This window comes from Antennarius striatus, chromosome 2 (assembly GCF_040054535.1).
Source record: "Antennarius striatus isolate MH-2024 chromosome 2, ASM4005453v1, whole genome shotgun sequence".
Lineage (NCBI taxonomy): Eukaryota > Metazoa > Chordata > Actinopteri > Lophiiformes > Antennariidae > Antennarius > Antennarius striatus.
In genome coordinates, this window is record NC_090777.1 from 23,867,259 (window position 1) to 24,136,677 (window position 269,419).

Below are 269,419 nucleotides of genomic sequence, written 5' to 3' on the forward strand. Positions count from 1 at the left end.
CTCTTTGGACGTTATGTAGGTGACCTTGCTAATAACTCTCCCATGTTACTTCCTCCGTCCCCATCAGACCAACAACCATTAAAATGACAGGATTGTGGGAAAGGAGCCAATAGGTGTGTGAAACATTTTAACCTGAGACATGTGGTGAATAATAAATAGAAATGTCAAAGAGGGCAGAGAGAAAAGACAGACACGACATTTATGTTGGAAGAAACAAGTAATGGGGTGATTTTAAGACAGAATATAAAAAAACAGATAATGAGGGAGGGTTGTGCATGTTCCAAAAGTGATCTCCGGAAGAATCCCTTCACACACAACCCCTCTAACTACCACTAACAGAAAACAGTAATGGACCAGGAACAGCGGAAAAACAGAATGAAAATAGATTATTACGTCTGTTTCCTTCCTATTGTGAGATATCCTTTCCTTTTTTTCTTTATTGTTCACTCCTCACACAAAACCTGAAACAGAACACATTAATCTTGTTTGTTTACAAGTCAGCACTAGGACAGTTCAGGAGCTGCGGTTAATTCATCTCATGGATCCAGACCTAGGTTTCAGAATCGAAGGCGTGCACCTTCATCACTAAAGACATGTCTGACATAACAACAGAGGACAAAGGATATTTAATAAGCAGAGTACAACCCCCAAAAATGCGAATCATCCCGTTTCTGTTTTCTGTGGAAGCTAAAGTTAAAGGTCTTCATCCTCTTTATAGCGCCGGTCAGAGAACGGATAGTGTTTACAGTCAGCTCACATATGAAGGAGACCAAGGAGAACTCTGTTTTAAATTAAAATATAAAAGTGCCAGAATTTGACATTTTTCATTAAAGTGTAAATCTGTGCTGGAGTGTTTCTCCTTCTGTAGCTGAAATTGTTCTTCAGTTTTCTATAAGATAAAAAACAACAACACATGATTAAATAGACCTTTGAAGGGGACACAAGTCTGACAAGGCTAGACTGTCCCTTTTCATCAAATTAAAAGGAGGACGTCCCTCTCCTTCGTCTTTCTAACATGAGCTTCATGGATCTTTGTTTTCAATTTGGCAACCTTGAAAGAAATCTTCTCATTTCAGAGTACAGCAGAATATACTTCTGACAGCACTTGAACTAAGAAGTAAAAGCAAAATATTTGAACAGCAGTGTCATAAGTGTGATCTAGGATCGATGTTTTCCATTTTAAAGTGAAACTAAAAAAACAGCATAAAATTTCAGCCATCTGATGACAGTCTGTCTTGTTTTATACCAATGTAACGCACTAAGAGCACTTCTGGAAACATTTGAAGAAAAAATGGACCATGCAGAAACAAAATCTTGATGCAAATCTTTTATTACATGCTTTGACATACGATTATTTCTAATTGGTCAATTATCAGCTGTAAATGGAATGCATCTCACTCTTGATATTACATTTTAAGTTGTAATTGTTAAAAGTGCCGGTGGGGACACGGGTCCCTGCGAAGTTGTGATGCTAAGCTAACAACCCCCTGAATTACTACTATAGCATGGATGAATGATTCTGAAGATAGACAGATGATTGCTGAATCTCATTTCCAGGTTATAAAACATAGAATGCCCCAGAAAGCTAGACGGAAAAGTATTTTCACAGCTGGAGGAGAAATTGTGCCGCTGGTTCAATGAGACAACTAACTGGGCTTAATGACGCACCATCGGAGAGACAATGAGAAGAGCGATGTGATAATTTGTGCTGTTATTTCATCGTCTCCCTATAATGTTCATCTCATTTGGCATTTATGTGCTTCATGTCGTGTCAGAGAGAAACTTTCAGAACTTCAAGTCGCTTCTACATTTTAAGAAGTAGTAACAACAAAACCGTTTATAAGTCGACAAGATCAGTTGTCACAGAAAAACAAACCAGAATATATTCATGCTATTCTGCTAATGTTACATAAAATTTCAGGAAATTTACGTCAATGTGTAATATGTGTTGTGGTCTCAGCTACTGACCATTTACTAATTTGCTTTCACAAAACAAACAGATCGAAGGCCAATCACCTTAGCCACTTAAGCAAATGACTGCTAACTTGAGAGCTCTTATGCCACCAATGGTCAGAATGAGGAAAAAATTCCAGGCCATGTTTGAATAAAACCATGTGACAATTTCAAAACCACAATGGCATTGCTTTACTTATGCTAATTGTGCTAATTCATTATGTGGACTGAAGCTTGTTAAGCTGACAGAAAAAGAAAATGTGTTCTCTTTAAATATATCTTCATTATTCTACATTTATATCGAAATTATTCTATGAGAAGAAGCATTATCTCTGCAGTGATAATTAGTCACGTTGCAGCAGGCATTTAATTCTGTTGCCAGAAACTTTGTTATTCAGCTTCTGAAAAGGTGGAGATGGCCTCTGCTCTCAATTCACTGCTGCTGCGAACCTCTATAAACTCTCCATATGGCTCACAGAATAGCTAACTGTCTTTAGAAAGCAGAGAAAATATATACCAGGTATCTACAGCACAAAACTGGCTTCAGGACTATACCTTAACTACGAGGTGGCTCAAAAACAACAGCATAACAATGCATTTATTTCAAGGCAATATGTTCAATAATTTGTTTAACGCCTCCAATCCTGAAGGCGTCCCCTCAGAGGTTATATCTGCCAGAGAAGATTTATCGATGCCATTTGTTATTATAGTGTAAATTTCCAGATGTGGTGTTTTTATTTAACCACAGGAGAGGTACGTTTTTGAATTGCTGCTTTACATTTAGTTTAATCCCTCTGGAGTCACTTCTATGAATTATAATAAACCAAGAGAGCTTCATAATAAAGAGACGCGTCCTCTTAACAAGTTATATTCTTATTTTTAGGATGGCTGCAAGCAGTGCAGTGAGCTGTCAATACAAAATGGATCTGTTAATCTTATTTTAAATTTAAATTGGTCTGCCACTTTTTTGTAAATTTGTTCATTTATTCGAAGCCTTGTTTTTTTGCCACCTGCTGAATTTCAATGAAGTTTTCAGGTCTACTTTTTCAGTCCAAGGCGCTCCTTAGGGAACTTTTTTAGAGATTAGGAGGTTCTTTACAATAAATGTTTGGAACTCCTGCTGAAAATGTTGCTACAAGAGCAATGAGAGCGAGGCAGCCAAACAATTAAAACTCACACTGTTACTCAGTGAAGAGGATATCTGCAGATTAACAAGAAAATTATGATATTTTTATTTGGCCATGATATTGATTGTTGTTACCTAGAAAACGTGACTTCCATTGACATATAATTGAGTATAATATGTCTGTCTGGTTCTGTGTTTATTTTTAAAAAAAGCAGAATATCTTCAAAAGTTCAAACAGACTTCAGGAACAAAGAGCCGACCTTTGGAGTAAGAAAGACGTGTCAAAATTTTGAGGAGGATCCAGAATTTTCCCTTTTTTTTCGCCAGATTTTTCTGTTCAGTGTCAAAAATGTATTGCATAACCAGTGCAGAAATAACTGGAAGAGGATTAAAGGTGACTATAAGTTTCGGAACAACCTGATTTAACCCCGCCCAAAGTCTGATCAGAGACACGTTGAACGGTGACAAGGTTGTTGGAGGCGAGAGCTCAGCGTCTGGTCTGTGAGCACAGACTGAATAGATGTCTCCAAACACATTTTTGGTTCATGGATGAGCAGGAACTCAGAAAGTGTGAGGGCTGCGTGAAGGTGACTCTTGACTGGAGAGTGATTTATAACTCTGAAGCAGCTGAGCCAATCAGAAGAATCTGCCTTCAGGAAATTGTACCGTTGTCTGCATCTGTTGCCATGTGTCCACAAATCAGCAGCTGGAGCAGATTAAATTAAACTGTACAGTGACAGAAGTAATGATTTAAATAGCAGTTGGTGAAACAGTGTACAGTACATGACACGACATGAGTCGTTCCATCAAACTGAATGCTCTCTGTAATCAGAATTTCCTTCATCGTGTATTTAAACAGGCTGTTCAGAGGCTGCACTCTCAGATGAACCTCTAGTGATGCCTTCAGGTGGCTGCAGGGGTTTAATAAACTAAAGATGTGCTTCATCCACTGTAAGACAGCTGTGAACTTAATGAATCGGCTGTGATTAAAACAGACTTCTTAACCAATGCTTTAGCTACAGTAAAGCCATTGATTTCTATAATGTGTTCTCTGCTGTTGCTGTGCATTCATTTTGACTGACAGAATCATCAGCAGGCACAAACAGGACTATTCCCACTAGAACACCAACAGATCATTCTTTACTGCTTCATTGGAATGAAGCTCATGCCTACTTGTACCTCAGCTCCCACCTTAACGCAACAGACACAAGCAAAGCAAAGCAAAACACAAGTGGAAGCCGTGAGGCTGGAGTCCTATCGACACCGAAGCAGCATTTTGACGCTGAGCAGATATATTCTTGACCATGTTAAGCTAAACTCAACACAACATGCAGCTAATGGGAATGTAATTATTTTTTGCAGGCATTTATTGTCTTAAAAATGACTGAATCTTTTAAAATAAATTCAAACTGATGGCAGGTTTATAAAATTATGCAGCAGTCAGTCTAATATAAACGTTCACTCATGAGCACAGCCAGACCGTTTGTACTGTAAACTTTGAGGGATCACTAGAAGTGATCAGGGATTCCCTCTCATTGAACCATATGTCAATCTGTTATGTAAATACTGAGATCCAAAGTTCTGACCTGAAGGTGGCGTTAGAGGCAAATTCAGCACTATGCACAAAATCTTTGGGATACATCCTCTGGGGACCATGAAAAGAGAAAAGTGTCATGGAGATGTTTCAGTCTGGACTGACCTGATGGACCATCAGCGCCCTATGAAATGAAAGGAAATGAACTACAGTAGATTCATTGACATGGCTTCTGTCTTTGTGATCCGGTGGGAACTGATTGGCCTCATGTCCGACACGCTCTCTCAATATTTTCTCTCATTCTGTTCATTTTCTGCCAACTGCCATGTCCAATAAGCCATGCATACTAGAGTGGACCGCCGGGCTTGAGCCCGAGTTCATTTAAACGTGTCAGAGCGAGGCGCCTAAGAAGGGCCCCGCCCCGGGGTATTAACATGACAGCGCTGCTCTTTACAGCTTTCTGACAGGCCTGCAGCCACAAAACTGCAAGCGAACTCCGGCTCCCTTATAAGCAGCTTTCCATGCCTGTCAGTCCGGGAGCAGCGCCGGCATGAGTCGAATGTATGGGCCAGTGTGATAAAGTAGGGTGACGCGGCACTTGAGGTGCAGCTCAGATGCTTCCTAACAGGACTGGATGTCCAAAAAGAGACACTTCAATATTCAAGGGAATCACTGGATCCTCAAATTAAGAATAATCACATCCGGAAAGTGAAAGAAAAATAAGGATTAGCAATTTTAAGTTTTGTAATTTCATTGACAAAATTGATATTTATTATTTGTTTATCTAGTTCATGCATAGAAAATCGAAATATTGACAAAATTCCTATTAGCAAATTCCACAGAAAGTGGGGAAAGAGCTTAAAATTTTGGAATTTACCCCATGCCACATGTCTATAAGGCACAGCTAATGTAAACTGAAAAAACATAATGACAATTGCACCTTTTCTCTCCCATTATCTTAAAATTACCGACTCACAGACTCACCGACTCACCGACTCACATTTTAATTTCAAAGACAAACTCATCAAAATGTTAAATAGACTCAAAAGCAATCACAACATTGTTGAATGTCACTTTAAAATCAATTTTCTATCCCTGAGGTTCTAATTTCCACCTTAGGGTCAACAGTGAAGCCATTTCTACGCAGAGGGCATCATTCCTGCACACAAGCAGACACGCACTTTTGCTCACAGGTGCACAAAACAGCAACTATGGACAGCGATTCTGGGAAAACCCACCTGACATGCATTATTCATATAGATGATTCATGTATCTAAAGAATGGAGTGGATAAAGGGGAGTGGTAGTTTGAGTCATCAGTGACAGAGCTTGTCTATGTTATGCTGCTCTCTCTCTCTCTCTCTCCCTTTCCCTCTCTCCTTCTCCTCTATCTGCCCGTCCCTCCTCTTCATCTCCCCTCTGGTGTCTGGCCAAGCTCCTCTCCTCCTCGTCCTCCTCTCCACCTGGCCTCAATGAGTTTAACTGAGAGCCAGCCATTCGTCCCTGGAAGGTAAGCAGCAGGGCTCTGAATGTCACATCCTTAATGAAGATGTATTTGTCTGATCTTGCAGATTTTGCTGATGTTCTATCTGCTAACGACAGTTGATGAGCCACAGAAACTGACATGGCTTCATTTCTCTTCTCTACTTTAATGTTCTGTTTTATGGGTCTGGGGTTTTATTGTGACTCTCTGTGATTATTTGTTGTTTTCTCTCAAGTCTCCCTTTAAAGTGTTTGTGTTAATGACATAAAGTTTTGAATGCTATGTCCTGGAGGTCTAAAGGGGATCGTGCTGATTGGTGAATTCAAGGCACGGACATCTCAGCCAGTATAAAGCCTCTCAAACAGAGTTGCCGATGAGATCACTGATCATCATCGGCAACTCGATGATGACTTATCTCCATCTTCTAATTGAACCGTTTTGAAGAGAACCACTCCTGCTCGGACTTACTTTCCTGTTCTTCCCAGCTCAGATATGTGAGTGAGCTCTCGCCTCCAGACGAGAGGTAGAACCAAAATGTGTTTGACAATGACATATGGAGACACCACCATATCATGTCTTTATATTGAACATGACGTTATATAACAGAAAGAGTGACCTTCAACTGAGAATCCGAGTCAAAGGCAAAAAAACCCCATCTGTCTGAGGCAGGGCTTTTACCCATCACTGACTGAAATGTTTGCGCTCCCATACTGTGGTTATGTAATGTGTTGTGGTGGAGTTATGATAACTTACTAAGGTGGCAAAACTGGAATTATTTACTTGCTATCTTGCATTCTTTGCAGTGGATGACCTGCAAAGCCGATCTAAAAGCCAGCTAACATTAGAGAACCGACATTATTTGCATTGTTTTCATGACACCTTCCCTTATAAATTGTCTCTCCGTTAGCTAATGGGTTCTGTGCCATCCCTGACCTCAGATCACTCCCTCCTTTAACTTCTTGGCTTTATTTTCCTTGCATTTATCCCACTGGTTAAAAAAACTGAGGGTGAAAGTAGAAAGGACAAGACGATCTCCATGTGCAGGAATAAAAAAAAGTTTCAGCAGAACGTAATAATCCAGTATTCTAATGCTAATCAAAGTGTGAAGGATTTTCTGTCCAGGCACCATCTGTGCTAATCTATAAGGCGGATATAGAGAGATTATATGATAAGAGAAAACTCCCACTCCATGTTGATGTCAAGAATCCTCAAAGTCATTGTGATTTATCATCTGGGGACCAGGAATACACATTTTAAGTTTTAAGGCGATCCTTTAAATGTGTGTCGAGATATTTTATTTCAGACCACAAGAGCCCAAACCTGAAAACACGCACAGTCATCAAGTGACGTATGATTCATGGTGGGATTACAGCACCGCACTGCTGGACACATCGTATCATGTGATCCGTTCCACGGTTGTTACATAAGATATGTCACAGGATGCCCCCCCAGGGATGCCTAAAGTCGTTCTTTGTCGTGCTGCTAAATCCCGTTGTAAACATTGAACTGTGATGGCATTCACTTGTCACTGTCTCTCACCATCAGCTGAGGAGGGAGAGGGAATACGGTTCGCTTCAATCTCACGGGTGCCTCGCAATGTCCCCAGAGGGATTCCACAGGACGCGTTGTGTCATAGAGGCTGAAGGGCGGGGGTTGGGTCCATTAAACAATGCTGTAAAGGATAATCTTCATAAAAATAATGCCAGTGGTTGTACGTAAATGTGAACCCGGCTGCAACTAATTGTTTAATAATTTAGTAATTTTTCAAGCATCAATATCACATTTGCTTTTATTGCTTTGCTAGTTATTATAATGGAAAATTATGCTATCAAATGAAATGCTTAAACCACTGGTTGAACCAAACAAGTTATCTGAAGTCAAAAATCTTTATGAGAATTTATTTGATTTTTGACGTTTTAGTGAAAACATCTAATTGATTGTTATGGGATACAAAGCTGCATTGATATCAAAAATTAAATTCAATCCTAACATGGATTTTTGTGAATATCCAAAATGTTAAGCTAAGCAAAATATCCAAACAATAAAAATGATTCCAAAATCGTAAAAATTCAAATTACAAGCCAAGCAATTTTTAATGAGGTAATAATAATAATAATAATAATAATAATAATAATAATAATAATAATAATAATAATAATAATAATAATAATAATAAACAACTCAGCAGGTCAATCAACCAAAGTGTTGAATGTGAATTTACAGTCAGAAGGACATGACTCAACTCGTGACTCATAATGTCAAAGTCACAAATGTTGAGGGCTTATTGTAAATAATAACGTTGTAATGGTGATGCAATTAGTGAGAAAAAGGTGGCAAATAAAACTAAATATTCTGAATGGTCAGATAATATGTGGGTCAAAGCCTGAGTCATGCTGCAGGCTGCTAATCAAACAATAGTGACACACTGACATTGTCAATGCTCATGATGTGATTAGTGTTCCGCTCTGACATGCCTTTCAGCCTCTAAATGACTTTTTTCCTCGGACCACAGTCATCAGAAGCGGCAGGCCGGATTTCCTTCACATCACATGGAATCTTAGAATTTTCTTGCATGCGGCTGCAAAACATGTCTGAAACGGAGACAGAAAACATTGTCCAGTGTGTCACGGCCAGATGAGGCGCAGGAAGGAAACCAAAATCTCACCAAAAAAATGTCATCTGTTGATTTTTTTTTTTTGGTAATCCTGCTAACAGAGAGACACGTTTGACCAGGTCAGCTGGTGATCTCTGGTTTATCGACTGCACCGTAATCTGAGTCAAAGGCCTCCAGTTAATCACAGCTGAACAGGAGGGTTAGTCCAGCCAAGCTCAGAGACACAACAGTGTCAGACTCTCTCAGAATAATCTGCAGACCAAAGCCACAGCTGGATAAGCTCCATCGACCTCCTCCCTGTCACTTTCACATTCACACACACCCCAAAGTCATCTCGGTTTTTGTTCTAGCGGTTACATAAATGAGAAACCGATTAACCTCCAATAAGCAACGCTGGTTTTTAGTAACACCGTGTGGAACTTGATTAGACAGAATTCTCTGTAGGGCGCCAGAGCTTGGACTTCAACACACTTAGAAGAAGCATCCACCCACTCTGTCCTGTGAAAAGGTGGCTCTGATTAATGGAAGCTTGAAGTCCTCCAGACGTGACACTTTCTAAGCTGAGATGAAACGACTCCGACTGTGGAGATTTGTCTTTCTTACTTGTACAGGATGGCTATCATCATGGATATGTGCAGCCATAAATTGTCTAATAGAACTGTATTGTCTTCTGGCATGCTTTAATTAAAAACGATATCAGGGCTGATCATTTATGATTAGATAAAATGAGAGAGGACATGTTCGCTACGATCAATCAAATCAAACACGATTATTAGATACTCCTCCATGGCTACTTAAGTGAATTATAGGCTGAGATACAGTTGATTCATTTTTTTCGAGCAGAACACAGGCACCCACTCTGGATTATTTTGTCGTTTTCTACATTTGAGGTATTTTTTTAAAAAACATTTTGCCTATATCTTGAAAATGTTTGATCCAGCCATCAAAATGAAAAAACCCTGGCATAAGGAATTAATAATGTTCCACCATCAGATGCAGTTCGATAAGGATTGGAGTTATAAAACTGATCGGGGAGATTAAAATAAACATTTAGAGTGGGGCAATATGTGTTGGATAACAATATGGTAATGAGGAGGTTAAGGAGTTATCAGCTGATGAATGTCTGTGTAAGATAAGAAATACATGCAGATCCACCAGAAATCACAAGTGATGGAACACGCATGATTCCAGCTATGGTTATTTTATTTGTTGTGAGCAAAATCTGAGTAAAGAAATGTCTCCATGACGACCTGGCTGAGTTTATGCAGTGCCCTTCGTTTCCTCACTGTGATGCATTTTATTATTTTTTTATACAATCAGCAGCATTCACACTGGCAAGAGTTGAAAAATGATAAATAGACAACAAATACAGCAATGATGCCGCAGGATTTAAAAAAAAAAAAAAATGATATTACCATAAAAATAACAAAAAAAGTTGAATATTTGTGTGGATTTGTCCTGCAAAATGGGAAACTGAGAAGTGACTGGTATGAAATGAAAAAAGAAAAAGCAGGAGCAAACTAATTCAAACAGAAATAAAACATTTCTTCAAAGTGAGAACTACACACACACACACACACACACACACACACACACACACACACACACACACACACACACACACACACACACATCAATCTCATTAATCTTTCAGTGTTTTGTTTTCACACATCCTCAGAACTATTTTTCAAGCGTGTTTGTTGTCGTGGCAATGGCGTTGGCGAACGATTGCGCTCTTTTTCTGGCTGTGTTATGGTTTTTACTGAAGCTGTTTCAGAGATGAAGTACAAACCTTTGTGGCGCTGTTGACCCCCATGACATCACTTATTATTATGTAGTCTATTTTGAGTGGCACTAAAAGCGATTCTAACCGCTCCATTCAGACTGGACATTTTGTCATTGATGGTGTTCTGACTTGCATAGCGATGAAGACTCATTCTTCATCCTGCGTGATTATCTGAAAGTCCTTGAAAGGCAACGTTGCCTCCATGTCATCTCTCATAGAAGCATTGCTCCAGAATCATCTTTCATTTTTTCATTCTTGTTCCAGAAGAAGTGATGCATTGAACCACAAACATCATCTGGTTTGTGGACGAGAACAAACTGATCATCTGGATTCAGGATCTGTCACAGTTGATGCTGAATTGAGGCCATTAAGATTCTCTTGACAACCTATAGGGCTCATTTATTCGCCCTGCGTGTCTGCATCGCATTCACATGACTGCATCATGAATGAAAATACATCAGCTAAAGACAGCGTTGTAGTTATTTCCATCCTTTCCACTATCTTAATGAAAATAGTTTTGTTCTCTGGCTTTAAAACTCTCATGTAATTATTCTGATGTAAATCCTGAAGCACAAATCTTTCTAACTCTTCCCATCTGTCAATCCTGATTTGTGTATTTTTATTTAATATGAACTGTTCTTATCTTTCGGAGAGGATTATTTTTTATTTGGAAAAAGCTTTTTTATCTGTTCCCGCATCTTCTCCTGCAGGCCGGGAATATTGAGCATCAAAGACACAGAGAAAGCACAAAGAAATTTAACTGGTCTCGTGTTTATTTGATTTGAATTTTGCAAATTTGAGTGTGTTCAGCAAAAACATCACTGTGAATCAAGTGTGAATAAACTTTCTTCACTCTAAAATTGTCTTTGTGCTAATGCTAACATCATTTTAGATGGGAAATGCTTCAGACACATCTGATGTGTTTGCCTCCAACATCTCCAAGGAATATGACATCCTCATCGGTTCACTCTACAGCGTGTTCTGTAAGTTCATACAATGAGCAAACCTCCATTGATCCGTTGGTGACTTCATGCAGGCATCATAAATCCAAATAGTTGAACATTTTCCCCGACTCGTCTCAAATCGCTCTCATTTCCCTCACAGGTACGCTGTCCCTCACAGGCAACTGCCTCCTGCTACTTGTTGCATATCACAAGCGATCGACCTTGAAGCCTGCAGAGTTCTTCATCATTAATCTCTCCATCAGTGACCTTGGGATGACGCTGTTTTTATTCCCACTGGCGATTCCATCGTCGTTTTCACACAGGTTCGGTATCTGATGTCTTCCTTTTGAGTTAAATTATTTCAGTCTTTTTTTTTTTCTATCAAAAAAGTCCAACATTCCTCGGCATCAGTTTGTTTTTTCTAAGAATTATGCTTTCTAGTTTCAAATCATTTTTGGTTAGTATTGGATGAAGCAGGGAATGTTTTTTTTTTCAGTATTTCCTGATTTTATATAGAATATGTCACGTGAGGCAGAATATGGACCCAAGTGCAGGACACCAAAAGCAAATCTTCCCTCCATGATTTATTAACAAAACATAAAAATTCTCCAGACAGACAAGAAACTAATAATCAGGACAGACTACCAGGAACCAAACATGAGCAATGAACCAGCCCTGAGCCCTCATTGAGCCAGGCTTAAAAAGCCTTAGAGTCATTAGCTCAAAACAAGTTCAGGTGAGATGATCACCATGGTGTGTGGATGAGTCTCAGGTGTGGAGCCGTGGCTCCACCCACCAGCTTGGCCTCTCCCTGCCACACAGCAGCACTGCCACGCTGAACCGTGACAGTACCCCCCCCTCAAGGGACGGCCCCTGACGTCCCATAAACTGTCACAGGGAGGGTCAGGAACAGGATCAGACTCGAGGCGGGGAGCAGGAACAGGATCAGACTCGAGGCGGGGAGCAGGAACAGGATCAGACTCGAGGCGGGGAGCAGGAACAGGATCAGACTCGAGGCGGGGAGCAGGAACAGGATCAGACTCGAGGCGGGGAGCAGGAACAGGATCAGACTCGAGGCGGGGAGCAGGAACAGGATCAGACTCGAGGCGGGGAGCAGGAACAGGATCAGACTCGAGGCGGGGAGCAGGAACAGGATCAGACTCGAGGCGGGGAGCAGGAACAGGATCAGACTCGAGGCGGGGAGCAGGAACAGGATCAGACTCGAGGCGGGGAGCAGGAACAGGATCAGACTCGAGGCGGGGAGCAGGAACAGGATCAGACTCGAGGCGGGGAGCAGGAACAGGATCAAACTCGAGGCGGGGAGCAGGAACAGGATCAGACTCGAGGCGGGGAGCAGGAACAGGATCAGACTCGAGGCGGGGAGCAGGAACAGGATCAGACTCGAGGCGGGGAGCAGGAACAGGATCAGACTCGAGGCGGGGAGCAGGAACAGGATCAGACTCGAGGCGGGGAGCAGGAACAGGATCAGACTCGAGGCGGGGAGCAGGAACAGGATCAGACTCGAGGCGGGGAGCAGGAACAGGATCAAACTCGAGGCGGGGAGCAGGAACAGGATCAGACTCGAGGCGGGGAGCAGGAACTGGATCAGACTCGAGGCGGGGAGCAGGAACTGGATCAGACTCGAGGCGGGGAGCAGGAACTGGATCAGACTCGAGGCGGGGAGCAGGAACTGGATCAGACTCGAGGCGGGGAGCAGGAACTGGATCAGACTCGAGGCGGGGAGCAGGAACTGGATCAGACTCGAGGCGGGGAGCAGGAACTGGATCAGACTCGAGGCGGGGAGCAGGAACTGGATCAGACTCGAGGCGGGGTTCAGGAACAGGAGCAGACTCGAGGCGGTGTTCAGGAACAAGAGCAGACTGGCGTCCGTGCGGGGGTACTGGAACCGGCACTGGAACAGGCTCGAGGTCTGACAAAAAAGGCAGAGCTGGAATTCCAGCATAAGCTGCCAGCCATGCCCAGGTGTCTCTCCCCCGCCGTCTCCACTCAGCCTGTTCTGGGTTCCAGGAATTGCTGCTGGTCAGGGCAGCAAGGAGGTTGGTGTCCACTGGGTCCAGAGTTGGCTGGTTCATTCTGTCACGTGAGGCAGAATATGGACCCAAGTGCAGGACACCAAAAGCAAATCTTCCCTCCATGATTTATTAACAAAACATAAAAATTCTCCAGACAGACAAGAAACTAATAATCAGGACAGACTACCAGGAACCAAACATGAGCAATGAACCAGCCCTGAGCCCTCATTGAGCCAGGCTTAAAAAGCCTTAGAGTCATTAGCTCAAAACAAGTTCAGGTGAGATGATCACCATGGTGTGTGGATGAGTCTCAGGTGTGGAGCCGTGGCTCCACCCACCAGCTTGGCCTCTCCCTGCCACACAGCAGCACTGCCACGCTGAACCGTGACAGAATAACTGAAAATGATCAGAATAACTGATAATGATCTGATTATCCATTACATTTTCACTTTCTCTTTCTGTGCATACAGGTGGCTGTTTGGGGAGGTCATCTGTCAGTTCTACGCAATGTGTGGAGTGTTATTTGGTCTGTGCAGTCTGACCAACCTCACGGCTCTCTCTTTAGTGTGCTGCCTTAAAGTCTGCTTACCCAACCACGGTGAGGGGATTATAAAATGAGATTTTATAACAGATATTTGATGGAAGAAAAAAATGACCACGATATCCTTTCTCTCAGGTAACAAGTTCTCCTCGTCTCATGCTCGCCTCCTGGTGGTTGGAGTGTGGTGTTATGCGTCCCTGTTTGCTCTGGGGCCCCTGGCACACTGGGGACGCTACAGCCCCGAACCCTATGGCACAGCCTGCTGCATCGATTGGCACGCATCCAACCATGAGCTTTCAGCGTTGTCTTACATCATCTGCCTCTTCCTCTTCTGCTACGCGCTACCCTGCACCATCATCTTCCTCTCCTACACCTCCATTCTGTTGACAGTGCGGGGGTCACGCCAGGCCGTCCAACAGCACGTCTCACCACAGACCAAGACAGCTAATGCGCACAATCTCATCGTCAAGGTCAGAAGCTTTAATCGTGTTTGTACTGATTCAAAGATGATGTTTTCTTTAGCTATGTTGGAATCCTATGCACATTAATTATGTGGATGTCCATCTAAACAGTTTCCATATATGTCATCATGACACATATGTGTGTTTGAATGTGTTCCTATAGCTGTCAGTAGCCGTATGCATTGGTTTCCTGGGTGCCTGGAGCCCATATGCTGCTGTGGCCATGTGGGCTGCTTTCGGAGACGCCACAAGGGTCCCTCCAGAAGTATTTGCCCTTGCCGCCCTGTTTGCCAAATCTTCCACAGTCTACAACCCAATGGTCTACCTACTGTGTAAGCCCAACTTTCGGGAGTGCCTGTACAGAGACACGTCGACCTTACGACAGAGGATATGCAGGGGGAGTCCGCAATCAGATCCGAAGGAACGCTTCGGGTCCTCCTCACATCGCAACAAGGACGTGAGCGTCTCTACGCCGTTCTCCAATGGGCAGCAGGAGAACTACAGGGCGTGCACTGATGATACACATTCGCTTCATGTGACCTCTCCCCAAAGTACAGCCTGTATCCTGACTGGATCCAGCTACAGGGAGGTGACCATCAGTCAGCTCCCAGCCAAACCACAGGCAGATTTTCTCTAGTGGTAAAAACCTTTAGAGGATCACATAAGACAGATGGAGGCGCGAGGAGACAGAGATTTCATGGCAGGGGTCATCAAGCATATTTGTCCAATTGTGATGGCTGAGTTTTCAAATAGAAATGCAGTATTAAAGATTAGTCATTGTATTTTAAGCAATTTCCTGCCATTTTCTCAACCTTATTTTCATTAACCTCTATCAGTACAAATGATCTCCTCAACCCATAATGACGTAGCCCCTCCTCGCAAACAGAAGCATACAGCTCTAACCGGTTTACCCCCTGGATATCAGGGAGGAGGCAAAGAAAAGTAGGAGTTTGAGACTCAGTAAAACATTCTGTCAACAAAAATAAGCCCAAGTGACTCCTCTTGCATCGAATAGATGAGCTCTGTGATTCTCTGGAGTTTCCTTTCACAGTCTGGGCAGGCTGGGATGGATCGGAGAATAGATGGAATGTGAATTAGAGACTCTTTGGCCTGTTTCCAGGGGTAGCAGGAAAACTTATGATACCTCTAAGGATGAACTGGTGTCTGCAGATAGAATGCGTTGGCGAGTTGGATGTGGTTTGCGAGCCACAAGTTGGCAAGTACTACTTTATGGCATGACAACACCACAGTCTGAGAGTCTGAAAGTCTCTCACGATGACCCACAAGACATCTCTGCATCTTAGATTAATTCATCTATCCTAACTTTATAAAAAGATTTTCCACAGAAATGTTTGCTTGTAATGACTTGATGTCTTCATCTCTATCAGCTTGACTCCTGTTTCATATTAATATGCAGCAGCATAACCAAATTCTGACCATGCAGAAAATGAATCGGGAAAATCCCTGCTGGCTTCAAGGTTAATTAGATAAATGTGTGACACTTTAAAGCCGCTCACCTTCTTCTGCTCACAAGAGGAACATGCTAATGTGAGGATTAGCTGTGTTTAATATGCGGCGTCTGCAGAGATGTTGACTGGAACTGTGAGAAATGGCCAGAGTTTAAATTTATTGAGGTCTCCAGGAGGAAACATTCAAAAAGAAAAGATTCAAGAAAAATTATTGTGAAGGATTTTAAAGGAGAGGAAGAAATTACATGACAGTCAGGGATTAATGTGATGTTACTTGGTCCAAAATGAAGTATTCACCCTATGGGTGGCCAATGTTGCTGAAATAATAATATTTATTGGATAGTGATGTTACTGATGATATATGCATGCTAAACATATTCTTGCTTCCATGCCCGGAGCTGTGGAGTTTCCTTATCTCCCGTTGCAGTGACGGAACAAGTTTTTTGTACTGCTTTTGTTGTTGCTTGGAGCCATATTCTAGCAGCTATTTTCATTTCACCTTTAGCCATAACTGTTGTTGCCTCATATTATCATCATTAGGGTTTCATTTGCTGCACAATAAAAAGATGCAGGTATTATCATAAAAATTTGCTTCATGCCTGCAAGCTGGTATGTGGACTTTTTGTCTTTTTTTGTCTGAAACCAACTTTAACAGAGACATGAACTCAAGCTGCCAGTTGGTGTTTTCTTTAAGGAAATATACAAGTGAGTTCAAGTCTCTTAAAGCAGATTATGGGATTATAAAAATACAGATGGAGAAATGTTTCTGAGGCGAGGCCATGACCTGATGGCCGTGCTTAGCTGTGCCGTGTAACCTGTGGTTTTAAAACCAGCTAAAATTTGAACTTATTATTATTTATGGGATCTAAAAAACATTTTTTGGAGGACTACTCATACGTAATCTCAAATAAATATTAGATTATGATTATGACTTTCTGTGCATACACTGCCAAAACAAAGTGATGAGAACAAAGACACTATTTTCACATTTATTTCTGCGGTCCTTATTTAATGTGACGCTGTGATGTGTGGCTTTATATATGCGTATAAAAATAAGCATACTGTATGTGTCATTATCATGAAAGCTAATTACTGTTCAGCTTTATTTACAACAGAAATAAAGACATTGAATAAACACTTTCATCTGATTTTTCTATGGAAACAGGAACTTTTGTGCTTGTCTTAATTTTTCTTTGCATTGTGTTGATCAATTAAAATCACCCCAAACAAAGAAAACAGTGGTTCATACTACTTAAGCAGAGTAATCATCACACATAACATCTACATATTACCATAAATCTGATTATTTGCATGTTTAGTTGGATACGCAATGTTTCTAGACTCTAAAAGAAAAATAATAATCAAAAATAGACGGATAGTGATTTCAGTACTTTCCGTTCGGTGCACATTTATTGTATCTATAGTTGCCTTTTACAGATGTGTATTAATGTTAAAACGTTGACCAATATCATGATGCCAGCAGTTACAGCTCTTTGAAGATAATACACAAGAGAATCCGACTCAGGATCTAACCTTACTATTTGTATATACAGTATAATATACGCATGTGATTAACCACCAGTGTGTGCTAGAGTGGACTAACAATTTCCTGCGGAATTAATAAAGTAGATTACATTTACATTACACTTATATTTACAACGCAACATTAATTGCCATAATTTTCCATATTTCATCTCAAACATCATGATCGGTGAAACTTTCATACTGCAGCTATGGCAACAACGTACTGTACATGGCATTGATGTTGCTGGGTCTGTGTTTCTTAGGTAGCTTTACAAAAACCAGTGACTTCATTTCAGTGGCTCCTGACATCCTTCAGGGCACACTAACAGGAACTATGCTATACAGTGGTAAAGATTTCTCACTTGTGGTACTTGTGCGTAAACTGTTACAAGCGCTCCCCCTGCTGGTCAGGTGGTGCACATGCTGGAGACTCATTCTGCTTCTTATCCTCTTCATTTGCTCCTCTGGTGGGAAAAGCAGTAAGTGGTAGCACAAATCACGTTTCTCTCAGAAACACTCTGTCACTTCCCAGCCTTAACTGCAGCAGGTCTGAGAATTTAACCGGAAGTATTCCATCTTTAGTTTTTTTCTATTTTCTGATGGGTTCAGCAATCCTACTTTTGATGTTTTATTTAGGATTAATGGTTGTGTTTTTGCCAGCATTGGTTCGACTGTCCTCAGGGTTACTCAGAAGATTCAGAATGAATATTGATTAAATTTTTAATGGATGTACGTCTTAGTTAGAGAAGAGATGACTGAATTTGGAGGTGGATCTGAGTGGGGATATAGATTTTCTGTCAGTTTTAATCATTGCAGAAGGGTAGGCTGTTCTAGTACGACATCTAGTGGCAGTAAATGAAGGTCACCACATTGTTCACACAGGTCAGACTTCTGCATCATCTCATTAGGGATCCTCCTCATCCTCATTATGTTTGATATTGTGCAGTAAATGTAGTGGGCATTTTACTGTTCAATTGTTTTATGGCCAACATATGCCCTTTACACACATATAAATGTGCTCTCATCTATATCAACATCTGTTAAATAAGGAAACCTATTTAAACTGTTTTATCTTGTGTAAATAAAACAGTAAATTGGCATAGGTAAGTTACAAAAACAGTTGACAAGAAGAATATTCATTCCCATGCATATGCCTATTTATACAAGAACTGAAATCAAGAGCTGATGTCCAGCCAGTTTACATAGTTCCCTGGATAATAACCAAAACTGCTTTAGTTCTTACATTAATAGTTCTGGCACTGTGCAGCTTTTTCGCATTCCATGTTTTATTTTCTGTTTGTTTTAGTCACATGATACACACAAGAATTACTAATTGATTTTTTTTTAAAAAGAAATTAACAGGAAAATGAAGAAATCAAAGGTATTCTAATATTTTCAATTGCTGATAGTTCTCTTTTCATTGCTTAACATTTTGGTGTTAAACAGACTGACATTTAGCCTCCACTGAAGTATTAACACTTTCTTATCCTTTTTTAACAGATTGCACAGATTATCACAGTGAAATGGTTGGTCAGTAAACATCAGCGTTTCATTTTGTGGAATTCATATGCAACTGTATGTTTTAATGTCTTACTGTTCCCAGTTGTATCTGTTAAAGAGATTTATAGAATTCACTTTTGAAAAATTATACATAAAACAGATAAACGATACAAAAATTAAATTTGTATTTATAAGAAATAAAGATGACCAAATGAAATGTGTATTGTATGTTTTTATTGCCCGCTGTGGTGGTGATGATGTGACTCAGACTGTAAAATAATTCTGGTAGATGGTGTCTCTCACTGCTCTGCCATCCTGGATACCTGGCAGGTGGACGGGTCATCATCAGGGTCTTCAGTTTGGAGGTTCGGGTGTTGTTCTCCTCTAATAGTGGCAATAGTATGAAGAACAACACAATTAAATGACCGACTCTCCCAGGAATCATCCTGAGGTGACGTAGGCACTGGAAACGGGCTTTCAGCAAGCCAATGGTCATCTCCACCCAGCTTCTGGTCCTGCAGTGAACCCAGTTGAAGTTCCTTTGGGGGCCTGGTTCAGCATAAGGGTTCAGCAGCTTCGGTTGCCAAGGGTAACCCCTGTCCTCCAGCAAAAAGCCATTAAGGTCTCCTGTGATGTATAGTAAATATATTAAAGTGGATTATGTGGTACGCAGCATCACATATGATCTGAACAGATGTTAGTTTATCTATGATGCAGTCTCTGACATGTTGAAACAATAGTCATTATACACATAACTGCAACTTTTTTTTTCCATTTACATGCACTTTTCTTAAGAATTTTTTAGAGTTCATTGTGAGAAATCAAAATTTCTTCCCTTTATATTTGGTAAAATGTGAGACAAAAGTTGGGGCTCTAAAATACGATACAATAATAGTCAAACTGGAGTGCTTTAGTGACAGCATCTACTGCTCTCCATGAGGCTTAAGAGTTTTGATCAGACCTAGAGAAAAAAAAATTCTGAATCTGCAAATTTGAGATGAAATTGTTGATAATTAAGAGCTGAAGAGAGCCTTGGTGGTAAGCAAATTAATTCATGATGCTTCTCATAAACACTTCCCTAATGAAACAATTTTACGGTTGATAAAGAAAGCCCACACCGTATAATTAAGAAGTGCGCACAGCCAGTGCGGGTTAATGACCGCTTCCCGAAATAAATCATAGCTCACATAGCAGTCAACAGGAAATAAAGCTGTCTTGGACAAAAGCTTGACCATATTTATTTAAATATGTTCCATATATTTATTTCTTATTTATCCCAAACTATTTTAAAATACACCCATCCCCCGTGACTACTACTCTTATAGTCTATAGAGTCCAGATACCCAGTTTTATGTCACGTGATTGGAAAATATTTGACCCACTTAAATAATGATGAGTCTTTTAAAGCTCCACGTCTTCTACGTCACAGTTTCAGCACAAGCAATGATGCGTTTATCAATATTTACGTTATTTCACCATCTAAAGCCCGGGCCTGATGGGTATGTTTCACACAGTACGTAAAACTTGTTGATGAATCGCTGTTTGGTTTGTTTGTCTTTTCTTGCGTAAGTCGCTTCTGGTTGTCGCGTGAGGGGAGACACACGCGCCGAATATCAAAACCCGGCACTTTCAAATTAAAGGTTGGTTTTCCTGCTGATGCCTTGTTCGCTTAAGTGTTACCTTCAAATTTAATTAACAACTTCCAGTGAGTTTACGTTGTGTTTTACTTTAGAAAAGATAACGTCAAGTTATTTAGTAAGCTATTTTTTTTAACCGTTGTATTCATATTTTAGTCAATTAACCCAAAACAGCAGACAGCTAGCTAGCTGTCAAAATTGGTTGAACTCTTATAGCATTGGTTAAAAACGACTCATTCTGTCATTCCGATGTCTTATAGTTCAAATTAATTGTCTAGCAGCGATGTATGAGAGTTTGAAAACACAATTTGTGTTTTTCACAGGCTTTCACCAGCATTTCCAGAATGACATTTTATACTCAACTCTTCACGTCCAAGCGGGGACCTCTGGCCAAAGTTTGGTTAGCAGCGCATTGGGAAAGGAAACTCACAAAAGCTCACGTATTGGAATGTAATTTGGTGACATCCATCAGTGACATCATTTCTCCAAAGGTAAAAATATACATTGCCAAAGCCTCATAATATGCTTTTATAAAGTTATGAAAGCTGAATGCTACATATCTGGTCTTTACAGGTGAAAATTGGTTTGCGGACAACTGGTCATCTGCTTATTGGTGTGGTCAGAATCTACTCCAAAAAAGCAAATTATCTCCTTACAGACTGCAGTGATGCTCTGGTTAAAATTAAAACTGCATTCAGGCCAGGTAATGCTTTCTGTTTGTTTCATCGGTCATGTCAGTAATTTAATCACTAGTGGTATCAGCAATCTTGACATGGCTCTGTTGATACATTGGACTGGTTGAAAAGTTAATTATTTATGGAAAGAAATATTAAATAAATTAAATATTACATATGACTTGTTTTTTGACCAAGCTATATTTGGTCAAAAACAAAGAGGCTCTTTTAAGTTCATGCATTTAGATTTTTTTAAAATTAAACCTCTTGGGATATCTCTTCCTGAATAAATTAGGCCAACACTTGGTCTATAAAAACAGTGTTTGCAGTTTAACATTGCAGTATCTATGTTCCCTCTACAGGCTCATTGGAGGTGGAAGTACATTTCAGAGGATTGAATGAAATTGGAATGCAGGACACAGTGTACTTAACAAATTATATACCACTTAAAAGTACCCCATTTAAAACTAAGGCAGTGACAGCAGTTTAAAAATAAGTTCTATTTCCATAACAGTTTTAGTTGCTCTGAATGTTTTACAGAGGTGTTGATTTAGCATGATCAACATTTGGAGGCTATGGTTTAATGGTGACATCATCAGGAGACATCATCAAATTAAACCTGAGTTATAGTAGATCAAACGTATGGAACACAGTGCACACTAATAGAATTCAGTTTTGAATCATAAACGTAAGCTGTTGTTTGTTGTGTGTGCTTTTTCAACCAGCATTTGCTCAGTCAATTCTCTGTGGAGACGAACCACCAGAGGGTGGCACAGGTTTAGTTACATAACAACATATTTGGGAAGAACGTTTGTAGTGCAAAATTATGAGATATATATATTACATCATACATATCACATATTACATTATGTGACATATTAGATTTGTCATAAGTATAACATGACAAGAAAAAAATGTTGGAGAACAGAAACAGATTGTAGATACAAATCTCTGCAGCTAAAAAACATTAATGCACTATCATCTGATTTAACATTCTGGCATCTCAGTGCTAATTTGTGTACTTTTGTAGAGTTTGTAAAATCACATACACACTGTACACTGTACATATACATACACTGTAATTCATATCTATTTTTTTCAGTTCCAGAGAGATGCTGTTTAATATAAATCATTTTGTGTGTTTTTTTCTAAATATTTTAAATATTGCTGTTGTTTCTTTCTCAGGTCAGACAGATATGCCCATGGAGAGGCTGGAGGCCACACATAAATCAATTACCCTGATGGAAGACTTCAATGTCTTTGATGCTCAGCTGCCAGACCCGAGGTACTGGCAACAATTACAAACATTTAGCCTTTGATTTAGGCCACTTTTTATATGTGGTCCTAAATAAGTTTTAATGCTTGAAATACAATTACCTGTATTCCTTTTTGAATTCTGACAGCAGGGTGACCCTTTGTTTTCTGTTTTGGCCAAAATCATTCCATTTATTCTCCCCAATGAGATTTCTGTTTGTATCTTTACTATGTTTTCTTCACACTGGGACACAAGTACCATTGATGTGGTTGACCATTTTTCACTGAACCAGAGTCGAGCAGAGGAAATTACTCTAAAAGAAGATTTTGGAAATGAACTCTTGAAGTTGATGGATTTCGGTAAGGAGCTAATTTGTTGTAGTTGTACTCTTTGAACTTCATATTAATTTTTTTTGTTGTTGTTCACATGGAAACCTGCTATAACATGTCATAAAAAGTCTGGTTGGGTGTAAACTAGCTACTGGATGCATGTTTTACTCTATCTAATTGTAGGAAATGAGTCCCAGATCTACCACACTGGACTGATGGATATGAGCTTCCAGAGCCTGACTCACCATGGAGACAATTTTGGGGATGAAAACAAAGGATTTGATCTGCTTGGTAGTTATTTTGTATTGACCTTGTTTTGGCATATTTAATCCAATGACCATCACAAACTGAAAAAAGCAATCCTGGTGTGTTAAGTACTATTCTGTTGTTAATAATGGGCTTTAACTTCAATCTTACCTAATTTTTCATCCTAAAACAACAGTTTAATCAACAGAGTAATCAATTCTTCAAATCTCTAACAACCCTGCAGATTTTCTAACAAGCTCCAGTGATCATGTTGACGTCCCAAAAGCACCACAGAATGAGAAGCCAGAAATGTCTGCCTTCAATCAGGAACAAGGTGATCATTCATCATGATGAGTACATCACTGTTGATGCACCAAAATGTTCTGTTGTTACCTGAGGCTGTTTGTTCAGATGAAAACCGTTTGATGGTCCAGCAGCCCCAGTGGAGAGCTTTGTTATGTGTTCATCAAACGAACAGATTTACATGTTTTCCAGATACTGACACCGTAGAGGTCGAGACCCCATCCCTGAATGAGACCACGCTGCTTGATGATGAGAGGAAGGCGTTTGCTCTAGCACCTGTAGCCTTCACATGTAAGCCCAGCAGAACTAAACTTTTGTACCAATTTTATCCAAATACTTATCCAGATACTTTTTTTCCCCTAGCAAACTCAGAGCGGAAGAAGGGGAAGAGGAAACGTAAACTGCTTGTGGATCAGAACAAAGAGCTGAGCGATGAATCCATCAGAGAGCAGTTCAGTGCCTGGTCAGATCTGGTTGCCCCCATGGACATGGCCCCTCCGACGCTGCAGCTAATGCAGTGGAAAGAGAGCGGAAGTGCAGACAAACTCATGATGCAGCCGTGCTCCTCCATCGCAGCTCCACAGATAAAAGAGGTGAAAAGATGAATGCATGTTGGTCATTTTCATAAAGATGATGAATTTATTGACATTGCACTAGAATGTAAAATTCATGCTGCGACTGTTAAATCCCATTTTGCCTTAAAAGCTCTTTGCCAAGAATATTTTCCATGGGAAAAATTATGGTGTGTGTGACGAGGTAGAAGTGAACCGCCAGGATGAGGAAGGTAGGAAAAAGCAGTTACAGAATTCTAGCTTAACATATGTAATCGTTCATCAGAGGTTTATGGGTGCAACCCAACATTGAGTTACCATCATTTGTCCAAGTTGGAGCTTGTGTTTTCCCATTTTCCTACATGTCTTGAATGCAGCATTACCTGGAAGCACTGTTTGTGAACAAACTTGACTTATTGCTAACTCCTTGTGATGTGCTGCCTTTCCAAAAGATCATTAACTCAAATCTGTAATGGCTTTAGAAAACAGTTTCCACTTAAAATTTCATATTTGAAGGGCATTTGTGGAGCCGAGGGCAGAGAAATGGAAAAATAACGCTCTGAGAGCCATGAAGGAGACTGAATAATTAAAGCATCCCAAATATCAATTAGTCTAACAGAATGCACTATACCAGATGAGTCAAGGAAAAACGAGAGACATCCAGTGAAACAAAGGGATGAAAGAAAAGGGAGGGATCTCAGATGATTAGAATAATTAGAATTACTGCCAAAAATGGTTCTCTTCCACATCAAACATCCCAGAGTGGAACGATTTGTTCTGGCAGCTCCATTTAAAATCTTTTTTTTTTTTTTTAATGTGACCTGCTATGCCTGTGCACTGAATATCTATGATTTCACATTATGACATATTTACAGATATTTCCCCATTGATCCCCCTAAACTACACACTATCGATCTGATCTGTGTGTCTGCTCTTGTGTTGTTTATTATGCTGTTAATGTGGATATAATGCACATGCACTCTGCGCTGTTCCCTCCCCCACAGGCCAGAGGGACCTGAGTGTCCCCGCCACAGCCAACGACAGCATTACTGACTTACCGATTGATCCCGACCGAACTCAGAACACCTCTGAGCCGATGGGCCTTGATCACACAAACTACTATCAAAATTCCTTGGAGCTCTCAGGAGTAAGCATTGTCGTGTAAGGAGAGCCGTGATTCTCCGGTTGCTGCTGCTTCTTATCTTTCTGGTTTATGATCTGACCTCTATGTCAGGGTGAAAACACATGGGAGATCACTCATCCAGAACTTCCCTCAGAGGACTCCATGTTCGTTCATCCATCTTTCAAAGAGACTCAGTCAACTTCCCTTCAGTCTCAAGAGCTGGTAAATGTACTTACAGTGCAAATAAAAAAGGAATAATACTCCACTGGTTTTTCAAATTTCTTTTGCCTGTTGTTGGAATGAATGTGAACGAATCAATTGTGTTTATCTGTAAAAACAGTACAATAGACAAACTACAATCGATCAGCGTTTAGCAGATGGTTGGTGTTCTGTTCTCATTCTGTTCTGGAGATGTGCCCGGCATCCTCAACTGAAATCCTTTCTTCCTCTACTTGCAGTCTGTGCAGGATGGCCAGGACTTTGAGGAGAGGAACCTGACCAGGCAGGCTCAGAAGCTCTTGGTTTATCTGAAAGTAAGGACCTAAAAATAAATCCTCAGATGACACAACATTGTTTGAGATGCAAATTGATCCTGTAAATTTATCTGCACATCAGGGTTAGGTTCAGACCAAACTAGGATTAAGCATGATGCTGGGAAATCACATTTCCTCTTTTGTGTGTTTGTTCAGAGCACCAGAGGCACCGTCTTCAGCCTGGAGGCGCTTTGTGAAGGTGCCTCTCGCTCTCGGGCTGCAACCACTTTCTTCCGTCTCCTGATCCTGAAGAAACAGGAAGTCCTTCACCTGCAGCAGAGCACTCCCTACGGGGACATCATCGCCACGCCTGGACCCAAGTTCTATGATTAGTGGGACAGAAAAGTGTTGTAAATAATGTCCCAGGTCCATGTTTGCTACTGTCAGTTTCCAGGCAATTTATATCAATAACAATGTGTTTCAGGGCTAAGCAGTGAAACTTTTCTGTTTTTGTGTGCATATCAGACATCTGATCTGTTTCTGGTTTTTCTTGTTCAAATGCATGTTTTAAAAATATTTAAATTCCTGTGGTGTTTTATCTTAAAGAAAAGTAAAACATGTCTATTTTACAACATACTGTTAATATTCAAAATATTTATTTTATATATACGAAGCACAGAAAAACTATAGAAAGATAAGATTTTATGTAAGTTATGTTTGGTATTTCATACTATATTAAAATGTTAGTTTATCATTGTGATATTGGACGTCCTTGTTTTCTAATTAAAATGTAGCCAGGTCAAGGGAGAAAACTGAAGCGGTTACAGAATACAGATATAATATGAGAAGAATCTGTAATCGCTTCATTCTATAACGAAACACACCGCTAAACCTGCGGCCTGTATCAGTGACCGGTGTTCTTTCTGCACATCACCCGCTGAATGAACACAGCATCATCCAAAGATCTCGTCCTCCGTCACACATCATTCCCCTTACAGTGCTGTAGCCGCTGATGTGCGGTGAAGTCCTGCTGATCGAGGCTACCTCCATCCCTTCCTGTCGCTTTAAGAAGCACCGACGCAGCAGACGCAGTCGCCTCATTTCATCTCCGGGCTCCATGGCTGCAGGATGGACTCTCATCAGCATCCTCCTCCTTCTGCCGTCCCCAGCGCAGCGACCGTCCAGCAACCCGGATCACGACCCCCGCCCGCCCCCACGGTAGTGTTGCGTTTATCACTGTTGATGGAGGCTTTTGTTAGAAGACGTGTTAAGATAGTAAGATGTCCTGTTAAGTAACAGAATGTAGGACAGAGATGGGACTCAATGATGCTTCCTCCATGAAGGACCGGCTTGTGCGTAAAGTCCCTGCTGGGATGTTAGACGTCCCGTTTAGGATCTTCCTGTAAGTCGGGTCGCTAAACAAACCAGTAATGGGACTCTTTGGGTTTTTTTTTTTTGTGTGGTGGGAGGATGGAATCAGAGCGGCAAACCGGATCTGATGCTTTAATTCGGGGTACAGATGTGGAAATGATCGGTCGGGAACAGCGCGCAGCGTCCGGTCTGTTTCCTAAACCATCCAGCTGTCATTGTCGAGTCTAAAGCTGGCTGGAGATCAGTTTCATCCACCCTGCTGTTTGATGCTCCACAGATACTCACACTTACGTAAGATGATTGCGTATTTCTCAGCAGTAACGCACTTACCACTTGTTGCGCAGACAGAAGAGGAGAGGAAGGTGAGATGTCCAGGCTCACCGACCTAGAATTTAAATATGGGATGAAATTGATCCACGAGTCTGTTCCTTTCCGGTTGTTTTTGTTTGTCAGTAGATGTCTGATGTGTCTGCAGCCATCACACGGATGGATGCAGCAACAGCAGCACATTTTGGGTCTGCACCGTCAGGTTTCCTAGAGCAACAGGAAGTGAGGCAGTTTTGGAGGTAGATAGGAACATTTTGTCCTCGTATTTAATCTTTGCTGTCAGGTAGAAGTTATTTTACTGGGGTGTGTCGATATAATCACCTGACTCTAAGGGAAAAGTCACTTATAATTCCATCAGAGGGATTAAAAATGCAACACCCTGTTTATTTGAATGTAATCCCCCTCCTCATGGATTGGTGCAGTCTCTGGATGACCGAGTCATACATGTCCAAGTCGTAACGTGACCGTCCACACATGTCAGGTCCGTCTCTTCCTTGTCAGTCATTGAAAAGGTTAATTGTGTGTGTGTGTGTGTGTGTGCGTGCGTGCGTGCGTGCGTGCGTGCGTGTGTGTGTGTGTGTGTGCGTGTGTGTGTGTGTGTCTCCAGACAGCCACAGCTCAGAGAGAAGCAGCTGCACCGACTATGAACTCCATGTCCTTCCTATTTATTAAGATTAGGTTTAGGGTTAGACTGAACCTGATAACCTGAATGCCACACAATGGATGATGTTTTAAACCTTTGGATATTTGTTTCCTTGTGATTTGTGTGTTTATGTGACGTTACAGTCCAGCTGTGATTCTTCCTAACGTTCCTCAGTAAAGACTGCAGCCGAGATTCCGGACGTCCCGCACATCTAATGTCTCTCACTCCGAGTCGAAAACCCTCCTCAGGTCAGCGCAGGTACTGTTTGTGTCCTTGGCACGCCTTTGTTTCCCCAGTTTTCTACATGCATTTGTGACTTTGGCATCAGTGAAATGTCATTGCACCATTCAAGGTGCTCGGTGGGCACCGGCGGGGGCAGCAGCGGCAGATATCCCCACAGTGATACCTCCAGCCTCCACACCTACCCGGGCCGGGTCAGGGCGGTGGAGGTCAGCCTGGCAGCCCGGACTCACCCGAGTACCCCCAGGTATTTAAACGTGAACAGTCATGAATTCTCTCTATAACAGGTGTATCTGTAATAAACTTGTAATTACCACCATGGTGGCCGCCGGCATTTTCATACCTGTGTTGATTCAGGCGTCAGACGAAGCCCACAGCCTGCAGCGACAATCATGGCATCCGGCCTCCCACCCCGGACCAGTACCTCACGCCTCTGCAGCAGAAGGAGGTGTGTATACGACATCTACGAGCCAGACTGAGGGACAACGTGGAGCGACTTCACCACAGGCGAGTCTCTGTCAGCTTCACATTATGTATTGTCCTCGTTCTGTCTATCTATTACCCTCCATTTCTGTAAAAGAGGAAGTAACTGTTGATCTATTATCATTTAAATCAATCAGAGACTTTGAGATCGATGAGTTGAGGGCCCAACTGTACAGGATGCAGGAAGACTGGATAGAGGAGGAGTGTCACCGCGTGGAGGCCCAGTTAGCCCTGAAAGAGGCCCGAAAAGAAATCCAGCACCTGCAGGAGGTGGTTGAGTCGGTCAGGTCCAACCTGAGCGTACGCGAACAAGACCCCCACGAACAAGCCAGCAAGCCATACTCAGGGTTGCGTGGATCTCACCCGGTGGGGAGGTCTCGGTCCTGCGGCTGCTCCCCAGCCAGCACCTTGAGCCGCAGCAGCGCTTACACCCGCCTGAGCAGCGACGCCCTGCATCTGGAGCGCGGATCCAACGCCCCCGAGTCCAGCAGAGCGTCGCGACCGGCGGGACAAACCCACCTGCTCCTGGAGGCGGCGCTCCTGTCGGAGCAGCTCCCGCAGCAGGGCCTCATGCAAGGCGCCCCACATGTGCCGCGTTCCTCCACCTACGAAAGGCTGTGCAGCGGGGGGGCGGTGTTGCCCATGTCACACTCCTGCCAGACACTCAGTAGCACCTGTAAGTGCAGCGGCCCCCCCGCCTGTCTCCCTCATCATCACCTGTTCCTCCACTTACCTCAGGAGGAGGCCCCTGTCACGCTAGCCATGGCGGCCGTCCCTATGTCTGACCCTATCAACACCCCCACCCCTACTGCGGAGAAGAAGCCGGAGGTCCGTTCCCAGGCCTGCAGCCCCACCATGACCTGGCTGAGCGAGGAGGCCGAGGAGCTGAATGTCATTTCCGTACCCACCGCAGAAATCTCGTCAAACTCCAAACTCCACCCGTTTCCAGCGTCCTTACCTCTTCTGTCCACGCCGGAGCATTCATACAGTTTAGCACCCCCACCGTATGAACCAGAGGAGACAACCAGAACGCCAGAGGAGCCCCACACCTGCCAGCCCCACCCCACATCTCCACCCTCCATGAGGCAGGAAGCCCCCGGCCCGGTGACGGAGGAGGAGGTGGCGGATGAAACCGAGGACACACACGGCCCTCAGGTCTGCCACTGGAGCCGCTACTTCCTCATAGACTTGCTGGCCTTGGCGATGCCGGTGGTCCCCACCATGGCATGGTTGTGTCGGGGGGCGCCGCGGGAAGTCATGCCGGTGTACCACATCGGGTCTCTGCTGAGAGGCTGCTGCGCCGTGGCCCTCCATTCGCTCCGACGCCGCGGGGCAGACAGGGCCCCCCAATCGGCTAGCGTTAACGGAACTACAAACTGAGACTTATGAGGATTGTAAAACCCCCTCCAATGCGCATCTCCTTGATCAGAAATAGGATCATTAATCATTAGAAAATAAATGATTAGTTGCACATTATCAAGTATGTTGATTACTCAAATGTATTTCCTGTTTCTGCCTTCAGGTTAATTTGGTTTGTTTCATTGGAATTAGCATGTGGCTCACAATTAATGGGGTGTTTGAATTAAATCTGATTGGATGAGCCCCTAAGTTCATTAAAAGATGCTTAAGATGAAATAAATAAGCTGGATGCTGCTTGATGGTATTTAGAATAACCATGATTAAAGAATGTTTTTATATTTGCGTTTCTCAGATTCACTGAAAATGCATTACATGATAGCTCAGTAGCTTTACAGAGCCTAGTGAGTGGAAGGCATTCATGTTTTCATTTTACTTTACTGAAAATTAAAAATACTGAATGCGATTTTAAAGCATGTGCATTAAAACCAGCGCAACATTAATCTTCTGACAATAAACGAAACCTGGGATTTTATAAGTTTACAGTCTATTTATTTGATCCTGTTACAACGTTCTGTATTTATTAAATCTGCTTTAATACCAGCAGTGGAGATGTTGCCAAAGTCTAAATCAGAAAAACGAGGGTTTGTGCTGACAGCTTTCTTTTTTTTTCAGGATGGTCTGGAGAACTGCTTGCCTCTAAAAATAAAGCCTCGCAGTGGGCGTGTGAAGGAGGCATTAATATGCATGTGACTCCCACCTCTACTGAAATCTGTAGGTCGTGCACCTACAATAAAACCACTAGGAGAACATTATGTAGGTTGTGATCCACACATCGGAGAGAGTGAATCAACTGGAGAATGTATCTTATAAACCCACATTAAAAAAAATATTTATACTAGTAGTAGAATAGGTAGTGATTTCACAGAACCACTTGAATGAGATAATAATAGCAAAGGAACATCATTGTGAATACTCACCTTACAAGTTGTGCTTATGTGCGTCAGCTGAGTCGAAACTAAACATTCAGCTTTCATTTCCAGCCAGAATTTGTTGATTTGAGCAGTTTTGTAGCTTTCAGGGAGGTTTGTGAGTGACTCTCTCTGTATGAGGTGGAAAAACTGCTGTTGGCTCAAATCAAAGCATCAGTGGAAAACGAATGTTCATTTTTTCTGTTGCAGCAGCAGTGTTTGGACTTGTTTTTATTTCTAGAAAGTTCAAAAATATTAAAGTTAATATTCTCCAACATGACTTTTTTTTTTCATATAGCCAGGACTGGGAGGCAGGAAACTATTTCATCATTTCATCATCTGTCCATGCAGAAGCAATGAAATAATGATTATTCTGTTACTATTGCAAATGAAATAACAATACAGTAATAATAATTAAAAAATAATAAGCTTCATCCCCTTTTCTTGGACAAAAAATGACGCTCATAATAGGCTTCTCTCATTATAATAGGTAGTAATATCATTATGAAATCATAAATAATTGATATTTGTAGGTAATGAAACTATCAAACATTCACCCTGAGGGAAGAAAAGTTACAACTTGTGTTAAAATTACTCTTTAATGTGTTTAGAGTAAGGAACAGACCTTTTACAACATCCACAGCTTGTTACACACAGCTCCTTCAAATTAAGATAATCACAAACCCCAAGATGTGTCGTCAACTGTGGGGGACTTACCATGCATGTTTAGAAACCTTTTTTTTTTTTTGGCAAAAAAAAAAAGAAGTGCTTTACAAGCAAACAACAACATAAACGATGCCCAGTTGTGAATGTTCCGGTAATTGTCGTTATATTCTTATAAATTAAGAATTAATGCTGCAGTATAGATGAAAAAAAAAAATCACTGAAATCTGCACAGACCTGTGGGCTATTCATGACAACAATGTGCTTGATTTGTGAATCCCTGGTTACAATATATTCCATACATTTTTTTTCTAATTTAACCCAATAACAAATATCACAAAAGTCATTCATAGAAATATCATTGTGTCAAACAACAATTTATTCAAGACAGTTCATTACCTGCAATCAATGCAATTTTAGTGTAAAGGCCACAGAGCCACAGGAATGAGATTGATTAAATATTCAAGACACTTATCTAAAACCTGGTCCTGATGGCAGACACTTTTTGTAAATTTGAAGAAAAATTAGAAGAAAAAAAAAGAAAAAAAAAGGAAGAAAGAAAATCACCACGAAAATATTTGACAAAAATATGAAAAAATAAAAGGGATGGCCTCTAACTCATTACTGTATGGAATCTAAAGTATAAGATGAGGGATAAAGTTTAAAGCAAGTGTCATAACATAACTGTATATAAACGGAGAGGAGAGTGAACTAGTGAAGCTATAGACATAGGTCCTATGCAGGAATCAAGAGCAGGAATCATCTGTTATCGTTTTTTCCTCCATGTTCCCGAGATAGGAGTCAACCTGCAGTGGATAAAAAAAAAAGTTAAAAAAAAGAGTCTTAGCGATAAGGCAGGAGAGGAAAGAGGGGATTATGGGATATGGAAGCGAAAGCTTGTTATGCACGTACCGTTTAATCTGTAAACACCAGTGTTTAAAGGAAAGGTTAAATGTATAGCTTGGAGCAGGAATGAAACCCGAGAGCCGGGCTCGAAAACGTCTTTATGCTCCAGTCAACAAACAACAATCCACTTATTCACCACATGCAATTTGAGCTGTTTCAAAGCTACATAACCAATCTAAATATTTCACTGTGGAAAAACCATTCAGGAGGTGCTCACCCTGAAATTTTGAGTGGAATTAAACAAAGCTGAGTGCAGGAGATTCAGGCTTCCAGGCCGATCAGCTCCACGTCGAAGATGAGGGTGGCGTTTGGTGGGATGATTCCTGGGTGCCCTTTGCTGCCGTAGGCAAAGTCTGGTGAGCACGTCAGCTTAGCACGCTGACCCACGCTCATCTGTGGGGATGGGAAAAGCAGTGACATTGTGGTGGCTATTAATTAAAGTAGCAAACACAGAATTTCATATATTTAAATGGATAATAGCGCAAGAAAGCTACAAAAGTTATGTTAAACAGTGACATGTTTCCTTGAGGGCAAAATGTAAAAGAACTTTAAAAGATGCTCGGAGGAGGAAAATGCTTCTAAGAAGATTCTGCAGCTCATTTTAAACCCAGGAAGCAGGAAGAGAAAAAGCTCTGTGTGTCCTCTGGGGAAATGTAAAAGAACCTGATTAGTGGATCTGCTGCTCGAGCTGCAGGAATACAGAACAGAATGCTGGAGATATGAGTACGCAGTTCTTCTAATAACGCCTTGGTAATAAAATGAAACATGAATTTTCCTTCTGACCAGCCAGCCCACAGATCCATACAAGATTCAGTGGTGAGAGCATGAGCCTGCACCTGTTCCAAAGAGTCGTGCAGCATGATATGCAGAAGCCGCTTTCTTTAGTGTGGATAAATTTACATGAATGTTAATCACATCAGCATAAACGAATGGCTTCAAATAGGGCGCAACTCTCGTGTCACCTCTCTACAAATATACATACACATTTATTTCCTGACCTACCTAAAAGGGACAGTAAACTCATTTTAACCTAATATATATTTTGTTAATCATTCTGAAAAAAAAGAAGTCAGGGCAGCCATTACAACACAATACCATCAATGAAGCAATACATCTTCATTTGAGATGATTTCTTGATAAATAAGTGTGATAGTTTTGGCTTTTTATGTTGTCTCTTGCCGTATATTTATATAATGGCGCTGATTAAGATTCACCCAGATGTCTACAATTGCGTCACTTCCGCTGTGAGGAAGCACATCCTATTTTATGATATTTTGTTTGTACAAGTTGCCCATTGATCATAAAAAATATTAATGCCACCAAAATGCTTGTTTTATTATGTACTTCAAATAATAACCCGGATTCATTTTGTCTTTACTCTCCCTTTAATAGGAACACACAACAGCAGAGAGACTAAAATAGATCCCTGAGGGCTGCCTCTGCTCACTTTTGGAGATCAGTGCCAGTTCAATAAGACCTGCAATAATAGCTCATGATCTAAGGGGTTAAACATTTGAGACAGAACGTGTTAAACACACAAACACACACACACACACACACACACACACACACACACACACACACACACACACACACACAACATCACCGTTTAGTTTGGATGCTGAGGGGAACATGTCATCTCCAGACGGATCAACTCTAGCCTCATTTATCTGTCTCCCAGCTGTCCTTGCTGGGATATTCCATATTTAACTTTATCCACAATTGCAACACATGGACATAAGCTACTGGATGGGAGAACCCCCCACGTGACATGGGACTGACGTCACCCACTAAAATACACATTTAAAGTGTTAAAACAAGCTACTCACTTGGGCTACTCCTTCCTCCCAACCACGGATAACCTCCTGGTACCCAATCTTGAATTTGAACGGCCTTCCCCGGGATCTCGAAGAGTCGAACACTTTTCCGTCCGGCAGTGTGCCTGAAATCAGAGGGGTTGACGCTGGTTAGTGATCCGCTTGGTTGACGACGGTAACCGGGCGCTAAGAACTAGCTTAGCATCGGTATCATGGGGCCGGTGGCTAAATTTGAAACTCTACTACTGTGAAGGTAGAGTTGGCCCTCCTCCGTTTGTGATTGGCTAATGCTTGTTGCCTCGGTCGTAGATTGAGGTATCACGAGAGTTGATTGGTTACATTAGGATAAAAATTGCCAATAGTGACGTCACCATAGTAGGATCGGTACATTTATGGCCCAGTGAGCTTAAGTTGAATGCGGGGGGGAGTTCTAATCGGTGCACCATTACCGTTAGTTCGACAATTGCGCCATACTTTTGAAACGTCCTTAATATAAATAGTACACACTATTTCAACTCAGCGATTAAGTACGCAGCTTTGACACCGCCTTAGTTAATGTGACCCGGGCGGATAAAGCAAGTGAATCATTTCTTACGGCAACCGAGAGCTAGCTGCGGTGCTAACCCGCAAAACCAGCGAAACCAGCCGCTGTGGCCCAAACAGATTGTTTCCACTTCCAACTTGCAGTTCAAGCCCCGTGATTTTGCACCTTTTAACAGCGAACATCATCAGTTAACCGCAGCGTAATGTGAAACATTTCGCAACCTGCTCCATTCATTAGCCTCCACGCTAGTCCGGGCTCTCTACTCACCGACATAGTGCACCACGACGCGCTGCCCCTTCTTCGGAAATGTCTGTCCTGAAAACGGGAGAAAATAGACAGAGCGACAAAATGAACCAACCATATAAACACAGACGCGCACGTAAAGCCCTGCGATGTTTGACAAAGGTGGATAAAATCACCCACCATCGCCTGGAATTATGGTTTCAATTTCTACTCCCATTTTCTCTCGAGTAACGGTAACCGTCCTCTCGACCACCCTACAATGCAGCGGAAGCAGGAGGCAGGGGCGGCCCGCAGCCGGGCGGGTGGGCATGGGCACGGAGAGGGGGGAGGCACCCGCTGACCACCAGGATGTTCATTTTACAGTCAACAGATTTTTATTTTTTTTATATTTAAATAAATTTGACTTTTTCTTTTTTAGAAAAATGTATTTTAAAATTGTTTTTATTTCTATATGTAGGGCGGATTTTGTGATTATACAAATAATAATAATACAAATAGTCACTAGAGTCACTCAGTCATGTGACTGACAACACAGTGACTGCGTTCTGATCTAGAATCTATTAAAACCCACTGACTTAATATTTGGATTGTCGTTTAGGTTTCAAGGATTTTATTGAAACCCTGTGGTGCCACTGCAACCCCATGTATAATTTGAAATGACTTAACTGTATTTAATTTCATTATGTGTTGTTTCTATGTTATACTTCTGTTTTTCGTAAGACTTAGGGAATAGTGCTTTGGGATTTAGAGTAGTAATGGCATTTAAATGACCTCAAATGGCGATTATAGATTGAAATTTAATATATAATGACTTACAAACAATTCATCTTGTGTTTGTAGGTTGAGGACTACCAGTATATATATATATATATATATATATATATATATATATATATATATATATATATATATATATATATATATATATATACATACATACACACACACATACACACACACACTGTAAAGTATTGAGCATACTTACTGAGCTGTGTTGCTATGTGTGACAACAGACAAAAGTGCTTTATTTTCACAAGGACAGGTGCAGGAATTTGTGAAGTGAGCACATAAAAATTACAACCACAAAATAGAGATACAATTTAATGTCAGGTCAACACTGACAACAAAAGTAGGCTGAAAAAAGACATTCTTTGTCAATTAGTGCAAATAAACAACAACATAATCTACCATTCTGGATAAACTTGATAACACAGCTGTTCATTCTCAGATTCAGCTGAAAGATGACAGGAAACAGGACCTTTTTTTGAAAACAAATATTTAATCACACATGGAGTGGGATAAAAAATTAAGATGTAAAACAATGATCCGCAGATATCAAGATGAAATGAGAGCATAAAGGAGTGGGTTATTTTACAATGTGACAAATTAAGGGAAGGGTTGAATATTCCTGTTCGACTCAACTTTCATGCTGGGATGAAGAGAGGAGGGTTATCTCTGTCCTGTTTGAGCTTTTTTGGAAAGAAAACAGGAAATGGGGATAGAGGGCGGGGGGTGGGGGTGACCTCTTTCTTCTGTTAACCTTCCTTTTGTTATTTGGACATGCTGGATAGTGAGTTTTATGCAGGTAGGAGGAATTTGTTTTTCTCTCTCCACTCTTCATGCGATGCCAGAATGAACAACTGCTGGATGAAGATTTATTTTTTACAAGAAGGCATGAAAGCTCTGCAAATAAGCAAAAAGGCATCTCCCTCAGGATGTCAATCTCTACCTGACTATACCCACGACACCTTGGATTTCATGTATGACCTCTGAGAGAACGGCTCGGGTTTGTTCTTAGCAAACACATCATTGCGGGATTTATCTTCTGAGTGCCGCTTTTGGACAATTTTCCTCTCAGGTTGTTTAAGATTTGTGTTTGGCTGAACTGACATCAGTGTGCTGTTTTCTGTCTTTGATTCATCTGACAGGACAAACGATGACACGGAGTGTTTTTTATCATGAGCGCCAAAACCTGCCAAGGAAGTCGACCTGTTCAGTGGACGGGGCCTTGTGTTAGGACATTTAAGACGTGAACTGGCGTGACGCGCCTGGAGGACGGTCGACCGCTCAGAGTTCTCTCCTTGGTTGGATGAGGATGATGGAGCTGCTGGGCTAGAGGAAGAATAAAAATATGCATGACATAAACTCTTTTAAGCTGTCATGCACAGTGATCCGGTACATTTAGTTCTGATTGCAAAACCTGTTGAAGTTGGGACCTTTATAGACTAGCAGTTACGGAAGATTAGAAGCAATTAGCATCTAATTCAAAAGCTAAGGTTTGGGAGATTCTTGCTCCCAAAGGTTGGGGCTGCTGTGGTGTGTGTGTCAGATGTTCTTTTGCTTGCATAATGCCATTGTTTGTTCACATTAATAACAAGAACTCAGAGTAGGGTATTTGTTTAGCCATAGTGTAAAAAGGCAGAACAGAACAGGATGAATCCAGAAATCCTGCCGCTCTCATCCTGAAAGGACGGAAGGAAAACAAAACCCACGTGACTCAGACACAGGAAGTGACTCTTCAGTGAGACATCGTGTCTCTGATTCAAATCTTAAAGAACAGTAAAGCTGTGTGGGTGATGGTAATTGTTCTATCCATCCATCTTCTTGAAGAGAGAGGCAGGGTACACACCGGGCACGTTGCCAGCGCACCGCAGTCCCACAGGAAAGATGAACAAACACACACTCTCACACTCACACCTACGGTCAATTTGGAATGATTAATTCAAATAAACTGCATGCTTTTGGAGGTGGGAGGAAGCTGGAGAACCTGGAGAGAACCCATGACATCTAGATCTTAACATGCTCTTCTGCTGTATGATTGTAAAAATATAATTCACAGCTGCTTTAGAGAAGAAGTCAGGAACATTTGGTGACTTCTTCTCCAGAGAGAATATAACGCCTCTTACTGAACCGTGGGCTGATGTTCCTGGAGTTGCAAAGAACGCCTCTCATCGATTGGGTAGGAGCGAAAAAACACCATCGCTATGAGCAGAAGCGCGATGGGCACTGGTGAGAAGAGCACAGTCAGCGCCGTCACCACTCCCACACCATGGTTACATGCACTCGCTCTGTAGCCCACAAACCTGCAGACGGGGAGGAAACAAAATGTGACGGCCCGACAGGACAGATATAACACGTACGGCGAAGCGAGCGGATGGCGCGTTGACTCACTGCAGAGTCATAGTTGAAATCCCAACAGACAGGCCTCCTGACAGCTTACTGCAGAAGGCATAGCAAGAGAAAAACAGAGGCTCCAGATCTTTGCAGGAGGGATGTCTCACTGCAAAATCATCCACCACATCTGGGAGCATAGACCTGCAGCAGGTGCACAACAAGCCGACGTCTCACGTGTTAAAACCCCATGTCTGTTACCGTGAAAAGAACTGAGCCGTCAACTAAACAGCTGCCTAACCGTCAGGGTCAGGTAAAGGCAGTGTGAATTATTAATACGTGTTGCTCATGATGCTGATTAGATCTGATGTGTGAGGGGGTGGGGGTGAGGGGGCACGAGAAAGGACCCAGGACTTTATGTACTCGCTGGGAGCTGACTCACCAGGGTAGCAAGAATACTGTCGCGACGCTGAATCCCATCAGAACGCACATAATCATGAAGAGATGCAGGTTAGTGGGAACACAGGCGACTAGAATCACTGCCGGCATGAAGAGCTGAGCCAAGCAAAAAAATTAAAAAAACACAGGAAAGAAGGAGGCTGAACGTGTGCAGGATGGCTGATTGTTCACACGATGTGGACGATCACGTGTGTGAGGGATTCTCACCGACAGTCCGATGAAAACCGTGACTTTTTTTCCCACTTTCAGAAGAACTGTCTGCCACAGAGGAACTGCTAATGAGGCAGATGCCTGTGGATACATGGAAATAGATTCATTTGAAATTCAAAATGTCTTGGGTTTTAATCATGCACTTTGGGAAATTCCTTGCAGGCTGCAGAATAGGCCTTATTTATAATAGGGCCACACAATACTGCATTTTATTTCAGTATCTACATTGAATTGAGCGCTTATGTGCGATGCTCACATTGCAGGACATCATTTATTTTAGAGATTAGTGTGTCTCTTCCCAGCTGATAAAGGCAGACGTCCGCCCACTTACACCCGGGGCTCTGCTCCAAGGTTTCTGCATGTTAAAAGGCAATTTTTCCTCAACTGGGTGATTATTGAGACTGTAAATTAGTAAATGTTTGCTAACCACGGATATGTCTTACCAGTAGAACCAGTAGGAGGTGCTGGAACTGGGCTCCCAGCCCAGCTGCGTGGCTACAGAAGAGTGCAAAATTACCCAAAGACATCTACGATATAACAGATATAAAAAGTAAATAGACATGAAATACATGCATTAAGGAATCACAGTAAAAGTAGAACGTGGGAAACCAGGGTGGATATCCAAAAGAATTCATGTTAGCTCACGTTCTACAGCAGCGACTGAACCCAAACTGTACCTGAAACGCAAGCAGACTGAACACGAAACCGAGCACCAGACGCTGGTAAGGAATGTGGCGCGCCATCAACTTCAGAGATGTCAGATAGGAAAGTCGGACCTTGTCGTCAGAGCACAGAGGTCCTGGAAATAAATGATACCAAAGATGTGATGAAATAAAACACACGTGTGTAGTATTCCTAGGATCTGAGCAGGAAACATTTCACTGATGGAATCTGAACTTATGAACACGGGTGAGGGACTAACCTCGCTGCTCCGTCACCCCCAAGAAGAGAACCAAGCTGCAGAGGAAAAATAAGGCCCCCAAGACCAGAGCTGAGGTCAGGAAAGCCTTTTGCTTGGAGCAAAAAAAAGAAAAATACAAACACATAAGCATGAAATACAAATAGCAGCACATAACATGAAAATATACCAGCAAATACATACCCCAACTCTGACAAAGACAAACAAACAACAGGTTTTTCTGTTTCTCTTATGTCATCTCCAAACATTTGGGGTTAAGTTACTTCTACTACTTAAAGTTATTTTATTTATTTTGATATTACTGGGTGAAATATCCCTTTATCCTGGCTTAATCTCCACATACACCCAAGGGAAAATAAATTTCATGCAAATGTGATTTGGTAAACGGAGTCAGATGAAAATAATGACTGGTATTTTGTTCCATAATAACTTTTATAATGATTGACAGTGACAAAACCAACGAGGTAAACCAAGAAGCACAAGAGCCAATCAATAATTAGTAATTCATGACATCAGCAGTAATCCTCCTCTTCATGAACCGACACGACCTCCGGATGATGTCAACCTGCGTGGCGGCGGCGGTCGATTCTTCTGTCAGAGCTTCAGGGGTCGATGCTGAGGAGGAAGTTCATGCTGTCACAATCACTTGTTCAACACCCTCCACCCCCGGTCTTCAATTAGATTTAGGTCAAATCTCATCGCCAGCAGGCCCTCAACTACAACATTAAAAAACAGCACTGGTGGAACGTCCATCGTGCCTCTGGTCGTTTTTTGGGGTGCACAGACCACGTATGAACGCCGGCGGTCTCTTCGACGGGCTGGAAACAGTTTGAGTTGTGAGTACGTTGAGAATTATTACAAATGTGCCAAACAAGTTGGCACAGAAAAAAAAAAGAAAATGGAATAAAAGAAGTTTGGAAATTGGCTCAAACAAAAGACAATTCCCTTGAGTATATTTTCAGTGAACTGCAGGCTAATGCTTTTTCCAAATAGATATTATCTAATGTGTTTCTCTTCAGCTCTGTGGTTGTGTAATCTCACAACCACAAAATCCTCTGAAAACACACACACACACACACACACACACGCGCGCACACACACACACACACACACAATGCCCATGTACAGTGAACAGCAGTCATTTGCAGGGTAACAGGATATCCCTGAGACTCCGTGTGTGTGATACCGGAGCGGTTTGTTGCTTGTCCACTTTCTTTTTTAAATGCCGCCTCTACCGTTTCCTGAAGCGATGCGTTTGGCGGTGAAGACGTGCTTGGGGGCGTTTGGTGGTCGGCGTGGTGCTGACAGGCCTCTTCCTTCTCTGCGTTGTACGCAGCTACAACTTGACCTTGAATCACCGATGCCAGGAGCATCGCCACCATCTCAACGCTCATTCCTGCCAAACAGGAATGGAGGAAGCGTGACCATCCGGATCTACGTTTTGTCTGGCCTGAGAAAAAAGTGGAGTCTGATAGTCTTTCCTCTTACTGTAGGCTGTGGCGGAGTCTCGATCTCTGTGGTCTCCCCCCAGGAACATGTTGAGAGAGAGGTAAGGAACGTGGTAGCACTGTTAATGGATGACAAGGGAAATCATCACGCCAGCTGACAGCGTGAGTGGTGTGAAACACAGTAGCCATGGAGACACAGCTTGAAGCAAAATGGCAGCAGTAATGGTGACATGAAAATAACGAGCTTTGAAAGATGGAGAGAACGGTGGAGCGATGAAGGAAGAGGAGCTGTGGATGGAAGATGAAAAATTATTTCAAAACAACCAAAAAAAGAAAAAAACCTGTTCATGCCGGCGCACAACTGTGTAAATAAATAATATTTAAATATTGTTCAGTTCAGGATGGAACAATTTACCTCCAGCGTGAATACCTAGCTACTCTAGTGGCTCCAACATAAGGGCCGGGCCCTTCCTGAGGGACGCGACACAAATCTGAGGGTCGTGAAATAATTGGCAGGAGAAGAAACACAAGAAATGAGTCGAGATTCAGTTTCATCTCTGGTTGAAAATTTGATCTATTTGAAATTTTCAGTTATTTAAGTTAAACTAGAGGGTGAATCAATTTTTGATGGAGATGCTTTCGCAAAATCCAGAAGGTGGTTGGTTGGTTCAGTTCTTTGCAGGATTATACAACATCTTCCTGTTGGATTTCACACACAGAAATTAGAGGTCACCGGTTGGAACTCCTTAAATACTCGAGGTACACAACTAAAGTTTAAAAAAACAATTAGTAAAATGTCAGATGTCTCACACTGACTTACACTCATGAGGGTCTCGAACATGCAGACCACAGCGAGGAACCAGAGCACATTGACGGCCTGAGACGTGGAACCCTGTGGAACAAACCACAGCAGCAGGTAGGAAAAAACACCCAACGGAGTGGAAAGAACCATCCTGTGAGAGAAACATCATCAGCTGTTATAAACTACAAGAAGAATCACAGATTAACCAGAGATGAAGTCGGTACCAACCGACCATGGGGTGAGTTTGCCGATGGGCGTCCAGTTGCTGCGGCCCACCAGGTATCCCACCAGGGGGTCCGTCACAGCGTCCCAGGCCCGACTCACAAATAAAATCATGGAAACGTAGGAGGCCTCCATCTGTGAAATGATGATATCTAACTCAGATGTGATGTCATCGCAAGAAGAAATATATTTATTTATTTTTGTACCTGCACGACATCCAGAAGAAAAATCTGCAGGGAAATGTTCATAGCTATAGAGGTCATCTGATACGGGACCCCACCCACAGCATAACACACATTTCTAGACAGAGGAATCGCTGCAGACTCCTGTGAAGCCCACACATGAATATATCACATCTTTGTTCACATTAGATTGCACTTAGCTTTGGATTATTTCTGGTTTTGGTCAGTTTTTTTGTTTTTAAAAAAAAAAATCTTTTCCAGTTTCTAATTTAATCTCCCACATTGAAAGTACCAGACTCACCAGATTTGACTTCTACAGGGATTTCCTGTCCCGTTTCTGTGACAGAAGAAGCAGAATGAAAACCCTTCGGGGGGACACTCACCGCCTCCTGACTTCGGTTGCTTGAGTTGCGTTCCTCCGTCCGTTTCAATAACCGTGTTTTTACTGCCTGCACTTGATCTGTAAATCTCTGAAGACACGTCATTCTGTGAAGTTGGGAAGAAAAATCTCACATGTGGCCCATTGGTTACGATCCGCACGCATCAGACGCTGGGAGTCCTCTCCGGAACACTCCCACCTTTATTAACGCTGGAATCTGGTTTAACAACTCTTCATCTTCAGAATTGAGGAGTGTTCTTCTTCCAGCCCACCTCCTCACATTAAGTAGAAGAATGAATGAATCAAAACTAAATTTTTTTTTAATCTTTACGCAAAAGTGTGATTGGCTTTGGTTTCAGGTGAAATTAAACGCCATAAATACCATAAATGAAATAACACGCATAAAAAGGAATTTAAACATTTTTGTTTTCCCTCATACATTTTTTTTTAAATTTTCTAAACTTTTTTACTTTTAAACAATCATGTCTTTAAGCTTTACAAAGTTACTTTTTTTTCATCCCTCATGTAAAACCTAAATGCACCTGATTTTAGTTTGGAACACACTTTCTTTATTCTTAGAGATGTTCCTTCCTGCAAGCGGCAGCGAGCGATTAGCCTGGGCTCCTCTGACCTCTTGTGGAGCGGAAGGGAAACTTCCCTCCTCCAAGAAGCCCGTCCATCAAGTTCTTCCTCTTCCTGATCTTTACATTATCATTCATTTCACGGCTGGCAGAATGATGAATGATTGATTTGCTTCTGTATATAAATTACTGAGTAAAAGTAAAAACAAGGTATTTTTTCTTCATTCCATCTTTAATCAGTTCCCAGTCAGCTCTGACACATTAAAACACTTTCCAAGGTAACATAACAAAAAAAAAAATCCTCACAGTAAAATTAAGAATAAAGCAACCATTTGGAAGTGATTGATTCGGCAGATATTATCTTTGATGAATCACATCGATCAGGTTTATTATGAGAACCCATCTCTTGTGTTTTGCCATACTGGCATCATGAAACTGTTGCTTTTGAGCTAAAGTTTTTTCAGACTATTAAACACCATCCTATAAATTGGTACTCTTACTTGTATTGTCCTTTTCATGACGCAGTCCGTACAGCCATTTGATCACACGTGCATTTCTCTCAATAACAGAAACACCATAGGGGGCACGCTCCTTCGCGTTGCCTGCGTCCTCCTCGGTGTCGTCGTCCTCGGCGACCGAGGCTACGCACTCGGAGCCTGGAGCACTCACGCTGCGAAAACGGGCCATGGAAACGATGTCGGAGCTGGATCCTGTCAACTCGTGCAGGTCTGCGGGGTCCAGACCGCAAAGGTTAAAGAAGCGCTCCAGCTCCGTCCCGGCTCTGGAGCACCGGTCGCTCATGTCCGATTTCGACCGGGTCAGCGAGGGGCGTTTCCGGGAGCTCGAGGAGGATAGGCGGGTAACGGCTGGGGAAGCCGGGGGTAAGGCGAGGATGTCGGGGGAAGGTGAAGCAGAGATGGGGCTTCCAGCTGGAGAGGACGGAGGGTGGTCGGGTTTCAGCGGGCCAGCAGCAGGTTTCAGAGGTGATGGACTTGAGGTGGTTCTGGGGTGGAAGAGGTGCAGGTGTGAAGAAGCCATGCGGAGTGGAAACTGGAAATGTAAAGGAATGGGCTGAAGCGGCTGCCGGATGTACTGATGGGGTCTGCAGGACATCCTGACGGGGCCGGCCTGAGGCATCACGTCCACTCGACGCACCGTCCCTGCAGTCGGAGGACAGGAAGCGCTGGAACTCTGTACCTTGGTGGCTTCAGAGGCTTTTAATCTCACCTTGGCTGGAGTGGACCAGCTCGGACGGGGGGGTGGACTGGGTCTCTCTTTTTTCTGCGTTCCTTCGGGTGTGACGCAAGGAGAGCTGTGAGAAGAGGCGGTAGAGTCGGGCGCCTTCCCGTCCACAGAGTCTGTGGTGGAACTGGACTGGGGCCCGTCATTCACCTCGCTTATCAGATTAGTCAAATGCTCCAAGTTGAGCTGAACGTCGTCTTTTTTTGTTTTGGTGGGGGTGGACGTCTTCCTGGTGGGGCGCAGAGCGGCGTCAGGCTTTAGCAGCGGCTTCCCCACGTCAGGAGGTCTGAGCGGCTGCTGTTTGGAAAGAGCAACCTGACTCTTGACGTATTTAGCCTTGTCTGCTTCCAGTCTCTCCACCGCGCTTTGCTTCGGTCTACCCACCACCGGGGGGACCTGACGGTAGTATTCCGGCCCCACTGGCCCCTTGGGTCTCAGGCGTAATGGTTTAGCAGCCAGAACCGTTCTCTCTGGTTGTCTCACTGCATGCTGGAGAGTCCCCAAAGGCATTTTGTAGAACTAGTAGTACCTGTCCTTGTGTGCTTTCAGTTTATAGCGTCCTCCTCTTCTTCTTCGGTGGAGTAAATATCACCGGTTTTGGGAAGTTATCCCGTCTTGGAGCCTCTGTGCAGCTCGCTCCCGATCAGCTCCGTTCCATTTTTGGGGAGACGTAACCTCCGCATCTCAACCAGATCTTGACATTTTAAACTTCCTGTGCACAAGAGACACACGAGTTAGGAGCGTGGAAGAAACACTTACTCTAACACAACACCACCAACTCTATCAAGTACCCATAAAAAGAACCGCAGCCAATCAGCCTCTCGTAGCCTTCTCCATTTTAAAAAGCTCATTGGCTGGCGGCGCAGAAGGATTCAAACAATTACCACCCAAACGCACATTAAAGCTCACTTATTTCTCAGTGAGTAGTTAGTGTGTGTGTGTGTGTGTGTGTGTGTGTGTGGAGGGTGATGGGGAGGCGCATCAGGACAGCTGTCAACAAGCTATTGTCTGGAGGCAAAACTGAGCAGATCCACACAGCAACAGCTGCGACAGGAACAATGGCTCCTTGACTTTAAATAAAGCAGCCTGTTGCCAGCGTAGGAGGTGGGATCCGTCCTCCGCCGTTAACTAAACACACTCAAACCTTAAAGGCTGATCTGTTCACTCGTCTTCCTCTTTGTTTTGCTTAAGAGATTCTATTTATAATGAACTTTATAACTGCACAAGTGTCTGTGCACATCCATTAGCTACTATATGTATTTGAAATACTTAAGCGGTCTGCATCCCCCCCCCCCCCCAGAGTCACATTCTCTACATATTTGCCATTCCAGTCTGAGCCAGTCTGAACTCCTTCTCATGGAGCTGACACACATGTTGTTGTACCTCCATTCTTACCTGTCGGGAAGTCTCCCCCAAGGTTGAAAAAAACCAAACAAAAAAACCAAGTGCTCTTCATCCACCAGCAGAGACAAGCCAGTGCCGTGATGTGTATTATTAAGGTGGCAGACTAGTGTCATTACAAACCAATGAGGAATGTCAAGAGGTGGGTCAGACAAACAGAAATAGAGCCTCTAATTTGGTGTTTCTCAAGTCAAGAGCTAGCATGTTCGGCCATTGTGAGTAAATGACACACATGAAGTGATTCAGGAAGTAAAAAAGATGAGCAGGAACACAAAAAGACAATTAGACAACAAAAACAAGTGTCCCACATGGATGCCAGGCCTACATGCTAATCTTGCCCTGACAAGTTCAGGCCTGTATAGAGGTGTATGGTGGCTCTCAATTCTTTTATTTTTGTTTTGTTTTTTTGGCCATTTCTACAGGAAACTCACCTCGACAGTCTCAGCCGGATCTTCTGAGTCTCTACCGGGTTTCTGGTTCCGACACAACGAAAACAAGGAGTTTCCTCGCTGAGGTGAACGCGCTGACGGCTCGAAATGGCTCAAGACGAACCTGTTTGACAACTCATGTGTGCCGCTCCTGGCCCCGCCCCCCTCGTCGATGATTGGTCCAGACGCGCTCCAGCAAGGGTAAAGGACCTGACTTCTGCAGTCACGTGACGTTGCCTTTGTTTGACGTTGCTGGCGAGACGATAAGCCGCCCGTGTTTGCAGTTCGATTCAATTCAAAAAACTTTATTTGTCCCCAAGGGGCTATTGAAAACAGGATTGGCATAAAGGTGCAAACTTACAGTGTAAACATAAGTAATAATTAAATAATAACATATATACACTGTTTGTTAAATAATAATTAAAAACCAAGTTAGTTCAAAACGTAGTTAGTTTGGAACCTAATTTGTTCAAAACCAAGTGGGTTAGTTATTAGTTATGCAGGTATTATAATTAATAGTTATAATTAATCTGCACTCCACTGCAGATAGTTTCTGCCGTTTGAAACGTAGCGCGAAGGTAACATGTGACAGAAATAACTCAATGACATAAACAATTAAGACACATTTAATGCCATTAAAATAGTCAGAGACTGAAGTTTTATTCTCTTCCTTCCCAAACTGCCCAGAATGAGACAAGAACCAACTGTGACCTACACCGAGGATACAAAAATAAATGACTTTCAAGTGTTGATTTTAAGTAAAGATAGGCATGTACGCATTATTTTGTTTACGTTTTGTTTCAAAATGTATTAAAAGTTAACCTTCAAAAAAAATAATCACTGACGTCACCACATTCTGTCCCACAACATTTGGCCATTTATATTCATAACAGTAATATATTGCATCAATATAAAAAAAATGACATGTAAGTGCAGAGAACGGTTGGAGTTTAAAATGAACTCGACATAATCCTTTTGCAAATAAACAACTGAGGTGTGTGTGTGTGTGTGTGTGATCAGTTCTTGGTCATATACATGAAATAATAATGTTAAAAATAAAAGTTGGAACATTTCCCTTAAGGGTCACGGCGGGCTGCATTCAGACAGACTAATGAGTTTTCTCTGTGAATGTCAAAATACAACTCAAACACAATCACTCCAGGTTCATAGCTGCTGACATGACTCAACATTTTACTGCAAGGTTTCAAAAGTCTGAAGGACGATGGGCCAGTTCGTGAGAGTAGTGATTATTCTGGGGTTTCCTTTGTTAAGTAGTGAGCAGGGAATGTGCTGGATTTAATATGTTATTAATCAACACAGACACCAGAGGGAGTTCTACTTGTGCAACATTATTTAAGCAATATTTAATAGTTATTTATCAGGGGTTAGGAGATAGCACAGGCTTTATCTTTGTCTTTAGCACCAAGACTGTTAGCTCGGCTCCTCCTTAGACTGCCTCTCAACCCCTTGTGCCTCTGCATCTCCTTCTCCTGTTCCCCCTTTCTTTCTTTTGCCACTTCTGGTTGCTGCTTTCGTAGCTGTGGTGGCAGAGGTATGGGCTGGCCCAGGAAGAAGCCCTCTTCTTCTGAATCTGAGGAGGAAGAGCACGTGGAGCAGGAGTCTTCATGTCTGTACCGGCCAGACTTGAGGGTCAGTGACGCTGTGTTGGCTGATCCTCGTCTTTCTCTGTCTTTCTCGGCCCTCCAGTCCAGCGCGTCCAGCCTGGGCCGGTCGGACCTGGAGCGCCTGGAGCCCCTCTCAGCCTCTGGGTGGAGAGCAGGGTCGGACGGGACGCGACAACGACTCCACCCTCTACGTAGATTCCGCTGGTGGTAAGATCCATCTGATTGGAAGAAGAAATTTACTTTATTTACATTTCCATAACAAAACCTGTCAAATTAGGTACCAGACTTTGCAGCATTAGATTCCCCCTCTAAAATTTGACTCCCAAAGCTGAGTCTCACCCAGCAGATCCATCTGTGGTGGGATGCCTTTCTGTAGATTCAACCTGCTTCCAAAACCTCCCTCCACCTCCTCCTCCTGCTGATTTTCCTCGCTCCCTTGTGGCTCCTCTACGTTCTCCTCTTCGTACTCGTCCTCGTCAACAGAGTAGCTGCTGCTTATCGGCTCTCTGAAGCTGACCCTCGCCGTGCTGCTACGGGTCAGCGGCGGTGGCAAATCAGAGGGTGTGTCCTCCATTTGTGGGACGTTCGGAGGTGGAGGTGACTCCCAGGGAGATGCATCACGTGATTTTATGGGCAGAGGGGGCGGGAGGGCGGATGGGTTGTCGGGCGGGAGGGGAGGGGAGTCAGGTGAGGTGATGTGGTTTATATGAGAGTTTTTGTGGGAGGAAAAGACTGGAGATGAAATCAGAGAGAAACAATGGAATTCAGAAAAAGAGGACAGAATGCATCATTTTATAGAAACACATGTTTTTGATACCTTGCATAGCATTATTTGTCCTTTCCACCCAGTTCATGCAGTCTTTAGCAGTAGAAGTCCCTCTTGAGTTGAGTCCGGTTAGCCCAGCATCCCTATTTAGCTCTTCTTGGAACTGAATAGCACAGACAGGAGGTTTGACACTGCAGTCACCTGGCAGTAAACCGTAATGTGGCAGATCGCTGGGCCAAGATGGACCAAAGCCATTTCCTAGGTGGATGTGGGGTAGGGGTGAGTAGGAACCTCTGGCATGGGGATGACCCCCTGGTGAAGGAGTTCCGTTCTGAACCGGAGCGGTGCAGTGAATACCTGAGAGAAGGGAAGCGTGAGGACAGCCTCTATGTTTGAACTCAAAGCGTAACTCAAGAGTACCAGCATTACCTATGTTCTCCACCGCAGCTTGAATGCAGTCTTTTCCAGGCGTTATAGGAGGTTTGATGCCCTCTAGTGGCTTCAGCGGAGAACCGCACTTTGGCTTCTGGGGTTTATCTGGACAGTGTTTCTGCTGAGGCGGTTTGCTCTGCAGCGCCGAGTCACAGGAGTCAGAGTTGTCGGGGTCTTCGCCCAGCGAGCAGGCCCTGGAGCAGAAGATGAGCCCTCCTCTGGGGAGGAAAGGCCGCCCCAGCAGGGGTAGTCGACAACGAGCGCAGCAGAAGCATGACTCCACGGCGTGCCAGTGCTGACCCTCGTAGGTCATCTGGCCCTGGTCGATACCTGGAAGTGATTTTGTGATCACAGAAGAGATATAGATCAGCTGTAGAACATGAAAATGAAACTCAGTGTGTGAGAACACTCGTTATAAATACTCCAGCTGACTAGAATTGAGTGTTTTTGGACCGCATTCAGTACCTATATGTTCTCCACACGTATCGCAGTATTCTGCATACATGGACTCGTAGCAGGAGCAGCAGTATGGCCGACTCTCTCTCATGATGTAACGCTTGCCGCCCAGCGAAGCCTCGCACTCGAAACAACAGAAGTGCTTCATGTGCCAGTATCTTCCTTCTGCCTCCGTACATTCGTCCGCAAGAATAATCTGAGTTGGAGAGACAGCAGGAACAACAGTGGTTATTTCATGGATCTAGAAGTAAATGAATCACAGTCGTAAACATGAGAACTGAGAATTTGGGTGAATGAGATAGCAGTAAAAAAAAAAAAGATTCTGTTGGCTCCATCCTCTGGGTCTAAAGAGCTCTAATGGGTCAGTCGTGCCAGTTCCATGAGTCAAATACGTCTACTAATCTTTTAAGACACACTGAGACGCCATTTAAAAAAAAAAACAGGAGACAGATTTATCTGCAAATACCCCAGGATGAACCCAAGCCTGATTAGGGAAATGATAAAATACAGCAGTAGTAAAGCACCTGACAGGATCTGGATGATTCATTAAAGGATACGTCTACACAGGTCAGCCTTGAACAAAGAGCTTCATGTCTTCCACAGCTCACTCAAAATGATCTTTGCTTTAATTTTAAAAGCCTTTTTCAAAAAACGTTGCCTTTGGGTTCAAAGGGTTGAAACTCAGTGTGTCTCATCAGACCGTCACCTCGTCGCAGGCCTGGCAGCGGGGCTTGAGCCTCTCGGCGTGATGCCGGCCGCAGTAGATCTGCCCGTCCTGGTAGAAGTAGATCAGATCGACCAGCAGCTCGCTGCAGGAGACGCACTGGAAACACTGGGGGTGCCAACAGCTGCTGTTCCCGGCCCGACTGGCAAACACGGCTATGTCGCCGCCGCAGATCTGTCTGCCACACTGGAAAAAACACATTTGGATGGGGTGGTGCAGGGGGAAGGAAGTCAGGTGGTGATGAATGGTGAAGGTTGCACTTTAGTTTCCTCATACGGCCTTGTAATCATTAAACCCCAGAGCATTGTGGCCTCTGAGCGATACCTGCACCTACATGCTCTTGAATAAGCTCCAGTGTAATAAAATAAATGCTACATCTGCTGCCTCTGATGTGTTTGATGAGGCTTCTGTGGTTGTTTTTTAGCTTCACGCTGGCCTGTCTCATGAGGGAATCTGCTGTGTTCACTGACCGTATCATAAAAAAGCCGTCATACCTGCTTGCAGATCGCTCCTGTCATAGTTACTGGAAAGAGTCTGACAACACCTCTTCCCAGGTTTTCTCTTTTTCTCTGCTGACTGAAGAGACGCAGCTCCTTCTTCTCCTCGTCATCCAGAGAGTTACAGTACTGCGGCTGCAGGAAAGCACAACAGAACTGAGTCAAAGCTCGACTTCTATGATCCGTGTAGATGAGATCAAGCTAAACAGGATTTACCCTAAATTCTCCCTCAATGTGACAATAAGTCTGAGGATGGGTCATGCCCAAATCAAAGAAGTTCTGCAAAGAAGTATTTTGTTTGTATGGTTTAAAAGTAACTTTGTAATCTTATACTGGGCTGCTTTGTATGCTGCTGAATCCATTGGATCTTGTATTTGTCATAGTGGAAAGGAAATCTCCTTCTTGCTCTGGAAAAATGTTGGAATGAAGAAATACGGAGTTCTATGTCCAACTGAACCATTTATGCATCGAAGTGGTCGTCGGTGCATTTATAAAGTGCATCTATTCATTTCTGTCTCCAGAAACATTAATTATCTCTTCCGTCTGGTTCTATAGGAATGAAGTCATTTATGTGTAATTAACAAAAACAATCAAATGTTAGATTGAACATCAAATGTTGTCAGAAGATACTGAGATGAAGCAAATTCACGAGACTTAAAGTTGTGAGTATTTGCCCTCACACTGACATGACATCAGCAGTGAAGACAAAGATACGAACACACAAAATGGAGCTGAAGCTGCAGGTGAAGCTACCTCGCTGTCGTGGGCCGGAAGCTGGTGCAGCAGCTGTTTGATTCGGTATCTCTCCCCCAGGCTGTTCACATAAGGCACCCTGTCCTCCGGCAAGCAGCTGAAATACTGGTATACCTGTAAGAGGAGATGAGTGTGGTACCATAAAGTCCTATGTGATGGCAGACAAAGAGGAATTCATCTTGCTGGAGTCATAAATCCAAAATGCTGAACTCCTTTTTTTTTAACTGTTCCTCATAAACTGCTTTGAGTAAGTATGAACATGTCTGATTTAAAGCGTGCTGCGCATTTGGGTGGCGTAAATCTTTTTTTGTTACCTGTTCAGGCTTGAGACCGGGTGGGACCCAGGCATACTCCTCGGAGGCGCAGCCCGAGTCGTCGTCTGAGATGGAGTGTCTCTGGAAGTCTGACACCAGCTTGGTCATCATCTTTTCCAGCTGGCCCGGCACCGAGCGCACGGCATGCTCCTCTCGCACACACTTGCAGTGCACACAGATCTTCCTACAGAGACAAGAGCAGATCAGAGCGGAGTCATCCCTGGGGGGCTTCTCACTGATGCACAACACAGGAGGAAGTAGATCAGGTGTCGGATACTTGGAGATATTGTTCAAGTGGGTTCTCCATGTGCTTCAGGTAATATGGTGCAAACCCATAAACGTCATGCTCTCCACACATCAAGCACTCCGCCAGTTTACAACCATGTGGATTGTGAGACAAGTTTACATTGGGGACATTTTGTCACAGAGAATTCAGAGCTGAAAAAAAATTAACAAATTAATTCATTTCAATAATAGGAGTAACGTCAGTCTCACGACAGATTCTACTGAGGATTGGATCATCTAGTTAACGTGGCACTAGATCTGCATCAGGACCAGAACGTCACAAACAAACTATAACCAGAGATGCACAAAACCAAGAGTGGAAGGATCTCATCTCCCCGCATCTCATGTTACACCTCATCTGGTACCGAGGACACCTCGCCACTTTCAGTCTGGAGGTGGGTGTGCTTCTTTGTGATGGGAATCAGACTAAAGAGCCCCGGGGTGAAAGCGAGGTGCGAGCGCCACTTACGTGAGTGGATGTGGACAATGCGTGTGTGCATCTCTGTTACGATTGCATAACAGAGCGCCAGCTGGCACTTGTGGCTCAAGTTTGCAACCACAAAGCTGCTTTATTCCAGAACCCAACACCCCCCCTCCCTCCACACACACCAAAACGATAACACCAAGCACTCCCAAGTGTGTGAGAGCTCCTTCTCTCCTCAGTCGTCTTGTAAAAAGTTCATTTCTCTTTGAAACGTTCCCATCAAGCGATAATTGTTACATGTCAGCGTGAATGTGCAGCTGGCACCACGTAGAAATAAAATGAATGATAGTAAACACAAGGGGGGGGGGTCAGCTCAGGCAAAGCCGTGTTGGCACAGATCTGACTCCAGCTGTATTTATGTGTGTAAAGTGGGAGGGGGGGTTGCTGTGATGTAGGTGGTCACAGCCAGAGGCCCAGGGCATCGTGGGATGACTGCACCAGATCTCACCCCATCAGCACCCTCCCCGCCCCCCGCAACATCCAATCAAACCAGCGGGTGCCAACAACAGCCAAACTACAGTAGGAGGTAGTTTTGAATTAATTACATCATCCCTCTTTAGGCAGGACGCTCTCCAGATATCCTGCAGTTAGAAGAGTGTGTCCACACCTACAATTAATCCTCTCATAGATGATAAAGTTCACAATACATTATTATAAATAAAAATACAAAATGTCTGTCTTATTCATTTCAAAACACGACAGCTGTGTCAGGCTGACGGAGGTTTAGATGGCAACTAATTATTAAAACTGTGAGGAGGTGAAATGCATTATTTATCATAAAGAATTCAGTCGCATGTCAACAATCCCACACACCCCTCTTGTCAGGAAACAGTTTTACGGCGCACAGCATGAATTACACTTCAAGATCCCACAGATTTGTGAAAAAAGAACCAAAGGTCGGGAAAACAAAAATAAAAATCTGCCACACTGAAAAACAGAAGACTCAATCCATCCTCATCTCCCAACTCAATAACTGTTTTGAGTTTTTGTACCTCTAATCCTGTTAATACATTAAAACACGGCTTCACCAGTACCTGCTGTAATCATGACAAATTATCCCGCGCTGGCTTGTTGACGGCTTCCCATCCAGACTCGTGTTCCGTCCCGTAAGGCGTTGACTTCTGCCTTCTAGTGATAACAGGATATTCCACCGGAGCTCCTTCCCATGTGATCATTTATCCGCCTGCTCGACCCTTTTCAATATCCCTGCCACCCCCGACTCCCATCCTCCTCCCCCTCCCCGCGGTGCTGGTGGGATCGGACAAGAAGCTGTGAAACAACCATGCGCTGAATAAAACACAAGCTCAGTTCTCAACGTACACACAATCTCGTGGGATTTTCAAGTTGACTCAAAAAGATAAGCTAAAGTACACATGCAGCAGGCGTTTAGATTAAAGACCAGCTATTTACTCACGTTGCCTATGAAGCTACAAAAGTCAAGTGACAATCAGGAGGAGTAAACACGTCTCTCTTCCTCCCACGAGCCTGCTGTAACTGATTCGTAACAGATGGATGACTTTTGCGTCGGTGCTTTTATTAATCAGAGCAGAGAGGAGCAGATTTTGGGTCTGGTGGCGACGCTGTGCTGCGGAGCATTCGTCATGTGGTGCGAAATAAATGAGCATGCATGATGACAAAGTGTCTCTGGTGAAATATAAAACAGGCAGCACGACTGTCATAGTGGTGTTGTCAACACAACTCACTGGTGAGTAGTTCATCCCTGTTTATCTGACTTTAGTCAGTCCCTAAGGATGAATCTGACAGAGGAGGAAGTGCAACTCATGTCTCTGTCTTGACAGCAACACAAAAATATCTTTTTGTGTTGCTTTGTTCCCAAAACATTTTTGAGGCAACTCCAGGATCAGATTTATCGAAGTAGCAACAGACTTTTAGTCGCGACATTGTCTAGAAGCAGCTTCTGAAATGATGTTCTCATTTCCTTCTTCTTGGAAGAATTATTTTATTATGGACTGCAGGCTGGATAAAACAAACCATCTGAATGTTGTCTCTCTTTTTTTTTTTTTTTACTACACCAACCGCTGTGTTTAGATGTATAGCGTGAAGCAAAAGTACTGTTATCCAGGGGTTGAGAGGAATAAAAAAAAAAATTTGAGAATAAGGAAGTGGTTGTGAATTTTATTAAATGAATATTTCTCCACAAAGATCAGATGTTCCATGGTTTATAATAGATTACAGATCAGCTATTCTGGAGCTCAGTGTACGGGGGAGAACACAGTGATAATGTTAAAGTTTCATGATAAAAAATATTCAGCTGTAAAAGTCTGTCTGATTTACTGAAGGATGATGATTAGTAAAACAGTTCAGAAAATAAAGCGCTGAAACAAATACCTAAAGAGGTGTGTGTGCTATAAACTGTTAAATCATACAGCTAGTCATAAAAGCTGGTGTGGAATTCATGGTAGCAGCTATAAAATAATCCTCTGTGCTGAGAATAATAATCTATAGACATAATGCAGCGGGGTATGGTGAGGCCCAACAGATGGGATCTGGTTCTACAATCTTCTGCCTCTAATTAGTGTCTGAGCAAATGCAGCACGGCCACCCAGACTGATAGCAATGGAGGCTTTGAACACTCTTGAAGCGTGCCGGGGACCTGCAGGTCACAACTAACTCAATTGTGCATTCTGCCCAGCAGCGGAACCACCATCTGCCCCCCCCCCCCCTCATCCCCACCTCTGTCTGAGGAAGTTCAGGATGAAGATGGATCACTTCGCTCTCAGAAAGCATCAGCAGCTACACCCATGGCTGCGAGGATGATCCTCTAACCAGGAGAAGGTGTGGGTCTAAACTGGTTATTAAAGAAGATGTAATTAGCAACAGACTCCGAGGTCTTAAAAAAGTGACCCCCATAAATCTTAATCATTGAATCACTTTCATGTTTGTCATTCTGGATCAGCTAAGAGGCTTGGAATATCTAAATAAGACATCTGCCTTTGTGACCTCACCCTAGAAGTAATTTTAGATCTGGCCCAACCATATAAAACTTTACATCTTCTGTGAACCACAGCATCATGCTAATGCTACGCAGATTAAATAAACCGTGAAGAGAATGATGCGTATGGAGGCTAGGCGTACACCGGAACATGAGGCCAGGGGTAGACAGCAGCACACATGTTTTAGATTACATCTTGACTTCCAAGCTTTTGTCTCGGCCTGAATAGAAGGAGCAGACCCGAAAAGGCCAAAAGATAAAATTACAGTCTTTTGGTTACACGCGGTCCGAATTCCTGCGTCTTTTGTTTTATTCTCTCCACTGCTGAGCCACAGCCATGCAGGGCCCATTCAGTACAGAGAATGCAGTCTTAACAATGCAGTCAGAGACTGCAACGTCCCGCGACACCCTTGAATTCAAAATTTTACCCTGACCTACTTGCATAGGTCGAAGATCACAGCTAGTGCTCTGACCTACTGTCATTGATCAAAGCACTAGCTTTGATCTATGGTCTTATACTGGCTTTCCCCTCGTCTTTCTATCTTATCTGGTTCCTGAGTTTACAAAAGTTGAAATTTGACCTTGACCTAGTTTTCTCAAGGTCAAGGTCATCATCTCCTTTTTATCCCCTTTGCCGACCGAGTAATGTGCTTGTTGCTTCACCTTTCTTTCTGCAACGAAGAAATTTGGTAGAAGATATTTGGTAGACTAACGGACGGATTAACGGAAGAACGAACACACGAACGCTGACAAAATGCATCACTGCTTTGAAGCAGGATATAATGAACAGAATAAAACCTTGATTTATTTATTTTATAGACTTGGTGACTGTTATCCATAGCCTTTATGTCTGGAACCAAAAAACCAACACAATCTACTCAGAAAATTTAAACACAGCCCAGGTCACGGAAGACTTTTCTTTTTCTAAAATAGAGGACCAGGCTAACTGTCTACTTAGCTGTTAATATTTACATAAACAGATGCCGAAGACAAGTTAAGGAATGAAAAAAACCTAAAAAAAACCCAAAACTCTAATAATTTATTTCTGTGTTATTTAGGCAAGTGACTTTTCTTTATTTTACTCAGCTGCACAAAATTCTACACGGGGAGACTTTTTTTTTGTTGCTACAAACATATTTCATTAAAGGTATAAAGAACTATGATCTTAATTGTATTACTGTTAATTTATACCTGAAACACTTCAAGCTAAAAACTTCTGATGGTTACATAAGAGCAGCTTCATGTTGATGCTATAAGGTGGATGTGTTACATTCAATGTGACTAATCGAAAAGATAATCGGTGATTAGACTTTTACCAAATATATACATGGTAGCCCTAACACACACACGCACACACACACACACACACACACACACATACACACACACACACACACACACACACACACACACACACACACACACACACACACACACACACACGTATTTATTTAATTAACACTTAATGAAAATACATCATCTGCCTTTGAGGGAAAGCAGCAGTGACACGGAGGCAGAGGGAAACATGAAATTGTTGAGATGGAAACAATCACGGTGGTAAGGCTTAATCTGATTAGTGATTGACAGGATTAGAGTAACCAAGAGACCCATACAGATGGATATTCACTAAAAGGTCAGAAGGAGAGAGTGAAAAGAAAAAAGGGAGATAAAATGAACGAAAGAACAAACAAACATTGTTATCTGGAGAGGTTTCACACGGATTTATACATAGAGGCGACAAATGATGTACTACAAACTGGCAGTTCTTTCGGAGTTCCTTTTGCTGCAGACTGATGGACTTGAAACACGTAGTAATAAACACGTAATATAAAACAAGGAAATTCCACAGAAACTCATTCAGCAGGAAGACTCGCTGATCTCTGTAGCTGCAGAAGATATAAAGCAAAGCAACGGGCTGCTTTTCATCTCAAAAGGCTCCCGGTGAGCAAATCCCCCATATGGCCATATTTCCAGCACAATAAATGACAAACAGTGCGATGACATGGGAGCAGGTCTTAGGTTTAAATGGGGCTCAGACGCGCAGCACATGCTGCAAGCTGACTATCAGTAATCCTGCCGGTCTGTAGTGCATCTGGAGTGTACACAAACTAAATGCAGCTGCTTGTGGTGGAGATGTCAGGGCTTAATGGCACCGAGGCTAAGGTCCTGATTCTTCGTGGGTAAAAGGTCGGTCAGGCTGATCGGCCACATGATTATCCAGTGGCGTCATTTGTTTGTTGTCTTTTAATGTATATCTGCTCTTACTGTGTACACACATCACAGCTAAGCTGATTTTCATTTGTCGTGATGTTGCTGAGCTGACCTCCCTAAGATGTGTGTGGCTATTAAAATGCACACACAGGCTGAGTTGGAGAACGGAAATATCGATAGGTTTAGAAAAAAGAAAGGGGATCTTTATGTCACATGAATTTATCTAGAAGGGTGAAGTTTTGTACTCTTAGCAGTTAACATTTAGAATAAAGCATTTTTGCAGACTTTTTTAATCATTGCTTTTTTTCAAAGAATATTTAGTGCAACATTTTTAAATTATGGCATCAAAACGCTGAAAATAAACCTCGTTTTTGAAAAGTTGCACTCAATCCAAGTAATAACAGGATAAAGTGCAACTCTGCCAAAAGGTAAACACAGAGTGTGAGAAACAAACATTTCCTGCTTAGGTAACAGGCAGCGCCGGTCATGTTTGAGAAGTCTGCGGTTCCTACCTCCAGCCGTGGACACGGAAACCGGGGCACTGGTCTCCACAGCGGGTACAGGGCTGCCCCCTGTCTGGGTCCTCTTCCTCCTGCTGAAAACAAAACACAAACTCCCTTCAGTCCCCGTGAAGCACCATTCATACCTTATGACACAAGATAGTGAGGTTAAAAAAACATTGTTAGCACTCACGCTGCTCGCTAGGCATGGCAGCAGAAACATCTGCCTCACACTGGGAGAGCAGCGCCTCCAGTTAAGCCATGAGCCGAATGCACTTAGAGTCGATCACTTCAGCCCATAAATCAGCACCGTTTTGAGGTGGGGTATGGGCGGTCTATAGATTTTCAATGCATTTTTAAATGCCATCAATTTCTGAAAATCCTGGTGGTTGCACAGTGCATGTAACATCTGTATGGATAAGCTGTATCTTTGGATTTACACCCTATAGCTAAAGCGTTTTCATACTGATGCGGCCAGAGAGCAATAGAATAGTAAATAGTATCATAAAGTCCTTTTTAAAGCACCTGAGTGTCAATTAATTAAGATTCAACTGATCTGTACACCTATGTTTGACTAAATGTGCTCGTTTTCTCTTTTATTTACTGAGAAATTCAAACAAAAGTGAAAATTCCTGAGCTGCATCCACTTCCAGGTTTGCTTCAAAAATCCAATTAAAAAATCCTCGGTCTTTGGCTCATTAATCAATGAACTCTTTGAGATATTTCAACACAAGCAAACAAACATACAAACAAACATAGTACTCTGATTACCTGCATTGACAAAGGGTAACCACACCACCGATGGTCAGAATGAACACACCCCTCCTGTGAAAATCTGGATTTTCTTACAGCTGAAAATACTACAGTATTTTTACTAGCATTGGTAGCAGTACTAGCTCTAAACCCACTTGTGAGTCCATTCCTGCAGACTGGCACACGTATGCATGTATGTGAGCACAGACTACAGCCCTCTTTTTAGAGATGAGAGGAAGGAAGCAGACACAGGATGAGAGCTGCACCCTTTCCCTCTCCATGCAGACACTTTGTCGCTACTTTCTTTTTCCAGGACGCCTTAACTCCAGGGCAGTCCTGCTGTCGTTGCCGATAACTCACCACTCACAAACATTTTCCGTATAATGTTATTTACTAGTACCGGTAATTATTTTTTCTGAGACATTTTATAAGTCAATTGCCTCTTATACTCTTTCACATGTAAAAAAAAAAAAAAAAAAGCAACAACATGAGGAAACGATGTCAACACAACTTTTTCTAAAACCTGAACAACAATAACAAAGGTGTATCAGCAAAATACAATATCAGAATAGTATAAAAAAACGAATATTAGAAAATTTTTGATATGAAAACCTGGAAGAAAATGCTGCCTTAAGATTCCAAAGAGATATATTTTGACTTTGATAACATTAATTCAGTCCAATTTTCCTCGTTCCAAGAAACACCATCTAATTCCTGAATCATAGAAACGTATTGAATCTATTTTTATTTAATCATTATTTTTCATAATTTGAGCAACATGACCTATTTCACAAAGTGAAAAAGTGACTCAGATTTAGCACGTCTTTCTTGAAATTTAATCAACTCCACCTCAGGCCGAGATTCCCTGGCCTACGAGAACTTTCATCAAAAACATTAACAACTTTTCCAGATATCTTGATTACAAACACACAAAGGAACAAAGAAATGTGGGCGATCATGTAACCCATTTGCTTTTCTCAAAACAAAACTTGCACATAAAGACCTATAATCTCCGTACGTGCAAAACAAATCAATGCAGATATGTGATACAGCTAAGTACCTGTGCTTACCTGCTCAGGTGTGTTTTTATCTCTTTTTTTTTCTAACCACACACACTCAGCACACCTCATGAGGTTGAACAGAAGCTCTAACAACACCGCCGTTCACAGCCAGCCTGTTTTCTTCTGCGGAGTTCTTCATGAGAAAAATCAAGAATCACAACGCATTACTTTGATTAGCATAGCATTTGCTTAGCTTATCTTACTGATATGAGGGTCATTGTAAGGGTTTCATTCACGCGTTGAGAAATCAGATACATTAACTGGAAAATCACTTTCTGTAGCATTTTGTGTTGTTGTTTGTTTTTGAGGTTCGAAGATGTAGATGTGTTTCTGTCAGTATTACGCATGGATGACTGTATCCAGTTCTGTAGGAACATGAACTTGTTAGTCCAGTACAGTCCTACCTGACTGTAAACTATAATTTACACGCTGTTTTTAAATGCCACACCGTCAGTTGAGTGCAATGGGATCTGTTTTGTTCTGTGCTGCCTTGTTTATCCCAGCGTTGATATTTCTTAACTGGAGTCTGCACACTGACAAGATGGAATGCATTAAACAGGGAAGTTTTTGGAGATAACTCGAGTCGGGACACTACAGAGTGTCTTCATTCACAGGTTGAACAAATGAAAAAAACATTTTAAATTTTTTTCTTCTCAAACTCATATTTTGCAACTGTTCTGGTCTGCAGTGAAGGCTAACTTTATTATCACAGTCAACTTCTCATTACGACACTTTGTTGGAGTGTGATCAGCTGACTTCAGCAGGATTTATAAGAACATAAATCATGATTTCCTTCTCCTCATGAAAACACATTTGGAAAGAGACACCAGCCCAGATGACATTCATTACTCTGGAAGAAGACATACCAAAACAGAGTCTTGAGTCTGTCTGCAGACAAAGGCAAAATGCTGCAAAATGGTTTGTCACATATGGGATTAGAAAAGCAGCATATGAAGTCATTGATCACATTTATTAAGGTGCATCAATTATGGTTTCTAATGAGTATGGGTAATGATGTTGTGATCTCAACAGCTTCACAGAGAGCTGAAGAGATGCTAAAAACAGTAATAGTAATAGCCAAGTTTCAGTTCAAGTCAACTCAATTAGTTTTACTTTGAATTACAGCACTAATAGAATTCATTGATTGGGGCGGCAGACAAGACCTAGGTGGGCCAAAAATATGTGGATTGTGAACTGGCAGTGGGAGGTGCCAGTTCACTTCCCGCGCACTGCCAAGGTACCCCTGAGCAAGGCATCATCTCCTTACAAGCTGCTCATGGTGTGCCCCACACAAGAGCTACCCACCACAAATATTCCCATTTTCAACATGTGTGTGTGTGTGTGTGTGTGTGTGTGTGTGTGTGTGTGTGTGTGTGTGTGTGTGTGTGTGTGTGTATGGGCTTGTACAAATATATATACATGCACATGTGTTTGGAGTAGCAAAAAATTAATTCCTCAAAAAGAATTACTAAAGAATGTATTTAATAAATTGACAAAATGTATTTTTTCAATTTAATAAAACCAGAATAACTCAAAAAAATGTGACTGACATATGGACACAGGTCCATACATATTGAAGAAAGGCCATCTGTGCTGATGTGGATGCATTTAATCAGATTGGGCTTGAAGTAAATCTTTTGATTTGTTAAAAAAAACATTCTGACAGTAAAACTCTTGGACTGATGTTGCACGATGTTTATTGAAGACAAATATTTATTAGAATAGCCAAATACCTCTAATTTACTCTTTAATCACTGATGCCTGTTTGCTTGTGAGCTTTACATTTCCTGCAGTTTTTCCTTATCATGATGACATCCTGGAAGTCAAGGCTACACACACTTGAAGGTTTTATGTTTCCTTTCAGTTTACTCCAAAAGATAAACTTTGTGTCTCAACAATGAGGCTTTACATGTTGTGCTGTGAGTTAAAGGATGTGATGGGAGTGGTGAGGGGGAAGTTGCTTCTAAACTATGTGTTGGCAGAGTCAATAATACATTCACAAGTTCACATCAGCTCCTATGCTTACACTTCGGCTGGCGTCAGACGTTTCATATCAGCTCCTTTGTTTCCACTAAGTGGGTATAGGGTTTAGTCACATGCCGCTGCCTCAGTTTGCTTGAGTGCCAGCTTGCTACCAAATGACTGTGTAACCAGGTAACACGCAACCTGAAAGCCGGTCAGGTGTGTTGCATCAGAGGGAAAGTGCACTGATTTACCCTGAAGTAATTTAAATAACATTAGATTTTGCTTCTCTTCTGTGACAGCTCAAACATTAACAGAAGTGGTCAGAGGTTGAGGGTAGACGCACCTCTCCTGGTGGGACAGGATCAAATAGATAGCCTCCAGCAGCCCCCCCCCCTCCATGTTGTGGTCCAGCCCTTGTTGTTAACTCTTGTCGTAGATGCATTGCCTCTTCCTGCTCCAAGGTCGATTCGAACAAACTTTTACAACTGGACGGGTTCACCAGATGTAAGCTTCAGCAAATGAAATGCAGATTTATTTCTGATGGAAATGAGAAGCTCTAGATACTTGGAAGTTATTAAAAAAATATTTTTCACAAAACATCTTGAGCTATTATAGAGTTACTACTTACTACTACTGATTTTATTTTAATAATACAAGGGATATGTCAGTTCTTTGTAAAGAAACCCATATGCAAAATGAAAAAAATTCAAAGAAAGCATAAAATTGATGACAAAAATCAAATGTAATATCTATGATTTTTTTCTTACTCACGATGTCTCTGATGGAATGCTTCAATTATAAATCATTAAGTCTCTATCTGAAGCCATTACGTGTTACAAAACATTGCCATGAAGCTGGATGTTGCTCTGGGTTTGAGAACCAGATGCACCTTCTTCTATCATCATATCTGTGTAGTAACATGATTCAGAGCTGACTTTTCTCATGCTGATACAGGAATGTTGGGAGTGGTGAGAATATGATTTCATAATGACAGCCCCAGATCTATTAAGATATATCATCCACAGCTAACTTACCTATTATTCACAACTTTAATTTCTTTTCTGCGACTGTCTTCTATTATTGCAAGCCAACAAATAGTGACCCCCTCAAAATATATATTAATCTCCAAGAATCAAGTGCACTATCATGAGTTGTCCCTGCCTGGGTATTTTTATTTGGGATGGAATCATGGTTTTTTTTATGATATTACAAAATGATATGCTTCTCTTGAGCCTTCAGATTTCTTGTAGAAACAATTTGATGAGGTTCAGGGATCTACCACAAAATCTGATAAATTCTTCCTTGGACAAAGATGAACAAACAAAAAAATTGCAATCTATTGTTCAAACATTAGTGATCTCTTAGCCTAAAGATGGGAATTATGGTCTGGTCTTTTCTATATAAAATCAACACGAATTTATCAAAGACTGCAGCAGTCGTCTGGAAATATCCTGTGTACTGCAGAGCCAGATGTTCCAAATCCAGACAGCTGTTCTTCCGCCTCAAAAACAAGCTTATCATGACCAAAAGGGTAAGACAACGTTTTGGGCAAAAGTCCAACATGGGTATCATTTAACTAAGCATCAACTGGTGTTGTGATGAAAACAAGACAATACACACGTTAAGAGTTTAAATTACTACATCCCAACCTGCTCAGGTTTTAAAAAAAACAAAAGAAAAAACCCTGAATGACGTAGCCTGACCCCTCCTGGTATACCTGGGGCGCCTGAAATGACTCAAGAAACAAAGAATGTAACAGCTAGCAGGGGCTTTCTCGTTCAGAATATTACAAATTGAACACGAAATACGTTATTTTAAGTGTAGGAAATAAGTGAAATTTTTATTTTTTTTTTACAACGAACACCATGAGTTTCCACCGACACAAAAACCAGGTGAAGGTGGGACGAAGTTTCTCTCGGATAGTCCTGTGCGTTCAAGAGCCTAAACGTTCATTTTGAGTCTACTTTAAAAGTGACTCAGACGATACGTATCGAGAGTTAGAACAAGCTAGCGAAACCGGTTCTCAAATTACTTTACAGAGTTATAGAAATTCATTCAGAAATAAAAGTAAAACATAATTTACTTACCGAGCGGTTCGACCGTCGCTTTTTGGAGCCGCGCAAGAACATGACGTCAGTTGGAATGTTAAAAAACAAAAGAGTTCCCAGGTGAACAAACGGAGGGGAGACGCACAGAAGTGTGAATATTTTAAGTCACACAGTTTGTGTTGAAGTCAATGATACCCCCCCCCCCAGCGCCAGACTCCTCCTTCCGCCTGAGCTTCACTGCTCCGACAACTAGCAAGCTACCGGAAATGAAAAAGTACAACTTCCGGTCGACTTTTTTTTTTTAAAATAAAGTGCACAAAAAACGTGTTGGACAAAAGCTTCTCTAGTTCTCACGTAGTTGTGCACTAACGTGTAGAATTTTTTTTAATAACTCTTAACGTCGTTTACAAAAAAGTATGAACAACCCCCTCCCTCTCCTCCCCCCCCCCTTTATTAGCTGAACATTTAAAATGAACTATGAACCCCCCCCCCTTTATCAACTGAACATTGTATTTACAATACATTGTGAGCTTCCCCCTCCCTCCGCCCCTTTTTTATCAGATGAACATATTTACAATAAAACTATGAACACCCCCTCCGCCCCTCCAGAGGTGGGCTGGTTTTGGGAGTTTAAGCGCTGTCATCTGTGAAGAGGAATAAAAAAAATCTAACTGGTAACACAAAACAAGGCAGACTGTTCTTGAATTTGGAGTCTGATAGAAAGCATCTTCTGTCCTCACCGGTAGAGTCTGGGGTGTTCTGCCTGGTGCTCCTTCGTGAGAGAAGATACGATGATAAAGGCGTTGAAGGCCAACAGGACAGTGATGATCATTCCAACATTTTATTCTTGCAGATAAATACAAGCAACAAAACGTTAAGAAAACACCTTGATTATTAAGTCCATGGAAGTGAACTGTCTCCGCCTGTGATACGAGCACCCTTCCCGCCTGAGCAGATGAGGCACTCCAGACCAACGCCGAGGAACACAGCAGCAAAAATTCCAACAGGTCCCAGATCCTGCAGGAAAAAAGGGAAGCAGAAGGTGAAGCGCTGAGCGACCATGGAAGTGTGACGGCGTGGTAAGACGTTGAAGGACTCACGATCACAGTCAAGCCGACCCGCTGCAATCACTGGTCCAGCTGGTTGATGCAGATGCCTAAAATTATTGCAGTCAAGGCCAGTTCAGTGACTGGTACTATGCAGTACAGCTTATTGTTAAATATGGCGAAGCAAGCCAGGATGATCAAGGTGATGATCTAGTGGTGAAGAAGGATAGAAGAAAGATTGAACACTCCAGGGTCTTTTCAGAATTTATTCTCGCAAGCGTATGAAGCGGACAGAAAATGACTGAAGGAATGAATGAAGCGCAGTACAGAAGCCATACAGATTACCCCCGTGTCAGTGAACTTACTATTTCTGCAGCTTGGATCATCACTGCTGGCCTTTTTAACAGAAGCCGTGTCCAGAGTGTACAAGCAACGTCTGGCCCGTTCCATGCTGCTAGCAATTGAACCGTCACCTGTAGAATCAGAAGGGTCAACTCCCGAAGCAGAACTCGTAGATGGAGTATGGTTAAGGCGGTAAGACAAAAATTTTTGTGCTCACAATCCTCCAGTTTGCCTGAACTACAGTAAAACGAGCTGGCGGTGGGCATTGCATACAATAAGGGAGACTACAGTTTAGCATTCTACAGCTTCAACTCTTCCAGCTCCTTGTACAGGCTGTGTTTTCCCACACCTTGGGTCTCCATTCCACATCTTTGGCAATGCTTCTGCTCAGGGGACCACTGATCTCTTGCTGTCCACCATGAGGAGGGAAAATCCTCTTGACTAATGGGTGAGGCTGAAGACTCACTGCTGATTGCTCCTTCTTCGCCTTCCCTCTCCTTCTGCTGCACAGGGCTGGAAGGGTTTGGCGAAAGGTCGCTTACCCTATGGATGCCTGAGAGGTCGTAGTCTTTCAGGTGTGCAGGGGGGGGTGTCTTCCTCCTGACACTCCTGCGGTGAACTGGGGATCCGGCTCCAAGGACCATATAAGAGAGAGTAGCTTCTCTCATAAACTTTGGTTCCAGAAATCACAACCCACCACTGAGGTGACTGATCAAATCACTGCTAATCCACAAGTCTGGTTGAACACTTAATGGCGTCAAAGTGGCTTGACAGGGTGTACAGAAACGTATAACTGGCTAGATCTGTCTGAGTTTGTGTGTGTGGTTTCTAAAAAGGGAGGAAGAAAGAGGAAAACAATTATGAGAAATACATGTACAGTATATAACTACTAACTCTAAACATAATAGGCGGCTGAATGGCAGAGTTGTCTGGCGTATGCCACCGCTACCTAACTCTGCCACAAGATGGCGCCATGAGACCAAACTGCACGCACCGCGGCCCCTTAATTAGTGTCAAACTAGGTGGATCACGCATAGCAAACATGGGAAGTAGCAAATGCTCTCTATAGATAAAGAACATTAATTAATTAATTGACAATGTGCTGTAATGAGAGAGATGTTGTTGATTTAGGGGACGGGAACTTCACAAGCCAATGGCTTCTACCCGTCAACCCTTTTTTTTCTTTTCGGGTGATGTTGCCGATGTTTCAACAATGATGAATGTAAAATCTGTTGTAATAACATGCCTGGAAAGAAGAAAATAAACTGAATAAATAAATAAAACATGTCTAAAACATATCAATAACGGATGCACACTACTTACATTTCTGTGGACGCACACAACAGTCGAAAACACTGGCTGTAACACCCGTTTAGAACTTAATTGGACAAATTGCTGAACTCCGCAAACTCACGTCGTAAAACAAAAGATAAATACAACTAACGTGAGCTTCCCCCAATATTATACTATAAACTAGAGGGAACCCGTGGAAATTCCACGATAAAACAATAATATCAGACTTCATACCAAACATATGAAAACAAATGTATTGGTATTATAAACCAAGCGCACCCATCAGAGTTCTCCCACCAGCAGGCAGCGCATCCCGGTGTGACCCAGAACTGGAGTCAGCGTCTTTGGCGAGGAACGTGAATGAATGAATGAATGAATGAATGAATGAATGAATGAATGGATGAATGAATGAATGAATGAATGAATGAATGAATAAACAAATTTATAAATATTATGACTCATAAAGAAACAGACAAACAAATATCCAACTGTCAAGCATGATTATCTTCGACGTGGAGCTGTCATACGTCAGAAAATAGCCGTCCATTCTGTGTGTACATGTAGACACTGGTCACACACACTAACGTCACAGCGGTTTTCGTTGCAGGGAGACACCCCCCCCCCACCTCCGGTTATTTATTCATTCATTCACTGAAGATACCGTTGTGTATTATTTTTCAGATAGCTGGGAGGTGCGATGTCTCCTCCTTCCCTAAAGATGGCGCTGTAACCAAATACAGTACAGTACTTCATTTTTTGGTGCTTCGGGGTTTTATTCTGTTCCGTATAGACGCGAACCAGCAGACGTTAGCTGTTCTGTTTTTTCCCCCAATAAATGGAAAGGCAACCAAGTGTGCCCAGGATATTACTCAACAATTCAAACAATTCCACTTTTCTTTGTTTTATTTTTCATAGCAGTTGAAATAGTGGGATAGCAGCAGCATTAGTAAATAGCAGTAGTAATAGTAGTACTACTAGTGTGGTCGCTGTATGACGGAAAGGACAGCCTTATTTTGAAGTTTACTGTGGCGGAAGGTCGTGCTTTTATCTTGTAAAGCGGAAAAGAGCACTTCCGTTGAGATCCAGAGAGGCGCAGGTGCGCTGCGTGGTTGAGCGGCGCATTAATTGGACTTGGGATACACAAAAAGTGGATGTTCTTCGCGGGTACCTGGAGGTACAGACCCCCGGGCTCATCATATTGACGGTGTATGGACTCAAACCGACTCCTGGGCGGATGATTAATTTATTAAGTCAGTGAACATTATTAACTTGATCAGGTCACGCTAGCTTAATTGCTATTAATGAGATGCGAGAGAAACCTGGAGTTCTGCTTGACATTAATGAACGTCTAAGCCGAAAGTAGAAGGTGTCCTGATTTCCAAACCAACAAAATATACGACGCAGAATTAGAACCGCTTCAAAAATTGGTGCTGTGACCGTTCGGGCTAGTCGGCTGGAGCTGACCATCTTCGTTGCTGCAGTGCGAGCCAAACGCGGGAAGCGGCCATTTTTCGGCGGGAACCAGTGACCGCGGCGCTCTTTGATGGGAGGTTACGACCCTGTGTGCTGGCATCGTCGTTCCTGCTTAGGCTTCGTGAGTATACTCTTATCCTTTGCGAACTGATTAAAAAGACTGAGCATCTGTTCAAGTCATATTATGGACGTTTTCATTGGATATTATCCTCTCTCTTTTGGCTTCTGGGTATTGTTTATTGCTACTGTTTTCACTGTGATATTTGGTTGTTACAGTAATATGGAGTCATTTAATGCCCAGAGTGGGGGGTGTTAGTCCGTTTATGACTTGGGGGTGTGGTAGAAGTGTTATGCATGTAGGCATACCCCCTGTGTCAAAGTTTACTCCAGGGTTGTCACCTGTAGACCACTTCAGATTCAGAATGTGCCCGAGCCCGGTTTCGGATCATCTCGTGGCCAGCTCGCTGAGGTTGAGAGGTCGATTGGAGCTGAGAATGGTGAATCCATTAAAACTAGCTTATTAATGTCAGCAACATATTGCAAAAAAAGTTGGCATAGGAGCATGAAGGTGTTCCATCACCTTTCCTTTTAACAACACTCAGTAAATCCTCCATCTAGCCCTGTCCTTTGAATCCTCTTGTCTCACACCAACTACATTCATGTCTTCCCAACTTTTATTTATATAGCACTTAATCATATCTGAAGACATTTCAAAGCACAGATAGAAAGCCAACAATGCCCTCCAGAGCAAGCATAAGCGACGGTGGCGGGGAAAAACTCCCTCATTGAGGAAGGAACTCCCGGCAGGACCCAGGCTCTGTAGGGCGGTCATCCGCCTTGACGGATGCTAGCGGACGGACAGACAGAGAGAGAGAGAGAGTGGCAGATAGGCCAGTTTCAGTTTCATGTCCATAGTGCGCTGTCGCTGAATTGGGGGTGGTATTTCCAGGCCTTTGGGTATCCTGTCTTCCATCCGCTTTCTCCACCTGTGGAACAGAGGCACAAAGACAGCGGCAGTAACGTGCAGACAGAGTGTGATTTGACAGTAGTAGTAATAAATTCTAGGAGTAGTAATAAATTCTAAGAGCATAGAACGATAAAGAAAGCGAAGGAGAAGTGACAGAAGCTTCAGGGTATCTCCCTTTAATGGGAGAGACGGAGAAAAAATACCCCCAGCAGCCTAAGCCTATAGCAGCAGCAGCATATCTAGTGGGGTGAGTGTTATTGCTAATTGTAGGCTCTATCAAAAAGGAGGGTTTTTAGTCGACTCTTAAGAGACCTTTATACAACTATATATTTTATTATACATATAAACATTTCAACATTCATTAAATTGCAAACATAAAAGAACATAAAAGAACAATATTTGTATAGTGTATGCCGTGGTATGGTATGTTTTGTTCTGTGTGTGTGTGTGTGTGTGAGTGTGAGAGAGAGTAAATGTTCACTGGCACTTGAAACAAGACTCACAGACAATCCTGTAGTGCCTCTTGCATGCATGTGCGTGACACTGCGCACTGGCTCCAAACTCTCCTCTGATCAGCGCACAGCATGCAAGCCTTACGTGATTTGGCCACGACCGTCTGTGGCTCCTCCCCTGCCCCATCTTCCTCATGATTGGCCCGGCCCTGGACTTCACGGACCAGGCTCGCCGAAAATTGTGCCCTAGGCATTTGCGTTCGGCTCTCAATGGCCGGTGTGACAAGCGCTGTGCCGAGCTGCTCCAAAAAAAGTTGGCGTTTCGTGGACCAAGAGCTGTTCCAGCCGGGGTACACAGACATCAAAAGACGGAAGGCATTGTAGCAGGAGACATCGACCATGTGATAAAAAACGCACATGGGCCAGCGGCGCGTTTGCCGGCGACAGGAGCAGGTGCCACAAGCCTGCGGAAGAAAAAAAAAGACATGAATACAATTTCACACGTCCCTCTTGATAAATAGAAAAATATTCAACGAACTAAAGTGCATAGGCTATTGCTATATCACACCATCAAACGTAGTGAGTAACAGTAAATAAATACCAGTAAGTGAAATAAATAAGTCATGCGTAATTACCTGGTCCAGGTGGTCGACGGCTCCTTTGCAGCGATTATAGTCCATTATTATTTGTGGGGGTTTTTACCCCTGATTCCTGGACCTCTGGCTCCCGATGTTTTGTGCTCAGGAGAAGCACATTTTTGTTTTTTTTGGGGACATATGACACGATCGCCGTCTTCTGTGTGAATCCAAACAACGTTGACAGCACTTGCCGCTGTTTAGTGTCTAAGAGCTGCGGGGGGAGCTCAGGTTTGTTGGATCTCGGTGTGCCGACCAGGGCAATCCTCTTCCTCCTCAGCCCCTCAGCCCGTGGAAAAGATGTAAAAAAAATTGTCCGTGGTCAGCGTGTGGCCCTGGAGCAATTCAGTGAGCTCAAGTGCCACACGCATTCCTTGGTTGCGCTCCACCGGAGCTGACGCAGACCTCCCCGCATAAACCTGGAGCTTCCACGCGTAAGAGGTCTGAACATCACACAAAGCCCAGATTTTGAGTCCGTACTTGGTTGGTTTGGAAGGCATGTATTGTTTGAATGAACAATGGCCCCTAAAAGCGACCATCTGTTCATCGATGCATATGTCCCTTCCCGGCTTATACATCTTTGGAAGGCGACTGCTCCATAGGCTCCACAGGTGTCGAATCAAAGCCATCTTATCCCTCCTGTGGCGTTCTGGTCGGGACAGTCTGTCATCAAAACGGAGGGCCAGGTTGATTTCCATGAATCTATAAAGAGGCATTGTTGCTGCAAAAATGGGTCGGCCCCTCAGTTTGTCCCACAAGCTCATCACAGATTCATGGCTTGCTTTGTATAACCCTGCTAAAATTAATAACCCCAGGCATGGATGCAGCTCCTGCAGATTCAGCTCCTTCCAGTTGGTCACCGTCCTCCTCCCCTGCAGGTTGGTAAAATTTAAGATAAGCTGGAGGATTTCTTCAGAAAAAAAAAAGACCAAAAGCACTTTCAGGGCTTGTGATTCTGGCCACAGCATAGTCAGTTGGCCCTGGGGGCAAAATGAAGGGAGGCAAAAAAGGCAAGGTCTCTGCATGGGAGGGAGACCACAGTATTTCTCCATTTTTAGATGCCCACTGAGAGTTTGATCCAACATCCTCTTCCTCCTCCTCTTCCTCTTCACCTCCACTTCCTCCTCCAGCACATATGCCTCGCTGGAATCCTCCTGGCTTCATGAGGACTTTTCTTTGCTGAAAGAGTCCTCAGAGGCACTGCTAGCATCGGACTGCAAACATGCAGAAACTGCCTGGTCTAAACTTAGGTGTCGCTTCATTGCTCGTCTCTGGAGAAATGATGAGTGAGACAGACAACTTTTCTGGATCATTTATCTACTGTGGCTTATTTTGATCCAGCAAATTTTGCTGGATCAAAAGAAGCCTCCGCTCACCTATTGGATGAATGGAAAAACATATTTTTGCAGGTGTGTAAACAGACCTGCAAAACAAATCATATCCTTTTTCATGTCCTTCTGTCACACCGACTACCTTTCATGAAGGTAGTTGCTGTGACGGAAGTAGTGGTGATCGGCTAGCGCAAGCCCAGATTAGGCACGCGGGCACCATTGTGGTGCCTTCAGGTGCTCCTTGGGAGACCTGTTGCATTACTTTTTTTCCATCAGTTGACAACGTAGAACAACTTCAGCACTGTTTCTCTGACATCATCTCCCTTCTCTGGTGGGCTCGATGACATGTTTCTGAAGAGCGAATGTGGCACAGCAGGGGGAGCTTGTGGTGCCGAATGGAAGCACTCGCCATTCATATATGGTGGGAGGCTCATCTCATTTCACATCCCTCCACAAGAATCTCAGAAGGGGCTGGTCATGGGGAATCAGCCAGATGACCATTTGGAATTGCTGGTCCAGCTCCCTGACAAATATGCTATGATGGTCATGGTCCAGACCATCTTAGCGATGGTACTCTAAATTTAGAGTTGGATAGGGTGTAGCAGATTAACATGATTGGGCTGATGAGCTAGGGGTGAAGAAGATCTTCCACAGGAAACGTCTGGTCCGTTCCAGGCTGCTAGCAGTTGAATTGCTGCCAGAGTTTGTAAAGTTAGTGCCCGAAGCAGAAGGGTTAACTTCCAAAGCAGAAGGTTTAGTAGCAGAAGGAGAATGCTTTGTGCCAGAAGCACAACGCTTGGCACCAGAAGACTCGAGCTAGCGGTGGGCGTTACCTACAGTTGGCACACTTTCACATTGGTGATTAAAGAGTTGAGGAGACAGTAAAGGCGAGCTGAAGAGTTGAGCTGTTTAAAAAGGGAGTGTTGGGCACTAAAATACATTAATCAGATGCCAGATTGTGCTGTGTCTCAACGGGAGGGCCAAGAGAGGGTCCTAGTCGGTGACTCGGCCTTTCCTAAGGTGATTAAGAGGAAGCTGTGGTCCAGCCCTAAGTGGGAGGGTACGTTCCAGGTCCTGTTGACACCTCTGACAGCTGTGAATGTCCAGGAGCATCTTCCTGGATCCACCTGTCACACTGCAAGAGGAGGGACTCCTACCAGACTCAACCAGTGGTGTTGAGGGGAAGTCTGACTAACAAAGGGGGGTGTGGTGTATAGATCCCACTCGTCTCAAGGTCAGTGAAGCAGGGAGATCCTCACACCTTTAGGGATAGAGATCTGGGGGGAGGTCCTCATTGCCGCACACAGCCAAGTACAGGACAAGAACACTGTTAGTGACCTAAGAGGTGAAGTGCTGGCAACCTCTCCCTCTGAGAAGATAGAAAGATGAAGACACCGAAGGACGAGACTCCAGAAGATATTTGGCATCTTATTGGTTTCTTTCCAAGAAGTTATTTGCATATTGTTTTTTGATTTCTTTGGTAATCATTTTTCCATTGTTTTGGTGGGAATCGCAGATTCATAGGTCTGCTGACATGACCAGAGAAAAAAGGTTTGTGCCAGATAACCAACGTAATGCATTCTTCACCAACATGTGGTAGAGGTACTACTCAATGATTACTAAAGCTAATAACCTTTTGAAATGTTATGTGTGTACAAAAATGCCTGCCTCTTCCACACACCCAAGATTGGAAGTGATGTCACTGAATTATTCTATATCTTCATGTTTTACTGTATTTTCCATTAATGGCCGATCCAAGAATATAGGTGCGTTTACAGGAGACAGTAATAGCACCAGTAAGCTGAGGTCAGGATATCTGACGTTACATGACTTCAAGAAAATAAATTGCAAAGCTGCTATTACAGCATATGCACATGTGCCAAAGAATGTTTTTTGTGGAATACTATACTAACAATGGTATAACACACATGGGGGGATTTCTTCCACATCAATGCAATACTACATACATACCTATGTCTTGTGATATGGAAACAAAAATGAAAGTGATTAAAGGGAAGAATGTCACTGTGAGGGATTGCGGATTTCTTCATAGCGTACCGTCATGTCCCTCGAAAACAAAACAATGTCCACTTCTTAATTACACAGTCCATCCCCATCTACGCAACACCTTTGCCTTGCACAAGTATTATTGGCTTTGTGGGTATCAGCTGTATTTACAACTTCCACCAAATCGGGGAGGTGTGTGCGCACCAGTAAAAGCACATGATCACACTTAAGTTGCTTCTGCTTCTTCTTGTAATGATTAAAAAAAAGCATTGTCTATCCAAACTGTAAAAATACATGACGCAATTGAAGGCTCAAACATCCCTGATGAGTTTAAACTTTGGTCAACAAGTAAAGTACTATTAAGAATTTGTTCACAATTGGAAAGTGTTGGGAAGTTTATGTTAAGGTTTGAAATAATGGATGGGATTTTTTGTAAATGCAAGCATTAAAGCCTGGGAAGCAAATAATGAGTTAAACAGCATGCGCCTCATGATCCTCCAAAATAGATTAGCTCTTGATCTGACAACAGCTACACAGGGTAGTGTTTGTGTTTAGCTCAACAACACTTGTGGTACTTACATTCCTGACAAAGCAGGTGATGAACATGTTATTGCTGAAGCCATTCAAACCATGAAGAACATAACAAATGCACAGGTGCAGGATTTTGTGAAGAAAAGTTTTAACCCCTTTCAATGGTTAACATCTGGATCACGGGGAGGTGTCTTGTTTAAGATTCTCATGCCATCTCTCTCCATATTGCTATTATTCTTTTCTATTTGTGTTCTTTTTTTATTAATCAATGATGATGATAATGTCTTCCACTACAACTGCTTTGTTTGATGAGAAATATGCCTGTCTGAATGATGCTGTGAGAGGAATTTGCTGTGCTTTTGGTCAAAGACACAAGCTGAGGATGATGTCTAAGTGTTTGTGATGTCACAAGTAGTTTCCCTTTGAGTGTAAATTGATGAAAATGTTTTAAATATTAAGGCATTGCAGAAATCTTGGTCAGGTAGTGTAATGCTGGATGTGGGGATTAGACATTCAGCAATGATTAACGGAAATGATGGAATCAAGTCTTTATTATCATTGCTTTATTATTGTTTATTTCTTAATCACATATATTATAGTTAACCAATAACACATAACTTGAGGTTCCTATTACACCTGTGACGATTTTCTTGTTTGATGATATATATGGAAATATGTAACTGTACTTAAACTGATCAATAAAACTGAACTCCACTGGACTTGCTGGTGTCTCCCGTGCAGTATGAAAATTTACCTTGAGTCTGCCTGTGTCTCTGTGCATATTTGATTATTTCTCACAGGGTGTTTGGAGAATAACTTAACATCCTGTTGCTGTTACCATGAACTCAGATCTCTTCTGCAAAGCAATAGATTGTGTCTCTGAAGTGTTTTTAAGTTTGAAAACGGCAAATTAAGGTAAATATCTCGGGTTCTTGGTGCAACGAAACACCAGGAGGGAAGTACAAAGCATGAATACAGATAATAATACGCTTCCTGAGCATTAGTCCTCTTTGGGGTCTTTAGATCCATTCCAACATTTTATCCTTGCAGATAAAGACAAACAAAATGTTAAGTAAACACTTTTATTATGAAGTAGCTTTAGCTTCTGCTGCAGAACAGAGGAGGTGCCCCAGGGATTCTTTACGCGATTGCGGTGACTTCCAGTGCTGGAGTCCTGGTTCCATGACCACGCAGGTTTCCAACTCTGTTGCCTGCTGCATCACCAACCACCAACCAACCCGGAGCCACAGAATAACACGTAGGATGGAGTGATAAAAGATCAACAGGTAATGGACACAAAGCATGTATAAAGTTAATAAATCACAGGGTGATTTGGGGGAGTTTGAGGGGGTCAGAGAGTTTGGAGGAGGAGGAAGACGATAAGTTAATGAGGTATTATTGAAGCGGGTCTAAAAAAAATCACTGAACCAAGAAATAATAAAATGACAAATATTGGATACACCGGAGCTTAGAAGCTGCAGAACAGAGTAGGAAAAGATTTTCATAAACTGAATATACCCTAAAAATATGGGGATAAAACACTAGCTGCAATAGAGCCAGATGCCTTGTCTGTTAAAATCCACGTACAATGTAGAAACCTGCTGGTTCTTGGTGTCTATCGCCACCTAGTGGATTCCTTAGAGAAGACAAGCTGGAGCTCAAATAGCACAGTTCTCAGCTTCAGGACAAATTCTACTTGTAGTGACAAGGATTTTTATTTCCCAAAGAAAGGCTGCTTTAAATTTCGAAACCAATGTGCAATCTCTCGTACATTGTGTTGTGAAAATTAGTGAGTCAATGTTTTACATAGAAAACCACCAAAGCATAGAGGAAACCTTTAAAGAGCATTTTCAAACTGGGAGCTGAACGTCACAAAATATGAACTGATTTTTCTCAAGAAAATTACTTTTCTTGATGTGTTTCACCAAAGGAAAATCTTTAGTCAACAAAAACAAGACATAGAAACACAGGGTAGTACTACTGGTTGGTATAAAACACACTTAAAGTGTTACAATGGCAAAAAAACCCAACAGCCTGAGCAAGAATCAGAAGTACAGGCGAAATATGAGCGTGACACTAAGACAAATGATGAACATGAGGTTGCTGGTTAATGAGTACAACTTCAATTAATATAGAATTAACAATGACTAGTTCAAAAACAGCCCGAATATTGCTAGTCAGTAACAGGAGGCCACTTAAAACATTCATAATTCAGAAACAAAACAAAATGATTCAATTGAATGAGACTTTAAAGCAACTTCAAGGAATTTTTCATTTTTTTTGTGCGAGTGAACGATGACTGCATGTCCCATGAGCCTTGCCAACTCTTGTCGAATACGTCTCAGCCCGGTTATCACCTTCAATTGTTTCTAAAGCAAGTGAAAGAAAGACACAGGAAGTATAGCCATGACTTCATGCCTCTAACAGTGGCTACAGAGGAGTAAGTACTGCAGTATGAGGCTTGTTTTAGTCCAGTTTGTTCAACTCGGTTTAATATAAGCCTTCAACTAACAAATGGCTGCAGTTCTCATCATTTCCTTCTATTACAATAAGCTGACAGGAACATTGAGATAAGTAGTGAGGCCAACATAAAACCTGGTATTAGCTCTGGTTTAGTTATTTCTGGGATTATATTTATACCCCCAAGTCATATCCTGATGCAAGTCAGTGTATTGATGAAATAAATGGGTGGAAGGAGAAAGATGAGCTACTGAAGGACTGGTTTTGAATCATTTCAGAAGGTGTAATTCCCTCCACGATCAATCAAAGTTGTGTTTTGTTTTTTGTTGTTGCTGAACTTTTTTTTTCTTTGCCAATACCTACAAAATAAAACATCACATTGAAAGCTCTGCTAACAGGCTAACTCGCTACGCATTAAAGAACTTTTCCTGGGAATATGTGAACAGGCGGTCCGGGTCTATTAATGAGTCGCTCTCCTCCGTTTGAAAATCCTTGTAGCTGCTTTAAGGCGCTTGAACACAAGTGGGCCACATTTGAGGAACCTCACTGAGAATACAGAAGAAACGACCGAGTGAGCACATTTACCATCAACGATATCTAAAGCACCAGTTTACATGAGCTCCTCAAGCTTGAATGACTCACTACAGCAGTCCATTACCAGTAGACATGCATCAGACAGGCTGCTTGATGACATCAGCCATTATCTATTATTTACAGTTTTCCCTTTGTAAGCAGTGATACACTGAGGTTGGAGTAAATGTTTTGGAGGGGGCGTCCTCGTGTGCGAGATGTTATTCTGTCTGACAAGCAGACGACTATGACACCACCACCCCACTCAAGCACGACCCTAAAGTAAATCTCTCATCTGCTTCCCACTATGCAGTGGCATTTATTCGATTGTGACCTGTTCATTATAACGTCCACCATCCTCTGATCCACTCCCACATTGACTTCTGCGCAAACTCCCCTTTGCTCTCCTGCTGCGATCTCAAAAGAGGTGCATGTGTTTTGGAGGGTTTAAACTCTGTCATCTGTGAAGAAGAACAAAAAAAAATATCACTAGTAACACAAAACAAGGCAGATTGTTCTCGAATTTGGAGTCTGAAAGAAAGTATCTTCTGTCCTCACCAGTGGAGGCTGGGGTGTGCTGCCTGGTACTCTTGATTTGCAGGAAGATGGTATAGGTGTCGTAAGCAAACAGGACGCCGGCGATCAAACCGAACACCTGGGAAAAGATAAATCCATATGAAATTTACAACAGAAATCATGATCATGGGGTTACATTAAGCACCTAAAAGTTGATTAATGGAAAAATGCCATAAAATCTTTTTCATATACAGACACAGCCAAACAGAGGCTTTTAAAATCAGCATTCTGACTTGGGACTTATCTCCAAGCAGTGCTGACTACACATCCTGTTGCTGTTACCATGAATTCAGATCTGTTTTACAAGGCGATAGCTTGTGTCTCTTAAGTGTTTGGAGTTTGAAAACAGTAAATTATGGTAAATATCTTGGGTTCTTAGTGTGACCAAACACCAGGAAGGAAGTACGAGGTCTGAGTACAGATAAAAATGTTACGCTTCCTTAGTCCCCTTTAGGTTCAGCGTCCATTCCAACATCCTTGGAGATAAAGACAAGCAACAAAACATTAAGTAAACAATTTTATTATTTAGTCCATGGAAGTGAACTGACCCCGCCTGCAATACGAGCGCCGTCCCCGCCTGAGCTGATAACGCAAATCAGAGAAGTGATGAGGTAAAGGAGAGCACCAATACCAGCACGGAACAGATCCTGCAGGGAGAAAAAAAGCAGAAGGTGAAGCGCCGAACGACCATGGAAGTGTGACAGCATCTCTGCAATAAGACGGTGCAGGACTCACGCTCCAGACCCAGTTCATCACTTGGAACTGCTTGTCCAGCTCCATCATGAAGATGCCAAAGAAGATCATGGCGAAGACCATCTCACAGATGGCCACGGCAGAGTATCCTCCAGAGTTGGACGCGGCGTAGCAGATGATTACAATTAAACTGATGAGCTAGGGGTGACGAAGAAGAGAAGAAAGAAAGATTGAAAACTTCAGCGTTATTCCAGAATTTATCTACAGATTTGATAATTTAATAAACAGATTCTGTTCAGGTAGAAGAAATGAAATCCAAAAGCCTAGAACATAAATCCCTTTATTTCATGCAAAGAAATAGAGGCAAGACAACTGGACGGTCAGAAAGGCAACGCCATCAATCACCCGCTGCTCTGTTCTCAGATTTACTACACATTTGTCTGAAAACATGTTTTTCTACAAAAGGAGGAGAAAGACACGGAATTCTTCTCAGTCCATTCCACTGAGATTTAGAGAAATCATAAACTTGTGCAGCCTACGGCCATGAACCGCTGTCGGCCCTTTTTTCAATGCTGCCTTTGTTGCGGCCGTCGAGCTGTGTGGGCGGATACATTTACACAATATAAGACAGCTGTGAAGGCTTCGATTCACACAGAGACGCCATGGGCATTCAGTTCGCTGCCTCTTCCTACGGTATACATTGCACCCTGCATGTTTACATACTTGCATAATTCAATTAATGTGATTTTTTTTTTAAATTGTGCAGAAATTTCACATCATCAAATATTTCCAAAAACACCCCCAAAAATGTAATTTATTCCAAGTTGTAAACTTTAAATGTTCTCTTTTAAGTGACATCAGTTCAAACGAGTCACTTCTTTTATTCTTGGAACACTTCCTGAATAAACTGAATGCTACTCCCTGATGTGTGTTTTAAAAAAAGCACGTCTGACATTCGGGATGTTTTATTCTCAGACACAGCGTCGGATGTGGAATCGCCCGCAGTTCATACGATACGTAAGTGATGTGAGAAGCTCCACGGCGGCACTGCATCTGTCACGGCTGCCTCCCCTCCCCGTTACGCAAACGTCCACCCGACCCGCCAGATGCATCAGAGGCTTGTGTGTTCTCGGGACTGGCACAGGCCAGCTCGGCGGGGCGGCCAAGGCCAAGCCCCCACACAAAAGAGGCTCTATTCGGGTGAGGGCCGGCTGCTCCGAGGGGCAGAGGCTACAGGGGAGGCCATCGCGCAGAAACACCCACCACATGAGAGCGTCCCAGAACAAGAAAGTCTGTGAGATGTTGACACCTTTATGTGCTCCACACAGCGGCAGGACTGTTTTCAGGGATGGTTTACGATCCCAGCTATAGCATCTATTCACGTCGGTGTAATGAGCTGCCCTTGTAGCCTGGCTGGAGGGAAATTGGCTAATTATAGTCGGCAGGAACATGAGAGCCAGGAGCGAATCCACGGTGCAGAAACACACCAAACAGCAACGGTTGCTGGGGAAGTGGGCTGAAAATTTTTTTTTTTTGGGGGTTGGGGTGGTTCTAAGCAGTTGTTGTGGTGCAGTAAAAGCTTCTAACATGTGTGTGGAAAGTACAGCTGTATTTCACCCTCCTCTCGGATCATCCAGTCATTTTCACTACGCTTCCTTTCCCCTCCTTTTCCTTCTATCACAAAAAAATATTTTCCAGTCACAGGAGGCTGGAAACGCCCACCCAGTGGGTGCGTGACTCATCGCGACTTTTCACTGCTGGGTTAACAAACACAAATGAGAGTGACATGGGTGTGTTGTACTCTTCAGGTGTAATAAGAAAAAGGAAGACTTGAAAAAAAAAGAGCGGGTAGAGCATGAGAATCCTGCTGGTAAAGACACGTTTAACATTATCAGGTGGGCAATTTGAGCCTCTCTTATCTAGGCTGTTGGATTTCCTCATTTAAATAAACACAATTAGTAGTAATGGCATTTATTTCCTGCTTCTCCTGCATTGTCAAATATTTGCGACATTCATTGCCAGAGTAAGGCTGTGCGAGAGGGACGGGGGGGAGGGCAACAAGCTACAAAGTGCATCCAGTGAAGCTTGAAGCTGTCCTTGAATGGCACAGTAGAGATGTGTTGTGAGCGATTCAAGCATTCATTGTTCCCAAACTTCACACATGGGCTGGAATTTCCATTACCTCTGAAAAAAAGGGGGGGGAAACACTGAACAGTGGGTGGACCAGTGACCACCGGGACCTGAGGTTCTGCTCTGTAATGAGCACACAGAGTTACGGGGGTGGAGCGTTTTTTTTATCCTGCCAGTGATTAAAAGCAATTTTCACTAAATAACGCCTACAGTAGGAGCCTTTACAGGGATTCATGGGCCCCGAGAGATACAGAGAAATGTCCACTGGTGAGACGGAAACAATCGGGAAATAGTTCTTGGGGTACGTCAAAACAAAATCCTGGAAAAACGGTTTATTGGAGGGGCTTTACCATCGTGAGGAAGTTGATTTACTCGTACAGAATTCATTAGTAAAACCTACAGGCCTCCTACAGGCATCTGGAAGTGTGTTTTTATCCTTTATGGACGCAACAGGATCCATTTTTGTATGCTTTTGTCTTAATTTTCACAAATATAAATGCATTATCTCGGCTATTATTGGTGGCAGCGCCGTGTCTCAATCCCTCTCCTCTCCATTACCATGCAAGTAAGCCAACACATAATAAAACACACACACACACATCCAAATATATATTTTAACCTCTCGGATCTGGATTACAACTGTGCCTTGCAGTGGAGCATCACGATTTGACCAAATGAAGACTTTCAAGTCAAACGGCGTTAAGATATCACTCCGGTGTGAAACGTAAACAAAAGGCAAATAGTGTGAAAGCAGTTGGTTGAAGGCAGGAGAAGCAATAAAAGTGCATCTCTAGACAGGAAGTGGTTGCAGGAGTCAGGAAGGACAGCGCTTCAAACCACAGATCTAATCCACTCATCATTCTCCATCAGAGATGCTGTGGTGTTTCTGTAACGTGGATATTCCTCTTACCTAAAGCCAGATATTTGCACCACTAAGAATGTGGCATGGATTGCATTTTCTCTTCTCCATATTTGGACTACTCCTCTCCCTACAAACAGTACGCAGCCGGAGGTGATAAGGAGAAAAGGAGGTGCCTAGCAACAGTAGCTGGGTCGAGTTAACCCGTGTGACCTGCTCAGCATTTGGCTCTTTGGTGGCAAATGAGTAAACGAGTGGGGGCAAAAGTGACAGGTGGAAAACCTTAACCTCTATTCACGATCCTTTCACCCTCACACATGCTTAACATTCCGGGTCAGACTGCTTTTAAAATAGTAAGACCAGCTGAGAATAATCTAAATAAGACATTCATGTAAGATATATCCATCCATGTCACTGTCTATAGTTACAGGCTACTTAAACGTGTTATAACCACCATTGTACCCTGTTACAACCTCTCCAAACCGTGTCAGTGAACTTACTATCTCTGCAGCGAGGATCGTCCCCTTCATGGTCCTCACGTAACTTTTCAGCTTGTCCACGCAGCTAGCGTCGGAGTTGGACGTGCCAGTGTCAGCCATTCTGTAATAACGGACTTATTTCGACTCTTACGGGAGAGAAGTGTCGTTGCCAGCAGCCGACGATCAACGTAACCGCACCAAGAAATTAAAACAACGATCCGACGGATAACTCCTGTTGTTTTTAGCTAGCTCCGTTTGTTTTGTTTTGTTTGTTCCCCCCCGTCTTTTGTCTTTGTTTCCCTGTTTTGGAATGCGATGAATGAACGAGGGAAAAGTCTTGGGGAAATAAAAGCCAGTAGAAGAAATAGAAGTCAGCAGAGCTACGTCTCCTCGGCCACAGCAGCTGCACAGAAGTTACTTTGACGAGGAAGGAGGGACGGGTCGAGCTGCTGGCGGTGGGGCGTTGGCTCTCACTTTCCTCAAGAGAGGCTGCAGTTGGCACGCGGGCACCACCGTGCTGCCTTCAGGTGCTCCTGGGGAAACCTGTTGCAGAAGTGATTTTTTTTTTTTTGTTATTGTTGTTGCTCGTGATTTATCTGATAATAGTGGTGAAAAGTAAACACTGCAACTCACGTACTGTGCAGAGTTACAAGTTACGTGTTTTAAGTGACAGGTTTTTGTTTTTTTTTCATAGTAGACTTATGAAATAAAATTGTAGTTCTTCTTCTGCTCCTTTTTCCTCTTCGTCGATTTACTCCTTTTTGTTTATGTTCTATATCCAGATTCAGATAAATGATAGGAAATACAATCACTTCATCATACAAAGATATATTTGATAATTGACTTTACCGTTAATCTTTAACAGTGGTGTTAAAATACAATTTATAATAATTTAATATACATAGTATTCTGAGTTCTGACATTACAGTTGAAGCAATGTTTTTATTTTGGCACTTTTAGGTATTCTTAATATATTGTCATATTTTACTTAATTTTGATCATTTCTTACGTTGCTGTGCATTTCCTTTAAGCGTCAACATATACTTTAAGTTAAAGTAAAACCATGCATCGTATAACACTGACCCTTTCAGAGGAGAGGTATTACTTACTGCTTTATATACTGACATATCTTAATCTTGACTTAACCTTAGTTTTTTTTACATAAAATATATCACTTGATAAAATCTTGTACTATACATAAACAATGCAAATAAAAAGTGTTACTGCAAGAATATAAAAAATTAATGTCGCAGGATAGGAGCTGTTCCACATCCTGTACGTTTTCCGAATACTTAAATGCACATTTTCATGAATGCTTTTGTTTGTTTATTAATTTATTTTTAATCATATTTAATCATATTTCAATCACATTCGTTTGACAGTAAATTTCGGATTTTCCAAAAGTTTCTGAAGGCATCATATTTTAATTTCGCGGATGGTCTTCTCTCAATTATGAGGAATTACTGATTAAATTACGTCATCATACTTATTCTGATGTCCATGTAGAAGCATTATGATTATTATCTACAGTAGTCATTAGATAATTTAGTTATTGTTTAATTAACTGCTTATATATGTATTTATTGTTCAATTAATTGCTAATAGATGTGTGTGTGTGTATATATATATGTATATATATATATACACACACACACACACACACACACACAGTATATACACACATACATACATACAGTATATATATGTGTGTGTGTGTGTGTGTGTGTGTGTGTGTGTGTGTGTGTGTGTGTGTGTGTGTGTGTGTATATATATATATTCTAGTATATACTAGTTACCAAGTTGTTTTCAGGGATTATAGTTTATGTTCCTTTGTTACTTTTAAAAAAATAACTATTGAAGTATAGTGGTCTTTTTTTTTTATTCATAAGAATAAAATAAAAGTAATTATTGTGAGCATTAATATGTTCATTAATATATAAATCAAGAAGACAAAAAGGCAATCAACTCCTTTGAACAGAGGTACATATTTTAACCTTCAACAGAATAATTTCAAGTTTATTTCATTTTGTTTCACATGAATTCCATATAAGAAGAATACAGCAGAATTCTGGAGTGTCTTGGATATTTTTTCTCTGACTTGTCATTATCATAAATACTAATAGATTACATCATACACAATAAACACATCACTATCCAAAGGCGTAGAGAGTACCACAAGACACCATTCACCACAAACAACAGAGTATATTTCATTTCAGCGTATTTATAAGAGCTACCATGAAAGAGAGAAAGAAATAGAAGTGGGGAGGATTCGAGGAAGAGAAAGAGCCAGGTGCATCTCTACTGCTGGAATCAAGGTACCCTGGTTTTATAGAAAATTTGTAAATCCATAGCTGAGTGATGGATCGATATATTGAAAAGGTAGAGGAAGCCATCTTGATGAAGACTGTGGAAGTAAAACCGCCAATCAAGACACATCTCTAACCATTTGGCAATTGATCTTGCATGTCCAAACAGAGGATTGGCAATAGAACAGGTTTATTTGTATCGGATAAAAAAAGCAATTATTGCAGCACTTTGTGCTTTTAGTAGAAACCAGCAGAGGTGCTGTATGTGCTGTGCAGTAACCACTATGATGGGTCAGACATTCTAGAGTATAACTGTGTTGTCCAACTTTTCTGCAGACTTGAGCCTCAAACCCTCAAATATGTTCAGGGATGCTTTAGAATATAAGGATGCATGCAGTACCTTTACTTGCCTTAAGAAAGACAAGACATAAAGAAGGATTGAGGTTGCAGAGAAATATATATGGAGACGTATTGTTCATACAGCTTCGTAATATGTTTACTATGGCATAACCAAGGTCTTAAAAGTGTTATATAATTTATTCTCATTTACCTACAGTTGTAACTCCGAGTATGTACGTCACTGATTACAGTGTGATAGAAACAGCGGTTAAAAAACTATATGACTCTGTCTTACAACTTTCTGGACCACATAAAGGCGATCAAAACAGGACAAGGTTCATTGACAACATTTGTTCAATGGTATTACATGAAATCCAAACAAACAAACAAACAAACAAATTCACGTTGCTAAAACTGTTATTCACTGCCCTGAATCACATATTTCATACTGACAGCACACTATAGCATTTTCCAGCACAGCACAGCAAATAAGAGATGCTACCATGCTCACTAATATTTGTTAACCTTATGCAATTTTTGAGTTTACATGTCAGGATTTGGAATGAATGTTATACAAGAGTTTACAGCAATATTAGATGGAAAAACCTGTTTTAAAAAAAAGTAACATACCTTTCCATTCACTTAACTGAATAAACATTTATGATAAGTTTAGTTCATATTCAGCTAAAATTCTCTTCTTTTTGTGTTTGCCATAACATTTTCACTGGCCTTCACCAAATTTCTCAAATCCTGTCAGCAATACAAGAAAAAAAAAGAAAACCTGTAGAGAAGTCCTTATAAAGATGTTCTTAGACTCTTAGATGAATACAGGTACATAAAAACAATAATTATGGTTGTAATAATTTAAGGGAATTGGAGGGGAAAAGCTAAATTATATGAGCTCCTAAACAGAACCAAAGTAAATGCAATTGAATAAGTCTGTGCTCAACATTTGTTGTATAACAACTTATATGGAGTGCACAATTATTCAACTGTGTACATATAATTTTATATATCAGCATGTTGATATTTACACAGCACAGACAAATACATTCTCCCAAGTTAAATATTACTACTTTTTTTTAAATTTTCCATTACAAGATTTCTCTGAAATGTTCGTCAACGAATGTTTTGGTATTTGTATTCAAGTTTTTCTCGTATAACCAAACAGACAATCCTCTGTTGTCTTCTACAGTTAAATACATCACGAGAATAAACATCATGTTACAGCAAAGATCCATTTCCCCATGATTTCCCTGAATCCTGGTCCCAGGTTGTTCTCCCCATCCCAAGCCCCACCAGTCTCTGCCCTTCATGTCTCCCTCCCTCAGCCTGTTGACTCACAGATACACAAACAGACAAACAGAGGAGTGTGGAAATGCAGGTGGTGGTCAAGAACCACCCTCCAAAATCACAAGGTCACCCTGCGTAAAAAGGTAGAGTTGAGACATAGAGGGAAGGAAAATGTTAAGGAGCAAACATTTGACTGCATGGCTCAACAAGTGTAGGATAATTAAAGCAGATAATAACCCCTGGGTGGTACACACAATATCTAATGATATACAGTCATGTGTTACACCAATATATATTTGTATTTTCCTATTACATACCACTCTACATTTAAAGATTACAATGAATACACAGCAACATGAAATTGTGTATTTCTCTAAAACACCAATAAATAAATAAAATAATCAACATAATAAATCCTTAGCGCAAATCTCTACAGGTGTGGCCCAATCATTTGAGTTCATACGACTGAACCACGCTTAGAACAATAACGATACATCCAAATGTCATTCAAAATGACTGAAAGACAGCAATCACAGTTTTTTTTTTTGGAAAGCATACAATTGCATGTCATCTGCATAGAGGTAGAGCTCTGCCCCTGCTTTCTGACTGTGTGTCACAGCAGTAGAAATCAAAATGCACATGTGCTTACAACGGAAGACAGGCTTAAATGATTCTCAACGACATCTTGTCATCTTTGTTTGCACTTACCATCCTTTAGCTGTGGTTTGGCTGGACAGGCTCACATTTGATTGGAGTAGGAGGTGGGCTGCTGCTGCTCGTAGCCCTGGCTGTAGCCTCCGTCCTCACTATAGCCACCCTGCTGGCCGTACTCGGGCTGATACCCTCCCTGGGAGCCGGCATAGGGGTCTTGCTGACCATAGCCTGCCTGGCCAAAGGAGTCGGGGGCAGGCTGCTTTTCCTGTGATGGGACATATGTTCCAGCAAAGGCTCCCATCCAGCCTGTCTCCTTGAACACAAACCACAGGTTTCCTATCCACAGGATCACGTTGATGAAGCCAAAAGCCTGTGGAACACAGAGGCGGTTAGAGATGATGGTGTGCTGTTCTGAAAATTAACTCATCCTATTATTTTTCAGAGTAAGGAATTAGTGACCCACCACAGAGGTGTTGAGGCCGGACACCTTGGGCTCGTAAATCTCGCGGCAGCGGTTCTCTTGTTCATTACATGCTGAGATGTAGGTGACGACCCTATCTGGATCAGTGGCTGTTTTCACATCTGACAGGCCTTTAGCCCAAGCACAGGAGGACACCAGCCACATGAAGGCAAATACTGCTGTAACACCAAAGTCCTGGTGATCAACAACACAACATTATCAATTGAACTGCAAACAAAAACAGCTGGATTTTTGTCTGCAACATCGGCTGCAGGACTTGTATGCCACAAAGCTGTAAGGCATGACTGGGCTTACAATCTGGGGCCCCTTGTTGTTTTCACGGTACTTCTCCAGGATGAAACAGTATACAGAGAGAGCTGCCATAGAGTAGAGGAAGGAGAAGACGCCAATGGTGACAAAGAACTCAGCTGAAGAGGAGTAATTCCCAGTCAGGAACATGCGCTCTGGATTCCCTCCCTTACAAGTGGGGGCATCAAAGTAAACCTGATGGAGCCTGAGAACAGAAACACAGAAATGAGAAAAACCAAAGTGCAACATCACATTGTGGTTTTGCACATATTTATGTAATAGGCTGGTAATTAAGTAAATAACTTTAAAAAAGAGTCTGCATCCTGATGTTTTTGCAACTTTCTGCTAAGTTTGCTTCCCAAAACTATTCTTTTAATAGTAGTACTTTAATATTGCGTGATCCATGTCTCATAAAGCTAAATTTAAAAGTTGAGCATTATTGCATGATATTATACTAAATAAGAATACTATTAAAACAATTAACTCACGCCAGAGTGATTTATTTTGATTCACGTGGTTTTGATTTGTGCATTTTTAAGGGCATACCTAGTTCTTCTACAGCGGTGACAGCCAACTGTGAACAGCAGAATACATACCTGAACGGATATTCAAATTCTACTTCTATGCTTAGGTCACTCTCTGACCGGTTTTTACACTCCACGCTCATCTTGAACATGCCAGAGTAACTGCCGCATGTTGAGAAGGCGAAGATTGCAAAGATCTGAGGGGAAAGAACAGGAAGGAAAAGACATGGTGAAATTTGACCGCTCATGCCGTGACTTTTCACATAGAGTACGCAAAGTGATTTCTGCTCCTTAATGAATCAGCAACAGGTCAACAGTTTCACTCAGATTATGTAACTGTGTAAACATGGTGTGAAACAAGTGAAGCAGACTGTGCTTGTACAGGGCAAGGTTTTCCAACATGAGCAGACTGCTGCTCTGCCAGTCACGACAGGCTGCTGGGAAAAGATCACACGTTGCTGATCAGTGCAGCCTTAGAGCCAAGAGACACACCTCTTACCAATATAATTGTTCAATGTGACTATTTTGTCTTTTGGTGTGGACACACGCCATGTGTACATGGACCTCGCTCACCTCCACGCTAGCTTGGAGTTTGACGTCCCTGGTCTTTCTCCCTATTTCCTGTCTCTCAGCCGTCCAATCAAATGCTGTTGATCAGGATCGAGCAGTTCAAGTGTAAACAACTAAAGATTCATTTCCGGTCCGACTATGTTTCATTTTATATGTTTGTGATTACTTTGCAGCGAGTAGTGTTCTTCAGCTCCCACACATAGCCATGCAAAACAGACTCACACAGATAATCTCACATTCTCTCTCTCTCTCTCTCTCTCTCTCTCTCACACACACACACACACACACACACACACACACACACACACACACACACACACACACACACACACACACAAGATTACACAAATGAGACTATTTTTAACACACACTCCCCACACTGAAGGCCCGATCCGATTGGATGGAAAATCCCACTATTAATCTGACTGAGGTGCTCTACCATCTGTCAGCACATACTCAGTCACAATAGACACACCCGCGAGCTTGCACACACTCACACTGACACACTCACACAACAGCGCATCACTTCCTTCTTAAGTCTTGTCTTACATTACCGTCTCATGGCTGTGGGCATCATCAACACACTAGACTATTTACAGTAATCCTTTAGCAAATGTTGGAAAAACCAAGATCCCCGTCTTTTTTAATGTGTGAAGTCATTTTGCAACATCTTACACACATGTAGTGTTAATGGGGAAGGGGTGATGCTACTGAATGATACATATCATTATACATTTTTAGTGAAGAAAAATATTTTGTACAGCTGTGAGAGATCAGATAATTTCTGATTGAATTAAAGGCCATTATGTGTTGAAGGTGCACGGATGTCATTTTATTTTATACAAAATACGTGCAAATACATGGCCTGATGTATTTGTAAAATATTTTCACAAATGATCACGTGTGCAATTCCAAGTTATTACATTAAAAGTACTTTTCTTTTGGCTATACTATAACTATGTAACTATATTAAGCACAGAGGTGCATTCCGTTAGATGCCAGAAAGTTAACATGCTCACGATTACTATAATGACCTTCTGATGTTAAGCAGGTCAAAGGTTTATGTAATATTATTTAATTGATTTAATGTCAACCACTAAGGTATTGGGAATAGATAGAAAATATGTGATCTGAGGGTGATGTGGGGGTTTAACTTAAAAAAATCCCAAAACTATTGCATTTCATCCTGAAAGGGACAAAACTCATGACAGTCCATCCAACTGTTGTTGCTATATTTCACTGAAAACTATAAACGATTCCAATGATTCTTGAGATATTTGAGCCTGGACGAAAGCAACAGACCAAGTAGATCAGGAATGAGAATGTAAACAGGAGGCACCATCCCAAAATTTATGGTGATGGATGAGTAGGAGGAGGAGGACAGGAGGGACAGCCTGACTGGGAAAAGAAATGGTGGCACACTGAGTGTTGGGTACCATGGCAACACTACTGGCAGCATCACACAGTGTGGAGGCAGAGGCTGGTTTCCACCCCTCCTGGTATGCCGGTTTGTTGTCAGCTCTTCTGTGCTGAGAAGATACACAATCTTACACCCTCAGACGCAAACGATTTGTCCATTGCTTTTCTCACACTGCCTCTTTCTATCCGTAAAAGAAATGGATCCATGTGTCCAGTAAACTAAAAAATGTAGAGCCAGAAGATTTCAGGACTTTTGAAGCAGGTACTGACATTAATGTCTAAAAGATAGAAAAGTGTCTTAGTTATACTTTGGAAGACGAACTTACTTTCTCATCTCTGCAAGTATACTATGCAACAGAGTTACTATATTTAAATAAGCTTTAACATTTATATTAGTATTGAACATTTACACAAATACCACATGCTTGAAATGAGCTAGCAGTGGCTAAAACTTAGGCCTAGATTATTTATGTGGCTCAGGAGAATGCTGATATTCATAACTGTCAGATTTGACTAATAAACAGGAAGTAATTTTGTATATTTGAAATTACTTCCTGTTTATTTCGTTTTTTAAGTCTATGGCTGACATGTCGCCAAGAGCACAGAAGGGTAAGAAGTCACCTGAGGTTCTGGTGGAATAACCACAGAGTAGAACCACTAGTGTCCAAACAGCAGAAGTTCCTGATCTCAACAACTTTAGCTGCTTTCATTATATATCAGGGACCAAATCGAAGCAAGTGAGGCTCTTACTTTGTGTTTTCACCGACCGTTTTTTGTTTGTTCACTAGGAACGAATCTGGAAGTGATATTTTAATGGAACTAAAATTTTAAATGGCAGCCACATTCTGTCACTGTGGAGCTAGCAGGCCGTTTGCGTTCTCTCTGACCAACACATCAGATTTATTTGGGAAGTAAATGTCTTACAACATCCATCACATCTCAGCTTTGTCAGCAGTATTCCCTTGAAACAGAAACAGGGGGGAGGGAGGGAGGCTGGCTATAGCTACATGAGTCACACATACAGAATGCTGTTTAAGTCTCACATGTAGCACGGAGCTCAGACCCATTTTGCAAGTTATTCTTTCCATCAGCCAACTCCGATTCGATCTTTTTGAATTTACTCTCACTACCCCTGATTCAGCAATATAAATTTCGTTGTTTTCTTTTTAATTCAAACGTGTTTCTTTCTCAGCAAAAAAGGTGCAACAATTTTATTTTATCCTCCTGAACACAAGCATATTTTTTATTTCTGCTTGTTCCCACTGGGAGGAGGGTTTGGCTCCTCTCTATCTTCCCAAGAACGCCGTGCTGCTGGTTATGCATGCCCATATTAATCCACAAAAAAGCAGCAGCTCCAGCAGCTCCTCCTCTCATCTGACGCTAAGGCACGCAAGCCCTCAGATGGATGATTCATGGACCCTGGCCTCCTGAACGGGGCTCCTGATTGGTGGTTATGCTTGCTGTGACCCAGGGAGGCAGTGATGAGGTGCTGGCACACTCACTCAGCTCCAGGGAAGGACTACAAAGTCATGGGTACATTCATTCCTCTGGCCGTTCTCATGCATATCTGCAGAACCTATTACTGTGTTGGACTCAGAGATGCTTTGGCATCTGGGTTCTCATCTGGGTTGTGTTAACTGTTCCCATACTGAGAATCAGGTGTGTAGCTAAGAATTATGGGATGCACGTGCAGGAGGGGCACCCTTCTGTCTCATCTTTCATCCTTTCCATCTATTTTCTTCAACTGCGTATCCTTTGCAGAGTCATGTGTGTGTGTGTGTGTGGGGGGGCTGTTCCAGCTGACATTGGGCGGGTGGTAGGGTACACTATATTTTATCATGGGGCTGACCCATAGAGAGAGACACCCATTAATCACGTCAACTCACACCAATTCAGAGTCGCCAGTTTATCTATAGCTCTTGTTTTTGGGCTACTGGAGGAGGCTGGAGTGTCTGGAGGGAACCAACCAACCTTGACCCTGAAATATTTTGCTGTGTGTATATAAGGTAGATAGATAGATAGATAGATAGATAGATAGATAGATAGATAGATAGATAGATAGATAGATAGATAGATAGATAGATAGATAGATAGATAGATAGATAGATAGATAGATAGATAGATAGATAGATAGATAGATAGATAGATAGATAGATAGATCCATCTCTCTCTCTTAATATATATATATATTTACAATATATATACATATATATATGCACACACACATACACAAATACAGTATATACATATATACATACATATACTGTATATACGTGTGTGTTTGTGTGTGTGTGTGTGTGTGTGTGTACACACACACATATATATGTACACACACATACACGCGAGACACATGTAAATGCAAGAGTCTCACTTGCTGCAGGGCCTCGTGGGTAATTAGCACCACTATTCCCACCACTGTGGTTTTCCAGCTGTGGAAAGGAACCACTGTTTACCCTGTAGCCTCTTGAACATTAGCATCCTATGTGAATGATGAAACTTTTGATGCATACATCTTTTAATATAGACAGTCTAAAGCCAGGAGCGAAATTAAAGAACAGAACAATTCCATCGATTCTGCCCTCTTCATCATAACAAGACTGCATGGGTAGTTTTCTAGCTCCATCATCTGGTGGAAGGTTAGAACATGTCAACATGAAGACATAATGAAGCGCAGACGCAGAGACCGTGTCCTCTGAGGGGGATCTGACAAACCGTGTTCCTCAGTGAATGGACACACTGTTGCTATAGAAACACACGGGTCTCCCGCTCAGGTCCACTGGGTCAGCATCACCGCCATCAGAACACAGGAGACTCCTCAATATTAACCTCTGGTGTTATTTGAATATACTGAAGAGGGGAATTATCAAGCCTTCACTGACATTACTGTAATGTTTCTGGAGATTAAATAATCTTAAAAGCGAGAATTCATTCCAATAATGCAGTCACATTCATTATTAATCTTCATCCAGCTTTGTGACCTTTGTGTGACAGAAGGTCACCAATCTGTCAGGAACGGACATGGCAACGTACAGCAGATGATGCAGTTTCCAAGTGTTTTTTCCTCACCAGCTTTTTTATCTCTAAGCAAATTTGAAAATATTAAAACATCATTCCCATTGGCTGCAGTCAACAATAAATTCAAAACTGAAGACTTACCCACTGCAGAAGTTTTATAAATCCCAGAGGTTGTTTGACTATAGTGAACTGCCCTTGGGCCACCAACTGCCAGAGAAGGAAGACATCAGATATTAGTAACACTTTATTTTCCTTCTTTTTATACAGTGTAAAATCGGTTCCTTTTAAAGGATAAAACAAGCTACTCCCACAGGTATGATAATGATGATGACGCTGTTTAAAGACACAAACTCAGTGGAGCACAATCCTCCACCAAGGCCCAACAGCCCCCTTTCAGTTAATCAAGCCTTAGTCATGGTCGTGCTGACAGACATCCCATTCCGCAATGTTCAAAAACAGTGTTTCAAAACCTCCAAATGTATTGTTGTCTATTGTGGCCTGTGATCTATTCTCCCACAAAGTTCCACTGAAATCCACTCAGTAGTTTTTGCGTAATCCCGTTGACAGTCTGAACACCTACCAAGTATTCACCTTTAATCCAGGTCAACCATTAAACAGCAGATATCCTTCAAGCTTCTTTCCCCTGCAGGGGTATCAGGGCAAATATCTGCCACTGAATAAAGGGACTCAAATAGAGACATTCTGATATTGAATATATATATATATATATATATATATATATATATATATATATATATATAGAGAGAGAGAGAGAGAGAGAGAGAGAGAGAGAGAGAGAGAGAGAGAGAGAGACAGAGAGTGTGTCTAGAGAGAGAGAGCGAGAGAGAAAGAGAGAGAGAGAGAGACCTCCTGTCAGCATTACGATTAGACAAAGCTGATTAACTGTCTGTTTTCCCTGCTGCACACTTCTCAGCGGTCTTTTTTATTCCTTGGAGAGAAAATCTCGCGCTATTTATCTGATTAAGACGCGCAAGGTGGAAGCGCTTGAGCGCAGGTGAATGCGACACACGGCAAAAAAGGCGGTGTGTCCCTGTGTGCATCAATAAATGGCCGCACTGGAATAAAGCAGCAGCAGTGATGGTTTTTCTCTCAGATTATGGGGCTCATTGTTTCTCCAGATTGCACATTATCCATATTAAACAGATGACGCATGAACTGACAGAAAATTCATGCTTCGGAGGAGTCTGACCGCCTGGTGTCGGTTTATTTGTCAGGTTTGGCTTTGTCACACTGCAAACGGATATTTAGGATGAGATGTTTGCGTGCATAGAGATGCAGGGGACCGTCCTCTATCTATATCGGGCCTACTGCGGCTGTCGGAAAACATTTCCCAGGGCCTGGGAAATTAATCCTGTTTGTTATTTTATTAACAGCAGGTTAATTGAGACCAAGTCGTCCACATCAATTAGTAGAATACCCTGTGATGAAAGGTAACACCCTCTCCTTCCTTTTAAAATAACCCTGCTGCAGCATTCTCTGGACATCCTACACATATTTGGAGTGCCAGCGGGCCGCTCCATCACATCGCACCGACTGCAGCATCAGTCGTGCAAAAATGGTTCAGGTGCATCATTCTCTGTCGTGCTTTTACACCGCAGCATTTTTTTTTCTTCAAGTAAATGCATTATTTATAATCTCGACTCCAATGTATCGTGCAATCGCGTTAAAAATGGTACCGTCAGCACATGTAGGAGAAAAGAAATACAGATTTGACCGCACGATGAATGAAAATGTAGAAAACCGCATCTGATCAGACAAAATATTTTTTAAAAATATAAGATTTCCTCCCCCCCATAACCTTACCTGGTTTACCACATCCATCTTGGCCGCTCACTCGCTGATAAGAGGATCAGAGGGGCGGAGGGAGGGAGGCGTCTCATCCGGAACAGTCCAGGGGAGGAAGACGCCCAGCAGGAAGAGCTGACTGCGTCACGGGCAAAGGGAGGACGTGTTAAGCGTCGTGACGTCAGACATGGACGTGGAGTAAAAAGAAGCTGAGCCTCCTGACCAATCGCAGCGCTGCTTTATTCTAAGGAGGCTGAGAGCCGCTCGGGGGTTAGAACGCACAGAGGAGCGCATGGAGACTGTTCACGCTTTAGTAGGCAGAAGGAGTGATGGAGAGGAGGGACAAAAGGTCGATGAAGATTTGTGAGCTAAACTGCTGGTATTTAATGGTATTCTTAGATGAGCTTGTTTTACCTTTATGCATCATATCGGAAAATCTAATGCATACAAACACTCTGAGGGAAGTTCAGGGTGAGTTCAGGTTTTCTCCTGCAACCAAATAATGATGGAGTAACTTAGTGTGCTTAATTTAACCCAGGTTAGCATGATTCTGAATGTCTAAGGGGGGAAATAAAACCCAGATGCTGTCCATCTGCCAGTCCTATAATGGCTGATTATATAATTCACCCTTTATATTATCCTGCATTTTTCAAAATCAAGTAAAGCCTGGCGTTATATAAAAAAGCAGCAATGGGTCCTTCAAGCTTAAGTGCTCTTAAATATAAAACAGTGGGGGAAAAGTGTGTTCATCTTCAGATTTGCATGAGTATGTAATTTTGTATGAAAAAACTTGTTCTGTTTGCAACTTTTGACTGTATGAATTTAATCAGAAAATAAGAACACACATTTGTAAGGTGTCTTAACTGGAGTATATCAGTAATTCCTGTGCAGCTCATCACTAATCCACCTCCTTGTGGACTGGCCCAACGGGTGATGTCATCTGGTGGCCTGGCTGCCACATAGCAGCAAAATATATAATAAAAAGTCAGAAACACATTTGAGAAAAAATGTTTTATTTATAATCACAAAATATCCCCCCCAAAAAACTTTCTATTAGTTTATATTTAAAATTTTATCTAAAATCACGATCACAAATCAGTGATTTTAATTGAATTTCTTTTGTGTAGCAAAGTATAAATAATCTATTAATTTAGTAGAATAATCCATTCAGTACAAATATTTACAGATATATTTATACATATGTATTTATTTGCCATGACTGCAGCTGAACATACAGGTATGTAAAAAGACAAAATAGTATAAAATGAGAACACAATGGAAAAAATGGTCCCTTGTCATAAAAATGTTAGGAGTCAGTTTTCTATCACTTGCAGCAGGTTCTTGTTTAGTTCTGTCATGTAATCGGAGTATGTGTGTGTGTTTGTCTTTTGGCATTCATAAATGTAAGCATTCCCAAAACAACATTTTACCCAGCGACAAACAAACAAACAGACACACATTCTGGACCAGTTTGCCTTCCCTTTGCCACCCAGTCATCTCTGTTTCACTGGTCTCAGTAGGAAATCACGCAGTTCATTTCGTCGGCGAGGTCGTCCTCAAAGCGAGACAGCGAGCGACTGGCTCCGCGAGCGATGAGGTCAGCGGCGGCGCTCTCTATCTCATCCAGGCTCATGTGGCAGGCTTCAGCGATCTCCCGCTTGGCAAAGCTTACAAACTTAGGATCCCTGGCGTAAACACCAAGACCCTCCGAGATCAAGATCTGAGGGCAGCAAGAAGAGAGATGGAGTTACCAGACACTTATTTATTGTTCAACATTTATCTGAACATTTCATGGCTGTAGGTTAACAAGCATGGACTGGTCTGAGGTAAAGATGAGGTACATGAAGTATTACTACCTGGGCTCAGAAGCGCTATTTATGCAAAGATTGTTTACCTGATAACCCTGCAGGTGTAATATTTTCCAGGGGACATGAAACATGTGTTTACTGTTGCTTGCTCTAGCGCCCCCTAGAGTCACTTTCTACTGTTGTCTGGTTTTAGTTGTGTTTTCTCCATTTTCAGCCTGTTTCTATACATTTTAATGCTATATATAGTACATTATAGGTGCTGGGACTTGAATGCATTATTACTCACAGACTCCACCAGACTCTCTGCGCTGCCTTTGTTTATGAAGCCCTGGTTGACCGGTGGAACCCTCATTCCGGTGAAGGTTCTAGTCTGGCCTGCATACCAGCCGGGTCGGCTTCCAGCGGGGAGGCTGGCGGAGCCGTCGCTCCAGAGCGGCTGGCTGCTGCCGGTGGCCTCATCCACCAGGATCATAGGAGTGTAGATGAGCTTGCCCCTTCGTCCCGAGGGGTTTATTATCCCCGGAACAGGAGTGGTGCCAGCTGCTGCCGTGTTCGCCCAGGAGGAGGATGACATGGAGGACACGCTGCTGGGTCGAGAGTCCAGGCTGTGCTGCATCTGACAGGAGGAGAGCAGTCAAACAGAGTGAGATACAATCTGCATCAGAGCGTTGACATTCAATTCAAATTCAAATTCAAATTCAAATTCAAATTCAAATTCAAATTCAAATTCAAATTCAAATTCAAATTCAAATTCAAATTCAAATTCAAATTCAAATTCAAATTCAAATTCAAAAAACTTTATTTGTTGCCAAGAGGCAATTGAAAGTACATTAAGTAGGATTGGTCTAAAAGTGCAAACAAACAGTGTACACATAAACAGTGTAAACATAAACAAACATAAATAATAATGAAATAATAACATAAATACAGTTTATGTTAAATAATAACTCAAAATTTAGTGAGTTTAAAATCTAGTTAGTTTAGAACCTAATTTGTTCAAAACCTAGTGGGTTAGTTAGTTAGTACAAAAACTAGTTAGATGAAAACCGAGTTACTTAGTTCAAAAACTAGCTAGTTTAAAACCTAGTTAGTTCAAAAGCTAGTGAGTTAGTTCAAAGCTGAGTTAGTTATAAACCTAGTGAGTTTAGTGTCTTCTTCTTTTACTTTCAACTTTTCCCTTCAGGGGTCGCCACAACAAATCAGTTGCCTCCATCTAACCTTGTCTTCTGCATCCTCTTCTCTCACACCAACTACCTTCATGTCCTCTTTCTCTACACCCATAAACCTCCTCTTTGGTCTTCCTCTAGGCCTCCTGCCTGGCAGTTCAAAACTCAGCATCCTTCTACCAATATATTCACTACCTCTCCTCTGGACATGTCCAAACCATCTCAGTCTGGCCTCTCTGACTTTATCTCCAAAACCTCTAACATGTGCTGTCCCTCTGATGTACTCATTCCTGGTCCTATCCTTCCTGGTCACTCCCATCCTGCCTGTACACACTTCTTCACCTCTTTTCCACACTCTCCATTTCTCTGGACTGTTGACCCTAAGTACTTAAAATCCTCCACCTTCTTGATGTCTTCTCCCTGTAACCTCACTCTTCCACTTGGGTCCCTCTCAAGTGGAGTTAGTTTAGTGTCTAGTTTGTTTAAAACGTAGTGGGTTAGTTAGTTGAAAAACTAGTTAGTTTAAAACCTAGTTAGTTAGTTTAAAAACCCAGTTAGTTCAAAAACTAGTTAGTTTGAGACCTAGTTAGGTAAAACCTAGTTAATGGAAGCATGCATTTGCATTTGCTTCACCTGTAGACGGGACCTGGATGGGGATGCGCTCCCACGGTAGTTCCCTGGAATGGGGAGATGGTCATCCACACTCCTCTGTGGCCTCAGACACTGGAAGTTAAAGGCAGGTCTATGACCTGAGACAGAAGCACAGAAGTGTTAGGAAACCCTGTGAGATTCATGACTATGACCTTGTATGGAAACATTTACCATTAACTTCACTGAATAATTTAACTTGATCAAGTTTATTCTAATTTATCTGCATTGTTGCCAATCACAGCAGCACCTTTTGGTATGGCAGGAAGTAGCCGTCTCCTGACAAACTGCGTGGCGCCGTTCTCATTTCCGCTGTAGCCGTTCTCATTGTAGCCGCTAACAGCGTTCCCGTTTTCGTTGCAGGTGCTTCCATTACCATTGATGACGCTGCCATTTTCATTGTAACTCTCATATCCGTTCCCGTCATATCCGTTGGTGGCATAGGGTGCGGGGCTAGCAGCAACACTTTCTCCATTCATGGTGATGTCATTATAATTGTTGCTGACAAAGCCATTAGCATCATGGTTATCATAGGGGATCTCCCCAATACTATTAGCTCTTTCCAGACTCTGTCCGTTGTAGCCCGTCTCAGTTGGGACAGGAGAGACAGCGTCTGGATACACGTACCTGTAAGAGTTTTAGAATGATTTAAAAGAAACGATTGGCGTACACCTCGACTCTGTTAAAGACACTGATCTAAACTATTTAGTCATCAGTCAATCATTGCATTCATGCTAACTCTCTTTCCTTACCCGTCTATTGATACTACACTTGCAGCATCCCCCTCACAGCTATAAACTTGTTCGACCACCTCAGTTGTGGCCACCACAACTGGCTCATCGGCAACAAACTCTCCTCCAACGACTATCTCTGGGGGAGGCGCCGTTTCTGATGGAGGAGGAGGAGGAGGAGGAGGTGGTGGCGGCTCCTCATTGACGGAGTCCGTCCTGAACAGGAAAGAACAGGAAAAACTTGAGTAGACTTTGTGAAAAACGTGGAGCTAATGAGTGACGTTATTTATAATGCTCAACAGAAACACACCTGATGATGGGCAGAGGCTCGGACCTCAGGGGTTGTTCACACACAACAGTGGTGCCTGCATGCTCCGATCCCGGTCTCTGGTGCTCCGGCAGGCCCGTCACCTGCTCCATGATCACGTCCCAATCGGTGGTCCTGGGTTCAGGCTCCATAATCACGGTTGTCTGCTCCACCAGCGTGTCTATGTGAGGCAGCGGGGTGCTGGCGGGCGTGGTGTTCAACGAGGTCCCCGCCTCACTGTCGAAGACCTCATCACCTTCCTCTTCCTCTAGGTCGCACGCCATCGCCAGACGCATCTCCGGAGCCAGGTCCTGCAGCGTCCGCAGCCCTTGCTGAAACAGAAACATACATATAATCATCAAAATACAACGTTAATAAAGACTATGAAGCTTATCAATTGCATGATGATGATTATGATGACGGATTCATCAGGGAAACATTAAAAGGAAAAGCACATCACCTGCAAAGCAGCCGCCCTGTCCTTCTTTTTGGATTTCCTCTCCCTCTCCTTTCTCTTACGGAACTTTTTGAAATAGTCCTGAATCAGGAAACTGGCATAAAACTTCCCACAAGTCACCTCATCTCCTATGGTGAAACAAAATGTGCAGAAGTAGAGAATTACATGACTTAAATTTATTGCATTTGCTGGTGGAGCTTTCACATGTCTGACTAAAAAAACAGAACATTTGTTATAATTTCTGGGTGAAGTCCTTTTTAAAAAGCTGGTATTTAAGAAGATATTTTCTTTACCTCTAGGGGGAGGAATGACTTCGTCAATGAGTTTGGGTTTGGTGCGCTTCCATAGCTTCTTGATGATCACCTTCAACTCCTCATTCTGCTGGTCGATGGGGCCTGAGAAGGACAAAAACAACAAACCCCTCTAGAGTAACAGCATCAAAGTTGCCGACAGACCTTCTGCCACATCGTGCATGAGTGGGAGGTCTAACCTTCGGTCTTGATCTTGAGTGACGTCCGCACAAGGGCGAACAGAGTGGCGTTGAAGGTGACCGTCCCGTCTGCGTGTAGCGGGACGTTCATAGCAACCAATCTCTGTGAGGACAAGAGGATGAAGCAGACGGATTGAAAGCTGCTGACTGGTACTTAGCATCACCCGTGCAGCAACAAACATGACTTACCTTACAAGCCACACGATGAGGGCACAGCTTTCCAAAACCGAGAGGCGGCTGAATCCGACGCAGCAAGGTGACGACGTCGATGTGTTTTATCCGACCGCTACGAGAGACAGGAGGACACAGATGAATGTTTTGGAGACATGTATAAGAAGAAGCGTAGAGAAATTAGTCTTACGTGGCCTCTGGATCGTAGTCCGACCAGACTCTCTTGAACTCGTCCAGGTGGTGAGTCCCAAGCACGGTCCAGTCTCGAGTCAGGTACTCAAAGTTGTCCATGATGACAGCGATGAACAAGTTGATGATCTTGATGGAGAAAAGGATGGAAGGTCTGATTTTTAATTACATTTAGAATAAAAACACCTTAAATACTGTCTCAGTTTAAATCAATGTGCTCATTCCGACATATTTCCATATTTCATATGGTTTGTGAATTTTGTAAAAAAAACCAGTAACATACAGGGGGGGTCTGAGTCAATTTTAGCAGACAGAGGTCCTGGTGGGTCTCTGCTAAAAGACCACACACAGTCTGATGGATGTCAGCTGTCCACAAGAGGTGAAACCATAGACGCTGGTAAAGCAGACACACCAAACTCAAACCTTGTAAATTTGTGTTGGAGGTTAGAGAATCAGAGGAAAAAACGGCTTGATGGTGCAGATTGAGGAAATTAGGGCCTGATGTTAACGTAGAATTGATAAAGATTGAAGAGGGCAGTATGGAGGGGCCTGCACTGCATTTGAGTCAACATTTCTACCTCCAAGTTGAACATTATCTTCATCTAACCTGTTGTCTTAAAATAGCACCAAAGTGGCTGGGCGCCATAAAAGTATGTGTGGCCTTTGAAAGCAGGATTTGCTGTTTGGATTAACAAAATCCACGAATAGCGGAGTTGTCTGAAGAGCTGGGAATCGGAGAAGATGGGATTAGCTTTAAAAAATCGGTGTTACTCATCTGTTCTAATACCTTCCTCCCTACTTTCAAACCACTTTGATCCCATTTGACCTGAAAGCCTGCAAAACACAAGACTGAAATAATCACGTCTAAATTTAACTTGGCGTCGGGAGGCTGTGCTAAATTCGACTGAAAGAGGGAAATTATTTTACTACAAATGCTGTGAGGACATATAAATAAGAGAAATATTCTTCATCCACCTCCTCCTCCTCATCAGCTGCACTCACCAGGTAAGCACAGAGCATGAAGAAGCTGATGAAGTAGATGTAGGACAGGTTGCTCCCGCAGGTGAACTCCTCGCCGGGTTCAGTATCGGACTCGGGGTCGCAGCGTCTTCCTGGAAGAGCAGCCAGCATAATCTCCTGCCACTGCTCCCCGGTGGCACATCTGAGTGAACGCATTGTGTTATTCAACCTTCATTAAACACTTAGACCCTTAAAACTGTGTCTAAACCATAGACTTATTAGTTTTTTTTAACCAGTTATTGGTTTAGTCTTCTGGCTCACCTAAAGAGCACCAGGACTGCCATGAAGAAAGTCTGGAAGTTGCAGTTTCTGTTGATTTCAGTGCTGTCATCAATGGCTATTTTTCCAAATGTCTGAAAAGGAGAATAAAACTTGCTAATTACTTTTACATACAGCAAATTAATGTTTTTTAAAAAAGGATGAAATGCATCAAAGCTGGACTAAAGAATGTGTGTTTGCAGCATACAGAAGAAAACTGTGCACTAACATTAAATAGCGTTGGACGGACAGAAGGAGAGGAGTCAACAAGGTAGGGGGTAAGTTGTCTATATATAAATATATATAAATATATGTATATATATATTATAATATTTATATAAATATTGCTTATAAAACTTTATAAAACTATAAAAAATACGTAACTAATTAATTTCCCTTGATGAAAAAGAAACCTTTTAAATGTCCTGCCTGATAAGTGACTCACTTGCATTCCAATCACAGCGTAGATGAAAAAGATCATTGCGATCAGCAGACCAACGTAAGGCAGAGCCTAAACAAAATGAAGAAACCAGTTTACAAGTGAGGACGCTGTTGTAAAACATCTGCTTTATGTGAACTAAACAAAGCCGCACTTACCTGGAGCGACTTGACGAACGTCCAGAGAAGAGTTCGGATGCCTTCTCCTTTGCTGAGCAGCTTCACCAACCTCAAGACTCGGAATAAACGGAAGAAGGTGATGGACACTTTCCCGCTTTCACCTTTCCCACCGCCCTAGAGCACACACAAGCGTTTTTTTTTTTTGTACGTTTTTTACAGTGTTACCTGTAAGCATCCTGCATCTTGGATGTATTCAGAGCTCTCACCTCCCCATGACCGCCTCCTCCCTGGATCGATGTTGAGATGTTCATCAACAAGAAGAGATGGGAGAGCAAAGAGATCAAAAAGCTATTAGGATAAAAAAACAACCTCTTCAATTTAGATTCTTTGGATTTTTTTTTTTTTTTTGTTTCTTACAGGTACAGTGTGACCAAACTTACACTGAACTCAGAGACGGCGATATCCAACACGCTCCCCACAACAATCAGAGCGTCAAAAGAATTCCACGGGTCAATGAAATAATGCTGTGAGGACAGAATAAACAGTGAGATGACAGCATGACGCCTTCTGACAGCCATCTTTTCCTCGTCAAAACTCACGTGGGCCCGTAGAGCCAGGAGCTTGATGATCATCTCTATGGTGAAAACCACAGTGAAGATCATGTTGAGGATGTCCATGATGGAGGTGAATAGCTTCGACTGCTCGTAATGCTGGGAGGGAAGCCGGAACGGCGTGAAACTTTATACTAGTAGATAAAAGCAGGCTAACAATTCTGTATTTCAGGTGTGTGACCTACCTGAATAGCCAGAGTGAGGGTGTTTCCCAGGATCAGCACAAACATGATATATTCAAACTGACTGGAGTTGATAATTTTCCAGAACTTGAGCTGCGATGGGTTTTTGGGAATGTAAATCTTTATAGGTTGAGCTTTCAGTGCATAATACACACACTGGCGCTGGGGAGGGATAAAGGAAGCAAACATGTGTCACACACCTATAATCAAATAACAGAAATTATACATCAAAGCATGTTTTATAACCCACTTGATTTTTGTTGAGTTCACAGTTTTTGAATTCCACTTCTCCTTGCTCTCGGAATGTGATGATGACGAAACCCACAAATATGTTCATCATGAAGAAGGCAATGATGATGATGTAGATGATGAAGAAGATGGAGATTTCCACGCGGTAGTTGTAAATGGGCCCCCGGTTGATCGCGTTGGCGTCCACCGCTTTGTAGAGGAGCCTTTATTAAAAAACACACAAAAGCAAGAGCATGAAATATGGATTTAAAGGACATACAGTACTTCTTAATAGATGAGGCATAAATCATAATGGTTTTTTTTATTATTACAATATTGAAATATAAACTAATATATAATATAATAATAATATAATATATATAATATATAATATTTACATAAAAAACAAAAATATACACAGACTACAAGATATAGTGCATATTCAAAGGAATTACTTTTTTTTTTTAAATTTGAATTTCGAATATTCTTAAAATTTTAAATTTCTCTTTTCTTTTCACAGGAGTTGTCAATAACAACACTTCCCAGTAAACTCCCAGACTCACTGTGGCCAGCCTTCAAACGTCGACACGGTGAATAGCGCCAGCATTCCCATCAGCACATTGTCAAAGTTGAAATCACTGTTTTGCCAGATCCTCTCTTTCACCATGGGATGGTTCATATCCCCGTCCTTATAGACCACAAACGTCCCCCTGAAATGAAACACATGCACATGCTGTATGACATGTGTGTAAGTCTGTAAGGCGTCGTGTGTCATGAGGAGAAAAGACGGCAACTGACTTGCACTCTACGGGGGTGTGTTTGGCTTCGTCCGTGCAGCTGTAGAATCGGCCCTGTGCCATTAAACACATGAAGATTGTGTTTTGGATCTCATCAGACTGTAAACCCAATAAAAAGGCAGAGTAGAAACCACACGCACCTTGAAGAGCTGCACACCGATGCAGGCGAACATGAACTGAAGGAGTGTGGTGACAATCAAGATGTTACCGATGGTGCGGATGGCCACAAACACGCACTGCACCACATTCTGTGAACGCACAGCTAACGCAGGTTAGCTTCACATTTACATACAAACAACCGATGAAAACTACAAACAAGATGTTCATAAATCAGAAAGTCTAATCCAGGGGGTGTCAAACTCATTTTCTCCGAGGGCCACATCAGCATAATGGTTGTCCTCAAAGGGCCTAATGTCACTTATGAATGTAACTAAACATAACTCCTTGTAATGTAAAATAAATGTAACTACTCCTTACTGTTAAATAATTCTGAATTTATTACTTATTCAAGTTATTAACATTATAGTTGCAGAGAAAAAAAATATGTTTTTTTGCTGCTTGTTATAAATACTTTTAATTTGTCCGGTTATGAAACCCACCGAACTCCATCAATCAAGAATCAAACTATCCAAGACAATAAAGAAAAATAACATCAAACTCAAGTTAGGACATTAAATTTGCTCAAAAAGTTTTTGTCAGAGTTTAAATGAGCTTAATTACTGCATTGTGGGAAATGTAGTATCTGGTCAAAGCATGCTTTTGACCTATTTATTTTTAGACAGTCTGACCATTTATGCTCTTGCGGGCCACATAAAATGATGTGGCGGGCCACATTTGGCCCTCGGGCCTTGAGTTTGACACATGTGGTTTAATCTATGGTAGCAGTTTGAGGTTGGAATGCTTGAATGTGACTTTGCTGCAACAATTGATGCTAATGTTAAACGACTCGTTTCCAGTGCATGAATCAGGGAGTTTCTGACTATCATCCATTTGTATTTGTGAGTCATATTTCCCAACAGGGCGGCAGCGTTCACCTTCAGCCCCTTGGCTCTGTTGATGGCTCTCAGGGGCCTCAGCACTCGCAGCACTCGCAGAATCTTGACCACAGAGATGGCGCTAGAGCTGAGAGCAACGACAGGAACGGTTTAGTAAAAACGACAAATGATTAAAAACATGGCAGGTTGACTTTCCTGTCAAAGGAGGCGTGTGTGCAGCTGGTGTCAGACGGGTATCCACTCACTGCAAGAAGAAGGACGTGAGCGACACGCTGACCACCAGCAGGTCCAGCAGGTTGAAAGCATTTCTGCAGAAAGAGCCGGTGTGGAGGAACGCTCCGTAGACCGTCATCTGCGGGTGAAGGAGACACGTTAACATTATGGATCGCTTTTTTTTTTTTTTTGATGCATAGTGACGTTGTTGTCGTTAGCAACCACAGCCGTTACCTTCAGCACGATCTCCACAGTAAAAACCGAGGTGAAAACATAATCTGCGTAACCGAGCACCTGAGGGAGAGAGGGATAAGTATCAGTGTTGGCTTTGGTTCGTTGTGTAGGATACGATGATGGATTTGGTCTTACTATGTTTCGGAATGAGTGGGATTTGATTGGATCCTCAGCAGCCAGGGAAATGCTGCTGAGGATGATGAAGATGAGGATGAAGTTGGTGAAGTAGGGGTGATGGATGAGGTTGTGGCAAGCGACGCGCAAACTGAAAACGGGAAGAAAAAGTGAGTTTGGCGTGATATTGTAACATAAATTAGCAGAGAGGCTGAGCTCGCGTGTTTCAAATTTTTAAAATACCAGTTTTTCTTTCCGAGAATGAAAAAGGAGCTTCCGTCAGGGATCGGGACGATCTTCTCTTTAGGCCCTGAGAACTCAGGCTTCAATGGAGCAACTCCTACAGTAAAATAAAGGCCGCAGGGAAAGAAGTGAGAGACAGTACATCTCTGACTCACGGTTCTTGCTCTTCATCGGACTCACCCTCCAGACCCTCGATGGCCCTCAGCTCCTCGTTCTCCTGCCAGTCATCGTCATCGTTCTGAGACAAAAGATCGACAGTTTGGAATTTTATTATTTCAATAATGTGAAGCAGGTAAAAAGATCAAGTTAAAAAAAAAGTCTCCTTACCCCTGCATCTTCATCTTCTTTCTCTTCATCATCATCCCACTCTTCTTCTTCCTCCTTTTTCTCTCTGAACAATCAAACAGTAAGAACTAAGAAGGCAGTCCTCTTCATAACCGCCAGTGAAATTGTTTTTCTTGTGTTCAACTTACTCGACTTTTTTCTTTCCACCGCCTCCCGCCAAGTTGTCCACGGCGATAGCCAAGAATACATTCAGCAGAATGTCTGATCGCAGAATTCAGGAGGGAAATTTTTTTTCCATTTGGAATTAAATTCAAAAAATCTTTTGACTGAACAAGAACACGGACTCTTGGAAAAGGATACAGTTACCGCAGACAAAGAGGATGACAAAGTAAATGCAAACCACCATGTTGGGGAAGATCGGCCCTCCGTACGCCATGATGCCATCGTACATCACGGCGTTCCAGTCCTCTCCGGTGAGGATCTGCGCGAGAGAGACCAAAAGAGTAATAAGAGCGACGCCTGTAGCAAACAGCTGAGCAGGGGAACGTAGAAACGTCGTGAGACGTTGAGATCACCTGAAAGCAAGTGAGCAGAGCCTGAGGGAACGAGTCGAAAGTACTTCTCTTCATCTGAGTGTCGTCAAAGTTGAATTTGCCTCCAAATAACTGCATCCCTAGCAAGGCGAAGATGATGAGGAAGAGGAAGAGCAGCAGCAGAAGGGAGCAGATGGCTTTCATGGAGTTGAGGAGGGAGTTGACCAGGTCAGACAAAGCAGCCCAGTGCCTGGAGACAATCAGAGCTAAGCTTACCGACCAGGATGTGAATGCAGGATACAGACGACTGAACGGAACTCCTGGGACTGTTACCGAGTCATTTTGAATATCCTGAGCAGTCGGATGCAGCGCAGCACGGAGATGCCGATGGGCGGGATGAGGTCGAACTCTACTAGCAGAGTCTCAAGGATGCCGCCGCACACTACGAAGCAGTCGAAGCGGTTGAAAAGCGCCATGAAGTAGATCTGCAGGCCAAAAGCGTACATCTTCATCAACATCTCCAGAGTGAAGAGCAGCAGCAGGATCTTATTGGCTCGCTCTGGCAAACAAAGAATAATCATTGGTTTTACAATCGGTCGGGTTTGGGAACCGATGAGAACTCAGTGAGGCGAGGAGGGAAGGATGGATCCTCACCCTGCATCTCCGTGAGCCACTTGGGCTGACCGTAGTGCTCGGAGGCGCTGGCCACCGTGTTGAGAAACACCAACAGAAGCACCAACCAGTAGAAGTTGGTGGTTTTAACAGCGACCCGGCAGTTCTTCCTCATCGTATGGTTCAACTGGCACAGCTGGTCACTACAGAAGAAAACGTGCTCATTTTATCTGAGAAAGAGGCCTTTCAATTGCAACTTCAAAACTATACAACGTGATTTTGAGTAATCTTACCAGAAGCTATTGGCCATCATCTTCGCCCTGAGGAAAACAACACAATGTGAATGCAGAAGATGCCTGCATGATGGTGATGAATTCAAACCATGCTGTTATTTCTGTATCTTACATGAGAGAAGCACAGAAGCCGCTGTCGTCGTCCAGGTAGGCTATGTCATCGTCCGAGTCCGACTCTGTGAACAAAGATTAAGGATCAGCCGTTAGAGAGCTATCTTCACCATTTCCTTACTATCCCATGATGATTTGACCGTCATTACATAACACTTTAATAAGTGAAAAGATTAGTCATGTTTACAGCTTTTGTCTCAAAAGTTGCACATTTTCCACAAACCCTAGAAAATGAAACGTTCTTGATCATCAGACCAGGATTCAAATCAGGTTTCTGATATAAAAGCTTTAAGACAGTACAGTATTTTACACATGTAATGAACATGCATCCAAGTGTAGCAGACACATATCTATGAAGTTAGAAACAAAAATCTTTATTTAGATTATTATCCAGATTATTTCCACAACCTGATGGAACGGTCTTTCGGCCAAAAAAAAATGCCTTCAAAATCTGTTCACCTTTTGAGAAATCCTGCTGACAAAAAAAACTAAACCAAACAAAAACAAGAACTTCTCCTCCTCAGTGGCGGGTAATAGACGGGGGCGTCTGACTTACCTCCACCATCCTCGCTGTGTTTGTACCAGCCAAACTTCTTCATCATCTTTTTCTTTGCGATTGCAGCTCCTGTGAAGTCAACCAGACCCAAATAACTTAGACAGATAGAGCTAGGTGAGGTTTTGGCCTGAATGCTGATTAAACGTGTTGAACTGACGCTTGTTTCCTTCTTCATCCACATCCTCGGCCTCTATGAGCCAGTCCATGTATCCCACCATGTCCTCCTCCATCTGCTTGCTCTCCTGAGCTTTCTGCAGCTCGCCTCGGGCCACCGCCTTTTCTCTTTCCTTGGAGAACTCTCTGCACAAAAGACATAATTCCATAAAATCATTGCTGATATTTGCAAAGGATTGATTTGTATTTCATTGAATGACGCATGCATGAAAAGCTGTGAAAAGTGCTGCACCCACTCACCCGCTCAACACACCCAAAACAAGATTGATAATGAAGAAAGATCCAAAGATGACGAGAGAAACGAAGTAAATCCACGGAATCTCATATCCGATGGCATCATTCATCTAGATAACATGTAGATTAAGACTTTATTAATCATCACAAACTAAACTTAAACTGTGGAGGATTGTGTAACACATCCGTACCCAGTAGAGAACATCTGTCCAACCCTCCATAGTGATGCACTGGAAAACTGTCAGCATGGCGAAGAACACGTTGTCGAAGTTTGTGATGCCACCATTGGGGCCTTCCCACTTTCCCCTACACTCGGTCCCGTTCCCGACACAGAAGCGGCCGGTACCGGCAAACGCACAAGGTGACGGGTCATCTTCAAATATGAGACCTAGAGCAGAGGAAGCTAAAGTGGTGGGAAAGCACAAAATAAAGAACACTGTGGGAAATCTGTTTCAGTTCCAATAGCTGACCTGTCTGGGAGTAACACGTCTTGTGCATCCTGCCGATAAAAAGCTCCAGGCCGATGATGGCGTAGATGATGATGACAAACATCACCAACATACCGATGTGCAGGAGGGGAACCATGGCTTTCATGATGGAGTTCAACACAATTTGTAAACCTGACAAACACACAAAAACAGAACGGTGCATCAGAGGTGACGCTGAAGAGCACGCATGAGACAAACGCTGTGATGAACGCACTCGGCACTCCAGACACCAGCCGAAGTGGTCGCAGCACTCGGAACGCCCTGAGAGCTTTGACGTCCAGGCCTCCGGGTTTTCCCGCAGCGTGATGGGCCTCTCCCGGCTTGTGATCAGTCATACCTTCAGCTATCACACTGAACAACCTGCGCGAACACACAACACAGCTGTAGAACTCCAGATAGTGATGCAACTTTTTTGCAGAATGGTGACAGGAAGTACCCGACAATGACGATGATAAAATCAAGCAAGTTCCATCCGCTGCGGATGTAAGCGCTGGGGTGCATCACCAAGCCGTAGGCCAGGATTTTGGTGAAGGTCTCGATGGTGAAGATGACGAGGAAGACGTATTCCACTTGTTCCTAAAAGCAAAAAAAAAAAAAGCCTACATGGATACGCCTGAACATTTTTAAACATCAAGTGTATCCCAAATGAATAAAGGTACGTGTGTCCAGTTAAATAAAGTTATTATTTATTTGTTTTTATTTAAACTTGTGTTTCTTTAATGTTCTCATTATTTATTACTAACTTTTAATCTGCATCTCGCTCTATATGAAAAGTGATCATGCAAACAACTGACATAATAAATAAACCTTTTTCTTTCTTCATTGTGTGAAAGATTCATTCGCCCATTAAAATAAACCAAATTTTAAAAAATGCTGCATTTACACCAGAATTAGAATAATCAGCATATTTAGCTAATTTCTCAGTGTCTCTTCACCACGTACAGCAATGAGTAGTTTGGACTTTTCCAGGCTTCTTCCTTGGAATCAAGCGCTTCATCTTTAAAGACTGACTGCTGCAGCTTTTTAACCTCTTGACCCACTGCCTAACACACACTTAAGCCTGTCACCGAATCCCTTCCCCGTTCCCGTGACTTTAATGCTTCTTATCATGGCTACCGCTATCACCGAGGCGTTTACCTCTGATTAATCACGTATAATGACTCACCAAAAAACAGTCACACTCAGCAAAATATGATCTAAAAGTTGAAGATATGAAATGATTATACATCAAGTTCCTGTCAGGAAGTATATGTTACCTCGTCAGCTTACCTCATTTGTGCAATCCAATAAAGAGATCTAACATCTATCCATCTGTAAGTGTATGTGTGTGCCCCTGTTTTGTTAACTAAAAATGAGCCAGAATATGATTCAGATATTTGGTTTTCCTCCGGAGAACAGTTTCCAACATTGCAGTAACATTAACAACTATGTGACTTTTTAAATAAAGCTCCTCTTCCATCCCATCGGCTCATATTTCCAGCATGATGAGGAAAAGCAGGCTTTCTTTCAAATGTGACCGAAGACACATTTTTAAATTTGATTGAAAAATGATCAGATAAATTGAGGGGAGAGAGAGAGAGACAGACAGAGAGAGAGAGAGAGAGATGGAGCAGATGGTTGGTGTTTAAGTAAGTCATGATCCTTGACAAGGTCACCTGAATGAGGTCACGCCTCAACTCCCCCCCCCCTCAATACCATTACCATCCAGAAGAACATTAACTTCTCACTAATGCAGCTGCCCTCAGCAGAAGGCCTCCACGCTGCTGTCCTTTGGTTTTTGGTTGAAGTCAGTAATTTAGGCAGGATATTATTTCTGAGAGTCCTTTAAGATAAACCTAAGAATGCATCTTTGAATTCAAACACAAATCCTTAAGGAATTCATTCATTCCCCTTTGAGGGGGATTGTGATGGCATCCAGCAGGTTCGATGAAGAATCATGAGTTTGACTGGAGCTTCAGGATCCGTTTGGACATCATCGCCACACCAAGCATCAGCAGCAAAGCAGGAAGACATGGCTAACATCACCTAAACTTATGTTTGAGCTTGACTTACTGTATTCTCCACACATGGTCAGAGTCATGTGTTTCTGTAAATATTATTATCACCTCCTCTGACCGTCTTTCTACTGGAAACTCACCAGTTGGTGATTGGTGGCGTTGGAATCATCGTCAGGGTACGGCTTGGTAACACCCATGGCCACGCAGTTGGCAAAGATGGCGAGCAGAATGAAAATATCAAAGGGCTTGAGGATTGCAGTTAAGGGAACAATCAGTCTCATTCACATGAACACAGAATGCATTTTGGGGTCACGTTGGATGGTTTGATAACCGACCCAGAGGAGGATATTTCCACTCCACGAGGGCCAGCGCTGCCATACGGATGGGGTTGCTGAGGGTGAGGCAGCAAAGGGCTCGAGGGGCTCTGAGGGCAGACTTGTTCGCCTGCATCGCCTTCTTCGCCCCCCCTCCTCTTTTTCGGGACGAGCCGGTCGACCCCAGGGTGTCTGATTTTCCTGCCTCGCCCACAGGCGGGGCATCTGTCCAAAAGAAAAACAACAGCCATAGAGGAAATAGGTTTTTCTATGTTTCAACATCCTGAATGTGGGCAGAAAAATATGAAACATTCTTGTTTTATTTATGCAGCTGAGGATTCATATAAGGCCTGAGAGGTCTGGATCTGCTTGGTGTTCAACTGTCAGTCCTCTCTCACGTGATGTCATCATTTCATTGCTAATATGAGCCTAAATCTTATTATCAACCCAGTCAGGGGAGGATTTGAAACCTGGCTTTGGCAACATGCAGGTATTCTGTCCTGGAGGCCTCATACAATAAGACCAGATGTGACCTACTTCTTTATTAGGAGCATTGTGGCACCTTACCCCAAGTAGGCCTGTGAACACCTGTTGAAAGCACTGCATGCTGAACAAGCCTATGAGTGCATTTATTTTCTAGAACACATTTTAACTGCAAAAACTAAAAGTACAACATGGAACAAACTGTCTTGGTCCCACTTGTGCACCCCCTGCATAAAAAACATACTCAGAATTGAATGTCTGACCCAATCTGGACACCATTACTCAATATTTGGAGGCACAGCAGATAACTTTTCCACCTGTAGCGCACCATTTGTATTTTGCATTCAGCTTTACATTTGTGCAGGGCTGTATATGTATTTTCACTAGTCTCTATATTATATGGCATAACAAAGGAGAGCTCTTACCTTTCTTTGCCACATCCATGTCCGCAGTTTCTCACCACGAAACTACTTGAGAAAACCCACCATTAATTCTTCTGGAGATCCGCGATACGTAACGGATCACAGATCTGGAGCGGCGGACAGCGGACCGTCTGAAGCGGGTCGCCTCACACCGACGCGCCGCTCGCCGGTGAGGCGCAGCGGCTGCGCGCCATCCTGCTCACCGGCCGCCGGGGACGCGGAAAACGCGATCAATGCCGATGTTTAAATGCCAAAATTGAGGGGAAATTCCGCACTTTTTAAAAATGAATGCTTCGGCTGCTTTTAACTGTGGAGGCACATTACGGTGACGGATATTAAAGCAAACGCGTCTACCGGCGGTGGTCAGTCGTCGGGATTAAACCAGCTGAGCCGTTTAAAAGGATGACAGTGGAAATCTGTCAGGGGGAATGTGAGGCAGACTCAGCAGGAACCCCGGGCTCTGTGGGCTTTACTGCAAAGTGATGTCCACACAGGATGGAGGGATATTAAAACTGCACAGGGGGCAGGAAGGACTCATCCATCTTTATTTAGTATATTTATTTATCTCAAAAAGTGTTCAGAATGTTCTGAGGAATGAGTTAGTAATTGGTTATTGAAGTTGACCCTGTTCCTTGCAGTTCTTATTGAATGTATAATTGGGGGGGGGAATAAATGCATAAAATTCTATCAAAATGCAGATGAATGAATTGACATGAATGGACACAAGGTGGAAAATTTTTAAACCATGTGCAAAAGGTGATTAAACGCTGGCAAGATCTCTACAGAATTTTTTTCCCCTCAAATTGATTTCGTTTTCACGCACATATCTCAGGAATTTACAAAACTAAATATTGTTAAAATTCATATTACCGAGTTCAAATGATGTTTCGGAGGTGAACAGGCAACTGCTACTGTATCTTAAATGGCTGAATAAATTCAGCATTTATGATGTTGGAGCACTGTGGAAAAAGAAAATCCCCCCAATCTCCAGTCTTAAAGAATATTTGATGCTTTTATTGTTTCATTTAACTTTTGCAAGATAAATATATTACAACAATACATAAAATAAACATTTTTATACATTGTCTGACAGCAAAACAGATAATAAAACTACATGGTCTCCCTGCTGTGTGCAGATACCATCATTTTAAGGTTGACTGATGGATAATGCAGCGATCACAGCCACAAGGGCTGCATGAAAACCGACTCACTGAAGTTAAGCAGTAAAAGTGATCAAAGTCATCATTTCTCTGCTCATCCTTTTTTTCAATTGTGCATAAAAGACAAGATTACTGCCCAAAGTTCAAATAGGTAAGAAAATAAATACTATCAGATTTACACTGACTCAAGCTACCGAATGAGAGACAAATTTATTGCAATTAAAATATGGAATGAGGCTTTGGTGAGCCATCTGTTGTACATGTATCATATGAAAACACACTCAGTTCTTCACATTGATTGTCACATATTGATTAGACAAATATTTTATTAGACAGCAACTCTGCAGGTAATACCTCCTAAAGCCAACACAAACATGTTTTACAAGACGTGTATTTTTTTCTGCTTTGTACAAATTTCTGCTTTTGGCTTCACTTCAATCTAAATTTGTGCAAAAGTGCCTTGAAAAGATGTAGTCTAAAGATGTACATGTAGTCTGTAAGACAATATTCTCATCTTAAACTTTAGCTATAAAATTTAAAAAAGTACTTCAGGCAATATCAAACCATTTATTTCCAGATGTTGAAAAATCATAGTGCCTATTCTGAAGCCAGAATGATGGTTTACTGAAAATGTTCCATGAGATTCAGAAAGTGCTAACATAATGTTTGACTGTCACAACCAAACATTCACACGTAACTAAAAATTAAAGTAGCTTACCCCTGAGGTATAAGCACATAGTGCAACTACTTGAACCCACAATGGAGAACGGTACATTCACATCCTGGTCATTGTGATTCCTCCAGCAATCCTTGGTGTCTCCCCTATGGTCTAAGTCACCACAGCTGGCCTCAGTCCTCATCTATTGAATCTGCCCCTATGCCCCACCCCCCCCAGCTATGGATGATGATGACCCCCATCCTTTGGAGATAACTGACTTGGATCCTCTGCGAAGGGAACAGCTGAAGACAAGTTGGGAGATGAAAAACATTAAATTTATGATGTGGTAGTTGATCTCAGAATTTAATCCTTTTGTTCATTTAAATCTGAAAAATGTTTTTCCAGATACTAGTGGAACCAAACAATGATGAATTATCACTTTTAAGCTCTGATGGTGAACTTGTGGAGGGCACATTTTCCTATTTGCACATCCAGCAGAAGGAGAGCAACATTAGCATTAATTATCATTCATCTGGAATCGCATTATAGTCCAGGTGATGAACTTTTAAACATTCATGCTCTTTTTTGCAGAATATTGTTTTACTTTCTCCACAAGAAAGATGAAAAAATCCTGTCTATGACGCACAAAGTGTAGAATTGCTTTCTTAGCCTTTTATACTCAATAGGCCAGAAAACAAAAGACTGCAATATGATCGATGCTGAAATCCAAAGGCGACATGAAAAAGAGATTACTTTCTGTGGGTTCACCAGTTCAAAAGAAACGGTTCACGTACAAGTAATCAATTTTTAACATAGGAATATTGATTACAGCCACTCACAATATTATAGCAAGGGGTGATATGGTCCAAAAATAACATCTCATCCATTTAATTCCACTACCTTTTTCCATTTTGAAATGTTTTCAGAAAACAACCAGACTTAAAGCATCCCATGAAATTCTCCAGCTGCTACAATATCATTTGCAGAATGTACTCGGCTTGACTTACAGTTCTGAAACTGCTGTGCTGTATATCTGGTTAGGAGGATTCCAACGCCCTCAATGAGAGCGAGCAAAATTCCCCCCATCATGGCAGAACCCATCATAGTTAACGGCCCACCTGCGGAAAAACACAAAAATGTATCATTGATTCTATGCGGTCATCGACACAGGAAGTCAGAGCCAAGTGAGTTGTGTCCTAGAGACTTCGTCTTACTGCGTGCTGCTAGGACGGCTCCGGTCAAGGCGCCACTTGTTATGGAGTTCCAGGGATCCTCTTTTCCTCTCAGGCGAACTAAGCCACAGTCGATGGTGGAGAACAACCCACCCCACACAGCAAAGCTACCTGCAAATCCACCAAACATCTGCTTTAATGTATGATTTCAGTGAATAATCATCCAAGATTTGGTGAAAGAACCGAACTCAGGTGACCCCAACAGACCCAGGTGCAAGTACAGTGGAAGAAATAAGTATTTAACCCCCCACTGATTTCAAAAGTTTGCACACTGACAAACAATGAAACAGTATAGGATTATTATGGTAGCTTAATTTTAATTGTGAGAGGTAGAATATCAAAAAGAAAATCTAGAAAATTACACAATATTTTAAAAACATTGCATTTTCTTGAGGTAAATAAGTATTTGATCCCCTACCAACCATGAGCAATGTTGCCTTTGACCTACTCCTGATCTCAGTGAGGTTGTTACCTGCATGAAAGACACTGGTCCCAAATTGTTAACTGTATAAAATGCCATCTACTCACAAACTCACTAACACTCCATCATTTCCACCACGAGCATGACCAAAGAGCTCTCTAAAAATGTCAAGGACAAAATTGTTGACCTACACATGGGCTACAAAACCATAAGTAAGAAGCTGAATGAGTGACAAGGTGACAAGTGTCAGTGCCATTATTCAGAAGAAGTCCAACATGACTGTCAATCGACTTAGGCTGCGGGCTCCATGCAAGATATAACCTTGTGGGGTCTTGATGATCATGAGTAAGGTTAGAGATCAACCTAGAATTACACAGAAGGAGCTGGTTAATGATCTTGAGGCAGCTAGAACCACAGTCACAGGTGCTGTGGTCAAATGATACCAATATCGAGCTTTTTGTCCTCAACTAAACTGGACGTGTTTGAAGGAAGAGAAATACTGAATATGACCAACCCCACCATCAAACGCATGGCGGTGGAGGTATTATGCTTCGGGGGGTTTTCTCTTCTAAGGGGACAAGTCAAATTCACCGCATCGCCACAAAGATGAATGGGGTCATGTATCGCAAAATCTTGGATGACAATCATAGAATGGTCATCCAGTCTCCTGACCTTAATCCAAAAGAAAATCTATGGAGAGAGCTAAAGCTTTGAGTTTCCAAACAACAAAACCTATTTGGAGATGATCTTTAGAAAGGAGTGGACTAAAAATACTCCTGATGTGTGTGTCAACCTAATAAGCAACTACAAGAAACCTCTAACTGCTTGATTGCCAACAAGGGTTTTGACGCCAAGTATTGACTCATGTTTTGCTCAGGATTGAAATACTTATTTCCCTCAAAAAAAAGCAAATTGATATTTATTTTTCGTTTCATGTAATTTTCTGATTCTTTTCTATTGTTTTTATTGCTGTTACAATAAAGTTAGCATAAAAATCAGAGATTGTTCACTTATTTTTTAGCATGAAAACTTTCAAAATCAGTGGAGAATCAAATATTCACTTCTTCCGCTGTAATAAAGAAAATAATTGCACTTTGACTCTGATTTGAACTGTGTTCCTATTCCTAAACCTACAATAAAATAAGCAATTAATTTGATTAAAAAATAAACACTGCCTCACCTCCAATCTGTGGCGCTCTTATTCTCACAGCATTTGCACTTCCTCTCAGTCTGTGTCCGACACCCTGAAACATTACCGCACTGTTGATTGCTGTCTTTAAATCTCTAACTGATTATTACAGCTATTAATAGGACGCGGTGAACTCACTGCAGGGGCATTTCGAAAACCCTTGACCGCCTGGAACACCCCTCCTCCAATGACGCCCATGGAGAAAGCACCACCACAGTCATCCACTATCCTCCAGGGACTGTAGGAAAGCATAAAGTAGAGATGACAGTCTGCAGGAGAGCTGCTCAATATATCCTTCTGACTTTAATGTTGCAACATCCAGTGAAATAAGACAATACATCATGTCGTGCTACAACTTTGTTTTCTAATTGATTCAAATTTTAATTCTATTTTGTTAGACATGATTTTGACTGGCAGTTCTCTCAATTTAAATGTTCAGTTTAACTATTCTCCAATAACTCTATAAATTCTCAATTTTGTTTGAGTGTATTTTTTATGTGTGTGTGTGTGTTTGTATGTGTACGTGTGCGTGTGTGTGTAAAAACATTTTTAAAAACCCTGAAATTGTCTTTTTCTGATTCCAGAAAAAACAATGTCTGCTTTTTTTTCAATGTCATGTCTCGAGTTATTAGAATTGTAAAAAAAAATAATTAAAAAAAAAAATTAATTATTGATTAATTACGCAACAAAACTGGCCATATTACATTTTTAACAATGAATTTTGACATTTTAGGCTATAGTTCACAAGAGGAGTTTTCATAGTTATTTATTATTCCAAGGAATGCTGGAAGTAACATTACAATCCTTGTCTTGGCAGCTGATCCAGGATCAATCTTTGGTAATCTGTCAGTGATTCACGGAATGTCATACATTAACATGTGTGAATGTTATACATTAACGTGTGTTTAGCATGTGTTAAGTGTATTTAGGCTATACTTTCACTCGGTTACGGACTAACACCACTGCTATTCAACAGGAAGCTAAAGCTTAGCTCGAACGTTAGCTTGTAGTTCATCCTGAACCTGGCGTCACCGCTGGCCTCTCGCTAAGCTAACATGCTAACCCACACAGCCTCTGTTCACTCTCGCTACAGCCTGAATGTGACATTGAGGAGAGGAAAATGTCAAACGATTAATCTCACCAAGGTTCACGAACATATTCCTCCATGTTTGTTGTCGTTACGATGAGACGTCATCATCGTGCGCGGCGTCGTTGGTGTCACGATGAAACGTCATCATCCTGCGCGGCGTTCTGTTGTGGGGAGTCGTAGCGTTCAGGCGTGTTAAAAATCGAAGAACCGAGTTTCTTTAAAGCAGGTAATGTCGGATATTTTATGTCATGTTTCCATATTGAAAGTAAAATAAGCGTTTTAATAAAAATATTAGTTAAGTGGTAATTACCGATTGTACTGGTCTATTGTTTGCTTTAGCTCAGTTACTGTTACCACAAAGCTAACGCTACCTACATTGCAGGGCAATAATTATGTGTTGGAATTATTTCAAAATGCAGTATTTCTAATTTCTAACTTTATGAACTACAATTCCTCTCTTGTAGGATGCCTCTACCTCCAGCATTGCTAGCCCGCTTGGCAAAGAGAGGGATTGTAAAGCCGTCAGACCAAGGTGGTACAAAACCATGTGAAAATCCAGTCATTTCTATTCATTTGCTTCATTTGATGACTTGTCCCTCTGAATTTTTCCAGAAGTAGATGAGGAGATTATCGCTGAAGATTATGACGACAACAATGTAGACTATGAATCCACCAGGCACGAGAACCTACCACCGAACTGGTACAAAGTGTTCGACCCTGCTTGGTTTGTATTCTTGATTTCTATTCCCTATTTCTTCTCCAGTTGACATGTTTTAGTCACTTAACCCTTCTGACCTGGTATTTGCATTGCAGATTATTGAAGTCCAAGAAAATGTGGTTTGTTTTTGATCAGTATGAAGTCAAACTGAGCAGAATTACACTAACATTACCCTTACAAGTCAACTTCCAAAGGTTAGACATACCATAATGAAAAGTGGTATAATATTAAAAACTGTAATCTGGATAATCATTGTTATAAAAACAGAAAATTATGTTATCTGTTATCTTACCAATGGCAGAACAAAGACCTCCCAAAAATTTACATGAAACAACCCATTGATTTAAAAAAAATATATTTTATGACCAGCCGTGATTATTTTTGTCATGTTATTGAACACTTTCTTCACTCAAAATGTTTAGCCACACCAGTGTATTGACAGATTTTATATAATGTTTAAATGAAAATAGTAAATATAAAATAACCAGATTAATTGACATTATTAATCATCAATTCTGTTATATTTGGACATTAATTTTTTTTTTAACCATACACAGTGGTCTTCCTTACTACTGGAATGTAGAGAGCGATTTAGTGACCTGGCTGTCCCCAAATGATCCGGGTGCAGTGATTACAAAACCAGCCAAGAAAATAAGAGGTAAGACATTTTAAGAAGCCTCAATCACCCAACATTTAGCTGTAATCCCATCACTTTGCTAATCTGTCATTAAACACTATGATCACTTGGATAATATTCTCTGATAGCAGTATTTGTTTTCCAACCTCTGGCACGGATTTATTTTGAGACTGTTGCCTTTTTACTCTCTTTCCAGTGGAGGCAGGAGATGAAAGGCCTGAGAGGCATTTTGAAAAACCGGACAGAGAGAGGGAGCGTGAAAGAGAGAGAGATCGAGAAAGGGACCGGAAAAGGGAGAGAGAGAGGGATGAAGACCGGGACAGGGACAGAAGAAAGCACAGGAGAGAAGACGTAGTACCATATGGCAAGAACAAAAGAGGTAATGTTTGCAGATGTGTTATACAACACGTGTATTTTCAAACTGATACCTGCTAAGTACATGGATGTTGCGTTATTTTCCTTTCAGGGAGAAAAGATGATGAGATGGACCCCATGGATCCGAGTGCTTATTCTGATGCCCCAAGGTACAGTCTTTAGCGCTGTGATGATTAAACAAGGGTTTCTTGACAGAACACTTCAGAGGTTTGGTGTTGTGCTTCCATAAATTTGGAAAACGTGTGACTAGAAGTGTCTGTAATATTACACATTAAGCTCGAAGCTGTATTAGTCCTACAAGTACATGACATTGCTGGGTCGTTCATTTTAGTACAAGCCAAATCTGTCAAATCAAACCTTTCATTAAAGCAAACTTTTTTCTTTATAGGGGCTCGTGGTCAAGCGGTCTGCCGAAGCGTAATGAAGCGAAAACGGGCGCAGACACCACAGCAGCTGGACCTCTGTTCCAGCAGCGGCCCTACCCCAGTCCAGGAGCTGTTCTTCGAGCTAACGCAGCAAACCAGATACCTAAAGAATAATTCAGGCTTCTGGGGGCTGCAAAAAAGTCATGGTTGTACAGTTTGTCGTTCTCTCACGTTTAACGTCGCTGAAGGTGTGTTTTCATTCTGGAATCTGTATCCATCATGAAATCTAAGCGCTGACTTTCAAACATGTGGAACAGTTGTAAATATATTTTATATGACCTAAACAATGACCTTTTATTAGGGTCATTAGTGAACATCACTTACTAATAAATGTAAAGACGGAAAAATCTTTTCAGATTTTCTTTGTTATGGTGGTATAAAAATTTGTTATAGAATTAAAATCTTAAAATGTTTAAGAAATTTATTCTTTAATATGACAAAAAAGCACATTAGATGTGGAGATACACTGAACAGGGAATATAAGATTATCATTGATATGTGGATCAGTGGTCTGCTGCTCCAACATATTGACAAATGCAGTCATAATCCAACGTGAACACTTTCTCCTCGAATTGATCAAGCTGCACCATTGCTCTGCACTTGTTCTTGTCTCGTTGGAGGATCCGGCCGACCTGAACAAATGATTCAAACGCCGGGATTAGTGAGAGTTCACATCCATATTAGATTAGGTATACTTTAATTATCCCAAACTTGGAAATTCACAATGACATCACATATAAACGCCATTTAAGAAAGGTGACCCTTTGCTCACCTGTCCTCTGTGTTCACCCAGCACAACCTTTATAGTGTCATATTCACTTTTTGGGACAATGGTTTCCAACATGTCCTGCTTTACATCTGCCACGCATAGAAAGAGGAAAAAGAATGGTTGTCATACAGATAAGTTGTTTCTACATTAATGATTAAGCTGCCATGCCACTAACGTGCATGTTGGAGCAATCTCCAGAGCAAAAAACACAAATACAATAAGTTTGTGCGTAGGAGTGAACAAGTGGTCCATGGTTTCTACGTCAACACCTAATCTACCTGATGCATCATGAGAATTAACAGCCACAGTTAACAGATTTTTTTTCTCCATTTGTTATACAAAACTAATTAGGAAGTGAAAGCATAAATGAGAGAAAACTAACACCAACAGAATCTGAGATGGTGTGAAGAACTCACTGTCTAACAGTCTTCCCTCCTCAGTTCGACACACACAGGTAGCTGGGGTGAGCACATCCTCCACACGCATCTACACAAACACAAAACAGATTTATTTGAAAAAACACTGCAACTCAATATGTTTAAGATTTCACATTTTCTTCTCTTGGTTGTGAGAATGACATAACTGAAGACAAACATTCACTTCATAATGAGATACAAGTGAAATAACAATTGAATAAATCGTTTGAAGACATAATTCAGAGCAGTAATGATCTAAAGGAAGATTGAGTAAGCAAAGGTTTCTTTTTTTGGCAGTCAGGCTTTATCTAGGTGGTGCATGCGTACCTTTGAGTTGTAGTACCTCCCCCCTTTGAAAGCTTTGTCTATGAAGCGGACTTTTAGATCCCTCTGGAGCCAGGAGATAGGTGCTGGTGCTCGCTTTGCTTCCCTTATCAAAGGCTTGTCTCTGGAGAGGAAACAGAAGAGACGCAGGTGTGTGTTCACCACAATAAAACACCGACATATTAAGACCCAATGAATGGAATGGAAAGCACATTTTAAATACCCGAAAAATGGATGATTTCATCTTTATCTTTTGAAAGAAACGTACCTGTCTCGACTCGAGTCTCTGTGCTTCCTCTTCCTCTCATCTGTTTCTGCAGAATCCCGTTTTGCCTCTTCACCATTACTTCTCTCTCTGTCCTTCTGCCTCTGTCGCTCCTCTTTCTCCTTTTCCTTGTCTTTGTGGGCTTTACTGAGGCGACCTCGTTGGTGGAGAAAGATAAAAGATCAGTGAGGATGGTATGAAGATACATTGTGGCCAACGCTCCAAACAGACAGGGTAGTGGTGTGAGTGAGAGATTCTGTGTGGTTGTGTTTATTCAGAGAAGGAAGCATCGGATCTAACTGACAATAAAGTGTTATCCTGGGTGTTTGTTTTTGTTTTCCTCTGTACATGGAGGCAAAAAGACTAAACCAGATCGTAAACATCTGCATTAATTTTTAACTAATCCTGCAACAAGAACCAGTTAGGAAATAGTTCAAATGGCCCTTTCCAAAACAATATAAGAAAATCTCATAGCAATTAACATATTGAGTGGTGGGTTGGAAAACACATTTAACTTAAAGGGGTCCTCTTAGAGGAGCACCTTCAGCGGCAGACTGCTGTCACACAGCGCCTCCACAGAGAGGCTGAGGTCCTCCTTCGTCCCTCGTGCCATCAGGGGGTACAATGACTCTCTCAGTAGGAGTGGAGGGGAGGTGGCGAGGTCAGCACGTGGTTAAATGGATTTAATTTAATTTTATACTGTTTATATTTTAATTTTATACTGTTTATATTTTAGTTATAGTTTAGTATATGTCCTGTTAATGCTACATGTGTCTGTTAGTGTAGTGTATGTCTTGTGGTATGTCCTGTTTTGTTTTTTCCTGGTGTTTGGCTGAGCAGTGGATATGTGGAATTTCCTCCGGGATTATTAAAGTATCTATCTATCTATCTATCTATCTATCTATCTATCTATCTATCTAGGAGAAACACACGTTTTCAGGTCTCTACATATACATAGTGGTCCCCCCTAACCCTACCAACTCCTGGAATCATGAAATCAAACAGGTCCTGTACCGACTTTAATGTCTAGAGAAACATTCAGGAGTCTAAAAATGTCCCAATAGATTTCTCAATCTTTGTGATGTAACAACTGGAGTGATTGACATATCCCAACCCTATCTGTGCAAAAAATCACGGAGCTGGCGTGTGCATGTGGCGCATGCCTACCAAATCAATGGGGACGTGTATCAGGCGTTGACAGAGTAAATTAATTAACATTAATGGCCAGACCAGACAAACAGAGTGTCTGCCAGGGATTCCATTTGAGCATTTTTTTAATAGACGACATCAAGGACCACAGATCACTTTGGGGCAATAAATTTCGAATACAGTGTAGTTATCTGGCAGCTTTGTGAAATTAATTAAAAAGAGTATGATATGGGACTTGGAATTTTCCTCACTGTGGGACGGATAAAGGTTTATCTTATCTTTGAAGAATAACATTGTAATAGGTTCATATTCTGTCAATCGACAAATTTACGTATCCATACAAGCAGCAGCCAACTGCTTCATATGTGTGCCATCATCTTCATTTAAAAACAAAATTATGGTGAAGTGAAATGTGTTTTGTTACCAGCAATAACAAAATAACATTTTATAAGAGGTTAAAAGGAAAATAAATGTTTAATGGAGAAAAATACAATCTACTTTAAAAGGTCAATTAGCAACCCAGATGACTTTCCCGTTAACTTACTGAGGTCTTTGCTGTTTTTGTCGTATTCTTTGTTTCCAACCAGTTTCACTGCGTACTGACTGACCGTCACAGTCTTGCCTCCAATAGCCAGTTTCACCATAATTCTAGCGTTGTCCGGATCAACACCCTCGATCTGCAGCAAGTTGATGAAAGTTAGGAGAAGTTAGTCAAAGAAAATAACATACAAACAAAACAGGTATTCAAGTCAACAAGGGAGAACATGGAAATGCTTCATATCAACCCCACCTTGCCATATAAGTCTTTATGAGCCCCCGACACCACTAGCGCGCAGCCTCCTGGCCCCATCACAAGTTCCTCCTCCTTTGGTCGCTCCTCACCTTGCTTGAGGGGCCTCTGAGGTTTACTAGGCTCCAGATCCTTGATCGCTGAACGATCAGCTCCAAGACCCAAACCTTTCGGACGGAGCTGGTGCTCGATTGGCTTCACGTCTCTGTAGCAAACAAGGAACAGCAGCAATGGGTCAATGAAGAAAGATACGGATGAGGAAGACAAAGGAGGCGAGGCCGAAGGTGTACAAAGAACAAGTCAAACATTTAAAATTAAGAAAATGCATTTTGTCCCTACAAGTTCATCTATGGTAGACATCCAACACTAACAAAAATAAAAATGAACGTAGACTAATGAGAACTGAAATACAGTCCAACCACTTTGCCTGCTTGCAAATTAAGGTTAACATTTGGATGCAAAAATATTAGACTTAAAAAGTTTTGCCTCCTTTTCACACTCTTAACGCCTTGGGTCACATGACTGCCTTCATTATATTAATTTACTCCTACCTTTTCCTCCCCTCTCTCTGCGATCTGATTATCTTTTGATACTACAGGTCTAATCCCATCGCTGTTACATGATAAAACTTTAAATGACTTCAACTGAAGAATTTCTAAGCCTGATTTTACTGCTACTAAAGCTACAGAAAAAACTAATTATCATCTTTATTGAATCTTTATGTGAAGATTGCATCAATATTAGTTCATCTAAAATTTTGTCACCATCTTTTTATCAATAATCTACTTTTTTTTAGCTCAGATTTGTATATCACAGTAACGCAAGTCAAACAAAACAGTAAATAAGAAGAGAAAACAGTAAGGTAAGTGAACAGTGTATAACTTACTGTTTATATGTGCGCCCAATACCTCCTTCTTTCGTCCAGCCCATCCCTTTCAGCATAGCCAGTCCATAAGCCTCAACAGAAACCTGCTCATAATCTGCCTCTGTGGACTGACAAATGCATACAGTGGTGTCATACATGCACACATACAATGTAATTGTCATGAAAAAAAATCAAAGATAAATTAAAAATAAAAAGAACCAGAGATACAGACACACTATGTAATAAAAATAGGAATCACGTCTACATGCGGTTTTCTTGTATTATTCGAGAAAACACAATAAGTGCCAACCGAAGAAGCATTTCTGTGATGTCAGTCTTAGTCAGCTTTTTGGCTCCAAGCTGCCAAGCTGTCAAGCTGTTGTGCGGTCATCAGACTGCAGCCGCAACAACCCTCATCAGGGCAATGGCCTGCTTCTCTGTGTGACTGAAGGCTTTCCTCTCAAGGCAGATGGGAGGCAGTTCTCTCAGAGGACACTGCATTAAAATGAGCTCTGGGTCACAGTGAGCAAGTTTACCCTCACTGTAATGCTCTGACAGACACGAGTACAGTGACTGAAACCAGATACTGGATGACGGTGACATGACCAAATGAAAAGAAACAGAAAGAGGTCTGACCGGCTAATCATGCATCTCTGCTGATTTCTGTCTGCCAACCAAGAGTTACTGCACTGAGAAAGTCATCTGCATCTTCATGTTTGGAGAAATTAGAACTGACAGAGTCTGAGATACATAAATTCATCGAACAACTATTATGTACTTGAATAAGGCAGCAAACCAAACAGTAAAAACAATAAATAATCAAGCCAATTGCCAAGGTTAAATATGTGTGTTTACATATCCAAAGCTGTTTAAGTCAATCCACTGGATGTTAAGAAAGTTCTTGAAGACATTTTGTCCCTCATCCAAGAGACTTCTTCAGTTCTGAGTTCGGAACTGAAGAAGTCTCTTGGATGAGATATGAAACGTCTTCAAGAACTGTCTTAACGTCCAGTGGATTGACTTAAACAGCTTTGGATAACCATGACCTGGATAACTGAGAACCAACAAAGACATTGTGTGTTTACATAAAATTCATGTTATCACGGTTGAAAAATACCAAAATAACAGCTAGCTTGTAGAGCATCCTGAAATACAATGAAATAATTTATGACTTTAAATCTAAAAAACACATTTTTATGTTACACCATTCAGGCTTATTCACTTCTTCAAAATTCTATATTAGTCGGGTGAACTTTCAAAAATGTGAATGTGATCTCCTCTCTTAACCCTGTATCTTTTTCTGCTGTCATCTGTTCTGATCACATGTGCTATAAGTCCTTATTCTCACCAACGATGATCTGCATGTTTTATCTAGACTAGAAATACTCTTGGATTGCACAGGACACGCTGGAAACGGTTGCTCAGGTGAAAGACATTTAGAGCACACTATTTAGTCTACTGCCACTATAATGGACAGAAAGATTGTCATCCTTACCAGAACATCATTTAAAAAATCTAACTGACCAACCAATTATAGCAACAGGCTCACAATCTTTTTTTTTTAAATTTGAATATGTCTGTCAAACAATTGGTATCCATACTCACAGATTCAGGCCTCAGATCCACCTTTATATGGTCTCCATCCTCAAAACCATCTGGCACTCTGTTTTGCATCAACAGGGGGATGCTGAGGTTCGGGTTTAATTCGGACTGAGTACCATTCTGCCACTCCTCAAGCTGCCTCCGAGAGTCTACAAGCATGAATTTGGAATATAATATTGAAATATTGAAGCCAATGATACTCTGAGATATCTAAATAGAGATACTCTACCTAAATATAGATATTCTCTCACCTTCAATTAGTTCTTTGACAGCCTGACAATCAACAGAGTTGCTGTCTTGGATTTTGTCTGGCGCTTTGTCCCCATTCCCCTCGATGTGACCCGCTGGGTTCGGTTTGTGCCAGCGGTTCTTCTGGATCAGAGGGATGATGAGTTCTTTGGGTTTCTCGACCGGTTTAGAACTGCAGTACAGAAAGAAGTTGGGGAGCTAGCAGGCAGGGACGCTTCAAAATAACATTTCATTCAATTTACTTTCCTAAATTATATATTTACCCATTTGTCACATACACAAAATTATTTACTTCGAGAGTTGGCAGCGACGAAATATCATCTAAATAGGTTAATTAGCTCTAACAGATATGACATTTTAGCGTTATGCTAATACAAAGATTTTTTTTAAAAATTAGCATTAGCACAAGAAGCCTACCTTTGTAACTCCTTTCTGTCAATTCCAGTGAGATAATCTCTGTCATCATTCTTGATCAAGGCGTCCCCAGTCGAAGACTTAAATTTACTAACTTTTTTAGTGAAACCAAACGACACTGTCGGGTTTTTTCTCTCTCCTTGATCCTCAGAAACAACGGAATTCAATACGCCGATGTTTTCTCCGAGCGACGCCATTATTATTTGTAATCGGAAGAAGTAGGCGAAACGAATTCTGGTTGTTGTAGTTTAACTTCGCTTAGCGTCCCCTTTAAAACTGTTGGAGTAACCACAATTCCCATCATGCATCTAATTTAAAGGGATAGCTACCCCGTGGATTGCACAATGTAGGCAAAGGGAGATTTTGTAGCCGCTCAACTAAATTTGATTGTAACCCACAGCAGAGCGACGACAAGACGGTTTCATATATTTGCAAACAAATAAGATCAGTGTGTCCTATAGAAGAAAATAAAAATAAAATATTCGTGGATGAAATCAAATCAGTGAACGCCGCGCTGTGGTTTTATTATATCAAATAGGCTATTTCTGTCTTTTAGAGAACCAATTTTAACGCTCGTTCATTTATCTATTTTTTTTTTCAACTCTATATCCTGTGCTAATACTGGTTTTATCCATACTGCTTGCTTTTCCCCCTGATGTGGCCGTGTGTTCTCGATGATAGTCCAATCTATAGAACATTTTGATATGTTACCGTAACTACTCACAAATATCGAGAACTATTCTTAAAAAGATGCTTCCGTCTGGTTCTCACGCCTTCAAACCCTGGTTAGAACTCGTAAGCGAAAAGTGACGCTGCTGATGCAGGTGCAGACACGCCAAGAATAATAATGGGCGGTACTTTTAACTCTTTTATTCCCTCCCCACCATCCTCATTAACTTCCCAATAAAACCCTTTCATTTTCTTTTCAGTCATTTGTTCTTCCATCGAAAAATTCCTTTTGGGAAACGGGAATATCCACTTGAACACACTTTCTGAAGCTCAAACATTATCTGACCTCATCTAATCTAATTTAATCTCGGGCGATCGGCGCTCCGCACCCTGATTGTACCGCGCCTAGTTAAATGGCACCTTTACCACGTCGAAATAAACAAAAAAAATAAAAATCGACGTTTACTTTTTTAATTGTCGTTATAAAATCGATCACATTTATCGATAAGTGTTAATCCATACCATCTGTGAGAAGGAAAGAGGAGCCAAACGAAGGATTTGGAGAAAAGCGAACATGAAGGTAAGAAAATAATAATAAAGTAATCATAAGTTAAACACATTTTACAAATCAATATCCAACGTCCAGGTTGTTGTTTTTTTGCCAATATCTGCGGTGCATCTTTTAAATTTCTAAGCGGCCGCTGTCAGCTTTGCGAGATATTGCGTGTGTGTATTTGTGTGTGCGTATTTTCCCTTTCTCTCCTCCGTCTCTCGCTCTCTCTACAAGATCACTACAGCTATCAGAGCATCACTGTCCAAATATCCCGTCAGCCGTGCGCATCGCTTCTGACTTTGTCTGGTGGAGTCCTATACTCATCGCTGCATCACTGCTCTTCATCTTTCACTCACACACACACCAGCCTGCTGGCTTTTAACCAAGAAATCCGTATTTATTTAAAGTAGAGGTTTGTTATTGAACCACAGGCGGGTCAATGTATATAGACGCGTTCAAACGGATCCTCTATGAAAGACTGAACTGCTTGAAAAGAATGTGTGTGTGCCAGCGCCAAGGCAGGTTAGTATTTTCCCTAAATACGAGAGATGTGAGAATCTGTTGTCTGTAACCCAAGTGTGTGCGTGTCAGTGTGTGTGTGTGTGTGTGTGTGTGTGCATGCGCGCGCACGCGTGTGTGAAGAGAGGAGGTGAGTAAAAAAAGTGTGTGTACATGTAAACCAGTCAGACTGCACAAAGTGGAGAATGTGGGTTTGTGATGATGGCAGATCTCAGTGATAAGAGCGACATTTAGGCAGATGTGTGCGTGTGCGCGCACGTGTGTTTGTGTGTGTGTGTGTGTGTGTGTGTGTGTGTGTGTGTGTGTGCATGAAAGTTTGTTGTCACTTTTCACTGTGTTTATCACACCTGTGCCCACTGAACCAAAAAAAAATTATCACTTTTTGTTTATTATTGATTCATCATATGGCTGTTTTTCTCCCACACTGCGAAGCTGAGGGGGATGTATATAGATTCTGTCTGTCAGTGTGTGTGTGTGTGTGTGTGTGTGTGTGTGTGTGTGTGTGTGTGTGTGTGTGTGTGTGTGTGTGTGTTTGTGGTTGAAGACTCATTTGCATTACATGTATGTTTAAAAATAAATAAAGCTGTTTCAAACTATGTAATCCCTGGACGCCCACGTTCTTCCATCATTTACGTGGGCTTTGATGCTTCCACAAGAGGGCGTTAAAGAGTCAAACGTTTTGACAGCAAGGATGACAGATGAAGAATAAAAGAGGGAATAGCAGAAGCAGGATGTCACATCTGTAAGGATGGGGGGTTGTTCTGAGGAATTTTTTAAAATCTTGACTAGATATTTGTCCTGTGTTGAATTATGACCACACAGCCATGAAAGACTTCCGAGGATACCACTTGGTTTCGTCTGTTTCTGAAATCTGTTGTTTCACGCTCAGTGTTGTGATGTTTTTTAATGGTCCCACAGATTACTGCCATGACAACCTCCTCTACTGTCGAAAACCTTTGAGTCTTCACCGTCCTATTGTGGATGTAACATCACCAACGCAACGGGGTGCGAGAAGTATGTGAGGATTGACGGATAGAAACATTTAGTTTCCTACATAGAGGAAGCATAAATGAACCAAAAGCGCTCAGGAAATGCACAAATATGGGAGAAATGAAAGTAAGGAAGAAACACCCCACCTGTAAATGTTCATACTTTTAACATAGCGTAGATGAACATTAAATTCACTTTTCAAAGAAGACAACAGTTGTGACCCGCCTAGTTACTGAAGGACATCATGTAGTACCAAATCAGAACCTGGTGCGTTCCCTTTTGGACCATTTTCTGTTACCTTGGAAGGAAAAAACCACATTATTGTGCAAATGTATGCATCTTGAAAGAAAATGTTGGAGTGTAATTGTACAACCTTGACAGACATTTTAGTCAAACTTTGTGGACAGCTTTAATATGTGCTATTTGAGATTAAGTTGAAATACAAGAGCAGAATAGTTATTTTTAAAGGAGTCATGGGCCTTGATTCAAATTTTGCTATTGGTGCAGGATGTTTTTTGCATATGACCAAGTTTTCTCACTAGAAACGAATGTCATGTGTCTTTGACGGTCTCAACAAACACTCAGTTTGGACGTGTGCTTAGACTCATATTTATACCTGTGCCTGTTTCCTGTAAGATAGAGCTTGACTTCCAATATATGGGCATACGGCATGGCGTGTCCACACGTGTGTGTAGGAGTGCCTGGAGGGTTCCAGGTGTGTTAGTGCAGGGTGTGACGCTGCACAGCGATAGACATGTGACCCTGAGATATTAGTGTGCTTTGTTCTCATGCTCCTCAGCTTCTGCTTTTTGTCAGTCCACTAATTTTTGTGCTACATCCAGGGAAAGCCTCACGTTTTTATCCTGCATTCCACCCCCATTGGCTTCCAGTTCCAAGGCTGAGTTTGAACATTAAGTGGAAATTCATGTCGGCGCACAGTGCGGACATGACTCGGCTGTCACTCCTAACAAGAGGGGAGGATGGAATGGGTTGCATTCCTCCTCTGTCATAGTAATGCACGTCATCTGGGAATTGTTGATTGTCTAATTATATACCTCCTGTGTCCTTCGGCATCATACATATTCATGTTGCTGTTTTAAGGTGCAGTGAAAACAAAGCATGGATGTGTGTGTGTGTGTGTGTGTGTGTGTGTGTGCGTGTGCGTGCGTACGTGTGCATGTGCGTGTGTGTGTGTGTCTGCATTTGTGTGTGTGAGGCAGTTTACCCTTGACAGGGCAGGGCTACGCAGGCACATTCGCCCATCTGTGGTTCAAACCTTTGCTCCCAGCGACTGCATTTGGATTCTGCAGTTGTAGCCTGCTCTATTCTTAGTCCTCAACAGTTCATGTGGAATGTGATATGAAATTTCAACAACAACAAAATTCTCATGCTGGAGAAATAAGCCCCTTCCCCATACCCGGGCCGGGATTCAATTAAGATTGGATAAGCTGCCGTTAAGTGGTTAGACTCTGACTGAGGTGGCGAATCAATAACGAATCAATGATGGTGCGTGGAGTTACAATTTACACTGTGCCATATTTGAAATGTCAAGAAGGCAATGAATCCATGTATCCTTGAGTCAGATCTGAGTTGGACAACTGGGATCAATATCAGGTGGTGAGACAGGCTGCATGAGCGGGTGAGGGTCACCTTCATCCGTCCCTACTGAATCAGCAGTATCTCTCTCTCTCTCTCTCTCTCTCACACACACACACACACACACACACACACACACACACACACACACACACACACACACACACACACACACACACACACACACACACACACACACACACACACACACACACACACACACACACACACACACACACTCAAAGTCTTGCTTAGGTTACCAAAGTGCACCCCCACAAAAATACTCATTATGGTGGGCTGAACCTCCTCTTCTCCTCCTAATGAATAATTCATTTTGCTATTATGATTTTGGCCATTCTCTCATAAGGTTTCGGCACCTTTCTCTCTGTTGATTCCACCATTTTTTTCTTGTTTTCCTTCTGGGCTGGAACCGGCTCTATTTTCTGATTCACGCTCGTCTCACAATTCCCTAATTTCTCCCCCTCTTTCCATTTTGTGTCTCCCTTATCCGCCATCTTTGTGGAGGAGCTGATCTCCTCTGTTTAATTAAACTGCTCTCAGTTCCTGATGAGAGCTCATCTCTGATCACGGGGAGAGCTGTAATGCATCCTGGCAGATTGAGTAAGAGGACCTGTTGTTACAGGGATGGGCAGATTGTACCCAGCATGCACCTCAGATGCACCCCTACCTTGACCTTGATTCTGTAATGTTTTCCCCCCAAAAGAAATGTCACCGATCCTCACAGTAACGTGAGAGTACGTTTGTGGCTGTCTCTCCTGTGCTCCACGATGTTTTAATCTTACACTAATTCTTTTGTGATGCAGTCGACTCGAGAGCAGATTTAATAAAATCACACACTGGAGTAGACGGTGGATTTATCAATAGCGTGCAGAGAAAAGCAAATGTCCTTTTCATTTCATGCATTGTTATCAGCTCTTTTCATCTGTCAAGTTTATATTTAGTGTGTAGGACAGAAAAATGTTTCCACATGTGTGTGTTCACGTGTGTGTACAACACAGAGTACGACAGAGGGAGATATTTGTGTTTTGCGACCCATAAGCATTTAATCTTTTATTTTTAAATCTGCCACCGCTGTCTGTTTTGTGTTCAGCAACACCGTGCCCTAGATTTGAAAGTGAGTGAGCATCAGGGAGGTTTAGCGTACCCCACGTCGCTGGCCCGGTTCGGTGTGAATGTTCAGCAGGAAAGGTCAGATAAGACGGAGAAGTCGGAAGGATGCCTTCCTGCGTTTTCCCGTCCGTCTGACAGATGACTTTTCTGGTTTATATGAGTTTCAGGTCATCGGTTATTTAAGATGCAGTACTTGTCTGACCTCCAGCACCACCCATGGGAGAATGCTGTATGATTAGGAGCAGCGTGCTCCACCAGAGGTTAGAGTAAAGAGATGAGCTCAGTGTTCAATGTGTGGTAGGGCTTCACTCAACAGGCATCCTGCATGAGTCATTATGAATGTTTGTTCTATAATACAGGTCGTCCTCAATCTACGAACACAATTGGTACTGAGAGGCTGTTGATAAGTTGAATTGTTTGTAAGTTGTTTTTTATTAAACTTCAATCAAGTCATTACTACTCTCAGTATGAAAATACTATTCCCTAAAACTGACCAGAAACAATTACAGGACATAAAAACAACACATAATGAAATGAAATATTGTAGTCTGTCATGCCATTTTATGTTTGATTCCTCTGCTTTATTTCCATTAAGTTTCTCCGTTTTCTCCACCTATAGTTAAATTCAACTAGCAAAACATTCAGAGGTCAGCAGTCAAAAAGCTGTTAAGGATTCTGGGTGGATATCTATCCTGCCAATAGTGGTTCCTACCCAATACATCATTTGTCTCCTGCAGGGGGACAACCCCTTCAATAATAATAAAAAAACAAATGAAATAACAGGCAGGTTGTGACAGTTTTCTTACAGGTAGCCTATAGTCTACATTGCTGGCTCTAATTTACAACCTGATCTGACTTGTCAGCAGTCTCCATGTTGGTGAACGTCCCCATGCACATAAATACATTGTGTGTTCGTTCTCTGATCAGAAGTTCATAGAGATGTGGATAAATGAAGGATAAAATGCTGGAAATGCCAACAGGACAACCGAAAAGGCCACAAAGTCCAACATCGGAGCAAGGTGTTCACTTAGTCTGATATTTGCTGAGTTATTTTGACAAGACGTGGAATCTTAAACATGGGAGTGTTAATGTTACGCTGCTTGGTGGGGGTTACGGCAGAAAGGGCAGTAGTCAGATATGGTGACGTGCGGTTGTTCGTATCTACAGATGTTTGTAAGTTGGATGTTCATATCTTGAGGACTACCTGTGTCATTGAAAAGCTGAAAATATGATGATATTAAGATTCAATTGAAATTCTAATCTGTAATCTACACTATATTCAAAATGATTGCTGTGCAGAGCTGAGCTGATCAGTTCATTAACAGATTCATTCATTGTGTAAAAAAAATGAAGGAAAGTATTCAGCCTGAAAAATATCTTTGAAAAATAGAAAGTTGGAATTTCCTTGACAATTAATGAGCAATTTAAATATTAATTTGTCATTTATCACATTATATATCTGTTCATAAATTTTTTACCAATGATGATTAAATGAAAACATAAATGAAAATTTATTTTAATTATTTAGAGCTTCACGCATTGGTTGTTCTTCCAATTGTCTTATTAGATACGAGTAAAATAATACCTAGATTCATTACAAGGTCTAATAGCTGAATGTAAAAGGATCAGTTTGCTCATTTTAATCTGGACTGTAGGACAAAACCTCCAAGCACAACCCAAAAATTATCACTTCAGAACCACAAGTAATCAATTAACAAAGATGTCAACAATTTTAAAAGGGATAATCAATTATTGTCTCAATTTGTCAAATGTGAAAATTTATCTCAAATGAATGAATCTCAAACTAATCTTTAACTGTGATGGTTTAACATTAACTATTACATTGATTAAGTGAAAATAGAAACAGTGGATTTACTGATAATAAAGTCATAAATATTGCAGCCAGATTTTGTTTTGTAGTGATTTCAGGAAGGGAAGTGGCAAATCTTCATGTTTGATAAGCTTGAAACAGAAAATATTTCACTATAACCAAAATGATCGATCATAGAAACAAACCAATCAATTTCCTGTGGCTCAAACAATGAGCTATTAACAAACTCTCATTGCATGCTGATGATTAGTCTGTTAAAGTTTAACGCTGGGTGTGCATTAACTGCTCATTAATAACTTCATTATGTAACCATCGCTCATGCTGACTTTAGTCTGGCTTCTGCAGACGTATAAAGAACCCCTGAGTCTCTCAGATTGTTTATTCTCTTGTAGAGAGACCGACAAATGGAGCCGCTAAGCATTCTGGTCACATTCTAGCTGGCAAAACACACGGTCGACCCATCAATACCTCAGAAATTAATATTTAGGAAGGGCAGCCATTCTCTGTCTTGAACCTTCAGTGAAGATTCATTAAATTCTAAATGAGCTCACATAAATTCCCAGCGCATTCTAACGGAGCTAATTGAACAGGCTAATTTCATTATTGCAGACCTCATTTAGAGCGGAAAGACGACAGAGTGAGCAAAAACTCAAACCAACGAAAGCTTCTCTGAGCCTCGGCTAACGCTAAAGCTGCTCAGTGACACAAACAATGTAGAATTAGACAGACTGAGAGCAGCTGCGTTAATTTAGAGTGACCAAAAGTTTCTCATCTTTTGCAGAAGTTTAGTGAACTCAAAGCCGATTATGTCAGGGAGGGATCTACCGGCTTTGACTGATTTGATGGGGATGAGGGCCGGCGTGGAGATAGACATCAGGAACACTGGGAGGATCATGAGAGCTGACAGACGCTGACTTTAACACAAAGCCTCGATGTTGTTATCGATACAAGAGAAACAGGATGAAAAATACTGTAGGTGGTGAGCCGCCAAATGAGTGCGAACGCCATTCAAGGTTATGTGGTTGAATCATCGCCTTTCTTTAAGTCCTGTCACAAAATGGAACCATTTTCACCCTGGACATCCTGCTGGATAAATCTAGTTGTCATATCTTAAGCTTCACCACTTCTACTATACCCTCATCTTAATTGATGTGTTTTTATTCTTCCTGAAGGTCTTTCAAGACGCTCTCCACCCCAATGTCAGAGCTATTCCCTCACGCGCTCCATTCGTTGACTTTGAATTATTGAGCTCTGTGGCTCATCTGAGCTCATCTCTGTAACTTAAATAAATTAACACCCTGGAGATTCGACCTGGAATAATTGTTAAGGTAATTTGTCCGGTAATGAAGGTAGTGCTGTCTTGACACTAGCTGCTAACCACAGGAAGTACATGAGTGTCCCAGCGATGCACTGCTTCACTATAAGGTATTATTATAAGAAATTAACTGCGATACTCTTAAGATAAAGCCTAAATTATTTTATATAGATAGTTATTGCCCTCAACATAAGAATAAAAAAAGAGTATACAGAAATAAAAGATATTGCAACCAAAAGGAAGGCTGCTACCAGTTGACACATAATTGGCTCTTCAACTGAGCATCGATTGGTTTCACAATTTTCTCTTTGATTGTAACGAAAGTTAATGTTCCTCTGGTTTATAACTTGTAATAACATCTTAGAGAGGAAGAGATGATTCCAGTGAGAAATCCGTGATTTAAGGGAAACACAGACAGTCATTTCCTTCTCCTTCCTTCTCCCTGGTGATCTTGTTCCAACCACTGTTTCAACTATAATCCATGACGTAGTGATAGCCTGGAGTTTTTTTCATTGTGACATGATTAAAACAAATATGGTGGGAACAAAAACCTCTATAGTATCCTCGGAGTCTCGAGGATGTTTTGTTTTGCCATCGACAGGCTGCTGTGGGATGAAATTACACTGGGAGGCCAGAATTGCAAGCTGTAGAGATTCTGAGCAGGTCTCCGCTGGAGAGGAAGTCAGTGAAACGGGATATGCATTGGTCAGCTCTTCCCTTCCCTGACCTAAAGGGCAAGAATTTCAATTGAGCTTTCTTTTTATAGAGTTATATATCCTTGAATCTGTTTGGTTTGCCCTCTAATATTTTATATATATATATATATATATATATATATATATATATATATATATATATATATATATATATATATATATATATATATATATATATATATATACACACACACATATACACACATATACTGTTTTAGATAACCACATGAAAGTGTTGGTTGGTTGTCCATTTTGGCCCAGGATGAAATACGTCAGGGAATATTGGCTACGTTCCTGATGAATTATGTAAAGACTTTCATGCTTACCCAACATTTCCTCATTCACTAACATGAGATTGACATTTCAGTAAATTAACTCAACAGCTACAGGACATGTTACCATGAAAACCGGTGCAGAAATTCTGATGTCTCACTTCCTTTCATCAGGTTAAAAAAATGTCATCCGTTCATGACAAAACATCTGCAGAATTAATTAAACCCCGTTTTCATTTAGCACAGATTTTAATTGATAATCACCACCCCGAGGAGGTGATTACAACTGCCTTGACTGATTGTCCTGAAACTTGATGGGAAGGTGTGGCGTCTGATTTCAGATCTGATGACATTGCTTTGTCGTAAACACTTCCTCCTTGCACTGATGGAAACGTCGGCTTGTGTTCACTGAAAACACAGCAGGAAGAGCATGCAGACCCAGTTTGTAGCGTCAACACCCAACGCAGCGCGATGGGGGAGGCGATGTCTGGGTGGGTGCGTGGGTTGGGGAGGTGTCTGCGGCGGGACGTGTCCAGGCCTCAGCTGACCTGTCAAGCTGCAGCTCATTAAACCCCCGTCAGATGCAGGAGGTCAAGACAACAGGCGGCACACACTCTGCCACCATGTGTACACGCGGTGATTGTGCAGGTCCAAACGGATATGATAAAAACCACACACCAATCAGATGGTTTATTTTTAGCCTTTTAATCATTACTGCCAACTGTGGGGAAATTCTGAGGGATGTTTAGATGAAGCATAAAGAGACGAACTGCTCGTGGAGTCATTACTCAGGATACCGTGGTGATGGTTGGATGGTTTATTCTCTCCATAGACCATGTTGTGGTTCTTTGCCATCCATGTGGGTGGATCGCTGGCTGACTTTGGGGAAACAGGTCGAGAATGTTGTTGCAGACGGTGTCACTGTAGGGGTAGAAAGAGAACAACCGGGGCCCGCTATTTTGGCCAGAATGAAGTAATAAGCATAATTGTGGATGGGAACACGCAGATGCAAACAGCCTTTCTCATTCGATCATGTTTTGTTCGAATGCGTTGGAGCGACAGCGGCGGCTGTTTGCTTTGAACAGAGATTAGAATGCAAGTTGTGCTTTTTCACCTTTCCAATGTTATGGCAACCAGCTCAGCCGTTTCACAGATTCTGACTCACGATGCCTGACCTGAAGATCAGGAAGGTCAAACAAGCGAGACCTGAGGCTGCCTGTCCTCTTTCCCCTCTCCTCTCCTACAATCCACCATCATTATTACTATTATTATTATAACACATTTCAGTCTCAGACACCCTGTCCATATTCTACACTCACCCTATTTTATCTTTTTGATTTTTTATCCCATCAGCATCCCTCCCTGCCTGTCTCCTTTTTGTTTGTCCATATCTGTATATGCAAACTCCAGGGACCTCCTCTTTTGGGTGAGTCATTAGGAGAGAGGATAGAAGTAGAGGATCTGCCTGTCCAACCATCAGTCAAGTGGAAAGCATCGGTTTTATCTTGTCATCCACTCTTTTAAAGCCTCGCTCATTAAGCCTGCTTGACCACAGGACCCAGTGTGCCTCTGCTGGGGCTGGGCTTAGCGCTGCACCGAGACAAGTTATGCTCCCCAACCCCAGCCGACGGTCATCACAGCCACACAGTCCCTTAAGAGGATTGGATCTTGGTGGAGTGAAGTGTAATTGCTAATCTCCTGCACACAGTGTAAGAAGAGATCGGTGTTTTCCATTAGCGATATTGTATCTATCTATCTATCTATCTGTCTGTCTGTCTGTCTGTCTGTCTGTCTGTCTGTCTGTCTGTCTGTCTGTCTGTCTGTCTGTCTGTCTGTCTGTCTGTCTGTCTGTCTGTCTGTCTGTCTGTCTGTCTGTCTGTCTGTCTGTCTGTCTGTCTGTCTGTCTGTCTGTCTGTATATCTATCTAGATAAGTCTCTAAATGAACTTAAACCTGGTACTATCATTACATCATCCCTCGCTGAGGTAATATCAGTCGCCTGAACATTTTATTGGTGTAGACTCAGACACAATCCCCATAACTGTTAGACTTTGGGGGACACTGGTAGACAGACGGCGCCACGCAGACTGAATCGACTGGTTTCCATCCTTGATGCTAAGTCGAACCCTTTAAGGAACAGACATCTAGAGTCGTCACACAGCTCTCCGATCTCCATTGCCCATTTGTCTTTTTGGTGTTGGCCCCACCTCGTGCGCCTGTGTCGTCCTGTTTGTCAAGGTGAAGCTGTCAGAGTCGCATTGTCCTCTCTCTCCAGACCTCACAGCTGTCAACACGCTGTCAACTTGAACAAATCTTCACCGTCAGCTGTATCTTTAGTTTGCACGCCTGCACGCACGCACACGCACGCATTATATTTGCTATAGGAAGTAGAATCAGCTGTGACATTAGCTGCTCTTAAGCATAAAAAAATTCATTCATGTAGTGACGCTGGGGTTTGTCATGGAGAATTCAGTATTCAAACAAAACGGGTGATTATTCATTGTCCTGGAAAACATATAAAATCCATTTTTGTTTGAAAGCATCATGCATCAAAGTGGATACAGAGACGATGGTGAGCGCGCCGGCGTTCGACCACTCTTAGTTTTCCTGTCAGAACCTGTGTGCGCTCATCGACTCGTAGCTTCATTTGAAAGCAAACTGGATTTTCCCATGTGACCCAAGATGTGCTGGAATGTGCACTAACTCCTATCTTGTGTGTTTACATGAAAACATGACATCAGCCCGCAGCAAAGGAAACATCTCTGCGTCTTGTGGTTGGATGCCGAACGAGGCCGTAGTCGTAGTATGTTTGTATTAAACAAGGAGACAGTTCCTGTTTTTCCTGACTACCCCGACCTATGTGGCTGGAATTATTCATGACTTTTATGCATTTTGATGTAAAAAACCGCAACTTCCCCAGACTCCAGACACTGACAACTGACAAAGGTTAAATATCAAAACAACCCTCCGCCTGGAGACGCCGGATCTTTCTCTAGCTTCTCATGTAATTGACATTCCTGCTTCCTTTCCCCCTGCAGCTCCTTTGCCATGTCTAAGACGGCGGCGAAGAAGCTGCACTGGCGCTCCAACGCACAGGACTGCTTCATCCCCTTGTTAGGCTCATTGGGGGAAGTGGGGATCGCCATCGGCGGAGGAGCAGATTATGGAGAGTTTCCGTTCGTCACGTCGGCCCCAGGGGGCGGACTCACAGTGGGCGATGTCATCTTGGAGATCGGGGGAACGCCCGTGTTAGGGATGACACTAGGAGACGTCCGTGGCGTCCTCAACTCCTGCCCCCATCCCATCCGCATCAAAACTGTGACACCAGGTACGGCTGTGAATTAGTCTAATTGTTGTGATGGATGTACAAATAATCTCTTCCCTCCTTTTAATGACATTTATATATTCCACATTGCTCCTGATAATCCATTCAATCTTTATTTCCCCCCCAGTGAAATATGCAAAGAATTGATTTGCCGCTGCCTAAATTGCTCTTACATCTTCAGACTCCATCGTTAGACTGCACCCAAACGATCCGTCATTCATCATCCATAAGAATCGTGCCTCTCAAGCCAAATCCGCATCTGGCAGAATTTTGATGCTGATTTTACGCTCGTCAATTAGTCTGGATGTGTCAAGGCGTTCGGTCGATATGTGGGCAGAAGGTCAGAATTGCTGATGACACATGACAAGAACACGGCAGTATAGCTGTCTGTCAACAAGCGAGGGGCCTTGATGTTTAGCACAGTGGAGGGGGCCTTGATGTTTAGGACGGGTGGGGGGCTGCGGTAAGAGATGTCTTTGTTGGATCTGAAGGCAGCGGTTGCCTGTGTAACCCAAGTGTCACCTGACTCCAGCTCCTGATGGCCTTGCTTGCTAGATTGATAGCTGATCGGCCTCGGGGGTGTAAAAGTGGGACCTTTGCTCCCGGTCTCTCGCCAGCGGGTGGATCCATTATCCTTTCTGAAGTCTGTCTGTCTCTCCCCGGGCAGCTTGACTGTGCAGCGTGGACAGTGATGGATGAGCTGATGCAACGGATTGCCGTACCACACCTCCTCCTACTCCTACTACAACTTCCTCTGCTCCAGCCATCACATGTGGGGGGGGGGGGTGTATATTCCTCTCTGGTGGTAGTTTAAGGGCTTTAAGGCTATTACTCTTGCTCTATGGGCTAAAACAAAGAGTCCAGCAGTGGAGTATCCAGTTTAGCCCTAATCCAGTAGCTGTAATTTGTGTTGTTATTACCCTTGACATCTAACTGCCCTAATGGTGGCCTCTGTGTGACATAATCATCACAACAGCTGTGGAGGCCTGATATTTTAGATTTTAACAGCTGTTTCATAACCCGATGTGCAAAAGCTTCTCATTTTCTCCCAAAAGGCAGCTGGGTAAAATCGTGTCCCCTTTACGAGAGCCGTCATATGTCATCAGTCACATGTTAGCGCGGCCGCGTGCCTCCGCTGATAAAGTTATACCACTGTGAGGCTTTTTCTTAATAGCGCACATCAAAGTCAGGCCTCTGCCGGGCGGGGCCACTTCATCAGACTTTGGGGAGGGGAGGGGGTAACCGTCGGACGGCAGCCTGCAGAGACTCTCAGCCAATCCATAATGGCGAGCGACCTGTCATCCGACACACTCTATTACATTGAGAGATCAGAAAGGGGAAACCGAGCCCCGACGATCAGCTCTGCCCCCCCCCCCAGTGACAAACTCCACCAATGTGTCTGGAACAATTAACCTCAGGCAGTTGTTTGTGCATGAATGGAAGCACATTGTTGGCTTGAGAGCCACAGAGACAGATCAGCAGGTGAAAATGTGTTCAACGACACCCAACAGCTGACCTCACTCAAAATGTATTCTGATTTTGTTATCGACATGTTAAGAACACGTCTGGCTGAGCTGACTTCTTCTCGTCTCTCTCTCTCTTTTCTTTTTCCTGCAACATGTGCATGTTTGCCCTTCCCACACAGGCTCTTCATTGTGCAAGGATCTCAGGTTGTATCTGAGTAAATGCTTCACTCCTGGCTCGGTGGACAGCCAACTTCAGCAAGTCATCCGTGAGAACCTCTACCTCCGTGCCGTACCTTGTAAGTCCCGTATTGTTCGTCAATATATAGCAGCTGTACGAATCTTTGACCTTTCGCTCTTCTCGCATATACTGTATGTTTCAAGTTTCTTTTATCCACACATTAAAAATTCTGAGCTCATTAGTTCCTTGATAACACATCTCGTGGTTCCCACCATGTGAATATCTTGGTGTTAATTAGTATTTAACAGCTCTTTGCTTGCAACATAGGCTCGCACAACAAAGATGTTTTGATCTAGCGATGAAAATCTGACATGTTATAATGGCTAAAACTGAAATATAAGTCCTTTTGGACTGAGACAGACCATGACATCACCATAGCAACGGTCTGTATTGTCACAACACTGGATGGATTTGCCCTCAGTATCTACCCCTCCTTCCATTCCTCCAGGGTATTACTGTGTTTGGATGGTAGTAAAATGGGGCTGAATCTGACAGCAGCGAAACTGCAGTTTTGTATAATTTTAAAAGAGGCCCGCATTCTGTTGAAGCAGTTTCTTTTTTTTATTTTTTTTATTCCAATGATATAATCAAGCGGACCGGCAGCTAAAGGCAGCCAGTTGTAGTACATCTGTTGCCATCTTAATCCTCTTCAATGTGACGTCAGTGGAAAAGCAAGAGGACACGGCGGCTGTGCAGGGTTCACCGAGGAGGATCTGTTTTTTGACTTCATTTTCAGACTGATGCATTTGATCTGATTTGCCGTGGCCTGATCCAGGCAGTAGAGAGTAGGACGCCGTTCCTCTATAGAGCCCCCGTTGTCTTAACCTTGTCGAGGCGGTGTGGGGTTTGCTGCTAATCTCTCCTTTAGTCCAAGAAGTAGGTCATGCGGGACAGTCTGCCACCGTGCCACACGACCCACTCACTGACCGTTCAAAAGTCCCAGGACGGTGCAAGATAAACCTCTCTTTGGAAATATTGTGCATATTTGTATCATCATATATGTGCAGTTTTATTTATATCAGGGCCTCATTATTTAGGCCTGCATACATGCATCCTGTAACATCTACAAACAGCCGCTGAGTGAGCAACTCGCTGAAATAAAGACCATTTTATACTTTTTGCAGTTTAGACATACCAGTATTTATTCAATAAAGAATATGTAGATCATTTTGAAGCCAGAATTTATACCCTCACAGGCAAAAAAAAAAGGCAATTTATTACATGAAACACTCTTGCCTCCTCCTGCCTACTCTCCGAGTACTTTTATTTCTAAGAGTGACAGCGGGACGGGCTCGGCCCTCTCGCTTGTAATCCTCTGATCTGCAGGAGATGACTGGAAGATGCTGATAGCAGCATACACAAACACGCCATCCTGTTCCCGGGACGACTTGGAAAACCATCCCGTCTTGATTCAGACCACAATTTTTCAATCAAGGATAGCGCCCTGGCTTCATATGGAGGAATTTAAAAGCTGAGCAGTTTTCACCAGTGGCTCATTGTGGCCCCCTTCAGGACCAATGCGTTGCTCCTTCTGTTTCAGGAGACAGTGATGCTATTTTGTTGAAAATTATATTTTGAACTCAGCTAAGATGAAGCTAAAGTAGCCCATGAGGTACAATTATTTTTTTAAGAAAGCTAACTCTTTTTTTCTTTTGTTTTGATGCTGTTTCTTCTCCTGAAATTGCGCCTCAGCTCTGCTGTGTGCTATTTAGAGACGATCTCAACCCCTGTTGTTTTTTGATGAGACATTATTCTGATGTTTTAGCTGGCACTGATGCAAGAAATATCATCACAAAGGCTCGGGTGGGAGGGCAGTGCATAAAAATGGAAATGAATAGCAGACTTAACTAAACGCAGGCTCGTGTATCAATAATCTAGAGAGGTGAATTAGATTAAAAGCAAATGCCTATCAGTGCCAAGGATGGAGGAGGGGCTGACTGCAGTCTAATGGTCCTGGTGGCTTGCTGTGCTGATTGTGGAGTGGTTAACTGTGCAGACAAACCGCAGTGTATTGTGTGTTTCATAAAAGCTGCATTTAAACTACTAGTAAATGTCACATTGCCTTCTTAAACTTTCCCACTCGTGTTTGTAGAATCGCTCTTTCTCTTTGCACAGACACACACACACAGACATACACACACACACACACGTCCTTGGATGATTCACAACCAAAGTCATGGTTTCAAGGCTGGCTGTGTCACTCTCTCCTCCGTAAAAGACTTTTCTAATTGTCTTTAGAGTGAGTCAGAGATAAGAAACATCATCATTTAGTTATTCCAATATGCTCGCTGCAGCGCTATCAAGCAGAGCATTTATGGCCTTTTCAGCCATCAGATTCATTGTTAGCTATATGCGTGGAACGATCTTGACAGGCAGCTCTGGTTGGGTGTGGGTATAGAGTTCTGTATAATTACCTCTTCAATCCCTATCTCACCCCCTCACCCAGGGGATCGTTGTGCAGTGCCTACAGGGACAGAAGGAAAGAAAGAAAATGCCAATAATCCATCCAGTTTCCCCCACTGACATGACATATATTTCCTAGGAGGGTGCATAGATAATGAATCCTTGCGTCTCCCCGTATCAGCTGGAGAGATGCTGCATGTCCTGAGGGGAGAAGAAGAATTACACACAAGTTAGATATCATCGGGAGACGCCTCTAATTCCTCCTGATTTGGTCAAGTCGTGTCAAGTCAGTTTTATTTGTGTGGCGCCAAGACGACAAAAGTTATCTCAAGGCACTTTCCAAAAAAAAGAAGGTCTGGACTGGATCTTTATTTCACTTTGAGCAAAGCTTGGTGAGACTGAAACCGACGTTACACAAGCAGAAACAGAAGTCCAGTTGATTCGGATTCGACTTTCAAGGATCATCATACAGCACCAGTAGAGTTGGCGTGAACGATTATGGCCAATGAAGTTAGACTATTCTCATCCCCTTCAAAAGCACCAGGAAGCTGAATGAACCAGAAAATAAGTCACAATTTGACAAAACTGTATTTTATTTGGATATTTATACACCCATGCTTCTTACAAGGATGCTATATGACCAGATTTTTTTGCATTTGTTGTTTAACTTTTCCATCTAAATGTGTTTCTGTGTTGAGTTTTGTGAAGCACAGAGTAGTTAGGTGGAGTAGGTGTAAATATAAATGCTAGAACGGTGCCTCATCCTTTACAGACGACCAGGACACATATAGTAAGAACACTTTGTGCTGCAGAGGGAAAAGGTTAAAGCGATGGAGATGGTGTGTCCTCTCCAGTGTTTGTATGTCCGGGTCTACATGTCTATGAATGTGCATTGTGTTTGGTTTTTCTTTTGGAAGGGGGGGGATTTATGTGTTTGTGCGCTCTTGCATGTGTCAGTGTGGCGGGGTGCATTAATCATGAGTTTTATAGGGTAGCTGGGTGTGACTCCCTCCTGCTGAGCCCACACCGACATCACATCCTTAGTCTGGTCATGGAAAGGAATTACCCGCTTCAAGGTCAAAACGAATACCTTTTTAGCTTATTTTATAAATTCAAATGACTACACCTGATCTGATTTCATGGAGAATACAGTATAAAGTGGATATATTTCCCTGCATGCCCGCACATGTATTCAGCATCAGATGGAAATGATGAGGCTTCTCTCCCTGAGCCTGTAGCGATTGGAATATATGTCCTTCTGTGGTTTGGACGCCGTCTTCCAGACCAAGGTCAATGCAAATCAATTATGATGAAAGATCATTGATCACCAGAGAGCTTCATCGTGGCTATGGAGATAGATGGACTGTAAGACTTTCACGGTGCCTCATTAATGTTTAATTCTGTTCTTATTGATCTGTTCGTAACAAAGACACCCTGGTAAATGCCTACTGTCATTATAACACCCTTCATACCAAAGGGCGAACTTTGGTTTGTGGGAGAAACCTGACTTCACATCAACGGTGAATTGTTGGAAATGAAGAGGTCACTTGTTTATTAATGTCGTAACAAAATTTGTGTCCTCTCTCGCTGATTTGTCAAACTAATGCTCAGACTGTTTGCTGAATTGTTGTTTTGTTTAAACTCTGGATTGATGAACCCCTGAGGAGAGGAAAAGGTCTTGATTAATCGACTTATCATTCCCAGTCGAGCAGACCTTTTTTTTTTTTTTTTGAATCACGCCTCTGATGCATGACTATATATTTCCTCTTGTCTCCCTCTCCCAGGTACGACCAGACAGCCCAGAGACGGTGAAATATCAGGGGTAGACTACAACTTTGTCTCCATTGAGGAGTTCTTCTCCTTGGAGGAGTCCGGAGCGTTGCTCGAGAGCGGAAAGTTCAAAGGTGTTGAACATTTTAACCCTCTCATTCCAGATTCTTGTCAAATATGAGTCTCATCATAAGTAGATTGTAGGGTTAAATCCACTTTTAGGTATTAATGCATAACATTCTGTGTATCTTTGTTTAAATATTGTCTCAATGCATACATTCAGCAGTTCTGGCGATTCGTGTCTGTATGGTTATCCTAACTTAGCTTAGCACTGGGAATGCTAAGCCTTCAAGTAAGAAAATTTGCACTAACAATTAACACTTTATGTCTTGTTTTTATTTGAGAAGCAAAAGGTGAAGAGAAGTGTAAAGAAAGGGAGAAACTATAATGTGTTAATTGGTAAACCTAAGAGGTGATGGCGTGTAGTTGTTTTTACCTCCAGAAAAAGCCAGACTAGCTGTCTCAGCTTTTTTTGTTGTGCCAAGTGAAGTTAATGGAATGCTGACTTTAGCTTAATTTTTACTGTATAACATCAGAATGTGATTTTTTTTTTTACATAAAGCTGGCCAGAAAACTATTTTTCTCAAAGTGTCCAAACTATTCCTTGGAACTGATTTTTTTAAAGTCTCCTGCGTACAATTGCTGCATTTCTTACATACAGAGAACTTTTATTGACAGGTTTTTTTTAATGATAAATGACATACACATAGTTCATAATAGGACAGTCTGTTGGGAAACAAGTGCTTTATGCATATTAATGTCACCAGGTGTTGCTCATCTTGTCGCTCCCCTGCAGACTTCTCCTCCAGCGAGGGTCAGAACGCTGCCTCTGATTAAAGACGCCTCCATACATTAGCATCCATAATTTATAAGAGTTTAATGGGAGCGATAAATGTCATCCTGGCGCGCCTTACATGTGACATTGACAGACACAATGCTGGGACAAAGCAATCAGGGGTTCCGGCAGCAATGTGCCCGAGGCGACCGGCAGAAATTCCAGTAAATTGTGACGGCTGGTGACCTCCGTGCCGAGTTCGGTAATCTAATGTTTCCTCTCATCCCATTCGGATCTCCATGAGCAAACTGGAGAGATGGAGGTAATTAAATTTCTGCTTTAGCAGCTTGAGCAGATGGATGCACCTGAGAATGTAGAGCAGACCTGTGTACGGTGGATGATCTCCGGGGGGTACATAATGCAAATACATGCAGGCGTATGTGACATAAAGCCATTGTGCAACTGAATATATTTACACGATGAATTAACGTCCGACCTCAGGAGACAGAATTATGGGTTGGCGACCACCTTAAGGTTTGTTCCTGTAGATTTTCCACCTGTTCCCACGTCCGTCAAGGCGACCATTGTGAGAGCATTTGATCTGCCGATCGCCTTTTTTGATTTTTTATTACAAATTCCTCCCATTTGTCGTCTTCTTCAGGAAATTACTATGGCACACCTCGACCCGTCCACATAAGCTCGGAGAGCCCCCCCATCACCTACCAGGAACATCGCAACCTGCTGAGAAACTTCCGCACACGCAGCAAATCGCTCAGCAACCTGGAGAAAGCCGTGGAGGACGACGAGAACAGCGAGGATGACTCCGGCCTGTCAGGTGAGCATCGCTGAAGGGAAAAGCAGGACGTAATTAGCTGTTTACAGAATTAGGGTCATATGTGCCCCCTCTTTTTAGTTTTTCAAATAAATTGATTGAGTAAAATGTATCTGCCAACCCATGCAATAACCATGATCCGTCCATTTGTAGCTCCAGCCCCTGATACCCAAATGAATCAATCATTAGCATGATGAGTAAACTCTCTGTGGGCCTGTGGCCTCATTGATTGTTGGATCGCATCCAAAGGTCAAGCTCCCTTAGGTCGAGAAAGGAGGGAGGTAAGCAGATATAGAAGCATGCAAAGAGGGAGAGAATGCAGGATCTGTACCGTAGATTCAAGTTTATGGTGTCTTTAAAGACGATATTTAATCTATGGAAAGTGTAGTGTTGCATAAACTGCTACCGAGATGTCCATAGAGATGAAGTCATGCAGACAGTGTTGGAAGGTTGTAGCAACAAGAAATTAGAACGCCGGACCTGAACAGAAGGGGACTGTGAGCTTAACTGGTTTGGGTAATGGAGCGAGGCAGCGACATGGGGTAGTGGAGGAGGAAGTCGTGGAGGCTGTGTGTGTGTGTGTGTGTCGGTGTGTGTGTGGAGACGGTTGGAGGCAGGGAGCCAGAATGGTGCAGAAGATAAGGGAGAGACGGGGCGTCACAGGAGGTGAGAAATCCAGGCAGGCAGGAGTTCCAGATAGTCAGAGATGTGCTCCAAACAGGCAGGTGAGGCAGCAGGTGACCTGGACCGCTGACGCAGGGGAGGGTGGAGTTTTAGAGAACCATCCAACTCCCTGACCGATGCTGAATCATCCTCTAAAGTGATGCTGTGTTGGCGGATGGTTGCATCCAACGTCTCTCAGATCTAAGCTGAAGGACAATTTAACAAAATAAAAAGTGCTTACGATTCATTTGGTGGTGGCGTGGGAATGCATGGTCACACTCTGCCTCCTCAGAGGGAGAACAAAGTCAGCCAAGATGCTGACCTCAGGTGTTTTTGCCCCCGATAGCCACAGCGGACTTGTCGGTATCGGCTTGTTTACAGGATGCAGGAGAAACTTTTTCTGCAATCCGTTAAATGTTAACAAAATTGTTCAGGTGTGTTTTTTAGCACTCGTTCTTTTGGCTGTAATTATAGGAGGCTCTGCGGGGGTAAGCAGGGGCGTCCCTCCTCTTCATCAGTCCCCAGGTCGACCCCGGGCATCCAGTAGTGGGGACGGTCATGGCATGGAGGACAGAATCATCTCTGGCAGAAATGGTTCCAGGATGAGAGGCATGATGCCCAAACACTGGGAGTTGGCCTTCAGCGACCCGTTGGAATCTGATTACATTGAGTGAGTATCTGTTTGTTTATTGTAGTTTCACAAATCTGAAAAATTAACAGTTCAACGTTTTGTGAACTCATCACGTGCCTCTGAAACCCAATAATTATGTGCAGTATTTTCTGCACTATAAGGCGCACTGGACTATAAGGCTCACCTTCAATGAATGACCTATTCTGAAACATTTTCATATATAAGGCATATTGGATTATAAGGTGCACTGTTGGTTTTTGAGAAAATTAAAGGCTTTTAGGTGCGCCTTATAGTGCGGAAAGTACTGCACTTATTATTATTTAACCCCAGTGTAAAAATGGTCACTTGTCATTTCTGCGCTGACAAAATAAGATAGAAGTTGCTAAATTAGTAACTTAAATTTCTTTAGAAGTACAGGTAACAAGATCTGACCGCTGTTTCTCCTTTTCGAAATATAAATACAAAATTGAAGCAAACTGTCACCTAGTTAGGTCACAGGGATGATGAGAAGTGAAATATAACAATTTTCACATCTGTCTCTGCCCAAGACAGTGACTTCTTCACCAAATGGTGAACCAGACTTTAAATAGAGCTCTGAACACAGCTTGAGTTATCATGTCTTAAATGGTAGGCTTCTCTGTTCTGAATATTTGAATTAAAATTCTGTCATATTATATCCAATGTTATTATGTTCCTTCTTTGTATCCTGAAGTCACAACCCGAAGAGGACCAGCTGGCAGAGTCCTCGAGCCTCAAGCAGGGAAGCCGTCTACAAAAATGAATGTGAGACCCTTTGTTTCCATCCCTCTCTTCCGTCTCTCTCTCTCTTTGGATGTAATTCTTGAAGGACTTTGGGCTCATTTAACAGAAACAGCCTAAATGAAGCTACATATTTGTAAAGAATGGAAGGAACAGACACACGCAGCTTGTTAGAGTCAAATGAGATGGAACAGCCTTTCAGCTGAAGTGATTAAGGCCTAAAGTGAGGAGCTGCTGGCAAGGAGCCAGACTTTCTGATGAGGCTGGCGGGTCGACACAAGGGTGGCATGTGATTCACGATCTGGGCACTTGATTGGCTGTTAAATGAACACGGATGTTATGAAGTGATGTTGGTCTGTCATGGCTGACTGCAAGCTGTAAGAAACCTGTGAAAAACCTTTGACTCCAGCTTGTCCAAGTGAACAGCAATACGCTTATCTCACCAGCAGGGGGCGACACTATCTCCATTACGTCCAGAACTACATGTAGGCGCTGTGATAATGTTGTTTTGGTTGGATATTAAATTACAAAACTTTAGATGATTGTTGCTCACTTAAAAAAAAAAAAAAAACAGAGCACAGATAAAAATGTAAAGGAAATATAAATGTGATAGTGAAAAATAAGAATAACTGCAAATGCCTTTCAATCCATTTGTACTGAAGTTGTTTGTTTTTTATTTCTTGTCATCCTCTCACTTCTTATTTCTTTGACTACCAGGGTTCACAGACCAGCCTGAGGAACTCAGGGGTTTCCCTGTTCATGCACTTTTAACCAAGAGCTCCAGAGGGTTTGGTTTCAATATTGTGGGGGGCAGCAGGCCAAGAGAGTTCCTCCAGGTCTACAGCGTGACCGCCAGTGGACCCTCAGCACTGAAGACAGGTGAAGATACAATTATTAAATCAAAAGTTAGCAACACAGAGAAAGTGTACATTTATCTCCCTTATTCTCCTAAGGATTATACCTCTGGAATTCTGATCTCCCACAGCAAGCGTATATCACAATCACTACCTAATCCTCAGGGCTGGCAAACCATAATCAAGCTGTTATATCACATGCATATGCAGCAGTATGCATCCACTCTCTCTCTCTCTCTCTCTCACACACACACACACGGGGGTAAACATTACCACTTAGAAAGCCGTAGCACAGGCTGTCTCTGCAGGGACTGATCTAGTTCATATCTGTTAATTGCCTGGTTTTAGAGGGATTAGTCAACACCCACACACAACACACAGACAACGTTTCATTTGCAAAGTACACTCATCCATGAAGAAAAAAAAAGGAAATGGAATGATGAAGAAAAACAAATGTAAAATGAACACTGAGGTGGAAAGGCGTAGCATTTTTCTGCAGAAGATTAAAAATGCTAAGTCTCATGTTCAGAAATGGAATATTGGTGTGTTTTGTTTGTCGTCTATCAGCGGACATCCTGGTGTTCATCAACGATGTGTGTGTGCTGGGCGTGTCCCACAAAGAGGTGGTGGAGGTGCTGAAGTCGGTGCCTGTGGGCCACAGTGTGGATGTGGAGGTAAGGAGGGGGTACCCTATGCTCTACAACCACGACGGTTGCCCCAAGCGGCCCCCTCCCATACTGGCGGACGGCGACGACCCCGTCCGACTCCCCACCACCACCCAGCCTCAGCCTCGCCTCTCGACGCCCACCCCTCAGACGCAGCACTTTAACGGGGTCCACAGCGATGGGAGCTACATGGAGCCAGGGGTGACTCTGGACTCCAACGGGAACGCCGTATCTTTCGCCAGCAGACATTCGTTCAGGCGCTCCAGCCTGAGCAACGCCGCCGCCTCCTCCCCCCCGATGCGTCCTCCTCGCTCCCTCAGGAGTTTAGCCAGGCTGCAGTCGTTCGATCCGACACTCGCCAGCCAGAGTGACAGTGAGGTGGTGTCTGCTATTGGCTCACACAGGTAACACACACACACAATACAGAGATTTTCTTCAATTCAATTCAATTCAATTCAATTCAAAAAACTTTATTTGTCCTAAGGGGCATAAAACATCAAAATTCTATAAAATTGTATAAATTTTTTTTTAAAATGTCTGTATTTTTTTTCTAAATGCCAAATGTTTAATTAATACTGTCAGCGATCAGTTGGAGTTATTTTACCCTGAATAAAGTTTTGAGAATGAATTTGAATTCCCCCTGTTCTTTTTCATTAGGGCATCAATGATCCGTAACCACAACAATAACTCCCTCTCAACACCACCTCACCCGTTTCGTTACGGCGCTTCCAAGTCATCTGAGAGCGATCTGTCCACCTGCACCCTATCGGGGTCCCGCCTTCCCCTCCCTCACTCCCCAAGGAGGCCCGAGTCATCCCCCGGGGGCCCCCATAGCGCTCATTCCCACCTCTTCAGACCACAGACCTCGCACCTTAGACCTCCTTCTGCCCCCGAAAGCCCACATCACCGTAGCTACAATGGTTTCCATGGCAACACCAGCCCCACCGCAAGTCCCAGCAACGTGTCCTCCCCCGGGACGATGAGCGTGGGCAGTTTGAGCGGTGGGGAGCTGGTGCCGGTGGCCTTGGCCCAGAGTGAAGGAGATCGAGGACTCGGCTTCAGCGTAACGGCGGGCGGTCCGGGAGGAAGGATGACTGTGGTGAAGAGGGTGTGGGACAGACGGCAGTGCAGGTCCCTGCAGCCAGGGGATGCTATTGTCAAAATCAACGGAGCAGACGTCCAGAGTCTTAGCTTTGCACAGGTAAGAAAAAGTTATCCTCAAAGGGCCAGATGTAACTCATAAATCTAACTAAATGTAACTCATTGTACTGTAAAATAAATGTAACTAATCCTCGATGTTGCATAACTCTGAATTTATTACCTATTCAAGTTACGAACATTACCGTTACGCAGAAAAAATATGTTTGATTGTTTGTCCAATTTCCAGGTTATGAAACCCACAGAACTCAATGAAGAACTGAACTATCCAATGAATAAAGAAAAAATAACATCAATCTCAAGTTAGGACATCAACTTTATTCAAGCGTTTTTTTAAAATGGTTAAAATGGGCTTAGCTACTGCATTGTGGGAAATGTAGTTTCTGGTCAAAGCACACTTTTGACCTATTTATTTTTAGACACTGTCGCGGGCCACATAAAATGATATGGCGGGCCACATTTGGCCCCCGGGCCTTGAGTTTGACAATGTGAGCCAGACAGAATTCCTATTCCATGACTGGAATCAGGTTAAATCACCAGCGTGAGGGATAAGTACTGCTTTGAAACATTCTTAAAAATGAGTGACGATATGATTTAACGTTTGCTGACAGGTGCAAACGGTTCTCCAGGAACACACCAAGCAGGGAGAAGTCATCTTGTTGGTTTACAGAGGAGGTGAATAACCCTTGTTTCTTCTGGAGTCTGTTATTTGTCGTATTAAAGAATCCATAGCAACTGAATTTATCTTTTATTTTCCTTCTGGTTATCAGGCATCTATCGCTCCCCCGGCTCTAATCGGAGACTCCCCCCACCCCTGCTCCACCCGCCTCCTCCACCTGTTGGTTCTGAAACCTCCTCAGTGCTCCCGGAAGCGCTGCCCGTGCCCCGGTTATCCATGAGCTCTCCCCCCTCTCCGGCCCTGACGCGCTCCTCTCTGATCCAGAGCACCAGTTTCTTGGAGTCCATCCCCGTGACCCTGACCATGGAACCCAAAGACTGGATCAACACGGGCCTGGAGGACGACATGGACGGCGTCACGCTGCCGAATTCAGGTCTGGAGAGGCGAGGCGGCAAACGACCTCGGCCGCTGCGAGGGTTCGACGTGGAGCTGAGGAGGAAGCCAGGAGAGGGCTTCGGGTTCGTCATCGCCTCTCAGGATGTAGACAAGAGCAAAGGTGAGCGCTGATGGTGACGATACGTGTGAAACGCCTTCAATGTGACAACCGTTACGGCTCAGACTACTTTATAAAAGATTCCTGGCCTTGCATAATGATTTGTTATTTTCCCAAGAAAAAACAGACTTTAATTGGATGTCCTTTTGAACAGAAACACCATTAGATAAATTAAAAAATGGTCACCATGGCGACTTGCCACAAGAAGAATCATAATGCGTCGTCAACCCTTTTACCGTGAGTCATTTTTCCCAGAGATGGTTTTATTTGAGCTGTTGAAAGAAATCCATCTTGACTTTTGAAGAAGTTCTGTATTGCCATAGTTCTGGTGGAGAGATGTCATTTGTGACGTGTGGTTGGAGGATCTTGCAAAGTGGCTTTGTCATTTGCTCTTTTGTGTGCGATTTACCCCCCCATCCTTCTCCCCCCATCCCCCCTAGGGATCAGCTGATGCTGTTAATATCAGCATCAATTCTGGTAATCTCCTGTGTGACGTGTTTGGACCGGTTCATTACAGGAAGATTTTATCGTTTAAATACTCTTTAATCTCTTCTGCTGAAAATCGAAAGAGGAAATCGATTCAGGTCTGGATTGAAACTGTTTATTTTTATTAACATGTTATTAATTGTTCATTTGATTTGTGCAAAATCTGAAGAATTCGTTACCCCCAGGTATTAAATGTTGCTCTTCCACTGCGCCGGTCTGACCTAACAGGACAAACACATCCCACCTTTATTAGCTCTTAGTGTTCGCTTCAGCCGCAGCATCGCCCTGACGTATCAGCCGCCCTCCATTCCACTTCGATGGAGTTCAATTTGCTTTATTGTTCCGAGCGAACACACGTTTTATGTTTTCACGGTGAGATTAAGGTTGTACCTCTATCCGTCTGTCCTGAAACCTCCGTCCGCCGCGTCCTCATCCTCCCCTCCTGTCCTGTCACACAAGAGAAAAATATCTCTCTCATCATCATCATCACATCACTCTTTTTCTCTTCCTCATCCGTCCTTCTCTCCACCTCTTTCTCCTCCACAAGCTCCCGCCCACTCCCTCCCTCTCTCTCTCTCTCTCTCACCCCTTTACTCTGCAGTAAAAGCATCCAGTCCGGTTTTTCAAAAGATTAAAACTCTCTCTCTCTGTCTCCCTCCATCTCCATCGTTATGTCCCCCTCCCACCTATCTCCTGCTCTCTCCTCCGCTCTCTGAACGCTTGAGAAAAATGCAACACTCTGAACACTATCCTTGCAGAAGAACGACAGAAGAGACGACAAACCTGTTTTTGTAGCTCCAACTTGACACCTCCAGGCTGCCTGACACGGATTTTAAGCCATGCTGGAGAGACTACAATCAGCTTTGAAAACTGTGAAGGAATCCAAACGTAATTATTCGCTCCACTTCTCGCTTCATTCGGTTTTCTCGAGCGCCGGCTTTCGCGTTGTGCATCAGCTGTGTGTGTGTGTGTGTGTTGATTTTGCGCTGCTGCCTGAAGTTTGCTGCTAGTGTGAAAGTTAGATCCACGGTCTTACATGTTGAGGATGTGATATCCAACCTCTGCTGCATGTAACAGACATGAAGGTTCTTTTTTTTTTTTTTGCAGGTATACTTGATGATGGGTGCAGCAGAGACAAACAGATGAAAGGGAATGTGATATATTTTTAATCCAGCTGGGCGTAAGAAGCACACGACCATAATGTTTTAATGGTGGTGATGTTTTAATGGGCTCCTTATTCATGAGTCACATGTTCATGTGACACAGAGTTCATGATGAACCGACCGGCACACATGCATGATGGATTCTGTTGATGGTCCTGTTAAAAGATCTCACATCCTGTCAGGGGTGATTTTTTACCATAGTGGGGTGGGGGTGGGGGTGCAGATACCTTTCCTGAGCTGTGATCAGTGCAGTGTGTCAGAGGGAGGCTGGCTGGCTGGCTGGCTGGCTGGCTGGCTGGCTGGCTGGCTGCTGGGCATACCGCAGTGGGATTACTCTGGACAGGAGAACATGCAGAGCCAGAGGAAAAGACTCTCATACAAAGCAGTTCGTTTGGATACATCTGTGTGTGTTTCAGATGTGTGTGTGTGTGTGTGTGTGTGTGTGTGTGTGTGTGTGTGTGTGTGTGTGTGTGTGTGTGTGTGTGTGTGTGTGTGTGTGTGTGTGTGTGTGTGTGTGTGCATTGGTCCCAATCCCCCCCCCCCCCTCCATGTGAGTCATTTTGAACGTGTGTGTGTGTGTTGCCATACACGTGCATGCATGCATAATGGTGCCGCATGCGTGTGAGCATCCGCGTGTTTGGCAACTATTAAAGTCGGAGCGATGTATTATGCGTGATAAGAAGACTATTCGTAAAGCTGCCTTGGCTTTGATTTGACCCGATTTGCCGTTTCCGCCTGGGTCACCCAGATTAGGCCCAGATTGGAGACGCGTCTCTGCACTGTGGATTTTTGGCCGTACCTTTAAAAAAAAAAACGCGACACACTCTTCATCTCTTATCGCCCGGGCCCAGAGGTTGCAAATTTAAGCAACAACACGTCAATCACGTCATGGAGCTTCATGAGACAATCGATGCATTTTTATCCTGAAGGGATGAAGACTCCGAAACCTCAACTGAATGTGAATGAGAGTCTCAAAATGTTGGTGCTGTCTGATGGGTTACATAAGGCCATCGGCAAGACTCTACATGGGCCAGCTGTCACCGAAGCACAGCACAACCTCGAGGGGGAGGGGGGTCACAGGGTGTCAGAGGGAGTTTAACGGGATGCAGGAAGATGACTTGAAGATAGAATTAGAAATCCAAGCAGACTGAGACAGACTGTCCCGCCAAAAACTGTAAGAAGCTTTTTTTTTTTTTTTTTAGCTGCTGGACAAGATTAATGGAAGCAAATGTATTTTCAGGCCTACTCAATACTTTTCTAGTCAACATCACTTTTATTTTGAGGCATCTCTTCATGCAGAAGTTAAGGTTCTTAATGCATAAAGTCACTTTGCATCCTCAGATCAGCTTTCCGAGGAATGGTGATGTGTGTTTTGTCAGAAGCAGAGGGATCTAAATACCTGAATTTGGATTGTGAGCTGTTTTGTATGCTGGGGGCATACTAGTGCAGACAAACTGCAAGTTTGTGGGTCTTAAAATAGCTGAGCATGAGAATCAGTGACAAACCTGAGAGCAAATATCCAAACCCTGCTGCCAGCCACAGGACGTGTGACAGATTCAGGACAGGAAAGTATTAGCGGAAAGTTTGTTTCCATCACAATTTGTGCTTACACGTCATTTCAAAAAATAATAGTACCTGGATGTCAAGCGAGGATGGAGAGTCGGGTTGACAAATGGAATTTTGAAGAAGGGAGGTGTAAAATGAAGCTCAGGCAGGGAGTAATTTATAAACCTGAACCCTGCCAAAAAATGAGCTAAAGCTAAATCTCTGCTTGTTTTTAAAAATCTGGCAAAAGTACTGGTGAAATAAATCTTCCACCTTTTAAATCGCTCTATATATTTGGCCGCATTTGTCGCTCTCCACCTTGTGCTAAAAGGAAAGTTTCGCCTTCCAACTGTAACTCGCTACCAGGAGTTTCATCTACTTCTAATGGCGTCATGTTTTCTCTTCTCTCCTCAGCGGCTTCGCTTCTCCCTCACCGGTTTGTGACGGTCCGTCGAGGCAGCCCGGCCGCCAAGAGCGGTCAAATCCGCCCCGGAGATCGACTGGAGGCGGTGGAGGGACGCCCCGTGGTGACCCTGCCTCACCGGGAACTCGCTCAGATCCTTCGCCGAGCAGGAAACACGCTACGCCTCACCATCATCCCCCGTCCCAGCACCTGTAAGCGTCGACACGAGTTTCCTGCTCACAATCAGGCTGTTTGTTTTTATTCACTACCTCACTTCAACGGTTTGTTTCAGATTCTTCAAGCGTTCCAGAAACCAATGATTTTGACACCGGACACAGAAGCCGAAAGGGTCAAAGGTCGCGTCCGAAGGTGATTTGTGGGACACACGATCTGTGCAGTTGATTGGACCAGTTGTCCCTGCCTGGTGATGATGTCATCCATCTGAGCCGTTCTGTACTTGTCTCCTAGCGTGACTCCAGGTACTACAGTGTTGACCTGGATCGTGGCCCATCGGGTTTTGGCTTCAGTCTCCGAGGGGGTAGCGAGTACAACATGGGCCTCTACGTCCTGGGACTGATGGAGGGGGGGCCGGCCTCACGGAGCCAAAAAATACAGGTTTAGAGTATTCTCTGTTTTCCTGTTGGATGTTAGCAGTTAGCTTAGCTTTGCATTTATAAATCTTTTATTATAATGATAATGTGGCAAAAAAAATGATGAAGTTGGGGTTAGTTAATAACAGGACCTTTATGACACTGTAACACACTATGTACTTCTAAATACGTATATCATTAACCTGAAACATAAACAATTGCTTTTAAATATGTTCTGCTGTGATGTCATCATATATTATTTAATTTACAGATATTTCCAGTACGAGGAAAAAACTAAAAGTCTCAATATTCTTGGTTTGATTCATGTGTTTCCATATTTTGATTGGTCCACCACAGTTGCCACAGCATTTTTTTGCATAAATCCATGACAGCCAGAGGATGAGCCCTTCCGAATGTTTATGATACCCTGAATTTAGCTCTTATAGCTGCTTTCATGAAGTTTGAATGTTAATTATATGACTTGATTGCCCTGTAAAAGGCAAAAGACCTGAATTGTAAGATGTTCTGATTGTGTGATAAATTGTCTTAGCAGCCTTAGCAATTAGCAGCATCATGAGTTTAAATCCCGCTGAGCTAAATCCATTCGGATCATCTTCAACTCAACTTTGTCTTTTGTGGTAACAAATAATCGTTGGCATTCTAAAACTTAGTACTAATTTCTAACCCTCATTACAATTGTGATGCTTAATGCTAAACACTTAGCCTCAGTTTTTAAACCAGTTTTCTTTTTTTCCATTTCAAGTGATGAAAGTCAGTAAAGATGATTACAAGCGTAGTACAATCCTTCCAGATGCTTCAGTCTGGTGGGGTCTGGTGTTGTGATGTCATGACGTTTATTTAGCAGCTTTAACAAGTTCACGCCACAATAAGTGACACACTCTAATGAAAAGGTTACGATAGCATGTTAACGTGTCAGAACGTCCTGTTATGTTCATGAGATGATAGACAGAATGTGGCGTGGCGGCTGCAGGTCAGCGATCAGCTGGTGGAGATCAACGGGGACAGCACAGCGGGGATGACCCACAGCCAGGCGGTGGAGCAGATCCGCAGAGGAGGCCACTGCATCCACCTGGTGCTCAAGAGAGGAAACGGCTACGTGCCCGACTACGGTGAGACACGGCCGGAGGGTTCGGAGAAGATTTCAGGATCTTCCCGCCGAGCGTTTCCAGGATGTCTTTTCTTCTTAGCTTCTTTTTCTGTGGGGTTGTTTCTAACCGGGTTTGTTTCCCACCTTTTAAGATTCCCAAATTACATTTTCCTCTCTTTTCTGCTGCGCTCCTCTCTTTCTTCTCTGTTTTTCCTCTTTCTCTCAATCAGTGGAGCTCTCCAGCTTATCTCTATGTATGACCAACTCCAAGCTGGGCGAGCCTTGCTTCTATGTCATTGGACGGACAGAGAATACGCGGTTGGTAATGGTTCCTGTTAGTTCTCCCATTTTCTCTCTATCTACATTTCTCTGTCGCATCTCACTGTTAGACAAACAGCATCACAGCCTGTGTGTAGAACCTCCTCATCGTATGCTAATCCTTATTATAAACCATAACAGCGTAAAAATGAATCGTGCACTGACTTCCGTTCCAATCAAAGTGGATACAAAAAAAAAGAAAAGAAAAAGATTTCTGCTATTTTCGAGCGCACTGAATGATTTCATGAAAGGAATGGTTTAATTACAGTGTTAGCTCACTGCTAATCAGATGTGTATCATATTTCTTACTGAGGTTAATGTGAAGGTTGAACTAAAATAGAAAAGCAGCTGTTGTTATACAAGATGACCTCATGAACCTCTGCAGAAAAATCAACAAACACCCTCGCAGCGCTTTAGTAACGCATTACATAAAACTCTCTAAATGTTCTCCTCGAACACTACCTGTCTAATCACTCTGTTTTCTCCTCCTCTACCAACCGCCACGCCAGGCCGTGAGCACCGAATCGCCTCCCCCTCCCTCCTGCATCACCCCGAGGAGCAGGGTTTGGCTGCACTAGACTCCGCCGGGCAAAAGGGGCACAGCTCCAAGAAGAAGAAGAAGAAGAGGAGCGGGTCGTTGGATGGACGCAAGTCGGAGAAAGGGACGGGAAGGAGAATCAGGAGCTCGGAGGAAGAATTGCAGTCGGGTATACGAAGCCCCATCTCTGAAAGGAGAGAGGGTTCACGGGAAGCCAGGGAGAGGAGGAGGAGGAGGAGGAGGAGAAAAGGGGGGACTCGGAGTTTGCCCAGAGATGCTCTCAGGAGTTATGATAGCGATACAGACAGAGGGACAGCGAGGGGGAGGAAGAGGGAGAAGGACCGAGGGAGGAGTAAAAGCAGAGAGAAGAAAAGCAGGAGCGAGGAAAGGGTGAGGAAGGCAGAGGGTGAGGAGAATGAGGGAGAGGAAGAGCGGGAGGAGCCTGCTGTTGAAGAAAGAGTTGAAGAAAAGATGGAGGAGGAGCCAGAGGTGGTCAATTTGGAGAGAGGAGGAGGAGAAGAAGAAGAAGAGAGCGAGGAGGATGTTTTCCTACCTGTTCCAAGTCCTGACCAGAAGCTTCCCAGACCCAAACAGCTGTGGGGGGTGGAGGATGATGAAGGCTGGGGCGTGACAGCAGAATACAGGGAGCTGAGGAGGGAGGAGGAGCAGGAGTGGTCCGGGGATGATGGAAGCGAGACGGAGCTCCGCGGTGATCGGACAGACGACGATGCACGCATCAAGAGGCCTTTACCCAGCGCCGCCGCGACAGATGCTGCGTCACAGAGCGAGCTCTTCACCTTCCTCGCCTCCTCGCCGTCCGTAGGGAGGCCGGAGGAAGACGAGTCCGACTCCGGGGGCAGCCAATCTGACACCACGTCTGCCGCCAGCATCTCAGGCCTTTCTATGGTCGCCACAGAGGCGGGCGGGCGCGGGGCCGAGCTGCTGCCGGGGCCCTGGCTCAGGCCCAGCCGGCAGAGGGTGGCTCAGGTCATGAAGGGGAGGAAGCGGACGGAGAAGAGAGGAGGAAGAAGCGCCGTCTCTTGACTTACAGCGGGGAACTAGAGCACGCAGCAGCTGAACGGTTCCTGTAGTTTCCTGCATGTCCAAACGACCCGACACGACCGACATCGTCTCTGTCGCTTCGGTATCCGTAATAGTTTGAAGTCATCTTCTTTGTGCCTTTTTACAGCTGACCTCATGGCTGGAGTTAAATGTCGATACCACATCTGAACTTTACGTTCCAAACATCTGTTTTTACACTGAAACAAACAACGGTCTTGTTTTTTTTTTTGTTTTTTTTTAATCTAAAACACCCTCATTCCTGTTTTTACTGTCAAAGCATTTGTGAATTTATAATCCACGTTTCCAGGGCAACAAGGTATTTCATGCACCTTGTTGTCCTGCAATTCTATCTCACTTGCTGCTCTGTATCTCTGTCTTGGAGCTATTTTTCATGCCCTCGCTGTACAAAACAAACAACATAGACATTCACTTATACCTCATGGAGACACTGAGCAATAATAATGCAACTGTACAAGACGATCACCCGTCCACTGCACCTCTCCATCCCGGTCTGAGAGGAAACACGGTTGTACCATATCCTCTTTGTCTTGTGTGGACACTTGCCTAGACTCGTAATGTTGTTCCATGTTACTGAATATTTTATTGTGGTGATGCAAAATCCCCTTTGAGGACAGGTGTGAAATCTATATTCTGTAAATATCTTTAGGGAAAATAAATGAGAAAACCTGCAAATGTTCGACTAACTGGAGACAAGCCCTGATTTCTATTCCTGTACTGCGATACATGATAAGCCTATACATGTACACCAGTATGTAAACGTATGCAGTATATCTATATATTACTTACCACAGTTAGCCATTGGTATTATTTATTATGGTGTGATGAGAAATTAGATGAAATCGGTGTCTATATTGAGCTCTATTGTACGCGTCCTATTCATAATGGAATGTTTTATAATATGCTGCTCAAGCCTGGATGAGGATTCTCTACCATGACGATTCTCTACACTTCACAAATTAGCAAAAGATGCCAAAAATATGCATCTAGTATGCATATTTCTCACTGAGTATGTTTCGTCAGAACATACCCACTATCCAGATTTGTGTAAGTGCTGTGTCCGTCGTGATGCGTACAGTTGCCTTGGTAACATAAACCACTTTGCCCTAGATACTGATTTTTATTACTGTGAAAAAACATTTTCTTTAAGGCTTCTACTCCTTGAGAGGTGGGCCAGCCATTAATTTCATTTCACACAAGCCAAATAAGGCCCTCACTTGAAATCCAAGTATAAGTAAGTAATAATAAAATTAATAATAAAAATAATAAGGATGTTAAGCTCAGTGTTCTGTTCAATCTAAGGCAGGAAAATAGCACATCCTTTTTTTTTTTGCTCTCTTTTTTAAAATATTCTGTTATATCTATAAATATATATCTATATTTAACAAAAACCCAAGCTGAATGGAAACTGTGAGACATTATTTTTCTATGAAATTATCCTTTTTGAAATACTCAGGTGTTCGGATACTTTGCTCTAGATAAGCCATTAAAGAGGAAATGGTATGAAGCAACTTCACACCATTTTCACAGCAGAAAGTGGGTATTTAAATGTTAATGCACTGTTACTTTGATTCTCAAAGACAAGCATTACGAGATGCAGACTGTTATAACCCATCATTATAAAATGAAATGAATTGCTTTGTTTGCCCTGCCCGTTTGTTTGCCCGGAAGGAAAGCTGCAACGACCAAACCTGTATACTGTATCCCCCAAGCAGTGACAGAGAAGCCTATATATAAGACTTATTTTATAACGTTTGCTAATGCTCTTTTTTTTTTTCTTTTTTTTTGTCTTTCATTTCCTAAGGAGGATTATATGGCTGGACTGTGATATCATTCTAATAAAACTCCAAATAAACGGCTGAACCAATTTCTTCAGTGGTCATGCATGTCTTTCTTTTTCTTCTTTTTTTTAAAATTGCTTTTCCGATCACTAGAATGGGAGCTGGAACGGACAGCAGATGGCAGCAAAATCATTGGCAGTATATTTAGGTGCTGGGATTTGAATTGGAAGGTGTGTGAGACTGTGTGAATGTGAGAACCCACAGAGAACCAGAGATTTGAGATCATTTTAAGGCTCTCGAAAACTAAGAAATACGGATTTAATGTGAGATTCACGTCTGTGGAAAAAAAGAATAGAATAATGGGTGTAACACTCTTCCAATTCCAATCGGATGATTCCCCACAGATCAATTATTAAACCTGCTTTTTGCAATAACAATTCCCCATCTTCTATGCAGACACACCTCTCAGTTTGATATTAGTGTCACAGCAGGGTAGCGTCACCTGTGTACCATTACACACAGAGAGGGAGAATCTATAGCCGGCCTCTGCTCGGTTATGAGCACTCAAGTGCCGCCACTATAAATAACATGGCTCTGAGGTCTGGCTATCTCAGGCACTAAGATGCAGCCTTCTGTTAAAGCCGGTTTGGACTCAAGGAACGCGGCATCGCGCTCAGATGGACCTAAATAAATAATTAAAAGGGACTCAAATAAAGCCTTATAGTTTCAAGAAATGTTGTTGATGGCAGATGGAAATGCTGGCAGCATCACTCTCTTACGTTGCAGCTGTTCCCTGCATGCTCCGTCCAGAATCACAGGCCCTCAACAGGGTTTCTGACTCTCATGAAGTTACCCGGTTTCAAAACGAGGCTTAGGTTCCCGTCGGACCTTCACAATAAAATTACCGTAAAGCAGTTTTTTTTCTCGTTGATGGAAGAAAGTGTCTGAGAGAATTAGATTTTATTTCAAATGAAAATAAAGGTTAAATAAAAGAAAATTAAAAACAATTTGTTGTACGTGTAAATTAGTCCAGATAATTACATAAGAGCATTAGAATCCCATCATAAATGGTAAACACATTACGTTTTATTCTGAAACCAATGAAATTACATGAAATGAAATGAATTTTAATGGTCCAAGTAGGGAAATTATTTGTCCATTCTAGTATTAGTCAATCTGTTAGTACTGTATATCAAACATTTTAATGCAATGGATAAGTATCAACAGCAACAACTAACAAAATACTTTTTAGATAGATAGATATATACTTTAATGATCCCAAGGGAAATTCAGGAAACGTTTAGTAAAACGTTTAGTAACAATAGTAATAATAATAATAATAATAATAATAATAATAATAATAATAATAATAATAATACATAGTTACTGGTTTGTTTAATCGGCCTTGTTTAGCTTTTTATGGAGATAAATATTTTTTTTATTGTTTGTTTTAACTTTTTTAAATAACTTTAAAATCTGAGCTAGAGTACTCAATCCTGATTAGAAGTATTTCCTATGTCATTTTAGACAAGATAGAGGTATGATGGAACAATGCAAAGTTTTACTCTCCCTAAATTTCAAGATTCTAAATGCTTGCTATCCAGTGTTTATTTTTAGCCGCAGTCAGTCTCATCTTTTATTTTGAAAAGGCGCTACAGGAAGTCCCCTAATCGCTGCGTTCAACTTGACGCGCTCGGTGGAAAAGCCGCACGCCTCGCTGCAGCTGAAACGCTCAAGGAGCAAAAACCTCTCTGTGGTTCTGCGCCACCGCAAAAGAAGCGTCTGCGGTCACGCTCCAGCTTGGATTACCGACAGGATGCGGCAGAAACTCAGATAAGTGGGAAATAACTCATCCTGTTCATTTAAACGATGTCAGATCAGTGCTGAAAGCGGCGCAGACCAAAGTTAGACACTTTAAAAGACCTGCAACAACCTGTATTGACTCTTTCTGGCTGTCAAAAAAAAAACAAAAAAAAATCTGGATTATTGTTGTTCCTTGTTTCATTCCCATTAATCGGGCGTGACGTGGAGGTGTTTTATTCTCGAATGACAAAAACCCACGCAGTTTGGGAACTGATGAGAATTGGGAGTTGTAGGATGTAGTTTTGTCGGACCCGGGGGGGAGGGTTGGGACCTTTTGAGGAGCCTCTGCTCACTTTCTGTGCCTTGAAGACACATGAAGCCATGGGTTGAAAGCGACAATGATAGACTGCGGGGATATTCAGCGTGGGAGGGAGCAGAATTTTCTGTGTTATGTAATGATTGACAGCGCCTGATAATTAGTGGTAGGTCGTACATAGCATCACCCCCCATTACCCCCTACCCCCCCCTTCCCCTGTATGTCGAGGAGCTTAAAGTGTTAATATATTTGAAGCGGTTTTTGAAAAGAACTAATATCAGGGTTCTAAAGTTAATGAGGATGCCACGGGTCGGTGGAGGCGTTGATATTCTCTATATTCTCGTCCCTGGGGGGCCATTAAAGCGAGATTAAGTTCATTATACATGTGTAATCAGCCTCCATAAGACTTTATCCCTGCCACCCCTTCCCCTTTTAAATCGATCTATTATTGTTCATCATGAAGCCCCAAAATCTTGACCTGCTCCCTTCTGATTTCAAAGTGACGGTGATTTCAGGAGCTTCTCTTCGACCTTTGAACTCTTTTCTTAGCTTTGCCACATTTTTAAAGGCTTCTAAGATGCTATAATGCTCGTTTTTGCCCTCAGATTTGGGGATATGTAGTCATTCTGAACTTTCCGACCTTTTTCCCTCTGTGACTTCCTGTTTCTGAAGATTCGAAGACATTCATTAATCTTCACTAGAGTCTTAGTTGATCCCTCCCTCCCCCCAACTCATTAGGGCTGGTGGGGAGGGTGGATCTCGGCCCCAACGGGGTCAAAACTGTGGTGGTGGTGGTGGTGGCAGGTGGTGGTCACACCCCTAGAGGCCCACCACCATGGAGACCAGCCCAGAAAGCCCCAACCGGGCGGTGGAGTACCTCCTGGAGCTCAACAACATCATCGAGAGCCAGGCCAAGCTCCTGGAGACCCAGCGCCGGCGCATCGAGGAGCTGGAGGGCCAGCTGGACCGGGTCAGCCAAGAGAACCAGGACTTGAGGCAAGAACGAAGCCCACGGACCGGCGGCTCGGACAGCACTGAGCAGAACCACAACCACAGCCAGCCTTTGTCCCTCCCTCTCCATCATGGCGGCGGCGGTGGCGGCGGAGGTAGCAGCGGGAACGGTTGCACGGCTCAGGCACCAACTGGATCAACCACCACCCCGGGGCCCAGCAGGGAGAGGAGGACCCACAGCAGGCTGACACGAGGCCTCTCCTGCGGATCCTCCACCACCGAGCGAGAGCGGCTGGAACGCACCGACAGCACGGACACTAACACCAGTTCCACCATCCGTAGAAAGTAAGTTCTCACTCACGCCTCCTTCGCAGAACGCTAAACGTTAGAGACGACCACGATCTGCGTGACACCCGTCGCGTCAGAACATTTAGGCTAATGCCACGTAATGACCGGCTGGATGGAGCTTATAATCCTCACGCCAATGCTTCACTTAAGAAGGGGTGTTTTTATTTTTTTAAATGCACCACCAGGAGGAGATATATAGTGAGCTGAAGGATTATGGGTAAAGTGCAGTGTGTGATTTATGTCTGCAGAGTTTGATATGTTGACTGATGAGAACTCACATCCAGGCAAGAGGATTATGGGTAATCTGAACTTCCTGTACTCAGAATAAGAAAATCCAGTCACTGTTGGTTGAGAATGTTTTTCTTTTCTTTTTCTCTCTGAAATGCAGGCAGGTGTTTTTGGTTTTGGTTTTTTCAAACTCAAGGCTGACCTTAAACTGAGAGTGCTGCAAACACACACAGCCTCGGCAAACAGCAAGTGCATCTGTCCTTACTTTTTACTTATCACACACACACACACAGACACACACACACACACACACACACACACACACACACACACACACACACACACACACACACACACACACACACAGAGATAGAGATGGCTTTTGTTCCGGAAGCATTAGGCTTCGTGAGTAGGCAGCAATGCATATTAGGGGAAAAAGTACACAGCGAAATTTATTGATGGAATCTTATTGATGGAAGGCTTTGGCGTTTGTGCTTCGTGATCGCGTTTGTCTGCACACAACCAAGCAGTTATTAGTGAATCTTGTGTTTTTTTACGATCCTAATCCTCTCATCAATGACCGATTCACACTTCTTAAAAATCCCATAATCCAGGGGTGTCAAACTCATTTTCACTGAGGGCCACATCAGCATAACGGCCGTCCGCAAAGGGCCAGATATAACTTATAAATGTAACTAAATGTAACTCAGTGTAATGTGAAATAAATGTAATTATTCCTTAATGTTGAATAACTCTGAATTTATTACTATCAATTTATTACTGTTAGTTTATTACAAACATTACAGTTACACAAAAAAAAAAGTTTCTCTGCTATAAAATAAATCCTTTTAATTTGTCAGGTTATGAAACCCACAGAACTCCATCAATCAAGGATCAAACTATCCAAGAGAATAAAGACAAATAGCATCAAACACAAATTAGAACATTAACTTTGTTCAAAATGGTTTTGTCAAAGTTAACTGGGCTTAATGATTGCATTGTGGGAAATGTAGTTTTCGGTCAAAGCACTCTTTTGACCTATTTATTGAGTTTGACATATGTGCCTTAATCGATCAGCGTCATCTTTTCCTCTACTCGTCCACACCTCCGGCTCCCACCCATCAACCCCGGGGGCCGCCACAGTAATCGGAGCAGTATTTTATTATTTATGTAGGTGTTAAATGCGGTGATGAATTGCAGCTGTAGATCTGGATGATCCCCCCCCTCCCCCTCCCTTGCTAATTGCCTGTAGCAGTACAAGCAGATTTTGGATTCTAGCTCAGACAGGCGTATCATATGAAGTGTCACATTTAATAAAAGAGTCACCCGCCCCGGTCGGGACGTGTCGTCCCCGTCTGGCTGTGACTCAGGTTAACTCAGAACCGGCCTGTTAGCTCAGGTCATGGACGAAACCCTCGTCTCTGATGTTGGATCCCATGCAAATGTGAATTTATTCATCGTCGGTGCCAGTGATGCTCTAGATGTGACTCAGACCAGAGGAGGAGACAGAAGGATGATGTGGGAGAGGGACGGGGATAGAAAAAGACAACAAGGGAGGGGGGGAGGAAAGTGAGTGCGCGACCTTACTTGGCATGCCTCAGTCGAGGGAAGGGGAAAATAGAGAGGAAGGTGGAACACACACACACACACACTGTTTTGCCATCTGTTAGGAGTGTGTGATGAGTATGAGAGGGATGGAGGAGAGGAGAGGGGAGTCAAGGCCGGAGCAGAAAAAACTCAGAGAGCTGCCTTTTGTTTTTGTCCAATTAATTTCTGCTTCTCCAACAGGAGTCCTCATCTCTGCCTCGCAGCCACTTTTAATCTGGAACAAGGAAGCTGAACAAACTCGTCCCCGTTCTTTTAGTAGCCACGCGTGCAGCAATTGCGTCAAAACAAAGTCGCTCCTCCACTTTTCAGTCTCGCGGCAGTGTTCTGTAAACAACCGTCCACAATGATGTCCAAAAAAACACACAAAAAAAAAACAACCCCTTACTAAGGTCTGCCTCGCCTCCCGTTAATGGCAGCGTGAACAATGTCTGCAGCCGCCGGGTGGAAAGTGGAAAGACTTTTTCGACGACCCTTCTCTAGGAAGCTGCAGGGTCCGAGGCGAGCAGATGTTTAATTTTGTTGTTGTTATTTTTGGAAGATGTCATTTGCAAGCGGATTTCGTACGAAGCTACGCATGTGTGCGTAAGCCCGTGCAATGCGCGTGTGTCGTAGGACGCACGGTCCAGTGTGTGTGCAATTAAAAAAAGTGTAAACCAGAAAAGTTGGTCCACACAGAGTGCACGAAAGATTAATTAGTGTGACCGCAGTATAATTACCACGAACCCCAAGGGTGCTAATTACCGCTGTGGATATATATGCGTGTGTTTGGCATGTGGTTCTTTGTGCGTGCATGTGTGCGCCGCAGGACGTAAGCTAGCATATTCATTATCAGACGGATAATGTGACCCTGCCGTCTGCCCACGAGCCTGTCACGTTAGGATGACAGGAAGTTCTTGCAGCACGAGTGAGAAGTTGCATCCTTCTTCATGTGCGACATGTTTGCAGCTGTCCCGCGGCGGGGCCCGGCGACACGGATGAGAGGAGGGGACGGCCCTCGGTGGTGCTGATGCTGTGGTGCTATATTAGGAAAAAGGAGAGAAAACAGGGGAATCTCTCTCTTTCTCTCGCTCTCTTTGCGTGTCTTCACATCACCGGCGTGTTGGAAGCGTTCAAAAGCGCCAAAGATCCCTTTCCATCCCGTCAATCCCTCCATCCATCGTCCCTCTTCACGTGGGACGTCGAGGGGCCAGCGTTTCGCCTCGCCGTCTCTCCGGCGGGCGACATTAAATCCGTTTTTGGAGCACGGAAGACGTCACTGGACTTTTGTTTCAGGAGGAGCATCATTCGCTAATTTTGTGTGACTCTACTACACATAACCCCATCCCCCTTGACAACCCCCACTCCACTCCTTCCATCACTCTCTCTCTCTCTTTCTTTATAGCTTTCTCTCACATACCCACGTACACACACTCACTCTCTCCCCCTCACTGTTTCTGTTTTCCACTGCTGCAGATATGACTCAGAGAAGCTGCAGAAATTACTTTTGTGTTATTCTCTTTCTCTTCCCCTCTTTGCTCGCTGGCCTTTTTTATTCTCTCCCTGCTCTCCATTGAAGTGTGACGTTTGTTCCCGCCCCCCCCCTTAAAAAGGTCATCGGAATATTCTCTCTTAAAGTGTTCTTGATGTGAGTTAACCAGAGTCTTTTTAGCATAATTTTACAACTCGTAGAAGCAAAGAAAGTACAGAAATAAACAGGCCCCGGGTGAATGTGTGGGTAAGTTCAGCAGTGCCTCGGTGACCTCCTCCAAACGGTCGTGAGACTAATCTGTTCTCCTGCAGCTCAGGCATCTCGCTGCTCTTTGTATTTACAATCTCAGAACACATAGTGGATTAAACAATGATTAAATTTGGATGGAATCAAAATATCACAGCCGTGCTCATGATCACCGTGATGCGGTTTAGCTTGACGTAAATTCAAATGATGGATGTGTGTGTGTGTGTGTGTGTGTGGGAGGCGAGTGTATGTGGGTGGTGTTTTTTTGCTTTCTCCTCACCATTGCTGAGTGTTCACAGTGTTCACGGCTGCATATAGTGTGCACAAGTGGGAAAAAAAATAATAAAATCATGCAATTTTTTTTTTCCCACACACATTTGCATTTGATCACGTGTTGCTCGACTATTCAGCGAGGAGGCTTTTACTCACATGTGAGTGACCCAGTAATAAAGTCCCTGCGTTTTGTCCCCCAGAATGAACCGATCGGCCACCTGAGTGGTCGTCTTGGTGGATGATCATATTCAGCAAAATTATTTTACACTAAATGCACAAATTTTTGATGTCACATCTCACCCATTTCTGAACAGTTTATCTCATACAGAAACAACCAGATGTGATCAAACAAATAAGATACGACTCCACTGACATAATAGAGGATGTTTGTTCAGTCTGCCATCTATAATAGGCTGCACTTAAGACTCGGACATCGGTAGACACACGGCCTCCGCTGTGTCTGTCTGTCGTAGTGTTGACCTACTCTACTTCCATTATGGTTTTTGCCTCCTCCATCTGCGTCTGAAACACTTCTGACTTTTGCTGTGAAGGTAAGAGAGAGACACTTGAAAAGCTCAGATGAATAATTTTGACATATCCTCAGACCAGGAATGCAGCGAGAGATGTAGTTGCTGTGGAAACTGTGAAACTCTTCTCAAGGCATTTTCAATATTGTATTTTTCTGTTGTAGTCTAAGGGCGGGTGAGGACGAGAAGGCGGCACCAGAGAAATATCCTTATCCTGACACGGCCTTCTTCCCTCTCCCTCCTTGCTTTCACCCGTCTATCAGTTTGGACCTGCAGGTTTTTCTTTGTTGAACTGTCAGCTGTTCAGATAACAGCCATGTTTGAACAAAAGCTGCGTTAAATTACAGGTTACTGATGTTATTAGCGATAAGGGCAGAGCGCTAAGCGTTCTGTCCATTCATGAGTGCGTTAAATACCATTGTGTACCCAATGATGACTCCCTGCTTGTGTGTGCACACTGGACTGCACAGTTAACATGTGAATAACACACAGCCATCCTTTAATCCGCAAAGTGTTTCTGGTCCTAGAAGTTATATGTTACATCAAATGGAGTGAAACGGACAACTCCAGTTCATTGCTGCAGCAAACATAATACCCGTACGCACAGGACTCATTTGCATGTAATGTCATCAACACACACACTCCCAATTGTCTACTTAATGTGTAACAATTTCCCATCTCTCCCTCTGTTTGTCAACGCTGATCCATGTGCGCCTGTAGTTACACCTTCAGTCCCAGCGTCGCCCAGAGGTCCCGAGCCTAGACAGCAATTTCAAATACATCCTGCTGCGCTTGCAACAATAAATGATCATGTTTAAATGTGTTTTAGTGTGAGAGTTGTAATAAAACCCCATGGGATCAATGACCTAATGCAGACTGTCCTGTCCAATCAGAATTTAATGTAGCACACCCAACCAGCATGTTATAAATAAACCTGTTAAATCTCCTATATAAAAAAAAAAAAATCTGATGCTTGCTGAAAAGAAAACACTCTAATTAATTTTTTCAAATGCTTCAAGAAGGCTTGAAAAGTCACACATTTTTGTCCGTGTGCATGTGAAATAGCACTTGAATTGCATTTTTAAAGTTTTAATAAGTTGAGAGTTGAACTTGTTGAAACCGGCGGTAACCTCTCAACTTCATTCATTGACTTTTCCCGTTCAAACGCAGGTAAGTGGCACTTTTTTTAGGCGGGATGTTTGTCAAACACGCTCTGTGGAGCAAAATAGCGAGACTAGTTACCGTGGGAACAGTGTGTGCTCTTCTGTGAAGAACTCTGTGGGCGAGAGACGCAGAACAGAGAGATGGAGAGAAGCGGTAAAGAGGAGAGGGTAGGAGCTGGAGCGGGAAACGGGTGAAGGACAGAAGCAGGGGTTTGAAGGATGACCTGATGGGGCTGTAGGAGACCAATCAAAGATTTATCTCTAGTTACAGGTAGTTTCTCATTGAAAAGAACAAACAGATGAATCATACTTTACAACTAAAATCGGTTTTAAACTTGGCAGAATATCCCCCTCGGTGTTCCACAGGGGCCTCGTAATCTGGAGCTACTCCTCCTCTGTCGCCCGTATCACATTTAAATGAAGTCTAATTGTTCTTCATTGGGGTGTCCAGTCCAAACACACACACACTCTTACACACACACAAGCGCTTGTGTACGCAAACTCACAAGATGCAGCAGATACCTGGGGTACGTAGTTGAGTCATAACTGTAATTGTGCCCCTCCTTTGTCAGTGCTTTCGCCTGGCACTCAACGCCAAAACGCCCACACAGGCAGTCCGCACTGTTGCCAAGCAGCAGGAGACTCAAGCTCACAGTGGAAAGTGATGTGAGGGGGGGTTGGGGAAGAGCTAGTGGAAAGGGAAGCGAGGTGGGGGGGGGTGGGGTTGCTGTGCATATAAACACACTTAACTTTAGGATGCAGCGCAGTGCGTGTGGTTATCAAAATGTCTCTCTCAGCAGGAGTCAGGCGGGTCACGCGCTGGAGGTGGGATGACGCAGTGTGCTCCCACACTCTTTCTTTCATAGACAATGGCAGGAGAAAAAGTAAAAAAGCACAATCTGAAGTGGGTCGCGCCGCGGCCGAATGGGATGGAGAGAGATTTCACCACGGGAAAAAAAAAAAAAAAAAAAAAGCCGCGTGGATGGAAAATGGAAACGCTCTCTCCGACCGTGGGATGCTGTAACAAAAAGTAGTTGTGGTTTGGAAGCGCTTTAAAAAAACAACAACAAAAAAAACCTGTCACAGTGTCGCCGGCGAGGTTTCGCCGCACTCATCTGTACATCAGCGCGCCGACACCCCCTGCACAGGTTAGAGGAAACACCGATTTCAGCGATGCCCCTGTTTCCATTTCGGTTTCCTCCTCCACTCCCGGCTCTTCTTCCTTCCATTCCTCCTCTCTTGATTATTTTCACCCTTGGCCTCCTCCGTATTCAACCTCTCCAACTCTCATGCAGCTCGCTCTCCTCCCACTCTTCTTTCTGCCTCCAGCCTCTGTCAACTCATTGCTTTAAATACACACCACATCACACATCCTCCCAATGTACCACCGTTTCTTCAACCTTGGACTTCCCCTCTCCTCTTATTAATACTCTAGAACTGCCGTTCCTGTCTTGGTCTCATATTATTATACCGTTGGGCCTGCTGATGACACAAAAGGAGATCTGTGCCCGCTAAGGGAGCGAGGAGGCAGCATGTGTGTTTTGTTTTTCTCTGGAGGAGTGGAAGGTGGAGGAAGATGGTTGGGACATTGTGTGTTTATGGCACTCAGGGATTCAGGCATTACTGCTCATGAAGAAGAAAAAAAAAAATCAGATTCTAGATGAGCCTGTCAACACTGTCCCACACGAGGGATGCTCTCTCTGGAGGCTTTAGTTACCGTTGGTAAAATACAAATATTGGCATTACGAGTGTGCGAACATGGCTCAGGCTTACATAACAGAACCTCCGCCTCTCTTCTTCATCCAGAGCTGAACAGGTCACCAGGTTCATTTGTTTGAAATATTTTATTTCTCTCTAATAAAAACAGAATTAGCGATGCACCACTCACATCAGAGTATTCATCCATATTGGATTTCTGTTTGGAATCTGTTACCAAGGTGATTTCTTGTAACCTCACTGTAATCTTTGTAAACGGGAAGGAAGGAAAAAGATGCTGCTTTTTTTTTTTTTTTTCCCACTGATGGCTGATTCTCATTGAGCTGGATCTTTTTACCACGAGCTCCTAACAAACGAGCGCTCCGCCTACATGATTATACTCTGAAACACTCTCATTTTTACCACTCCGGTTCCTGTTTGATTAGAAACCCTTACATTCCTGCTAACAGCTCAGTTCTAGACTTGCTTATTTGTTGCCATCGTTTACAGGCAGAGTCGATTTGAAACTCAGTCAAACATATTTTCTATTTCGGGTTGCCGTGATCACGAGGATTAAAGGATATTTTTGGAAATATTCTGTGTTATCGCTATTGTTAACCAAAAAAAAACAGTGCATGAGCAATTTTTTTTTTGTTTGTATATCAGCCCTGATTACATTTGTTCCTATAGAAGATTAATCTGTAGAGCTGTAATAACTGATTATTTTTGCCTCTTGGGGCCAACATAATTTTGTTCAGTTAAGGCCTACTAATGTTTTTATTCACCTGTTGAGTGTAAGTTACACAATAATAGGATTTTTAGTGCTATTTTATCTCCACTAACTCCTGAGGGAAATATAAATTAAGTTATGCTACCTGATTTTGTTTATTTACTTATTTTGAGAGGTAATATTATGCAGAAGATAGGCTGACATGGAAAAGGATGACACCCTGTGGCGACCCCTTTCGGGACAAGCCAAAAGGTAAAGAAGAAGAAGAATTTTAGATGATTTGGAGCAGAACGCTCCAACGGACATAAAATGGTTTGTGTGAAGAGAAAGAATAAAGGTGGAGGAGGAGTGGCCCTGTTTATTGAAAAAAGGAAGTTTGAGACTTTAAAGAGCACGTCAAAATCTTTTGACAAAATAATGGTATGTGTAACTGTTGAACTGTCTGCGACAAAAGGCAAGAATATCGTTGTCAGCTGTGTTTACGGGACACCAGGCTCAGATAGATCGGATGAAAACGCTGGTTAATTCTTGGATAAACACTGTCTGTCTGCTGAGGGAGGTTAATATGATCGTTATATTCTTGTGGAGACGCCTTCAGAACACTGGCAAGGTCTTCATCTTGTTTTGACCATTCATAATGTTAACAGACCATGCTGTTCCTAGGAAGAATGTAGACATGGCTATGCTCTAGGTTATATCTGGGATAAAGTTTAATATCTGGAGTTGCAGAAAATTGGATGTTTTTGGTAAGGGAAGTGAAGGAATGAGTAAATCCAACCGCTAAACAATGAGCTACAACTAAAATTCTAAATCTGAGGGGAGCTGCAGATTTGTTAAACGTCTTCAAGTCATCATGAAACAAAAGAATACAAAATTTAAATTCATAAATTAGGTGTGTCTATTGTTTTTATCTGTCGAACTATTTGCCGGAATGAATAAAGCATTCAGGAGGATTAGTTCCATCTCTTTGCTGACCGTAGAGCAATCTACTAAACTTCAGTGACCTCTTCAGTCCTGCAGCGTCCCACTTCTCTTCTCGCTCACTTTTCTGCATCCTTTCCCCACATCCACGCCTCTCTGCCAGCCTTTTACGGGCTAAAATGACGGAACGCCTGTCCTTGTCAGCAGCTGGCTGCTCTGAGAAACCAGCCATTTACATGCTAATCTCAACCACTGCTCTCTCACATCGTGCAGATGGAACATCTCTAATTCCAGCTAGAGTGGAGGGGCTTTTGTGTGATATGTGCACTTCTGCTGGCATTAGTGAAAGTAGTTTCTAATTTTCATTCTGGATGCAGGATGATGGATTCAGAGACGAGGTTGACATGGAGCTTTATATAATCTGTCAGAGTGGTTGGAGTTTCCGGGACAGAGATTGCCATTTAAACTCTGAATGTAAGAATTTCTGCGTTTCTTTTATAAAACCATGACCTTAAAGATTAGCTCACCTGCAGCCCTCATTTCAAGCAGTTGATTTCAGGGAAAGCTTCTGCAGTGAGGTAATCTCTCTTATTGCCCATCTATTTATCTTGCCCCTCCCCCCCCTTTTTTTTTACATGTGTCATTCCTTGTGCCGCCGTCGTCACTCTGACCTGACACTATCAGCCTGCAGCATCCAATCAATGCGCTCTGCATCTCTGTCGTTGTCTCTGTGTGTGCTTAGGCGCTGACTGTTTGTGTGTCTGTCTCTCTGCTTTTTCCATGCCTCTCTGTGTGTGTGTGTGTGTGTGTGTGTGCGTGTGTGTATGTGTGTGCGTTGTCCATCTCTGACCCTCTCTGTCAGCGTGTCGGGGCAGCCCACCTCGGCTCCCGCCACTCCCACAGCTGCCTATGCCGCTCTGTTCCCAACCAGTCTGACTGTTCACAGCTTCATCAGTCTCCATCAGTACTGCTGCCCATCCACAGACCACAGCTCGCATCAGGAGGACAGGTAAGGGCCACTGCAGGGCCTTGAGTACAGTGAGTAAAACACAGTGACGATAAAAGCCCCCCATCACCTCAGTAAGAATCCTTGAACCACTCCCAAAGTTTTCATCCTTGTTTCCTGCTTCACCTTTGTGCACCCCCCACCCCACTAATTCTAAGTAAGCGTCGGTCTCCTCTCCCAAGTGTGACTAATGCTTACACTCAGCTCTTTCAACCAGCTTGAAAAACCCACAGCTCTTAACCCTGTTCTCTCTCCGTCCCTCATCTGTCCTCCACCTGATTGCGCATGATGCTCCCACACTGCCACCTAATGGTGTCAGACAGCTGTGACGTGCATGCGATCAATGCGTGGTACACACATGTCACTAAGATTGCCTGTTATGTCCAAGCTTCTCTAGTTTCCACCTGTTTGCATTTTTTGCATTCTCTGCATTTTTCTATGTGTCTCATTCTGTTTTTCACTCTGTCCTCCTTTTGTTTTTTCTCCTTTCTGTCTTATCTTTCTGCCTTTCTGGGATTCTTTCTGTTTCTCACGCATCATCGTATCGCTTTCCAAGAAAGGTGAGTGAGGATGAAGGCGCCCATCAGTTCTGTTGCTCTGCCTCAGGCTCCAGTAGCCCTTCCTCTCGCTGAACTGAGGCGTGACCGTTTGGCCATTTACCTGTGAAAAAACTTTTGCTGGGGGAAAAAAATCAAGATGTATGGAACATAAAGGCTGAGTTATCCTTCATTTGTTCATGCAGGCCTCAGATATAGTCTAAATTTAAATTCTGAGGAGTGTTGATGTTCTCTTCTCTCTTTACTCTTTAACGCTTGTTTCTTTTCTTGTAGCTATGTCATGCTGTCAGATCGTATCATCATCGTCTGCCCCTAGCTGTCGCATTCGTGCTCGTCTTCCGTCCACTAGTTGAGTCATGTCAGCTCAGATGTGCTCAGTAGTAGCCATTTGTCTTTTTGTACAGATCACTAAACAGTCCTGTTACCGCTATGCCACGTTGAATGAGTTTTAGACCTTAAAAGTTTGTTTAATATATTAATTTGATCATTAATCCGATCGATGTGTCACCCTGTAGTCAGTTTAATTCACAACTAAAAGAAAAATACCTCACTGGAAATGTCTGGAGATGAAATATGTGGCAGTGTACAGTAATTGTTTTTTCAGTCGGGTTACTTGTACACACCCACCTCATTCATCTCCACCCCAACCACAAAGTATTCTTCGGCACATAAAATGTAATTATAGAACGTCTATTTTGAGTCGTGTAATAATTGCGTGGCGTACATAATCCTTCAGTGTTAATGCCTTCCCCTGCAGAACGCACAGCATGTACCCTGTCATTATTGGTAAAATGATTAGCGCCTAGCTGTAGCTGGAGAAGACCTGATGTCTCCACCGGTGTCAGATTTGGAAAGTTGTGTGCAATATTTATATTTGACTCTAAATCTTAAAAAACTTTTGCAGACTCTAGTTCTCAGGATCTTTGTTTTCTGAGTGAACTGCAATGTTATGAACTTCTGAACCTCACAATGTGAGAGCACAATGTGCAATACAGTAATTCCAAAGGAGGAAGAACATTGCGTGAAAGTTAAAAGAAAAAAAAAGAAAAGAAAAGGCAATAATTTCAATAGAAGTTTTAACCAATTGCAGGTTGAATACTGTACAAAACAAGCCGTTGAAGTTTCACACTGACAAACAGTCATTCAGGATCTGATGCCTGTATCAACTCAGAAAACATTCAGTCAGCTTTAGGGAAGAGAAGTTTTGAAAATGTTGTTCTGTTGATGTGAAGCCTCATTATGCATCACATATTTTCAATAAGGGGCAGACACTGGCTTTGGAACATGATATTAGTGATAATCTGACCGTTTCCCTCTTTGGTCCTATTTTAAATGTGGACTCATCCAACCAAAGACTTCCTCATTGCACATGTCTCAGATGATCTTGGGGCTATAGATTAATCATGTCGCTGCGTCTTATGTCTGTAGACGCAGCGACAAAGTGTTCCTGAGTTATAACACACTTCATAGAATCATGTAGATGCTGCCTGATGGATGGAAGGTCTTTCATCAATGGCTTCCAATCTTTCTCCGAACCACAGATACTTCTCTTTTCATGTAAACTCATCCAGTTTTGCACATTCTGCAACTTTAAATTTTTAGTTGTTATGGTTTCATTGTTTTTTTGTTTAAGTGTTGTTAAATAGCATAAAATTCAGAATACTTTACAAAAAGAAAATCAGTCAAATTGATTTCAATTCTTATCAATTGAACCGAATTTAAAAAAGGACTTGGAAATCATCACTTTATGTCTTTTTAATTATTTACAAAGCATCCCGACTTTTTTTGAATTGTTGGTTGTACTTCATCTAATTACACAATACTTGCATATTAAAAATATATATTTCACAATATCTCTATGCAATTTATATATGTATTGGGTTTTTTTTTCAATAAATTCTTAAGTCTTCTTACTGTTTATGTCTCTGTGTTCACCCATGGGTCATTACTTTCACCTGCATTCACATACAAACTCCCACATGAACCACTGACTCGTCCATTGACATATTTTGCCTCAAAAGTTAAATGACGAATTGGGGGAAAAAATCATACATTCTTTTTTTTTTTTAAATAAAGGAACTCCTTCATGGGTGTCTTTGTGTGTTTATATTACTCATGGTGTTGTGACGTGTTCAGGTTGCATAATGAATGTGTGTGTGTGTCAGCTGGGAGAAGTGCATGGCTGTCAAAAGACTGTCAAGAATGTAGCCTGTACAGCTCATCAGGGCGAGCAAGAGTCAAAGTGGAATTTTGTGAGTGTGTATGTGTGTGTGTGTGAGAGAGAGAGAGAAAAAGAGGGTGTGTGTTGTGTTATGTTGCGCTGCTCCAGCAGTCGGTGTGGGACTTCTCTCTGACAGTAGCAGCTTGGTAAGAACACACAGATTTTCACTTTTCTTTTACTCCACAAAACGGCATTGAATTCAGCAGCACTGAAAGATTATGTCAGGCTGTCACACCGCTGTTTGTACGACTGTCTGCCACTGCAGTGATGTAGTGATAATGATGTGGTTTGTACTGTAGCTCAATGGGCTGTGTGCTATGTGTAGGTAAAATGAATCAGCACAGACCAGACAGGCCAGAGACACTTGAACACAAGGAATAAGATCTGATGCTCTAAAAACAGCTAAAAAGAAAAAAAACACTCATAACTTCATTCTTAAGAGGAATTTATTCGCTTACATCAAATAAGTTTATTCAACAATAATCTGGAAATTATAGTTCAGCTGTTTTCAGTGCAGTTCTATTTCTGTATCAGGTGTGTTTAACTTAAGTTAACTTTATATAATCTTGCCAAGTGCTGCGCGTGGGGATTTTATTTGTGGATTCAGAGGTTTGAATCCACGTCTGCGTGGGGTTTGCATGTTCTCTCTGCAGGAGTTCTCCATGAGTGATTCGTCTTCCTCCCTAAAAACATATATTAACAGGTGTGTCCCTGCAGGTGTGAATGGTGATCATTATTGTTTTCTTTTGATAGTTTACATAGTTTCTTTGCTTTGTTACTTCGGGGCCAGAGGATTATCTGATTTGCCGCTACAGTACACTTCCCGTGATCATCATTCTGTCATCCTGCGGTGAATGCATTTGCTTTTCTGTTTCACTGCCTGAATTCAACTTAGAAGTGGGTTTTTCTCTGCTGATATAAACACAAAAGCCTGTCTGAACTTTGAACTGGAGAGCCCGAGTCACAGACAGAAGTGAACAGTCTGTGCGTTTGTGTGCGTCTTGTGAAGCACACAGAGATACTGAAGTGGCAAAAGAGTTAGTGGGTGAAGAATGCTTCAATCTGAAGCATGAATGATCTCATTGTTTCCTTCCAGTTTTGACTGTTTGGAAGAATGGGATCATGTGTCACAGAGAAAAGATAGATTGTTGATTCAATTTCATATTCATGCTCAATATGATCACATTTACAAAAATCACAAAAAAGTCACATTTTGGAAACTTTTTGTGCTCTATCCCACATTAATAAAATAGAAAGTTGAGTCAATTGAACTGAAATCAATACTTATCAACATGTGTAAATTGTGAATTTCCCAGTGTGGGATCAATAAAGTATATCTATTTAAGCTGTAAAAAGACTTTTGTAAATATAGGCACACTGTGGATTTTGTTTCACCAACACATGTCAAAAAATTGGAACATGGCAACAACAGATAACACTCTTGTTTGGACCAGGATTGAGCATATACAGTTGTTATATTTAGAATTTTTTAAAATATCTGACATTTGTACTGAATTTACCTACAGATATATGTTTAAAATTCTGTTTTTATTCACATTTATAAAGTTTTCCAGCTTGTTTACATTGGAGTTGACCCAGAAGTTGAACATTATGAGATCTCATAGTCTGAGAACGCTCCACTGAGTTTGTGATCAGGCTGTGATGAGTCATCTGACAGATGCAGCAGAGAGGTTAATCCCCCATCCTTGGTGTCCTGCTGAGGGTTCGGTGATACAGTCAGACCCACTGCTGCTATCCCACAATACACACACTCACACACACACACACACACACCATCAAGCCTATCAATAGTTTATGAGCAAGGCACAAGAGGCAGGGGGGCTGGATGGAGTCGAAGTTGGTCTCTGTTGCTCACTTTCACTTTCCAATGTCTGTTATTGGACCTCTCATCAATTCCTGCCCACATCTTTAACTCCTAACACCATCAGCGATCTCTCTCCTGTTTATTAGATTCCAGCCATCTGTTTCAGCTCCAATTAAATGGTTCCAGGGAGTGAGACTCTGGTCAGGTCTTTATGAGACAACCTCCAGGGAGAACCTCTCTCTAGCACTGTAACGGGAATACAGGGTATCTTACATAAGTAATGAGGTGCAGATGCCAGCTGTGATATGAACACTCCTATGTTTTATACAGCCAACTTTTTTTTTGTTTGTTTTTTGCTCATATATCATCCTCTTCTTGTCTCTCAGAGCTTATAAGTGACGGCTTGTTGCTGCGAGTGAAACCAAGTGAAAGATCATTTAATGAAAGCATGCGGACATCGAGGTGGAAGCGCAAGGCAAATTTCATTCATCTTTAATGAGAGTTTCCATATGCATCGTCCTCCCCATGCTCACTGCATAAAGACTGTAGAGATTACTATCTTTTAACACACCACTACGTTAAATCAATCATCCTGCTTAATTAGATGTGAGCAGGTGTCATCTGAAGCATGTAAGGAGGTCAGATCAATCCAAGTGACAGCCGTGATGTAAAGACAACAGTGTGAAAAGACCTGAGCTCCTCCTCGTGTCCTTCCACCTGTTGGCACCAGGGAGGCACTCGTGCGACTGATTTCCATTCCTTAAAAGGAGTCATTGAAGTAGCCTGAAGATAGAATTTTGTGTTTGAAGTTTATACAAGGCAGGCTATAAATACCGTACCATCTTTTTTTTTTTTTTTTTCTGATTGAGTTGGGCTTCCATTTTTCACAAACTTAACATTTAGACAGTCCTGCATTTTTGTGTGGTTCAAGCTGCACAAACATTATTTTTTCTGTTTTCATCGCAAATCCAAGACATTGCATTGTGGCTGCCATTCACAACCTGTTGAGCATCTACAACACCCACCTCAACGGTCAATACATTGTCATGGCAACTACGTTCCTCATCCTAACAACTGCCTCGCCACCCACAAAAGGTCCCACGGCAACCGTCACCAAGCAACCCCCTCCCTCTTCTCAGTTTCTCTATTTAAGGAGCAGAGGAGGAGGAATGATAAATGATGCTGCACAAGGGGGAAAAAAATTCAAGAATAGATCGAGTTATGGTCAACTATTTGTCATTACTTCTCTCAAAGCGGAGAAAGAGCGAGTCTTGTGTTTGCAATGTGTTCCCTGTGGACAGAACATATTAGCATGTGGAGCTGCTTTTAAATATCAGCTTTGTTGTGGTAAAATGTGCTGCTGTACATGTCCTTATTTCACCAGACTCTTGCATTATGTAACCCAACGGAGCTGTGCTCAGTATTGTTGTATTGCTTCAACGTGCAGGATGTCCTGCTGAGAGACCGTGAACTGTGCAACACCCCCCCCCCCCGAGTTTCTCAGTCGTGGTTCAGAAGATGACTTTTAGGAGTTTCAGTATCGTCTACGCCATCAAACTAATTAAAAATACCCACAAGCCATTTGGTTTCCCTCCCCTCCTGAAAAGTCTTTTCCTTCTTGTCTCGTTTTCATCAACTTCATACAAACACAGGAAGTATCTGTGATTTAGTGGAACAGTGACGAATTTAAGGAGAGGAAACCATTTGCTGACCTACTCCAGCAAAAATGTTAACCAGCCCTTTTTTTTTTTTGCCATTCGGAAAATCTACATTATGCACCAAGTAGAAGCCGTTCCTGTTCCATGTACTGAGTTTTATTCTCTGATCCTGGTTCCTACTTCTCTGTCTTGCTATGGGACGGCATGACTGTCAGACGGGGGCGGGGTGTGGTTAAGTCAGGACATAGGAAACGACGACAGGACCTTGTGACTGCAGTTGTTATCGCAAGCGCAGGCTGACTGATTCACTTGTGTTGGATTTTGTCTGGACAAAAGTACATAAGGAGGATACCGGAGGATTGGGGGACTTACAACTAAATTTTATTGGTGTTTCAGTTGCAAATATTAGTGGTTTGCTATTATTTCTGACTAAGAGACAGTGAACCGAGGAAATGTTGAATGCATCAGTTTTTTTCTCATTATATATCATTGTGTGCTGACGTGCCTATTTTGACACCTGCTGATGTCAAAACAACCTAGTCTTTCCTGCCAGAATGCTGGTGTCAGGATTTGGAAGTGTGTCGCTGACTAAAAATACACTAACAGCGCTGTTTGTCAGACAAGATGACATCGTGAGAAAGACAAGAATTGAAAGGAAGACGCAAAGTTTGAAGCAGAAAAGAAAACAGTAGGCTTGGCTGAGCATGGTTGTACATTCACTAATACTCTGGACTCAATAAAGACAGGAGATAAAGGCCGAAGACCTTTCAGTCTATTTTAGTCGGCAAGTAGAAAAGGAATGTTGATCTTTGGCTCAGCTTTGAAGCAATAGGATTTTAAACGTGATACAAGCTCACCATGAGTTTCACCAAGAAATTGTTATCTCCTCATCGATATAAACTCTACATGTAAGTCCTTGTCAGAATAATTTTGTGACTAAACTTCGCAGGTCACTCGGTCTCTTGTTTGCACTTTAAAACATGAAGTGTAAGATTTTGTCAAGCCGCTAATGACTTAATCTAAAAGCTTCTGCTCATTTTTGTTTTTTTCCTTTTAGTGTCGAAGGAGAGTCCCAGTGTTCAGAGACTGGTTCTCGCAAAGACAACTCATTCAACCAGACACCATACCTGCGTGGCTCTGATCGATTCACCGACAACAGCAGCAGCAGCAGCGCACCCTCCGGATCCAGAGACCCTTCATGTGTGTCCACCTCCAGTTCAGCCAGCTTGGCCTGGGCGCTACGAACACGCCATCAACCTGCAAGCCTGGCTCTCCGCAAGCAAGAGGAAGAAGAGAACAAAAGATGCAAGGGCCTTTCCGACAGTTATGAACTCTCAACAGATCTGCAGGATAAGAAGGTATGCCTTTAAGGATAAAGGCATGAACATTATTGAACACTATATACATCCTTCCAGGCAGGGTGCACCACAGTATGACATACAGACACAATGAATGTCATCTGTCCTGTTTTTGTTTTACTAGGTAGAGATGTTGGAAAGAAAGTACGGCGGCTCCTTTGTGAGTCGCAGGGCGGCGAGGACCATTCAGACGGCCTTCAGACAGTATCGTATGAACAAGAACTTCGAGCGCCTCCGCAGTTCCGCTTCAGAGAGTCGCATGACGCGTCGCATCATACTGTCCAACATGAGACTGCAGTATTCCTTCGATGAGCGACAGCCTCAGCAGCAGGCCCAGACACAGACTAACTTCACCCACAGTGTGGCAATTGGGCCGCCTCATTCCCCTGACCCAGAACGCCCCGGAGACTACACCCACTTAGAGGACTCCTTCTCCAAACAGGTGCTTTGTGTTATACATTTACTGTCTGCTGTGGGCTTTAAAGTAATTAAGCTGTTTCATTTTTTTACGACATTGTCTGATGTGAAAGTCTCAAAGATCTTTCCACTGACAGCAGGAACAAAGAAAAAAACAACAACAAGAAAATAAAAAGTTGTGTTTGAGTCTATAACAAATGCTTGTGTGAAGTTTCACTTTCTCCAATGCGGGATGCTGAACTCCCACCGCTCTATATATTCCCTTTATAGGTAAAATCCTTAGCTGACTCCATAGATGATGCCCTTACCTGCCGGGGGGGTCGCGATGACTCCCAGGAGGGCAGCAGAGAGGGTGGAGGGATGAGCGAAGACTTTGGAGAGTGCGTGTGGAGCAGCAGCAGCAACCCCTCCTCCCAAAGAGGTTTGGGAGAACGAGCAAGGGGTGCGGGAGGAGGGCTCAGTATGCATGGCGACAGCACCGCAACATCCTACAGTGACGTCACCCTTTATATGGATGACGGCATGCCGTCGTCCCCACTGTCCCTTGATCGGGCACCCAGCAGCACGGATACGGAGTACTGGGGCCCCAGCAGCGGCGTCGGAGGGCGTGAGGATAGCAGAGACACTGAAGGAGGGGGCAGCAGCAACAGCCGGCGCAGCACACCGTGCACCGAATGCAGGGACTACCGTTTGAGGGGGGCACATCTGCCTCTCCTCACCATTGAGCCGCCTAGTGACAGTTCAGTGGACATGAGTGACCGTTCAGATCGTGGCTCTCTGAGCAGACAGCTGGTCTATGAGCAGGAGCCGGCGGTGGGTGCTGGCTCTCCTCAGGGAACCCTCAAACACTCCCCCAACACAGGCACCCGCACCTCTTCCTCGGCAGCAGCGCAGGGTCAGACCCGGGCCCCTGGCAGGCCCATGCCCACACACATCCCTCATCAGGTGGCGGCACACCATCACCATCACCACCACCCGATTCATCACCATCAGTACCCTGACACGCCGTCGTCGTCCTCCTCCCCACAGCAGCCTCCCACCACCCCACTGTCCTCCTCCTCCTCTACAGCGCTGCCCTCCGGTGGTCTGGAGCAGCCATGCTGTTCAGACGGAGACAACGACTCACTCAACTCGACTACCAACTCCAACGAGACGGTCAACTGCAGCTCTGGCTCCTCATCTCAGGACAGCCTCCGGGAACCTCTTCCACCACTGGGGAAGCAGACCTACCAGAGGGAAAGTCGTCACAGCTGGGACTCCCCGCCCTTCAACAGTGACGTGGTGCAGAGACGCCAGTACCGCATCGGCCTGAATCTCTTCAACAAGTGAGATCCTCGTAGCCTGAAGAGCCTGCTGGATTCAAAGTTTATGATGATCACACAGTAAATATAGTTGGTGATTTATTTATTTTTTTGCTTTTTTGTTGGTTATAGGAAGCCAGAGAAAGGGATCCAGTACCTGATAGAGAGGGGGTTTGTATCAGACACTCCAGTTGGGATTGCTCGCTTCATCCTGGAGAGGAAGGGCCTCAGCAGGCAGATGATTGGAGAGTTTCTGGGAAACAGACAGAAACAATTCAACAAAGATGTCCTGGAGTGAGTATATCAAATATAAACATCTCAGAAGGAGAAGGATTATTTTGAGTGATTCTAATTGATCAGAAAAGGTAAGATACCATCCAGATACTCCAAAGAATCACGTGTGGCATGACTTAGTCTGTATGAATGTCTGTACTGAGTTTCCAGGGTGTTCAATAGGAGTGTTTACACCGTGACCTCCACTATGTGTGTTCCAGCTGTGTGGTGGATGAGATGGACTTCTCAGGTATGGACCTGGATGATGCTCTCAGGAAGTTCCAGGCTCAGATTAAAGTTCAAGGAGAAGCCCAGAAAGTGGAGAGGCTCATAGAAGCTTTTAGGTTTGTATATTACATTAATAAAAGATGTAGAATTGATTGATAAACTTAAGATTGAAGGATTTGAACATGTTGTTTCTGTCTCTTATGCAGTCAGAGATACTGTGTGTGCAATCCAACCCTGGTTCGACAGTTCCAGAACCCGGACACCATCTTCATCTTGGCCTTTGCTATAATCCTCCTCAACACGGACATGTACAGCCCCAACGTCAAAGCTGAGAGGAAAATGAAACTAGATGATTTCATCAAGAATTTGAGAGGTGCTGCTGTACACAAATAACTCTTTATGAAAAACATATTAGGCTATATTAATGTTTTATTATTATAAATTAAAGTTTACATGTAATAAGCTTTATAAATGTTTTTTGACTAAAATGTTATTTAGTAGGCATGAGTTTTGCAAAGAAATGTATTGATGTCTGACTAAAATTACATTTCAGACCTCATCTGCTCAACAAAAAAAGAGGTATCCATCTTCTTAGCATTAAATAGATGTAAAAATGTTCCTGCAGCTGAGCACAGATGTTCTGGTAACGTTAGTTTGCTGGCAGACTTGATAGCTAATTAGCTTCTCATCTGCAACACATGGAACAGCATGCAATTATGCCTGCCACATTGTTCTGCTCTGATGATGTTAAGTACACTAAAAGCATACTATATTATGTGCCGATGTGATGCCAGCCACAATCCAAGTCAGTTTATTTTCTTTCACGTCATGCAGCGTCACACTAACACATTAAGTCAGAGAAGGAGGAGGAATAACAGTTGATATGTCCCCAAAGAGTCATTTCTTCCAGTTAATAATAATAAAAAGAAGTAAAATGACACTCAGTAGACTGCATCCATCCACAACACTGACAGATACTTCATGTCTGCTTAGTGTTCTTAGCCCGTGTCTCCACCACGTTTTGTGAGAATTAGTTCTGTAGGAAATAAGTGCTTGTGTTGTAAAGTTAAAGATCCTAGATCCAGTGTAATATCTGGATCTGCAGCAAATTTAAATGAATTTTTTTTAGGTCCCAAGCGCATTTCATTTAAATCTCTTCTGCAGTTTTTGCGTACTTCTACTGACAAACGATCCAACAAACATGGGTGAAAACTCCTAACAGAGATAAACCTTCAGTTGAGCGATTTCAGTTGGACCATAAGTGCAGTTTTCACACCTATTGCTCCCTTTTATATGTTAAACCTGTTTATTACCAGTGATGTTGTATAATTAACGATTTGTGCAGGGCAGTTTTGATAAACATACTTAAAAACTTCCTCTCATTCCTGACCTCCGCCCCTCCAAGGTGTAGACAACGGTCAGGATATACCCAGGGACCTGCTTGTTGGGATCTACCAGCGGATACAGAAATGGGAGCTACGAACCAATGATGATCATGTGTCCCAAGTGCAGGCTGTGGAGAGAGTCATTGTGGGCAAGAAGCCTGTAAGTACCTTTAATTAAATAATAATAGTACTAATAATAAGTCTTAAAAAGGATCAAGATTTTCTTTTAAAGATTTTCTTTTAAAGACTTTTAAATCTCACCAGAGTTAAGTTTATTTATTTGTTTGTACTCTTATATTTTCTGTGTAGGTGCTCTCCCTTCCCCATCGCAGGCTGGTTTGTTGCTGCCAGCTTTACGAGGTTCCCGACCCCAACAGACCCCAGAGGACAGGAGTGCACCAAAGAGAGGTCTTCCTCTTCAATGACCTTCTGGTGGTAAGACTCTATTTTAACACTTTTCAAGCCGTGGTAGATTACACATCCATATTATTTAAAAGGAGCATATGATTAAGTTGTCCTATGTGTGCATCAGGTAACCAAAATCTTCCAGAAAAAGAAAACCTCAGTGACTTACAGTTTCAGACAATCTTTCCCTTTGGTTGAGATGCAAGTGCACATGTTCCAGAACTCATGTAAGAGAACTGTTTTTCCTTTTTTTGTCAATTAAATCACTTTTAATTAACCCCCCCTTATACTCTATAATTGTTCTGACATATTTTATTTCTCTGTGCTGACACCTCGTAGATTATCCTCATGGTATCCGCCTGACTTCTGCTGTCCTTGGCGGGGAAAGGAAAGTTCTAATCGTCTTCATGGCCCCCAGTCAGCAAGACCGCACCCGCTTTGTTAGCGACCTCAGGGAGAGTATTGCCGAAGTGCAGGAGATGGAGAAGTACAGAGTTGAATGTAACTACCCCACCTACTGGTCGTTGTAACTCTAGTGCAAGTTTCACTGTGGCTCTTTTTATAAATAAAAGTTTAACAGCGTGTTTTATTTTAAACTCCCTGCTGATCTTTGTGTGTATTTATAGCGGAGTTGGAGAAACAGAAAGGTGTGATGCGGCCCAGTATGCTGGCTGGAGGTGTGGTAGGAGGAGGCTTAGGCGGGAAGAGCGATGTGGTGAACGGCACCCTAGGAGGGACAAGCTTTGATGACACTTGCTCTGTGGGTGAGGGTCTGAAACGCACAGCGCTCAGCTCATCTCTCAGGGACCTATCGGAAACAGGTGAGACCATAACCCCTCAGAGTTGGGAACAGCTTACCTTCCTTTTCTCTCAGCTTGGGTCGATTAGCACAGCTTGCACTATGAGTTTCTGTTCCTGTTGCTCCGAGCTGTTCTTCTTTCCCACTGGCATTCGCGACAAAGCTAATGTAGATTCCGTAAAAACATGCACATGAATGTATATCTTCCTTTCGATCTTCTCTTCTCTGCTAATGACCTGACTCTGGGTGTAGGGAAACGTGGTCGCAGGAACAGTGTTGGTTCTCTGGACAGTACCATGGAAGTAAGTTTGAGAGACTTGTTTGACGTGACGCCTTTAACATCCCATAATTCCCCTAACTTGTGTTTCATCTTCCTGAGCAAACTCAGTGCGTGTTCTGCCTGCAAATAGAGGGTGTGCACATTCTGTACATGCATGTGCGTGTGCGTCCATACGTACTGGCATTGACAGCCTTGGCATGACTGTTTGTGTTCATACTTGCCCGAGCATGTTCTCCATTTTCAAATGTGTCTTACGTGCGGTGTTTAAATTGGGTGGTTGGTGATGTTTCTAACGGATGTTGATGCTTCCCCCCCCCCAGGGCTCCATCATTAGCAGCCCTCAACCTCACCAGCGCTACACATTGCCGGGCGTGATGCCCGGCGGCTACGGAACAGAAGACTTCCGGCCTCACCGCCCCATCTTGAGCCCCGGAACGGGGATGGGGGGTGGGCCGGGGCAGCAACATACCACTGCTGGGACAGGAGTTGGGGGAGTCTCCAGCAGTGTAGAGAGAGCAGGAGCGGGGAGCGTCCCTGGGGGGAGCAGCAGCAGCAACAACAACAGCAGCTCTTTTTTGGGATCCCTTTTCGGCAGCAAACGCGCCAAACCACCAGGGCCCCTTATTCCACCGGGGCCACTCTTCCCCGCTCCTGTCCCCCCACCGACTACGGGAGGGCCCCCTCCTCACTCCCCTTCATCCCTGTGTCAGATGGATGGAGGGCCCTCCAAGATCCAGGCACTACACGCACAGTACTGTCACACTGTCGTACAGCCTCCGCCACCTTACTACCATCACCATCGCTACCACATCCAATCCGTCCCCCCACCTTTGCAAGGCGTGCCGTCTCATGCTATGCAGAGAGGCCCACTACCATGTCGTGCTCCGCTTGGCCCCCCACATGTTCAACACCCGCAGCTGGCCCATCTCTCCCAGCTCTCCCAGCATGGGCTTCCGGGTCGTTACGCCAACATGGTAGTGGGATGTCCCCCGCCCCTTTCTCCTCTCTCCCAACACTCCCAGAACCCCCAGTTCAATATTTACCACGTGCAACCCACACACTGTATCAGAGGGGGCGCCGTCCCTGGTACCAAACTTCCACTAACCTTGTCTCATTCCCACCCGCACCCCCACGCACACTCCCAAACCCACCCCGGACACGTGCACACACCACACCCGGCCAGCCACTCCACCCACCAAACACACTTCATATTCGGCACTCTGCCCCACAATCTACCCTCCGCATCCATCAATGCACATCACGCAGCCTCCGCCGCCCAGTATCTGCCCCAGTACCCACCTCTCTCCTCCATCCCCCCTCCCCCACCACACTCCCCTTTACCCCCCCCTTCGTCCCCCCTTACCCCTCTTACACCTCTCTCCCCTCTCCCCCCCCAGCACCCCGGGCAGCCTCAGCAGGGGCCGCAGGTGACAGGAGCTGGAGCGACAGGTACAGGGGGCAGCTCCAAATCCAAGCCTATCAACCGGATAAGCACCGTAGTCTGACCAGAACGTGGGGGTCCAGGGGTCAAAGGTCAGATTATAGAATGGAGGAGGTTGGCAGAACCAGGGCTAGGACCAAGTCTGCTAGAACAGAATGTAACAGCAGCAGCGCTAGTGACAAGAGGAAACGCAGTTTACTCCGACTCTGTTACTTCCACCTCCGTTTCCCACATATGTAGGTGGAGATGAAAAGCACAGCATGCACACACATCTTGAAATGGTGAACACAGGAACACACACACGTATATGCACAACACTCATGTTTCCACACAAAGTATGAAAAATATCTATAGCCATATTTAAAATAACACTAAATCTCTTTCTGGGTGTATTGCCTCAGTTTTAATTGTTTGAAGTCTAGTTGAGTCCATATGAGACAATTTACATGTACAGTACTATCACAACATGATAACTGACCCTGAAAATGTGGAGACTGTACATTATATCCAGCTGCTTTCATGGGAATGTAAATAAAGATGAAATCACCAAATGCATTCCAGTTATGTTCGGCATTAAAAACAGCAGAGAGTTGCAAAAAAAATGCCACTTTGCAATAATTTACTTGGCTTCACAATGTCCCTCTGTCCATTCTTTCAGGTTCTGCTGCTTTGCTGACTAGGTTTTTTTTTTTTTTTTTTTTTTAAATAAAGATGACCTCAGATATGTTGCTTTGTCTTAAACTTCAAAATCCAGTGCACAGTTAACCTGACAGTCTTTTGCTTAATGGTATTTTACATGTCAGCTGGAGCCTCCAGGCTTTATAATGCATTCCTTGTGGGGTACAGGAATTAATGATACAATCAATAATATATTTTGAATGTTTCTGAAGCTTCTTGCTGTTTTATCGGTATTATATGAGTATGATGAATATTGTCTCATAATTGTTTTGAGCAGTGATTAATTATATCAACAGATGTTCGTACATGGTTATAGAGAGTATATGCCACATACAATTCCCTCAGTTTACCCTAGCCACTAGGGGGCGTTCTGATATGTGAAGTTTGATTTATTTCCATCGCACCATTGTTTCCATAGCTTCACCTTTTTGAAAATTAATATTATTGATTGTTGAAAACTAATGAATGTGGTTTGGTTTAGTTCATATTGGTTCAAATACCAATAATGTTCCTCCATTTCTGTTCTGTTGTGTCACACAAGCACAATTTCTCCAATGGGATGAGTAACAAAACTTGAACTTACTGAATGGATCTTACTGTTTTTTAAAAAATATATATTTATGAAGCTCTTAATATCTGAAAAGGGCTTAAACGTGCTAGGGGGAATTTGATTGGTTTTTGGAAGATATACAAGATACCTTGTGTCCGCTTCCTCACCGTCATAAGATTTAGTCATTATGTGTTTTTCTCTTTTTGAAGAAGCACGCTTTTACATGATGTTTTTGTGGTTTTGCACATGTGATGTCTTAAGTCAAAAATGGCCTTCCTCAAATCCACTCTCTTTTGCCACTTTTAGAAATCTGTCATTACATCTTGTGATGCTGTGGCGTCCCGCCGAGGGCTTCTTGTCAAAACATAACAAGAGTCAAGAATGTAAAATAGTCTACAGGTGCATAATACTGTATTTCTCATTCTCTCTGGGCTTTGTGTGAGCTTTGCCCCTTTTTGCTACAGCAATTTTTGAGGTTATAATTGAGCACTGATGTATTCACCCTCAGTGTCATTGATTCCCAAGAGGAACGTACATCTGCTATGATTTTAGAGACAATATGAAGCTAGATGAAATATACAGTAAATGCTTTTTAAAAATGATCTACTGATGGAGCTGATGAAGTACAGAAAGATCTGAATCCTTGAGAACAGGGATTTTAAGGAGCTACGGAGACGGCTGAGGATGTCCGTGAAAGTTTTTTTTTTAGGTATTTGTTGTTAGCCTTTTATTTTTATGGTGTTCTTTTTGACTCTCCTTGCATGAATATATCTGCACTTATTGAAGATTTAGATTGTACTGTATAAACCAGAATGTACATACTATATTATATACATAGGCTTCTTATCATGACTATGGGATGAATTGCTCCCATTCTGTATTCAGGTGTATGCATGTGAGTGCCACTAAGTACCAGTTTGTACATATGAAAGAGGGACAGGGAAGAGAGACGTCGGCCACAAGGAATGTTGACTTATTTTTCTTTCTTTATTATTTCAGATTGAAGGTGAGAGAATGAGTTATCGTGATATAAATTAAAGCCTAAACAACTTTTTGTCAGTGCACTTAATGATATCATTTTTAAACAAATGATTTCAATTTTTTTCTTTGTGTATGTATTATGTGTACTGAAAGAATAGAGAATTAAGATGTGAATATTTATTGCTTCTGATAAATTAAAGTGTCCTTGCAGTGAACTGGTCTGTGTTGAATTTTTTCTAGAATTTTACATTGCTTCTGTTATTTAACCGTTCTCCATGATGAACTGATGACAACACTATAGCATACTTAACCTTACAAAACATATGGAATATATCTTGAAAGGAAGATAAATTGTTAGAATATAATTAAAGAGCACTGATGAAATGCTGCTTTGCATTTCAAAATTTTATCAAACCCAAATGTAGTCAAGATGGGGGGGGGGTTCCACAGTATTATGCACTCCCTCACAAGGATTAAAGTTCATCTATTCCTTTTTGTGTTTTTTATTCTTAGGCAGTGAAAACAAAGCAGAATAATTCTGTAAAGCAAATCCGCTGTATCAGAAGTGCCTTGGAGATAATATTGTCTCCCATACGCTCCACATGACCGAACCGATGACGCTGAGATGTCATGATGATGGAATCCACGCTTGGACTGCATCTGGGAGTCAAGTCACCCTCCTCACCAACGTGATGCTGACTGGAGAGGCAGGAGGACTCCAACCAACCCTCATGCAGCAGGTAGTACTGAGCTACAAGGTTACCAACGGCAGACACGAGGCCCGGCCCGACCTGGTGGGTGGATGGATGGAAGGATGGATGGATGGATGGAAGGATGGATGGATGGATGGATGGATGGATGGATGGATGGATGGATTTCATTAATTAATTTATAGAGATAAGCTCCATCAGACCTGTACGCGCAGGATGGAACGGGTGAAGAAAAGTGTCAGGTGTGATGTGTGATAGAAGAGTTTCAGCTAAAATGAAATGAACGGTGTACAAAACTGTGGTGAGACCAGCGATGTTGTTTGGTCTAGAGACAGTGTCACTGAGGAAAAGACAGGAGACAGAGCTGGAGGTAGCAGAGATGAAGATGCTGAGGTTCTCTCTGGGAGTGACCAGGATGGATAGGATCAGGAATGAGTACATCAGAGGGACAGCACATGTTAGAGGTTTTGGAGGTAAAGTCAGAGAGGCCAGACTGAGATGGTTTGGACATGTCCAGAGGAGAGATAGTGAATATATTGGTAGAAGGATGCTGAGTTTTGAACTACCAGGCAGGAGGCCTAGAGGAAGACCAAAGAGGAGGTTTATGGATGTAGTGAAAGAGGACATGAAGGTAGTTGGTGTGAGGGAAGAGGATGCAGAAGACAAGGTTAGATTGAGTCAATTGATTTGCTGTGGCGACCCCTGAAGGGAAAAGCCGAAAGAAAAAGATGTGCAATGATCTAACAAAAATATTTTAAAAAATATAAAACTATAAAGATATCTGTCGGGAACGCTTCATATTGTGGCGGCATTATGTGTTTTGTTGTACGTTAATACAAAGGTTGGATGGATGCATGGATGCATGGAAGGGGATGCATGGATGGCCAGCCAAAACTGTACACAAGAAAACATTCATTTTCTTGTGTACGTTTGTTTTCTTGTGTAGTTTGTTTGCATTATATGTCAATGGACTTTAAACAGAAAATAGACTATTTTTTTGTGGTGACAGCTGTTTATTTAAGTCCACCATGCTCTCAGGAGCTCTTGTTCACATGATTCCTTCTGGCAGATGTGCCGTCACTGGTTGGGTGCTTGATTGACAGGTAGTGGGTGGAGTTATAGCGTGACACCTTGAGGTTTTCAAGTGAGCTTATTCAAATATATAGGAGGGGAGATGCCATTATTCATTCATCTTCTTCTCCTTCAGCTTATCCGCCTTGCGGGTCGTAGGGTACGCTGGAGCCCATCCCAGCTCCAGACACCTCACCAGCTCATCACAGGGCCACCATATCCCATCATAATTTTTTTTTTACAATTTTCTCCGGGCCTATTAAAAACGTAGTTTGGAAACCCATATGATAGAGAGATGAATCAGAACATGCGTATTCAAAAAATGTGCAAAATTGCTCTCTGACCACTTGTGTTTTCATTAATACAAGAATGAGTTCATGTGACGTTTTGTTTTATAGTACATTCAAAATGAAATTATTTTGATTTAGTTACAAAAAATATATTCTACTTCAATGAGTGTATACTGAAGTTGTGAAACTCCTTATATCCCTACGTAATTACTAAATGCTGGGGGCCTACTTCTTAAAGAAGTCCCGCTGTGGTTACATGACTTTTAATGGTGCGTACTACTTCCAGGGAGCAAACGTGACGGACGTGGTGTGAAAATGTAGAGGTTGTGCTTCGGTCGTGAGAAAAACTAAGATGGCGTCTCGTTAAGAAAGATAGGATGACCTGATGAGAGTGATGATGATGGTCGGGAAATGATTGATAACGACATAATTGATAAAGTTCGAGAATTTATTTACTGTTAAACGAATCTCAACCATCAATATTTTTTGAAGGAGTGTGCTAGACAAAACGCAGCATATGGAGACCCGAGCCTGAAATACGGTCAACTTTGCTAGCGTCGTAAGCTAGCCAACTGGACCGAGCACAGCTGGCCAACGTTACCTAACCACCAGTCATCACAACACCAGAGGAAGGAGAGCGGCCCCCAGCCCATATCATACCCGGGACATCGAGGTGTCTTCGGTCAGTCATGGCAACGCAGTGAGGCTTTGTAGTTGAAAGGAATCAAAACATTTGCATGTTAGCGTTTCTTATTGCACATACATGTATGTAACTGACGTCAACTAGCTAGCTGGCTGTTCGAGGGGCTATGAGGAGGTTGGTTGACTTGATTTCGTTCACATTGCATTGTTGACTTTTTCGTCGAGCGACCCAGCTAACCACTGCTAGTTGGCCAAAGCCGTGGGTTTAGACGCGTTTAGACTGTGATGAAAAATCGGAGGCCTCGATGCTAATGTTAGCTACCAGCGACGGTGTCGCCTCTGCTAGCTAAACAATAGATACAAATGGATTTCAAGATGACTCAAAGAAGCGATGTGGACATACCTGAGCTAATTCAATACTCAACTTTGCTCCTGGCTCTTGTTGTTGTTGGTTGGTTTTGATAACATTCCCTTCATTTTGGTAGCATTAGCTAACAATTCTCAGCTAACATTAACTGACATAATTGGGTGACTTTAAGAAAGTGTAAGTTATTATGCTCGCTTTTGGTGTAACTTCTTGGCTTTCGCGATTGTTATTTGTTTCACTGGAGTTTATTAATTTACATAGTTTACTCCAGCAGTGATGGCTTCTGTACCTTGAGGTTCATGGCCTACACGCCATTGTTTGTTTGAAGGCCCACCAGGAGTCAGATTTAAGGGTTCATCACTGAGGTCTCAATATCAGATTGTATTGATTTCTGCTTTAACATTATGTAGAATTATAATATGTAACAGTCTTTTCAACGGAGATACTCTATTTTAATTAATAGAAATCGAAGGTGTGTGTGTGTGTGTGTTTTTGTAGTCCATGAAAACATTTTGAATGGGGAAAAAAAATGCAAAACCATACTCAAACCTCATCATTCCAAATTACAACATATTACACATTTTTAAAGCATGTCAGGGGGGTCGGCCACAAAGAAAAACTCTACATGAGATCTAGGAGGGGGGCAGGGGTGGCAGTGATTAGAACCTAATGCTTAGCCTTCTTGCTCAGGATGGTAGAGTTTAAGTTCTGATGGGTGCTGATTTTCAGAGTACAATCAGTCTGTAAAATACACTCCCCTTATTCAACAGTTTACATGTATCTGTAAATGCAGTGTTGTGATTTAATTGGTCTGGGTTAGGTCTGAAAGGTTTGAGCTGAATTTGATTTCATCCATCCTCCAGCCATAAGGGTACAATGCAGTGAAATGGGTTCAATCACATTGCCCTTTGAAAAGTATAACCCTAAAACAAGGCTATAGTTTTTATCATCCAACACCTGGACTTCAAAGAAACAATTATTCTTGCAATTCTTGTCTATCAACAATAGGTAGATGAATAGGTAGATGTCCAATTTCTTTTGGGGGTTTGCTGGACATATTATGTAGGTGCTGCAGACATTTTCCCCTTCATCCTCCAGCACCTGTGATTTGATGTCATTGTCTAAAGTTGTTTTGATGTGACTGTTTTTCACCATCTTTTCCCAACAAGCGGGTTGCTGCTATTACTGTATAAAATAGAAAAGAATTTGCTCTGGTATGCACCTGAGAAAATTTTTTTTGTGCCTCCCAGTTCTCCTAATCCATGTGTATTCATTTATGTTCCTTTATTTTTCTTTCATTTGTTTTTTTTATTTTTTAGTGTTTTATGTTTTTCATTTGAAATACAATAATACAAACACACGAATCAATATATAAAAATGTTTTCACTAATACAAAAGAATAAATAAGCTAGTGAGCTAGCTAGCGAGGTTCATATAAATGATCTCCCAATAGAAACTCTGAAATAAACTAATACAATTTGAGGCAAAGGTTAAAAAATAACAAGTAATGAGCTAATACATTTTTTAGAAAAAGATGAAGCAAACAATTTAATGTAGCAGTTGAAATAAACATAAAATACATCCATTTTCTTGTAGACGAGACAATTGCAATCACCTTGCCATTTATTCGCCTAACCTGTCTCCCATTGCCCTCTGGGATAGGCTCCAACAGACCTGTGACCCATGTAAGAAAGAAAAACCCAGAAAGTGGAAACCACACAAATGAAACAAAATAATTACTTAAAAATCTGCTGAGGAGAGCTGCGCAGTGTCATTTCAATTTGTTGACAAAACAGGGAAATGAGGGTTGGTTAGCTTTCGATTTGACGCAATGAATGCGATCTTTAGCTAAGAGTAAGACCATAGTAATGATGTTGGAAATAGACTGGCTTAAATTATCTATTTAAATTACAATATAGTTTCACTTTAAATGGGGTGGATTTATTGTGTGGGATAAGAAGCTTTCGACATATCCAAAATTTAAAAGAACAAATGCTCCAAAATGTCATTGGTAGAATTACAAAACAAAATGCACAGGTAAATGTCAACTTTAAATCTTAGCTTTATAAATTCAGCTACTGGCTATATTTTTTTTTAATCACTTTGAAGTGGGTGTCTTTTTTGAGGGCAACAAGATATTTTATAAATTTTAAGCGAGTTTTGTCACAGTTGATTGATTGCTCACAGAAAGTTTTTAGTAAAGGTCCATGATGATAATTTGGTTTCATGCCATCAATAATTGTTTGTTGCAGTTAACATAAATTGAATTGGGATACCGGGATAACCAAATATTCATGAAATCCCTAGTGTTAAGCGTAGGCCATGATATACTTGTGGTCAGTTACTAACTTTCTCACTTGTTTTTAGGTAAAATGTTTTCTATGAGCAGTAAAATTTATATTTCACATTCAAGTGCTAAATGTATACTGTTTTCATGAGTGCCTGCATTGTGCTTCTGCTCACTCATTTTAGTTTCCCAATGCACTGGTATAGTTTTCTGTCCAGTGCCATAAACTGACATATGTGATCTGTGTATGCTTAGCTTGTCTCATGAAACGCCAAGAGAAATGTTTATGGATGAGTGTTTAATAAATGTCATAGGTTACAGATAGGTTACAGATTTTTTGTGACTTTATTTTTTTAGTCACAAAAATATTGGGCTTTAGATCCTCCTTTCGAGAATGCAAGGATTCAGGGAGTTGAAGTCTCTGCAAGCATACGTAAAATATTTTCTGAAATTGAAAACTGTCCTTTGTATCTTTCTGTTGGAAGGGCAATGGAAGGGGAAGAGTTTTTACCTCCTCCGGAGTGTCCAGTGTTTGAGCCGTCATGGGAGGAGTTTCAGGATCCCCTGGGCTACATTGCCAAGATTCGTCCTATCGCAGAGAAGTCTGGAATCTGCAAAATCCGACCTCCTCCAGTAAATATTTGCTTGTGCTTGGATTGTTTTAAATACAGAACATTTTCTGAGATATATTTGCAACATGTAAAATTCAGCTGCACTGGGTTTGACTTATTTACTGAGTAATAAACCAAGAAGATTGCCATTCCTACCTTGAAAATGTTATAGCTTTCATCTGACAAGCTAATTTTTTATTTCACACGGATGGCATGTCTTGTTTTTTTCCCCTCGGTTTGGTTTGTTTGGCTTTTTTAAGTTAGCAGACTTAATAAACCATAAAAGTGTTGATCCCTTTATGGTTTGTAACCAGTGTGTAACCAGCTAAGCAGAGGTGTTTATCAATGTCTTCTGTCAACACATTGTGACACAATATTTTGCTCTTAATATGAAAACTTTGTTTTTTGTAACATTAGCTTGGGTCTGCCTAACATTAACAGTAAGCAGGATGTCTAATTTGTCTTAAATCTCAAGCATTTAATTATTTTGTGCAAAAGTATGAGTGATTAATCCTTGTAAAGTAGTTACACAAAGAAGATATAAAGACATTAAAATCAACCTATAGGAATTAATTACAAATGGAACTAGATTTACTAGTTTAGTATGCTGCATCTGTGTTCCATACATTTTCTGCTATATTGGCTATCACACATTAAAAAACCAATAAAGCAAAGCTTAAAATACTTATATACATGCTTAACATATATACAATATTTCTTTACAAAATAAAACACAAGTGAAATAGAATACAGTGAATTAGAGCTCATCTTTTGGGTGCAGTTGGGATTAAGGAGTCATGCAGTAATGACAGGCTTTCTAACGCTAGACACATTACTTCCTTTCCAGTGTTTTGTGCTGGGAATAACCATTGATTTTGCAGGCTATTCATCTCATTCTTAAACGTAATACTTCAGGAATGTTTTGTGATTACATCTCAAAATTTGGCACAACTCCACTCAGACTCAGCTATGAATTTATTGGTATTTTCTGGTAAATGTTCAAGGTCATTGTGACCTGTCTTTTGTAATGAATAAAAAGACTTCACACACACTCTTAAGCAATGGGATTTATTTTTCCATTGTGTCAAAGGTCAAGTTCATTATGACTTGATATTTATCATAATCTACACAAACACTTTTCTAGGTCTTTTTACCAAATATATTAGAAGCAGGAAGGGAGATTGGGTCAAATTTCACAGATGGTTTGTTATTAAATTTGTGTTCAATAATACTGGGTGCCCACTTAAAAAATGTGATGGTTTTGTATAGGTCTTCTGGATGAAGATGACATTTGTAGCTTCAAATTTAGTTTTATATCTAAAGCATGTAATTAAAGTGTCTTTTAGACCATTCCATGAATTTTATGATGCTTTGATACAGAAATTTGTGCAAACTGCTTGGACTAGAAAGACTACAATGGAGCAATAATGCTACACTAGTCCAAAATCAACTTCTTTTTAGAATGTTTCTGCGGCATTGAGCGATAAAGTTGCAACCATTAATTGTTGATCATGTAAACGATACTCTTGCTCGACCTTGGTTATCCTTGGTTAAATTGTGATGTACTTGTTCCTATAATTATCCAGTGTGTAACAACAGTGAAGTGCCGACTGAAGTCACTGTCAATAGTCTCCCATGTTTGTTTGAAAGTAGAGATTTCAGAATTACAGATTTCTTATTTATTTACATGTTTTTGCTCCAAAATAGGAGTGGCAGCCACCTTTTTCAGTGGAGCTGGATAGCTTCCGTTTCACACCTCGTATCCAGAGGCTTAATGAATTGGAGGTAAGTTCAGTTTTCTTCTTATAGGTGACTATTGATGACATGTAATTGGATTTCTTTACTGAAACTGCCCATGGTAATCATAATGGTCCCTCATGTGTCTCATTCTAGGCGGAGACCAGAGTGAAGCTTAATTACTTAGACCGTATTGCCAGGTTTTGGGAGATCCAGGCATCCTCTTTAAAAATCCCACACATTGAAAGGCGTATCCTTGATCTGTTCAGCCTGTCAAAGGTAGAAACAACTCTATTCTACTCAAATAATTAATTTAATTTGAAAGTCTTTGGGGTTTTTTTTTCCTTTTATGTGAAGAATTGTCAAAAAATGCTTTTCTCTACCAGGTTGTGACAGATGAAGGCGGTTTTGAGATGGTCTGTAAGGAACGCCGCTGGGCCCGTGTGGCTCAAAGGCTTGGATACCCCCCGGGCAAGAACATCGGTTCTCTGCTGCGCTCACACTATGAGAGGATTGTTTACCCCTTTGAAATGTTCCAGTCTGGTGCCAGCATGCCGGTATCTCTCAGCTCATTTTCTTCAGCTCATTTGAACTTATTCCCAGTATAATATGTTGTAGACTTTTGATTAAGGTTAGGAATCAATTCATTTGCATGTTTTAACATGTTGTAATGTAAATTATTCTCTTGCCTCATGCCCAGCATTGCAAGCCAAAGCACTATGACGGTGAGGACGTGGATAAAGAGTACAAGCCCCACTCCATTCCCCTTCGGCAGTCTGTGCAGCCATCCAAAATGAACAGCTACGGACGCCGGGCAAACCGCTGCCAGCCTGATGTGAGTCAGAATGCCGATCAGCTGTTAAACACATTTTCATACTTCTGGGACCGGTCGCCCTGCTGACGGTCCTTAATCTATTTCATCCCTTAAAGTTGTTTGGCTCAAATGTCCATATTTCTCTTCCTTACTCAAAATCTAAATGACAAATAGAAGAATATTTTTGGTTTAAGAGCTGCTTCGCAAAACATCACACATTGCTTGGGTTAACGGATCTATCCAGAAGAATTTGTTTTTGTTGTGCGTTTGAAGGGCGTGAATTGGGCTTCAGGTTGTTCTAACCTGTAATTACTCTATCAGGTAATGTTTCTCACAGATCTGGAATCTTATCGAAATAGATCTGAGCAAATTTCCTCTTTGTCTTATTAATACCTAGTTTGGTTTCGTCCAAACATATATTGGTGTATTATTGTATTGTGTTTTGTATGTTTTGATGAAAGAAATCTGTGCATTTACCAGGAACTAAAACCTCAGTGTAAGTGAGATTTGATCATTTTGATTGAACAGGAAATGTCAAAGGTGATTTATCTCTTATCATTATTGTAACCTTTTAATGGTTCACGTTCTACTACTTGCTGATCAGTCAGAGTAACAGATCCCAACACTGAAAGCTGAAAAAAATCTTAAACCAACAATCCACCCAAATGTTTCTAAAATGAATTTCTAGCATGTATTATGCTGTATTATGGACTGCTTCTGTTTCTATGCTGCTCCATGTGCATCAGTTACAGTGGAGTAACAGATAACTATGTATGTAGGTGTGCACTGAGTGCATCTCTGCTTGTTTGCCCTCCATCCTGCTATGCTGCTGTGCTAAACGCTGCTGTTCTTGCTCTCTGCTCCATGTCTTACATGTTTTCTGCTTTGTTTCTTCCACCTCCTTCCATCTCAAAAAATATATACAGGGCTATTTGTTTCACAAACTACACTTCACGGTGTTTTTACTCCGCATTAATGCTTCTAATACAACATTTTGACTAGTCTGCATTCTGTAATCTCATGCTTCTCACATGCAAGTTCACAATGCTTCGTTATTCACCCTCTCCCCCAGGTTGTGAATGGCCGACTCCTCACGCATTGAACATGTAATGCCTGCCAATCAATTTTTTTTGTCTATTTTATTTATTATGCTGCTCAGATGAGGGATCCAAAATCTGCTAACTATCTTGAGATGAAATACAAGCTTCTGGTAGTGCTTCACTATTTATTGTCATTACCGCAAAACAGCTCCTATGTTTGTCTGTGGAGTTTTGAAAAGTTATTAATAGTTGAACACGTTTTTAAGCTTTCCTAATGGGATTGCACGTTATGAAATTTTAGCTAAATTTAGACAAGCGACCAATTTAATGTCCCATAGATCAGTAGATTATTCCCCATGTCCAAATTCCTTTCCAAATCAGTTTCTGGTTCTCAAGCTGCCCATTGACACTAAATAATGCAACAACTGAGTCACCTGTCAGACATTTGCAGCAACTTGTAGGGTCAGGGTTAAGTTAACAGAAATGTCAAACATTCTCCAACTGTATCTATATAGTTTCTCATTCATCCAGGCCATGGTTATCCACTATTGTTTAAATCAATCCAAAATTGGATTCAGTTAAACAACTTTGGATAGTCTGCAAATATTTCATTATTGGCGTCATTCTGGCCAGCCTGTTAAGAATAAGCTCATCTAACTTAAATTTGAATTATGTGGCCCTGCCACATAATAATGTGTCCTTTTGGTATTTTTTCCGACAACTCCCGGCTGTATTCTTGCCAGGCTCTCTCCCTTCCTCTCATCTCCCTTTTTCTCTGTCTTAGTTTATTGTTGCTGTTATTGTCTCCCTTTGCAGGGTCCAGAGGACCTCGCCCCCAATCCTCTCACCACTGGCTCTCAACTCATCTCTGCGGTACTGCCTCTTGAGCATATGCGCTCCCCCCCCCTCTCCTTTTTTTTTTTTTTTGTTAGACCATCGCTCCCTCTTTGATGTTGTCTATAAATGGCTTTTTTCTTTTCTAAACTAACCGCAAAATCGCTCTGAGTCACATGCAACTCATATCGAGTTTCTTGGCAACCCATGTAGGCTTACATGACTCTTACAGTACTTCACATCTGTGGCAGAACAATAATATTGAGTTGACAGTATTAAACCTTCATTATCCTCTTAATTTACTTAGCAGACAGTGAATACAGAGAGGATGATATTCTTGGCTTGCTTCTATTGTTTTTACGTTGACTTCATCTACATGAACACGCTCAAAGGCTGCTAGAAAGAGTCACAGTTGAACAGACGTGTTGTCAATGTGTTTTTAGACAGTCTACGATTTTTCAAGGGTAAAAAAAAGAATCATTTGATGTTGAGGCTTGAATTGATGACTTGATGTAAATTTGAATCTTAACACTCCTACATGGCAAAGTTCCTTAGTATCTGAACTACTTAAACTATATCTCCACTTGCTAAACAAGCTTTTATAGTTCAGTTGTTGGGCTGCCGTGGTTTCTGGCATTCTCTCCTTCACCCATCCTCGTTCCTTGTGATTGTACTTTGCTTTCAGATGTTTTGTCGCTGGGCTGTTTGTTTGCCTTTGCTTGTTTTGGCCTTTTGCCTTGCTGTCTATTCATCACAGCAGCTAACAGTGTGGCTGCATGAAGATGGAAGAACCCATCTGAAAAAAAGAAAAGAGAAATCCATCTGAGCGACATGTTTTATGACATGCCATCTGTTTGGGGGGTTTTTTGCACTGATGAACAAGAAGAGTTTCAAGAGCTTCTTTCTGCGGTAAATCAGGTTACATTCTGACTGCTGATTTATGGGTACTCATCTGAATAGTGGAAGCCTTCAGATTGTATGACGTACTGGATTTTAAATGGCTGTTTAGGCAGTAAAGTCTGAGTTGGAACCAAAACTGGGCATGTTGTCAAGCCCTGCTTGTATATGCTTTTTTGAACTACTGTTTGATTTAAAGCCTTTAGAAACTTGTGTGTTTCCTCCTACATTGCTGATTGCATGTGACTTGTGTGTACTGTTTGCAATCATATGGCAGAATGGAGCTCACCTCAAAAAACTCAACCAGGCATTTCATGCTAATAACAATACTGTGAATGTAAAGGAGGACATCAGAATTGTTCCTTTGTTACGGGGTCAAGTCCCGATTTCATTTACTGTTTTACAAAGTCTGACACTTGGAATAGATTTCCACCCATGTCTCAATACATTTGATAACTTCCTGCTCTGAGAAGACGAGGTTCACTGCAGTTTAATGTAAAGAAGGTCTTGGATTGGAGCCATTCAGAAAGTGGCTCCAGTGGTAGAAAATGAAAGGAAATTACAGGATGATTTTTCATCTTAGCATTAAAAGCACAGCAGAGTCAGAGGTGAGTTCAAGACCAAGTGGGATAAGACAAAGTGGTTCTGAGATTTAATTCAAATGGATCCAAATGAGTCAACGATGACCATTTAATTAGAATGCATTTATTTTAACGACCTGTCTTGTGACTGAAATGTGAAAAAGAGCCAAGACACGATCACAAACAGGTATTGCCGGTTTAGTCTCAAACTGAAGTGCAGCAAAGAAACAGCAAGATATGAGAGTGTTGTCTGGGAACTGAAAACGGAACAACCACTCCTGTCAGCTATGAGAGAAGCCAGATACACTGGGAGCATGAAAGGCACAGAAAAACCATATTAGATGTGAAAACCAGAGGTTGTAATGATGAAGATGGTTTAATAAGAACAATGGGTAAATAAAAAATCTAGACTCACAGTACAGTAACAGCTCTGCTTCATTTCAAACAGTTTGATTTACCTCTTCACTAAACACAATTCCAATACAGCTAATAGAGTATTACAAATAACACTAAAACATCTTTACTCCTGACTTGTTTGTCTTCTTATCAAAATAACACAAATAACATCAATCAAGGATTAGTTCATTAGAATCCTGGTTAGAAAAGTCTTACTGATATTACTGTATGGTTGCAACAACTGGTGATTTGTGTTCTGGTGGTGGATCTTTAAGGTTTCACTGTGATGTAGGCTAACATTTTAGTTTCTAACCAAGCATAATTCCTCTTTGTGTTGCACCGCTATGCTCACCTCTAACGTCTTTGTCCTGCATTTGGAATAAACCCTTGCTTTGCTCTTTGTGCGCTCGAGAGTAGCAGTTGTTCGTCTTTGCAATCATAATAAATACGGACTTTTGTCTACAGCCTGAACCTACAGAGGAAGACATAGAGAAGAACCCAGAGCTGAAGAAGCTCCAGATCTATGGCGCAGGGCCAAAAATGATGGGACTTGGACTGGTTGCAAGGTACAAAGGCATCAGGAAGAAAGGTATGTACAGTTTTTACCTTAAAGGTTTTGAATTCTGGCATAGGTTAATTTGAGAAACCTGGAAATTTGGAATGATCATTGTTTTTTAAGTGTTTTTCATTTTTGCACCAAAATGTTCTGAACAATTTTTACTCTTCGAATAGATGAGCTCCCTCAAACAGTTACCATAAAGGAGAATGCGTCCTCCACTCCTGCTGACACCCCCATCAAGGTAGAGCCACTGGAGCCTCAGAGGCAGAACGACGGGGGTACGTCAAGCCCTCAGCTTCCTCCTCCTGCCGCCAAGGTTAAGACAGAAGTGAAGAAAGAAGAACCAGAGGAAGAGAATAGTAAAGGAAATAACGAAGAGGAAGACGAATCAGATAAACCATGTACAAAAATGACCATGAGGCTTCGACGCAACCTCAACAACCCACAGTGTGTAAGTAGATCAGAGGATGAAAGAAGAGAGCACCATAACAAACTGAATATTGATCACTTGTTGGGCGACTGGCTGCAGACATGATGCTCCTTTTCTAACACAATTCACAGTCAAATTTTACCCATTCAGTGCGTAACAGAACATCATTTCTGCTCCAGTTTGAAGTGAGCCCCAAACACGACAGTCAGTGCTTTGCTTTTTTCAAAGGTGGACTCCTTTGTGTGCCGGATGTGTGGTCGAGGAGATGACGACGAAAAACTCCTGCTGTGTGACGGTTGTGATGATAACTATCACACCTACTGTCTACTGCCTCCACTCACCGACCCTCCCAAAGGCAACTGGCGATGCCCCAAGTGTGTGGCAGAGGTATGTCAGCGTCTTTTTTTTAAGCATCTCATGTTAGGTTTTTCAGACATTCAAGATTCAGCTCTGGTTTAATTTTCTCCTCTTTGCATTTTCTTAGGAGTGTAAGAAACCTGCAGAAGCCTTTGGTTTTGAACAGGCCACACGAGAGTACAGTCTGCAGAGTTTCGGGGAGATGGCAGATGCCTTCAAAGCAGATTACTTCAACATGCCCGTTCACGTGAGCACACTCATATAAGATTTGAATATGAAGGAAAACTATCCTGATTGGCGAGAATGTGTGAGACTAATCTGTGGTATTACCGGTTTAGATGGTTCCTACTGAGCTGGTGGAGAGAGAGTTCTGGAGGTTAGTCAGTAGCATCGAGGAAGATGTGACTGTTGAGTACGGGGCGGACATACACTCCAAAGACTTCGGCAGCGGCTTTCCAATGAACAATGGCAAGAGGAAACTCACAAAGGAAGAGGAGGTGTGCACATTGTTGTTTCCTTTAGTATGAGGCCTGTAGCATCCTGACTGAGATGATATTTTAGAAACATCAAAACTGCCCAGTTGTAGGTTGAAATCAACCCAAAATGCATTTTTAATACAGTACAATACAGTGCGCCCTCGTTACTTGCGGTTAATGCATTTCAGGAACCACACATGAATAATGAATTCCGCAATATCATGACAAACTATCTTATTATTTACGGTAACTTTAACGTTTATGAACCCTCCCCATACTGATATTAAACCACCTTCCATCTGTATTAACATTTCCCACACTCTTATCGACTGTTTAAAGCACTTTTGCGTCTCACATAAGTCCGGGACTCAAGGAATTTAGCGCACTTCCGGATGCCGTCAGCCAATAGAATGCGCATACGGTATCACGTGACCACCTACTAAAAATGAAGTGAAGTCGCGAGTGTTGATGCGCGACTGCGTGAGGGATTACTGTGACAACATAAGGCCAGTGTCGGTTTTTCTTTTCCCTACCATGCAGCTTCAGTGCTCACTCTTTTGCTTCCATCGGTCAGGAATACGCCCGCAGTGGCTGGAACCTGAATGTGATGCCGGTGCTGGAGCAGTCCCTCCTGTGCCACATTAATGGAGACATCTCTGGGATGAAGGTGCCCTGGCTTTATGTGGGGATGGTGTTCTCAGCTTTCTGCTGGCACATCGAGGATCACTGGAGTTACTCCATCAACTACCTGCACTGGTACAGCATGTTTTTGATTTTTGTTTCTTCTACTGCTGTTATGGGATGCGAATGGGTGGATTGAGTGAAAAAGTATAACACCCCTGCCTGTGCTGATGTTTCTCACCTGTCAGGGGCGAGCCAAAGACTTGGTATGGGGTTCCCTCTGTGGCAGCTGAGCGGCTTGAGGAGGTGATGAAGAAGCTGACGCCAGAGTTGTTTGAGTTTCAACCTGACCTCCTCCACCAGCTGGTCACCATCATGAACCCCAATATCCTCATGTCTCGCGGCGTACCGGTCAGTGCCATTAGCACACAGTGGAAGCAGGAATGCGGTGTGTTGAAGCCTTATCTTTGAGCTTTGTTGTGTACGGTCGGCAGGTGGTGCGTACCAACCAGTGTGCTGGAGAGTTTGTCATCACCTTCCCCAGAGCGTACCACAGTGGCTTCAATCAGGGATATAACTTCGCTGAAGCTGTTAACTTCTGCACTGCGGACTGGGTACGAAGAGTTTCTCAGCTCGTCATTTCAAATTAATGACATTCTTGGATTAATCCACGTCATGCTGTCCTCTCACCGTCAGCTACCCGCCGGCCGTTCGTGCATCGAGCACTACCGGCGTCTGAGGAGGTATTGCGTGTTCTCCCACGAGGAGCTGACATGTAAAATGGCTGCCAGCCCAGAGAAACTAGACCTCAACTTAGCAGCAGCTACACACCGGGAAATGTTCATTATTGTTCAGGAGGAGAGGAAGCTGAGGAAATCTCTTATGGAAAGGGTGAGGCTGTGGGATTTTTGCAGAAATCTGTAAATACATCAGTTGAAGTCAAGTCAAATACTCCCTGAGGTACAAGAAGTAAAAGCTATTGTTAGCGTTTTTATTGTATTATCCTTTTATGAGTGAATAATATTTAAGTGTAACTCTCCACTAATAATTTAATGGTCTTTTATTATGAGGAAAAACTATATAATAAAGTCAAACGACATGTACCTGCAGGGTATCACTGAAGCGGAGCGTGAGGCATTCGAGCTGCTGCCCGATGATGAGAGGCAGTGCGATAAATGTAAGACCACATGTTTCCTCTCGGCTCTGGCCTGCTCCAACTGTCCAGAGCGTCTGGTGTGTCTTTATCACACTCAGGATCTGTGCAACTGCCCCACAGAAAAACTCTACCTCAGGTACATATCACTAATGTGTGTACTTAACATGCGACCCATATCATGCTGATTGGCAGCAGTCTGTAAAAATACCACGTTGTTTTCTTGTGTCCCCTCGCAGGTATAGATATACCTTGGATGAGTTGTTAGGCATGTTACACCGACTAAAGGTTCGGTCCGAGTCCTTTGATCACTGGGCTAACAGAGTCAAAGAGGCCCTTGAGCAGGAAGAGGGAAGCAAAATAGGTGTGAAATGAAAACAAATGCATTCATTATTCATCTTAACAGAATGTGACGATCTTTAAAGACGGCAGTGACATGAAATGGTTGTTAAATTGCAGAAATTAAGGACCTGGAGCTGCTGAAGACTGAGGCAGCAGATAAAAAGTTTCCTGACAATGAACTTCTGCGGAAGCTTAACGCTGTACTCAAAGACAATGAGCGATGCCAGCAGAGAAGCACTGAACTCCTCAGTAACTCAAAGTCAAGGTATGATGGAAGAAAACGGACCATTGTCACTCAACAGTCAGCCACATGCACTTAAATCTTGCTTTCTTTCTAGCGAGAACAAGATGACTTTGGCAGACCTGAAGTCTTTGGTCGAGACGATGCAGAACCTGCCCTGTGTGATGAGCCGTCTGAAGGAAGTGCAGGTGAGAAATTCTGGTCTTAGAATTTGTGTTTGTTTGATTTATATCCTCCCGAAGTTGATCAAATCTAATGTTAAATATAATAAAACTTAATCTTGTTCACCTCTGTGACACCTTTTTTTCTTTCTGAATTTTCAAGGATGTCCTGCAAACAGTGGAGGATTACCAGAGTCAGGCTCAACTGCTGGTCAATGATAAGGAGTGGAGGAGGGGCGCTCCACCTCCTGAGCAGTTAAACCTGCTGTTGGAGCAGGGGTCCAACCTGCCCGTTGTGGTGCCAGAGTGTAATTTACTGCAGGGTCTAAAGGAGCAAGGCCATTGGCTGGCCGAGGTGAGGCGGACCCTGGGCACAGAAGGAGGGGAAAAGCAGGAGATGACGTTGGAGGTGTTGAGGACCCTGATGGCATCAGGTTGCAACGTGCCTCAGAGTGTCTCCGTTGAGACGGCCATGGCGGAACTTCAGGAGCTGCTCACAATTGCAGAACGTTGGGAGGAAAAAGCACAGATCTGTCTGGAACAAAGGTAAAACATTCAAATCCAGTAAAAGCTCCACCTTCCACAAGAATCATCATCCGTATCCAGTGAGTTTATCCTGACACAAAGACATCAAAGCCTGTTGGTCTTTGGTTCCTCCAGGCAAAAGCATCCTCTTTCCACTCTGGAGGCGATAGTGAACGAGGCCCAACTTATTCCAGTCAAGCTGCCCAACATCACAGCTCTGCAGGGCTGTCTCACTCGAGCGCGGGCCTGGGTCACAGACTTAGAGGAGATCCAGGTACAAACAAGTCATGGTGTATTCCTGGTTGGCCTCCGTCTCTAATGGTGTGACGCAGGAAATGAAATACAAACTGTGTTTGCTGTAGAACGGAGAGCACTACCCTTGTCTGGATGACCTGGAGGGTTTGGTAGCCATCGGCAGGGACTTGCCAGTCTTCATGGAGGAGCTCAGACAGCTGGAACTACAGGTGGCAAGCGCTCACTCCTGGAGGGACAAGGCCACCAAGACCTTCCTGAAGAAGAGCAGCATGCACAGTCTGCTAGAGGTGAGGAACACAAGGACTCAGACAAAATTTTAATGTACAAAACAGTTATCTGTATGCCTATATCAGTACTTTTAATTTCATCTTCACGAGAGTATGCGTTGAACTCTGATGTCTTCCTGCAGGTATTATGTCCATGTGCAAAAAGGAGAGAAAGGCGAGATGAGACGTCGCCGCTGGACGAGCCTTTAGAGGACTCTGACACCAACACTCTTGGCCTATCTGCTCAGGACCTGAGGGATCCTGCAGCTATAGTGAGTTTGTTCAGTGTGTTTTTGTCCATTTTATATCCAACATCTAGTTTTGTCTGTTGGATGTGTGTGTGATGTCTCCATATAGACTGTGTATGTGAACCAGAGATCTTGTGCCTCGTCTCCAGGTGATGGCGTTCAAAGAAGGGGAGCATCAGGAGAAAGAGGCACTACTGAGGCTACAGAAGTCAAACATGTGTAAATCTGGATTTAACGCTGCTAGTAGCAAGGAGGACAAGGAGAATGGGAGGTGGGATGACGCTATGGACACGGACACATCCAGCCACTCAGAGAACTCTGTTAAAGAGAACGGCAGCAGTAACCACGCCTGCGCCACCCCCCCTCAGTCAGTGTGCATGTGCGCCGGTCAACCTCGTAACCCTCAGCTGCGATGCCATCTGTGTAAGGACTGGTTCCACGGCGGCTGCGTTCCCTTCCCTTCCCTCCTCCCCTCTTGCGGACCACCAGTCAACCCACTCTGTTGGTGGGATTGGGACTCGCGCTTCTTGTGCCCGCGATGCCAGCGGTCACGGCGCCCCCGCCTGGAGACCATCCTGGCTTTGCTCGTCGCGCTGCAGCGGTTGCCCGTGCGTCTCCCCGAGGGAGAAGCTCTCCAGTGCCTCACGGAACGGGCCATCAACTGGCAGGGCCGAGCCAAGGAGGCGCTGGACATGCCGGAGCTGCAGCGGGCGCTTAAGAGGCTGCAGGAACTCAAAGTGACTCTCCAGTCTAAAACGGAGAACGAGAAAGCCGCGGACACGGGGACAGACGGGAGTTCGGTGATTGTTTTATCTGACTCCGACGGAGGGGAAGGAGACGATGGAGTCATTGATCTGACAGAGGATCCACCTAAAAGGAACGCCAAGAAACACAACGGAACTCAGGTTGGCCATTCATTTTCAACTAACTGGCTCTTTCTTGTGAATAATTATCGACTAATGTTTGAAGCTCATGGTTTGTGTCTTGCTTGTCTGCCCGCAGGCCGGACAAGAAAATGGTCTCAGCAAGAAGTCAAACATTACAGGTAAGGATGACGCGCTGACTGAGTTGACTCGGACAACTTTTCCCCGAAAGATTACCAGCTGTGACTGTGTGTGGCTTCTCCTCTCCTCCTTCAGGCGTGGACTTCCTGCTGACCCAGCTACCTCTGCTAAGAGGTCAGGTGGTGGAGCTTTCACCAGCCACCAGGATCCAGCTGGAGGAGCTGCAGCTGGAAGGAGATCTGCTGGAGGTGTCTCTGGACCAGACGTTCCTCATTCACAGAGTCCTGCAAGCAGCATCGGTTCCACCCAGAGAAATGTTGCGCACACTCATTCAGGTCAGAAGAAGGAACTGGGACTGTATTTTCTCCTAGAAATGTTTTGAGCTGCTCCTTTTCTAACTTTGTTTTCTGTCCCTCGTCCTGACTCAGATTGAGCTTGAAGAGCAGAGGCGGACTGGACGTGGGCGAGCGAAGGACTCTAAAAGGAAGAGAAAGAGCCACAAAGTCGCCGACGGGGCGGGAGAAAGGTCACTGGATGCCACGGAGTCAAAGAAAACCTGTCCCCTCAGCCACTCCTCTCAGTTACCTGCCCAGACCCACCCAGAGGTAACAGCCTGTTTATTACACGTTTACTCAAAAGTACTCAGATGTAAATATTCCCAAAACCTTCAGATTTATTAAAGATAGTAATTTTAAACCTTTTTTTCCTGACAGATTTTGTGATAAAGTCAACACTTGAGCTCTGCTCGAGTGGATTAGCCCGAAGCGGCGCAGGGACAGGACGTTCTGAGCTACAAGACAGTGTCAAGTTACTAAAAGATGCAGGACATCCAGCCCCCCCCCCACCTACCCTCTCCTCCCTCATTCACACATTCAGACACCAATCAAGCGATAATTCTTCTACACTCCTTCTCATCCCACACTCAGCCATATTTCCCATGTCCTGTTTTTTTATTTTTTCCCCCCTCTCAACCTCGCTGTCGTACCAACACTTTATTGGTCGCCTTCCCTGGACTCCGTTTCCCCCCCCTCCCCCCCTGTGATGATAGTAAGACTGTTTGGATCGATGTGGGACTCACCATTACCGGAGTGTGTTTGGTCTTAGGTCAGTCGGTAGGTGCCGTCATCCCAACTGTTCTACGTGGCCGTTCAGCCGACGGCTGTCTTTCCTTTCAGTCAAGCCCCTCGAAGTTCGATAAGCTAAGTTTACTAAGGCAGTTGGGTTTGGGTTGGAATCCTCGAGTTCCATCGAAGGATTTTTGACACCTGATCTTAGACAACAGCACCATGGTTACACTTGTATTTTTAAGTTGTATTGAATCTTGTGTTTTGATGCTGTTTTGAGAGGACATGCATTTTGACAAAACTGAGTAAATTTTGGGAAGTGTTAAAAACAGCAATTAATGTTTTTGGTGCTACTTTTCCGAAATGGACATCTTTACCTCTCAGCTTTGTCTTTGCCCCTCCTTTCTGCTCCTTAATGCCTTCTTTTTTTCCCTTTTTTTTAAGCACCTATCCATTTGACTCCTTATTTTATTCCATTCAATTTGACCTCTTTTGTCCCTCTTTCACTCTTACTCTTTACAAATTAAGGTATCTTCACTGTAACTCACTTTGTCACATTTTATTTTGTTGCTTGGGTTCAAATTATATATAATTATTATTGATATTGCAGACACACAGTTGTCGTGAGTTTGTGTATAAACTTTCATTTTAATGTTGCCTTGTTTTTCTTTTCACTCTTAGAAAATAAAGGTTTAGAATTGTTTAGGATACGTCGACTCCTCATTTTTCATATCCTGACACAGCAGTCGTCTCATGAAACCAAGGAGGTCATCATGATCACAGCGTTTATTAAGAAAACCTCTCACTGTGATATGGCAGACACAAGGACATCACAATATTGAACAAGTACACCATGTTTTTCTTTTTCTATCCTAGAATTTGAAGGCAAATTTAAAGAAAGACATTCACAATTACAGTATGATAAAGGTTTTGAGCATTAAAATACATGGGAAATAAAAATAATTTCCGTCAATATCAAACATGCATAAAAGCCAGGTGAAAAATCAGCTTTTGCTCACAGGGTGTTAGGTGATCAATTGTCCCATTTGAGGCTGCTACTTTCATTCTGTAATTTTTTTTTACCCCGAAAGATTATCCAGAGAGCTGATTTGAAAGCACAGTATTAAAAATTGTAAACCTCTCAAGTTAGGAAATGATGCACTGGAACAGAGAAATTCAGTTGATTTAGCAGTAGACCTCACGGACTAGATGTTCTTTCAATTGTATTGCTCACTAAATTTAAAGTTATTGCCCGGACAAAGAAGTTTGATTACCCATTTAAAGAGAAAATGTGCTTTTTTTGTTAATACAGCAATTATCAAATGTTTTCTGTGCTTTGTACAACAAAAATGTGCCTGTTTGTTGTTCTTTGCTTCAACAGTGCTTCACTTTAAGTTTTTTTAATTGCTTTTAAAATTGTGCTATACGGTCCAGTCTGCCTGAAAGAAGGCACCGCCCAGCTCATTTAATATTAAAAAAGGGTGTGGGCTGACAGTGACGGTACATTTCCCTCGTCAAACCAAAAAACATTATTTGTGCACAAACACAGTACGGTTAAAAAAAAAAAAAAGTCACATACATCAACTTTCACAAAACATTCTTTTGAAAATGTTCTCCAAAGTACTTTGGGTACTTTAAACATAGTTTATGGCACAGTAGTGGCTTTTTTATGTACTGTATTATAAAGCCCCGTTTTTGATTTTCTTCAGCCTTTCTGCCACCTTATGAAATTGTGCACTCCTATACTAAACAGCAGGTGGCGCCAATTCTCACCGTCTAACCTCAAAGTGAGAGGAAATGAATTAATTCCTCTGAATATTCTTTTCTAAAATGCTAATTTGTGTTGTGTGTTTCCAGTATCCACCCTCCTTTCTAGCTTTTGTTTAATGCATTGATTGAGACATTCAAATTTCTGGAGGTAAAGCATCACAAAAAGGGATGGAAAGTTTTGTTTTTTTTCTGGTCCAGGTATATAGATACATTCCATTATTATACCATCATGTATTTTTAATTATGCATTTGTAAAATGCAGCTTGAATTTGCTGTTTTAGATAATCGTCTTGTTTCGTGTGCTTCTGTCTCTTATCATCGTGGTCTTTTGTATTTCTGTGTCCCTACAGACAAACATTTGTGCTGAATCTGTTCAAGTTCATATGGAAACACTTGGGCACCTCCCACCTTGTCTGCCTCATGTCTTCTCAGACTGTGGTGACAGACAGCAGGGGGTTATAGACTTTCTTTCCGTCGGCGGACCTGGTCCCATGGGCCAGAAGCTCCTGTATTGTGATCCAGTTGTCTAGAATTCGACGACTGCGCTTCTTCATGCTCCTCTTGTGGCACAGCTCCAGGATGGAGGTGGCTTCCTGCTGTTGCAAAGTCCCCTGCTGCCCTCCCCCAACTCCGCCCTGCTCCCTTTCCCGCTCCCTCAAGCAGTCGAGACGGCTTTGCATCATGAACTCCCTGCGCCGCCGTTGCTCGCGGGCCTTGAGGAGCTGCTGCTTGCGCTCCTCTTTGCTCCAGTAACGACCCATCTTCATTTCGCTCACCGCGTCGTCATCTGTTGTCATGCCGCTGCGCTCCTCCCTGATCTTCATGGCCCGTGCCTTCAGGAGCCGATCCCTCACGGGCCGTTTAGCCACGTAGCGTGAGCCGTCGCTCCGTATCTTCACCTTCCATTCCATTCGAGGGGATGCAGGAAGCAGCGGCGAGGATAAGGTTAAGGGTACAGCATCGGAACCCGGCCCGGTATCTTTGCATGTGCTACCCAGGCTCATTGGGCTGGCATCGCCCCCGGTCTCCACGCTGCCCTCTCTGGGAGAATCTCCAAGTCTTTCAGGGGCGGAAGGAGACGTCAACTGCATGCAGCTTAGGTAGCGCTGAGGCAGCTGTGTTTTATTCTGACGCCGGGATAGGTAAGGGCTGTTCTCTGCACTACATCCACCAACTCTCTCTTTGGGGTTACGTCTCACCCCTCCATCTGAGGCATGCCTGGTTCCAGCATCCCGGGACAGTGACCTAACCTTCCCTCCAGAGTTGGATATCTTAGCTTCAGCTCCTCTCCTTTGAGTTTGTGGAGAAAAGGGTCTGTTGAGGTTTGCTTGCATCCCATCCCCTCTTTTATACCGAGGTCCCCTTTCTCTCTGCCTAGTGGTGATTGGAAGCTGCATACCTGCTGGGATAAGAGGTTCTCCTCCCTCCAGTCTCTGCATCGAGGGTGAAGGGTACTCTTCCCGAACTAGAGGGGTACTCCTGCAACTTTCCCCTCCGGTGTTGTAGGCACTCGTACTGTCCTTGTCTGATCGCTCTCTTTCTGGGAGCTCATTGATATCTGACAAACCATGCTGACAGGACTCCTCGCTAGCTAAAGTGCCACTAATGTCCAAGGACCCGGGTCCTCCCCCAGCTCCTGCACTCACTCTGTTCTTGTCCTCAATTGGCCAAGCTTTTAGGCAATGCTCCCTCAGCTGCTGCATTTTCTGTGCCCTCAAGATGTTACGACACTTGAACTCCAAGTGGCGCAATTCCTCTTCCAGGAGAGCCATCTCGTGTTGCGTTAGGCTCTCATTCCTGTTCACGTCCAGTGGGACACCTCCTTCCTCTTGTGCCAGTTCGTGACCTCCTTGCAGCATAATGTCATTACTGTTCTTCTCATAGTAACACTTGATTTCCAGGAGCTCTTTGTACCTCTCACATTCCTCCTCTGTGAGTCCAGGCATGGTCAACCTCACTGAATCTGCCCTATAGGCCCTTTCCAACCTCTCCACCTGTTCCAGACCTCCCCCAGTCATACAGTCCAGTCCTAAGAGGGAGTCTGTGCTGAATTGGAGCTCCTGGGAATGCAGCAAAGGTGGAGTCTCTCCTCTGCTGGATAAAAACTTGCGCATACTGCCTGGAGTATTGGTGGCGTTGGTATTCGGGGCACTGGTATGATCGTCCCCCAGGAGGTCATGTTCTGAAGATTCCTCATATCGTGTGCTTTCATCTGTTCGACCCACCCCGCTGTCCAGCTCCTGGCTGTTGCTCAGCAGAGTGTGGAGCAAATCAGGTGAATCCCTATTCACGGAGTTGCCATGGCTTCCCAGTAGACAGCCACCACCAACACCACCTTGCCCAGCACCCAGAAAGGAGCTGCTGTCCTTCAGTTTGTGGCTGTTGGGCAGATGAACCGCATTGTCCAACGGTTCCAGATCCAGCTCATCCAGCTGGTTCTGGTCATTCTGACAGGTAAAGGTGTGTTGTGCACAAGTTTTGGAGTCAGTTGGTGGCGTTGCAGTGAAGGCGTAGAGTTTGTTGTTGAAGAGACAAAAGGCAAAAGGAAAGCATGGATTAGAAAGCTGCCAAGCCCCGCCTGTCAAAAAAACATTGGTTTACTTGATGTTGGAAGTTTATTTACTCGAGAAAAACTTCTCTCTGACACCTTAAATCTAAGTTAGGCAACATTAATTATTTCTATAAACGTGTATTTGTCGCCTGAACATTTTCCTGGCCCACCTCTCCTGATGGGACAGCATCTTATTTCTGTAGTGCTCGTCTTTACCACTAGGGGGAACCAGTACTGCGTGAGATTCCTGGACGCTCTGCAGTTGCCTTTTGGTTTCCTTTGAGTCTATACATCCATAGAGACAATAATGTGGTCCTAGAAGGTCTAGAACCATGAGCAAGACTACCTGAAAGGAAATTGGTTTGTCATGGGGAGGTTTTCTGCATCATGCAGTGAAATGTCCACACAGAGTTGTGTAGTTTTAGATGAGAGGTACCATACGTTGGCATCACCTCAAAAGCTGGGCATGTAAATAAATAACCAAGTGACTTCTCAGGGTGGAGTTAATCTTGGCTAATTGATGTGATCTGAATGTGAACTGCATGCAGAGCACATGAAAAGACCAAGTATTGATTATCTTCATTCTCATTCTCAGCCTACCCCTTCAGTTCTCCCCGTCTCCCCCAAGACAACAGATCAGGCTTTAATCTCTGCTTCTGCGTTTCTCTCTGATGATTTTCCGACTCTCTCACCCTCTCACCTGAATCTTAATGTAGGACCATGCTTTAGCAATATAAATCTTGTCAGCCTTTCACAGGTTGTGTTTGTGCTGATCTCTCACGCAAGGACGTATTTACACAGAGGGGAGGTTGTTTGTGTTGTGCCTTTGACCAAGACCGTTTTAATGAGCAGCTTTTAAATACGCCCTTTAGCTGCTTCTGAACAAATGCAGTCGGCATACAGATGATTGCATCCTCATATATACCTTACTGCCGCTCATCTTCAGAATGGTCTGCAGTGAAATTCAGCTTGGTTGGCTCCTGTCAAGTTGTTTTCTAGTGAATTGCTATGGGAGGGGTGGGGTTCAAGTACATGCTACAGTACCCTCATATCTGCTAGAGGAGTGACCTTGAGGGAAACAGAGCTGTACCACATTAGCACTGCAAGTGCAAGCACTATTTGTCTTTGCCTCACTCTTCACATTATCTCCGCTCTCATCGTGTTTTTGCACCGCTTTGCTTTCATTGCCTTCTTTCACCGGTCAGCTCGCAGGATGAAGCGAACCTTTTACAGTGTCCCCTATTTATTTTTTATTCCTCTCCTGACTGGATTATCTCCCCCCACTATGCATGAGGTGCTGCCTTTGCACACCCAAGCAAACCTGCTAATGTCTTGCTTGCATAAAGATGGAGACAAAGGGTGGAAAAGTAAATTTTTTTAGGTCAGTATGCACAGCTCCCCAAGGACCACGTATCCCATTTCCTCACCTCTATCTCGGGTCGTGCGAGGAGCAAGGAGACGTTAGTGCTGTCCTCTCTGGTGAGAATAGCTACCGCCTCCTCTCTGTCCTGGATGTCCACTCCATTTATCTGATGCAGGAGGAGAGGGAAACAAAAGCACTATTAGCAGTTTAATTGCATATGTGGGTAAGGCCTTATTGAAGGTGGCTTGTCCCTAGTTCTAATGTGGATCAAATGTTATCAGAGACTTTTCTTGTTTTCTGTTAGTGATAATATTCTTTCATTCAGGATATACAGTATTTAATCTTCCTGCACCTGTAGAATCCTGTCTCCTTTGCGGATCCGTCCATCCATTGCAGCGATGCTATTTGGGTTCACCTGGGAAAAAAAAAAACATGAACAAAATGAAAATAAGGAAAGTTCCTGATTAGAATATTGATTTTATAAGACCATCTTCACCTCTCCTACATATATCCCCAGGTCCTCCTCATCATCAGTTCTGTAACAGACAGTCAGTCCAAGTTTATCTTGCTGACGTGATTTATACAGCTCCACCTCCTGGAAATAGAGAACAGTTTGATGTCATTTCAAAACAAAAGCAGCGGGGGCGACCTCTGGGCAGCAGACTAACGGGTTCTCACCTCGTATTCCAGCTCATCCTGTCGGTCCACCTCATGCTGAGTGACGTCAAAATAGTCAGTCGGGTCGTAATAAACGGGCTCCAAAAAGCTGAGGGCGAAAATATTCCGGATATGTTTTATTGAAAGTGGACACCTCAAACATCCCAACAGTTGGATATGTAGGCCTTTCGTACTTCTTCTACTTACAGATCACTGAATAGATATGGTTCCAGGAGTGGTGGTAGTGGAGGTGATGGCGGGGGCTCGGGTGGAGGTGGAGCCCCACAGGGATGCTGGCCGCTCTTACCCAGAGTCAACATGTGCTGGAAGCTGATGTCTGTTTGAGTGCAGCTGTCCACGCAATCAGCCATGCCCATGGTCACTGGCACCAACCCTCCAGGGGCCCCCGCCGGGCCCGCCCGTCTGCGAGCCCCCCGTCGAAGTATGTTGGACAGGACGGGGTCCCGTAGGTCCAGGGTGGGATCCCTTGAAAGGCGAGACAGCGCCTTTCCATTCACCTGGACAAAACAGAATTAAAATGAGAATTACAAAAAAGAAGCGATGCAGGGATGAAGAGGAAGAAACCATGTCAGGTTTAGGATTAGTGATCTGAGCCTGCACCAAAAACAAAGATTTGTATAGTTGTGAAAAGATGAACTAGATAGATGCTGACATGGATAAGAGGAAAAGAAAAAGGATAGACAGAACCGCTTCAGCAGTTTCATGAGACAAGAGAGGTTAATTCACAGAAATAAATCTGCCTCATAAAAAAACAGAAGGGAGGAAGAGCTACAGCTGAAATAAAGACCGAGGTCTCCTAAAGAAAAAATAGTCTTCTGTAAAGGAGGGCAATTAATCTGAGATTATTCGCTCTGATGGTGGTTCTACAGGTTCAGAGGGGGGAAAAAAGGAAACAGGTTTGTCTTTAAAAGGTTTCGACACAACATTGCACAAAGCAGCAGAGCAGAGAGCTGCACGCCTCGACCTTTAATCGACTGTCAGCTTCAAAATAAACCAACATATTGCATAAATGACCCTTCTGCAGAGAGGGGCAGACAAAGCAGAGAGAGCGAGCAGTTAGAATGTAATTACCCCTCTGTATGATTTTTAAAAAAACCCTAGCTTTGTGAGAATTTGGAGACAGCCAGAAGCAGCTCAATGCATTCATTCAAGTTAACATTCACAAGGATTAAAAGAAGTTTCCTTTGTGCTTTACTTTTCAGAACCGCTTCAGCAGAAAAGCAACAAAAGCATCTGCAGGGTTTTTATTTTTGGTGTGAATTTAAATTTATTGCTCTGTGCAAATGCATTTAAATGATAGATTTACGTGTGTTCTGGTGAAAATGTTAAGGTTACAAACTTAACACCGAAAAAAATTAAACAAAATCCACGGAAATAATAAGACAAGATAAAACTTTATTAATCCTGACAGAAATTCCTTCATTAATTCATTAAATATTCCAGAGTGGAGATGAGCGGTGTCTATTAGACTGTCCTGCCAATTAGCAGTTATTAGCATGCTAATACACTTCATGAGCGGTGGTGTGACATTTCTACATGCCTGAGCGACCCCCTCATCCACCCATCCACTCATCCACCCACTTCCACTATGTTTCTTTAGCCTCTCCCCAGTTATTCCGTGTCAAATCGATGTTTTCCCCCTGCAGCCAAACAAGAAACTTCTTCCTCTTTCATCCTCTGCTTCTTTTTCTTTCGTTTTTTCTAATATTGCTGCAACGCTAACAACATCACCACAGCCAACGACCTCCATCACTCTCGCTGCTCTTTCGCTTTCTACCCATCTCCACTCTTGGATTTTCTCTCTCCTGCTTTTCTTCCATTGTGCTGCCTCAGCAGTTCTCTCTGCTCTGTCCCTTCCCTGGAGATGGAGACAACTCACTCTCCTCTATTTCCATCTACTCCATCCGGTCCATTGCTTTGTGTGTGCATGTCCTTCCTCGCACTAATGTCACTTCATAAATCTTACTGCCTCTCTTAATGATCTTCTTCACTCGGAAACAAAAATGATGTTTCCCCCCCCTCCAACGTTGATGAAGAAAAGAAAGCTGTTTTGATTTCTTCGTCACCTTAAAAATCCATTTCAAATGCACATTTTTACTCCCGCTCTCACCTAATGATCCTCATTCTCTTCAAATAACAGGAGGTTTCTTATGGTTTCACTGCTCTGCGCTCACGACTGCATCGCTCCTTTCTCCACAATCAGAAGGAGGCTACTGGGAATTAGCTCAGTGGTCTGGAGTGACAGGTATGAATGCAGAGAGAAGCTGGAAAGAGGGATTCATTCATTATCAATGAGAGGTGCTGAGATTGCTTTGAAGATGACTTAATACAGGGTAATGGCTGACATCTCTTTGGCTTTATCCTGGAGAATCCATCGTACTCTTGCTGTGCACTGATGTCTCTGGGTTACTGGGTCATTCCATAATAGTATTGTTTACGAGCAACACAACCAATGCAAATAACAAGGCCTCTGGGTGCACGCAGCCACACACTCCATTCCCTTTTGTTGTATTTTTTTGTACTTAAAATGGAATTGAAATTCAGCGAAGCCTCCAAAATTCTCAGTTGGAGTGTGGGGTGGGTGGGGGGGTGGTATCAGTTGCAGCTTTGGAACTGAGGGTGGGGATGATGTCGGCTAAGATGAAAAGAAGTGCAGAGACAGTAAGCGAAGGAGTGAGAGTGTGGGGAGGAAGGAGGAAGGGCAGTAGAGGAGGTAATGATGCAGGAGAGGTGGGAAAAAAACAATCGTTCAAGGAATTTTCAGGTGAATGTAAATAGTAAGTGAACCCGGTTCTTGCTTCAGTGCTTACAAATAAACACAAACACAATAGAGACTTGTGGGAAATCGCTAAGTAGTTGATGCGTAATTAGTTTTTATCTGAAACCCCCCCTTAAAGAGCAAATGAATCTCATGTGGTGTACAACAAGATGAGATGGAAGGTAACAACTGCAGTCGCAAACATGGTGCGAGTGTTTTAAGATACATTATCACGCTCTTAATCTGAAATGTGTCCTTCTTCTTCCACTATATTGCAGTTTGGCCTTTTCTATCACGTTCATTTAGAAACTCCTGCATGACCGGTATTGAATTCCACTTGTTCAGTAATTGATTTTTGTCATCTCTCATGCATTAAAGGCTGGAGCAGTCGCCTCCTCAGGAAAATCAAATAATCCGGAGAAGGCTAACTCCGACTGTAACCCCCTGCTGCTTGATACCAATGAGCTAATTTAAATGGACAAGCCAGGGGTGGAAGGGTATTATAAACTAATGATGAAACAGTGTGAAGATACTGATTTAAAATACAGCTCCAACATTCTTGGAAGCAGCAGCGATGGATCTAACAAGCCTCAGTGGGAGGACAGAATATTGAATTTCAATGCAGTGTGAAGAGTGGCATCCTCTCCATCACCTCGTCTGTGTATCAGTCTGCAGAGGAAACAGGAGGAAGCTCGTGTACAAGTGTATGTATGCACAGATATACGTGTTACACACACTACGCTGCAGTATCATGCAATACACACTGTGATCCCTTTAGTTCTTGTGTCGATTGTCGTTTCATTTGTTTTTACGGCCCAACACAACCCAGCATCATGTTGAATATTCTAAGATCCTCAGATCTGATTCTTTTCTTCAAGCAAAACACAAATATTTTATGATGTTGCTTTTATCTGACAACAGAAAGGAGAAGAAGAAGAAAGAAGAAGAAATACATGTTATTCATCCCCTTGGGGGACAACAGGAATGAGAATGAGAAGGAGAGCAAGAATAAGAATGAAAAAAAGAAAGAGAATGGGAATGAGAATTGTATTCTAGAGTTATTTCAGCTTATTTTATTCATTTATTATCTAAACTACCCATTAAATCTTTTTTTTTTGTATGTATGTTCTTTTTTGTATGTATGATGTGCGTTCATGATTTTACCCTTTTCCAATCACCTGTGGAGCATTTTGAATTGTGTTTGAAGTTACAATAAAATTAAGGATGAATTGATTGAAAAGTAATGAGCACACATTCAGTTCATCTAATTAACCAGAATTAATGACTTCTTTTTGTTTTTGCAGCATTTCAATTAAGAGAAAAACAGGATTTCAAGGTTTGAGTGAGCTGAGGTTAACATTCAGATGATTTATTAACCATTAAATCAAAGTAAGAAAGGATAGTAATATTTTATAGGTGGGGAATAAATATTTAACAAATGGTTTATATTTAATCTATTATAAACAGATACCATCTATTTTTAAGTGCTTATTGATCATGTTGAAAGCTGCCTTATTTTCTGTGAATGCTGCTGACTGGCAATTTAAAAGACAACTACCTACAATTATTTGAATTTATTTAAATAACGATAGCGAATTGACAAATTATTTCCAAAAAAATTTTTTTTTAATGTTTTCTTGATAAATTATTTATCTAAACAAATATAATATTGAGTTTAATACACATAAAAATACACATAAAAATACACGTAAAAATATACATACCTCCACCAATATATACCTGTAATACATGATATAAATTATTTATTATGATTTATAATTGAGATAACTAATGAAATAATGTGGGATTAATCATGAGTATTGATCATCTGTCTGGTCCTCTTGTGTCTGTCTGCACGTTTTGTTGTGTCATTGTGAATAAAAGCAATATTAGATTTGTTTAATGACACCGGTTGCCATGGAAACAGACTTCTTCTTTACAGTGAGGACGGAGCCAAACAGAGGGGAGTGGCTGTCGGACTCCACCGGGCAGAGGTTTTCTCTCTCTGTTTGTGTGTGTGTGTGTGTGTGTGTGTGTGTGTGTGTGTGTGTGTGTGTGTGTGTGTGTGTGTGTGTGTGTGTGTGTGTGTGTGTGTGTGTGTGTGTGTGTGTGTGTGAGCCACGCCTTTCACTTGTGGCTGTAGGAGGTCTGATGATCACAACATGCCAATGGGTGTGAACCAACCACCGGTGTGCAGCATATGCGTAGCGAGACCGATGTATAATACATGAATCTCATTCCTTTTGGCAAGAGGAGTGATTTGATAGAGTTATATTTAACAGTCTGATTCCATCCTGATGTAGCTGTGAGCTGTTTAATGCCATATTTATTGTCTGAAGCCTGGCTCAGCAGACTGCATCTAATTTGAAGGTGTAATTATACATTAGATAAGGAAAACAGCTCAAAGCTGCAAACCTCTAATGAGAAAAGCCATGAAAAGTGGGGGCAAATGTAATTATGCTTCTTCTTTTCTGATGGTTTTTTTTTAATGAACACTCCATACCTCCAATTTTTTTTTTATTTTTTTAGTATTTTTGCATGGCATTATCTGAGGTTTAATCAGCCATCATCACACTGTTAATTCATGATGTGAGAATTAACACTGATTTTAATTGATTAATTTCATTAATTTACTTCAATTTATTTAGCAGATTCCAGCTTGTGCTTCTTTTATGTTTCATTCAGTTCATTCTCATATTGCATCACATCTCCAGTTTCCTCTCCTGAAGCCAGAGGCTCTGGATCTGAAGCTCCATCTGCTTTCACTTTCTCCTCACCTCCCTGTTTAGTGATGTCGTTTCAGGTTTACCGGACCGCAATACATGCAGACTTGCCGCTCCACTGCTCCGCGGTATCCGCTCTACCCGTATATAACATCTCTGAATAGCGTACGTCAACTCCTCTGCACGCTCCCCTGCCGCTGCTGCTCTCTGCACTCGTTGCCACACCCGTTTGGAAGCCATGTGCAGCAGCTCACTGAGCTGCACGTGGTCCTGGGATGACACACTGGGAGGGGGGGGGGGGCTAACCTTCAGCTGACCTCACATCTCCAAATCAGTGTAATTACATGATTTCCATTATATTGACCATGTGGCTGCTGCTGGTTCCTGTTCCATACGCTGGCTGATTTTGATGCAATTCGGTCCTGATCACATTTGCACACTTCAGCTCTCTCATCATTTGATTTCCCTGCAACCCATCGCAGGTTCTGTCGATTCATCCCTCCTCCATGAGGGCTTCAGATCAACTGCTTCTGCTGTCTAAATGATCACAACATGCAGAGAAACTGTCTCAAAGAAGGAAACATCCTCCTTGAATTTCCCACCTTGACTCATTTCCATCCATCTGTTTGGACTCGTCTCTCATGTTTTCCTATTTTTTTGGCATCGCTCTAAGCGCTACACACTGCCCGGTTAACTTTCCCAAATGACAACTCCAACACTCCGTGGAGCTCCAGGTGAGCCTCCTGGTGCTACTCTCACTAAAAATGTTGCGTGGAACTTATTTCTGTGGCTCCATGTATCACTGAGTCACAAACAGGAGCCTTCTTAGGCACTGCTCAGCCAGATGAGCTTACTCACAAGCAATCTGTGGTCCAAGTTGGCAGGTGGTTACTGGCTGTAACCGTGGCAACCCCTGTCTCCCATCGCCCTTTTACCAAGCTTTAACAGCCCCTCCAGCCGGTTGCTTTCCGTTGCTCTGCACTACTCTACTCCACCAAGTAGCACTGCTCTCTCTAACTGTAATCACAGTGAAGAGTCATTAACATAATTATCACTATTACATCAATAAATGTGTCACTAATACACTCGCTGAAGAAGTAGAGCCATCATTACTTCCTGTCCAACAGGGAGGGAAAAAAAAGTGTGATGCGTCCCACGATCTGATCTCGTTTTATTCCCATGTCATATTTAATGCCTTCTTTGTTTTAACGCAAGTAATGAATGTAATTATCAAGGCTTGATATCATGACAGCGTTAATGTTTAATTTATGAATTACCTGGTGATGCTTCCTTTGACATTTTCAATCGATACAAATAATTACCGTTAATATATGCTAAATAAATCCAGGGTTCACATCTGATTATTAGTAATTTAAAATGTCAGTCGGTTGGTGATTAAATTAATGAGTTAACATGAGGTGCTTCTTTTTATCGCTGCAGATCGCTGTAGAGGAACGGCAACAATAACTTTTGCGAGGGATCCACAAAGGAAGCCTTTTGGTTTTTTTTTTTTTCTTGCCTGAGGAGTGAAAAAAAGAAACACAAACAAGACAGAGGAGCTGAGAAGGAGGAGAGGGGGTGGGCAGCTCACCTGGAACATGACCCTGTATTGTTCCTCGGGCTTTTGAACCACACACATGTTGCAACCCATTGCGAATATCAGGCGTTGCCGGTCTGCGCAGGTCAACACGACCGATGACCTCAGGCCGGGATCTTTTTTATCAGGGTCTTTGTCTGTGGCGGTGGGAGCGCCCCACCCTCACTCACAGGGTGGTGGTATATCACACTATCCCTCCTTAGTTATAACACACAGCCTCCCCCCCACCCCTGCCTGGGGTAGGATGTACAGTTTTTAAGGGCGTGTCACTTTTCTCCTCTTCTTGTTAAAAATTCAGTGGTTGTAATCCTGGGTGAATTCAAGTGAATGGATCTCCAGCACCAGTCAAAGCATTTAGCGGTTGTTGCAGACAATTCAGCTGTACCCTCTTTGCTGTACCCTTTTATTTATTTATTTATTTATTTATTCAGTACTGATGAAAACTCCAGAACCAAGCAGGTTTTCCCACTGGGTCTCGAGCTGAACTCCTCCTGGCTGTTCACGCACGGCACTAAACCTCCAACCTCCGTGCTTTCAGCAACTTTCTTCAAACAAGGGAGAAACACACAAAGCATCTATCGAACAACTCGCCTCGCTTCTGCTTTTCCTCTTATTTTCCACTGAGTTTCCCTCCTAACAAACCCTCTCCTTTCCATGACGGCTGAAAGCTTTCTCGCTGCGGCCCCTGAGATAACTTCTCCCTAGGGGGGACCTGTTTCGGAAACCGTCCTGCACCGGTTCTCCACTTCAAAGTCAGTGCATTGTTAAAAGAATTTCCTTATTTACTTTTAAAAAAGCGTGGAAGCTCGGGTCCCGCGAGGTGATGCCCATTACACAATTAGCCCAGGATATTTTTGAGCTCCTGCTGCGCTGCAGAGATAAGCCGTCTGCCGGAGATACGAGCCCCCAAAACACACACCTGCAAGCACATCAAGACGAGGGGGTGCTTTCACCTACAAGCCAGACGACAAACACACGAGCTGCCAAATGTGCTATAACTGTCAGCGCAGCCGTCATTGCCTAATGACACAAAGCATGTAAACAGACATGCAGAAATGTCTATCTGATATCACGACACACATGATAACATTGATCCAGCACACTCAGCATTCTGGCCCCACAGCTCGAGGGCCGGAGCCAATGATGGATTATAATTAAATTAGTGACCTCTTAAGCTGAGATCAGACTAGTCCCTGACCTGACAGCGTCGGGAAATCGATATTAAACCGACTCGGGGATCGCTTGGGGTTTGTGCTCACTGGATTTCTCACAAATTGTTTCATCAGACCAACTATTTAAATCGAGCTGTGTGTGTGTGTGTGTTTTATATTTACTTGTAAACACATTCTCTCAAACCTAAGTCAGTATTATTTTAATTCCCCTTGTCTTACTATTATAACTCAATGATATGGGACTAAATGCAAGGAATCACCTGACTTAGAGGGAAACAAAACCTCAATACAGCTTCCTCATCTGTCCCCTTCTTTGTCCTCCAACTCTCATCATGTCAGTTAAACCTTTCTGTGTAATCCTTCAGTGGGAGCTACCGGGGCGGTCATAACTGGAGGCTTGTCTAAAAGGTTCATCGCCTCTGTGAGCTGCCAGAGACAAGGTGTTAGAGCTAATCCTCATTCAAGGCTTCGCTCTGACTGTATCCTCTCCAGAGGCAGTGTAATCCCAAAACTGCCTGCTAACACAAACCAAACGCACTAACAATCAAACAGTCAGGCCAACAGGCGCTCACAGAGGCTATCTCCATTCAGCCTGATGCCTGATAATTTGGGCAAAGACAACCTGATATTCAAACCCTGCAGGTCAGGGTGTCAGACGTGCTCGGCGGGTGATTGTCCACCCCTCTGTCATCCTCCATCTGCTGCCCATCACCGTTTCTACCTGAGTACCACTCAGAGAGTCAGGATTCTGCACAGCATGCTTTCCGAATGAAATGCAGCGTGGAATGACAATAATTGTGAAAACTGCAGATATTCTTCTTCTTTTGAGCAGTGAGGAGGAAACGACTCCCTCACATGGCGCAGATCCACCTGTAAAAGTTAGTCCATCTTCAGTCTGCAGCAGGGGGGAAAACAAGGCAATGCAAAACCATGCAAGTCCATTTTAATCCCTCTTTTGTTGTCCTCTGGTCATCCTCTGCTTGAAATATCCACAGGAGGACATTTGTGAAAAGACAAGGAACACATTTCCAGGTATTTACTGTTGAGCCGAGTGCAGTTCTGGTCTCAGGTCAGTGATAAATCACCATCACCAGCCTCACAAGATGACAGGAATTACCGACGGCTGATTGGAGGATACTTCTTGGCTTCTCCCCTCAGGCGCGACGGTAAATGTGCTCCCCCCACTGCAGTGGGGCTTACACAAAAGGAGGTTGTCCCCAGTGGTGAAGTAGCCTGCTGATGTTTGCACTGCACAACTGATCCAGCTGAATTTGAAATCTCTCTTTCTCTCTCTCTGCCTCTTTTTCATCATCTTTCTCTCCAGTTCTAGGGATGGGCTGCTCTTCTCTCTCTCTCTCTCTCTCTACCTCTCTCTCTCTCTACCTCTCTCTCTCTCTCTTTCTTTCTCCCCTCCCTGTATTTTTTATGCCCACACCTCATTTGCTACCCTCGCCTTCACTTTCCCCACTCCCCTGCTTCTTTTTGCTTGTCTGCAGGCGAGAGAGAGAGAGAGACAGAGAGAGAGAGCTATCCCTTTGCATTCTGCTAACGCAGGACAGGATGAGATAACTAACAAAGCTGCATTAAAGTGAATGAAATATGAAGTCACCCCATGTAGGGGGGAGGGAGGAGGGTCACTCATCTTGTTGCATGTAAGCAATTCTTGGCTTGTTTTGTGATGGCAGTGGAAAGACGGGGATGATAGCACTTTTTCATCCCAGTAAAAATGCCCTGAGCAGGTAAAGGAGCTCCTGCCTGTCTGTGCATTTAAATGAGGCTTCTGTGCCACCACAGAGAAGCAGGGAAAAGAATCACGAGGGGAAAAAGAGGAAAAAACAAGTGAATAACAGGTGTGATGGGATGAATTGGAAGATATGGAGGAGAGCCAAGAGAGAAAATGCAAATGACTGTGTGGGAGAGAGGCAGAAATGCCGGGTGGATGGGTGGGTGGTGAGGGAGGGAGGCAACAGTTTTTGCAGTAATCAAAATGACCTGCTACTGGATGGGGGGTAGAAGGGGGGGGTGGGGGTGGAGGCAATACGGAGACATTTCGTTTAAGTGTGTGCCAGCCAGCCTGGGAAATATTCATGAGAAAAATTCACTCCTGTTCTCCCCGTGAAACTCCATCACAATCAGAACGCCACTCCACGCCGGCTCAATATTCAATTCAAAAAAAGGCTTTTCTGGCGCATTTACTGCAGCCGTCCTGCCAAGAACCACAAGGATGAAAATGAGCGACGGTCGGCAGGGTGGGGAGGGTTGGACTAGTTGATGCTAAACACTTCAAGATAAAGCTGATGACAAGAATTAATTCCTCTATGGGGAACGGGTCATTTTTTATCTTCTAGTTTTCCTTAATTCCATCCTTTCTGTGCTTGAACTGTGACATTAGGAGATCTTAATCAGCTGCCGGTAAATTCTATAAGCATGCAGCCCTGTGTGTGCATCTGTTGTCTCTTATGCTCACAAACACACACATTTTCATCCTCACAATTCTCTGTAAGCCTGAAACAGGATTTCATGGTCACAGGCTCACTAATATTTTTGAATACCTCCCCCATAAAGGCTTACTCTTACCGTACGTTGCTCTCTAAAATCACTCAGCCTCAATCTGTCTGTTTTAGGTTTTCATTCCAACATAAAAATGTCAATGAGAAATATCAGCTGCTAGCTCCAGAGGATGGAGAAATAATCGAGGTGATCACCTTGAAATAGACAGATCCACCTCTGGCGGCTCACGTCATGATGTTCCCAGTTTAAATAGCAGTGTTTTACATCTTACGTTTCCTCTTCTTGTTCGTGCACCTACAAACCTGAACAAAGGGAAGTTTTCCTGGGGCATATTGCAGAATCGCTCCACCGAATGCTAACATTAGCGTGACTCCAACAATCTCAGCTAGAAGGTTCTGGCAACTTTTTCGGCACAAAAGTTTTTCGAAGAGCACAGAAAGAGGAAAGGAGAAGTAAAAGAGGTGGTGAGACGGGTAAATCGGAGGAGATCAAAAAGAAAGATATAAAATATATGTGACAAGAAACAGAAAACAAGGCCTTCTTTTTCTTCAGGGGTTGACGGCAGAAGAGCAAAGGGCTATTGGCAGAAGTTTAACAGTGTTCTCATTAATTATTCAGCTCCAACAACATACTGCTAGTACATAATACAAGGCTGCAATATCCATATTTCGTGTTTATGTTTGCATGTAAGTGTGCATGCATGCATGGAAGCGTTATGACTGACAGACACTGGAAAGCGACCACTATCAGGGGCTTGATTTGCATTCTGGGTAAGTCTTCTATGTGTGAAAGCTATTTCACAGAGGAAACGACGAGGGTGAGACGCCTGAAAGTGGCACCGAGAGGCCGCGCGATGGAGTAACGGATAGACTGTTGAAGAGATACCAGGCGACCGGATCGAGAGTAGAGGTCATCGTGTTTAATCGTGGACTGGAGGAACATTTGGTCAGCAGAAGCGTGGACTCGCACGTCAAGTAGCTGTGGTGTGTTAGTAATTTGATCATCGTGGATGACGTCGTTATTTGGCTTAATGAGAAGCAGTGGCACCGCGTTCATTGTTGTCTGTTGTAAGATAAGCAGCTTTCTGTCAGCTCATTCATAGGAACTGTTGTTGCTGCCGCTCTCAAATCAAGATGCTATATGATTGAAAATGGTATCCCACAAGGATCAATATTTGGCCCTTTGCTATTTGTTCTACACTTAAAAACTTATTGTGTGGAATATATTTTTCTGAGACACACACACCTGTCCTGGATACGCATTCACACATTTCATGGGTAGATAACAGGATGGTCGGATGAGGCGCTGAGTAAATAAATAATGAGTGTTGCTGGGGTGTTGTCAGAGGCTGAGTCGGTCTTACATCGTGTTGCTGTCGGCAGGACAAAGACCTGCTGTAGGGCTTTCTGTCTGTCTCTCTCAGCTCAGAGACCTGTCGTATGCCGAGAAGAGGTCACCGTGACTTTGAATGAAAGACAACACTTACAACTAATTCATGATACACATACTGTATCTAGTTTTTAATTCCTATATTCCACTTTTTACGACTTTGGTAAATCCATTTAAAGCACTGAACTGAGTAAAACTGTGAATTACAAACGTCCAATTTCTACCATTGAGCTTTAATTTCTTTAAATTTAGCTCCAATATTATAGAGAGTTGAGATCATTTTTAACAAATGAAAAGTCTTCGTCAGATTATCTGCAAGAACTTTCATTAAAAAGGTGATTTCATTTCATTATCTGGCCTGTGGGAGTGGGACTAGTTCTTTGTGAGTCATCTTGCTCTGATCTTTTGTTCTCAGTTCTCTCTGGCATAAAGTGGATCTCAGTAATAGTTGGTTAAGTAATGAAGGAGAAAAGAAAGCACGCAGGGATGATTTTGACTTGAGGAATAATATGTTAATGCCAAAATAAGGAAATGTTGTAATGCTGTGTGAATAACATTATGAGACAGAGTGGAACAGAGACACTTGAGAGACGCCAAGCAGCATCTGTCATCATAAGAGGCCGACTGGCAACTGGGAGATGTAAGTCCTCTTACACAAATTAATGGCTTTTCATGGTAGTCGGGGAGATGGGGCTGGGGCAGGTGGGGTATTATTCCCTAATGTCAGCCCATCACTGTTCTCAAATCTTCACTGATCACAGATGCACACCCTCTATTACCGATTCTCATCGCAACAGAAAGAGGAGCAGAGGGAAATGAAAGGGGGACATCAGCGGTGAAGGAGGGACGGAGGCCAAGGTTGAACAAGAGGAGAAAAGGTTTGGAAACGGAGGGAATGAAGCGAGGGTTAGGAGGGCATGAGAGAAAGTTAGGAGGAGCAGGAGAGGATTTGAACAGACCAGCAGGTTGAGAAATGAAGGGATTTGAGAGAGAAAAACAAAAACAGTGTGGGCGTTGATTTGAATTTTCCAAAGGGAATGGTGATTACCACAGAGCCATAATGGAGGGAGGATAAGAGGGAGTCATCTAATTCTTGGCTTTTAAAAGTCTGAGATTGTAGACCGCCACTTAATTTAATTAGTTTCACTCACAGGTCTCAGTGGATTCTTGGGTATACATATACATTAATTCCTTAAAAATCCAAACTAAATAATGGATGAAAACACAAATGGATTAAAAAGAATTTCATTAAATTTGTCCATGTTTTCTGTTGAAACACAAAGTATCTTGGATATTAAGCATTTACAGGTGGGCAAATCCTCCATGCACCCTGGCACAAACTGTAAGTGTGCTGTTTTTATTCTACAGATGTGTTCTTCCTTCGTTTTGAAGATGAGATCTTCAAGGATCATGCACATGTTCTTGATCTTCAAGAATTCTTTAATGTATTGCTCCCCTAACAATACATATGAGATCAAGATCATTTTATTTCATTGCAATATAGCAAAATAGATTCATTTTATACCCTGACAACAATTTGTTCCAACCTTTGTCTCAACCTCCCCATTAATTCAGATGCAGCAGCCTGAACAGAATCATGGTGATGAATTCACGTATTGGTGCTGCAACAGCAGACATTCGTAATATTGAATTAAGGGGTCAGCTAGAGAACTAAATTAATTTTCTCAATTACAGTAATATATTGGTGCTGCTTGTTGATCCCAGGTGTGAGATTCCAGATTATTCCCACGCAGTTTTCCAATCATTATGTTTCATCTTCTCTGACTCTTCAGATCAATAAAGACTATATCATTCCCCCAGCAATGTATTTAATAATCAATAATCAACATCCTTCACCTACTGACCCACAGAGGACATTTATTTGGAACACACCTTCATGGATTATGAAGGGAATATATTCTAATTCCCCATTAATTTTGGACCATCCCTTCCTCTCCCCCTTGCGATCCCATAATATGATCCCCAAAGACCATCCACCGGTTAAATCCCTGCTTTTAGAGCTCGGAGCTTTAATATTATTCTTCTCCAGCTCATTTTGTCTGACATAAAAAAATAAAGGCTCCTCAGATGCAGATGATGGAAAGCTGGAATATACAGTATGTGAATAGTATTGGTGCATAATGATGTATCAGCATTGCATGAGCATCCAATAAACACCCGTTGTCCCACACAGGTGTTGGAATCATCTGTAATCCACTCTCTGTCTTACCTTATAGTCCTACTTATTTGCCCCGGGCTCCGCTAAAATCAATATATCATTAACCAATCTCTCCACCCCCCCACTTGCAATCCCCAGAACCATCCCTTACTCTGTCCTCACCTTTCACACTATTTCACTCTGCTTTTCAACCTCACCCTTGCCTTTCGTCTTTAGCCCTTCGGCCTCCAACTCCCCAGGTCTTCCTCCGCCCTTTGTGTGTTTCTCTGAGCTGTGATGTAGAAGGGAAAAGGGGTGAAAACAGAAGAGGGACATGGACATAGGTGTAGGAGACAAATCTGAGCCACACCAGTTAGGGATGAGAAACAGTAGGTGAGGTGAGGAGTATGGAGGGGGAGTGAAGAAGGAAAGAGATGGGAGAAACAGGGGGAGGGGAGCTGTACTGCCTTACTGCCTGGCTGGCTGACTGACTGGTTGTGTGGGTGAAGAGAATGTGTAATTGCGCTGTCGTGGCTGTAACCCCTTCACCAGACAACGGGGCGATAGAGTGGAAGTAGCTGAGCCTGTGGGGTGGGTAAACAGATGAGGTTGTCAGCATCACACATCCAAACAAGTTGTGTCACGCCCATACACCCATTGCATGGCATCAATCACGGCGAGTGACAAGCCTGGAGTCAGAAAGGAGTAGATAAGACCGGCTGTTCTGATTGCTGAATGAAAACATGAACAGAAAGTGATTTTTAAAGATGGCACACTTGAGCTTGTAAGAAAAAGACAAAGAAATATCAATTTTGGTCAAGGCAGACTGCCCCACCTTTCTAATTTTCCTTACATTCTTTACTTCATCTACTCTTTATTGCCCTCCCCCTCCTCCTTCTATCCACTCGTAATGATACTAGGAGGGATGAGGAAGAGGCTTATTAAACGGAGGATGCTGTGCAGTGAAATTAAGCCAGCGTAAAGACAAGTCATGACTGCGACATGAGTAATACAGAATTACTGTGTTGTGAGGCTTCAGAAACAGGAAAACACTTTATTTTCTCATTGATTTTTCATGGGTTTCTTTCATGACCTCCTTAGTCCTTTCTATGTCAAGCACAGCTTTGAATGATCCACATCTCTGCATGACGTCCATTGAAAGAGGTGAGATGGTGTCAGCTCACCAAAAATAAGAGAGAGATCAGGTGTAATGTAGTTAATGCAGGGAGAGGAATTGGCAAGACAACTGGGTACAGATGGAGGAGTCACCTTGAAGAGGGGAGGGTGAAAGGAGGGACAGAAGAGACACGGCGGCATTGGCACTTTATTTCTTTTCAGGTCAGAAGCTTGTGGATAACGTGAAGCACACTTGATGAGAGTTTAAATTGTATGCTCAAGTTTGGTGTGGAGGTCACTAATGCAAAGAAAAAGTTCTGATAACTAGAGAGAACTCTGGAATGCTTCAGGCTTCAATAATATTTTACATTCATTCCCTGTTTCTCATTTTAAAAAAGAAACAGAGCCTGTCTAGATGAAATCCTGGAGGCAGTGGGATCCTGGTGTTATCTTTTTAGCTTACATTCACATGAGACTGAGATAATATTGATCAAACTCTTTGATGCAGCTTTATGGATTCATTTTAGAGTATAAGTATGAATAAATTGAAGTAGCATTTATTGACCACAGCAGAAAATTCAGGTTGGAGATATTCTGGAAGGACTCAACCAGGTAGAGAAAATTTTAAATTTCACATGAATTAGCAGAGTTTGATTGAGGGTGCTCTTTTTAAAATTGTGTCAGGTGTTGATTTTATTTTCCTGAATATTTTTAAGTCGTGGAAGCAGGGCGGATAAAACGTTCATCTTATTAAACAACAGCGCCACCTGTTGGCCATATGTCAGTGACGTCCGATGCAAATTGCAGAGCACTAATTAATTACAGGGAGACCAGGATCAGCAGGGGGTGGGAGTGTCACCGAGTCGAATCAGACATTATTCCAGATTAATTCTCATTCATCAGTTACATAACATGTAACCAATGACTTATATTATGCACATATCAGACATGAAAATGCATGTCACTGAGTTTTTACTAAAGCTGCATCATTATATTTGGATTACTGTTCAATCAGTTCTCAATAATTTCATTCTCTGATTATGTTAATGTGTTCTTTCCTATCTATTACTGTATCTCATTGTGTACCTAACTCTATTATGGTACTGTGGCAGGAAAAATCCGTACAGCATCCTCATGCCAGGAACAGAATTTATACCAACAATAACCAAGAAGGGAGCATCCTCCGTGTTTTACCTCATAAAGTAACTGAATATAATCGTACAGTGTTTTCAGTTGGGGGTTTTTTTTTCCACGCAGCAACTGCAATAAATCTACTGACTGCAAAGACGGAACATTAAGTGTAATAGTGTGTGGTAAAAACAGAACAGTTAAGAGCCTCCCAGGAGGTATGTAGGCCGAGATTAAGCATCAGCTACGACATAATGGGCAACACAAACACATTCAAGACAGGAAACGGATAATTAAAATATAGCAATGTATCACAAGTTGTAATCGTTATAAACTATGCACCTCATCCCGTGCAATATTCCGTCTTAACCATTCTCGTCACTAATATGTACTGTTAAAATGCTTCATGTTTTATGTACGTTTGAATGTGAAGATGCATGAGAGGTGATAAACGGATTATTACCTGCTAGAAGGAGGGAATATTTGTCTGTCTGTATGTTCGTTAACAGCTGATTAATACAAAAATGGTTTGATGGGTTTTCATGCAACTTTGCAGAAGAGTTGAGCATGTATTGAGGGGGAATTTATTTATTTATTTTTCATTGTCATTCATTACACTCATCTGGGCTACTGTTGACCATGACTCTAATCCTGTACTAATTTATAACCCATCTTCCCCACCTCAACCTAACCATACCAATCAACCACACATAAATCCTAAACGCCCTACCCTACCCTTCAAAACATAACCCTTCATCACATTATTTTTATTTATCCTATTCGATTTAAATGACCAGAGTTTGTTTTCAGTTCTTCTGTGAAGTAGTGTCAGGAGTTGATTTTATTATTAAGTACTTTATTGATATTTTAAAATCCTGAAAGCGGACTAAAACTGCATGTTCTAGTAATTAAACAACAGCGACATCTGTTGGTGTTGTACTGAAAAAGACTACAAGAGTTTTTGTGCACCAAAAGCTATCGATATTCAACATCGTATCCATCAATATACGATTAAAACCATATCATTGAACCACACCTTAGCAAGCGTTGTAATTTTAATTAATTAGTGTTAATTATAACCCAATTTTTCATAATTGTCAGAAAAAGATAAAGGTAATAAAAGGTAGTAAATAAACGTAGTGAGGGGCAGACGCTATGATATGAAAAAAAATAACGTCAGCCTATCAGTCAGCCAGTTATTTGATTGACGTGCAATATAGCCAATCAGATGACATCTACCGAAGTTCTGTCGCTTACGTGTGCCTACGTCACCAAGAGCGTTCCATCAAGCTGGTTAGCTAGGAGCGAGTTACTTCCGATGTTTAGTCCACGGTTTTTCCGCTTAAACTAGTGATAGAATATTAAAATGCGTAGAAAAGCTGGACCAAACAAGTGTGAAAGAAACTATTACTTTCGTAAAGAATGGGAGGAGGCCTTTTTTTTCACGATGACATTTTCGAAGTGTGTTTGCCTCATTTGCCGGTCTACCATCTCAACACCGACGAGGGGAAACGTGGAGCGGCATTATCGAACCGTTCATCGGGACTGCGACACCGAGTTTCCACTGGAAAGCGAGCTGAGAAAGAGAAAAGTGCAGGAACTAAAATGCCAGATGTCCGAAGAGGAGTCCTTTTTCTTACAGCCAATTTCAAAAGCGAAAGCCGCCACCGAAGCATCGGTCCGGATGAGTCGCTTCATATTTAAGAACAATGGGTCGTTCAGGTTCAGAGAGACGGTCAAAGAGGCGTTCGTTGGTGCAGCCGATTCATTGTTCCGAGACTTCGAAAACAAGGACGACATATTATCTTCGATTAAAGCTCTCCAGCAATCAACAAGTGCATTTCCAGGGCGCCGTGAAGCCGAGGATTTGAACCAACAACTGTGGGAGGACATCTCAGATTGTGAGTGTTTCTCCCTGCAGGTGGACGAGCCTGCAGACGGGAGAGACATGGGCCAGGTGTACGTTTACATTCGTCTGGTGTTCACTGATATCACTGCGAAAGAGGAGCTACTGACAGTACTGACCGTGAAAGAACAGACACGAGGAGAGGACATATTTAAGTTGTTCAAAAACTTTATGGAGAAAACCCAGCTCCCAGTGCACAAACTGGTTTCCATCACCACGGATGAAGCGCCTGTAATGTCTGGACGCTTGAATGGATTTATTACCAAGTGTAGGCAGGACGATGCTTTCCCTAACTTCCTGAATTACAGCATGTTCCATCATCAAGCGTTATGCCTTAAAATGCTCAACATGAAAGAGATCATGGATGTGGCAGTGAAGATCACTGGTTCTGTTGGCGCCAGATCTCTTCAAAAACAGCTGTTCCGGGAACATCTGGAGAAGGCTGACTTAGACCTCTCTGGGCTGTTGCTTCAACCTGACGTGAGATGCTTTAGTCGAGGGATATTCCTGCAAAGATTTCGAGATCTCTGTCCGGAGATTAAGGAGTTTTTCCGTGAAACTGGACATGCGGAATACAAGCAGCTATCTGATGGTCAGTGGCTGTTAGACCTGGCATTTCTAACTGATCTAACAAACATGTTGAATGACTTTAACCTAGAGTTGCAAGGAAAGAACAAAAAAGTGATTGATATGATCAGGTCAGTTAATGTTTTCAAGGGAAAGATACAGCATCTGTCCTCAAATCTGCAAGAACATGATCTGGAAAACTTCCAGAACCTTAGGTCAGAGCTGGAGATGCGTGAGAAGACCTGTGTGGAAGTTGACATTTCACGCTACATACAGCAAATTGACAATTATTTGTCAGAATTTGACAAATGCTTTCAAGACTTTTCTTTGCTCGAGCCAGTGGCTGCATTCATGTGCAATCCTTTTCAGGAAGATGTTGAGGTTGATTCACTCGTATCAAAAATTGAAGCACTGTTTCACCTGAACTCTTCTGGAGTGAAAGATGACATTTTGACACTACAAGACGATGCTCAGCTGAAGTCCAGAGCTCATGGACAGTTCTGGAAGTTGCTCACAGAGGAAAAGTACCCCAACATGAGGAAATGTGCAACCTCCTTGACTGCATTATTCAGTTCCACTTATTTATGTAAGTCAACCTTATCCCACATGAAGGTCATTAAGTCCAAGTACTCCAAAGCTCTTTAAGTCAATCCACTTGACTTTAAAAAAGTTCTTGAAGATGTTTCGTCTCTCATCTTTAGACACTGTTTTTCAGTGTCTAAAAATAATTTGTTAAAAAAAAACATTTCCCACAATGCAGTAATTAAGCCTATTTTAACTGACAAAAACATAGTTAATTTCTTAAATTGTGGTTGATGTTATTTTTCTTTATTCGCTTGGATAGTGCTTAAGTCAGTTATGTAACATTAAGGATTAGTTACATTTATTTTACATTACATTGAGTTACATTTAGTTATCATTTGCATCTTACATCTGGGCCCTTTGAGGACAGCCATTATGCTGTTGTGGCCCTCGGTGAAAATGAATTTGGTGTGGGTGATTGCTCTCTGAGAAGGTGCGGTAAATTGTGGTCGAAGGACCTATGCTTAACGCCGACCAGTAGGGGTCCTCAGTGCGCTGCGCCAAATGGAAAGAGCCACACAGGCACAAGTCTAATCACGTCTAAGTATTACTCTGGATAAGTCAATGCACTCCCTCTTCTTCTTCTGATTGGCTTATGTAGCAACCAAGAGTAACCTTACTAGCCAATCAGATGGAGAGTGCGGTTGCCAGTGGCTTCACCATAGTACGATACACGGGTCAGATTTCATGGGCGCGCGCGCGTTTTGGGTAGCGGAAGTGGAATTGTTTTTGTTGCTTAAAGTTCCTTGTCGGTGCAGTGAAGCTAAACTATGTCAAAGAAAAGCCCTTGTTGCATTTCTGGTTGTAGAAATGTGTCTTCCCCAACCAGTGCACTCAGATTTCACAGAATACCGCGGGGACGTCGACATTCTCAGGTCAAACGAAGACGTTTGTGGTTAGAAACGATCAGACATCACCGCAAGACCGCTATTATCGATGGAAATGCTGTTGTTTGTGGTGCTCATTTCATATCAGGCAAGGCATCCATGCGTTTCCTCTGCTTCGTGTCATGACAACTGATTTAATTTTAGTTCAGATGTGTGTATTTGGCCTCACAACTGCCTTACAATTGTCTGTTTGGATTGTGTGTGTTTTAGGGGAGGCGTCCATGGACCCCGACAACCCAGACTATGTGCCCTCGGTCTTTCCACGCTCCGAACCGGCCCCAAGTCGCAAGAAGAGACGGAAAAGGTAAATAAGTTTTATTAGTATGGTTGTTAAGTGACTCAGTTGTTGTGTAACCTGCTAGGAGGTGGTGTAAATAATCATCATGGTACATGCAAACTAATCTAACCAAACAGGAGAAGGTCTATCAGATTTTCATATTCATGCAAAATTACAATTAACTTATTATTTATTCACTCCGGTTATTACCAAAATCTTGCCTCTTTGTAAACTAATCAATAGACTAAAGGTTTGTTGAAATAGTAAATCACCTGTGAACTTTCAATCATCAGATTTTTTTAATAGAAAAATAGGACAAACATTTTCAAGTTTCCGTTTCATGGAGGTGAGATCACCTACCTGCCCATAAAATTGAGTGTATTTGACATGTTTTTTCCTGTAAAGTTGCATTTGCTATTTTTTGACATTTTATAGAACCATTTGGTCATGCAGATAATTCAAGAAAGACACTCCTGGAATATTTATAGACAATTTATTCAGCTAACTTCTTGAACTTTTTATTCAACTGTCATATCCTTTGCTGCAGCAATCCCTCTGGCATCTAGTTGTTTATCCTCATCCACTCTTACAAATCGATATTTAATACACATGTATTGTGTATTCTAACCAATCTGTGCTTCTCAAAGTCTTTTTGGTTATAGAAAAAAACTTAAAGCCAATGTGCAAGAAGAAATGACACCACTTAAAGAGTGCTCCTTGGTGGAATCACAGACATCACTTTCACCATCAGTATCAAAGGTAGTACTCACAATATCCGAGAATGCAGTCAAGTTTTGCTTTTGAGAGGCAACTCTACATATTTATGGAATTTTCAATTCAAAATCATTTTTATGTGTGATTCCTAGGATGAAGAGACATTAACTGAAGGATTTCAGCCTGAACCTGAAGCCAACACAGTCGACTCAGAAACGTCAATTAGCTTAAGCAAACCATCACCGTCATCCAAAGAACCGTCAAACCTGCTGAATCAATGCAAAATTCCCTTGTTGTGTCTACGATCTGTATTTGTACCAGAGTGCGGGTACAAGTGTGACCAGTGCAACCAGGTCTTCATCCTGGCATCACAGCTTGTTAAACATTTACAGCTGCATGAAAAAGAAGAAGCAGGAGAAAAAGTAATAATGTGTGAACGTTGTGGAACTCTCTTCACAAATCAGGCAGATTTTTCTCAGCACAAACACCCTGAGGAACCATCCTTTCCATGCAACATATGTGATCGTTCTTTTGCAACGATTCAAAACCTCAAGCGCCATAAACTGCTACATGTCAAAGATGGCAGGAAGTGTGGCAAGTGTGGCGTTCTCTTCTGCCAGCTTCATAATCACATTTTATTCCAGCCGCAGCCTGAATCAGAGCAGGAGTGTCCGGACACACAGTCTTCGCTGGAGTCTGATTCAAGCAATTCTACTGACTCAGATGATGAGAATGAGACTAACGAACCTTTGCAGACAGTTATTGTTCAGCCTGCTTTACCTTCACCCCCAAAACCTTTTCCCAAGACACATAATCCCTTGCCTCCACCTTCACACACAAAGATCATATCAGAAATCCCTATACCAAAGAGGATAAATGAATTCTTACCTCCACCTCCAATGGTACCTAAGTACTCAAGGAACAACTTCCCTGCAGGCTTCGGTCATCCTGATCTTCCACGCTCATTGAAGATGTTTTCGCCAGGTTACCTCACGTCAGCTTTTCTTGAGGTTCATAGAAACTACGAATACATTTTTAACAAATCAATAGTTGATAAAAATGAAGTCATTGTGAAAAAGGACCCAAGCGTTGAGTTCAAAAAGGAAGAAAATTATAGAATTGCATATGATGTGGAGATTGTGCTCTGATCTAAAAGGTAAAGGAAATTTGTTTTGATTTTAAAAACAGTGAATGAGTCTTGTGTACATTTTTATTAGCTGTCCCTCTGCTCAGCTAGGGTCCTACACACTATAAGTTAAATTTTTTTCCACACTACACAGAAAAACAGGTTCAGACTTGTTCGAATGCCGGTATGTCATTTCATCATACGTGTGCCTGTGATCTCTATAAATCATGGACATGTTACTTTACACTGCTCTTCAATGCCTCTGTTAGTTCCAGTGTGATTTAACTCGATGTGTAACTGAATGTAGGTGACTGAACACATAATGCTGCTGCTGCTATGTTACCTGGCATTAAATTAAGATGCTGTCACCTCTTAACCATGGGGAATATCACTTTCTTACGAATAATACAGTCATTGGATTATAAATAAGGTGTGTAGGCAAATCCACATTTCCTTAAAAGAAACTAACATTAAATACTGTATCTTGCTTTGGATGTGAAGTGATTTATTTTCCCCAATCTACCTCATTGACTCGCACAGTTATCAACCTTGCCTCTTGTTTTGTAAAAAAAGATGTTTGCACAGAAAACATTTTCCTGTGTGTATGTGAATATTAGTACTGCACCAGTATTTAATTGGAGTTAAACTTTGATGGCTTGTGTGTGATAAAATGTGTTTTTTTGTTGTTGCATGGTTTGCATTTGGTGGCTTACACTGACCTAAAAACATTTTTTAATGAAGAGAAAAAAAGTGAAACCTGTTGTATTTTTTATTGTATAAATCAGTCATTAAAAGCCAACTAAAAATGTTTTCTCGCACTTCTTATTTACGATACCATGTTTTAGCAAACCACATTTTTATTGCATTGTGACAGAGAATACCAGAATTATATGTTCATGATTTATTATAAACAGATTTCTATTTAAATCTTTACTTTTGCATTGCAAAGTTGTGATAAGAGGACTAAACCTCATTAGCAACACATACAACATACAGATTTGGCAATTTATAACATTAATAAAATCCACTTCATTAATGATGTTTAAAATTTTGTAATTGGTTTTACATGGTGTGATTAACAACAAGGACTAACGCAAGAGAGGACAAATAATTTACCTACAGGGATCAGTGAAGTCGATTGCATTTAATATTTCATTTCAAGTTCACATTGTAAAGTTCACATCTAATAGATGACAAACGTTAAAAACTTTAGATCTGCTGGCTCATTAAAAAAACAACTCATGAAGCCTTTTAAAACGTATAAAGTTAAAAAAAGGGAACCCTAATACTTGCATTGTCTCAATCACGTGTTTGAAACCATCTTTAATATAAATATATCGTGTTATGGAGATAAGATAACCTTTATTTGTCCCACAGTGGGGAAATTTGCAAAAATGAATAATAAAATAATAATACAGTTAATAAAAAATATTAATTTCTGTTCTTTAATTTGAATTTCTGGCTAAATTATCTGACCAAGAGAAGAACCCAGTGAAGCATCCATTCATTGTATGAGATGACAGTTGATCACCGTCTGATTTCATCCGCACGCTGTACACGTCCTATTGGACACCAGGCACCGGAAGTATTGCGCAATTATGATTGGTCACGTCGGCTGGCGCGTCAGGCCCATGAAGGCACTGATTGGCCGACGTCTCTGGCTGTAAACCGCAGATTGGCTGATTATGTTTCCGCCTGGATGCTCGGATGACAAGTGCTTGCTGATGCTGTGACAATGGGATGCAGATAAGCAGCATCTGAATCGAATGTGCTAAAAAAACAACAACAATCAAAATAAATTAAAAAATAGAAACAACGAGAGGGAACGAGAGGGAACGGAAAACAGCCGTGTTGTGACACGGGAGCTCCGACTGCTGCTCCGAAAGGTAAGCTAAATCAAAGTGACGCGGCCGGGGAGCCCAGTTAGCTGTTTTCCTGCGTGGGGGGTGGCTGGGAAACAGCTTCAAGTATGTGGGTTATAAAAACTGTAAATTCCACCGAGCAGGTGAAGCAAGTTTATTGCTGAAGCTTCTTCACATTAATAGAATATATATTTGCTTTTTGGCAACTGGCACTGACCGAACCGACCGTAGTGATACCAGCTGTGATACCAGGCAGATGTGAGTCAACTCGCCCCTCCGCTGGACTGCATTGCGGAGGGGGCATGCCTTGCAGAATAACATTTCTACTATTGCTCATATTAATGCCTAAATCTCCAATAGATCAATATTAAAGGCGAGGACTGATTTAGTTTGTCAAATCTTCTCCTTAGATCTTATCCTGTCACGTCATCATTCCCACAAATCCAATCAAATGTATCTGTCACGAAATTATATTCTTTATATGTGTGGAAAAAATTTGCATGCAGTTGCGTGGATATATACCGTCAGGTGCATTGCATGCTGGGATCTGAAGTTTGAAGTTGGTGTGTGCTGTCCATGTTTTTATATACTGTATTTTCTGCACTATAAGGCACACTGGATTATAAGGCACACTGCAGGTTTATGAAAAAATTATAGGTTTTTAGGTGTGCCTTATAGTGCGGAAAATACTGTACACATGACTTGCTTGTTGTGAAAACTTTGCTTTTTTAAGGTTAGAGATGGGAGTGTTCAGCCGTCAGAAGTTCTTCCAGGAACTTGCCCATGGCTGCCTGCTGCCTACAGCCCAGCAGGGCCTGGAGCAGGTCTGGCAGCTGCTGGTTATCTGCCTGTTGTGTCGTCTTCTCTGGATGCTGGGTAAGAGTCCAGTTATGTCAAGCTCAAAGTGATTCACCCTTTGCATAACCGGTGTCGTAATAGTCAACTCTGCTATCCTTTAATGTGGTGATATCAGGCCTTCCATCTTTCGTGAAGCACCTGAGCACCATCGCAGGAGGTTTCTACACGCTCTACTTGTTCTTTGAGCTCCATATGATCTGGGTGGTCCTTCTCAGCCTCCTCTGCTACCTCTTCCTCTTCTTGTGCCGCCACTCTACCATGCGAGGGACCTTCCTCTCCATCACTGTGCTTATCTACCTGCTGTTGGGGTAAGATACCCGACAATTCATCGCAGTTTCACGTATAGGTGAACGTCAAAGCTTAACACATTCCTGCCCAACTTTATCAGAGAGCTGCACATGATGGACACCACCAACTGGCACAAGATGAGAGGTAGGCTGGTGGTGTTTTTCACACATTTCTGTGAATATCCTAGGCTTACTGTTATATTCAATACTCATAATGGAATCATACAGGATCTGTTAAAGCACTGCTGCTGTTGTTCAGGTTCACAGATGGTGGTCGCCATGAAAGCCATCTCCCTGGCCTTCGATTTGGACAGAGGTGTTGTGACTGGTGTACCATCACCCATTGAGTTCATGGGCTATATTTACTTTGTGGGCACAGTTATCTTTGGTCCTTGGATCAGCTTCAACAGCTACAGAGATTCTTTACAGGGACATAGGCTGGTAAGTGTGATACCATATCTTTTTTAAGGAGTCAGGAATGAGAAATATACAAAAGTCTTTTTCTTCTCTTCAGAGCCTTTCATGGCTATTAAAAGTGTGCATTAGCTGGGTGAAGAGCCAAGTGTGCCTTGTTATTTCCAACTGTGTGGCACCCTACCTTTTCCCGTATTTCATACCGGTTTACGGAGACAAGCTGTTACGAAGGTAAGGAAGAGAGAAATGCATGAAAATAAAATAAAACTTTTATTAATCCTCCAATCTGGATTTCTGACATATTATTTTATAATTATTGCAGCAAAAAGAGGAGGAAAATCAGGTAATTCATTGTCAACAATTCCATATATTTTGTATTATATATAATTATATATAATTATATATATTTGTATTATATATGGATATATGCAATTTCCTCCGGGATTAATAAAGTATCTATCTATCTATCTATCTATTCTTTAATGTATTTTCTGTTCACTATTTGTGCAACACTTTTACCTGCATGCATGTGTCCGCATCTCCACCCTCCCCACCATCCATGCAGCCACATGTGTGCCCGACCCGGGACACCCATCCTCTCATTCACCACAACTCTTCCCGCATCAGTTCATCACATGGCAAGTCGATTAAACATTAATATGACTTTAATGTATTACTAAAATTAACTGCCTCTTCTTCTCTCTTTGTTTTTTTTTTCTCTCCAGAGGCACACCAGCAAAGTACGTCTCTCAGTGTCACGTGATGATTTATTCATCAGGTTTAATTGTGAGCTAAGATTGTAAAGCCTGTCTTTGGTATTTTTAATGTCGTATTAGGTGGCTGCTGGCGTACGAGAACACAATGTCTTTCCACTTCAGCAATTATTTTGTTGGCTACTTGAGCGAGACTACCACCACTCTGGCTGGGGCCGGCTTCACAGAGGAGAAAGAAAACCTCAAATGGTCAGAACGGCGTGTGCAGTGGTGGAATAAAGTGTCTGTCGCTGCTTTCTCATTTTTACATCTCACTGTGCAGGGACTTGATCGTATCCAAACCGCTGAACATAGAATTCCCTCGGTCCATGATAGAAGTGGTAACATCATGGAATCTGCCCATGTCTGGCTTTCTGCACACCTGTGAGTCAAGAGCGATGGCTTTGGCAGCAGCTGTTAACACTTTCATTCTCATTATCGACATGATGACGGCTTATTGAAACACTCAAACAAAGCTGACTCTCCTCCACAGATGTTTTTAAGAGCGCTCTCCAATTTGGGACGTTTTATGCTATCATGGTAACTTATACAGCCAGCGCCCTCCTGCATGTGAGTACTACATGGAAGCATGAGCACATAAGCCATCATGTCTAGTGGTGATTTGTATTTTGCTGTTGATTAGAGTCGGGAAGATCAAATAACATGTAAGTTTTAAAAAGTTTACTCACTCTTGTGTCTGGTAGGGTTTGAGTTTTCATCTCGGAGCAGTGCTAATATCTCTCGGGTTCATCACTTACATTGAGCACGGTGAGACTACGCCTAATGTTTTCCCTTTTTCACATTAGAACCTTTTCATTTAGAAAAGGTGCTTAGCTTGGCAGAAATGGCTAATTGCACCCACCATGTAACACTTTTTCTGTTCACCGCAGTGCTCGTAATTTGCCCCTCATGGTTGCAAATGAACTCTTTCTTGGCTTTCTTTTCAACGCTTTGGTCTTGTTTTGTGTTTCAGTGTTGCGGAAGAGGCTTGCAGTCATTTTTAATGCCTGTGTACTGTCAAGGAAATGTCAGGCCAACTGCACTCACAGAAACAAAAAGGTAACGGGCACTTTTCTCTTCTGTTCTGTGTGAATGCTTTTCAGCCTTGAGTTAGATGAAAAGATCTGTAATTCCTGCTTGACCCTGAGTATGTATTCTGTACATAACTGTGTGTGTATGTGTGTGTGTGTGTGTTTGATGGGAGTATTAAGCTGTCAGTATATCTGTACCTAGTTTTTTAAAATGAATTCATCAGACTTTTCAAATATATTAACCTCAATAACTACCTGTGTCTTTTGGTGTTTTGGATTTCATCCAGATTTTTACTTATTTGTGGTTTTTCTGTTGTTGTCTCCACACAAGCATGATTTTTAAGATCAATCTGAAGGGTTGTCATGTTGTCCGGAGCATGTGTGGCAAAATATTCATTCTGGCTTCTGAAAACTTTCATCATGTTTAGTTGAATGTTTTACAAATGTAACTTTTTTTTCAAAGATTTTAATGGGAAAATGAAGAACATCTATTTTTAGATATTAGATATTCTTTGTCCCCTTTAGATGACTCTTGTTTAACACATATACATCCGGTCCTTAATTCTCACAATTAAAAGTCTTGTGCATTCTTTGTAGTGATCCTGATTTGCTTTCAGCTATTTTATCTGCGCAGATAACTATTACACCAGCATCACTACTGCTTCCTTTCAGAGCAGGGAGATGCTTGTATAGTCGCTCCTCTGGGGTAGTTAGCATTTAGAAAAATATCCAGTCTCTAATTATACTCTTCACTTCAAAATACTAAACCAAATATACCATCATTTACCAAAAAAAATACAATATTAGTCTAATCAATAAAGCTGTATTAATTCTGGGTTCAGCAGCCCCCATTGTCCAGCTGGTGCTGTCGGTTGATGTAGCACGTTTTACTGGCACGGCGCCCGGCTAAAATCCTCATGTTATATTAGTTACACACATCCAGAGCAGCACACAGGGGGAATAATAATGATTCTGCCTGCACACGCTACAAGATATAGCTGAACACTCGCATCACATTGTTGGCCCTGACATGTTAGAACTCATAAAAACGTGGTTTCAAAAAGTATTTCTTCATCGCGCTAAATCAGAGTTACTGTTTGGTAAAAGATATTATTTTATCCTACTTTGATTCAAACATTCTGCTTCTTTCAAAATGTGTAGAGAAAAAAGGGTCAGAAATATTGATTTCTTGTTCCCTTATGATGTTTTGTCATTCCTTCTGCAGGCACTATGGGTGTATATGATTAATATAGCATTCAGTGCTTTGGCAATACTCCACCTGACATATCTGGGCTCTGTGTTCAACTCCAGTGTGGAATACTTGGAAGACAATGAGGTGAGGTGCATGGAAGAGCATAGGGAGCTATATTTAGCCATGTCAGCTTCATTTATACAGCCCAATTGCACAAAAAAAGGTTCTATGTTCAGACCCTAATCATTACCCCACCATTACCCCCTCCTCCTTTACAGGATGATATAGCTCACCATACCATTCAGAAGTGGTCAGAGCTGAGCTGGACGAGCCACTGGGTCACATTCGGCTGCTGGGTTTTGTACCGCCTCATTCTCTAATAATAAGAGACAGAGAAGGTAAAGGCAGCAGTAGTGACATGTGCTACGCTGGTTCTTGACTTTATTCTGCATCAGACTGATGAGAACAGAATCTACAACAATAAACCAACATGCTGTGATCCCGTTGCACCGCATGTTGCGTGGGTAGTCCATCATTCTAACCTGCCAAGGACCAGTTTTTGATATCCGTGAACCGATAGCCTCTCCCCCCTTCCTGTCCTTCGTATCAAATCCTTTTTATCTGAGCAGCGGATTGCAGGTCTTCACATCATGACAGCAGTTACTGATGTCTCACTGCGAGTCGCAATCAATACCAATCAGCATGGTGGATATCAGCTGCTCCTTTCTGTGGACAAACGATAGAGCCCATTATCTAGGTTTCAACATCGACTGTGGCAGATGTTCCCCCTGATGGGGTTCCGCCTTGACTCGAGTGTTTTACAGTCCTGATTTTAATTTTCAAGTGTTTAGGCACAAGGCTGATCATGCTGTGTGGTTTCTTATTTTCAACAAATCCCATCGAAACAACAAAACTAATATAAAGAAGTAGCTCACCTCTCATTACTTGATGACTTCAGCAGCCTTTCCTGTGGCTCAAAGCCAAAGTAAACCACGTGGTGGTGTGTTTGCAGGATGACGCCACTGAGTTCAGAATTTTTACTTTAATTTGATACAGATCAGATTCATTCATACGCTTTTCAAATAAGATTTGAACGAGAATGAGAGGAAGCCGATCAGAATTTGTTGTTGGCTAAAACGAAACATCAAGATAGAAGAGATGATGACAACAATTATTCCCAATGTTCTCATGAACAACTCTGGAGAAAACTTTCCGTTTAAATACCATGAATAGTGTTGTAAATACGACTCATGACTCAGGCAAAAGCATATCAGTGTGGACTTGCTTCCCGTGTGGAAGACAGCTTCATTCATGTTAGAGCTCCAGGCTAATTTCAGATAATCTGTCCATCGCAATGATCTAATCTCAAATCAGCTGGGTATCCAAATCAAACACGTCTAGGCCTGAAATGTGAGTAGCCTCGTGACGACACCCATGACTCTGAAGATGAAGCCGAATCTGCACTTTTTCCAAAGAGACAAAATAATTCATTGATGTTTTTGGTCTTTCCAGACAATTTGTTGCAAATAAGACACACAAAAAAAACCCTATCACACCATGTCTCTGAAGCATGTGTGAGACTAGCAAATGTAGTTGTCACTTAAAAGAGCACAGCCAGATGTTATGTCAAAAGTAATAATTTACCCTTTTATGAATTTTAGAAAGGCATTCAGTGAGTCATATGAATTAATTTATGTTGTTACATCTCCTGAAGGTGTTAGTATTTTTGTGTTATTCTTTTTTTTAATCATTTTACTTAATGGTATTTGTGAGAATTTTGAAAGCCTTCCAAAAAAATATGTTTGTAGTCAGGGTATTTCAAATGTTTTACTCAGAAAAGAAAATATTTAAACCTTTCTTCCATTTTTTCTATTAGACAAGATTACTCACTATATATATTGAATATTTATCCTTCATTGAAAATTTTTTATTACAGTCATGCTTTTGATGATGCGTTTGTTTTTAGTGACAGGATGAAAGAATTAAATGAGCACGTGAATTGCATCTTTTTCACATTTTGTCCATCAGTTTCTTATATAATGTATAACATTATAGAATTTGCTTCTTGACTAGGATGTAGTGTTTTAGATTAGAGCCTGAATGTTTGCTGCCACCTGAGAATAAGATCTGTATCTGTGGTCCCGGAACCACTCAATCCGACAAGCGCAGTATTTTAAATATTATTCTGATATTTATTTTCAGCCAACCTTTCTCCCTGTAAATGTGAAGGCACTGATAACACCTGTGATATTTTTATAAAAATTTTACATGAAACCCAAATTGTTGTCTTTGTTTTATGTAATGTAACAGATCTAAAATATCATGTTCAAAAAGAGAGGGTGTACACATTGACTGCCGTAAGAAATTATTGTTTATTTGAAATATTATTTACAAGAACAATGTTCGGACTGTTAAACAGTCTATATAATGGGATGAGGGTGATTAAGGGAAGGATTGGAAGGAGTGAAACTTTTTTTTTTAATCACAGAACAATTGTTCGGTTTAATCTGGAGTCTTATTTTTTTGCTTCCAGTAAGCCAGAGCATACAGTAAAGGATGTAAAGGGAGGGAAGAGCAACAGATGGTGATGGATGGAGATCAGGTTCAATTTCTGCCTCTGTCAAAGATAGGCAGAGACTGTATTGGAGCAGGTTGCACATTAGTCCAGCCTACAGGCTCGGGAGGGGAGGAGGAAGGTGCACTCAGCCCTGTTTGCCCCGGGAGTTCCCGTGTTTGCGACGGCAAGACCCCAGCAGTGTCTCCAAAGCCATCTTCACAAATGCCTGGAAGTTATTGCTTCTCTCCCTTCGGCTGTCCTGCGAGGGGATGAAACAAAGACAGATACCTTCACTGGGGACACAGCAATCACAGCATCTCATTTCCACACTGTGTGCCAGGCACAGGGAGGTGATTTGTGTCTGAAATCCCATCTTCTTGGAATGTCGTCAGTGTCCATATTTCATTCACCGGATCAAATGTGCCAACACAACATAGGTTCATTAAAATATTTACCTCCTTGCTTCTTGTTATCGTCTCCTTTCTGATCACCTTTCTTCGGCTGTTCTTTAGGACTCTGAGGTTGCTGTGAAATTCAAGCAAATATACTGTAAATAAAGTGAAACAATTTACAGATTGAGGAAGAAAATAACGTTTTGGGATAGTATAGCAATGATTTTCCCACCTTGGTAGCTGACTTCTTGTCCGACTTATTACCTGAAATTAGTGGACAGAATAATTCTAAAAATCATCCAAAATAAACATCAAATTTTGACAGCAACAATTCTGGCATCCAGCTGAATTTCTAAAATATTTTGTAAACCTTCCCTTTCATGTTGCTTACCTTTTGTTCCTGGCATTTTGGCTGTGGTCCAGAATCTGTGCCGGTTTCTGAGTATGCAGTGTTAAATGTGGCGTTCAACTCGGTCATTTATGGCCCATGCTTGTGAATGGCTCTGCTGCCGGGGCCCCTTCGAGAAAGAGCACCATGAACAAGCAAAGAGCCCTGTCAGCTGAGCAGCATGCCCCACAGCTCTGCAGGCCTTTGCTGAGCCAGGCGAAACCTCAGAGCTGACCTTGTAATAATGCCATTGTGAAGCCACTGGAACTGTGTTCACCTATTGTACATGACATAACGGCATTTTCATCATTGCATATGATATTGCTTCTATGTGTTTTTTTTAAATAGTCTACAAGGTCAAAATAATTTTCTTTTATGTGTCATCAGTCATAACATGGAACTGTAGGATTTCATCCTGAGGAAACCACATCATGACAGATTAGAGTGACTGATTTGCCTCCAGTGTCAGGAATACTGTAGATTATAATAGGGTTTATTAGATAAGGCTCTTTTAAGCCATTCTGGGTCACCTTCATTGACTGGACTGTAAAATATTAATGATTATTTATTTATTTTACCCTCTAAAAACCCCTGTCATCCCTATAAACCACAGCAAACATGCAAATATTAGTAGTTCCACTGTTAGTACTTGTTTATTGCGTTCAGGAGGGCGAGAAGATCACGGTGAACAGAATAAATTCATGATATTAACAGCTGAATATAATACATTTCCATCGGATGAAACTATAACAACGTAAGTTCACTTGTGTCTGTTTCGTTGTTCTTCCAAATCGCTTCACATGTAGTCGTGTGGACGCTGAGATTCTTCAAAGAGATTCGAGCGGCTCAGAGATCAGACAGGGGATTGGTTAGAACGCGTCACGTGACTCGACCTAAAAAAAACGAAGCGATGGAGAAAAGCTAAGGAAGGTGAGCCCTTTACGACTGTTATTTAACTGTATTTCTGTGCCGTTTTACCGACCCACAACCCGCGGTACACCGTATAAAACTACCAACTAACAGACTGTGTGTCCATGTTGACGTTTGAATGGAAAACATTGTTTTTTCTGCCTGGACATCGCATATGATGTTTAGGGCTAACTTGCTAACTGCTAGCTAACGTCGGCTAGCTTTGCGACGTTATGGTGCTGCTTGTCATCAGTAGACAAACATGACCAGACCTTTATTTACCTTCTGTTCACTGTATTTGTTTACTCAGCCGATTTCCGGGTGTTAAACCGACTAAAAATAACACGCCATTGCTTTTCTTTCCATGTCATTTGACTCCAGATGAATCAGGAATTGATTTGACATTTTATTTTGGTTAGGTGAGTTGACAGTATCTACTATTAATCAGCTGCTTACGAGTAAATTTGCAGCTACATCAAATCGCAAGAGTTTCTAATTTGTTGTAGCTGCGGTTTATTAATTAAAACACAAAATATAAGTCCCATAATTATTCATCCTCTTCATGACAAGCTGTTCTAGTGCGTTGGAGATCACCATGACCTGATGTGTAATAAACAATGAACAACAACCGGTTCCAGGTCTAGTCGGGTTTGTGTTACTTTGGAAGGTTCCAGGATCATTTTCCTTTTGGAATGTCCATTGATGTTCAAGCTTCTGCTTCCCCACAGATGGTGTGATGTTTTCTTCTATGATTTCATGAAGTTTAATGTAATCTATCTCTCCTTCTGTGTAATGGAGCAGATTTTTCTTGTGCTTCTAGGCAGCAGTAGTGAACAACATGTGGACCTTATGTAAAATAAGTGTTTGTACTTTACTAAAGTAAATCTACGTTCTTATGTCCATGTTCTTATGCTCCAGACACTTAGTTATTATAGGAAGCATTTGTGATTGCAGGGGGGAAAATGTTCTGCTCCAACGGGATGTTAAAATGTTTTTCTCTTGTCTGATTACAAACAGCTGATAGATAGTGGTTGAATAACTGGGTGGTGTGTTTTTTGACAGGAATCTGCCCTGGCAGTGGATTCCTCTCTACCAAGATTGTTTGTGGAATGGCAGCAGTTTGGCAGCAGGTTTTGGCAGTGGACGCAAGGTAAGACTCAATCATGCAGCAAAGCAGCGGACAATAATAGACTAAGATGATGAGGAAGCCATTCAGACATTTATTGCTTATGGATCACTTGTGAATTACTGCGTGTGCCATGTCATTTCTTTCCCTCCTTAGGTACAATGCTTACCGCACGCCTACGTTCCCACAGTTCAGAACTCAGTACATCCGCAGACGCAGCCAGCTGCTCAGAGAGAACGCCAAGTGTGGCTTTGAACCAGGACTGCGCAGGCAGTACCTGAGGCTGCGCAGTCAGCTGCTGGCCCTGCGCTACGGGCCCCTGTCTGAGCAGAGCAGCTTCAGGGCCAGCAGTGTGCGCAGCTCCCGAACCACACTGGACCGCATGGAGGTCAGACCCAAAAAAACAGAACGGGCACAGAAAATTGAAAAACAACGAATAGAATGGATGTTATGTTTTGGAAATAGAAATAAAGATATCTGAAAGTTGGAATTAAAACGTAGGATGTACAACATGTTGAAGCCATCTGCATGGAGCTAGTTTAGTTTTCATCAACCTCATAGCCAAATAACACGATGGTTGCCCATGCATATTAAGCTGAGCAGCTTGGTTGAAATAGCTGGCATTTTCCATTTACTGTATATGGGCAATAGCATTAGCTTACAATCTTTAGAAATTTCAGTAAGTCTGTAAATGTTTAGTATTATTTCAAGATTGTATGTAGTTATACATTCTTTTAGTTTACTTGATTTCACTCTTGCGAGGTTCTGTCTCCCACACTGGCTCCCCCTCCCTCTCCTGTCGTCTTGAGCAGGACTTTGAGGAGGACCCCCGCTCCCAAGGTGCTCGTGGTCACCGCCGGTCCGTCAGCAGAGGCTCCTACCAACTCCAAGCCCAGATGAACAGAGCCGTCTACGATGAGAGGTACGGCGCACAAACACCTCCCACCTTGAGATATTTAGTTCTCTTTGATCCAGTCTGTTGCACCGTGTTGGATTCACTGACCGTAGAGTTTATTTGTGCCTACAGGCCTCCGGGCAGTTTGGTGCCGACATCCGTGGCAGAGGCCAGTCGAGCGATGGCAGGAGACACAACTCTGAGTGAAAATTATGCTTTCGCTGGTATGCACCACATATTTGACCAACATGTAGACTCTGCTGGTAAGTGAACCATTTGTAAATATTATAACAGAACATTGTACAGTCAACCCTCGGTTTTCGAACATAATCCATTCCAGAAGGCTGTTCGAAAAGCAAATTGTTCGAAATCCGAAACTATTTTTCCCATTATAATTAATGTAAATAATTTTAATCAGTTCCAAGTCTAAAAAACAACTAAAAACAACAAGTTTTGTTTTGTTTTTTTTACTATTTCACACCATAAACTGCACTGTATACTTTTTACCATATATAAAAAGGGGTAGAAATAGACACTGTGTTTGATTTTAATAAAAGATATCCTATCGAACTTTGAACACAAATGCACTACGGAGGAAGCATCCTGGCCATTCGAGTTCGCTCGGCTCCCAAGTGAGTCGTGTTCAGGTACGCTCGGCTTCTTTTTGGTCGAGTTCAGAGACGTAAAATTCTCGGATTTTCTGGTCGAGAACCGATTTGATCGAGAACAGAAGCATTCGAAACCAAGGTTTGACTGTATTTTCCAAGCTTCAGCATTTACCTCATTCCATCTCCCTCCATGTTCTTCCAGTTCCACGGCTGCAGTTTGCCAATGATGACAAGCACCTCCTGGCTTGTTGCTCACTGGATGGGACCCTGTCGATCATGACTTTGTCCCCATCTCCTCCCAGTGTGAAGGTGACCCTAAAGGGTCACGGAGGTCCTGTCACAGACTTTGCTTGGTCTCTGAGCAATGACATCATTGTGTCAACATCACTAGACGGGACTCTGCGTATTTGGAACACGGAGGACGGGCGGTGCATCAGAGAAGTCAGAGACCCAGAATCCAGCGAGTTACTCTGCTGCACTTTCCAGCCCATGAACAACAATCTTACTGTGGTGAGTACATCTTCATGGATGTTACCATCTTGGTGTACTTGTGCATCAGATTTAACTCGGTTGAAAATACCAATAAAATAATAGATAAAGTCTGCAGATCCCACTCAGTGTTTTTAGTTTATTCATGGGTTATTCTCTTCAATTTCGAAGGTTTAGATTTCTAAGGTGAAGATGCAGCATTTTTGTGTTGCACTATTGTTTCACCGGTAATGTTTTTTTCCATACCCAAATGTCCATCATATTGTTTGTGGACTAAATGTGTCAGTTTGATACATGAATAATGAAGTCATAGGAAGGTATAGTTCTAACATTCTAAAATAGATTAAAAAAAAAAAAAGCAGCAATACCTTAAAATCCACTCAGATTGCAGACCGCAAGTTGCAGACATTACTGTTGTGATGAGTCTGACGCATTAAGTAAATGTTGCACCATTGTGTTGGCAGAAATGTTGAAACTTTCAAGTTTAGTTTGAAATCTTCAGACGAACAAAAGCCTCTCAGTATACTTCAGGCACAGAAGAATCAAGTCGAGGATTTATCTAAAATGCTTTACCAATTAGAGCATTTCAAAGTAGAAATTACACACAGTGTCTCAAAATGAGGAAGAGGGGTCTGAGTGGGTCTTTTTCAGGACATGACAGGAAAGAGACAACCATTTTATTTCCTCCTCATTTCTTTTCTCCTCATTTTAAGTGTGAGATTTTTACTTTGATATACTTCAATTAAACCAGAGCTAAGTGTCAATGCGGCGTGAAACGCCTCGTGGGGCAAGGCTCTTGACCTGAAAAGACCTGAAAAATACCAGAATACCTGCCTGTCATATAAATGTTACCACACAGCCGTCTGAGTAACTGCAAGACCTTTACTGTGTTAACACCTGAAGGCACGGTACAGTTTTCTGACACGTGGCATTCAGACTCATGGAAAAAGGTTATGTTTTGCTATATCCTGCTGTACCCACAAAAATATCTGACAGTGAGTTATGTAGCTTTTAATTCCTAGTACTTATAGTACGTACTATTACTTCCTTCCTTTTACTGTCAATGCATGCTGTAAGTTTAATTCATCACAATGCATCTTATTTTACTCAAAACAAGAGTATAAAAAACCTATAAAGAAGTCAGATTTTAGGATTCCACGTGACAGCTTTTCATCTCATACTTCATGCATATTTAGACTGATTAAAATTTTACCACTAAATCTTATCATTTGCCACCAAAACAGTGGTAAAAACTGTGGATAATTGTGTCTCGACTCAGTCAAATGAAAACAGTTCTGCACATTAAATTGAACGTGAAGAAGAAGAATGGTTGTTTCTAAATGAGCCACAACAATGTAGACGTACAACTGTTCAACATTCTGGTTTGCTCTCATCTGCTGACATGAGATTTTTTATTTTCTGTTGGATTACAGAATTTCTAGGATTAGACACCGGAGAAGGGTTTCATGCTTTCCAGAGATCAACCTGTTTCACTCATTGGAAAAACTACAGGCAGTTTTCTTCCTGCGCCAAATTCTCAGCGCTGCTCTGTGAGAATATGGAAATTCCTCACTCCCAGTTCTGTATTGCAGGTGGGAAACAGCAAGCACCACCTGCAGGTGGTGAACATCTCCACAGGGAAGAAGGTGAAGGGGGGCTCCAGTAAGCTGACAGGCCGCGTGCTGTCTCTGTCCTTTGATGCTCCAGGCAGGATCCTCTGGGCGGGGGATGACAGGGGGAGCATCTTCTCCTTCCTTTTTGACATGGCTACAGGTAAACCTTTTGTGTCATGCTTGGAATTCTAATCTGTTAAAAGAAAAATTAATTTATATAGCTTCGCTGCCTACCCTCCGCCCCTACCTCCACATTCATTCACAGGGAAGCTGACCAAAGCTAAGCGACTGGTGGTGAGTGAAGGCAGCTCCATCTGTAGCATATCTGCTCGGTCCTGGATTAGCCGAGAAGCCAGGGACCCCTCCCTGCTCATCAACGCCTGCGTCAATAAGCTGCTGCTGTACAGGTCGGTCTCTGGCATTAATAGTTGCTTTAATCTTTGCTTGTGTATGAATTTGCCTTGAACGGAACCAGTTGTGACACCTTTGCTTCGGTAGGGTGGTGGACAACGACGGCACGCTGCAGCTGAAGAGAAGCTTCCCAATCCAACACGGATCCCAGCTGGTTCACAGCATCTTCTGCCCCCTCATGTCTTTCAGGCAGGGGGCCTGTGTGGGTAAGTAGCCTCAGTGTTCCCTTTATAATATTCAAATGGTAAATTAGACCAGCGTTCATTATTTGATGCTGGTAATATGGGGAAAAGACAGAACATTTCAGAAATCAACTGTGTATTTTGTTGGCTTGTATGTATCTTTAAGTGAATTTAATCCTTTTTACCAAAGCGCAGCTAGATATTTAGTCTTATTTTCAGTAATATGTGACACCACTCAACCCCAGCACTTCACCTTACTTGACTCTCTTAAGCTCAATCATTTCCTAACAACCGTTGCGTTATATGCGTTTTAAGGCGTGTTAATGTTTAAATTAACAGGTTTTTGTCTCTAATTAACAGAGGCATCTCACTTGTATAAAAATAGCGTGACAGTCATCAAGTGGAGGATGTGATGTCACGTCATTGTTAGAAAAGCTACTGATGTTTTCTGAACTGGCATGAACGGAAGAGTTCGCTCGTAGAAATTCAAAAAATTTCTAATGCATGCCAGTAATTTTAATACATTTGAGAGGGTTTTGAAGCAGCAGATACTTTTATAATCCGCTGAAAATTGTTTCATTGAGACATCCATTATTTACCTATCTTCTTTCACTATTTCCTTGATCGTTTTATTTTCTCCTTTTGACACAGTGACTGGCAGTGAGGACACGTGTGTGTACTTCTTTGACGTCGAGCGCAACACCAAGGCCATAGTCAACAAGCTGCAGGGCCACGGGGGGCCGGTGCTGGATGTCAGCTTCAACTGTGACGAGAGTTTACTGGCATCTGCCGATTCCACGGGTATGGTCATCATCTGGAGGCGGGAGCAAAAGTGACTGCTCCTCCGACAAAATGGCTCCGTCCGCCGCATATAAAAGTCCTGCCGCTCCATTACCTGTTAATAACATGTGCGTAGAATTTCACTGGAATGTAACAAACTGCATTAAATGTTTGATTTAATGATTCTCAAGTGCAATCAGATAGAACACCATATTTATGAAGGAGGTGGGGATATCATGGAAATTAAAGGAATGGGGGGATGGTGTGTGTGCGTGTGTGTGTGTGTGTGTGTGTGTGTGTGCTCTTTCAGCTGTAGCTGAGTAATTGCTTTTCAACAAAAGAAAGAACACTTTTCCCATGCATGTGTCATGGCTTACCTCTGACTTGTGCGGATATGACTGAATTTATTTGAAAAGGATATAACATAATCTTCCAGAGAAACCAGATCCAACACTTAGAATCACAGAAAAAGCCCCTCTGGCATAGATGTACTTCACTATTTATGTAACTGTTATTCAAGCAGTGTAATCAAGTGTAGTAAGACCGCCTTATTTGCTGTCAGTTCCGCTGCTGCCTGTTTGCATTTGAGACCCCATGCATGACACGGAGCTGGGAATCAGTTGATAAGCATATCAAACTGATCATCACAAGTGTGTTTTTAAGCGTGTTTCTACTTTTCTCCTTGTATGTGTTTGTGTGCGTGTATGTATTCCATTCATGCTGGTTGCACATTCCTATAATTTATTTAATGCACACGCAAAATAAACCACTGTAACTGTCAGCGGTGTCTTTCTTAACTACAAAATGTATTTGGAATAGGTATAATTAAAAAAGTGCATTAACAGGAGAGCTTCATTCATACAGGATTTCCTCTATGTTGGGGATCAAATGTGAAAACATGCTACAGATTTAGTTGTTGAGTGATCTGTCTGAAACAAGGATTTGTTTTGGAATGACTTTCAAACATGACAAATTTTAATATCCTTACAGTCTCATAATTCAGTGCATTGTAGCGAAAAGAGTCGTCACTCCTCTGTTCAACAGTGAGGATGATGCCGTCATGTTTTTAACCATGCTAGCATTTTTTTAAAGAAATGTTTTTTAATATTTGAAAAAAAAAAAAAAAGGCCGGTCCACAAGTCTGACGTAATTCCTCCAAAAACAAATAACGTTTGGATCATTTGTTCTTTCTTTATATAGTGCCAAGTGGAAAATATTAGAATGGTAACATTTAAGATGCTAAATACGCAAAATATCAAAGTGTTTAAATTAATAAGCTGAGCATTTAGCCTCAAACAGCCTCTGCAGTGTCAATAAATAATTTCTGATATATTTAGGTCTCTTTAAACCACCAACGAGATAATTCAAAAATGTTCTCATGTTATAGAGTTTCAGTTAAAATTAAACATTTTGGAATTATTTATATTATTATCATTATTGTTATTATTATTATTATTATTATTATTATTATACCTTTACATCAATGTGGTAGATCAATACACAATGCAAGCTCCTACATGTTAGATTTATAGTCAAATTACACATTGTTTATTTCATTGTCAGACTGCTAGTCATTGCACTATGGGGCATTACCCTCTGGCTTCTCCACACAGAGGAAGACAAACTACAAAAATATGTGGAAACAGGCTGTAAGTTAGGGAAATTATAGGAAACATTTCAAATGCATCACGGGTGATTTACGCTCAAATACAGCAACCTCAGGCTTGATTGTTTTCCTCTCAAGGTTGGTGAGGGTATTGTAGGCCTATAAATGTGTGCTGCGTGGGAGTGAAAGCACAATGAATGCTTGCTGTCCGGGAAGGTCAGGATGTGGCTTTGTTCAAAACAGACAGGAAAGGTGCTGATAAACAAAAAAAAAAAAAACTTATTCAAGATGAAACTATGGAGGGAATCTGGGTGTTCTGATAAAGCCTCACACAGCTCTGGATCTCCAGATAGGTGGGTGAGGATTAGTTTTAACAAGTGAGTAAGGCGTATTGTATTTTGGTAAGAAGTGGGAAGAAAACGACAAATGAGCACTTAAGATGAATCATACAAATCAGTTCTTGGGAAACAAAGAGACACAGATGGACTCAACCTGTTAAAACTGGATTATATGAACGATTGCTATGGAAATATTTTCCCATGAGTCACTTTTTGAGTGTAGAAACAAAAGGGTAGCGGGTAAAAAAAAAAAGTTAAATTCATAAAGTAACTTTAGAAACGTAATTACTGCATGTATTACGGTTGGTTTGCTTTACATGTGGAATCTGTATGATTTGCTCCATCACCAGAGAAAGACTCAGTACATTATTCATGTGATTTATGGTCCTCATGATGAAGAGGAATTAACTCTTAATATCTAAAAAGGTTTTTGTTGTCAGAAAAAAGATTTTTTTTTAACTTTTAAGCTCTTGTTTTCTTCATCAGATATCATAACACAGGCATACGTCTTCTTCTGCTTTCGGCTTCTCCCTTAAGGGGTCGCCACAGCGAATCAATTGCCTCCATCTAACCCTGACTTCTGCATCCTCTTCTCTCACACCAACTACCTTCATGTCCTCTTTCACTACATCCATAAACCTCCTCTTTGGTCTTCCTCTAGGCCTCCTGCCTGGTAGTTCAAAAACTCAGCATCCTTCTACCAATATATTCACTATCTCTCCTCTGGACATGTCCAAACCATCTCAGTCTGGCCTCTCTGACTTTATCTCCAAATCTTCTAACATGTGCTGTCCCTCTGATGTACTCATTCCTGATCCTATCCATCCTGGTCACTCCCAGAGAGAACCTCAGCATCTTCATCTCTGCTACCTCCAGTTCTGTCTCCTGTCTTTTCCTCAGTGACACTGTCTCTAGACCAAACAACATCGCTGGTCTCACCACAGTTTTGTACACCTTTCCTTTCATTTTAGCTGAAACTCTTCTATCACACATCACACCTGACACTTTTCTCTACCTGTTCCATCCTGCCTGTACACACTTCTTCACCTCTTTTCCACACTCTCCATTGCTCTGGACTGTTGACCCCAAGTACTTAAAACCCTCCATCTTCTTGATCTCTTCTCCCTGTAACCTCACTCTTCCACTTGGGTCCCTCTCATTCACACACATGTACTCTGTCTTACTGCGGCTAACCTTCATTCCTCTCCCTTCCAAGACAAACCGCCATATGTAAAGAATAAAAATGAGCTTTTCTGGTGTGTTAAGTGAACAAACTCTGCCTTAAACCCATTTCTCAGCTTCATCAAGCTGAGACCACGATACAGAGAATATATGTTATTTTAAAGTCATCTGATTCTTGTGTAAAGATGTCATCTTTGAAAATAATGCTGTCATATTATGTAGTAAAAAAGTCTAATGTAATAAAAAAAAACTTCCATGTTAAAGTTCGGTGTTGGAGCATTAGTGTCAAATACTCTCATTCAGTACGTTTACAAATGAATTTTTTTTCATTCTTTCGTCTGCTTTTATGACATTATTCCAAGGACCTTGTATTATGAATGATTTTTTCTCACTTTAAAAATGAGTCTAGAAAAAGTACATATTCTTCATAAATAAAAAGTTAAATTCTTAAGACAGTTCGAACTCCACCAATTTAGCGCTATAATTGAAGTTGGTGCTACTCTTACTTTGACGGTTATTTGAGAAAACTGATGTTTCACTAATGGCTTCCGTGAGGATCCACATAAGTACCTCTTGTAGATGCATCACATTTGACACCAAAATGAATCAGCAGTCAGCAACATTATCATTTGCTCTCCCATAGTGGTGAATATTCCATGAGCCCTACTTCAGATCAGCAGATCTGGAATATTATGAGGATGAAGCTCAGATTTTCACGTGCAGTAGATCTTATGGGAGATGTGACCGAGCATTTTTTATCCAAACATTCTTGTCGTTTGTTAAAAATGACAAGAAAAACATTTCAACTCACCCTAAAAAAAGGTTTTAAATTCTGGATTATGATGATAATCTGGATCACTTCCAAAACCGAATTCTCTCTCTTGGGTTCTTACTTCTCCAAACAAATGTCAAAAAAATCCATTTATATTCCTTTAGGTTATTCCGCTAACAGACAGAAAAACAAGTCAATGTCAGGAAACAAAATCTCCTTGCCAGATAATAAAATGCAGCTTTGTTTATTCAGTCCAGCCAGATTTTTTGCAGCTCTAGCTTCACTGTAAAATGACTAGATTATAATGGTTGATGTTAGCAATGTTTAGATTTACATATTATTCTGTAGCACTGTAGGAAACTGCTTGGTCATATTCTTGGCTTCAGGATTAATCTGCTATCTCATTAGTAGAGAACCAGCTTAATAAACACTCTTTCAATTCGACCACATTATTGATCTAATATAGTTTTGCATATAACTCTAATGGGTTGACATCACTTCTTCTTTTGATTCAATGGTGAGTTTCAGTTTCAGTGGAATGGAAAGTGTCAAGATCACCTTCTTCATTTCATTAACAGTTACAAAAACCTAGACTGATGTGTTCCGAATATACTTTTTTATACTGATACCATCAAGAACTAAAACAGACATAGGATATAATTTGCACTTCAAGCCCTGTAAGGCAGCCTAATTTCTGTGGCGGTTCTCCACAGGGGATCCAGACAAGTTAACATCCAGGCAGATCATGACTCAGAATGCATCAAAAGTAGAGTCTTTATTGATGAGTGGGCAAAAGAACCACCTCAATTTAACTGTACAATTACAGAATATCATCTCGCGAAGGAATGCCAGACGTAAAAATTATGGACCTCAGTTCACTTTTCGCTTTGTCATTCGATATCCACAGTCTTAAATCTATGAAATGCAGTGGAATGCATGCTAATACAGTATGCTGTGCAAGTGTCCACATTCAGAAAATCGACTGCACAATTATATCTATGCCTATAACATACTTTAGGTCTAACATTTGTATTACATGAATCTTAATTTGGAGCGACAATTTAATGCAGTCTAAGCCGGTTCCTGCACAACAAGCCTCCTCGGGGTTGTATCCATTCTCAAGATGTTAAGATTTTAAATTTATTGTAATCCCAGGACCCAATTTGTGACATTTACGTTGAGGTAAAATATATAACCGGTCCTTGTAACATTCAAGTTCTCTTCACATTTAAGTGCTGCTTCATTTCTTCTTCATTTTTTTCTGTATTTTTGTGAAAACATAACAGCACTTAAAAAACATTCCCAAGATAACGATTTGCAAATAAATGTTCATTTGCTAATTCTTTTAAAATGATTCAATTTACATCATCATTCAAGTCATTAAATCCTATGGCCTGTTTGTAATGTACAAGTGTTGTTTTCTAATTATGCTTTCCCCATTTCTTTCTCCATTTGTAGTTCACATTTCATCGTACATTGCCATTAAAAAAATCAAACATTTTCACTCATTCAAATCCATTTGAAGGATTAATTTCCGCATGGTGATTGTTCAATTTTTGCATGATTTTGAGACACAAAGATGCGCTTGTCGTTGTACTGACTAAAGATCACTATCACCGTCGTTTCTCTCATCTTCCTTCCTCTCTCACACATTCATACAACTGCTATATAAAAACACAGAAACAGGAATATTCATTCCTGCACAGTCTATACAATATGAAATCAAGTCATATTTCAAAATAGTGTCATCTGCTTAACATGTATAGTTTACAAATAAAGGAAAACAGGCAATTTTTATGATACAAAGAAACCTGACACGCCCTAAATCAAGTTCAAAAAAATCAAGAATGTTAGGGGCTTCTTGGGTTCACAACAGCTATTTAAATGTGTCCAAGGTGTTTGGGTCCATTCGGCATTTTGTAGTCTTCTTTGAATTACATGTAAAGGCGTCTGGGGTGGGGTTAGGGTTTTTTTTTTTTCCAATCCAATCAGACCCTTGGAGTTCCTTGGTGTGTTCAAGAGTTTGTGATGCTTTTTTCCCAGTCTATAGCCTGTTTCTTCAAGGATTTCAGACCTCTGTTTTTTCTGCTTTGTCCCTCACGTGACACCAAAACTCATTCTTAGGTGAAAGCCTCGGGGCTTGTCCCACTGAAATAAGGCAACATTATTTTAAAATGGCATCAGTCACACTTAGTGGGAGTGGCGATTGTTGTCGTTGTCTTTCCTACTTATGAATCAAACATTTACATATTCAGAAATGCAAACCATTTAATTGTTGCCAGGGCTTTTTTTCCTACTATTCACACCTTTGCCTCAGACACATTTACTCAAATATCAACATTCTTAACAATATAAAAAGACACATATCCAAGGTGCATTATTTCACATCTCAATTCCTCTTGAAGACTTGAAACATTCCCTCCATTAAGGTCATTTCTTATCACATAATGCAGTAGGCCTCGTCCTGGGGCAGGTGTTGTTTAGTCCTCCAGTAGGTTGGCAGGTGAGCTCTCAGCACTTTCCTCAAGTCCTCGTTAAGCAGGAGACAGAAGATGGGATTGACTCCGGCTTGGGCGAAGCTCATCCACACTGTGATGGAGAGGTACCTGTGAGGGATAGAGCAGGACTTGACAAACACCCTCCAGAAACACGCCACGATGTACGGAGCCCAGAGGACGAGGAAGAGCAGGGTGATGGTGTAGAACATCCTACCCAGCCTCCTCTCTGACCTCACTTCTTCCATCCCAAGCAGCCGCCGGTGTTGATTGTGTAAATTTTGCCTGATGCCCAACAGAGTCGGTGGCATGGGACCACGACCGAACCCTGCAATCCAGTTCGCTGCAGCTTGACCTGTGGCTCCAGGGCCATGGAAGGTCCAGTTCTGGCTGATAGCCGGGACTAGCTGGACAGGTTTCATCTTGCGGTGCCTGTACTCAAACAGCAGCAGCTTGGCGTAGAAACCGTGGGTGGCGAGAACCACCACAGCCAGCATGAGCATGAAACCCAGGGTGTCGTTGGTCTTCAAGTAGCGATGTTCAAAAATGCACTGATCCTCGTCGCGGATGAACTTGTACGTCCCTACGTCAAAGACAGGTGGGAACGCCATGGCGACAGCCAGAGTCCACACCATGCATATGATGGCAGCGCAGGTCCAGATAGTCATGCGTTTGGCATAGAATCGGTGGTGGGCGATAGCAAGGTAGCGGGTGACGGCCACGCAAAACAGCATGAAGGCAGCGTGAAAACAAAAGAGAACAGCCATAAAAGCCACAACTTTACAACTCAAGGCGCTGTAAGTCCAGGCCGAACTGTTGTGGACGGAAACCAGCACAAAAGGGAAGCAAGCGGCGGAGCGAACTGCATCGGCCAGGCACAGGTCCAGGAGAAAGAAGTAGGGAGCCTTGTGAAGTGTCCTGTTTCGTAAGACCAGCAGAGAGACCAAGAGGTTGCCTACAAGACTCACACAGATGATCAGACCCAAGAAGACCAGCTTAAAGTAGGCAGACACATCCGTGGCGGAGATTCCTCCACTGTTGCTGCCGCCGTCGCTACTGCTGCTGCCTCTCGCCAGTCCGCTCTGCGAAGCCAGCACAGACAGCAAACTGCCGGGGCCATCGATGGCGAAGCTCTGGTTAGCCATTCTGTCACCTTCTACAGGAGCCTGCCTGGATCGGGCCCTTTAGAAACGCTACCGATCCGCCTAGAGCCGTCGTCTCCCCCCAGCTCTCTCGTCTTTACAAGGAGAGGCCGTAAGGATCTTTTCTACACGTCAGATTCATCTTTCCTCTTTGTCCACAACCTCTCCACCTGTGAACAGAGACACACATTTTGAGGAATTGGAGAACAAGATGTCTGACGGGCCTGTTTGGGTCACACACACAAAAAAAAAATTCCGCTGAAAGGAAACAAATCTCACATTAATGGCATTGATGTAGAAGTCCAGTGTTGGGCAACACTGTGGAAATCTCAGCCTTCCTGTTTCTCTGTGGCTGGGATCAGATCAGCCACTCTACAGCATGCCAGCTCCTTGGCTCTCTCAGTAATTACCTTGCCCGTTGCTAAGATACAACAGCTCGCATACTTTGTGCAAGTGTGGGTGTTTGAGTGAATGCATGGGGGTGTACAGGGGGATGGAGCAGACACAGTACAACCAGCACTGGGCATGTCCAAGAGAGATGTTGTAAATGAGCAGAAAACATTTAATCATTTCTCTCTCTGTGCTGCTTTGTGTCTGCGCAATAGCCGGTTTAAGAGCAGAGGGTGTCATCAGAACCGTTCATGGCACGTAAATGTGAGAATATATCAGAGCAGAGCGAGCAGCCATTCGGGGTTTACTGTCGGAATGTGTGTGGTTTTTTTTCCTCTAATTTTTCAAAATATTATCGCCAAACCTCGGTGAGACAAGAGTCAAATTTTATTTAATGAAGAAAATCAGTGGATCAGTGAGGGGAAAAAACAAATGCACCCTCCCTTAAAACATTCATAGGCAGAAGGGATGGTAATAAAACCTAGCTGTGCTTGTCTGGGTGGGCCTCGTCTATGTAGGCCATGAAACACAAAATGATTTGCTGGAACTGTGGGTTTATTTTTCTCTCACATCTCAGCCCAAATTATTAATTCTCCTGGTTATATAGCTTCCATTTGGTCTTGGCCCGAAATATAAGATGAAGCAAAAAAATAAAAATAAAATAAAAACAACAACAGGAAAAATAAACAAAACAGATGAACAGGTGTCAAAATCACCTCTGCTGTTGGTGTGTGCGTGTGCGTGCTCGTGTGCGCGCGTTCGTCTGAGGGAGAGGAAAAAGGGGGAGAGAGAGAGAGAGAGAGAGAATAACCTACCTTTCATCCCTCATATTTTTATCCAATCTGTTCTTCTCTGGCGACAAAAAACACAAACAGAAATGATCCCAGTCGCTTTGTCGTTCGTCAAATGGAGAGGAAAACCATCTTGTTGTGCTGTCGGGGCTCAAACAACACCTGTTATGCGTAAATCCATCGCGAGGAAATCGAAATGAGGAACATGTAATAAACATAACACGATCGAGGCTATCTATCTAATAATCGAACAATCCGGTGATGAAGGCTCAGACATTTAAGAGATGTGCGTGAAAATATCCACTGCCACCCTTTTTTTCTGGCTTCATGGAGAGGGATGTGTTCATTTGCTCTGAATATCATCCGAGAAAACAGATTTTATGTTGCATCACGTCGAAGATGGATTCCAACAAGCCCAGAAACAGACGCGATAAATATATATATTTGTTCTGGATGTATATCCAAATGATGTCAGATTATTATTATTATTATTATTATTATTATTATTTTAATTCTTATAATAACCCACCCACAATCGACAGAGAGGAAAAAAAGATCGCGCATCCCTTAAATGAATTGTCTTGGCGTTTATATTGGCTGGTGGCACCAGAATAATTAGTCCACACAGACAGCAATCTCGATTCGTCTCTTTCCCCCATTTCTGTGTCAAAAAACAACAACAACAAAAAAAAAAAAACAGGCGATGGATTTACCCTGAACTGTTATATGCAGTCATTGTTTTGCTGTCCGGCGAAGGTGGACTACATCTCCACAATAAGAGCCTCCATGTCAGAGCAGAAACATCTTTTAGAAAATCCAGCGATGTCACGCAGGCTTTCACGTCTCCGACGCGTTGAGATCACGATTCCATCACGATAGAAAGGAAAAGCAGAACAACAACGAGGCTGGATTAGGTTGAATTATTCCCGAATAATTCCCAATTATGGCTGCTTGCGAGGAGGCAGCTCGGGAACCGTCGGTTTTATCCGGAGAGAGAGAGGGGGGGGGAGTAAGAGAGAGAAAGAGAGAGAGAGAGGGGAGAGAGAGGGAGGGGGGAGATATTTTGATTTTTAACATCACGTTTATTCATAAAAGTCAAATTACAAAATAATCACGTTGACAAAAAAATCCACCCCCCCAAAAAAAAAAAAAAATTCACGGAAGGGATTTTCAATAAAACTGGGCTTTTTCTGAACAAAGAAACATCTAAGCTTTTAACATTTATCAAATAATTTTTTTTTTAAAAAACAAGAAAGAAGTAAGAAAAAAAATTATCCGTTCTTCGCAATCATCTATTCTACAATCATGTCTTTTACTTTTTTAGTTTTTTCAATATATAAACTCTTGGTCTGTAAAAACTGGCTAACCACTTCTTGTTTTATTTTTCATATAAAAGCTGATGATATCCAGAAATATGTTGAGGTCAGGAAATTTTTTTTTGCTATTTTTGCCCTCGAACCTTTTGTGTCCTGCAGGAGTTTTTTAAAAATATTTTGCGAATCATATTTTTGAGACAGCGAGAAACAGAGAGACGGATCTGTGCAGAACAACCTAAAAGTGATGTTCGAATCTCTCAATGGAATCATGTGTGTTTTCTCCAGATGTCAACAAAGTGCGTGTTTTATTGGTTCTGTTCTCTGGAGGCCAGACTGGACTGGACCCTGGAATGATAGACAGGCCCTGCGGGACAGCAGCAAGGCATTCTGGGTCCTTAGACAAAAAATATAATACTGGGTCTCTTTAATATGAATAAATACGTAAGAATAAAGAAAACAGATTCAGAAGCTGTGACATAATTCCATATAGAATATATAATACTTTATATTTGAGCTTCATAAACTTAAGATGTTTAAAAAACTTCCAAACATTTTCTTGACTGAGAGAATTCTTTTTCTTTGTGTTCATTCTCAACATGCTAGACAATGACCAATCATTTAATCACCCGTATAAAAACAAAAATCACCAAATTTAGTGAGGAGACCTTTGATTCCAGAATGCTACGGGTGGTGCAACATGACCAGGATGGTGTTATTGACGTGCTGTCTTTGGTTCGGTTCCCAGGAGTGACACAACCTGCTGCTACACCACAGACAGGTTCCAACAGCGCCCCGGCAGCAGAGATGATTGGCCCTCTGGATGGCGTGTACATACCTAAAGACACCATGGAGCATCCGACCACCTGAAACTGGTTCAGTGCCCAGTTTCTGCAGAATGATGGTGCAGCTTTGGACCAGTTCAACAGGATTAACCCCAAACTAAACTCCTCTGATAACCTGAGCGAGCGCCATGTTGCTGACTCAGCAGGGACTCGTCTTCTCCTCCTCTGCCGTAGCTCTAATTAGAGAATGCTGGCGTCCCATTGGTTGACATCCCTGGCGGGTTGTTCCACTCCATGAGTAGGAGGATTACTGTACTGCTTCGATCACTGCTGATGGGAGACACACTG

The 269,419-nt window shown here is 42.4% G+C and overlaps 21 protein-coding genes, 1 long non-coding RNA gene and 2 pseudogenes across 34 annotated transcripts; 10 read left to right on the forward strand and 14 right to left on the reverse strand.

The window, feature by feature from the left end:
- Positions 1-6,007: 6,007 nt before the first annotated feature.
- Positions 6,008-17,099, forward strand: LOC137602423 (opsin-5-like). The gene is made up of 6 exons (XM_068325117.1): positions 6,008-6,122; positions 11,388-11,478; positions 11,600-11,762; positions 13,943-14,070; positions 14,149-14,483; positions 14,638-17,099. The coding sequence occupies exons 2-6, from the start codon at positions 11,388-11,390 to the stop codon at positions 15,109-15,111; spliced, it is 1,191 nt and encodes a 396-aa protein (XP_068181218.1). The 5' UTR covers positions 6,008-6,122; the 3' UTR covers positions 15,112-17,099.
- A 3,849-nt stretch (positions 17,100-20,948) lies between these two features.
- Positions 20,949-25,951, forward strand: rad21l1 (RAD21 cohesin complex component like 1). Its single transcript, XM_068324223.1, has 12 exons — positions 20,949-21,095; positions 21,178-21,307; positions 22,464-22,563; positions 22,789-22,892; positions 23,046-23,153; positions 23,604-23,702; positions 23,775-24,004; positions 24,117-24,195; positions 24,967-25,109; positions 25,197-25,307; positions 25,553-25,618; positions 25,775-25,951. Exons 1-12 carry the CDS (start codon positions 20,949-20,951, stop codon positions 25,949-25,951), a joined length of 1,494 nt encoding a protein of 497 aa, XP_068180324.1.
- Positions 25,952-26,681: 730 nt separating this feature from the next.
- On the forward strand, positions 26,682-30,491 carry LOC137613191 (syntaphilin). The gene is made up of 5 exons (XM_068342177.1): positions 26,682-26,776; positions 28,043-28,157; positions 28,252-28,386; positions 28,497-28,646; positions 28,760-30,491. Exons 2-5 carry the CDS (start codon positions 28,114-28,116, stop codon positions 30,000-30,002), a joined length of 1,572 nt encoding a protein of 523 aa, XP_068198278.1. The 5' UTR covers positions 26,682-26,776; positions 28,043-28,113; the 3' UTR covers positions 30,003-30,491.
- A 1,038-nt stretch (positions 30,492-31,529) lies between these two features.
- fkbp1aa (FKBP prolyl isomerase 1Aa) lies at positions 31,530-35,413 on the reverse strand. The gene is made up of 5 exons (XM_068333553.1): positions 35,303-35,413; positions 35,147-35,194; positions 34,348-34,460; positions 32,736-32,911; positions 31,530-32,418 (listed from the first exon to the last, which is right to left on the reverse strand). Exons 1-4 carry the CDS (start codon positions 35,337-35,339, stop codon positions 32,780-32,782), a joined length of 330 nt encoding a protein of 109 aa, XP_068189654.1. The 5' UTR covers positions 35,340-35,413; the 3' UTR covers positions 31,530-32,418; positions 32,736-32,779.
- Positions 35,414-36,454: 1,041 nt separating this feature from the next.
- LOC137607624 (sodium-dependent lysophosphatidylcholine symporter 1-like) lies at positions 36,455-42,921 on the reverse strand. Its single transcript, XM_068333519.1, has 14 exons — positions 42,859-42,921; positions 42,500-42,619; positions 42,304-42,428; positions 42,090-42,222; positions 41,310-41,388; positions 41,057-41,217; positions 39,825-39,915; positions 39,580-39,701; positions 39,346-39,429; positions 38,900-38,983; positions 38,676-38,788; positions 38,294-38,437; positions 38,029-38,205; positions 36,455-37,234 (listed from the first exon to the last, which is right to left on the reverse strand). The coding sequence occupies exons 2-14, from the start codon at positions 42,554-42,556 to the stop codon at positions 36,856-36,858; spliced, it is 1,749 nt and encodes a 582-aa protein (XP_068189620.1). The 5' UTR covers positions 42,557-42,619; positions 42,859-42,921; the 3' UTR covers positions 36,455-36,855.
- Positions 42,922-43,648: 727 nt separating this feature from the next.
- LOC137607630 (protein FAM110A-like) lies at positions 43,649-46,780 on the reverse strand. The gene is made up of 2 exons (XM_068333532.1): positions 46,510-46,780; positions 43,649-45,389 (listed from the first exon to the last, which is right to left on the reverse strand). The coding sequence occupies exon 2, from the start codon at positions 45,185-45,187 to the stop codon at positions 43,916-43,918; it is 1,272 nt and encodes a 423-aa protein (XP_068189633.1). The 5' UTR covers positions 45,188-45,389; positions 46,510-46,780; the 3' UTR covers positions 43,649-43,915.
- Positions 46,781-47,118: 338 nt separating this feature from the next.
- Positions 47,119-64,512, reverse strand: prickle3 (prickle homolog 3). Of its 3 annotated transcripts, none has more exons than XM_068333492.1 (11): positions 64,373-64,512; positions 58,519-58,601; positions 52,074-52,257; positions 51,760-51,873; positions 51,004-51,141; positions 50,492-50,695; positions 49,795-49,981; positions 49,327-49,659; positions 48,949-49,254; positions 48,471-48,863; positions 47,119-48,349 (listed from the first exon to the last, which is right to left on the reverse strand). In XM_068333492.1, exons 1-11 carry the CDS (start codon positions 64,412-64,414, stop codon positions 47,892-47,894), a joined length of 2,442 nt encoding a protein of 813 aa, XP_068189593.1. In that variant the 5' UTR covers positions 64,415-64,512; the 3' UTR covers positions 47,119-47,891. The 3 variants fall into 3 exon arrangements, with proteins under 3 accessions (XP_068189593.1, XP_068189599.1, XP_068189608.1); XM_068333498.1 differs by lacking the exon at positions 64,373-64,512 and adding an exon at positions 59,278-59,478; XM_068333507.1 differs by lacking the exons at positions 58,519-58,601; positions 64,373-64,512 and adding an exon at positions 53,877-54,858.
- A 3,426-nt stretch (positions 64,513-67,938) lies between these two features.
- LOC137601809 (piggyBac transposable element-derived protein 4-like) lies at positions 67,939-72,432 on the reverse strand (annotated as a pseudogene).
- On the reverse strand, positions 71,439-82,808 carry plp2b (proteolipid protein 2b). Its single transcript, XM_068333544.1, has 5 exons — positions 82,199-82,808; positions 78,752-78,907; positions 78,565-78,663; positions 77,999-78,095; positions 71,439-77,901 (listed from the first exon to the last, which is right to left on the reverse strand). Exons 1-5 carry the CDS (start codon positions 82,295-82,297, stop codon positions 77,888-77,890), a joined length of 465 nt encoding a protein of 154 aa, XP_068189645.1. The 5' UTR covers positions 82,298-82,808; the 3' UTR covers positions 71,439-77,887.
- Positions 82,809-84,177: 1,369 nt separating this feature from the next.
- Positions 84,178-94,950, reverse strand: sypb (synaptophysin b). The gene is made up of 7 exons (XM_068335119.1): positions 94,894-94,950; positions 93,211-93,276; positions 88,138-88,262; positions 87,548-87,746; positions 87,236-87,427; positions 86,827-87,142; positions 84,178-86,249 (listed from the first exon to the last, which is right to left on the reverse strand). The coding sequence occupies exons 1-6, from the start codon at positions 94,909-94,911 to the stop codon at positions 86,858-86,860; spliced, it is 885 nt and encodes a 294-aa protein (XP_068191220.1). The 5' UTR covers positions 94,912-94,950; the 3' UTR covers positions 84,178-86,249; positions 86,827-86,857.
- Positions 94,951-95,922: 972 nt separating this feature from the next.
- cacna1fa (calcium channel, voltage-dependent, L type, alpha 1F subunit a) lies at positions 95,923-111,826 on the reverse strand. 3 transcript variants are annotated; one of them, XM_068307143.1, is made up of 45 exons: positions 111,719-111,826; positions 110,018-110,157; positions 109,796-109,941; positions 109,564-109,713; positions 109,285-109,481; positions 109,100-109,203; positions 108,843-108,985; positions 108,686-108,754; positions 108,131-108,194; positions 108,019-108,045; positions 107,768-107,928; positions 107,447-107,672; positions 107,156-107,363; positions 106,941-107,061; positions 106,769-106,841; positions 106,623-106,686; positions 106,476-106,533; positions 106,296-106,392; positions 106,074-106,203; positions 105,939-105,998; positions 105,737-105,843; positions 105,531-105,618; positions 104,637-104,744; positions 104,498-104,550; positions 104,263-104,409; positions 103,722-103,923; positions 103,475-103,633; positions 103,278-103,388; positions 103,119-103,202; positions 102,945-102,965; positions 102,718-102,852; positions 102,566-102,631; positions 102,124-102,215; positions 101,845-102,004; positions 100,844-100,971; positions 100,672-100,768; positions 100,483-100,585; positions 100,286-100,387; positions 99,996-100,120; positions 99,539-99,867; positions 99,250-99,444; positions 98,748-99,124; positions 98,483-98,598; positions 96,970-97,299; positions 95,923-96,595 (listed from the first exon to the last, which is right to left on the reverse strand). In XM_068307143.1, exons 1-45 carry the CDS (start codon positions 111,773-111,775, stop codon positions 96,389-96,391), a joined length of 5,937 nt encoding a protein of 1,978 aa, XP_068163244.1. In that variant the 5' UTR covers positions 111,776-111,826; the 3' UTR covers positions 95,923-96,388. The 3 variants fall into 3 exon arrangements, with proteins under 3 accessions (XP_068163244.1, XP_068163254.1, XP_068163235.1); XM_068307153.1 differs by lacking the exon at positions 104,637-104,744 and having other exon boundaries at positions 104,498-104,595; XM_068307134.1 differs by having other exon boundaries at positions 105,939-106,203.
- A 1,979-nt stretch (positions 111,827-113,805) lies between these two features.
- Positions 113,806-118,666, reverse strand: timm17b (translocase of inner mitochondrial membrane 17 homolog B (yeast)). Its single transcript, XM_068339773.1, has 6 exons — positions 118,599-118,666; positions 117,596-117,695; positions 117,449-117,512; positions 115,830-115,958; positions 115,623-115,733; positions 113,806-114,917 (listed from the first exon to the last, which is right to left on the reverse strand). The coding sequence occupies exons 1-6, from the start codon at positions 118,622-118,624 to the stop codon at positions 114,853-114,855; spliced, it is 495 nt and encodes a 164-aa protein (XP_068195874.1). The 5' UTR covers positions 118,625-118,666; the 3' UTR covers positions 113,806-114,852.
- A 10-nt stretch (positions 118,667-118,676) lies between these two features.
- On the forward strand, positions 118,677-121,050 carry pqbp1 (polyglutamine binding protein 1). Its single transcript, XM_068339775.1, has 7 exons — positions 118,677-118,773; positions 119,012-119,079; positions 119,160-119,271; positions 119,823-119,923; positions 120,099-120,281; positions 120,369-120,426; positions 120,666-121,050. The coding sequence occupies exons 2-7, from the start codon at positions 119,013-119,015 to the stop codon at positions 120,814-120,816; spliced, it is 672 nt and encodes a 223-aa protein (XP_068195876.1). The 5' UTR covers positions 118,677-118,773; position 119,012; the 3' UTR covers positions 120,817-121,050.
- Positions 121,051-121,109: 59 nt separating this feature from the next.
- Positions 121,110-127,744, reverse strand: gpkow (G patch domain and KOW motifs). Its single transcript, XM_068339774.1, has 11 exons — positions 127,549-127,744; positions 127,134-127,303; positions 126,886-127,031; positions 125,302-125,408; positions 124,416-124,620; positions 124,170-124,302; positions 122,480-122,633; positions 122,215-122,335; positions 121,888-121,957; positions 121,475-121,560; positions 121,110-121,334 (listed from the first exon to the last, which is right to left on the reverse strand). Exons 1-11 carry the CDS (start codon positions 127,740-127,742, stop codon positions 121,206-121,208), a joined length of 1,515 nt encoding a protein of 504 aa, XP_068195875.1. The 5' UTR covers positions 127,743-127,744; the 3' UTR covers positions 121,110-121,205.
- An 881-nt stretch (positions 127,745-128,625) lies between these two features.
- LOC137601504 (novel protein similar to vertebrate membrane associated guanylate kinase, WW and PDZ domain containing 1 (MAGI1)) lies at positions 128,626-162,993 on the forward strand. Its single transcript, XM_068323710.1, has 17 exons — positions 128,626-128,794; positions 140,175-140,464; positions 142,107-142,223; positions 146,353-146,472; positions 147,835-148,008; positions 149,143-149,338; positions 150,012-150,082; positions 150,776-150,937; positions 151,480-151,981; positions 152,235-152,778; positions 153,347-153,410; positions 153,506-153,910; positions 157,516-157,716; positions 157,797-157,873; positions 157,973-158,119; positions 159,086-159,224; positions 160,030-162,993. Exons 2-17 carry the CDS (start codon positions 140,185-140,187, stop codon positions 161,100-161,102), a joined length of 4,272 nt encoding a protein of 1,423 aa, XP_068179811.1. The 5' UTR covers positions 128,626-128,794; positions 140,175-140,184; the 3' UTR covers positions 161,103-162,993.
- Positions 162,994-165,321: 2,328 nt separating this feature from the next.
- Positions 165,322-192,774, forward strand: iqsec2b (IQ motif and Sec7 domain ArfGEF 2b). Of its 4 annotated transcripts, none has more exons than XM_068327514.1 (14): positions 165,322-166,334; positions 183,521-183,821; positions 183,946-184,263; positions 184,509-185,563; positions 185,672-185,833; positions 186,034-186,156; positions 186,247-186,413; positions 187,446-187,585; positions 187,735-187,860; positions 187,958-188,057; positions 188,170-188,331; positions 188,457-188,651; positions 188,882-188,931; positions 189,230-192,774. In XM_068327514.1, exons 1-14 carry the CDS (start codon positions 165,874-165,876, stop codon positions 190,412-190,414), a joined length of 4,545 nt encoding a protein of 1,514 aa, XP_068183615.1. In that variant the 5' UTR covers positions 165,322-165,873; the 3' UTR covers positions 190,415-192,774. The 4 variants fall into 4 exon arrangements, with proteins under 4 accessions (XP_068183615.1, XP_068183640.1, XP_068183632.1 ...); XM_068327531.1 differs by lacking the exon at positions 165,322-166,334 and adding an exon at positions 179,046-179,126; XM_068327522.1 differs by lacking the exon at positions 165,322-166,334 and adding an exon at positions 182,625-183,371.
- Positions 192,775-194,983: 2,209 nt separating this feature from the next.
- On the forward strand, positions 194,984-213,239 carry kdm5c (lysine demethylase 5C). 3 transcript variants are annotated; one of them, XM_068328360.1, is made up of 29 exons: positions 194,984-195,312; positions 198,412-198,559; positions 200,245-200,322; positions 200,431-200,553; positions 200,661-200,831; positions 200,975-201,109; positions 202,945-203,001; positions 205,302-205,425; positions 205,569-205,846; positions 206,054-206,212; positions 206,310-206,429; positions 206,521-206,679; positions 207,233-207,414; positions 207,528-207,690; positions 207,774-207,893; positions 207,976-208,170; positions 208,390-208,571; positions 208,672-208,796; positions 208,892-209,039; positions 209,113-209,203; positions 209,340-209,722; positions 209,837-209,975; positions 210,064-210,243; positions 210,366-210,494; positions 210,620-211,375; positions 211,473-211,515; positions 211,610-211,809; positions 211,903-212,079; positions 212,188-213,238. In XM_068328360.1, exons 2-29 carry the CDS (start codon positions 198,416-198,418, stop codon positions 212,194-212,196), a joined length of 4,770 nt encoding a protein of 1,589 aa, XP_068184461.1. In that variant the 5' UTR covers positions 194,984-195,312; positions 198,412-198,415; the 3' UTR covers positions 212,197-213,238. The 3 variants fall into 3 exon arrangements, with proteins under 3 accessions (XP_068184461.1, XP_068184460.1, XP_068184462.1); XM_068328359.1 differs by having other exon boundaries at positions 195,308-195,447; positions 212,188-213,239; XM_068328361.1 differs by lacking the exon at positions 202,945-203,001 and having other exon boundaries at positions 195,308-195,447.
- Positions 196,313-196,913, reverse strand: LOC137608976 (cilia- and flagella-associated protein 20 pseudogene; annotated as a pseudogene).
- A 118-nt stretch (positions 213,240-213,357) lies between the features above and the next one.
- On the reverse strand, positions 213,358-226,032 carry LOC137604409 (PDZ domain-containing protein 4-like). Its single transcript, XM_068328362.1, has 8 exons — positions 225,973-226,032; positions 219,865-219,918; positions 219,087-219,397; positions 218,901-218,988; positions 218,719-218,817; positions 218,575-218,637; positions 218,287-218,388; positions 213,358-216,755 (listed from the first exon to the last, which is right to left on the reverse strand). The coding sequence occupies exons 1-8, from the start codon at positions 226,030-226,032 to the stop codon at positions 214,737-214,739; spliced, it is 2,796 nt and encodes a 931-aa protein (XP_068184463.1). The 3' UTR covers positions 213,358-214,736.
- Positions 226,033-236,757: 10,725 nt separating this feature from the next.
- Positions 236,758-242,319, forward strand: LOC137609117 (zinc finger BED domain-containing protein 5-like). Of its 2 annotated transcripts, none has more exons than XM_068335884.1 (4): positions 236,758-238,511; positions 239,605-239,698; positions 240,319-240,430; positions 240,538-242,319. In XM_068335884.1, exons 1-4 carry the CDS (start codon positions 236,819-236,821, stop codon positions 241,531-241,533), a joined length of 2,895 nt encoding a protein of 964 aa, XP_068191985.1. In that variant the 5' UTR covers positions 236,758-236,818; the 3' UTR covers positions 241,534-242,319. The 2 variants fall into 2 exon arrangements, with proteins under 2 accessions (XP_068191985.1, XP_068191993.1); XM_068335892.1 differs by having other exon boundaries at positions 236,758-237,950.
- Positions 242,320-243,305: 986 nt separating this feature from the next.
- On the forward strand, positions 243,306-248,880 carry LOC137609791 (protein-serine O-palmitoleoyltransferase porcupine-like). The gene is made up of 15 exons (XM_068337089.1): positions 243,306-243,397; positions 244,107-244,249; positions 244,347-244,539; positions 244,620-244,663; positions 244,778-244,959; positions 245,033-245,163; positions 245,255-245,275; positions 245,658-245,672; positions 245,769-245,894; positions 245,968-246,068; positions 246,178-246,254; positions 246,389-246,452; positions 246,658-246,743; positions 247,941-248,051; positions 248,186-248,880. The coding sequence occupies exons 2-15, from the start codon at positions 244,114-244,116 to the stop codon at positions 248,285-248,287; spliced, it is 1,389 nt and encodes a 462-aa protein (XP_068193190.1). The 5' UTR covers positions 243,306-243,397; positions 244,107-244,113; the 3' UTR covers positions 248,288-248,880.
- A 1,361-nt stretch (positions 248,881-250,241) lies between these two features.
- LOC137609797 (uncharacterized) lies at positions 250,242-251,336 on the reverse strand. Its single transcript, XR_011038379.1, has 4 exons — positions 251,248-251,336; positions 251,089-251,120; positions 250,920-250,989; positions 250,242-250,723 (listed from the first exon to the last, which is right to left on the reverse strand). It is a non-coding gene; the product is annotated as an uncharacterized lncRNA (long non-coding RNA).
- A 779-nt stretch (positions 251,337-252,115) lies between these two features.
- wdr13 (WD repeat domain 13) lies at positions 252,116-259,038 on the forward strand. Of its 2 annotated transcripts, none has more exons than XM_068331508.1 (10): positions 252,116-252,174; positions 253,216-253,303; positions 253,436-253,667; positions 254,092-254,201; positions 254,307-254,437; positions 254,985-255,292; positions 256,864-257,044; positions 257,150-257,291; positions 257,383-257,501; positions 258,129-259,038. In XM_068331508.1, the coding sequence occupies exons 2-10, from the start codon at positions 253,263-253,265 to the stop codon at positions 258,311-258,313; spliced, it is 1,449 nt and encodes a 482-aa protein (XP_068187609.1). In that variant the 5' UTR covers positions 252,116-252,174; positions 253,216-253,262; the 3' UTR covers positions 258,314-259,038. The 2 variants fall into 2 exon arrangements, with proteins under 2 accessions (XP_068187609.1, XP_068187617.1); XM_068331516.1 differs by lacking the exon at positions 252,116-252,174 and adding an exon at positions 252,520-252,572.
- A 3,942-nt stretch (positions 259,039-262,980) lies between these two features.
- On the reverse strand, positions 262,981-267,903 carry LOC137610252 (probable G-protein coupled receptor 173). 2 transcript variants are annotated; one of them, XM_068337780.1, is made up of 2 exons: positions 267,687-267,903; positions 262,981-265,962 (listed from the first exon to the last, which is right to left on the reverse strand). In XM_068337780.1, the coding sequence occupies exon 2, from the start codon at positions 265,793-265,795 to the stop codon at positions 264,596-264,598; it is 1,200 nt and encodes a 399-aa protein (XP_068193881.1). In that variant the 5' UTR covers positions 265,796-265,962; positions 267,687-267,903; the 3' UTR covers positions 262,981-264,595. The 2 variants fall into 2 exon arrangements, with proteins under 2 accessions (XP_068193881.1, XP_068193872.1); XM_068337771.1 differs by lacking the exon at positions 267,687-267,903 and adding an exon at positions 266,998-267,285.
- Positions 267,904-269,419: the final 1,516 nt, after the last annotated feature.

What these genes read in the sequence shown, in the direction of transcription:
- LOC137602423 (XM_068325117.1), top strand. Translation starts at nt 11,388, where the DNA reads ATGGGAAATGCTTCAGACACATCTGATGTGTTTGCCTCCAACATCTCC. An exon ending in TTCACTCTACAGCGTGTTCT is followed by an intron (nt 11,479 to 11,599) that starts GTAAGTTCATAC and finishes TTTCCCTCACAG; the next exon opens with GTACGCTGTCCCTCACAGGC. An exon ending in CCATCGTCGTTTTCACACAG is followed by an intron (nt 11,763 to 13,942) that starts GTTCGGTATCTG and finishes CTGTGCATACAG; the next exon opens with GTGGCTGTTTGGGGAGGTCA.
- rad21l1 (XM_068324223.1), top strand. Translation starts at nt 20,949, where the DNA reads ATGACATTTTATACTCAACTCTTCACGTCCAAGCGGGGACCTCTGGCC. An exon ending in GCTCAGCTGCCAGACCCGAG is followed by an intron (nt 22,564 to 22,788) that starts GTACTGGCAACA and finishes CTGGGACACAAG; the next exon opens with TACCATTGATGTGGTTGACC. An exon ending in CAAAGGATTTGATCTGCTTG is followed by an intron (nt 23,154 to 23,603) that starts GTAGTTATTTTG and finishes CATGTTTTCCAG; the next exon opens with ATACTGACACCGTAGAGGTC.
- LOC137613191 (XM_068342177.1), top strand. Translation starts at nt 28,114, where the DNA reads ATGTCTCTCACTCCGAGTCGAAAACCCTCCTCAGGTCAGCGCAG. An exon ending in CCCTCCTCAGGTCAGCGCAG is followed by an intron (nt 28,158 to 28,251) that starts GTACTGTTTGTG and finishes GCACCATTCAAG; the next exon opens with GTGCTCGGTGGGCACCGGCG. An exon ending in GTGGAGCGACTTCACCACAG is followed by an intron (nt 28,647 to 28,759) that starts GCGAGTCTCTGT and finishes TAAATCAATCAG; the next exon opens with AGACTTTGAGATCGATGAGT.
- fkbp1aa (XM_068333553.1), bottom strand. Translation starts at nt 35,339, where the DNA reads ATGGGAGTAGAAATTGAAACCATAATTCCAGGCGATG. An exon ending in AACCATAATTCCAGGCGATG is followed by an intron (nt 35,195 to 35,302) that starts GTGGGTGATTTT and finishes TCCCGTTTTCAG; the next exon opens with GACAGACATTTCCGAAGAAG. An exon ending in GGGAGGAAGGAGTAGCCCAA is followed by an intron (nt 32,912 to 34,347) that starts GTGAGTAGCTTG and finishes CCATCCCCACAG; the next exon opens with ATGAGCGTGGGTCAGCGTGC.
- LOC137607624 (XM_068333519.1), bottom strand. Translation starts at nt 42,556, where the DNA reads ATGACCTCTATAGCTATGAACATTTCCCTGCAGATTTTTCTTCTGGAT. An exon ending in ACAGTATTCTTGCTACCCTG is followed by an intron (nt 38,438 to 38,675) that starts GTGAGTCAGCTC and finishes CACCTGCTGCAG; the next exon opens with GTCTATGCTCCCAGATGTGG. An exon ending in GAACATCAGCCCACGGTTCA is followed by an intron (nt 37,235 to 38,028) that starts GTAAGAGGCGTT and finishes TTCTTCCTCTAG; the next exon opens with CCCAGCAGCTCCATCATCCT.
- LOC137607630 (XM_068333532.1), bottom strand. Translation starts at nt 45,187, where the DNA reads ATGCCTTTGGGGACTCTCCAGCATGCAGTGAGACAACCAGAGAGAACG.
- prickle3 (XM_068333492.1), bottom strand. Translation starts at nt 64,414, where the DNA reads ATGTTCTTGCGCGGCTCCAAAAAGCGACGGTCGAACCGCTCG. An exon ending in AGCTGCGGTGGAGAACATAG is followed by an intron (nt 49,255 to 49,326) that starts GTAATGCTGGTA and finishes CCCTTCTCTCAG; the next exon opens with GTATTCACTGCACCGCTCCG. An exon ending in ACCACAGATGGATCTGCTGG is followed by an intron (nt 48,350 to 48,470) that starts GTGAGACTCAGC and finishes TCTTCCAATCAG; the next exon opens with ATGGATCTTACCACCAGCGG.
- plp2b (XM_068333544.1), bottom strand. Translation starts at nt 82,297, where the DNA reads ATGGCTGACACTGGCACGTCCAACTCCGACGCTAGCTGCGTGGACAAG. An exon ending in TGATGAACTGGGTCTGGAGC is followed by an intron (nt 78,664 to 78,751) that starts GTGAGTCCTGCA and finishes TTCTCCCTGCAG; the next exon opens with GATCTGTTCCGTGCTGGTAT. An exon ending in GCGCTCGTATTGCAGGCGGG is followed by an intron (nt 78,096 to 78,564) that starts GTCAGTTCACTT and finishes ATCTTTTCCCAG; the next exon opens with GTGTTCGGTTTGATCGCCGG.
- sypb (XM_068335119.1), bottom strand. An exon ending in TTATAAAACTTCTGCAGTGG is followed by an intron (nt 88,263 to 93,210) that starts GTAAGTCTTCAG and finishes CTTTCCCCTCAG; the next exon opens with ATCTTTGCAATCTTCGCCTT. An exon ending in CCGGCCTCAACACCTCTGTG is followed by an intron (nt 87,143 to 87,235) that starts GTGGGTCACTAA and finishes TGTGTTCCACAG; the next exon opens with GCTTTTGGCTTCATCAACGT.
- cacna1fa (XM_068307134.1), bottom strand. Translation starts at nt 111,775, where the DNA reads ATGGGTGTTACCAAGCCGTACCCTGACGATGATTCCAACGCCACCAAT. An exon ending in GGATGAAGAAGGAAACAAGC is followed by an intron (nt 108,755 to 108,842) that starts GTCAGTTCAACA and finishes TTGACTTCACAG; the next exon opens with GAGCTGCAATCGCAAAGAAA. An exon ending in CATCCAGGTCCCGTCTACAG is followed by an intron (nt 97,300 to 98,482) that starts GTGAAGCAAATG and finishes TCCTCCTGTCAG; the next exon opens with ATGCAGCACAGCCTGGACTC.
- timm17b (XM_068339773.1), bottom strand. Translation starts at nt 118,624, where the DNA reads ATGGAGGAATATGTTCGTGAACCTTG. An exon ending in GAATATGTTCGTGAACCTTG is followed by an intron (nt 117,696 to 118,598) that starts GTGAGATTAATC and finishes GCTTTCCTACAG; the next exon opens with TCCCTGGAGGATAGTGGATG. An exon ending in AGCCGTCCTAGCAGCACGCA is followed by an intron (nt 115,734 to 115,829) that starts GTAAGACGAAGT and finishes GTTTTTCCGCAG; the next exon opens with GTGGGCCGTTAACTATGATG.
- pqbp1 (XM_068339775.1), top strand. Translation starts at nt 119,013, where the DNA reads ATGCCTCTACCTCCAGCATTGCTAGCCCGCTTGGCAAAGAGAGGGATT. An exon ending in ACCAGCCAAGAAAATAAGAG is followed by an intron (nt 119,924 to 120,098) that starts GTAAGACATTTT and finishes CTCTCTTTCCAG; the next exon opens with TGGAGGCAGGAGATGAAAGG. An exon ending in GCTTATTCTGATGCCCCAAG is followed by an intron (nt 120,427 to 120,665) that starts GTACAGTCTTTA and finishes TTTTCTTTATAG; the next exon opens with GGGCTCGTGGTCAAGCGGTC.
- gpkow (XM_068339774.1), bottom strand. Translation starts at nt 127,742, where the DNA reads ATGGCGTCGCTCGGAGAAAACATCGGCGTATTGAATTCCGTTGTTTCT. An exon ending in CAAAAACAGCAAAGACCTCA is followed by an intron (nt 122,634 to 124,169) that starts GTAAGTTAACGG and finishes TCCACCAACGAG; the next exon opens with GTCGCCTCAGTAAAGCCCAC. An exon ending in AGAGACTCGAGTCGAGACAG is followed by an intron (nt 122,336 to 122,479) that starts GTACGTTTCTTT and finishes TTTCCTCTCCAG; the next exon opens with AGACAAGCCTTTGATAAGGG.
- LOC137601504 (XM_068323710.1), top strand. Translation starts at nt 140,185, where the DNA reads ATGTCTAAGACGGCGGCGAAGAAGCTGCACTGGCGCTCCAACGCACAG. An exon ending in AGCCGTCTACAAAAATGAAT is followed by an intron (nt 150,083 to 150,775) that starts GTGAGACCCTTT and finishes TTTGACTACCAG; the next exon opens with GGTTCACAGACCAGCCTGAG. An exon ending in TCTGCTATTGGCTCACACAG is followed by an intron (nt 151,982 to 152,234) that starts GTAACACACACA and finishes CTTTTTCATTAG; the next exon opens with GGCATCAATGATCCGTAACC.
- iqsec2b (XM_068327514.1), top strand. Translation starts at nt 165,874, where the DNA reads ATGGAGACCAGCCCAGAAAGCCCCAACCGGGCGGTGGAGTACCTCCTG. An exon ending in GGCCTGAATCTCTTCAACAA is followed by an intron (nt 185,564 to 185,671) that starts GTGAGATCCTCG and finishes TGTTGGTTATAG; the next exon opens with GAAGCCAGAGAAAGGGATCC. An exon ending in TCTTCAATGACCTTCTGGTG is followed by an intron (nt 187,861 to 187,957) that starts GTAAGACTCTAT and finishes TGTGTGCATCAG; the next exon opens with GTAACCAAAATCTTCCAGAA.
- kdm5c (XM_068328359.1), top strand. An exon ending in GCTCTCAACTCATCTCTGCG is followed by an intron (nt 203,002 to 205,301) that starts GTACTGCCTCTT and finishes TTTTGTCTACAG; the next exon opens with CCTGAACCTACAGAGGAAGA. An exon ending in TCATGTCTCGCGGCGTACCG is followed by an intron (nt 207,691 to 207,773) that starts GTCAGTGCCATT and finishes TACGGTCGGCAG; the next exon opens with GTGGTGCGTACCAACCAGTG.
- LOC137604409 (XM_068328362.1), bottom strand. Translation starts at nt 226,032, where the DNA reads ATGGGTTGCAACATGTGTGTGGTTCAAAAGCCCGAGGAACAATACAGG. An exon ending in AAGCTGACAGTCGATTAAAG is followed by an intron (nt 219,398 to 219,864) that starts GTCGAGGCGTGC and finishes TGTTTTGTCCAG; the next exon opens with GTGAATGGAAAGGCGCTGTC. An exon ending in AAGGAGACAGGATTCTACAG is followed by an intron (nt 218,389 to 218,574) that starts GTGCAGGAAGAT and finishes CTCCTGCATCAG; the next exon opens with ATAAATGGAGTGGACATCCA.
- LOC137609117 (XM_068335884.1), top strand. Translation starts at nt 236,819, where the DNA reads ATGCGTAGAAAAGCTGGACCAAACAAGTGTGAAAGAAACTATTACTTT. An exon ending in ATTCAGTTCCACTTATTTAT is followed by an intron (nt 238,512 to 239,604) that starts GTAAGTCAACCT and finishes TGTGTGTTTTAG; the next exon opens with GGGAGGCGTCCATGGACCCC. An exon ending in CGCAAGAAGAGACGGAAAAG is followed by an intron (nt 239,699 to 240,318) that starts GTAAATAAGTTT and finishes TGCTTCTCAAAG; the next exon opens with TCTTTTTGGTTATAGAAAAA.
- LOC137609791 (XM_068337089.1), top strand. Translation starts at nt 244,114, where the DNA reads ATGGGAGTGTTCAGCCGTCAGAAGTTCTTCCAGGAACTTGCCCATGGC. An exon ending in GGAGACAAGCTGTTACGAAG is followed by an intron (nt 245,164 to 245,254) that starts GTAAGGAAGAGA and finishes TAATTATTGCAG; the next exon opens with CAAAAAGAGGAGGAAAATCA. An exon ending in GAGAAAGAAAACCTCAAATG is followed by an intron (nt 245,895 to 245,967) that starts GTCAGAACGGCG and finishes CTCACTGTGCAG; the next exon opens with GGACTTGATCGTATCCAAAC.
- wdr13 (XM_068331508.1), top strand. Translation starts at nt 253,263, where the DNA reads ATGGCAGCAGTTTGGCAGCAGGTTTTGGCAGTGGACGCAAG. An exon ending in CCACACTGGACCGCATGGAG is followed by an intron (nt 253,668 to 254,091) that starts GTCAGACCCAAA and finishes CGTCTTGAGCAG; the next exon opens with GACTTTGAGGAGGACCCCCG. An exon ending in AATAAGCTGCTGCTGTACAG is followed by an intron (nt 257,292 to 257,382) that starts GTCGGTCTCTGG and finishes TTGCTTCGGTAG; the next exon opens with GGTGGTGGACAACGACGGCA.
- LOC137610252 (XM_068337780.1), bottom strand. Translation starts at nt 265,795, where the DNA reads ATGGCTAACCAGAGCTTCGCCATCGATGGCCCCGGCAGTTTGCTGTCT.